At 45.3% G+C, this 285162-nt stretch overlaps 12 protein-coding genes, 3 long non-coding RNA genes and 2 pseudogenes across 71 annotated transcripts; 7 read left to right on the top strand and 10 right to left on the bottom strand.

Annotated features, from left to right (window-relative positions):
* Positions 1-50784: 50784 nt before the first annotated feature.
* Positions 50785-127281, top strand: caska (calcium/calmodulin-dependent serine protein kinase a). Of its 34 annotated transcripts, none has more exons than XM_040201459.2 (29): positions 50785-51808; positions 83249-83361; positions 88023-88128; positions 89322-89399; positions 89488-89560; positions 105265-105367; positions 105721-105896; positions 106283-106405; positions 107011-107094; positions 107167-107266; positions 107886-107903; positions 108149-108270; positions 112091-112168; positions 114965-115012; positions 115758-115838; positions 117219-117407; positions 117521-117599; positions 117905-117990; positions 118100-118168; positions 119211-119279; positions 119681-119716; positions 121058-121099; positions 121579-121775; positions 121868-121983; positions 123759-123839; positions 123927-124007; positions 124080-124282; positions 124409-124492; positions 126082-127281. In XM_040201459.2, the coding sequence occupies exons 1-29, from the start codon at positions 51750-51752 to the stop codon at positions 126256-126258; spliced, it is 2871 nt and encodes a 956-aa protein (XP_040057393.2). In that variant the 5' UTR covers positions 50785-51749; the 3' UTR covers positions 126259-127281. The 34 variants fall into 34 exon arrangements, with proteins under 34 accessions (XP_040057393.2, XP_040057395.2, XP_040057400.2 ...); XM_040201456.2 differs by lacking the exon at positions 50785-51808 and adding an exon at positions 52389-52486; XM_040201457.2 differs by lacking the exon at positions 50785-51808 and adding an exon at positions 52389-52486 and having other exon boundaries at positions 123774-123839; positions 126082-126641.
* LOC144388766 (uncharacterized) lies at positions 63877-69704 on the bottom strand. The gene is made up of 2 exons (XR_013453007.1): positions 68172-69704; positions 63877-65499 (listed from the first exon to the last, which is right to left on the bottom strand). It is a non-coding gene; the product is annotated as an uncharacterized LOC144388766 (long non-coding RNA).
* On the bottom strand, positions 66302-67205 carry LOC144388767 (uncharacterized). The gene is made up of 2 exons (XR_013453008.1): positions 66888-67205; positions 66302-66811 (listed from the first exon to the last, which is right to left on the bottom strand). It is a non-coding gene; the product is annotated as an uncharacterized LOC144388767 (long non-coding RNA).
* On the bottom strand, positions 99601-101755 carry LOC144388845 (putative G-protein coupled receptor 82). Its single transcript, XM_078091301.1, has 4 exons — positions 101574-101755; positions 100251-101074; positions 100035-100169; positions 99601-99937 (listed from the first exon to the last, which is right to left on the bottom strand). Exons 1-4 carry the CDS (start codon positions 101608-101610, stop codon positions 99725-99727), a joined length of 1209 nt encoding a protein of 402 aa, XP_077947427.1. The 5' UTR covers positions 101611-101755; the 3' UTR covers positions 99601-99724.
* On the bottom strand, positions 102333-104697 carry gpr34b (G protein-coupled receptor 34b). The gene is made up of 3 exons (XM_040201482.2): positions 104333-104697; positions 103487-104054; positions 102333-103350 (listed from the first exon to the last, which is right to left on the bottom strand). Exons 2-3 carry the CDS (start codon positions 104029-104031, stop codon positions 102786-102788), a joined length of 1110 nt encoding a protein of 369 aa, XP_040057416.2. The 5' UTR covers positions 104032-104054; positions 104333-104697; the 3' UTR covers positions 102333-102785.
* On the bottom strand, positions 126803-131305 carry nyx (nyctalopin). The gene is made up of 5 exons (XM_040201480.2): positions 131128-131305; positions 130860-130924; positions 129693-129979; positions 128952-129256; positions 126803-128797 (listed from the first exon to the last, which is right to left on the bottom strand). The coding sequence occupies exons 2-5, from the start codon at positions 130879-130881 to the stop codon at positions 128017-128019; spliced, it is 1395 nt and encodes a 464-aa protein (XP_040057414.1). The 5' UTR covers positions 130882-130924; positions 131128-131305; the 3' UTR covers positions 126803-128016.
* A 1333-nt stretch (positions 131306-132638) lies between these two features.
* ddx3xa (DEAD-box helicase 3 X-linked a) lies at positions 132639-145308 on the bottom strand. Of its 16 annotated transcripts, none has more exons than XM_078090463.1 (21): positions 145107-145272; positions 144937-144983; positions 144014-144065; positions 143565-143612; positions 142493-142564; positions 140488-140658; positions 140095-140239; positions 139770-139874; positions 139589-139688; positions 139327-139462; positions 139087-139181; positions 138900-138998; positions 138641-138801; positions 138391-138535; positions 138161-138305; positions 137806-137856; positions 136695-136876; positions 136401-136518; positions 136167-136323; positions 135812-135957; positions 132639-135700 (listed from the first exon to the last, which is right to left on the bottom strand). In XM_078090463.1, exons 2-21 carry the CDS (start codon positions 144979-144981, stop codon positions 135615-135617), a joined length of 2259 nt encoding a protein of 752 aa, XP_077946589.1. In that variant the 5' UTR covers positions 144982-144983; positions 145107-145272; the 3' UTR covers positions 132639-135614. The 16 variants fall into 16 exon arrangements, with proteins under 16 accessions (XP_077946589.1, XP_077946588.1, XP_077946591.1 ...); XM_078090462.1 differs by having other exon boundaries at positions 144937-145009; positions 145107-145258; XM_078090465.1 differs by having other exon boundaries at positions 140554-140658; positions 144937-145308.
* Positions 145309-147454: 2146 nt separating this feature from the next.
* Positions 147455-151417, bottom strand: nup35 (nucleoporin 35). 2 transcript variants are annotated; one of them, XM_040201761.2, is made up of 9 exons: positions 150817-151417; positions 149806-149973; positions 149600-149721; positions 149419-149470; positions 148901-149009; positions 148650-148719; positions 148083-148211; positions 147837-147971; positions 147455-147739 (listed from the first exon to the last, which is right to left on the bottom strand). In XM_040201761.2, exons 1-9 carry the CDS (start codon positions 150827-150829, stop codon positions 147662-147664), a joined length of 876 nt encoding a protein of 291 aa, XP_040057695.1. In that variant the 5' UTR covers positions 150830-151417; the 3' UTR covers positions 147455-147661. The 2 variants fall into 2 exon arrangements, with proteins under 2 accessions (XP_040057695.1, XP_040057696.1); XM_040201762.2 differs by having other exon boundaries at positions 149818-149973; positions 150817-151369.
* Positions 151418-151662: 245 nt separating this feature from the next.
* dnajc10 (DnaJ (Hsp40) homolog, subfamily C, member 10) lies at positions 151663-160703 on the top strand. 2 transcript variants are annotated; one of them, XM_040201760.2, is made up of 25 exons: positions 151663-152038; positions 153333-153556; positions 153742-153907; positions 154075-154125; positions 154242-154324; positions 154521-154652; positions 154752-154845; positions 154918-154995; positions 155075-155118; positions 155395-155460; positions 155542-155607; positions 155702-155791; positions 155886-155996; positions 156149-156263; positions 156668-156795; positions 157315-157431; positions 157519-157620; positions 157716-157776; positions 158051-158145; positions 158692-158825; positions 158923-158976; positions 159070-159217; positions 159344-159466; positions 159826-159933; positions 160028-160703. In XM_040201760.2, the coding sequence occupies exons 2-25, from the start codon at positions 153380-153382 to the stop codon at positions 160037-160039; spliced, it is 2355 nt and encodes a 784-aa protein (XP_040057694.2). In that variant the 5' UTR covers positions 151663-152038; positions 153333-153379; the 3' UTR covers positions 160040-160703. The 2 variants fall into 2 exon arrangements, with proteins under 2 accessions (XP_040057694.2, XP_077946574.1); XM_078090448.1 differs by lacking the exon at positions 151663-152038 and adding an exon at positions 153082-153120.
* A 3285-nt stretch (positions 160704-163988) lies between these two features.
* Positions 163989-172660, bottom strand: frzb (frizzled related protein). Its single transcript, XM_040201992.2, has 8 exons — positions 172149-172660; positions 169347-169595; positions 168171-168206; positions 167854-167913; positions 167514-167579; positions 165993-166197; positions 165781-165844; positions 163989-165229 (listed from the first exon to the last, which is right to left on the bottom strand). Exons 1-8 carry the CDS (start codon positions 172354-172356, stop codon positions 165170-165172), a joined length of 948 nt encoding a protein of 315 aa, XP_040057926.1. The 5' UTR covers positions 172357-172660; the 3' UTR covers positions 163989-165169.
* Positions 172661-175111: 2451 nt separating this feature from the next.
* LOC120834060 (dual specificity protein phosphatase 19) lies at positions 175112-179226 on the top strand. The gene is made up of 5 exons (XM_040201806.2): positions 175112-175432; positions 175775-176040; positions 176708-176754; positions 177161-177313; positions 178461-179226. Exons 2-5 carry the CDS (start codon positions 175818-175820, stop codon positions 178665-178667), a joined length of 630 nt encoding a protein of 209 aa, XP_040057740.1. The 5' UTR covers positions 175112-175432; positions 175775-175817; the 3' UTR covers positions 178668-179226.
* A 1185-nt stretch (positions 179227-180411) lies between these two features.
* On the top strand, positions 180412-184352 carry LOC144388765 (uncharacterized). Its single transcript, XR_013453006.1, has 2 exons — positions 180412-180598; positions 184171-184352. It is a non-coding gene; the product is annotated as an uncharacterized LOC144388765 (long non-coding RNA).
* A 492-nt stretch (positions 184353-184844) lies between these two features.
* On the top strand, positions 184845-203031 carry pde1a (phosphodiesterase 1A, calmodulin-dependent). 2 transcript variants are annotated; one of them, XM_040201805.2, is made up of 17 exons: positions 184845-184992; positions 185774-185897; positions 192418-192444; positions 194579-194692; positions 194801-194983; positions 196430-196496; positions 197716-197832; positions 198069-198209; positions 198335-198435; positions 198616-198741; positions 198826-198927; positions 199619-199739; positions 199888-199969; positions 200196-200316; positions 200604-200788; positions 200957-201139; positions 201224-203031. In XM_040201805.2, the coding sequence occupies exons 1-17, from the start codon at positions 184905-184907 to the stop codon at positions 201280-201282; spliced, it is 1941 nt and encodes a 646-aa protein (XP_040057739.2). In that variant the 5' UTR covers positions 184845-184904; the 3' UTR covers positions 201283-203031. The 2 variants fall into 2 exon arrangements, with proteins under 2 accessions (XP_040057739.2, XP_077946573.1); XM_078090447.1 differs by lacking the exons at positions 184845-184992; positions 185774-185897 and adding an exon at positions 186987-187820.
* A 10816-nt stretch (positions 203032-213847) lies between these two features.
* LOC120834002 (SH3 domain-binding protein 4) lies at positions 213848-241999 on the top strand. Of its 6 annotated transcripts, XR_013453004.1 has the most exons (6): positions 213848-214031; positions 224166-224392; positions 224686-227039; positions 239409-240672; positions 240770-241388; positions 241728-241999. XR_013453004.1 is itself a non-coding variant. In XM_040201711.2 (5 exons), exons 2-5 carry the CDS (start codon positions 224269-224271, stop codon positions 235095-235097), a joined length of 2895 nt encoding a protein of 964 aa, XP_040057645.2. In that variant the 5' UTR covers positions 213848-214031; positions 224166-224268; the 3' UTR covers positions 235098-236262. The 6 variants fall into 6 exon arrangements, 3 of the variants coding, with proteins under 3 accessions (XP_040057645.2, XP_077946572.1, XP_077946571.1); XR_013453002.1 differs by having other exon boundaries at positions 239409-239501; positions 239690-241999; XR_013453003.1 differs by having other exon boundaries at positions 240770-241999.
* Positions 242000-245326: 3327 nt separating this feature from the next.
* On the top strand, positions 245327-247331 carry LOC120834342 (ADP-ribosylation factor-like protein 4C). Its single transcript, XM_040202285.2, has one exon. It carries the CDS (start codon positions 246059-246061, stop codon positions 246635-246637), a length of 579 nt encoding a protein of 192 aa, XP_040058219.1. The 5' UTR covers positions 245327-246058; the 3' UTR covers positions 246638-247331.
* A 29013-nt stretch (positions 247332-276344) lies between these two features.
* LOC120834478 (trace amine-associated receptor 13c-like) lies at positions 276345-277862 on the bottom strand (annotated as a pseudogene).
* Positions 277715-284933, bottom strand: LOC144388867 (trace amine-associated receptor 13c-like; annotated as a pseudogene).
* Positions 284934-285162: the final 229 nt, after the last annotated feature.

The following is a 285162-nucleotide window of genomic DNA, read 5'->3' as shown; positions in this document are numbered from 1 at the left end:
GGAAAACAAAAGGAGTGATCTTCATAGGGAACCAGTGTGATGATTGTTGGTGAAATAAAAAATATTCAAATAATAATCCAAAAAATATTCACGGAAATATTCACGGAAATATTCACGGAAATATTTATGAAAATATTAAAGAAATATTCAAAGGAATGATTGATTACAAAGATTTTCAAATAAGATAAGGGGGGAAGGAAACCTGTGTTCGCCATATATCTTGCGTTCTACAATATTGCCAGGAAAACAAAAGGAGTGATCTTCTTAGGGAACCAGTGTGATGATGGTTGGTGAAATAAAAACTATTCAAAAAATAATCCAAAAAATATTCACGAAAATAATCACTGAAATATTCACGGAAATATTCATGAAAATATTCAAGAAATATTCAAAGGAATGATTGAATACAAAGATTATCAAATGTGATAAGGGGGGAAGGAAACCTGTGTTTGCCACATATCTTGCGTCCTACAATATTGCCAGTAAAATAAAAGGAGTGATCTTCATAGGAAACCAGTGGGATGATAGTTGGTTAAATAAAAAAATATTCAAAAATATCCAAAAAATATTCACGGAAATATTCATGAAAATATTCAAGGAAATATTCATGAAAATATTCAAGAAATATTCAAAGGAATGATTGATTACAAAGATTATCAAATGTGATAAGGGGGGAAGGAAACCTGTGTTTGCCAAATATCTTTCTTTCTACAATATTGCCAGGAAAACAAAAGGAGTGATCTTCATAGGAAACCAGTGGGATGATAGTTGGTTAAAAAAAAAATTCATTAATATTAAAAAGATATTCTAAAATATCCCAAAAATATTCACGGAAATATTCATGAAAATATTCAAGAAATATTCAAGAAATATTCAAAGGAATGATTGATTACAAAGATTATCAAATGTGATAAGGGGGGAAGGAAACCTGTGTTTTCCACATATCTTGCGTTCTACAATATTGCCAGGAAAACAAAAGGAGTGATCTTCTTAGGGAACCAGTGTGATTATGGTTGGTGAAATAAAATATATTCAAAAAATAATCCAAAAAATATTCACGGAAATATTCACGGAAATATTTATGAAAATATTCAAGAAATATTCAAAGGAATGATTGATTACAAAGATTATCAAATGTGATAAGGGGGAAGGAAACCTTTGTTTGCCACATATCTTGCGTTCTACAATATTGCCAGGAAAACAAAAGGAGTGATCTTCATAGGGAACCAGTCCGATGATGGTTGGTGAAATTAAAAATTTTCAAAAAAAACCCCAAAAAATATTCACGGAAATATTCACAGAAATATTCACGGAAATATTCATGAAAATATTCAAGAAATATTCAAAGGAATGATTGATTACAAAGATTATCAAATGTGATAAGGGGGGAAGGAAACCTGTGTTTTCCACATATCTTGCGTTCTACAATATTGCCAGGAAAACAAAAGGAGTGATCTTCTTAGGGAACCAGTGTGATTATGGTTGGTGAAATAAAATATATTCAAAAAATAATCCAAAAAATATTCACGAAAATATTCATGGAAATATTCACGGAAATATTCACGAAAATATTCATGAAAATATTCAAGGAATATTAAAATGAAAAATTGATTACAAAGCTTATCAAATGTGATAAGGGGGAAGGAAACCTGTGTTTGCCACATATCTTGCTTTCTACAATATTGCCAGGAAAACAAAAGGAGTGATCTTCATAGGGAACCAGTGTGATGATTGTTGGTGAAATAAAAAATATTCAAATAATAATCCAAAAAATATTCACGGAAATATTCACGGAAATATTCACGGAAATATTTATGAAAATATTAAAGAAATATTCAAAGGAATGATTGATTACAAAGATTTTCAAATAAGATAAGGGGGGAAGGAAACCTGTGTTCGCCATATATCTTGCGTTCTACAATATTGCCAGGAAAACAAAAGGAGTGATCTTCTTAGGGAACCAGTGTGATGATGGTTGGTGAAATAAAAACTATTCAAAAAATAATCCAAAAAATATTCACGAAAATAATCACTGAAATATTCACGGAAATATTCATGAAAATATTCAAGAAATATTCAAAGGAATGATTGAATACAAAGATTATCAAATGTGATAAGGGGGGAAGGAAACCTGTGTTTGCCACATATCTTGCGTCCTACAATATTGCCAGTAAAATAAAAGGAGTGATCTTTATAGGAAACCAGTGGGATGATAGTTGGTTAAATAAAAAAATATTCAAAAATATCCAAAAAATATTCACGGAAATATTCATGAAAATATTCAAGGAAATATTCATGAAAATATTCAAGAAATATTCAAAGGAATGATTGATTACAAAGATTATCAAATGTGATAAGGGGGGAAGGAAACCTGTGTTTGCCAAATATCTTTCTTTCTACAATATTGCCAGGAAAACAAAAGGAGTGATCTTCATAGGAAACCAGTGGGATGATAGTTGGTTAAAAAAAAAATTCATTAATATTAAAAAGATATTCTAAAATATCCCAAAAATATTCACGGAAATATTCATGAAAATATTCAAGAAATATTCAAGAAATATTCAAAGGAATGATTGATTACAAAGATTATCAAATGTGATAAGGGGGGAAGGAAACCTGTGTTTTCCACATATCTTGCGTTCTACAATATTGCCAGGAAAACAAAAGGAGTGATCTTCTTAGGGAACCAGTGTGATTATGGTTGGTGAAATAAAATATATTCAAAAAATAATCCAAAAAATATTCACGAAAATATTCATGGAAATATTCACGGAAATATTCACGAAAATATTCATGAAAATATTCAAGAAATATTCAAAGGAATGATTGAATACAAAGATTATCAAATGTGATAAGGGGGGAAGGAAACCTGTGTTTGCCACATATCTTGCGTCCTACAATATTGCCAGTAAAATAAAAGGAGTGATCTTTATAGGAAACCAGTGGGATGATTGTTGGTTAAAAAAAAAAATATTCAAAAATATCCAAAAAATATTCACGGAAATATTCATGAAAATATTCAAGGAAATATTCATGAAAATATTCAAGAAATATTCAAAGGAATGATTGATTACAAAGATTATCAAATGTGATAGGGGGGGAAGGAAACCTGTGTTTGCCACATATCTTGCGTTCTACAATATTGCCAGGAAAACAAAAGGAGTGATCTTCATAGGGAACCAGTGGGATGATAGTTGGTTAAAAAAAAATATATTCATTCATATTAAAATAATATTCAAAAATATCCAAAAAATATTTACGAAAATATTCATGAAAATGTTCAAGAAATATTCAAAGGAATGATTGATTACAAAGATTATCAAATGTGATAAGGGGGAAGGAAACCTGTGTTTGCCACATATCTTGCGTTCTACAATATTGCCAGGAAAACAAAAGGAGTGATCTTCATAGAGAACCAGTGTGATGATGATTGGTGAAATAAAAAATATTCAAAAAATAATCCAAAAAATATTCACGAAAATAATCACGGAAATATTCACGGAAATATTCATGAAAATATTCAAGAAATATTCAAAGGAATGATTGAATACAAAGATTATCAAATGTGATAAGGGGGGAAGGAAACCTGTGTTTGCCACATATCTTGCGTCCTACAATATTGCCAGGGAAATAAAAGGAGTGATCTTCTTAGGGAACCAGTGTGATTATGGTTGGTGAAATAAAATATATTCAAAAAATAATCCAAAAAATATTCACGAAAATATTCATGGAAATATTGACGGAAATATTCACGAAAATATTCATGAAAATATTCAAGAAATATTCAAATGAAAAATTGATTACAAAGCTTATCAAATGTGATAAGGGGGAAGGAAACCTGTGTTTGCCACATATCTTGCTTTCTACAATATTGCCAGGAAAACAAAAGGAGTGATCTTCATAGGGAACCAGTCCGATGATGGTTGGTGAAATTAAAAATATTCAAAAAAAAATCCAAAAAATATTAACGGAAATATTCACAGAAATATTCACGGAAATATTCATGAAAATATTCAAGAAATATTCAAAGGAATGATTGATTACAAAGATTATCAAATGTGATAAGGGGGGAAGGAAACCTGTGTTTGCCACATATCTTGCGTTCTACAATATTGCCAGGAAAACAAAAGGAGTGATCTTCATAGGGAACCAGTGTGATGATGGTTGGTAAAATAAAAAATATTCAAAAAATAATCCAAAAAATATTCACGAAAATATTCATGAAAATATTCACGGAAATATTCACGAAAATATTCATGAAAATATTCAAGAAATATTCAAATGAATGATTGATTACAAAGCTTATCGAATGTGATAAGGGGGGAAGGAAACCTGTGTTTGCCAAATATCTTTCTTTCTACAATATTGCCAGGAAAACAAAAGGAGTGATCTTCATAGGAAACCAGTGGGATGATAGTTGGTTAAAAAAAAAAATCATTAATATTAAAAAGATATTCTAAAATATCCAAAAAATATTCACGGAAATATTCATGAAAATATTCAAGGAAATATTCATGAAAATATTCAAGAAATATTCAAAGGAATGATTGATTACAAAGATTATCAAATGTGATAAGGGGGGAAGGAAACCTGTGTTTGCCACATATCTTGCGTTCTACAATATTGCCAGGAAAACAAAAGGAGTGATCTTCATAGGGAACCAGTGTGATGATGGTTGGTGAAATAAAAAATATTCAAAAAATATTCACGGAAATATTCACGGAAATATTCACGGAAATATTCACGAAAATATTCAAGAAATATTCAAAGGAATCATTGATTACAAAGATTATCAAATGTGATAAGGGGGAAGGAAACCTGTGTTTGCCACATATCTTGCTTTCTACAATATTGCCAGGAAAACAAAAGGAGTGATCTTCATAGGGAACCAGTCCGATGATGGTTGGTGAAATTAAAAATATTCAAAAAAAAATCCAAAAAATATTAACGGAAATATTCACAGAAATATTCACGGAAATATTCATGAAAATATTCAAGAAATATTCAAAGGAATGATTGATTACAAAGATTATCAAATGTGATAAGGGGGGAAGGAAACCTGTGTTTGCCACATATCTTGCGTTCTACAATATTGCCAGGAAAACAAAAGGAGTGATCTTCATAGGGAACCAGTGTGATGATGGTTGGTAAAATAAAAAATATTCAAAAAATAATCCAAAAAATATTCACGAAAATATTCATGAAAATATTCACGGAAATATTCACGAAAATATTCATGAAAATATTCAAGAAATATTCAAATGAATGATTGATTACAAAGCTTATCGAATGTGATAAGGGGGGAAGGAAACCTGTGTTTGCCAAATATCTTTCTTTCTACAATATTGCCAGGAAAACAAAAGGAGTGATCTTCATAGGAAACCAGTGGGATGATAGTTGGTTAAAAAAAAAAATCATTAATATTAAAAAGATATTCTAAAATATCCAAAAAATATTCACGGAAATATTCATGAAAATATTCAAGGAAATATTCATGAAAATATTCAAGAAATATTCAAAGGAATGATTGATTACAAAGATTATCAAATGTGATAAGGGGGGAAGGAAACCTGTGTTTGCCACATATCTTGCCAGGAAAACAAAAGGAGTGATCTTCATAGGGAACCAGTGTGATGATGGTTGGTAAAATAAAAAATATTCAAAAAATAATCCAAAAAATATTCACGAAAATATTCACGGAAATATTCACGAAAATATTCACGAAAATATTCATGAAAACATTCAAGAAATATTCAAATGAATGATTGATTACAAAGCTTATCGAATGTGATAAGGGGGGAAGGAAACCTGTGTTTGCCAAATATCTTTCTTTCTACAATATTGCCAGGAAAACAAAAGGAGTGATCTTCATAGGAAACCAGTGGGATGATAGTTGGTTAAAAAAAAAAATCATTAATATTAAAAAGATATTCTAAAATATCCAAAAAATATTCACGGAAATATTCATGAAAATATTCAAGGAAATATTCATGAAAATATTCAAGAAATATTCAAAGGAATGATTGATTACAAAGATTATCAAATGTGATGAGGGGGGAAGGAAACCTGTGTTTTCCACATATCTTGCGTTCTACAATATTGCCAGGAAAACAAAAGGAGTGATCTTCTTAGGGAACCAGTGTGATGATGGTTGTTGAAATAAAAAATATTCAAAAAATAATCAAAAAAATATTCACGGAAATATTCACGGAAATATTCACGAAAATATTCAAGAAATATTCAAAGGAATCATTGATTACAAAGATTATCAAATGTGATAAGGGGGGGAAGGAAACCTGTGTTTGCCAAATATCTTGCGTTCTACAAAATTGCCAGGAAAACAAAAGGAGTGATCTTCTTAGGGAACCAGTGTGATGATGGTTGGTGAAATAAAAAATATTCGAAAAATAATCCAAAAAATATTCACGAAAATATTCATGGAAATATTCACAGAAATATTCACGAAAATATTCATGAAAATATTCAAGAAATATTCAATGGAATGATTGATTACAAATATTTTCAAATGTGATAAGGGGGGGAAGGAAACCTGTGTTTGCCAAATATCTTGCGTTCTACAAAATTGCCAGGAAAACAAAAGGAGTGATCTTCTTAGGGAACCAGTGTGATGATGGTTGGTGAAATAAAAAATATTCAAAAAATATTCACGGAAATATTCACGGAAATATTCACGGAAATATTCATGAAAATATTCAAGAAATTTTCAAAGGAATGATTGATTACAAAGATTATCAAATGTGATAAGGGGGGAAGGAAACATGTGTTTTCCACATATCTTGCGTTCTACAATATTGCCAGGAAAACAAAAGGAGTGATCTTCATAGGGAACCAGTGTGATGATGGTTGGTGAAATAAAAAATATTTAAAAAATAATCCAAAAAATATTCACGGAAATATTTACGGAAATATTCACGGAAATATTCAAGAAATATTCACGGAAATATTCATGAAAATATTCAAGAAATATTCAAAGGAAAGATTGATTACAAAGACTATCAAATGTGATAAGGGGGAAGGAAACCTGTGTTTGCCACATATCTTGCTTTCTACAATATTGCCAGGAAAACAAAAGGAGTGATCTTCATAGGGAACCAGTCCGATGATGGTTGGTGAAATTAAAAATTTTCAAAAAAAAATCCCAAAAATATTCACGGAAATATTCACAGAAATATTCACGGAAATATTCATGAAAATATTCAAGAAATATTCAAAGGAATGATTGATTACAAAGATTATCAAATGTGATAAGGGGGGAAGGAAACCTGTGTTTGCCACATATCTTGCGTTCTACAATATTGTCAGGAAAACAAAAGGAGTGATCTTCATAGGGAACCAGTGTGATGATGGTTGGTAAAATAAAAAATATTCAAAAAATAATCCAAAAAATATTCACGAAAATATTCATGGAAATATTCAGGGAAATATTCACGAAAATATTCATGAAAATATTCAAGAAATATTCAAAGGAATGATTGATTACAAAGATGATCAAATGTGATAAGGCGGGAAGGAAACCTGTGTTTGCCACATATCTTGCGTTCTACAATATTGCCAGGAAAACAAAAGGAGTGATCTTCATAGGGAACCAGTACGATGATGGTTGGTAAAATAAAAAATATTAAAAAAATAATCCAAAAAACATTCACGAAAATATTCATGGAAATATTCACGGAAATATTCACGAAAATATTCACGAAAAAATTCATGAAAATATTCATGAAAATATTTAAGAAATATTCAAATGAATGATTGATTACAAAGCTTATCAAATGTGATAAGGGGGGAAGGAAACCTGTGTTTGCCACATATCTTCCTTTCTACAATATTGCCAGGAAAACAAAAGGAGTGATCTTCATAGGGAACCAGTGTGATGATGGTTGTTGAAATAAAAAATATTCAAAAAATAATCAAAAAAATATTCACGGAAATATTCACGGAAATATTCATGAAAATATTCAAGAAATATTCAAAGGAATGATTGATTACAAAGATTATCAAATGTGATAAGGGGGGAAGGAAACCTGTGTTTTCCACATATCTTGCGTTCTACAATATTGCCAGGAAAACAAAAGGAGTGATCTTCTTAGGGAACCAGTGTGATGATGGTTGGTGAAATTAAAAATATTCAAAAAAAAATCCAAAAAATATTCACGGAAATATTCACAGAAATATTCACGGAAATATTCATGAAAATATTCAAGAAATATTCAAAGGAATGATTGATTACAAAGATTTTCAAACAAGATAAGGGGGGAAGGAAACCCGTGTTCGCCACATATCTTGCGTTCTACAATATTGCCAGGAAAACAAAAGGAGTGATCTTCTTAGGGAACCAGTGTGATGATGGTTGGTGAAATAAAAAATATTCAAAAAATAATCCAAAAAATATTCACGGAAATATTCATGCAAATATTCAAGGAAATATTCACGAAAATATTCATGAAAATATTTAAGAAATATTCAAAGGAATCATTGATTACAAAGATTATCAAATGTGATAAGGGGGAAGGAAACCTGTGTTTGCCACATATCTTGCATTCTACAATATTGCCAGGAAAACAAAAGGAGTGATCTTCATAGGGAACCAGTGTGATGATGGTTGGTGAAATAAAAAATATTCAAAAAAAATCCTAAAAATATTCACAGAAATATTCACAGAAATATTCACGGAAATATTCATGAAAATATTCAAGAAATATTCAAAGGAATGATTGATTACAAAGATTATCAAATGTGATAAGGGGGGAAGGAAACCTGTGTTTGCCAAATATCTTTCTTTCTACAATATTGCCAGGAAAACAAAAGGAGTGGTCTTCATAGGAAACCAGTGGGATGATGGTTGGTTAAAAAAAATAATATTCATGAATATTAAAAAAATATTCAAAAATATTCAAAAAATAATCACGAAAATATTCATGAAAATATTCAAGAAATATTCAAAGGAATGATTGATTACAAAGATTTTCAAACAAGATAAGGGGGGAAGGAAACCCGTGTTCGCCACATATCTTGCGTTCTACAATATTGCCAGGAAAACAAAAGGAGTGATCTTCTTAGGGAACCAGTGTGATGATGGTTGGTGAAATAAAAAATATTCAAAAAATAATCCAAAAAATATTCACGGAAATATTCATGCAAATATTCAAGGAAATATTCACGAAAATATTCATGAAAATATTCAAGAAATATTCAAAGGAATCATTGATTACAAAGATTATCAAATGTGATAAGGGGGAAGGAAACCTGTGTTTGCCACATATCTTGCATTCTACAATATTGCCAGGAAAACAAAAGGAGTGATCTTCATAGGGAACCAGTGTGATGATGGTTGGTGAAATAAAAAATATTCAAAAAAAATCCAAAAAATATTCACAGAAATATTCACAGAAATATTCACGGAAATATTCATGAAAATATTCAAGAAATATTCAAAGGAATGATTGATTACAAAGATTATCAAATGTGATAAGGGGGGAAGGAAACCTGTGTTTTCCACATATCTTGCGTTCTACAATATTGCCAGGAAAACAAAAGGAGTGATCTTCTTAGGGAACCAGTGTGATGATGGTTGGTGAAATTAAAAATATTCAAAAAAAAATCCAAAAAATATTCACGGAAATATTCACAGAAATATTCACGGAAATATTCATGAAAATATTCAAGAAATATTCAAAGGAATGATTGATTACAAAGATTATCAAATGTGATAAGGGGGGAAGGAAACCTGTGTTTGCCACATATCTTGCGTTCTACAATATTGCCAGGAAAACAAAAGGAGTGATCTTCATAGGGAACCAGTATGATGATGGTTGGTAAAATAAAAAATATTAAAAAAATAATCCAAAAAATATTCACGAAAATATTCATGGAAATATTCACGGAAATATTCACGAAAATATTCACGAAAATATTCATGAAAATATTCATGAAAATATTGAAGAAATATTCAAACGAATGATTGATTACAAAGCTTATCAAATGTGATAAGGGGGGAAGGAAACCTGTGTTTGCCAAATATCTTTCTTTCTACAATATTGCCAGGAAAACAAAAGGAGTGGTCTGCATAGGAAACCAGTGGGATGATGGTTGGTTAAAAAAAATAATATTCATGAATATTAAAAAAATATTCAAAAATATTCAAAAAATAATCACGAAAAAATTCATGAAAATATTCAAGAAATATTCAAAGGAATGATTGATTACAAAGATTTTCAAACAAGATAAGGGGGGAAGGAAACCCGTGTTCGCCACATATCTTGCGTTCTACAATATGGCCAGGAAAACAAAAGGAGTGATCTTCTTAGGGAACCAGTGTGATGATGGTTGGTGAAATAAAAAATATTCAAAAAATAATCCAAAAAATATTCACGGAAATATTCATGCAAATATTCAAGGAAATATTCACGAAAATATTCATGAAAATATTCAAGAAATATTCAAAGGAATCATTGATTACAAAGATTATCAAATGTGATAAGGGGGAAGGAAACCTGTGTTTGCCACATATCTTGCATTCTACAATATTGCCAGGAAAACAAAAGGAGTGATCTTCATAGGGAACCAGTGTGATGATGGTTGGTGAAATAAAAAATATTCAAAAAAAATCCAAAAAATATTCACAGAAATATTCACAGAAATATTCACGGAAATATTCATGAAAATATTTAAGAAATATTCAAAGGAATGATTGATTACAAAGATTATCAAATGTGATGAGGGGGGAAGGAAACCTGTGTTTTCCACATATCTTGCGTTCTACAATATTGCCAGGAAAACAAAAGGAGTGATCTTCTTATGGAACCAGTGTGATGATGGTTGGTGAAATTAAAAATATTCAAAAAAAAATCCAAAAAATATTCACGGAAATAATAACGGAAATATTCACGGAAATATTCATGAAAATATTCAAGAAATATTCAAAGGAATGATTGATTACAAAGATTATCAAATGTGATAAGGGGGGAAGGAAACCTGTGTTTGCCACATATATTGCGTTCTACAATATTGCCAGGAAAACAAAAGGAGTGATCTTCATAGGGAACCAGTATGATGATGGTTGGTAAAATAAAAAATATTAAAAAAATAATCCAAAAAATATTCACGGAAATATTCATGGAAATATTCACGGAAATATTCACGAAAATATTCACGAAAATATTCACGAAAATATTCATGAAAATATTCATGAAAATATTGAAGAAATATTCAAATGAATGATTGATTACAAAGCTTATCAAATGTGATAAGGGGGGAAGGAAACCTGTGTTTGCCAAATGTCTTTCTTTCTACAATATTGCCAGGAAAACAAAAGGAGTGGTCTTCATAGGAAACCAGTGGGATGATGGTTGGTTAAAAAAAATAATATTCATGAATATTCAAAAAATATTCAAAAATATTCAAAAAATAATCACGAAAATATTCATGAAAATATTCAAGAAATATTCAAAGGAATGATTGATTACAAAGATTTTCAAACAAGATAAGGGGGGAAGGAAACCCGTGTTCGCCACATATCTTGCGTTGTACAATATTGCCAGGAAAACAAAAGGAGTGATCTTCTTAGGGAACCAGTGTGATGATGGTTGGTGAAATAAAAAATATTCAAAAAATAATCCAAAAAATATTCACGGAAATATTCATGCAAATATTCAAGGAAATATTCACGAAAATATTCATGAAAATATTCAAGAAATATTCAAAGGAATCATTGATTACAAAGATTATCAAATGTGATAAGGGGGAAGGAAACCTGTGTTTGCCACATATCTTGCATTCTACAATATTGCCAGGAAAACAAAAGGAGTGATCTTCATAGGGAACCAGTGTGATGATGGTTGGTGAAATAAAAAATATTCAAAAAAAATCCAAAAAATATTCACAGAAATATTCACAGAAATATTCACGGAAATATTCATGAAAATATTCAAGAAATATTCAAAGGAATGATTGATTACAAAGATTATCAAATGTGATAAGGGGGGAAGGAAACCTGTGTTTTCCACATATCTTGCGTTGTACAATATTGCCAGGAAAACAAAAGGAGTGATCTTCTTAGGGAACCAGTGTGATGATGGTTGGTGAAATTAAAAATATTCAAAAAAAAATCCAAAAAATATTCACGGAAATATTCACAGAAATATTCACGGAAATATTCATGAAAATATTCAAGAAATATTCAAAGGAATGATTGATTACAAAGATTATCAAATGTGATAAGGGGGGAAGGAAACCTGTGTTTGCCACATATCTTGCGTTCTACAATATTGCCAGGAAAACAAAAGGAATGATCTTCATAGGGAACCAGTATGATGATGGTTGGTAAAATAAAAAATATTAAAAAAATAATCCAAAAAATATTCACGAAAATATTCATGGAAATATTCACGGAAATATTCACGAAAATATTCACGAAAATATTCATGAAAATATTCATGAAAATATTGAAGAAATATTCAAATGAATGATTGATTACAAAGCTTATCAAATGTGATAAGGGGGGAAGGAAACCTGTGTTTGCCAAATATCTTTCTTTCTACAATATTACCAGGAAAACAAAAGGAGTGGTCTTCATAGGAAACCAGTGGGATGATGGTTGGTTAAAAAAAATAATATTCATGAATATTAAAAAAATATTCAAAAATATTCAAAAAATAATCACGAAAAAATTCATGAAAATATTCAAGAAATATTCAAAGGAATGATTGATTACAAAGATTTTCAAACAAGATAAGGGGGGAAGGAAACCCGTGTTCGCCACATATCTTGCGTTCTACAATATGGCCAGGAAAACAAAAGGAGTGATCTTCTTAGGGAACCAGTGTGATGATGGTTGGTGAAATAAAAAATATTCAAAAAATAATCCAAAAAATATTCACGGAAATATTCATGCAAATATTCAAGGAAATATTCACGAAAATATTCATGAAAATATTCAAGAAATATTCAAAGGAATCATTGATTACAAAGATTATCAAATGTGATAAGGGGGAAGGAAACCTGTGTTTGCCACATATCTTGCATTCTACAATATTGCCAGGAAAACAAAAGGAGTGATCTTCATAGGGAACCAGTGTGATGATGGTTGGTGAAAAAAAAAATATTCAAAAAAAATCCAAAAAATATTCACAGAAATATTCACAGAAATATTCACGGAAATATTCATGAAAATATTCAAGAAATATTCAAAGGAATGATTGATTACAAAGATTATCAAATGTGATAAGGGGGGAAGGAAACCTGTGTTTTCCACATATCTTGCGTTCTACAATATTGCCAGGAAAACAAAAGGAGTGATCTTCTTAGGGAACCAGTGTGATGATGGTTGGTGAAATTAAAAATATTCAAAAAAAAATCCAAAAAATATTCACGAAAATATTCATGGAAATATTCACGGAAATATTCACGAAAATATTCACGAAAATATTCATGAAAATATTCATGAAAATATTGAAGAAATATTCAAATGAATGATTGATTACAAAGCTTATCAAATGTGATAAGGGGGGAAGGAAACCTGTGTTTGCCAAATATCTTTCTTTCTACAATATTGCCAGGAAAACAAAAGGAGTGGTCTTCATAGGAAACCAGTGGGATGATGGTTGGTTAAAAAAAATAATATTCATGAATATTAAAAAAATATTCAAAAATATTCAAAAAATAATCACGAAAATATTCATGAAAATATTCAAGAAATATTCAAAGGAATGATTGATTACAAAGATTTTCAAACAAGATAAGGGGGGAAGCAAACCCGTGTTCGCCACATATCTTGCGTTCTACAATATTGCCAGGAAAACAAAAGGAGTGATCTTCTTAGGGAACCAGTGTGATGATGGTTGGTGAAATAAAAAATATTCAAAAAATAATCCAAAAAATATTCACGGAAATATTCATGCAAATATTCAAGGAAATATTCACGAAAATATTCATGAAAATATTCAAGAAATATTCAAAGGAATCATTGATTACAAAGATTATCAAATGTGATAAGGGGGAAGGAAACCTGTGTTTGCCACATATCTTGCATTCTACAATATTGCCAGGAAAACAAAAGGAGTGATCTTCATAGGGAACCAGTGTGATGATGGTTGGTGAAATAAAAAATATTCAAAAATATTCCAAAAAATATTCACAGAAATATTCACAGAAATATTCACGGAAATATTCATGAAAATATTCAAGAAATATTCAAAGGAATGATTGATTACAAAGATTATCAAATGTGATAAGGGGGGAAGGAAACCTGTGTTTTCCACATATCTTGCGTTCTACAATATTGCCAGGAAAACAAAAGGAGTGATCTTCTTAGAGAACCAGTGTGATGATGGTTGGTGAAATAAAAAATATTCGAAAATGAATCCAAAAAATATTCACGAAAATATTCATGGAAATATTCACGGAAATATTCATGAAAATATTCAAGAAATATTCAAAGGAATGATTGATTACAAAGATTATCAAATGTGATAAGGGGGAAGGAAACCTATGTTTGCCACATATCTTGCTTTCTACAATATTGCCAGGAAAACAAAAGGAGTGATCTTCATAGGGAACCAGTGTGATGATGGTTGGTGAAATAAAAAATATTCAAAAAATAATCGAAAAAATATTCACGGAAATATTCACGGAAATATTCACGGAAATATTCACGAAAATATTCACGGAAATATTCATGAAAATATTCAAGAAATATTCAAAGGAATGATTGATTACAAACATTTTCAAATAAGATAAGGGGGGAAGGAAACCTGTGTTCGCAACATATCTTGCGTTCTACAATATTGCCAGGAAAACCAAAGGAGTGATCTTCATAGGGAACCAGTGTGATGGTGGTTGGTGAAATAAAAAATATTAAAAAAATAATCCAAAAAATATTCACGGAAATATTTACGGAAATATTCACGGAAATATTCAAGAAATATTCACGGAAATATTCATGAAAATATTCAAGAAATATTCAAATGAATGATTGATTACAAAGCTTATCAAATGTGATACGGGGGGAAGGAAACCTGTGTTTGCCAAATATCTTTCTTTCTACAATATTGCCAGGAAAACAAAAGGAGTGATCTTCATAGGGAACCAGTGTGATGACGGTTGGTGAAATAAAAAAAATTCAATAAATAATCCCAAAAATAATCACGGAAATAATAACGGAAATATTCACGGAAATATTCATGAAAATATTCAAGAAATATTCAAAGGAATGATTGATTACAAAGATTATCAAATGTGATAAGGAGGGAAGGAAACCTGTGTTTGCCACATATCTTGCGTTCTACAATATTGCCAGGAAAACAAAAGGAGTGATCTTCTTAGGGAACCAGTGTGATGATGGTTGGTGAAATTAAAAATATTCAAAAAAAAATCCAAAAAATATTCACGGAAATATTCACAGAAATATTCACGGAAATATTCATGAAAATATTCAAGAAATATTCAAAGGAATGATTGATTACAAAGATTATCAAATGTGATAAGGGGGGAAGGAAACCTGTGTTTGCCACATATCTTGCGTTCTACAATATTGCCAGGAAAACAAAAGGAGTGATCTTCATAGGGAACCAGTATGATGATGGTTGGTAAAATAAAAAATATTAAAAAAATAATCCAAAAAATATTCACGAAAATATTCATGGAAATATTCACGGAAATATTCACGAAAATATTCACGAAAATATTCATGAAAATATTCATGAAAATATTGAAGAAATATTCAAATGAATGATTGATTACAAAGCTTATCAAATGTGATAAGGGGGGAAGGAAACCTGTGTTTGCCAAATATCTTTCTTTCTACAATATTGCCAGGAAAACAAAAGGAGTGGTCTTCATAGGAAACCAGTGGGATGATGGTTGGTTAAAAAAAATAATATTCATGAATATTAAAAAAATATTCAAAAATATTCAAAAATATTCAAAAATATTCAAAAAATAATCACGAAAATATTCATGAAAATATTCAAGAAATATTCAAAGGAATGATTGATTACAAAGATTTTCAAACAAGATAAGGGGGGAAGGAAACCCGTGTTCGCCACATATCTTGCGTTCTACAATATTGCCAGGAAAACAAAAGGAGTGATCTTCTTAGGGAACCAGTGTGATGATGGTTGGTGAAATAAAAAATATTCAAAAAATAATCCAAAAAATATTCACGGAAATATTCATGCAAATATTCAAGGAAATATTCACGAAAATATTCATGAAAATATTCAAGAAATATTCAAAGGAATCATTGATTACAAAGATTATCAAATGTGATAAGGGGGAAGGAAACCTGTGTTTGCCACATATCTTGCATTCTACAATATTGCCAGGAAAACAAAAGGAGTGATCTTCATAGGGAACCAGTGTGATGATGGTTGGTGAAATAAAAAATATTCAAAAAAAATCCAAAAAATATTCACAGAAATATTCACAGAAATATTCACGGAAATATTCATGAAAATATTCAAGAAATATTCAAAGGAATGATTGATTACAAAGATTATCAAATGTGATAAGGGGGGAAGGAAACCTGTGTTTGCCACATATCTTGCGTTCTACAATATTGCCAGGAAAACAAAAGGAGTGATCTTCATAGGGAACCAGTATGATGATGGTTAGTAAAATAAAAAATATTAAAAAAATAATCCAAAAAATATTCACGAAAATATTCACGGAAATATTCACGAAAATATTCACGAAAATATTCACGAAAATATTCACGAAAATATTCATGAAAATATTCATGAAAATATTGAAGAAATATTCAAATGAATGATTGATTACAAAGCTTATCAAATGTGATAAGGGGGGAAGGAAACCTGTGTTTGCCAAATATCTTTCTTTCTACAATATTGCCAGGAAAACAAAAGGAGTGGTCTTCATAGGAAACCAGTGGGATGATGGTTGGTTAAAAAAAATAATATTCATGAATATTAAAAAAATATTCAAAAATATTCAAAAAATAATCACGAAAAAATTCATGAAAATATTCAAGAAATATTCAAAGGAATGATTGATTACAAAGATTTTCAAACAAGATAAGGGGGGAAGGAAACCCGTGTTCGCCACATATCTTGCGTTCTACAATATGGCCAGGAAAACAAAAGGAGTGATCTTCTTAGGGAACCAGTGTGATGATGGTTGGTGAAATAAAAAATATTCAAAAAATAATCCAAAAAATATTCACGGAAATATTCATGCAAATATTCAAGGAAATATTCACGAAAATATTCATGAAAATATTCAAGAAATATTCAAAGGAATCATTGATTACAAAGATTATCAAATGTGATAAGGGGGAAGGAAACCTGTGTTTGCCACATATCTTGCATTCTACAATATTGCCAGGAAAACAAAAGGAGTGATCTTCATAGGGAACCAGTGTGATGATGGTTGGTGAAAAAAAAAATATTCAAAAAAAATCCAAAAAATATTCACAGAAATATTCACAGAAATATTCACGGAAATATTCATGAAAATATTCAAGAAATATTCAAAGGAATGATTGATTACAAAGATTATCAAATGTGATAAGGGGGGAAGGAAACCTGTGTTTTCCACATATCTTGCGTTCTACAATATTGCCAGGAAAACAAAAGGAGTGATCTTCTTAGGGAACCAGTGTGATGATGGTTGGTGAAATTAAAAATATTCAAAAAAAAATCCAAAAAATATTCACGAAAATATTCATGGAAATATTCACGGAAATATTCACGAAAATATTCACGAAAATATTCATGAAAATATTCATGAAAATATTGAAGAAATATTCAAATGAATGATTGATTACAAAGCTTATCAAATGTGATAAGGGGGGAAGGAAACCTGTGTTTGCCAAATATCTTTCTTTCTACAATATTGCCAGGAAAACAAAAGGAGTGGTCTTCATAGGAAACCAGTGGGATGATGGTTGGTTAAAAAAAATAATATTCATGAATATTAAAAAAATATTCAAAAATATTCAAAAAATAATCACGAAAATATTCATGAAAATATTCAAGAAATATTCAAAGGAATGATTGATTACAAAGATTTTCAAACAAGATAAGGGGGGAAGCAAACCCGTGTTCGCCACATATCTTGCGTTCTACAATATTGCCAGGAAAACAAAAGGAGTGATCTTCTTAGGGAACCAGTGTGATGATGGTTGGTGAAATAAAAAATATTCAAAAAATAATCCAAAAAATATTCACGGAAATATTCATGCAAATATTCAAGGAAATATTCACGAAAATATTCATGAAAATATTCAAGAAATATTCAAAGGAATCATTGATTACAAAGATTATCAAATGTGATAAGGGGGAAGGAAACCTGTGTTTGCCACATATCTTGCATTCTACAATATTGCCAGGAAAACAAAAGGAGTGATCTTCATAGGGAACCAGTGTGATGATGGTTGGTGAAATAAAAAATATTCAAAAATATTCCAAAAAATATTCACAGAAATATTCACAGAAATATTCACGGAAATATTCATGAAAATATTCAAGAAATATTCAAAGGAATGATTGATTACAAAGATTATCAAATGTGATAAGGGGGGAAGGAAACCTGTGTTTTCCACATATCTTGCGTTCTACAATATTGCCAGGAAAACAAAAGGAGTGATCTTCTTAGAGAACCAGTGTGATGATGGTTGGTGAAATAAAAAATATTCGAAAATGAATCCAAAAAATATTCACGAAAATATTCATGGAAATATTCACGGAAATATTCATGAAAATATTCAAGAAATATTCAAAGGAATGATTGATTACAAAGATTATCAAATGTGATAAGGGGGAAGGAAACCTATGTTTGCCACATATCTTGCTTTCTACAATATTGCCAGGAAAACAAAAGGAGTGATCTTCATAGGGAACCAGTGTGATGATGGTTGGTGAAATAAAAAATATTCAAAAAATAATCGAAAAAATATTCACGGAAATATTCACGGAAATATTCACGGAAATATTCACGAAAATATTCACGGAAATATTCATGAAAATATTCAAGAAATATTCAAAGGAATGATTGATTACAAACATTTTCAAATAAGATAAGGGGGGAAGGAAACCTGTGTTCGCAACATATCTTGCGTTCTACAATATTGCCAGGAAAACCAAAGGAGTGATCTTCATAGGGAACCAGTGTGATGGTGGTTGGTGAAATAAAAAATATTAAAAAAATAATCCAAAAAATATTCACGGAAATATTTACGGAAATATTCACGGAAATATTCAAGAAATATTCACGGAAATATTCATGAAAATATTCAAGAAATATTCAAATGAATGATTGATTACAAAGCTTATCAAATGTGATACGGGGGGAAGGAAACCTGTGTTTGCCAAATATCTTTCTTTCTACAATATTGCCAGGAAAACAAAAGGAGTGATCTTCATAGGGAACCAGTGTGATGACGGTTGGTGAAATAAAAAAAATTCAATAAATAATCCCAAAAATAATCACGGAAATAATAACGGAAATATTCACGGAAATATTCATGAAAATATTCAAGAAATATTCAAAGGAATGATTGATTACAAAGATTATCAAATGTGATAAGGAGGGAAGGAAACCTGTGTTTGCCACATATCTTGCATTCTACAATATTGCCAGGAAAACAAAAGGAGTGATCTTCTTAGGGAACCAGTGTGATGATGGTTGGTGAAATTAAAAATATTCAAAAAAAAATCCAAAAAATATTCACGGAAATATTCACAGAAATATTCACGGAAATATTCATGAAAATATTCAAGAAATATTCAAAGGAATGATTGATTACAAAGATTATCAAATGTGATAAGGGGGGAAGGAAACCTGTGTTTGCCACATATCTTGCGTTCTACAATATTGCCAGGAAAACAAAAGGAGTGATCTTCATAGGGAACCAGTATGATGATGGTTGGTAAAATAAAAAATATTAAAAAAATAATCCAAAAAATATTCACGAAAATATTCATGGAAATATTCACGGAAATATTCACGAAAATATTCACGAAAATATTCATGAAAATATTCATGAAAATATTGAAGAAATATTCAAATGAATGATTGATTACAAAGCTTATCAAATGTGATAAGGGGGGAAGGAAACCTGTGTTTGCCAAATATCTTTCTTTCTACAATATTGCCAGGAAAACAAAAGGAGTGGTCTTCATAGGAAACCAGTGGGATGATGGTTGGTTAAAAAAAATAATATTCATGAATATTAAAAAAATATTCAAAAATATTCAAAAATATTCAAAAAATAATCACGAAAATATTCATGAAAATATTCAAGAAATATTCAAAGGAATGATTGATTACAAAGATTTTCAAACAAGATAAGGGGGGAAGGAAACCCGTGTTCGCCACATATCTTGCGTTCTACAATATTGCCAGGAAAACAAAAGGAGTGATCTTCTTAGGGAACCAGTGTGATGATGGTTGGTGAAATAAAAAATATTCAAAAAATAATCCAAAAAATATTCACGGAAATATTCATGCAAATATTCAAGGAAATATTCACGAAAATATTCATGAAAATATTCAAGAAATATTCAAAGGAATCATTGATTACAAAGATTATCAAATGTGATAAGGGGGAAGGAAACCTGTGTTTGCCACATATCTTGCATTCTACAATATTGCCAGGAAAACAAAAGGAGTGATCTTCATAGGGAACCAGTGTGATGATGGTTGGTGAAATAAAAAATATTCAAAAAAAATCCAAAAAATATTCACAGAAATATTCACAGAAATATTCACGGAAATATTCATGAAAATATTCAAGAAATATTCAAAGGAATGATTGATTACAAAGATTATCAAATGTGATAAGGGGGGAAGGAAACCTGTGTTTGCCACATATCTTGCGTTCTACAATATTGCCAGGAAAACAAAAGGAGTGATCTTCATAGGGAACCAGTATGATGATGGTTAGTAAAATAAAAAATATTAAAAAAATAATCCAAAAAATATTCACGAAAATATTCACGGAAATATTCACGAAAATATTCACGAAAATATTCACGAAAATATTCATGAAAATATTCAAGAAATATTCAAAGGAATCATTGATTACAAAGATTATCAAATGTGATAAGGGGGAAGGAAACCTGTGTTTGCCACATATCTTGCATTCTACAATATTGCCAGGAAAACAAAAGGAGTGATCTTCATAGGGAACCAGTGTGATGATGGTTGGTGAAATAAAAAATATTCAAAAAAAATCCAAAAAATATTCACAGAAATATTCACAGAAATATTCACGGAAATATTCATGAAAATATTCAAGAAATATTCAAAGGAATGATTGATTACAAAGATTATCAAATGTGATAAGGGGGGAAGGAAACCTGTGTTTTCCACATATCTTGCGTTCTACAATATTGCCAGGAAAACAAAAGGAGTGATCTTCTTAGGGAACCAGTGTGATGATGGTTGGTGAAATTAAAAATATTCAAAAAAAAATCCAAAAAATATTCACGGAAATATTCACAGAAATATTCACGGAAATATTCATGAAAATATTCAAGAAATATTCAAAGGAATGATTGATTACAAAGATTATCAAATGTGATAAGGGGGGAAGGAAACCTGTGTTTGCCACATATCTTGCGTTCTACAATATTGCCAGGAAAACAAAAGGAGTGATCTTCATAGGGAACCAGTATGATGATGGTTGGTAAAATAAAAAATATTAAAAAAATAATCCCAAAAATATTCACGAAAATATTCATGGAAATATTCACGGAAATATTCACGAAAATATTCACGAAAATATTCATGAAAATATTCATGAAAATATTGAAGAAATATTCAAATGAATGATTGATTACAAAGCTTATCAAATGTGATAAGGGGGGAAGGAAACCTGTGTTTGCCAAATATCTTTCTTTCTACAATATTGCCAGGAAAACAAAAGGAGTGGTCTTCATAGGAAACCAGTGGGATGATGGTTGGTTAAAAAAAATAATATTCATGAATATTCAAAAAATATTCAAAAATATTCAAAAAATAATCACGAAAATATTCATGAAAATATTCAAGAAATATTCAAAGGAATGATTGATTACAAAGATTTTCAAACAAGATAAGGGGGGAAGGAAACCCGTGTTCGCCACATATCTTGCGTTCTACAATATTGCCAGGAAAACAAAAGGAGTGATCTTCTTAGGGAACCAGTGTGATGATGGTTGGTGAAATAAAAAATATTCAAAAAATAATCCAAAAAATATTCACGGAAATATTCATGCAAATATTCAAGGAAATATTCACGAAAATATTCATGAAAATATTCAAGAAATATTCATAGGAATCATTGATTACAAAGATTATCAAATGTGATAAGGGGGAAGGAAACCTGTGTTTGCCACATATCTTGCATTCTACAATATTGCCAGGAAAACAAAAGGAGTGATCTTCTTAGGGAACCAGTGTGATGATGGTTGGTGAAATTAAAAATATTCAAAAAAAAATCCAAAAAATATTCACGGAAATATTCACAGAAATATTCACGGAAATATTCATGAAAATATTCAAGAAATATTCAAAGGAATGATTGATTACAAAGATTATCAAATGTGATAAGGGGGGAAGGAAACCTGTGTTTGCCACATATCTTGCGTTCTACAATATTGCCAGGAAAACAAAAGGAGTGATCTTCATAGGGAACCAGTATGATGATGGTTGGTAAAATAAAAAATATTAAAAAAATAATCCAAAAAATATTCACGAAAATATTCATGGAAATATTCACGGAAATATTCACGAAAATATTCACGAAAATATTCATGAAAATATTCATGAAAATATTGAAGAAATATTCAAATGAATGATTGATTACAAAGCTTATCAAATGTGATAAGGGGGGAAGGAAACCTGTGTTTGCCAAATATCTTTCTTTCTACAATATTGCCAGGAAAACAAAAGGAGTGGTCTTCATAGGAAACCAGTGGGATGATGGTTGGTTAAAAAAAATAATATTCATGAATATTCAAAAAATATTCAAAAATATTCAAAAAATAATCACAAAAATATTCATGAAAATATTCAAGAAATATTCAAAGGAATGATTGATTACAAAGATTTTCAAACAAGATAAGGGGGGAAGGAAACCCGTGTTCGCCACATATCTTGCGTTCTACAATATTGCCAGGAAAACAAAAGGAGTGATCTTCTTAGGGAACCAGTGTGATGATGGTTGGTGAAATAAAAAATATTCAAAAAATAATCCAAAAAATATTCACGGAAATATTCATGCAAATATTCAAGGAAATATTCACGAAAATATTCATGAAAATATTCAAGAAATATTCAAAGGAATCATTGATTACAAAGATTATCAAATGTGATAAGGGGGAAGGAAACCTGTGTTTGCCACATATCTTGCATTCTACAATATTGCCAGGAAAACAAAAGGAGTGATCTTCATAGGGAACCAGTGTGATGATGGTTGGTGAAATAAAAAATATTCCAAAATATTCCAAAAAATATTCACAGAAATATTCACAGAAATATTCACGGAAATATTCATGAAAATATTCAAGAAATATTCAAAGGAATGATTGATTACAAAGATTATCAAATGTGATAAGGGGGGAAGGAAACCTGTGTTTTCCACATATCTTGCGTTCTACAATATTGCCAGGAAAACAAAAGGAGTGATCTTCTTAGAATACCAGTGTGATGATGGTTGGTGAAATAAAAAATATTCAAAAATGAATCCAAAAAATATTCACGAAAATATTCATGGAAATATTCACGGAAATATTCATGAAAATATTCAAGAAATATTCAAAGGAATGATTGATTAAAAAGATTATCAAATGTGATAAGGGGGAAGGAAACCTGTGTTTGCCACATATCTTGCATTCTACAATATTGCCAGGAAAACAAAAGGAGTGATCTTCATAGGGAACCAGTGTGATGATGGTTGGTAAAATAAAAAATATTCAAAAAAAATCCAAAAAATATTCACGGAAATATTCACAGAAATATTCACGGAAATATTAATGAAAATATTCAAGAAATATTCACGGAAATATTCATGAAAATATTCAAGAAATATTCAAAGGAATGATTGATTACAAAGATTATCAAATGTGATAAGGGGGAAGGAAACCTATGTTTGCCACATATCTTGCTTTCTACAATATTGCCAGGAAAACAAAAGGAGTGATCTTCATAGGGAACCAGTGTGATGATGGTTGGTGAAATAAAAAATATTCAAAAAATAATCGAAAAAATATTCACGGAAATATTCACGGAAATATTCACGGAAATATTCACGAAAATATTCACGGAAATATTCATGAAAATATTCAAGAAATATTCAAAGGAATGATTGATTACAAACATTTTCAAATAAGATAAGGGGGGAAGGAAACCTGTGTTCGCAACATATCTTGCGTTCTACAATATTGCCAGGAAAACAAAAGGAGTGATCTTCATAGGGAACCAGTGTGATGATGGTTGGTGAAATAAAAAATATTAAAAAAATAATCCAAAAAATATTCACGGAAATATTTACGGAAATATTCACGGAAATATTCAAGAAATATTCACGGAAATATTCATGAAAATATTCAAGAAATATTCAAATGAATGATTGATTACAAAGCTTATCAAATGTGATAAGGGGGGAAGGAAACCTGTGTTTGCCAAATATCTTTCTTTCTACAATATTGCCAGGAAAACAAAAGGAGTGATCTTCATAGGGAACCAGTGTGATGACGGTTGGTGAAATAAAAAAAATTCAAAAAATAATCCCAAAAATAATCACGGAAATAATAACGGAAATATTCACGGAAATATTCATGAAAATATTCAAGAAATATTCAAAGGAATGATTGATTACAAAGATTATCAAATGTGATAAGGAGGGAAGGAAACCTGTGTTTGCCACATATCTTGCGTTCTACAATATTGCCAGGAAAACAAAAGGAGTGATCTTCATAGGGAACCAGTGTGATGATGGTTGGTGAAATAAAAAATATTCAAAAATATTCCAAAAAATATTCACAGAAATATTCACAGAAATATTCACGGAAATATTCATGAAAATATTCAAGAAATATTCAAAGGAATGATTGATTACAAAGATTATCAAATGTGATAAGGGGGGAAGGAAACCTGTGTTTTCCACATATCTTGCGTTCTACAATATTGCCAGGAAAACAAAAGGAGTGATCTTCATAGGGAACCAGTGTGATGATGGTTGGTGAAATAAAAAATATTCAAAAATATTCCAAAAAATATTCACAGAAATATTCATGGAAATATTCACGGAAATATTCATGAAAATATTCAAGAAATATTCAAAGGAATGATTGATTACAAAGATTATCAAATGTGATAAGGGGGAAGGAAACCTGTGTTTGCCACATATCTTGCATTCTACAATATTGCCAGGAAAACAAAAGGAGTGATCTTCATAGGGAACCAGTGTGATGATGGTTGGTGAAATAAAAAATATTCAAAAAAAATCCAAAAAATATTCACGGAAATATTCACAGAAATATTCACGGAAATATTAATGAAAATATTCAAGAAATATTCACGGAAATATTCATGAAAATATTCAAGAAATATTCAAAGGAATGATTGATTACAAATATTATCAAATGTGATAAGGGGGAAGGAAACCTATGTTTGCCACATATCTTGCTTTCTACAATATTGCCAGGAAAACAAAAGGAGTGATCTTCATAGGGAACCAGTGTGATGATGGTTGGTGAAATAAAAAAAATTCAAAAAATAATCCCAAAAATAATCACGGAAATAATAACGGAAATATTCACGGAAATATTCATGAAAATATTCAAGAAATATTCAAAGGAATGATTGATTACAAAGATTATCAAATGTGATAAGGAGGGAAGGAAACCTGTGTTTGCCACATATCTTGCGTTCTACAATATTGCCAGGAAAACAAAAGGAGTGATCTTCATAGGGAACCAGTATGATGATGGTTGGTAAAATAAAAAATATTAAAAAAATAATCCAAAAAATATTCACGAAAATATTCATGGAAATATTCACGGAAATATTCACGAAAATATTCACGAAAATATTCATGAAAATATTCATGAAAATATTGAAGAAATATTCAAATGAATGATTGATTACAAAGCTTATCAAATGTGATAAGGGGGGAAGGAAACCTGTGTTTGCCAAATATCTTTCTTTCTACAATATTGCCAGGAAAACAAAAGGAGTGGTCTTCATAGGAAACCAGTGGGATGATGGTTGGTTAAAAAAAATAATATTCATGAATATTAAAAAAATATTCAAAAATATTCAAAAAATAATCACGAAAATATTCATGAAAATATTCAAGAAATATTCAAAGGAATGATTGATTACAAAGATTTTCAAACAAGATAAGGGGGGAAGGAAACCCGTGTTCGCCACATATCTTGCGTTCTACAATATTGCCAGGAAAACAAAAGGAGTGATCTTCTTAGGGAACCAGTGTGATGATGGTTGGTGAAATAAAAAATATTCAAAAAATAATCCAAAAAATATTCACGGAAATATTCATGCAAATATTCAAGGAAATATTCACGAAAATATTCATGAAAATATTCAAGAAATATTCAAAGGAATCATTGATTACAAAGATTATCAAATGTGATAAGGGGGAAGGAAACCTGTGTTTGCCACATATCTTGCATTCTACAATATTGCCAGGAAAACAAAAGGAGTGATCTTCATAGGGAACCAGTGTGATGATGGTTGGTGAAATAAAAAATATTCAAAAAAAATCCAAAAAATATTCACGGAAATATTCACAGAAATATTCACGGAAATATTCATGAAAATATTCAAGAAATATTCAAAGGAATGATTGATTACAAAGATTATCAAACAAGATAAGGGGGGAAGGAAACCCGTGTTCGCCACATATCTTGCGTTCTACAATATTGCCAGGAAAACAAAAGGAGTGATCTTCTTAGGGAACCAGTGTGATGATGGTTGGTGAAATAAAAAATATTCAAAAAAAATCCAAAAAATATTCACAGAAATATTCACAGAAATATTCACGGAAATATTCACGAAAATATTCAAGAAATATTCAAAGGAATGATTGATTACAAAGATTATCAAATGTGATAAGGGGGGAAGGAAACCTGTGTTTTCCACATATCTTGCGTTCTACAATATTGCCAGGAAAACAAAAGGAGTGATCTTCTTAGGGAACCAGTGTGATGATGGTTGGTGAAATTAAAAATATTCAAAAAAAAATCCAAAAAATATTCACGGAAATATTCACAGAAATATTCACGGAAATATTCATGAAAATATTCAAGAAATATTCAAAGGAATGATTGATTACAAAGATTATCAAATGTGATAAGGGGGGAAGGAAACCTGTGTTTGCCACATATCTTGCGTTCTACAATATTGCCAGGAAAACAAAAGGAGTGATCTTCATAGGGAACCAGTATGATGATGGTTGGTAAAATAAAAAATATTAAAAAAATAATCCAAAAAATATTCACGAAAATATTCATGGAGATATTCACGGAAATATTCACGAAAATATTCACGAAAATATTCATGAAAATATTCATGAAAATATTGAAGAAATATTCAAATGAATGATTGATTACAAAGCTTATCAAATGTGATAAGGGGGGAAGGAAACCTGTGTTTGCCAAATATCTTTCTTTCTACAATATTGCCAGGAAAACAAAAGGAGTGGTCTTCATAGGAAACCAGTGGGATGATGGTTGGTTAAAAAAAATAATATTCATGAATATTCAAAAAATATTCAAAAATATTCAAAAAATAATCACGAAAATATTCATGAAAATATTCAAGAAATATTCAAAGGAATGATTGATTACAAAGATTTTCAAACAAGATAAGGGGGGAAGGAAACCCGTGTTCGCCACATATCTTGCGTTCTACAATATTGCCAGGAAAACAAAAGGAGTGATCTTCTTAGGGAACCAGTGTGATGATGGTTGGTGAAATAAAAAATATTCAAAAAATAATCCAAAAAATATTCACGGAAATATTCATGCAAATATTCAAGGAAATATTCACGAAAATATTCATGAAAATATTCAAGAAATATTCAAAGGAATCATTGATTACAAAGATTATCAAATGTGATAAGGGGGAAGGAAAACTGTGTTTGCCACATATCTTGCATTCTACAATATTGCCAGGAAAACAAAAGGAGTGATCTTCATAGGGAACCAGTGTGATGATGGTTGGTGAAATAAAAAATATTCAAAAAAAATCCAAAAAATATTCACGGAAATATTCACAGAAATATTCACGGAAATATTAATGAAAATATTCAAGAAATATTCACGGAAATATTCATGAAAATATTCAAGAAATATTCAAAGGAATGATTGATTACAAAGATTATCAAATGTGATAAGGGGGAAGGAAACCTATGTTTGCCACATATCTTGCTTTCTACAATATTGCCAGGAAAACAAAAGGAGTGATCTTCATAGGGAACCAGTGTGATGATGGTTGGTGAAATAAAAAATATTCAAAAAATAATCGAAAAAATATTCACGGAAATATTCACGGAAATATTCACGGAAATATTCACGAAAATATTCACGGAAATATTCATGAAAATATTCAAGAAATATTCAAAGGAATGATTGATTACAAACATTTTCAAATAAGATAAGGGGGGAAGGAAACCTGTGTTCGCAACATATCTTGCGTTCTACAATATTGCCAGGAAAACAAAAGGAGTGATCTTCATAGGGAACCAGTGTGATGATGGTTGGTGAAATAAAAAATATTAAAAAAATAATCCAAAAAATATTCACGGAAATATTTACGGAAATATTCACGGAAATATTCAAGAAATATTCACGGAAATATTCATGAAAATATTCAAGAAATATTCAAATGAATGATTGATTACAAAGCTTATCAAATGTGATAAGGGGGGAAGGAAACCTGTGTTTGCCAAATATCTTTCTTTCTACAATATTGCCAGGAAAACAAAAGGAGTGATCTTCATAGGGAACCAGTGTGATGACGGTTGGTGAAATAAAAAAAATTCAAAAAATAATCCCAAAAATAATCACGGAAATAATAACGGAAATATTCACGGAAATATTCATGAAAATATTCAAGAAATATTCAAAGGAATGATTGATTACAAAGATTATCAAATGTGATAAGGAGGGAAGGAAACCTGTGTTTGCCACATATCTTGCGTTCTACAATATTGCCAGGAAAACAAAAGGAGTGATCTTCATAGGGAACCAGTGTGATGATGGTTGGTGAAATAAAAAATATTCAAAAATATTCCAAAAAATATTCACAGAAATATTCACAGAAATATTCACGGAAATATTCATGAAAATATTCAAGAAATATTCAAAGGAATGATTGATTACAAAGATTATCAAATGTGATAAGGGGGGAAGGAAACCTGTGTTTTCCACATATCTTGCGTTCTACAATATTGCCAGGAAAACAAAAGGAGTGATCTTCTTAGAGAACCAGTGTGATGATGGTTGGTGAAATAAAAAATATTCAAAAATGAATCCAAAAAATATTCACGAAAATATTCATGGAAATATTCACGGAAATATTCATGAAAATATTCAAGAAATATTCAAAGGAATGATTGATTAAAAAGATTATCAAATGTGATAAGGGGGAAGGAAACCTGTGTTTGCCACATATCTTGCATTCTACAATATTGCCAGGAAAACAAAAGGAGTGATCTTCATAGGGAACCAGTATGATGATGGTTGGTGAAATAAAAAATATTCAAAAAAAATCCAAAAAATATTCACGGAAATATTCACAGAAATATTCACGGAAATATTAATGAAAATATTCAAGAAATATTCACGGAAATATTCATGAAAATATTCAAGAAATATTCAAAGGAATGATTGATTACAAAGATTATCAAATGTGATAAGGGGGAAGGAAACCTATGTTTGCCACATATCTTGCTTTCTACAATATTGCCAGGAAAACAAAAGGAGTGATCTTCATAGGGAACCAGTGTGATGATGGTTGGTGAAATAAAAAATATTCAAAAAATAATCGAAAAAATATTCACGGAAATATTTACGGAAATATTCACGGAAATATTCAAGAAATATTCACGGAAATATTCATGAAAATATTCAAGAAATATTCAAATGAATGATTGATTACAAAGCTTATCAAATGTGATAAGGGGGGAAGGAAACCTGTGTTTGCCAAATATCTTTCTTTCTACAATATTGCCAGGAAAACAAAAGGAGTGATCTTCATAGGGAACCAGTGTGATGACGGTTGGTGAAATAAAAAAAATTCAAAAAATAATCCCAAAAATAATCACGGAAATAATAACGGAAATATTCACGGAAATATTCATGAAAATATTCAAGAAATATTCAAAGGAATGATTGATTACAAAGATTATCAAATGTGATAAGGAGGGAAGGAAACCTGTGTTTGCCACATATCTTGCGTTCTACAATATTGCCAGGAAAACAAAAGGAGTGATCTTTTTAGGGAACCAGTGTTATGATGGTTGGTGAAATTAAAAATATTCAAAAAAAAATCCAAAAAATATTCACGGAAATATTCACAGAAATATTCACGGAAATATTCATGAAAATATTCAAGAAATATTCAAAGGAATGATTGATTACAAAGATTATCAAATGTGATAAGGGGGGAAGGAAACCTGTGTTTGCCACATATCTTGCGTTCTACAATATTGCCAGGAAAACAAAAGGAGTGATCTTCATAGGGAACCAGTATGATGATGGTTGGTAAAATAAAAAATATTAAAAAAATAATCCAAAAAATATTCACGAAAATATTCATGGAAATATTCACGGAAATATTCACGAAAATATTCACGAAAATATTCATGAAAATATTCATGAAAATATTGAAGAAATATTCAAATGAATGATTGATTACAAAGCTTATCAAATGTGATAAGGGGGGAAGGAAACCTGTGTTTGCCAAATATCTTTCTTTCTACAATATTGCCAGGAAAACAAAAGGAGTGGTCTTCATAGGAAACCAGTGGGATGATGGTTGGTTAAAAAAAATAATATTCATGAATATTAAAAAAATATTCAAAAATATTCAAAAAATAATCACGAAAATATTCATGAAAATATTCAAGAAATATTCAAAGGAATGATTGATTACAAAGATTTTCAAACAAGATAAGGGGGGAAGGAAACCCGTGTTCGCCACATATCTTGCGTTCTACAATATTGCCAGGAAAACAAAAGGAGTAATCTTCTTAGGGAACCAGTGTGATGATGGTTGGTGAAATAAAAAATATTCAAAAAATAATCCAAAAAATATTCACGGAAATATTCATGCAAATATTCAAGGAAATATTCACGAAAATATTCATGAAAATATTCAAGAAATATTCAAAGGAATCATTGATTACAAAGATTATCAAATGTGATAAGGGGGAAGGAAACCTGTGTTTGCCACATATCTTGCATTCTACAATATTGCCAGGAAAACAAAAGGAGTGATCTTCATAGGGAACCAGTGTGATGATGGTTGGTGAAATAAAAAATATTCAAAAAAAATCCAAAAAATATTCACAGAAATATTCACAGAAATATTCACGGAAATATTCATGAAAATATTCAAGAAATATTCAAAGGAATGATTGATTACAAAGATTATCAAATGTGATAAGGGGGGAAGGAAACCTGTGTTTTCCACATATCTTGCGTTCTAAAATATTGCCAGGAAAACAAAAGGAGTGATCTTCTTAGGGAACCAGTGTGATGATGGATGGTGAAATTAAAAATATTCAAAAAAAAATCCCAAAAATATTCACGGAAATATTCACAGAAATATTCACGGAAATATTCATGAAAATATTCAAGAAATATTCAAAGGAATGATTGATTAAAAAGATTATCAAATGTGATAAGGGGGGAAGGAAACCTGTGTTTGCCACATATCTTGCGTTCTACAATATTGCCAGGAAAACAAAAGGAGTGATCTTCATAGGGAACCAGTATGATGATGGTTGGTAAAATAAAAAATATTAAAAAAATAATCCAAAAAATATTCACGAAAATATTCATGGAAATATTTACGGAAATATTCACGAAAATATTCACGAAAATATTCATGAAAATATTCATGAAAATATTGAAGAAATATTCAAATGAATGATTGATTACAAAGCTTATCAAATGTGATAAGGGGGGAAGGAAACCTGTGTTTGCCAAATATCTTTCTTTCTACAATATTGCCAGGAAAACAAAAGGAGTGGTCTTCATAGGAAACCAGTGGGATGATGGTTGGTTAAAAAAAATAATATTCATGAATATTCAAAAAATATTCAAAAATATTCAAAAAATAATCACGAAAATATTCATGAAAATATTCAAGAAATATTCACAGGAATGATTGATTACAAAGATTTTCAAACAAGATAAGGGGGGAAGGAAACCCGTGTTCGCCACATATCTTGCGTTCTACAATATTGCCAGGAAAACAAAAGGAGTGATCTTCTTAGGGAACCAGTGTGATGATGGTTGGTGAAATAAAAAATATTCAAAAAAAATCCAAAAAATATTCACAGAAATATTCACAGAAATATTCACGGAAATATTCATGAAAATATTCAAGAAATATTCAAAGGAATGATTGATTACAAAGATTATCAAATGTGATAAGGGGGGAAGGAAACCTGTGTTTTCCACATATCTTGCGTTCTACAATATTGCCAGGAAAACAAAAGGAGTGATCTTCTTAGGGAACCAGTGTGATGATGGTTGGTGAAATTAAAAATATTCAAAAAAAAATCCAAAAAATATTCACGGAAATATTCACAGAAATATTCACGGAAATATTCATGAAAATATTCAAGAAATATTCAAAGGAATGATTGATTACAAAGATTATCAAATGTGATAAGGGGGGAAGGAAACCTGTGTTTGCCACATATCTTGCGTTCTACAATATTGCCAGGAAAACAAAAGGAGTGATCTTCATAGGGAACCAGTATGATGATGGTTGGTAAAATAAAAAATATTAAAAAAATAATCCAAAAAATATTCACGAAAATATTCATGGAAATATTCACGGAAATATTCACGAAAATATTCACGAAAATATTCATGAAAATATTCATGAAAATATTGAAGAAATATTCAAATGAATGATTGATTACAAAGCTTATCAAATGTGATAAGGGGGGAAGGAAACCTGTGTTTGCCAAATATCTTTCTTTCTACAATATTGCCAGGAAAACAAAAGGAGTGGTCTTCATAGGAAACCAGTGGGATGATGGTTGGTTAAAAAAAATAATATTCATGAATATTCAAAAAATATTCAAAAATATTCAAAAAATAATCACGAAAATATTCATGAAAATATTCAAGAAATATTCAAAGGAATGATTGATTACAAAGATTTTCAAACAAGATAAGGGGGGAAGGAAACCCGTGTTCGCCACATATCTTGCGTTCTACAATATTGCCAGGAAAACAAAAGGAGTGATCTTCTTAGGGAACCAGTGTGATGATGGTTGGTGAAATAAAAAATATTCAAAAAATAATCCAAAAAATATTCACGGAAATATTCATGCAAATATTCAAGGAAATATTCACGAAAATATTCATGAAAATATTCAAGAAATATTCAAAGGAATCATTGATTACAAAGATTATCAAATGTGATAAGGGGGAAGGAAACCTGTGTTTGCCACATATCTTGCATTCTACAATATTGCCAGGAAAACAAAAGGAGTGATCTTCATAGGGAACCAGTGTGATGATGGTTGGTGAAATAAAAAATGTTCAAAAATATTCCAAAAAATATTCACAGAAATATTCATGGAAATATTCACGGAAATATTCATGAAAATATTCAAGAAATATTCAAAGGAATGATTGATTACAAAGATTATCAAATGTGATAAGGGGGAAGGAAACCTGTGTTTGCCACATATCTTGCATTCTACAATATTGCCAGGAAAACAAAAGGAGTGATCTTCATAGGGAACCAGTGTGATGATGGTTGGTGAAATAAAAAATATTCAAAAAAAATCCAAAAAATATTCACGGAAATATTCACAGAAATATTCACGGAAATATTAATGAAAATATTCAAGAAATATTCACGGAAATATTCATGAAAATATTCAAGAAATATTCAAAGGAATGATTGATTACAAAGATTATCAAATGTGATAAGGGGGAAGGAAACCTATGTTTGCCACATATCTTGCTTTCTACAATATTGCCAGGAAAACAAAAGGAGTGATCTTCATAGGGAACCAGTGTGATGATGGTTGGTGAAATAAAAAATATTCAAAAAATAATCGAAAAAATATTCACGGAAATATTCACGGAAATATTCACGAAAATATTCACGGAAATATTCATGAAAATATTCAAGAAATATTCAAAGGAATGATTGATTACAAACATTTTCAAATAAGATAAGGGGGGAAGGAAACCTGTGTTCGCAACATATCTTGCGTTCTACAATATTGCCAGGAAAACAAAAGGAGTGATCTTCATAGGGAACCAGTGTGATGATGGTTGGTGAAATAAAAAATATTAAAAAAATAATCCAAAAAATATTCACGGAAATATTTACGGAAATATTCACGGAAATGTTCAAGAAATATTCACGGAAATATTCATGAAAATATTCAAGAAATATTCAAATGAATGATTGATTACAAAGCTTATCAAATGTGATAAGGGGGGAAGGAAACCTGTGTTTGCCAAATATCTTTCTTTCTACAATATTGCCAGGAAAACAAAAGGAGTGATCTTCATAGGGAACCAGTGTGATGACGGTTGGTGAAATAAAAAAAATTCAAAAAATAATCCCAAAAATATTCACGGAAATATTCACGGAAATATTCACGGAAATATTCACGGAAATATTCAAGAAATATTCAAAGGAATGATTGATTACAAACATTTTCAAACAAGATAAGGGGGGAAGAAAACCCGTGTTCGCCACATATCTTGTGTTCTACAATATTGCCAGGAAAACAAAAGGAGTGATCTTAGGGAACCAGTGTGATGATGGTTGGTGAAATAAAAAATATTCAAAAAATAATCCAAAAAATATTCACGGAAATATTCACGGAAATATTCACGGAAATATTCACGGAAATATTCACGGAAATATTCAAGAAATATTCAAAGGAATGATTGATTACAAAGCTTATCAAATGTGATAAGGGGGGAAGGAAACCTGTGTTTGCCACATATCTTGCATTCTACAATATTGCCAGGAAAACAAAAGGAGTGATCTTCATAGGGAACCAGTGTGATGATGGTTGGTGAAATAAAAAATATTTAAAAATATTCCAAAAAATATTCACAGAAATATTCACAGAAATATTCACGGAAATATTCATGAAAATATTCAAGAAATATTCAAAGGAATGATTGATTACAAAGATTATCAAATGTGATAAGGGGGGAAGGAAACCTGTGTTTTCCACATATCTTGCGTTCTACAATATTGCCAGGAAAACAAAAGGAGTGATCTTCTTAGAGAACCAGTGTGATGATGGTTGGTGAAATAAAAAATATTCAAAAATGAATCCAAAAAATATTCACGAAAATATTCATGGAAATATTCACGGAAATATTCATGAAAATATTCAAGAAATATTCAAAGGAATGATTGATTACAAAGATTATCAAATGTGATAAGGGGGAAGGAAACCTGTGTTTGCCACATATCTTGCATTCTACAATATTGCCAGGAAAACAAAAGGAGTGATCTTCATAGGGAACCAGTGTGATGATGGTTGGTGAAATAAAAAATATTCAAAAAAAATCCAAAAAATATTCACGGAAATATTCACAGAAATATTCACGGAAATATTAATGAAAATATTCAAGAAATATTCACGGAAATATTCATGAAAATATTCAAGAAATATTCAAAGGAATGATTGTATACAAAGATTATCAAATGTGATAAGGGGGAAGGAAACCTATGTTTGCCACATATCTTGCTTTCTACAATATTGCCAGGTAAACAAAAGGAGTGATCTTCATAGGGAACCAGTGTGATGATGGTTGGTGAAATAAAAAATATTCAAAAAATAATCGAAAAAATATTCACGGAAATATTCACGGAAATATTCACGGAAATATTCACGAAAATATTCACGGAAATATTCATGAAAATATTCAAGAAATATTCAAAGGAATGATTGATTACAAACATTTTCAAATAAGATAAGGGGGGAAGGAAACCTGTGTTCGCAACATATCTTGCGTTCTACAATATTGCCAGGAAAACAAAAGGAGTGATCTTCATAGGGAACCAGTGTGATGATAGTTGGTTAAAAAAATAATATTCATAAATATTCAAAAAATACTCAAAAATATTCAAAAAATAATCACGAAAATATTCAGGAAAATATTCAAGAAATATTCACGAAAATATACATGAAAATATTCAAGAAATATTTAAAGGAATGATTGATTACAAAGATTTAAAAATGTGATGAGGGGGGAAGGAAACCTTTGTTTGCCACATATCTTGCATTCTACAATATTGCCAGGAAAACAAAAGGAGTGATCTTCATAGGGAACCAGTGTGATGATGGTTGTCCATCCATCCATCCATCTTCAACCGCTTATCCGGGGTCGGGTCGCGGGGGCAACAGCTCCAGCAGGGGACCCCAAACTTCCCTTTCCCGGGCCACATCTACCAGCTCTGACTGGGGGATCCCAAGGCGTTCCCAGGCCAGTGCAGAGATATAATCTCTCCACCTAGTCCTGGGTCTTCCCCGGGGCCTCTTCCCAGCTGGCCGTGCCTGAAACACCTCCCTAGGGAGGCGCCCAGGGGGCATCCTCACCAGATGCCCAAACCACCTCAACTGGCTCCTTTCGACGCAAAGGAGCAGCGGCTCTACTCCGAGCTCCTCGCGAATGGCTGAGCTTCTCACCCTATCCCTAAGGGAGACGCCAGCCACTCTCCTGAGGAAACCCATTTCGGCCGCTTGTACCCGTGACCTAGTTCTTTCGGTCATGACCCATCCTTCATGACCATAGGTGAGGGTAGGAACGAAGATTGACCGGTAGATCGAGAGCTTTGCCTTCCGGCTCAGCTCTCTTTTCGTCACAACGGTGCGGTAAAGCGAGTGCAATACCGCCCCCGCTGCTCCGATTCTCCGGCCAAACTCACACTCCATCTTCCCCTCACTCGTGAACAAGACCCCAAGGTACTTGAACTCCTTCACTTGGGGTAAGGACACATTCCCTACCTGGAGTAGGCAATCCATCGGTTTCCTGCTGAGAACCATGGCCTCAGATTTAGAGGTGCTAATCCTCATCCCGACCGCTTCACACTCGACTGCGAAACGCTCCAGTGAGAGTTGGAGGTCACAGACGGAAGATGCCATCAGGACCACATCATCTGCAAAAAGCAGCGATGAGATCCGCAGCCCCCCGAACTGTAGACCCTCCTCCCCCCGACTACGCCTCGATATCCTGTCCATGAAGACCACAAACAAGATTGGTGACAAGGCGCAGCCCTGGCGAAGGCCAACCCCAACCGGAAACGCCTTCGACTTACTGCCGAGCACCCGAACACAGCTCTCGCTTTGGGCGTACAAGGATTGGATGGCCCCAAGCAAGGACCCCCTCACCCCGTACTCCCGCAGCACCTCCCACAGTATCTCTCGGGGGACCCGGTCATACGCCTTCTCCAAGTCCACAAAACACATGTAGACTGGTTGAGCATACTCCCAAGCCCCCTCTATGATCCTGGAAAGAGTGAAGAGCTGGTCCGTTGTTCCACGACCAGGACGAAAACCGCATTGTTCCTCTTCAATCCTTGGTTCGACTATCGGCCGAACCCTCCTTTCCAGCACCTTAGAGTAGACTTTACCCGGGAGGCTGAGTAGTGTGATACCCCTGTAATTGGCACACACTCTCTGGTCCCCCTTTTTAAAGAGGGGTACCACCACCCCGATCTGCCACTCTTTTGGCACTGTCCCAGACTTCCACGCAAGAGGCGTGTCATCCAAGACAACCCCCCAACACCCATTGCCTTTAGCATCTCTGGACGGATCTCATCAATCCCCGGGGCTTTGCCACTGCGGAGTTGTTTGACTACCTCAGTGACTTCCACCAGGCTAATTGACGATGATCCCTCCTCCGCCTCCAGCTCCGCCTCCACCACAGAGGGCGTAGTAGTTGGATTCAGGAGTTCCTCAAAGTGTTCCTTCCACCGCCCGATAACCTCCTCAGTCGCGGTCAACAGGGTGCCATCCTTACTGTACACAGCTTGGATGGTTCCCCGTTTCCCCCTCCTGAGGTGCCGGATGGTCTTCCAAAAACACTTTGGTGCCGACCGAAAGTCCTTCTCCATAGTTACCCCGAACTCCTCCCATACTCGCTGCTTTGCCTCCATCACGGCAGAGGCTGCTGCCCTTCGAGCCTGTCGGTACACTGCAACTGCCTCTGGAGTCCCACCGGATATCATAACCCGGAAGGCCTCCTTCTTCAGTCGGACGGCTTCCCTGACCACCGGTGTCCACCACGGAGTTCGAGGGTTACCGCCCCTTGATGCACCTAAGACCTTGAGGCCACAACTCACCGCCGCGGCTTCAGCAATGGAGGTTTTGAACATAGACCACTCTGGTTCAATGTCCCCTACCTCCACAGGAATGTGAGAGAAGCTCCGCCGGAGGTGTGAGTTGAAAATCTTTTGGACCGGGGCCTCCTCCAGACGTTCCCAGTTCACCCTCACTACACGCTTGGGTTTACCGGGTCTGTCCCGAGTCTTCCCCCATCCTCTGACCCAGCTCACAACCAGATGGTGATCAGTTGACAGCTCTGCCCCTCTCTTTACCCGAGTGTCCAGAACATGCGGCCTCAGATCAGACGATACGATTACAAAATCGATCATTGATCTTTGGCCTAGGTGATGATGGTTGGTGAAATAAAAAATATTCAAAAAATAATCCAAAAAATATTCACGGAAATATTCACGGAAATATTCACGGAAATATTCATGAAAATATTCAAGAAATATTCAAAGGAATGATTGATTACAAAGATTTTCAAATAAGATAAGGGGGGAAGGAAACCTGTGTTCGCCACATATCTTGCGTTCTACAATATTGCCAGGAAAACAAAAGGAGTGATCTTCTTAGGGAACCAGTGTGATGATGGTTGGTGAAATAAAGAATATTCAAAAAATAATCCAAAAAATATTCACGGAAATATTCATGGAAATATTCAAGGAAATATTCATGAAAATATTCAAGAAATTCTCAAAGGAATCATTGATTACAAAGATTATCAAATGTGATAAGGGGGAAGGAAACCTGTGTTTGCCACATATCTTGCTTTCTACAATATCGCCAGGAAAACAAAAGGAGTAATCTTCTTAGGGAACCAGTGTGATGATGGTTGGTGAAATATAAAATATTCAAAAAATAATCCAAAAAATATTCACGAAAATATTCATGGCAATATTCACGGAAATATTCACGAAAATATTCATGAAAATATTCAAGAAATATTCAAATGAATGATTGATTACAAAGCTTATCAAATGTGATAAGGGGGGAAGGAAACCTGTGTTTGCCAAATATCTTTCATTCTACAATATTGCCAGGAAAACAAAAGGAGTGATCTTCATAGGGAACCAGTGTGATGACGGTTGGTGAAATAAAAAAAATTCAAAAAATAATCCAAAAAATAATCACGGAAATAATCACGGAAATATTCACGGAAATATTCATGAAAATATTCAAGAAATATTCAAAGGAATGATTGATTACAAAGATTATCAAATGTGATAAGGAGGGAAGGAAACCTGTGTTTGCCACATATCTTGTGTTCTACAATATTGCCAGGAAAACAAAAGGAGTGATCTTAGGGAACCAGTGTGATGATGGTTGGTGAAATAAAAAATATTCAAAAAATAATCCAAAAAATATTCACGGAAATATTCACGGAAATATTCACGGAAATATTCACGGAAATATTCATGAAAATATTCAAGAAATATTCAAAGGAATGATTGATTACAAAGATTTTCAAACAAGATAAGGGGGGAAGGAAACCCGTGTTCGCCACATATCTTGCGTTCTACAATATTGCAAGGAAAACAAAAGGAGTGATCTTCTTAGGGAACCAGTGTGATGATGGTTGGTGAAATAAAAAATATTCAAAAAATAATCCAAAAAATATTCACGGAAATATTCATGGAAATATTCAAGGAAATATTCACAAAAATATTCATGAAAATATTCAAGAACTATTCAAAGGAATCATTGATTACAAAGATTATCAAATGTGATAAGGGGGAAGGAAACCTGTGTTTGCCACATATCTTGCTTTCTACAATATTGCCAGGAAAACAAAAGGAGTGATCTTCATAGGGAACCAGTGTGATGATGGTTGGTGAAATAAAAAAATATTAAAAAAATAATCCCAAAAATATTCACGGAAATATTTATGGAAATATTCACGGAAATATTCAAGAAATATTCACGGAAATATTCATGAAAATATTCAAGAAATATTCAAAGGAAAGATTGATTACAAATATTATCAAATGTGATAAGGGGGGGAAGGAAACCCGTGTTTGCCAAATATCTTGCTTTCTACAATACTGCCAGGAAAACAAAAGGAGTGATCTTCATAGGAAACTAGTGGAATGATAGTTGGTTAAAAAAATAATATTCATAAATATTCAAAAAATACTCAAAAATATTCAAAAAATAATCACGAAAATATTCATGAAAATATTCAAGAAATATTCACGAAAATATACATGAAAATATTCAAGAAATATTCAAAGGAATGATTGATTACAAAGATTTAAAAATGTGATGAGGGGGGAAGGAAACCTTTGTTTGCCACATATCTTGCATTCTACAATATTGCCAGGAAAACAAAAGGAGTGATCTTCATAGGAAACCAGTGGGATGATAGTTGGTTAAAAAAAAAAAATCATTCATATTAAAATAATATTCAAAAATATCCAAAAAATATTTACGAAAATATTCATGAAAATATTCAAGAAATATTCAAAGGAATGATTGATTACAAAGATTATCAAATGTGATAAGGGGGAAGGAAAACTGTGTTTGCCACATATCTTGCGTTCTACAATATTGCCAGGAAAACAAAAGGAGTGATCTTCATAGGGAACCAGTGTGATGATGATTGGTGAAATAAAAAATATTCAAAAAATAATCCAAAAAAAAATTCACGAAAATAATCACGGAAATATTCACGGAAATATTCGTGAAAATATTCAAGAAATATTCAAAGGAATGATTGAATACAAAGATTATCAAATGTGATAAGGGGGGAAGGAAACCTGTGTTTGCCACATATCTTGCGTCCTACAATATTGCCAGGAAAATAAAAGGAGTGATCTTCATAGGAAACCAGTGGGATGATAGTTGGTTAAAAAAAAAAAATTCATTCATATTAAAATAATATTCAAAAATATCCAAAAAATATTCACGGAAATATTCATGAAAATATTCAAGAAATATTCAAAGGAATGATTGATTACAAAGATTATCAAATGTGATAAGGGGGGAAGGTAACCTGTGTTTGCCACATATCTTGTGTTCTACAATATTGTCAGGAAAACAAAAGGAGTGATTTTAGGGAACCAGTGTGATGATGGTTGGTGAAATAAAAAATATTCAAAAAATAATCCCAAAAATATTCACGGAAATATACACGGAAATTTTCACGGAAATATTCACGGAAATATTCACGGAAATATTCATGAAAATATTCAAGAAATATTCAAAGGAATGATTGATTACAAAGATTTTCAAACAAGATAAGGAGGGAAGGAAACCCGTGTTCGCCACATATCTTGCGTTCTACAATATTGCCAGGAAAACAAAAGGAGTGATCTTCTTAGGGAACCAGTGTGATGATGGTTGGTGAAATAAAAAATATTCAAAAAATAATCCAAAAAATATTCACGGAAATATTCATGGAAATATTCAAGGAAATATTCACGAAAATATTCATGAAAATATTCAAGAAATATTCAAAGGAATGATTGAATACAAAGATTATCAAATGTGATAAGGGGGGAAGGTAACCTGTGTTTGCCACATATCTTGCGTTCTACAATATTGCCAGGAAAACAAAAGGAGTGATCTTCATAGGGAACCAGTGTGATGATGGTTGGTGAAATAAAAAATATTCAAAAAATAATCCAAAAAATATTCACGGAAATATTCACGGAAATATTCACGGAAATATTCACGGAAATATTCATGAAAATATTCAAGAAATATTCAAAGGAATGATTGATTACAAAGATTTTCAAATAAGATAAGGGGGGAAGGAAACCTGTGTTTGCCACATATCTTGCGTCCTACAATATTGCCAGGAAAACAAAAGGAGTGATCTTCTTAGGGAACCAGTGTGATGATGGTTGGTGAAATAAAAAATATTCAAAAAAGAATCCAAAAAATATTCACGGAAATATTCATGAAAATATTCAAGAAATATTCAAAGGAATGATTGATTACAAAGATTTTCAAACAAGATAAGGGGGGAAGGAAACCCGTGTTCGCCACATATCTTGCGTTCTACAATATTGCCAGGAAAACAAAAGGAGTGATCTTCTTAGGGAACCAGTGTGATGATGGTTGGTGAAATAAAAAATATTCAAAAAATAATCCAAAAAATATTCACGGAAATATTCACGGAAATATTCACGGAAATATTCACGGAAATATTCATGAAAATATTCAAGAAATATTCAAAGGAATGATTGATTACAAAGATTATCAAATGTGATAAGGGGGGAAGGAAACCTGTGTTTTCCACATATGTTTGTCTTTTCAAAACAAACGTCTGTTTTTTCGCAGTTAGATTCAGGCAGCGAAAAACAGAGGCGCGGTTGGCGCTCACTCAGCTGACCAATGAGCGACTCAACGAGTTAACTAACGTCATGTGAAACTTATCTTTGGACACATCAAAAGCAAACGTAACCCAGACAAAATAACTGAGTTCCCCTGAAGGTTCCTCTCGATGGCTGCAGGGGAACCTCCTTGCTGCAGGAAGGCCGTCCTCCGTTCAGAGAGACACACAGAGACAGGCTTCAGTGAGCCTGAGACAAATCCCACCGAAGGGACGGACCAGGCGACGGTAATGAAATTCACGAATTCACGAGTGTAAAGTAAGAATTCACGGTTGCATTCTGTTTGCTGCAGTTAAAGTCACACAACTAATGTTCATGTGCCATGACACCACAATATGACTCCTTCTTGTCAGTCTGATGTGCATTCGGCTACATCTCCTGGTACCCACGGTACTCTGCTGCCAAACAGTGCGCATTAGTCAGGTTGTGCGCAAAGAAAAAGCAACGCTTTGTCGTCCCAATTCACGAGAAAGACGAGCAGATGTGCAAAAAGGGGGAAGCTGCTGCGCTGGGATCCACCGGCGGGCAAAATGCTTCATTACTTTACATGTGATGATGAATGTGATCCCACAGGCGCATTACCATTTCACAAGCCGCCTCCCAAAGATGCAACGGGAGGGGGGGGGGGCGGCACATCTCCTCGGCGACGCAGACTTTCATCCGCCCGCCGCGCTCCATCACCTTCCACATGAAAGCAAACGCCGACGCTCGTGGGTTTAGTTTTTCCTGTTTCCAAGTCGCGTCTGTCTTTCTGGGTATCCGCTGGGATCCATTTCCTCCACCCTGTTTATCTTTTAATCGCCGCAGCCATTAAGTTCCCTCATTGAATCCGTCTTCGCTCGTGCGTCTGTCCACGTGCCTTTTTGTCGTTCAAAACTTCCAAGCAGACGGGGGCAAACTTCACGTCTTGAATCACAAAGTGTTTATTTTACGCCTCTCGTAGGCGCGCTGTTGCTCTTCTTCTCTCTTTGCTATCGACACTGATAGGAGTTTGCCGTGGAAATCACATTAGCGATCAAAATACATCGTTTGTTCCTCTTCCAGCCGCGCTGACAGGCGGCAGCTTCGCTGCCTTTCTGTATCTGCTCCCCTTGTGTGTGTTCGCAGCACATTTTGTTATGCTGCACATGATTCCTGCGTTTTTCATCTCTGCGTTATTTTTGGGGGCCACAGGATATTTTCTCTGCCTCAGTTGTGTCTATTTCTATGTTGTGTTGTGTTAAAGGCCTCGGGGGCCGCTGTGTATTTGAGCTGAAGTGAATAGCCATCGGTTTTACGTACTTTGATGAAGCCAAAGCTCCTTTATACACTAATATTAGGCTGCTGCAGCGCTGAGGGGTAAAAACAATGTTGGTTTTAAATCCCAGAAATAGCAAAAACAAAAATGACTGCAGTTGAATAAATTGGCTGCAGTTTGGCCTCTTGCAGGTTTCTGCCCGCGGGCGATTCGGGGAGCGCCGCCTCACGTCGGTCACATGGTGCACTTTAACCGCGGGGAGGCTCTCGGGGAACAGCCCGAGTAATTAGTACGTCACGTGTCAGGTGGGGGTTTCGGACTGCCTCGGGGCGCGGATAAAACAGATAAAATGCCTTCTGTCAGGGGACGGAGATCTCCCATTCCATCACGGGAGAGTAAACGTCTGTTTAACCACGCTAGAGGGTCACTGCATACATAAGAGGTGACACAATGCCGGTGATGCAACGCTAGAAGTGACCATTCTGCTGACTAACGTGCAGACTTCCTGTGACTGGGGCGGCTCGCGTTGCCAGGAGACAGGATAATAGGCTCGCATTAAGAAACCTTTCAGCACAAGGTCGCAGGTCCTTATTTCAAGGAAGAACCAGAAAATGCCAAGGGGTGAAATGCATTGCACAATATGTGGTGGGACTGGACTGCACTAATGCACATTGAATTAGACCCTATATGTTTGTGTACTGTGTTGCACAGATTGGAATGAACGCGCTAACCAGCCAGTACCTTGTGCCAATTATTTCCTTGACAGGCGGATAGAGATTCACTGTCCAGTCTTCCCGAAACCTGTCGCGAGAGGCCCGAGGGGCAGAGCGGCCGCCCGACGGCTCGTCAATCCCGCTGAAGGCTTCCGTGTACATTTTGTCAGTTTCTCCAGTGGATTAAATCTGAAGTGGCAGAAAGGAGAAAACGGCTGGCGTCTTCCTTTTGTGCTCCCTGCGTTCACGGACGGCTGCTCCGAGAGGCCACAGAGATTGAATTAATCTCAATTTTATAAATAAAGGTTGAAAGATACTCAAACTAATAAAAATGATACCTGCCTCACGGCAGCCTCTGAATTGACTTTGGGGCTGACGGTGATTTTCACAGACACAGCGTGAGCGCACAATGAGTCACGGTGGGTCTGTTTGGGAAAGAAGTAACATCAGCAAATGAAACGGGGGATTGGGCTGGAAAAATGCCTGAAAATCGTTTTATTTATCTTATAACTCATCATAGAAAGCAAAGTCGTTCTTCCAGATTTTAAACCCCGTTGCCATTTAAAGCACATTTGATTGATGAAGTCGATGAATGCACGCTGCCTCTAAAAAAAAAAAAAAAGCAGTGTGACCATAAGGCAGATAAACTGCAGGACCAGCGTTACCATGGCGACGTGGCACACTTTCCAGTAACCCGGTAGCCAAACAACAGCTAAAGTCAGACGCTCATATCGCTTGTTATTAATATGAGTGATGGCAAATGATGTAGTCGGTTGGGTGAAGTCATGAGTGGATGCAATGCTGTTTTTTTAAGATTCAAACGTGTCAGAAGCCTGAAGAAGACAGTTTTTTGCACATTTGCAACAAATGGAGTATGTGATCCGATTGGTTCAGCAAAGGCAGCTCACTGCATGGATTGTATTTTTTGTCAAATCCACATATTAAGCCAAAATAGTTTTAGCTTTTCAACGGAAAAATGTGACCTTTAGAAAAGCTGCATCTTTGTGACTCTCATTTATCTGCCATCTTTTGGTGAACGCAACACCGAGACAAACATTAATAATACTCTCCTGTTCTTATTAAAATAATAACAACAACAAAAAAATCAATACTATGACAAAGTACACGTCCGAGCTGCTTAATATTCTCCTAACTGCTCCTCACATGGAGAAACAGACAGAGTGAATAATTGGGCCTTCCCCTCCTTCCTCTCCACTGCGGAGCAACAATCCATTAAAAATGTGTCCATTACGTTCCTCCGGCTCACCTGTCTGGGGACGGAGCACCACGGGGCAGTTGGAATTGAGCAAGCACCGAAAAGAGACATTTTTCAAGCCGCCATATTCACTTCGAGAAGTCTGCGCGGCACACCGACACACACGGGAGCGTGTCAGCGCGGCGTACGCCTCTTCCAGCGGATCGGTTCATCCACTCAGAAGGAGGTCTTGGGAGTAAAACGTGTGTTTCAGGGTTATCGTCAAAAACCACGATTTTTATTAAGCTCCAATATGTTTTACTCCAGAGACGAGCTCGGTAAAGGCGGATGGCGGCGAGCCGAGGAAAGGAGAGACGGTACCCTTCAAGTGGCCACGTGTGCTGCTTTCAATGTGAGAGCATCATCAGTCATGGGAGGGAGGGGAGGGAGGGGGGAGGTTTTTTCTTGTGGACTCCAACGCTGAACTTTCCGTGATTGCATCCCTAAGACGCAGCTTTTCTAAACTAAACACACCATTTTCCATTTATCTCACACCTCCTCCTCCTCCTCCTCCGCCTCCTCCTCCTCCTCCTCCCGTCTCCTCTTCAGCGTGTCCCTGATAAGCGCTCTGCAGACTGTGCAGCCAGCGAGTTATGAGAGCTTCCTCTTTGTCTTCCTCACATACACAACACACATACATTCACCCAATATAATGCAGTAATAGGGAGATATTGGGAGGTGTCATTTTAATGAACAATTTAATAATCGTACATTTTATCGGTACGTACTTCATAAGAGTGTCTCTATGTCATGGCAGAGATATTCACCCATACTAAAAGAAAGCTAAAGAAATGATTTTGGCTCAACTAAGCATAGAAATAGACTTGACTTTTTCATGAACACTAGATCGATAGATAGTTTGGTATCACAGCAGCATGTACAGTGAAGAAAATAGAATAAAAAGATACACATTATATACAACATAATAAGATAGAAATATTAAATTATTAAATTAAATTGAATTAAATAAAATAAACTAAAACTGAAACAAAAGAATAACCTTCCAAAAGAGACAATAATAATAATTTGTAAAAGGAGAAGAGGAAGAGCAGCAACATCACAGCAGAACAGGGTTATTATTGTCATTATTTAGCCAGGGATGATTTATTGTAAAGTGTTATTGCACTGGGCAGGAATGATCTCCTGTATCCTGTACTAAGCTGCTCACACCCTGTTGCTCTTCATGTGAATGCTCTGGCCGGTTGTAACTAGCTAACATTTGACTATTCTACACTAAATAGACACTCGATTATTTATAGTATCAATAATACCCATGTTATTTAGTTTTTTTTATTATTATTATGGGAGTTATAACTTAATAATAAGCACGTAATAAATGTTGATATAAATGCTAAATAGGGGGGACTTAAAGTAAAGAGAGTCGGCTCCCACTGGTGACCAAATGACTCAAGAATCCTGCGGGCCGTGAAGTCCATTGATCCGGCACGTGTTAAGGCAGCATTGATTTCTGCTCTGCTAATGACGTTAGAGGAGCAGCCAGTCGGGTCTCTGCTTTGCTGGACTACCGGCGCCCTTGTAGGGATTGTAATATTTTGGCCCTGAGACGAGGTGGAGCAGATTTAGTCTCAACTCTACACGAGGGGAAAATCAACTGTCCAATAGCACTGACGGGCATGAACAACGCTTGTTGACGTTCTCCTGAGCCGGCGCGGTTTTCTCGTGTTTCCACGCAGGACGTGCAATTTGTGACACACGCAAATTAAGACCGAATCAAGTATTTTCTTTCCAGAGTGCTTTCTGTCAGAGTGCTTCCGGAGACACACGAGCAGCTGCTGAAAGGATCGCAGCGGCCAACAGATGATGGATTCTACAGGCAATGCTTCTCCCAAAGCCTCCGAGTGAGGAAATTCAGTTTATGGAAAAAAAATTTAAAAAAATGGGAAGAGGCTTCGGTCGCCGCCGAGATTCAGCACTTCAAAACCAAAGGCAGCGGAGGACATAATTGAGCAGCGCCGCCATGATCTGCCCCTGCGAAGTGTGCCGTTGTGCTTCTTGGGGCTGGACAGGAGGAAGGCCACATCGGGCCGGATCCCACAGAGCCAATACAGCAAGTCAACTGCGCCGGCACCAGCGAGGTCTCAGCACGTGCCAGAAAACCAGTGAGCAATGGTTCTGACGAGGGTCGTGTCTTCTCTCGGCTCCACTGCTTTGGCTCAGTCGCACTGCTCTCGTGAACCGTTTCAGCCATAGCGGGTGATGTTTTCACCGGGAACCCTCTGATAAACCCCCCCCCGCCCTCCTCATTACTAGCTCAGCAGACACTGCTGGTGACCAGCCGGTGAAAATTAAAATCTAAAGAAGCGGCATATTGGATTTAAATATTGCCGGATTGGGTAAAAACACGACTTCGAATGAATGTAAATGTTGTCTGAATGTGTAAAGAGGTTCGACATGAACATTTATACGGTTATATCAATGGTTGCTTGCGTGGTACAGATCATTTGCAGAGAATTTGACTAAATAGAGATATAAAGGGATTCATTTTGAAGAATGGTTCCTTGCACTGTGAGCTTAGTTTTGCGTTGGCCCAATCCTGTGATTTGATATTATTCTGCATGGAGTCAAACAGTAGAGAGAAAGCGAAAGGACGAAAATTGATATATGTCTAGAAATCAGAACATGTACACGGCCAATCGAGGGACGATAACACTGAGGTGCGAGATGAGCGCCACGATAATTCAACATCCGAAAGTTGTAACGTGATTCAAAGCGTCATTGGCGAGAGGATTCCTTCTTGCAGACGTCAGGCAGCAAACGCCGTGGCCTCCCCACTTAGAAAGAACGCGCAGGCAGATGATGTCACTCTCCAGCAACCGACGACTTCTGTCAGCAACGCCGAAGACTGGTGCTCGGTGACCATCCTCCCGCTGCACATCGAAGGAGGCGCTGGAACGCACGATGCATTCTTCGCCGCCTCAAAATCCCCCTTTACGGGACAACTACAGACGTCCTCGCGTGCGTCTTTTAGTCACACAACTTCACTCCACAACCCAACGCTCTCCACGCGGCACAGAGGCGACGACGCCGATAAAGATGTTGATGTGTGAAGCCACAATGTTTCATAAACTTTTACCCAAAGATCGCCAAAAATCTAGGATGGAGGACTTAGGACGTAAGCTCCCCTCTCGGGTGTCAGAGGCCCCTCATTCTCAAACGGAGGTTTGAGGTCATTTCCCATCACATCATATTTGGGGAAAAGAAAAGGTTTCATTCCAGTTCAGCTTCAGCGGCCATTTCCATTATCTGTAATCTCTTTTCAGGGAAGAAAACCAAAAAATAAAAGGTCATCTGGACTCGACATTTTGACTTCAATATGTGGTATGGAGCTTAAACCAAAATGCTGATGAAATACACAATTAACTTGTTCATGCACAAGCATTTGTGGAGCCTGACATAAAGTCCCTGACAAGTCCCCATACGAGGAAACAATGCTTAATAGCTGCAGGAGCACTTAAATGGATGACTTTGACAAGCCCACCAAGTTGTTAATGTGCTTCAATACGGAGGTGGAAGTTTGTCACACTGCCTCGTACAGCTCTCTGAGCTTTATTGCAAGACTGTAAAAAGGCAACAGCGAGACACAGCTCTGTGTGTGTGTGTGTGTAGTGCTGCAGCCCCGATCCAACAAACAAACTATCTGTAGCACATCAGTGTGTTTGTGTACACACACACACGCACACACGCACGCTTCTGGGCCCCCCGGCTGAGTCTAGAAGGGTGTGTTGGATGGAGATAAGATTTTCTCTGATGTCCTGATTTCTTTCTTATTCCTAAGTGAAAGTGCCCCCCGCTTGTCCCCCGCACAGCGTCTCCTCACACGCACACAACCCGACATGATCAGCAGGGCACACATTTCGTATTTCAAATGGCCTTAATAGAAGATTTTCTTGTGCTGCACTAGCAGGGGGAAATACACCTACAGTCGCTGCATTGGGGCTTATTTAATTACTACACCAGCCTTTTTTGTTGAAAAACTATAAATAAAAAGGAACAAGCTCATCAACTTGGGCTGCTGCTTAATTATTCTCCCAGCTTTAATTAGGCAATCAGCTGGCAATGCATTTATCCCACCGGGGCCCATTAAAAATGAATAGATAAACACCTGTCTGTATTTGTTGTACTTGCATGTCACTGTGTTGTGCGGTTTGTCTGCGTAGGAATGTTAAACGGTGGGAATGTCGACCCTGCAGACAACCATGAATACAGTACACAAAGAGGTTTTATGATGTCAATAAATCTGGGTGACCCATGTGGTTCATCTCTGCGGCGGGCCCCGGGCAACATTAGCTGACGTATTGCGTGATCTTAACTTTGGGGTTGTACAGACCAGAATACAATTTGAGCCCTTGGTGACATCTCCAAATATCAGCACCAAGAGATATGCAGAATCCAAAATCCTGTTACTCCCTCTTTTAAATTGTTACTTTAAAAATGAGCCAGCTGATTTATTCATTATCAAAAAGGTTTGCTGATTACATTTGTTTTGATCAACTATTTGGAAAGTTGACTTCACCACTATGCTTTTTTAAAAGCTAAAGCTTATTCATTCATGCCAGCTTCCGGGTGGGAAACTATCCATTGAAAAAAAGTCCCGAGGAAACTGCAGTTTTAGAAAAGCCTTCAGAGCGCCGCTCCGCCGCCATATTGGCTCAAAGCACATAGGCCTCGAAGGGGCATCCTGGTCATCCCCTTGGCGCCAAAATGGAGGACGGCTGAACAGTTTCCCAATCCCAGCCCACCCCGCCCCCTCCCTTGTGTGGGAGGAGCTCTACACTCCGCGGAACGTTCAAGCACGCAGCAGCGGAGGGGAAAAAAGAAAGAGAAAAAAACACAAACCAACGGCTGGAAAGTGTTCGCCGGGCCGGAGCGACGCAGCGAGGAGACCGAGGGTGGAGACGGAAGGTGGAGACGCCGAGTGGAGCAGCTAATGTACGTTGGACGACTCGAACGCGCCTTGCAGTTATATATATATATATATATATACACACGACAGGAGGACCGTGTGTGTGTGTGTGCCTGTGCGCGCGTTCCCGAAAGAGTCACCCGTGGCTGCCCGGGAAGTCAGGAGCACGGCGACCCACCTGGATCCGGTGCTGTAACCCGAGCCTGATGCACACCGTCGAACCGGGTCGGTCCGGGCGTTTTCCCTCCCCCGTGTAAGTACAACATCGAACGCACCGGAGCCGTTAACGGGAGCGCACCGGCCGCCGGAGCGATGTTTGTTTGACAACCGCCGTGTGGTTTTGCTCCTTTGAGACGGGAGGACGTTACCGGGAAGCCGCGGGGGAAAGGCGGGGCCGGACCGGCGGACTCCCAGACTGGATTACTGACACCCCCTCCTCCCTCCCTCCCTCCCCCTTTGCCGAATCACCCACAGCGACGCAGCATATATTTCTGGGGGGTGAGGGGGCCCCGGGGGGGTCGAAGGAGGAGGCAACAACTGGAATTTTAGAAAAGCCTTTTTTTTTCTTTGGGAACTCTTTACCGAGCTCACTGCGAGCGGCGTTTTCTGTCAGTCGTTTTCGCCAAACGGTCAGTTGATTTTTCTCACCCCCCCCCCCCTCCCTCCAGGAGCGCCTTCGGTTTTAGGACGCATATTTTGGGGATATTTCCCCCCCCCAGCCGGGGTCGGACCATGGCGGACGACGACATCCTGTTTGAAGATGTGTACGAGCTCTGCGAGGTCATTGGAAAGTAAGTGCTGGTTTTATTCCACTGGTGTATTTTTATTTTGTTGGCTCCTCGTAACACCCCGAGGGGGTTTGGACACGCGCGGGGGATTCACGCTCAAACGCACACGTGCGCGCTCAAACAAAAAAAATAATTAATTAATGGTCATCCAGAATCGATAGTGACCGTGACGCCACATGACCCCGCCCCCTTGCAACACTAATATATATATATATATATATATATATATATATATATATATAAATTTTCCTTCTGGTCGCCGCGGATGTGATCACAGTGGTTGCATTCCCGGTTGTATTGGTTCGCTCTTCCCCCCCGAACCCGCACGGGGCTTGTTGCTCTGCTTCGCTCAGACATCCGGGACCCGGCGGGGTACCTTGTGTGCTTGGACCCGGTGGCAGTTGAGAGGCCAGGGCACCAGACCACCGTGAGTCATGCACGCCGCACATCTGGTCACGGTTAGTGACTGGTGCTCTCACTCCGGGAGGAGGGGGGGGTGCTGTTGCAGGGGTTCGTGCTCCATGTAATTATATTGCAGCCAGGTAGAATGTTGTGACAGCCTTTATTGTGTGAAAGTGAAATCTTCCCATGATGACTAATGAAGAAGGGAGAAAAAGAAAAGCGGTTGAACTACGGCGGCAGCGGCATGTGTCCGTACACCTCGTGTTTCTGCAGAGCCAGGTGAGTGAAGCCCCCTCCACAAAGACCTGTTGGAAGGGGACCCGTTTCTGTTTGGGCCGACGCATGAGCGAGTGACCCCGTCCTCTCCAAACTGCTCTTCACTGGGCGTCCCAGGCGGCGGCTCCAGAGGAAGCAGGACGCAGCCAGTCAGTCAGCCATAGCGGGCGGACTGGTTCTGGGGTGTCACGGAGCTGGTTGACTGTTGACTGGGTGACGAGACCTGCTCTGTGCACTACGTGTTTAAACAAGTTAATAAAGAAAAAAAAAACAGGGTGTGCTCTTTTTTTCCTCTCTTTTGCCACACGGTCAAAGGCTGTTTTTTTTTTTTTCTTCTTCTCTTGAACGCACCCACTAGCCGCGCGCCTTCACGTTTAGTACAAACGTACTATGGTCGGCGTGGGTTTGGCGAAGGTTGTTGTGGGCCAGAAGGAGCACTTTGAGAGCCAAGTGCTCTTTTGGAGTCAGCGTGCCACTAACGCTGGTTTTCTGAATCACAGCGTTACTCATCGGACGGACCGTCTGCGATTTACACACTCGGCAGAAGAAGAGAGCGGCCTTTTATCAGCCGACCTGCTGCTCCTCAGCTTCCCGTTTAAGACTCCACCGAAAAACACTGGCAGTGGGTTTGTGATGCAGAAAGAGGCCGGATTAACCAGAGGGAAAGCACACCCGAAGAACAACTGCACGGGCCTGGAGAGACGTACTCAAAAACCCAGCGGCGCGCACGGCCACATGTGTGTGCGTGTTCTGCATCATGGGCCCGTGTGTTTGCGAATGCAGACCAATGGAGGGATCGTTGGGATCCCTGCTCGGTCCGTGTCCCCAGGATTTAGGCCCCAAGGAGAACAGGATCCACCCTTCGTGTCCATATTTGTGCGCACTCATCGGCCGACTGTGCACGGAGACTCGTCGCGCCCCCCCAACCGCCTTGTGTACTTCTGTCAGATTGATCCTGCCCGTTGCGCTGCCGCGTCCCCGAGGCGCACAACACAAGAGGACGGGGCTGAGGGTGGGAGGAAGTGAATAGAAACGTTAGGACAAAGGAGACGGGAATGAGGAGAGTAAATGTGGGCTTGAGGATGCCTGAGGGAACGAGGGAGGTCAAAGGATGCAGTAGGAGGAAGCATTAGAAGCATTAGTTTGACTCGCACATTAAGAGACACCCCGTGCCCTCGGGCCACGTTCTCTTCTAGTTCTTCCACGGAAAGAAGCCCCAAGTTGTGCACGTGTTTCTCACGGCAGGGCACGTAATGCATTGCTGTGCACGAGGACATGGACAGCGAGGGAGATGTTGTTGTTCTCCTCTTTTGTTTATTCCTTGCAGCTGTAAACTGCGCTGCAGTTAATACTTGTGGACAACGGCAAATGCTGATTTCAGTGGACAGCAATCCCAGGTTTGGTTAAACAACATCACAATGCAGTCTACACAATAACGCACACAAAGTGCTGCAGTTATTCACTCATTCCAACAATGCTCCTACTAAGCCGTGCACTTCTCTGGTGGAAGGAGAATATTCCACCAGTATTCCCGTTCACATGCAGCCCTGCATGCGACGCCTCGCGCTTTCCTTCCTTCGCCCACTTTTTGCTCGAAAGGGTCGGCTTTGTGATACTTGTGCACATCAAGAAAGATGTTCCAAATCCAAGTTCGTAATGAGCTTTAAAAGTAGCCCAGCTTCTGCATCTGCAGTCACCGCACGTGGCGTTTACCCAGCGACCCGCCGGCTCTCAGCTCCTCAACAAGTGGGACCAATGGCCTAGCTGTTGTTGATGGAAAAAAAAAATGAGTGGAACACTGACCTACATCAGGACACGCTGCTGCACTGCTTCCCGGCCCCCCCCGGACAGGAGTTGGCCGTGGGCCGTAGGTTGTTTACGGTGATGTGCGAGGCTAGCGTGATGCTCAGCCGTGGGCCGTGGGCTAAACTCTGCTTTGTTTGCATTGTCATTCTCAAGTGTGTTTTTAAAAGGCGGCCTACTCCGCACGGCACCTAATGGCAGCTGTGTTCAATGCAGAGACTCTTCTCCCGGGGGAGGAGGGGGGGGGAATAAATAAAAATACATTGAGGTCAGTTTGAGTCTACCAAGAGGCGGTATTCAGGGGTCAGATGTCCGTGTGGCGGGGGCGGCCTGGACGGGCCTTCGCTCACGCGTTCTCTTCAGTGCCATCGGAATAAATAAAAAAATAAATGCTCTCGGAGGTAGCCAAACAAAAAGTGCGTTTTTTTTTTTTTAAATTTAAAGTCCACGTGGCCGGGACTGGATCCCGTGGCCTGGAGGGAGTCGAGCGCGTCCCCGGGGGCCCTTTCGCCCGCTCTGTGTTTGTGTGTGTGTGTGTGTGTGTGTGTGTATAATTATGTGCAGGCGACTTGTGTGAGCTTCGCCTCTCTGTCGGGGCTTTGGAGGGCGAGAATCCGCTGAAAGGCTGTTTCCTGCATGCACAATTACACAAAGATGATACAGCAGAGAGATCCTGCACTCGGCCGCTAAAAAATTTAATCCATCCTCATAAGGCTTGAAGAACCCCCCCGCCCTCCTCCCTCAACAGCTCTCCATGAGCGGCGGACAAGCTGTAGGAAAAAAAGCGAGCTCTGACAATAGATACCTGCTGATGTCTGTGAATTGATTTCTACAGTGACACGTAGTGCTTAAATCCGTACTGACAGATGGCCACGAAGGCAAGCGAGAACTGGGAAAGAGACTGGGATCGTTCCTTTCACGTGCAAAGCAACATTGGGCTTAATTCATACGCCGCTTTTAAACCAAAATATGAAAGATATACATAAGGGACCGGGACTGTTATCGATTTGAACAAAGGTCTCGTCACACTTCGGGTTGATATGGCGACCGTGTGATATTATGTAATTACGTCAACGCTGCAGAACGACGCGCATCTTGGCCTCAAGCTGCGCAACTGTCTGCAGCCTCTCCGCCAAACACACAATCCCTAAGATCTCTGTAGAGACTGCGAGCCGCTGGTTCATTTTAAACCATGGACGTGTTTTCTTCACCTCCTAAGGTGGTTGTGTGTGTGTGTGTGTGCGTTTGCTTGGCAGAGTTGCAGGAAGAGCAGCGTAATCAGAGCGGTTTCTTGCTTTCTGCATTTCCACTCGGTGTTGGCGTATGAAAAAAAAGAAGCATAAGCAGCGCTTGACCTTTTTTTCGCTAATGGAGGAATCCGTCGCGTTCTCCGGGTGATGCGGAGGACGAGGGGCCCGTTGGACGTAACCTGTCTCCTGTTGACTGAGCATGCTGGGTATTTCAGCCGTCTGCTGCAGCAGCAGCCTCTTCAAGGACGCCGACCCTCAGCGCCTCGTCACCCAGTAACGCTGCTTTGCCTTTTGATACGGCTGCAATCTGCCGGAGCTGTTCAGCGTCTGCCTGATAAGCGCCGCTGGATCGCCAGTACGGAACATTTTCTTCATCGGGATACTGAATTTGCTGCCCGCGGTTCATTAATTTGCTCGGCTGCAGGGAGCTTGAGAAAGGAAGACGCTGTCAGAGTTCATGATCTCTGAAGGCTTCGGACTGCAGTCAGTATTTATTGAGTTATGTGGTTATTTACTGTCAGAGTCTTGACTCTGTGAAAATGTCAACCTCCTGAGTTATGCCATTTAAACAGCCAAAACGGGAGAATTTCAAAATGGTTGTAATAAAAAGACGAGTAATTTGATTTTCGGCGTTGACATAGTTACATGTTCTGATGATCGATCAAACGGGAGCAGGAGGCGTTACAGCAACACTATGGAGAGGACCAGGGATGTTTGTACCGAGCGGCCAGACGGTTCCCCGATTTCCCACCTAATGTGTGTGTAACTGTAGGTCACATATATAAAGGTGACGGAGATCTCTGAAGTCCTCTGCAGCATCCACTCAACCCCTTCAGTAGCCAAAATGTTTAAATGCTAGTTGTCCTGGCTTCTATGAATAAATATGATAACATTACCCTCAGTAATTTTGCTGTAATTCTTTATTCTATTTTTTTTTACGTGCCTTTGTCTTTACTGGACTAAGTACCAAACGTTACTGCTCTCCACTGACATTTTGGGGCTATTTCTGACTCCTGTGTCTCTGTTCCAGTTTATTTTCCGTGTCCTGCCTTCGTTCAATTCAGGCCCTTTTAATCTAAACCAATTTCCATGCTGCATGCCAAAGCATACAGCGTCACCTGGGTAACAGCTGGGGCCTTGGAGAAAACAACACCCGCCATGCGACACAGCGGGAAAAGACACTTTGTGTGTGTGTGTGTGTGTGTCTTTCATGGCAGTATAATTCTAGAGGACCCTCCTGTCGACCCACACGCAGCAGCTCCAGAAGTGACTCAATACGCCTGTAAGAGAAAGGATCGACTTGCGCTCCCTTCGACAGGCAGACCTGTTGGTCCAGGAGGAGCGGACCGGAGGGAGGTGCTGTCCCGGTGGTCACTGCGCTACGCCTTCCTCGGCCCGTTTCAGCTCGCAGCTCACCAGCAGCTGAATGAATCGGCTCGCGTTAAGGTCACCGCCGTGGTGACGACGGAGCAGCTCGCAGGATGAGCTCATGAGGCAGGCGGAAGGTCGGCTGTTGAAGCGCCGCGTTTCCGAGTCCTTTCGGTGTCGATGTTCACATCGTGTCTGTGGTCGAAAAGAGGACCGTGAAGTCGAATTTCGGTAAATCGGGGTCATTGTTCAACAAGGTCCAACGGAGAAACTTCAATGTTGGACCTCTGACATCCAATCAGGCTGCTTTCTGTCCTACAGATGTTTATGCAGCTTTACCTCGTCATTGAAATGTGCTTAATTATAGTAGCTGCAATTTATAGAAGGATTGTTCTCGTAAAGCTTCAGGCATTTTGGGATTAGTAGGCCATAAATTACTATAGTGAGTAATGGATGGTGAGTAGGAGTGGTGCAGAGGACAATAATCCCGAGTCCTCTGCACGCACCATTAATGGAAGAACCTCTATTGTTCTGCAGAACCTGCATGTGTGCTGCTGCCGTAGATGATCATTTTATGGCTCCATCCAGCTGGCTTTCTAAAGGCGTCTCCATAGAGCTCTGTTATTATCCACATTGGGGAAAGATCAACCCATTCTGCCCCTACATGCTCCGTCTCATGCACATGCATGATGGGTGCCGGCAAAGAAAAAGTAGGTGGGTCAATTAGGAACAAATGCATGATGAACCTCTTTGTTTGTCCTGCTGACTGTGATTTATTAAATAGCTTTTAAGCGCTGACGGAACACGGCCGGAAGTATTTCATTGTATTTGAATGTAAAGTGTACTTGGGGTTCATTTTCTGAATGACAAAGTAGCTGCGCTGTAAATAACGACCGGTCGTAGTGCGGGATCGGGCTCAGACGGGAGCTTTTTGATTGATCGGTGTGCTGAACGGAGTTGGATCCGTTCTGTGTTTTGAGAGGCTTCGTCAAGACTTCATGTGCCGTGAATTAACACTGAATCCGATTGGAGTCTGCAGAAACACGCTCTTTTCAAGGACACAGACAAGGATCTTTAATCCCTTCACTCAAGTGAAATGCCTTTCGTCAACACTAAAATCAAACCGCAAAGCCGATACGTTTGGGCGCACTCAAATCTCACCTGTTGAGTGGCGTCGACTCCAGCTTCTGTCTATTAGTGTGCCAGCTAGTTATTCCTACCCATAAAAGCTTCCTGGTGGTACCACCTGGCCATCAAAGGTTATTGCCTGTTAATCGGTTGGCAGCACGTTCTCCTTGTGTTGTTTCTCCCGTTCGGGGACGTGAGTGTGATCCAGGATTTTGAAGTTTTGAAGTGGAAAGTTGCATCATCATCACCCCGTCAAAGTCACAGCGGCCGCGGTCCGAGTCAAACCGGCACCATACAGGGCCGCTGTGTGTGTGTGTGTGTGTGTGTGTGTGTGTGTGTGTGTGTGTGTGTGTGTGTGTGTGTGTGTGTGTGTGTGTGTGTGTGTGTGTGTGTGTGTGTGTGTGTGTGTGTGTTAACATGCTTTTATCTTCCTGGAGTGCTTCTAATGGGCTCCTATAAGACGGGAAGCATCATGTGGCAGTAATGATCACAGCCTGACCCCTAAACAATGCTTCTTATCGATTTAGAAGAGACACACACACACACATGCATTTGTCCAGCCAACCATCAGATTGTCTGTCCCTTTTGTCCTTGGTTTGATTTGTGATGATTTCATGGTGCTCGCACACATGTGTCTTTGGCCCACGTATATTTTGATGTATTATTGCACCGTAATATCCGATTCTGCGGCCGTGCTGTGCCTTACAACTCGGTTTGAATCACTGATGGCGGCTGCAGAGCAGCGCTGGGATTTGACGTGGACGTTAAGGCATTTTTAATGATGCATACGTGTGCACGTCCAAGCCGTCGAGGAGTGTAAAGCGGGGCCCCGGCGCGGGGGGGCCCCCAACGTGAGCCGGGTGGGAAGGAGCACACGGCTCAATCTCACAGTACAATGCACATTTCCCACTCCCCCTTTCACGTCGCTCTCCTCCCAACTCTCGCTTGAAATGTCAGTCTGAACGGACTGTCTCTGCTCTCCCGCCGCCGGCCTCGTGCAACGTCTCCGCCCGCCTCCTTCGGCTCCGTCTGTCGGTAGCAACGGCGTCGTTGGTCCTGCCGGAGGAGCCGCACAAAGGCTGTGCAGCACCAGCAGCGGGACCACAGGGGACGACTGGCGGTACCGCTGTCAGATTGGATCTGGCTGACTGTAGTCTCACACACCCTCCCAAATATTTACTCTTCCAATCTGTGGATTCAACTCCCAGGTGTTTGCCGGATGAGTTGAACTCCTTAAGAATGTCTCACTGATGGCAGGAGCAAGGGGGGGGCAACCACAGTGCTTTCACAAACATAAAACGCGTGTTGAAAGGGGTTAAAGTCCTCGGGTGACAACTCCCAGACCGCCGTGCCGCATGGGAGCGGCCTGTCAGTCACAAGGTAGCCCCGCCCTAAGGCATACCCGCTTTAATCCTATTTTTACTCCATAGGGAAATAATTAACGCCATGAAGAAGACTTGAACTTTGCCATTGAGACCATAAAGTCATGTTTACTGTGTTTAATGGACACCGTTGGACACCAATCGTACTAGAAACACATGCAGCTGTCCGTTCAGCTCCCTTTAAAAACCATAAAATCGCAGGTCCGCCCCGTTCTTGGTTGTTCCATCAGTTCGTATTCGACCTCTGGGGAAGTGGGCCTGCGTGTCAGGAAAATGGTCGTCCTGTATTTATAATCATGTGATTCAGAGCATTTCATTACAGAGGACCGATCAATGTAATTCTGTCTTCCTGCAGATGGATGCCGCTGCCAATTTGAGCTGCCATGACAGCGGCACATCTGTGTGCTAATCTGCTTCCTTTTTGTTGCTCGTTCACAGCGTGTGCAGCGAAAAACCAAAAGCTGTATTTTAGTCACGGGGGGTTGAAACTGAAACCCCTTTTCCAAATGCACCGGCAGCGAGTGTTCAAGAGAAAAAATAGTTGTGGACGGAGAATCAGCGTTCTGTTCACCTGCAGAGGTGAGTTATTGAGGACGGCGAGGAAACCTGGGCTGAGGTTTAGAGGAGAAAGGAGAGCTGAAATGTGCTGGAGTCAACTGTTAACTGTGACACACACACACGATATCAGCGCCTCTCAGCAGCTTTCTGGGCTTTCGTGAAGTGTGTGTGTGTGTGTTCACCTCCTGCTAAAGCGCCTGACCGAGCGAGCATCCCGGCTCATTGTACAGGTACACACACATATAAACAATGTGGTCGCCCCCTTACTGGGGTCAGGTAAACATACAGTGGCTGTGAGACGGGTTATTTAAACACAAGTCACAACTCCTCCGTGGTAAACAAACACACATTGAGTCTCTCTGACACACACACACACACACACACCCACACACACCCTCCATATGGTTGCCCAGACAGCACCTTGGTGTTTTGTTCAGCTCTCTGTGACGCCTTGCTGTCGTGTGTGTGTGTGTGTTGTCTGATATCTACGGCTTAAGCTTGTCCCCGGCACCGTGCGATAGCGTTTATACAACTTAAGTAATTGCGCCTTAATAGCATTCAACTATATTCTCATTTCTGGATAAACGTGTTGACGCCGTAGGCGCCAAAGCGATGGGAAGGCCCAGGCGCTGTCGTGAGGACTGACCTTCAGGGTTCTGTGTAATTATGCACGTTCAAAAAACAAAAGCTGCCCCACATTTCCACACCAGTGCGCACAACGCAAATGAAACCTGCAGGGGAGCACCGTCATCTGTAGAATCCGCCCCCTCCCGACTACATTATGATAAATACCATATCCAATGATGTAATGATGATGCAGCTGAAGAAATGGAGAACCTCAGGGAGTGTCCCAGGCGAGCAAAGTGTGTCCATCTTTAACTCTGATGACGGACTCCTCCTCACCCCAAACATCGTGTGCTCAGTGTGCGCCGAGAACCATAACAAAACATCCCGAGGCCGCTGCACACATCTGTATGAGTGCAAATCTAAAATGTCTAAAAATGTGTGATCCCTGCAGGTCAATTGAAGTGACTTTTCGCACTGAGACGTGTAAACCCGCTGCTATGACGACCACGACAACACAAACTCCCCGTATTGGCGACTTTTGGGATCCTTTCACCTGCTGAGTTAACGTTGCAGCATCTCCGGCTTATTGTGGACGAAAAGAGGCCAAAACAGTGCGGAGCAGACTTGTGTGCAGCTCAATGTGAGGCCGAGCTCATTAATTTACTACATTCCTCCGTGTGTGTGTGTGTGTTGCGGCGCCCCGCCACTCATCCAAATGAGCGCCCACGTGCCTCCGACTAAGTGCCGACGCCGCAGGATGCCGGCCTCCTCCGCCAGTGGCTGAACAGGAGACAGAAAGCGCTTGTGTTTTGTAGTCACGCGTGCGTCTAAATCGGCGTCGCCCCGGTCACGCGAGGCGTGTGTGATCTTAGTTTATAACGGTGTTTGAGTGAGTGTGTGTGTGTGTGTGTGTGTTTGCGACCCCCCTCGGTGTGTATGTGGGCTAATCTTAGCTTTAGCGCTGGCTTTAGCCAACGATGGGGATTAGGAGACCGAAGCACATGACGAGCGGCGCTGCCCCCCCCCCGAGAAGGAGCTCAAGTAGAGAGAAACTTACCGAACAAATCACGTTATATATCATAGCAGATTGTTGCTCATCCCTCACGTCTTTGTTTAAAATATTTTGTATGGGGACAATTGTTTTTTGGTTACGTGAACATTTGAATCTGTGTAAAAAAGAAAATATTTCTTAAAGCCTTCTACGATGGTTTAACTCCATCACATAACATCAGTGGAGTACTATTTTAAAGTATTATAAACTAGTAGAAAACGTATTAGAAACGTGACTAATGACGCGTTGCTGGTCAAACAAAGGTTGGATGAATTGAAATATTGATATTTAACACATTGATATGAATATTATGCATTTCTAACCTCCACACGCGGGTGGAGAAATGCACAGCATTGAGTTCCCCGTCTGACACGCGCACACAGGCTCCCAGACAATCGACTGTGCTGCATAGATTTAGTGCATTTCTGCACTGATGTGGGGGTCGGGGAGGGCGCTTCACAGCCGCCACGTCTTTGTTTTTCCTCCGTAGAGACCCTCCTCCGTGTGAGGTGGGAGTCGTCGTTTATTTCCTCCTGTGAGGCCTGTTTTTTTCTTCTTCTTCTTTGGTGCACAACGGGCGGCTCAGGTTGCGTTTGTGTCGCTGGTGAGAAGTTGGCAGACGCCGGCCCGGCTGGCTCTCCGCTCTTTGGCTTGGCCGCTGAGTCTCGGCGAAGTCGTGGAGCTGGCAGAAGGCTGTGCTCGGGGTGGGGGGGGGGGGCGACGCTGCTCCGGGTGTAATGATAATCGGGATAACCGGAGCTGGAACCCAAAGCTTTTCATTTTCGTCATATGCCGTAGCCCATTATTTAGGTTGCGGCCTAGCAGAGTGTTCAGAAGAGTCACCGCTTTGATTCTCTCCGCGTCGGGCCGAGTGTTTCCATCCGCACAAACGCTATTAGTGGCAGAGCCGGATGTCTGCGGCTCAGAGTCCAGTGGACGTTCTTGGAACCAGAGTCCTGCTGGATGCGTCTGGCTCTCGGAGGAGGACGTGGCCGCTGGGTGATGCCAACGACCCCGGCTCTTTTCACGGAGTAAGATCACACATCAATTGTTTGTGTAACGTAAGACGGTCTCACAAAAAGCAATTCATCACATTGTGACGTGAACGTTAACACGTTGTCCTCCATTAATAATACAGAACCAATCGTCAGAGCAAAACCTGCGTTTCATCGATATCTTCCGTGACCTTTTTGATAACACCGGCCGGCCAGTTACACTGATCAATATAGAGTCTCCGGTACTTTAATGAGTTTATTGATTGATTAAAAACAAATCTTCCCGATCAACACAAAGTATCTAATGCTCACACATCTGACTCGGCATATTAAAGAGTTGGCAGTTATATATTTCATCTCTTTGTTTCTCTACCCGTAACTATCTATATTTAAGGAACACAACATTCTCAAGTACAGTCCAAATTTCTCCGTGTTACAATACGATTTCAGTTTCAAACGTCGCCGCGCTATCCAAGCGCTCAACGTGATCACTGGGTTGCCGTGGCGATGCTCCGCTACAGACGAGCCCCAAGGCCGCTCTCTGTAGGCTGCGGGCGTCTCGCGAAAGCTTTGCGTTGGCAGGTGAAATAACGGAAGGGAAAAGAAGAATGTGGCGCAGCAATGAGAACGGGATGGAAGGAAAGCAGGTAAAAGAAGGCTTTAGAGGGAGCTCATAGGAAGCCGCCAGAGAACGCGCTCGTATGCAGCGTGCAGCTAACGGCCCTCCTCGGCCTCCTGGCATGCGGCGAGTGAAATCCCATCAATGTGACCCCCGTAATGTGACCTCTGTTAGCGGTGCTGCTGGTTTCCCGCCCTCTGCAACGTCCATTTTCTCTGGTGTCGGTGAGACGAGCGCTCGCTTCGTTAACACTCACCTGTCACATGAAATAAACGCTTATTATTTCAAGATCATTTTATGCCCAGACATTCGGATCATTTTATGAGGGCAATACATTTTTATTTCAGTTCAGATTTTTTTTACACCAGAGAATGTTGAAATATTCTAAATTAGAACGTAAAAGCACAAAATAATGGGATCTGATTACAAAAATGTGCATTGCACAACATTCCCTCGAGATGTAACACTAAATGTTGTGAGGGAGGTGTGTGTGCATGTTTAACCAACCTTGTGTTAATGTTTGTGTGTGTGTCCACTGTGTACTTTTGAGGCCATTCATTCCCATTCTGTCCTTTTTGTGTCTCCTTATTTTGTCTTTTGGGGCAGAGCGGTGTGGTGGAAGATTTTGCACAGACAATCGTTAAGTAAGAATCAAAGGCTCTGAGTCAAGTATGTCTTTTCTCCGTTTATTTCCTTGCAAGGGAAAAAGGGTCACAACAGCTACGTGGTCAGTAGACTGTCAAGAACCTCCTTTTTCCTCCCAACACATCGAGGCAGTTCTTATACCTAAACTTAGATATCGGTGGCGTCAACAGAAACCGTTAACCATCTTGTTGAGTATCTACAGTCAGGATACTGGGAACATCTTATCCATGTAAGACACGTCAGCTCTTTGACCGTGTCCTTGCTCTCCCAACATGCTAAAACAAAGGTGGTCATAGACATAACAAACACTTTGTTCAATCTCTACAGCTATGACGCTGGAAACATCTAATCCAAGTGGGAGACATCAGTTCTTATGTCAGGGCCTTTGTGACCTAAGCACTTGCAACTAATAAACTGGTTATACGAATGAAGCATTTAAAAGGGTCACATATCATTTTCCCATTACATTCCACTCTTTTGATTACATAATAATCACAAACTATGCAATCAATTTAGAATGACTACTCTAAAAATTTAACAGCTGATAATCTGCCACATCAAATATCACAAAACATTGAACATCTGGACATCGCTCACAAAACTTTTCCTGCCACAGAACAAAAACTCCCTAAAAAAACCCTCCGAAATGGGAAAATAGGAAGAAATCTGTTAGGAGAAGATAAAGACTGGAAACCTTCTCACAGGATTTGAGCGTTACACCCCAGATGTCATGTGTACAGTATTGAAAAAGAAATGAGAACATGTTTAAATCACAATACCAGAACTTGATCCCCTTTCACACAATACAGATATAGAATATTGTGGAAAGGTCATTATATCAATCATATTTACGTTACATACTAATAAATGCAGGGATAAAAGCTGTTTTTGTGAGAATGTTATTTCTCATTGTTTTAGCAAGCTACTGTGAAACCAAAAACATTTAGAACACCAGGAATGCACACAGACAGTGTGTCACTATGTCACTATGCGTACGTGTCGAGGTCGTAAGTGTTCAGCTCGTCAAGGGAGTCCGAGTCACTGTTGGGGTTATTGTCAGAGTCATTCCATGATAAGAGAGAACCACTCTTTAGATAGCTGATTACAAAATCACAAAAAGATGCTGAGATATAATGAAACTGAAGCAAGCAATAATATGAATAAAACTGTCGTGGCACAAACGACTACTGTGTCTATGTGGAGGGGTCCTGGCCGTGTTCTTCTTCTTGTGTTGGTCCGCAGGTACACGTTGGGATGTGGAGTCTGCCAACCCTCTTTCTTGTGAGGCATCCGCGTTGTAGACAGTCAACACAGATCACAATGCACTGTGTGTCTGTCGGTCAACTGCCCGTCCGTGGTCACTGGATCGGTGGTGTCGGTTGATTGACACTTTTTGTGGAGGTAGGGTCGCCTGAGCCCAGTGCTGGTACTGGATCTGGAACCTTCTTGCAATGGGATGCGTGGACCCAAGTTGCTCTTTCAGCTACCTTGACCGCTGTTTGGGTGACCAGGAGAATCTGGAATGGACCCTGCCACCGTTTAGCTTTCCAACTTTTCCTCCTGAAGTCCTTTACCACCACGAAGTCACCTGGTTGCAGTCGGTGTAGTGGACCCGTTGCTTCTCTTGGAAGTGCAGCTACAACCTGTTTTCTTACATCAGACAAAGTGGAAGACAGTCGAATGCAATAGGTTAACATGTCATTCTCGCACATTGTGGTGGAAGGGAGTGGTGTTCCTGGAGCTTCCACACCTATATGGGGAGGAACTGCGAAAAGGATTTCAAATGGGCTTAGGTTGCTGCGTGTTCGTTTCCTCATCCGCATGTACATCAGAACCAAGGGCAGTGCTTTTGTCCACGGTAGACCTGTGTCTGTGCAACATTTGGCCAGTTTTGTTTTCAATGTTCCATTCTCTCTCTCTACCGCTCCTCCACTAGCTGGATGGTATGCGCAGTGTGTTTTTAAGTCAATACCCAGGTATGCACTTAATTCTGTGATTGCTTGGTTGACAAAATGTGAACCATTGTCGCTAGAAATTTTGCTTGGGATTCCCCAGCGGGGAATGATCTCTGAAATCAAGGCTTTAGCCACTGTGGAGGCAGTCTGCTTACTGGAGGGAAACACCTCAACCCATTTGGACCACATGTCTACCATTACAAGACAGTGTTTCTTACCTTCCGATGGGGAGAGTTCCACAAAATCCATCATTACATGTTCAAACGGTCTTGCAGGCGGTGGATGTGCTGCATGATGTGACACCTGTACTGAACGACCTACATTGTGAGTTGCACATGTTATGCACGCTTGGCAGAACCTTTGTGCGTAAGCTGCAAAACCTTTTGTGAACCATGTTGCATCAATGATACTTAACATTCCCCCTTTTGACACATGGTCTAACCCATGAGTCAATCTCGCATAGTGAGGGAAGAAATGTTTAGGTAAGCATGGATTACCATTTGGACCATACCAGATGCCGTCTATGAATTTGGAGCCTGAGGAGGACCAAAAACGTCTCTCATCTGAAGTAGAGAGGGACTGCACGGCTGCAAGAGAGGAGGGAAGAGAACACATGGCCGGAACTGGGCGTGATGGTTTGGGAAGAGGACGTCTAGCAGCCGCTTTTGCAGCTAAGTCTGCTCGCTCATTCCCCTTTGCGATGTCGCCTGTGCCGGATGTGTGCGCTGCACATTTACAAACGGCAATAGCTGTGGGCAACAAAATGGCATCCAATAGTTCTGCTATCAGAGTGTGGTGTAACACTGGTTTGCCATCCGATTTGAGAAAATTTCTGTGTCTCCAGAGCGCGCCGAAATCATGAACCACGCCAAAAGCGTATCTGGAATCAGTGTGAATGGTTGTCGTTTTATCCTTAGCTAGTTTACAAGCTTCTGTTAGCGCGATTAATTCTGCTGCTTGGGCTGAGAGGTGACATGGAAGAGGGCCGGAACACAGAACAGCTGAGTCTGAAACAACAGAGAAACCCACAAGATTAGAACCAGTCAGGGGATCCCGTGTAGCAGATCCGTCAACATACATTACCATGTCACTGTTGAGCAGAGGTGTATCTGCGAGGTCTGGTCGAGGTGTGCACTGAGCTTCCAGCTCAGCCAAACAATTATGCTCCTCTCCATCCTCCGGAGTGGGGAGAAGAGATGCAGGATTGAGGACATTGCAGCGTTTTACTGTAACATTCGGCATGTCTAGGAGACATGTGTGATATCGAAGGTAACGCGCTGCAGATAAATGAGATGACTTCTGTTCGAGAAGAATCAGTGAAACCGAATGTGGAACCAATAATGTTAGCGTAGCATAGCCTACAATGTCACGAGAGGCTGTAAGAGCCTTTTCAGCAGCTGCCACAGCTCGAAGGCACTGTGGTAAGCCTGCTGCTACGGGATCGAGTTTTGCGGAGAAATAAGCTACCGGTCGTAGTTTATCGCCATGGGATTGTAGGAGCACTGATGTCATACATCCAGAACGTTCGTCAACGGTTTGTGTGAACGGTTTGTGAGGATCAGGAAGACCCAAAGTCGGAAGAACTTGTAACGCGCATTTCATGTCCGTGAAAGCTTGAGAGGCTGCAGGGAGCCACTGAATTTTATCATGCGCGCTGAGATTTTTCCCATGTATCAATGAGGACAGAGGTTGCTCGAGTTGGGAGTAATTTGGAATAAATGACCTACAGTAGGAACACATTCCCAAAAATGACATCATCTGTTTCTTGGTTTGTGGTTTTGGAAGTGTTACAATTGAGGCGATGCGTTTTGGTGATAGTGTCTTCCCTTCACCGGAAATGTTATGGCCTAGGAAATGAACGTTCTGTGAAACAAACTGTAGTTTGGATAGGCTGGCCTTGTGTCCTTCCGCTGCTAAGTGTTGAAGCAATTTGAGTGTGTCCTGTTCACACTGCTTTTGTGTTGGAGCTGCAATTAAACAGTCATCAACATACTGCAAAAGAGCTGTTCCTGGAGACAAAGTGAGGCTCTCCAAACTTTCCCTGAGTGCCTCGTTGTAGATCGTAGGTGATTCTGTGTAGCCCTGACACAAGCGTGTGAAAGTGTAAGGCTTGCCATTGAAATTAAACGCAAACCAAAACTGACTGTCAATGTCCACCGGGACACTGAAAAAAGCATTTGAGAGGTCAACCACGGAAAACCATCGAGCATCAGGTGGAACCTGTGCCATAATGGTGTAAGGGTTGGGAACATTTGGGGCTCGTGCGTGGACGGCTGCATTAACTGCTTTTAGGTCCTGCACGAAGCGCCACTCAGTTGGTTTGCCTGCATCTCTGATCTTTTTAACTGGAAAAATAGGTGTTCTTACCGGCGAGTCAGGACATGGAACAATGACTCCGGCCTTTAAGAGGGAGTTGAACACCGGTGTTATACCGTCAATGGCCTCTTGGCGCAGTGGGTATTGATGTTTGTGGGGACGGAAGTCTGATCGAGGAGTGATGACCACAGGTTGACATTTTTTGATGAGTCCCACGTCATATTTATGCGCTGCCCACAAGGTGTCTGGAACAGAACTGAGGGCAGGAGAAATAGAGGAGACATTAGTCAAAAATGTATCAGTGTGTGTGTCAGAAAATATGTTATTTTCATCCATGACATAAACAGATCTGAGAGCAGGTGTGCAAAATGCGAATGGCTGTTTAAAGAAGCCTGTCGACGGAGAGCGCATCACAAGTGGATCTGGTGTAGCCTCCCAATCTGTCAATGCCTCGCACGCTGCGACAAAGGGTCCCAAATCTCTCCATTGGTCTGTTGCTGCTTTAGACAAGGAGATGTGTGGGAAAGAAGAGTCCACATCAAAGAGGTGCTGCTGAGAGGGGGTGAGAGAAACGGAAACAGCACATTTAAGTGTGGACCAAAACAATGTCATACATGCAATTTGATCATTCAGATCCTGTAGAAATAATGCATCATATTGCTTATCTGGCCCATGTGACACATGAGCTGTGCAGTGGAGATATGAAGCATCCATGCACTCTGCCTCAGGCTGGACGCGTGATGCTGCCAGGTGGGACAGTTCTGATTGTGGGTCAACCGGAAGCCACCACTGGTACACAAACATTGGATCACATATAACTGTATTTGCCATCTGGTCAATGGCTCTGCATCTCACCACTTGCAACCCTGTAGGAGTGGAGATGAGGCTAATGCCGAAAGAACACATGAGGTCTCTGCCCATTAGATTAATGGGACAGCAAGAGGACAGCAAAAAGGAATGTTTTACTGTGATGTCTGGTTCAGGGTCAGTTGAGTCAGTGTGTGTACTGGTCATAGGTGCCGTAAATCTCTCTACAATAGTCATCCCTGAAGCTCCTTGTGAGAAAACCTGTTTTCCACTAAGTTTCTGACCTGGAAAATACTTTTGTTGTATTACAGAATGTGTAGCCCCCGAATCAACCAAAAACAATAAAAGTTTCCCTTGAATTTGCACCATAGTGGTGGGCATATTTTCAAATGATTTTCCTGAAAACTTTGCATATGTGTGTTTAAGTGAAAGCTTTTGTTGTTTTCTCAATTGCTCTGTGATGTCCACGAGAGCTTGTTGTTGCTCTGGTGTGTGTGTGTGAGTGTGAGTGTGCGTGCAGGGAGTTAGTGCAGAAAGCGTTTCTTCATTGCAGGCTGCGGTGTGTGTGTGTTTTACTTCCCTTATCATGTGAGGCCTCAGCGTGGTTGCCGTCTCCCCCTCACATGCAGCCTCCTCCCCCTCCGCCTCACGTCAATCGGAATGTGCGTTGCCACCCCTTCCTCGTCTGGCCAGTCCACGCCCCCATCCTCTACGAGGTGCATTTTGTGGACATTCTCTGTGCCAATGTCCCTGTTCGCCACAGCGGAAACACGTATCATAGTCATTGGGTGGAGACAGCTGTGATCCCTCCTGGTTCCAGGAGGAGCGTCCCCTCGTCATGTCCCGACCACGCCCCCTGAATCCGCCCCGTTGGTTGGGATCCCGTGGGCGGTCGTTTCTGGCAAGTTGAGTGACAGCTTGGAGCATAGTCAGTTGGGCGAGTTCAATCTGACGTGAGCGCCTTTTCCCCTCGTGGTCAGTTCTCTCTATGTCCATGGATTGCGCATGCGCAGCATGTTTCTTTACATCCGCGAGTCGCGAGTCTTCCATTCCAGCCACAGAGCGCTGCACATTCATTTTTATGTCGGGTAATAGTCCACTCATGAAAGCATTCTTCAGGTGTGATTCCCACGTCCCCAGAGCGTCCCCAGAGCGTCTCCTAACGCGGCGGGTTGTGGAATGCCACTGTTAAGATTAAACACTGTGAGAAGTCTTTGGTAGTAATCATGGACGGACTCACCCGCTGCCTGCTTGGTATTGTTGATGGGAGTCATATCCACTTTGTCAGGGAACAAAGTCTTTATGCCGTCGCTCAAAGCCGTGAGTGCGTCTCTGTACGGCTTATTTTGATTTGAACTCCATTCAACGTCTGCCGCACTGGTGTCTCCTGCAACCAGCTGGTTGAGCTTCTGGTAGTGAGTCGGACCCACGTGACTCATTAGAACACGTCGAATTTCAGCAAAGTTGGGCAGGAATTGCTTACAGAAGTCCATGAATGCTTCAGCAAACAGTCTTCCCGAGTGCTGTATCGGCGGGAGATGAGCCATTGCAGCTCTAATGTCCGTATCAGTCCAAGGCCGGAAAACAAGTATGGGACCTGAGTGTCCTGGTACTTGAATCATTGGGGTTTGGAGCACAGATTTTGCATCCGGGGGAACTCCCTCTGGGTCGAAGGAGGGGGAAAAAACATCTGATGTAGATGGTTGCTCTGCAATCAGTTTGTTGATGGCAGAAGTGTCCCCTCCGGTTGCTCCTGGAGAGCGAGAGCGAGTGGGGAGAGCAGCCTGTCTCTTTTCCTCCTCTTCGCCGAGGAGTCGTTCCTGTGCTGCTTTCACTGCCGCTTCCTTTTCCTCCCTCTGCCGGGTGTAGTGAACTTTTTGAGCTTGTGACCATGCAGACGAAGGTTGCTGGTTCGTAGATGAAGCAGGGTACGGCGGTGGGCATGTGTTGAGGAGAGGGCCGCCAGCCCCTGTGAGACTCGGATACAAGGGAGAAGCACATCGGTCATTTTGTTCAATAACATTTGGATCTGGTTTTTCAACCAATGTGGTTTTTGCGCATGTCAATTCTTTAGCCATTTGTTTCCTTTCTCTACATTCACATTCATCCTCCCACCATTTTAACCATTTACTTTGTTTCTCAATGTTCTCCAAGTCTTTGCCTTTTATCACCCTCTGAGATTTTATACCCTTCTCTTTTCCCTCTAAGCCTGTTCGTAACATGTTCAGTTTTATTCTACTGAAAGAACCATTTGCAGGGAACCCAAAATCTTTTGACCACTCGGGCAAAAACTCTAGAGATTGATCTCCATATTTCCTTCTCATCAGATCCACAATGGGTCCCTCCGGAGAACCCATTTCCTTTTTACCTTTACCGTGTACACCACCCATCTTTCAGGCGTGGTGAAGTATACTTTTTATTACTTAAAATATAGTCGTCACTATAAGTCTTGATTTTCTTTTACGTAGGAAAAATACAAGTTAAAACCCAACCAGAACTATTGGTTAATAAATATAGGTCAAGGGCGCAAATATCTGTTTTCAGATTACTGTCCGAAAATCCCGATATTGTTCCTGTCTTCCTGTTAGGTCAAGGGCTGGGATTTTGCGATTTCAGTGAACTCCCAAAATCCCTCCTGTCTTCCCCTTCGGTCAAGGGTCACAATTGTCAATTGCCCCTGTCTTCCCCTTTGGTCAAGGGTCACAATTATGCGTTTTCAGAGTGTTAGTCTGAATACAATCGTAATACGCAAATTGCTCCCTGTCTTCCCCCTTTTAGGTCAAGGGTCACAATAATGCGACGCAAATTGCCCCTGTCTTCCCCCTTGGTCAAGGGTCACAATTATGCGATTTTCAGATAGTTAGTCTGAATACAATCGTAAATGCGCACATTGCTCCCTGTCTTCCTCAGTAAAAAGTTGGATGCTGATGAACCGGAAATACTGTACAATTACTCTTATAATTTTATACACATTTTTCAAATAACCGGATAAAAAGACAAGTTATCATCATTAGAAGCCCAATCAAATAACCGAAATTTGGATTTTCTAAGAAGAGAGAAAAAATCATTTTTTTAAAATCCCAAAGTACTAAATACCCTTCTTTGTAATCTGTTATCACCCGTTATAATTCAGAAAGCCCCGTTTGAAAATCAGAATATCAACTTCTTACCCGATTCGTGTGAAAATCTTCCTCATCGGATCGTGTTGAAGCCAATCAGGTCTCTTTTGGTCGCCGGTCCCCTCTCTCTGAGTGTGATGAGGAATAGGGCAGAATCACGTTTGGTGGATCCTGAAGTGGCCCCTTCCCGGACGTCCTCGGAGTCCCGACGGAGCTTCAAACGATCCCACTTCTGACACCAAATTGTGGTGGAAGATTTTGCACAGACAATCGTTAAGTAAGAATCAAAGGCTCTGAGTCAAGTATGTCTTTTCTCCGTTTATTTCCTTGCAAGGGAAAAAGGGTCACAACAGCTACGTGGTCAGTAGACTGTCAAGAACCTCCTTTTTCCTCCCAACACATCGAGGCAGTTCTTATACCTAAACTTAGATATCGGTGGCGTCAACAGAAACCGTTAACCATCTTGTTGAGTATCTACAGTCAGGATACTGGGAACATCTTATCCATGTAAGACACGTCAGCTCTTTGACCGTATCCTTGCTCTCCCAACATGCTAAAACAAAGGTGGTCATAGACATAACAAACACTTTGTTCAATCTCTACAGCTATGACGCTGGAAACATCTAATCCAAGTGGGAGACATCAGTTCTTATGTCAGGGCCTTTGTGACCTAAGCACTTGCAACTAATAAACTGGTTATACGAATGAAGCATTTAAAAGGGTCACATATCATTTTCCCATTACAGCGGAAAGTTAGAAGTTCAGGACTGCGGCTATCGCTTAGAACCCTGATTACTGACCAGTGACACACACACACACACACATCTCTGCCGGCACAGTGGAGGGTCAGGAGCAGTGTTATATAAGGCTGCTGAGTGAAGTGTGTGTGTGTGTGTGTCGGACAGGAAACCTCCGGCCCCTCCCCAAACTCCTCCGAGCCCTTTTTCTGGTCTGATGCACCATGTGTGCTCATTTAAATGTCTCTATAATCATACAAACGCGCACGTAGGCGGGTCTGCCTGTGCATGCACGGATGTGTGTGGGTTCTTTTCTCTTCCAGAGGGCCAGATCTCCGCCCGGCGGGCTCGCTAACCTTCATGGACTGCAGCGTGAGCGAGGAGGAAGTGGGCGAGCCTGCATGCTGACCACTGTGCAGAGAGAGGACACAACGCGCACGCACATCCTCGCTCGTCTGAGGCCGTGGTGCTGACCCGCCTGGCCCGGGACGCGTTGTCCAGGGCCGTCTCCTAAAGGCCTCGCGGCTCCTTTCTCAAACGGCGTGTCTTTGCCCCCCCCCCCCCCGTACCACAGAGAGCAGGGATGTCGGATTATCCTTCTCAACTATGGTTGTGATTTGAACCGTGATGACAGCTTTATTGGCCTCTCGAGCTGTTTATTATCAGCCTAATTTATTCTTCCCCTCCCCTTTCGCTTCCGATGCAAAACTAGCCTGCACTGGGAATCCAGCCTGAGATCCCAAATTAGACGGGTGAAAAAGGGCCGGGCTGATAATCGGGCCTTCTGTTTATAATTTCACAGCGCTTCAATAATGAGAGCATACTACAGCACGGACGATTACAAAATTAATGGGATCATTTGTTGAATTCTTTGCTCTTAAAAGTGATGCGTGTAACCGTTTTAAGCCACGTTACATGTGATTATTCTGATCAGTGCGAATTTGTGTGATTACCATAAATAAATGACAACAAAGCAAAGACAACAACGCTCATTAAGAGGAAGACTTCAAATTCAGGTTTTCCATTTTGCTCTATTCAAGGCTGTTCATTTTACAAAGTGATATTTTTCGCTGCCTGCATGAAAAAAAAACCGAAAGACCGGACCAGATCAAGTAGTTTCTTTGAAAAAAACCTTGTCCAACCCGAGAGGATTAGCGCCGAGCTCTAATTCTCACTGGCACAAGTAGAACCTCACATAGAAAAGGATGTTTGAGATATTTGTCAGAAACACAACAAGCCCTTTTTAAAGTTTGAGGATGTGCTGCTTTCTTCAGCAGAACGTCTGAAGACTCGGCTCGAGGGGAAATTTTAATATTCCATCATTTTCAGACACTTCACTGCATTTCAGTTATGGCGGCCGACAACGAAAATGATCACGAGTTGCAACCTAACCTAATTTATTGATTGGCCGTTGAATCGTTGATTTATTCACCGCGGGTTCCTGACCTCCTGACCCGTCTATCAGAGCGACACACACGGGGCATCTTCTCCCGCAACGTTCTCACCGTGGGGCCCCCCCCCTCTCCTCTGGTGCTGCTCATCAATGATTTAGCCTGGGGGGGTGATGTCATAGACCTAATGGTCCATCCGCCCCATTAATGTTGCAGCAGATCCCTGACACAAACACACAAACACACGCTCGCTGTTCCATCATGACGAAAGGCAGCAGATGGGACTTTTTATTATCGTGTTGATTGTAATCGTTTTGGAGATCGTCTGTAGTTTTTCATCCTGTGCTAAACTGTAATTTCTTTAATTTGTCAAGCAAGGATTCCCTCTAAAATTGTCTGCCAATATTATATGAAAACGGTGGTCCACTGATTGCTGGGTAAATTGAGTTGATAGGCCAATTTAAGGAATCATTTGGCCTTTCGGTTTGTAATTAATGAAAGTAATAGGGAACGACGGTAGATCTAACATTAGTTACGCTCAATACGCTGTATGAAAAAAGGGCATTACTCACTGATCTGATGAGTACTTTAGTTAAATGTGGGCCACAAATCAGCCAGTTAATCCAGAAACTGCCTCGTCTCCCTCCGCAGACGCTCCTCAAACTGCATCCGGCAGCAAATCTCACGCTTGGCTCAAGACCCGAATCGCTCCGGGCATCCGGCAGGAAGACTCTTTCTAAATGTATTTATTTAACTAAATTTTTCTCCCGCCAAGTTGTCATCCTTTTTTATTTTTATTTTTTTCAAACGCGTTGGGTTATACCATTTTTGGGATGGGTGTCTTGTCAAATCCCACTTTGGCGTCAGAATGGAGGCACAAAGAGCGCAGAGGATGATGGAGGCGAGGTCTCCTCTCGCTCGGCCTCATGGGAAGCCGCCGCTCACTCATCCGACCGCTGCGTGGGCGCAATCACTTCCTGTCCCTCTCACAGGCCCGAGCGATGGAGGCGGCCGCTATGGGAAACACTGACACGCCCTTTAATGTAATGTTAGGACAAATGGCTTTCACTATTCATTGGGGGGGAGGGTATAGATAACCCATCAGCAACAGAAGAGAAAATTGGCCATTGGGATCGTATTGACTCCCCCTCGTGTCTCCGGGTGGGATTTATGAGTCATGAAATGACTCGTCGGTCCGTCGGTTTTGAATGAAGCATCTCTGAGTAGCTCTGTGTTTTTATTCTGGCGCCCCATGTGGACAAAAAGAGCTCATGTGTACCATTTTAGAAGACCTCATCTTCCTGCAGGAGGGGGGGCCCAGCTTCCTTGAACTTCTCAGCCACACGTTGCTTCCGTCCCTCTGCGTACGCCCAACAGACCCCTGAACTGTTGAGCGTGCACGCTGCTCGCGCTCCAGCATTCTGGATGCAGCGCTCGGTGTGGGGGTCCAGTTTCTTCATAATGCATTTTTTGCTGCCATGGCCAGTGCAGCCCCGGTGGGCGGCGGACCGGGCCAGACCCAACCGCATTAGGCGTCGCTCTGCCAGAAGGCTTTGTTTCAGAATGAGGAGTCTGTATTGTTGTAGGGGCTGCATGCGTGGGCGGCGGGCTGGAGCCGGATGTGGACTTCTTCCAGCTGTTTGTTTCCGTCTCGCTCTCCGTCTTTGTGTTTTGTTTGTTTCTCGGGGTCATTTTAAAGCTAAGCATTAGCAGTAAGGGTATTAAGGGTATTAGCGGTAAGCCTGCTCGGTAGATAACGTCCTGACTGGAGCGACTGGACCGAACCACCTTCCTGAAAACTCTTGAGGATAAAAAGCGGCGAGCACAAAGATGTTGGAGCACAAAATGTCTTTCCAGAGCTGCTGCGTTCACCCCCTCCCCGTCTCCGCTGTGATCCCACATTAGCACATCAGAGCCAAGAGACGTTCCACGAACTCCTCCTTCCCGACCCGCCGAGGGGCCGCGGCTCCTTTTTTGAAAAAAGGCGACGAAAGGGTCTAATCGCAGAGGTTAATGGGAATTAATTCTCTGATTTGGCTGCCGGTGGCGTCAGCGGTTTGAAGGCTCCTCGAGCAATATGCCGATTTCCAGCGTGTCGGAGTGACGGCTCTGGTCCACGGGATTCAGCCGGGGCCGCTGGCCACCTTTTTTAGGTGTTCGCCTCACCTTCAGCGATGACCTCGGCTGACATGGCTGCGGTATTCCTCAAAGGCTCAGGGCCGTAAAAAAAAATATATAGGCCTACGTATCTTTTGAATGCACTTGTTTTCGTTGGAGGAATATCTCAACGTTGTATTTTTTCGGGGGCTTTTTAAGTGTTGTCGCATCACAAGAGAACACCGTATTCCCACAATTCTCCAGCGTCTGTTTACTGCGCCGCTCTCCTCGGCTCGCATGTCACCTCTTTGTATCTGAAGGGATTGGAGAACAGCCACTACATCAAATATGGGCAGCTTGTATATTTTATTGTAGAGACGACTACGGGGGTAATGGGGGGGGGGGGGGGGGTGAAGGGCTGGATGAGCATGTAAATGACAGTTGAAAGGGAATCGTTGAGTTACTGTGTTGTTGTTGTTTTTTTTGTTGTCCTCCATCTCGCCGATTTTTAATATTTTCCCCACGCGGGTTTGGATGTGATTTCCTGCCTTGGTCATCTAGCGTTGCCCATCCTCCCCCCCCCCCTCCGTCTCCCCCCCATTAGCGACGCAGTTCAGGAGCGCTTAGTTAACCACCAAATCTGTCTAATCTGTGAACGCCGTCACTGTTTAACACACGGAAAACAGCTGGAGCGTCACAACATGTAGACGCCGGGGGATAATCACACCGTGCACCACCAGCAGCATTAACGCCGACGTCGGGCTCCAAGTGTTAAAGCCGCCTTTGATCGTACAACGCGCGCGTCTGAACACCCGGTTGGTCGGAGTAAGCCTGCTAGTGCCACACATCAAAGTGCGAGAACACCTCGCGCTCGGACCAGCTTCTGGGCCACGCTTTCTTATTTGGGGAAAGCCTGTAAACTTTTCTGCTGTGTGTGTGCGTGTGTGCGTGTGCGTGTGCGTGTGTGTGTGTGTGTGTGTGTGTGTGTGTGTCTCCATGGCTCTGCCTGATCCCCATGGGAGCGTAAATAAGCTGCTCTGCCTCCTTACATAAGCACTCTGCCTGAGAGATGACGCCATAGAGACAGACATGGGGGGAGGGGAGGTGTTTGAGAATTGGGGGGGGAGAGTGGAGGTTAGATGAAGGTGTTTAAGTGCTGTTGGTTTCAAGCATTTTCATTTGTACCTAAAAACATTTTAATAATCCGTCTTTTGTTCAAACTAGTGTTTCACTCGCTCCCTCACTTCCTCGGCCGCCGTGTCCCGTGGTTCCTCTGCGTCTGGCTGCACGGCGAAGCCCCTCGGCCGGGCCGGTGCTGCTGGGAAATGTCAAGCATCTAATTGAGTTCCCTTAAAGTTGTCATTGCACAGGCACGGCACAGGCGGCCACACAAACGGGTCTGCGCTCACAGCCGCACATGGAGACCCCGCTACGATCAGAAACACTGTGTGTGTGTGTGTGTGTGTGTGTGTGTGTGTGTGTGTGTGTGTGTGTGTGTGTGTGTGTGTGTGTGTGTGTGTGTGTGTGTGTGTGTGTGTGTGTGTGTGTGTGTGTGTGTGTGTGTGTGTGTGTGTGTGTGTGTGAACACATTGAGCTTCATTAGGCTTCTTGTCTCACTCGGCTGCTCCGCCTTGCAGAAAGTCTGCTTCGCATTTAACTTTAAAAGATCACCACTATCAATTCTGTTCCACTGTCTCCGTGTAGTCCTTTGGCGCATGAAATAAAGTACAAAAGAGTCACAGTGGGATGCAAAATGTACCCAATCCGGCTCTGCAAGAAAAATCCCCCCGGCAATAACCGCTGTTTTCCCTTTCAGAGTCTATTTACATGCACGTTAACCTGTGGATAATGTTTAAAGAGAACATATTCATCTACCTCCATATAGTTTGGTGAAACCAGAATTTGGTCACTGACAATCTGTGATTTCTACACAAAACATGAGGACAATGTGGGTAAAATGACGGTTGCATGTGCTACATTTGTGCTCCGGGCAGATAATCCACCAGTGCAGCAAAAAAACAAAACTCAAACCACTGGCGTCCCACCTTCCGTCACACGGCAGCCAAAGTGAGACGGATCAGGTGATGGGTTGAGAGGAAAAAAGGGGAACGCTCCTTTTTAAGAGGGCTTATCGCTTTCAGTACGACAGAAAGCGCTTTAACTACTGAACTGAAGCACATCAAACATTTGCTCAATTTTGATTCTCTCTCCCGGAAAAAAAGGCTTAAGCAATTACGGTGACACGAGGTCATGACTTTATTTCAGTTGTGCTGATGATCACGTTAGAGAAACTCTAACGTGTGTGTGTGTGTGTGTGTGTGTGTGTGTGTGTGTGTGTGTGTATACACTGCTGTGTATCGGCAGGCTTTGACCTTTGACCCTCATAGCAGCAGAGAGAAGCCTTATAATACTGCGTACACTTAATACAAGCAGCATAGCGCTGCATCCTTGACAGCGTCTCCCCTGTTATGTATAATTAAACCCTATTAAAGGCAGTCAGGCCGTTGCCATCCTCTCACTTTCTCCGCCGTGTTTGCCTTTGTATCTTTTTCCCTTGGGCCTCTTTGTTTTATTTTTCCTCTCGCCGTTGACTCGGCCTGTAATTTGTTCACTGCACAAACTGCCGACTCGTGGGTTTTCCCTCGATCGCCCGATCCCGTTTGCTCTGCTTCCATGTCCCTAAATGCACCGAGCCGCGCTCTCCGTTCTTTTTACCGTACTTGTATTTCTTTGGTTACCCGAGCGTACAGAGCGGTGCGACACAGCGAGGAGGCGTAACGATGATTACGTCCACGTTATTCGTACGCCACCGTGATCTCGCGGGAAGTGGCGGCGCTAGACGAGGTGAGGCCTCCCCCCCGGTGACGGTCGGCGCGCTGCACCCGTCCCCGCGTTTGTCGTAAAAGCCGCTGGCATTTAGGGAATGAGACTGATTGATTCGCTGGGCGGTTGGGAAAGGCGCTCGGCCCGCGAATCACCGTTTTACTACGCCAACACACACGCGGTTGGACGGCGTGCGGTGCTGGGCGACCCGTCATTTTGACGAGGCCGTAAACTCCCCCGAGACGCCTGCACGCACACACACACACACACAGAGTATAGCCCCATTGACCTCGCTGACTGGGAGGACGGGCCGAGGAGGAGAGTGCAAAGGTCACCGGTTGGCGAGCGAGCGAGCGGGCGGGGGGTGGGGGGGTCGTCGATGGGACTCGAGGTCACGCGCGTTTTCTAGAGGTTCTAGAGTCCGCAGAGATTATTAGTGGTTTCCTTCTTCAGAACGCCACGTGCTCACCAGGTTCAGTGGAATATTACTCCTCACACATCGCAGCGACGGACGGCTCAGACGATGGATTGTGAACTCCGCAACACGTCGAGACCTTCAGAAACCCATTTAGTGTAATTACGAGGCGATAATGAGTGCATAAGTCAAAAATCCCAGGGGGAAAAGGGGGGGGGGGGGGTCAACTTATAACCTACTTGATATAATGAGCAAATGAAGCGAATTTAAAGCAACCTTGATCAGCCCCCCCTCCTCCATAATTCACCAAGTGCCTCATGGTGTAGTTAATAAATCCATAGAAACTGACATTCTACAGTGGAGTCTGGGTTGGAAACATTTGCAGAGGCACAAAAGGGGGGGGGGGCCCTCCTCTGCCGCCGCTCTCTCTTCCCCCGCCATGTGTCTCCTCTTCTGTTTGCCCCCCCCCCGTCCGCCTCCCCCCCGCTTCCTGTTATTTCAGTGCGGGTGGCTAAAGTGCAGGAATCATCAGCCCGCCCTGCAGCTGACATCTATTCAGGGTTTAATGGCTGCCGCTGCGAGCAGCTGAGCCTCCATTTAGAGCCCGAATGGCTCCTCCCGGTGAGCCCTTGATTTCTTCCAAGTCGCCCGGTTCCGCCTCTTGAGCCGCCCCCGCGCTTCGAAGCCGTTTCTCCCCTCCCATCATGCCCCCCCTCCTCCCAAACCCCCTCCCGTCTGCCTCCCTTCACCTCCCCTCCACACGTATTTCTAAAGCTGATCTTTCCTGCTGGTGATGTGTGAGCAGGATCGATTGTGACCCTTACACCTTTTTTTTAAGGCTTTCCCAGGCGGCCGTGAACAAGCCTGGGAGCCTGGCCGTGAACACACACACACACACACACACACACTGGTATCGGATGTAACCTAGACACAACTCCTTACAGTATTTGTAACATTAAAGCTCTCGTTATAAATAGTTAATTTAGTCTGAAGGATTTAGTTTCAGTTTCTAAATGAGCCGTCTTGAGTCCTGTTTGTCCGGCCTTTTGTTTTTAACCTTATCCCCAACTTGTTACATTTGTCTCTTTTTGAGCTGCAGTATTTATTCAAGTCTCTGTATTTTTCTCCATCACTTGCCCGCCTCTCTCCCCTCGGCCCTCTTCTATTTGTCCCGGCTTCCTCCCGGGCCTCTTGTTCCTCGCTGTATAGAGGGCTGCCTGGAGCGAGGCCTGACATTTGCAGCGGCGCGGCGAGTGGGAGCGGGGGGAGGATAGGGGGGAGGATAGGGGGGGGTGAGAGGCGAGGCGACTAGACGGTGGCGTGGAGGCAGATAACGCAGCAGAGGAGAACTCCACTGCATCACTAATGAGAGCTCTCTGACCCGGTGGACCCGCTCGCACTAAAGTTTGGGCTGACGCGTGTCCCCGCTGGAGTTTGATTCCAAATAGACTTTCTTTTTTTTGTGTGTGTGTGTCGACTTCCTGAAAATTGACGAATTGTTTGTTTGCAAGCTGGTGTTATCTTTCCGTTGGTAGATTTCCCCGGGGAGCCAAGAGAGAGAGTTACAATCTGCACGTTAGCATCCAGCGCAGCTAGTCAGCTAATAGGCTCTTTAATAAATCTGTTTAATTGATTTGATGGCATGTATGCGTGTTGTAAACGCTTTACAGGATGCTTTGCTCTTCAGTCTAGATTAAAGACACAAAGATACTTTCTCTGTCAATCAGGTTCATCTGATTCGTTTGTCATGTGACTCAGCTTGGACATTTGTTTGTGACCTTTTTATTTACGAGCGTCTCAAACAGAAGACTGTGTGCACACAAGTAAACACACACCAACAATCAGCAATATTTAACAACCACTAATGCAGCACCTCTTTGGAACGTGTTTATTCAAGGAGCACCTTTTGATTTGCCACCCGAGAACCCCAGTGATTGCAACGCGGGCCCCCCCCCCCACTCCACCTTCCCCTTCCCACCCCCACCGGGGAGCCCTGCAAACAGATGGATCTAGTGGTTTAATGCGGAATTTACCGTGTGTGTGTGCGCGTGTGTTTATTAGTTAAGTGCACACAGAAGCAGCCTGTGAAATAAATGGCTATCATGGGATGGTGATGTGGGAGCAGTGTGGAATCTTCCTGCTCACCAAACGGGGGGGGAGGGGGTGAGAAAGTTTGACTGCATATAGCAGAGAAACCTCACAACTTTTGGTTTTATTAGCGCTTCCCATGTTGTTTATCTCTGAGTTTGAGCCGTGTTTATACTGTGTGTGTGTGTGTGTGTGTGTGTGTGTCCTGTCTGCTTGGGCACCGTGCCGTCTTACCTCACCCTTCTGACGCTAAGCAGCTTTAGCTTGATCACCATCTGTTCAACCAGTCATTGCACAAAGACTGCCTCACACACACGCACACACACACACACGCACACACGCTTGAGCAGCGCCGCTTGTGTTCAAACAGTGTTGATGTTTTGTGCGGTTGTGAAACAGCTGCTTTCTCATCAGAGCTGAGGTTGTGCTGCGGGGTGGCATTTGCTGTGGGATCAGTGCAGGTGATGTGTGTGTGTGTGTGTGTGTGTGTGTGTGTGTGTGTGTGTGTGTGTGTGTGTCCCAGTGGACGATGGAAAGTAAGAAGATAGAAATGCATTTTGATTTAGAGGCTGGAGAAACGAGTGACCGTGACTTTAGGATTTTAGTGTCCTCTGGCTCATCTTTGTTTTATAACCTGGTTACAAGCAAAGGAGAGAATCCTGGCTGAAGTGGTGAATGAAATGGAAAGGATCAAATAACCATACAGACCAGTTTAAAATGATGAGTTGAATGTTGCTGAGCTCTTTTTCTGGGAATTATTAGAGAGACCTCATGTATCTACACACATGCATATCATCCATGCGGTTTTCTACCTCCGGTCACACTTTCATCTGGGTCATCTTGATTTATGCGATCATCAGAGCTGGAGTTAGAATCGGCGTCACCAAGGTAACGGGCAGCAGACTTGTGTCTGTAGCTGGGCGTCTTGACTTTGTGTCTTTTGGCATTTCATGCAGAACAAGTCTGTGTCGGGAGCAAACATACACTTTATGATTGTGATCCAGATCATTGAACCTCATCAGCCTCCACAAATAACTGCAGCTACACGGCACTCTCACACATGAATCCCTCACATTACAGTCTGTGCAGAGGGACTTTCCCTCGCCTTCGCCCCAGTGCATGCTGGGATAGGTTTCAGCCATAGGCAGGTGTAGAAACTTGATGGATTGGATTATTCGTTCGCTGCTTCCAGCAGGTTTTGCCTGTTTGGTGTTTGTTTTTTTTCCTTCTCACACAATGTCGCTCTACAATTAGACCCAGTTATTAAATGATGGTCACAAGATATTCGAAAACTTAACAAAAGGAGTCACCTTGTGTTTAGAATTTGACTTTGGGCACACAAAACTCATAAGCCTCTTCCCAAACCATTTAACTACCTTCAACAGCAATTGGATTGTTTCTTTTATCTAATTTGGGCTCTTTTGTGCTGCTTTGTGCTTTTGCATCAGAGAGACAAGATAACTGATGAAATTAAAAGTGCTACAATCATCATATCTTTAGATTAATGGCTCACCGGGATGGTTTCATAGCCTGCAACGTGTCTCTTTTAGTTCCATCCTCTCTCTACGCTCACCAGACGATCAGAGATGTAGCTGGCTGTGTCCTTTTAACCGTGTGCACTAAACGCCTTCTTCTCTCCCTCCGTCCCCAGGGGTCCCTTCAGCGAGGTGAGGAGATGCATCAACAGAGAGACGGGCCAGCAGTTCGCGGTGAAGATCGTGGACGTGGCCCAGTTCACCTCCAGTCCCGGACTCAGCACGGAGGGTAAGGGGTGGCCTCCGCGTTCCAGCCTCTCTGTGACTCAGGATACTGGCGTCTTCCACACTGCTAAAAGCTAAAGGCGGCGGAGAGGTCCGACGCTCGTCCTCGTTTCAGTCCATGTCGGCCTCCATCCCCTCCGCCGCTCGCAGGCACACACGGGACTCCATCGAATCCTCTTCTGTTCATTGAAGCGCTTACTTACGGGGCCACGCTGAGGGCACCTCGAGACGACGTCTTTTAGGAAAGAAGTGTAGCACAACGGCACTTCGCAAATGATGCTGTACATTTGTTGTATAACGGAGGAGTGCAGGTTGAAGAACAAACCGATTCCTACTCATATTATCCGACGAAGCGGAGCGTTTTGTAACTGATCAAGTATGAAAAGTAATAAAAAAAACACACAACCTCCTATTTGCACAATGTAACTAAGCAGATGTTGTTGCAAAATTCAGGGCGCGGATTGTCTAGACGAGGCGGACGTCTCATCAGATATCTGCCACTGGCCGGAGGGATGGAGAGATTGAATTGAAGATATACTTTGGTTTTCCTCGGCTGGTAGAAACTGAGACGTCTGAATAGAGATTTCAAGGAATGCGGTTCTTTAATAGAGGAGGAGGAGGAAGAAGAAGAAGAAGGCGGCCTCCGCTGTGACGCAGCGTTACTGCTGCCAGTTTGTCCAGCAGGTATTTATAGAAAGCGAAGAATAGACGGTACTTAGCAGCACAGCGTAAGCGCGGCCCCCCCGCCGTGCCGTGTGAGGGGATTTGGTTTCGCTTGTTCAAATGGAAACAATAGACGCACAAATTGTATCACCGACGCACAGAGGAGAGGAGAGAGGGAGAGGAAGAGAACCTCCTAATCTTTCCTCAAACCCGCGGCCGCTTTTTACTTATATTCTACTTTATTTTCATGTGCCACACTTTCCTTTTCTGCAAACAAAAGAAGCTCAAAAATGCCCGAGCCCATAAAAATAAATCTCAACACACGAGGGAGCGTCATTGAATGAAACGCTCATCCCCTCTCAGCCATTCAGCGCGTATTTATTTCTTATTTGTTTCCATCGAGCCCACATTTGTTATCCGCCCTGTGAGGTCTTTTGTGTCGATCTGGTGATGCACACGTGCGACGAGTTCAGGGTAATTAATGTTTCTCAGAGGAGCTTTAGCTGCCACATTACACAGCCGCCTTCTTTACCCCCTCTAATTCCCCCTCGCTGACGGAGAGGGCGTAATCCGCCATGACAGGGCCGCTGCTCGGTTTACTTAGGCAGACGCAAAGTGCTCAGCCGTTCACGCCGCGATCCCCCACAAAGCATCAGTCCTCACGCTGTCAAAGTGAGATTTAAGATGTGGTTCGTCTGTTGTGCCGGAGCCAACAGAAGTCCTCTGCCAGAGAGGGGGGGTGGGAGGGGGGGCCAACAGGGCCGCTAACTGCAATGGTTCTTTGTGAATTAGTCTTTTTTTTTAAATAACGTGTGAAATGACATCCACAATCGACTTCTCCACACCTGCCGATATATCGCCGTGGAAACGGGGTTCATCACTGGACCTCTTTCCTCGTCGCCCCCCCCCCTCTCCCCTCCTCTCAGCTGGTCTCTCTCCTGTTGGCTCGACCCGTTTTCTACAGCACACATTGGCCTTCTGCTGGTGAGGGAAGGTTCCCTCTGCTAGTGATGGATGGCTGCAAACTCCCAAGTGAAAGTTTTTCATTGTAACCGTGCACCCGTAACATTAGTCTTCGTTGCCAGCATACGTGTGTGTGTGTGTGTGCGTGTGTGTGTGTGGTCAGCAACCAGCCATTTCTATCCAATCGTAGCCCGGCCCTCTCCAACACCAGGCGGCCGTACTTATAGTTGATTTGTTTTTATTTCCCCTCCTCGTTGCTGCCTTTTGAAAGCGGAGCAGTTTCACTTGAGCGGGCAGCTGTAACACAACACTGCAGTAATCAAGCACACACGCACACACACACACACACACTGAGCGGCACTGAGCTCAAACCAGGGGAAGTGGGTCAAATGGTTTGTGTCTTGGCAGTGGATTGGCCAGTCGAGGCCTGACACCCACACACACACACACACACCCACAGCACCAGCATGTTTCTCTGCAGCCCGTCCGGAGGTCTGTCTGACGAATAGGTCGGCCCTCCTAGGGGACGAGAGCGAGACAGCCAGGCCGAGCTTGAGTAAAATGCGTCATGTGCCATGATGTGCATGAAGTCACTTTGAGCAGAACGCTGCCTTTAACAGCATGACGGAATAAATAAACACGTATGTAGGAATCTTCCGTCGCCATGGATACTGACAGATTCCTCTGCCTGCAAAGTTGATTTTTTAAATATTACTTCTAAACAAAAATACGTAACATCCACTAAACAACCAGTGATTCAAGATGAACAAATTGAGTATACCGTAAATGTGAAGTCTCTTCTTGATTTTAATTGTACTTTTCTTTTTTTAAATCACAACTTTTCCTGTTATTTTACATTCTAAGAATTTTCTCTATAAAAGTAAAAATTGAATAAATAAAAAATGGCCCTCGTCCAATCGGAAAACGCACTGCTAAGCGGCCATAAAACGGTAATGTTTGCCTGCAGTTATTCCACGTGTGGCAGCGCTTACTTTCCCGTCATTGTTATTAAGTCAAATTGACGGGTGTGGACCTCAGGAAGCTTCGAGGCAGGTTTTCCATTTAGTATTTGTTATTTCATTATGTCTGAAGTGCCGATAAGTAGAACAGCAGCAACCACATCAGTGTTCTCCGTCTCTTCTTCATCCGTCTGTCTCCGTCATCATTTTTGTTTTTTCATTCCCTGCTGCTTACTCTATACTCACACACTCACACACACTTTGAATCGATGGAAGCAGCTTCCCTGCTGCAGTCTTTGCTCGCTCAATACAGTCTGCTCGCTTCCCCTTTGATGAAGCATCTCCAGCAGCAATCGCGGTGACGGGCACAAACATGGATGACATTAAGTGTGGCGCTCCGCTGGGCCCTTAAGGTGGCCACTTATCCAGCTTCAGCGGCAACTTAATTAAATGTCACTGCGTACATCGGAGAACAAGCGTCGATTTCTTTTGTTCTAGTTCATGTGCGTGACTGCATGCTACTCTATCGCTTCCGTCCAGTCTGTAAACCTCACTGGGAGTGTGTGATATTTAGCCCCCCGATAGTCACTGTGGATACGGAGCGTGTACACTTTGGCTCAACGGAGAGACGGATAATAAAAGTTAATGCACTTAAGTGCCCTTGTTGATGCATTGTCAGCCAATGAGACGAGACTGTGCTCGGGGCAGAAAGGTTGCGTATGCGCTGATTATTTCTGTGGTCTGTGAACAACAGCTGCCAGGAGGTGAAGGAGGAAGGATCTGCTTTGGGGAAAGTATGAATGGATGGATCAAAGGATTGAGAGATTGAATGGGAGGATGAAAGCAAGCAAGCAGGGATGGATGCGCTGGGCTATGTTTAGATGTTCATAGTGAAGGCAAATCCCCTTTGTTTATCAAATCCAATCCGCAGGATCCACTCTCTGGGCTGTTGAAGTAAAAATCGCTCAGATTTGTGCTCCACATTCTCCTTCTGGTGCCGGTGGGGTCGACATTAGTCAGCGGCACTTTCTCTTCACGCCGCCTTTTGACTTCTATCGGTCTCTGTGTCTGCAGGCCTTGAGAAGCCTTGAACAGCATCCTCAAGAGGACATGGAGAGAATTAAAATGTCCTAAATGGATTTATTTCAAAGGTCTGGCCTGTCTTAGACGAATCATTGGTTATGACTTTATTTCTTTATTCTGGGCCTTTAGGAGACCTTTATGAACAAACTTAACCAACATTAGACTGTGACAGTCTGCAGGAGGCTGTTGAAGCCTTTTTGAGGAGGGGCGGTTGGGGGAGGGTCAGTCGGCACGTCACTGCTGCAGCTCAGAAGCTATATCATTTTATCAATCAAAAAAATTCATTGTGCTTTCACACTTTGGTGCATAGGATTGGGAGGCAGGCGTTAAATGTGGGGTTCATATATAAGCCGCTGAACGGTGTAGAAACCCAGCGCATCCGTCTCCAGAGGTGTCGCGTGCATCTCCTATCAGACCTGTGAATGCGACGGATTCAATTGGGTTGTACCGTTGGTTATTCTCGGCAGTTCGGTAAACAAATATTTAACGTCTCGTTCAGGCTGCCAGTCAGAATATAGATGGAGTCATCAGCCGGAGAGACGCAGCATAAGGCAGACGGGGGGTTGGATTTAAACTCTCTGATTAATGAGGAGAGCCGGCTGGTGGAAATGCTGATGAGGATGCGGAGAGGAAGAGGAGAATGTTTTCACTGGAGATATATATGAAGTGCAATGCTCCACTATACTGATTAAAACAGTTAGCGTGTTGCCAGTTCTGCTACTTAGCATAAGTTGCTCCTAGCAAGACTCCCTGTTATTTGTTTTAGAATAAGGAATAGAATGACTAAACGAGTAATCTTTTTGTTGTTGAAGAAAATGTCTTTCTGGTTTAGCAACTATAATATTATAACCTACAATCATTACACACACATTTTGTCACCTTTCACAGTTGAAAAAGTCCCCGGCTCTTAAATCTCAGAGACTTGTAATCATAAAAGTTATGAATGCATGCTGGTCTTGGTGTCATATGCTCATCTCTCTTTCTCTCTCTCTCTCAGATCTGAAGAGGGAGGCCAGCATCTGCCACATGCTGAAGCACCCCCACATTGTGGAGCTGCTGGAGACGTACAGCTCGGACGGGATGCTCTACATGGTTTTCGAGTAGTAAGTCTCCGCTTTGCTCGACGTGACCGAACACGCAGGTCACATCACAACTCCCTCCCTCGCCCCCCCAAAAGTCCCCCTCACGCCAAACACGTGCGTGGGTGAAGGAGGAAATGGAACGGTCTGGTAGAGGTCAGCGGGTGGATGTCACAGTGTGAGGATGAGGTGGTGTTTGGGAGAGGGGGGGGCAGTGGGGCGGCAGCGTGGTCGCAGCAAGCGGCGGGTTTATATAACCAGCACTGATGTGAGAAAGCTTGTTAGCTGAGGATGAGGGTTGTGTAAGAAGAAGGGGATGTGGGGGGGGGCAGTACGGTATATATGAAGGGGAAAGAGATGAGATTAAGATTTCACACTTGCCGCTACCTCCAGCTTCTCTCCGAGCGCCGTATCTCCATCGCTTCTCCTCTTCCAGAACTAATTCCTCCATCGTTTGATTCCGTTATTATCGCTGAGCAGGCGAGAGCTCGGGTTCCGCACGCGGGGCGGGAGAAACTCTCTGGGACACGCCGGCTTGTAGAGACACGGGGAGGGAGGGGCCGCAGGTGGGTTTTTGAGGCGTCCTTTGATGGCTGTAGCTGCTCTGAGAGCCCCCCCCCTCCTCCCCGGGTAATCAAGCAGCCTAAATCCCGAGTATACGGGAGGTGATGTGGACGTCCAGCGTTTGATTGGTGGAGGGGCTTAGTGACAATAAAGAGCAGGGTGCAGTACCTGGGGAAGAATGGGAAGTGTGTGTGTGTGTGTGTTTTGTCCAGGAATTACAGTGAAAACCGAAGTACCACCATTTAGTATTTGACAACGCACACGTTTGTGTTCACCTAGCAGTTCATTTAAAATCATTAGATTGGCGTTATTTTCCACACGTATCTATGGGACACCTTTCAAAGTCGCCCGGTGGTCATTACGGGCTTCTCCCCATCTGGATTTTAGTAATTACTTACCTAACGTTTGTTTCGCCCCCGTCAAATCCCTGGAGTCCCCGGATGTCGTCGACACCCCTCTGGCCCCCACCTCGGCTGCAGCGGCCTGTTTCTGTATCGCATCAACGGCCCACAGAGACACGATCACAGCGTTTCCCCACTTCATCGACACCAGCGATCAGAGACGTTTTAATAAGCGTGACCTTTCCTTTGCTCCTGCATCCCTGACTCGCCCTTCATCCTCTCTCTCTCTCTCTGTGTGTCTGTCTTTGTCAGCATGGACGGAGCAGACCTGTGTTTTGAGATCGTGAAGAGGGCGGACGCCGGCTTCGTCTACAGCGAAGCCGTGGCCAGGTGAGGACTCCCGCACCCGATTTTCATCCCTCTTCTGACGCTGGTATTTGTGATCACGGCGATAACCGTACAAACCTCTTTCCCTCAGTCACTACATGAGACAGATCCTCGAGGCGCTGCGCTATTGCCACGACAACAACGTCATCCACCGAGACGTCAAGGTATTTGTTCATCTTCTAGCTGCGCTGTGGCAGAAGCGGTCGAGTCGAGAGGGACGCGATTATCGCGTGAGGATCAGCGTGGTTGATTCAAGCACGACGACCGCGCGGCGGCGGCGGGAAGTTTACACGGATGGAAGTTTGCCTCCTGTGTGACATTTCGTTACGCCGCTTCTCCCCACGCGCTTGGCTTCCGTATGAAAAGGTTAATGCAGTTCTGTGATTGCATGCGCTGCCCGTAAAGTAAAATTAAGCTTTGCATTCAAAGCGCCGCCCCCCCCCCCCCCCCCCCCGTTTGCAAACGTGCAGCGCGTCCCTCCCCAGCTGTGAGTTGAACTGCTCTTATTCGCTGTCCACTGCAGCACTTGGCTTGAAGCGCGTTTTCTGGCCTCGCTCCGCGCGTTCTCCGCTGCCAGCTGCCCTCGGCCTTGAGCTCAGGTATTAGTCACCGTTACCTACACGCTTCCATCGCCGCGTCTTCAGCCGGCTGACCCCTCCCGCCCCCACGGCGGATCCCTGCTGAGTCACTGGCTCAGTGAAAGGCGCATCTCCTGCTTTGCTCCTGTTTTAGTTTCATACGGCTCCTCTAGTTCCACCAAATGTGTGTTGTTTTCTATGGAGTTGCACCGCCTCACGTCAGGTGCAGGTCCACTATACAACGAAAAACAAAAACACATTTAAAACGAAAGCAAATCACTTAAAACGAAAGCAAATCACTTAAAACGAAAGCAAATCACTTAAAACGAAAGCAAATCACAGCACGTTCACACATCGTCTCAAATCTCTCTATGTTTCGTGGTCAAATTGTGGCCTTTTTTTTATATCACTTTATTTTTGCATTTTCAACACACAGCCTTCTTAATTGAAACCGTAATGCTTAATGCAAATCCCGAAGGCAGAGGCATCTCTGTGACACAAAGGGGGGAAGAAGTCATTAACATCGACAATGACAAGAGACGACGAAAGGAGTCCATTGAACCGAAACCGTAAATTGCCACATAACGAGTGCAGCGTCTTAAAAAGAAAACCCCAAATCTGTGTAGCCTGGAACAAAGTGTAACTAACATTTTAGTATCTTTCCAATATCTGGATACATCTCAAAGTCCTCTTGACTGGAAGAAAAAGCCCTAAAGCCTCTAATGACACACCATGTGACCGTCGAAGGAGGAATAACGCAAATGTTGAAGGAGCTTTTCGCTCCTTGATTGTACAGCTTAAAGAGTCACAGCCGCACGTCGACCGCGTGTGACATTACAGGTCGATTTATTAATGTGACTTGTAGTGGAATGTTCCTTCCAAGGGTTGAAGTGTCCGGCATTGTGAGTGTGGCCTCGGACACTCGTCCCCTCCACTTGTCTGTCCCGATTCAGCGACTACAAGAACACGTGGAAGTGACAGGGAGGTTTTTCCCATCACTGCCGGCTGCTGTCAGGTGCATCGCAGCTGTCACAAGATGCTTCACTCAACCATTTAGGAGCCCACAGGGCGGCTTTCCTTGTATAATAAAAAATCCATCCCCAGTCAATTGATGATGGATACATGGAAATGAGACAAGTCAGCCACTATTTTCATAAGGAATCATTGGAAATTATTTGTTTCCATTTCATAAGCAGTTAAAAGTGTAATCCCTAAACCTACGTACTTTTGCTTTGTCTTGAAACTGATTAAAAAAAAAAAAAAAAATCAAATGTATTGAATTTTATATAGACTATATATTTTTAATACTACTTTAAAAGCCAGACTATTTTGTGGGGGTTTCCCTCAAAGCGGTATGGAAGCCGGTCAGGTCCGATCCTGCCGATTAAACGGGCAAACAAGCGGAGGAGGAGGCCCGACCTCACGATGGAGTCGGCTACGTCCTTGTTGAATATGGATCCGCTCGAGTTCACGTCGCTCCGTGCGTGAAAGTCACTGAATCCACGTAAATCCCGATGCCTCGGTATTCATCTTCCTCCCCGTGGCGCCGCCCTGCTTGCGGGTTGCGGTGGAATCGCCTCGTCCGGCGGAAGTGTTGTGCAGCTGTTCTGTAGTCGGAGCCTCGTTCTGTGAGCTTTCTAGAATCAAACGTACACATGAAGGCCTTTCTGCTGGACCTTTGAGGGAACTTCTCACGCTGTGTTAAAGGGTGAGGGCGCCTCCGCTTTGCCATTTCAGTTTGAGAAGCCAACGGGCGTCTTGATTTACCGGACGGCGTGCCGTCTGAAATCGGACGTGGACGAGGGCAAAAAACTAAGCGGCGTGAGCAGCTCCACCTCTTGTTCCCCGCTGTCCTGTGTCATGTGATTCAAGCCGTCACCAAAGCTTAGACGCGCAATATTATTCTGATTAGTTCGCAACAATGGATCGCAGCTCACACTTTTTTATGTCTTATTCCACATCATCGGGCTTGTGAGCCCACGCAGACTTTGTCCTGCTGTGTGACGGCATTGCGTCGATCATAAATATGCTCTGAATTTTGAATTTAGGGCGATGATTGGTGGTCGGCACATGTAAACACACACATAGACACCATCACATCTTAGGAGCTGTAGGCCAAACTGAAGCGTGATCGTCACCTTCGGGAGGCGAGTATGAGCCGCTCACCTGCAGATTCACACATTTTGCATGAGTGAATAAGGTCCGAGTGAAACGGAGGCACCGAGGACTCACTTCCCCTCTGAATTCTGGGATGTCAGCTGCTTTTGCAAGATAAATTGGCCCTCTGGACCTCTTTGTGAGACACTCTGAGGACTCACAGCTGCGTTGTTTGTGTGATGATGTGAGGCTGCATGGAGGAGCTAAAAGCTAATGGGATTCAATGGGCCTCACGATGTCGACCATGAAATGATGTCATGACCTGTGGCGCACAAATCACCCACGCACGCACACGCAGGTGAATATGCACGGCGCACGCTCGTTTCCCGAAATATCCGCATCCATTCATTCGCATCCGGCTGGTTTGACGTGTGTCTCAGACGTTCAGGTTTGATGGCGAAATTAGGCCTCTGCGTACCAGCGAGCTCGACACATCCGCGCTGTTTCGTGTTGTTGCAATTTGCATAATTGCAGCTGTTCTTTTTCTCCCAGTTGTCGAACTGTCGAAAGAGACAAAGACAGACGCAGCGTGTCGTCTTCAATCTCAAATAGAGCTTTTGTCATCTGGAGATTTCCAATACTCGTTTTAACATGTGTGGGTTCTGCCCTTTGGAGGATGATAATAATTGAACGTGGACAAAACATAAGTAGATGAGCTTATTTTCTTGTACATTTGAGTCAGAAAGGAAACGCTCGTATATCGCGCGCGCGTGTGTGTGTGTGGTTGAGAGAGACAAAAACCAGCTCCACATGACAAGATAAAGACGGGTCCCTGCTCACTCACAGACTTTGACTTGATGGACGGGTGACTCTTAAATGTGCGGCTAACAGCCTCACGCCTCCTCGGAGTGATCGCTCATGTCCTGCCCCGAACACACAAAAACAACCATCAGTGTGTGCGTCCCTCTCTGACAGCGGTGGACAACTACTGGAACTAATGCCGTCTCCGGGGAGACTTTTCTCACAACAACAAATGAATGCAAGAATGCACCCAGACACACACTCACGTTACACACACGCACACACACGTCGCATACACAGTGTCTTTGATGCGGGCCGCCGGTATCTGTAATGAAGCCAAGGGATCGGGGGAATTCTTTTAATAGTAGTCAGTCTTTCAGAAAAACAATCGGCTTCAGCAAATGAGCTAAAAATGCTTTAAGTTAAGCTCCTGAAAGTTTGTGGGCGGATGGGTGAGAGAATGTGACTTCCCGTTGAGCCGCATGGAAGATGTGTAGCGTGTGAAGGCCGGGGGGGCGGTTTCACAGAAGCTATTTGAAGACAAGGGTGTTAAAACTACTGGCCACAGACCAAAAAACGCATTTAGGGAGACTTTTTGTTTTAAAAAGGAGGCTAATGTGCTTGGGAGAAATAGTTTAAGTGAACAGGTTGCTGATTATGCAAATATAATGTTGTTTTTTTTCAGTAGGTTGACACAACGATGCGACAGCTAGCAGGTTCCTATTGAACCAACACTATTGGTAAAGGAGCAGCGACCTTCCATCACAATGTGTCTTTTTCTACGTTCGTGTAAAGGCTTCAATATGCAAAAGACGTCAGTTCTTTTGTTTTATTTTCATCCGTGAGTTTGCGTTCACCTTTTCTAGAATAGAATCCCTCCACAACGTACGTGCGTGCACCACGTATGCGTGTGTGTGTGTGTGTGTGCGTGCACCACGTATGCATATGTACGTGCGTGCGTGCACCACGTATGCGTGTGTGTGTGCGTGTGCGTGCACCACGTATGCATATGTACGTACGTGCGTGCACTACGTATGCGTGTGTGCGTGTGTGTGTGTGTGTGTGCGTGCGCACCACGCATGCGTGTGTGTGTGTGTGCGTGCGTGCGTGCTGTTACGGCCACAGCCTTCTGAGTTTGTTTTTGTGATTATTAATTGGTTTGGCCCTTCTGAGTGCAGGCTCCGCCCCTGCGCACCTGAGAGCGGTTGCGGTGATGGCTCAGGCTGAGCATATAGAGGGGAGAGCGACTGAGCGCCGGGAGAAGGAGGAGACCTGCGAGAGCGCCAGGCCCCGGCCTCAACACCAGGAGACCAGTGTTTTGTGTTCGAGCTACTATTGTGATATATTAATGTGTGAAACGGAGAGGCTGGAGGTTGGAAAACTATAAAAAGAACTTTGCATCGCTTCCTGCCTATCGCGTTTCTTTATGTGGCTGACCCCTCGGCTGAACGAGCCGTCACCTTATCGAGGGGTCCGTAACATAAATGGGGGCTCGTCCGGGATATCTGTGTCCGGATAGTAGCTAAGGAATTCGAGTGATCTAATTTAATTCGGGTGATCCACGTTCTCTGGTTAGACAGAGTAAGCCAGCGGGGCTGTGCTTAGCGCCAGTCCTGACAACGGTTTACTGTTTATTATTTTGCCTTTCTTATTTTAGTTTGTTATTTTTGGAGGTACTCCGGGGGAGAGAGCGATCTCTTAATCGGTACCCTCTGAAGACTAGAGAGGAAAAGTTAGCTTTATGGGTTAGGTAAGTAGGCCCAGAGAATGTTGGATTATCCTGATTATTTCTGCATATTGTTGTTTAAAAATGGCAACGTTTGAGTTAAGCCGATTTATAGATCAACCAAATGTTGAAGTTTTAGGGACATGTCGAAAAAGTGATTTGTCTCTTATTGCTCAACATTATGGGATTCCTTTTTCTAGAACACTAAGAAAAGCAGAGTTAAAAGATTGTTTAGTGGCTGGCTTGGTTAATAAAGGTGTTTTTTCGGCCATGGAGTCTAGTCCCACTGTAGCGGCGGAGTTGGAGGCACCAGCTGCTGCGGGAACTTCGCCTTTACGCGTATCGCGTGGTGGTCCAGTAACTCCCTTGGTGGGGGTTGGTGCGGAGGAAGGTTTAGCCTACTCGATGCCTAAATTTGAGCCTCTTTCTCTTTCCACAGAATCAACAGGGAGTCGCTCAGATGCACGTCTAAAACTACGTTTAGCACGGCTGCAGTTGGAGACCCAGGACCGAGCTCAGGCAAGGCAAGATGACTTGAAGCGTCAGATCGAAATGTATCGAATTGATGCTGATACCAAAGTACGACTGCGGGAGTTGGAGTTACAGGCTGCGCCCGAGGTACCAAAGAAGTCTACTGTCAAAACATCTCTGGTCGAAGGTGATCCCGTTACGTCGCCTGGTCCATCACCGTCGGGAGGCGTTGACGAACCAGTTGGTACTGGTGGTGATTCGGTAGCGCCGTTTTCAACACATTTTGACGTGGCTAAAAACATCTCGATCGTTCCACCCTTCCGGGAAAAGGAAGTGGAAGCTTATTTTCAAGCTTTTGAACGAGTGGCGTTAGCTTTAGGATGGCCAAACGCGGTTTGGGCACTAATGTTGCAATGTAAACTCTCAGGTAAGGCGCAGGAGGTATGTGCATCTCTCTCGTTAGAGGAAAGCGTACAGTATGAAGCCGTGAAAGCTGCAATTTTACGGGCATACGAACTTGTTCCTGAGCATTACCGACAACGGTTCCGTACCTCGAAAAGGGGCACGTCGCAAACGTATGTTGAATTCGCTCGGGAAAAAGGCATCTTATTCGATCGCTGGACCAAGGCGTGCAAGGTAACTGACTATAGCTCTTTGCGAGAGCTGTTGCTGATCGAAGAATTTAAGAACTGTGTTCCTGAACGTACTGCATTGTATCTGAACGAACAAAAAGTCAGCACTGTTCAGCAGGCTGCGGTGTTAGCTGACGAGTATGCTTTAATGCACAAAACGGTGTTTTACAAGCGTCCGTCTGATTCTGGGGGTTCCGCCGTGAAGGAGAACGAAAATCTTTCCGACTCGAGAAGTAAATGGAGTCCTCCCAGTCCGAAATCTAATCGAGAATGCAGTTACTGTCACAAAATGGGTCATAGTATGGCTGAGTGTCGTACGTTGAAACGTAAACAAGAACGACAAGATTCTTCATCTTTTCAACCGCGAGGCTCGGTGTTGGTGAAAACTTTGTCTCCGGCGGTTGCAGTGTCCCCCACGACCCCAGACAGCTGTTTCAAGCCGTTCATATTCCGCGGTTTTGTTTCAGTAGGTGAGAGGGGCGAGGATCGAAAACCGGTAAGAATTCTCCGGGATACAGGGGGGTCTCAGTCCTTCATATTAGCAGATGTTCTGGATTTTGGTGTTGATTCCGCGTGTAATACCAGCACGGTGGTGCAGGGTATTGAAATGGGTTTTGTGACTGTCCCGTTGCATCGGGTGCACGTTTCGTCTGAGTTGGCGTCTGGATGTTTTGAGGTGGCAGTGCGTCCCTCGCTACCGGTGAGAGGCGTTGACTTTATCATGGGTAACGATATAGCTGGGGGTAAAGTCATGCCGGTGGTGCAAGTGGTCGACGTCCCGCACAACGACTCTCAGGCGGATGTGCTTGCTAGAAACCTGCCAGGGGTGTTTAGCGCCGTGGTGACACGAGCCCAAGCAAAACATGACCTTCAGGAAAGTAATATACTCTGCGATTCTGTGTTTCCCAAGATTCTGGGAACTGACGTGCTGGCTGATCCTCCAGAGCCGCCCAAAACGACTCCAGGGTCAGCTAGGAGCTTTGATCTCATTACTAATTTGCTTGTTTCGCGCGAAACTCTGATTGAAGCGCAGCGAGAAGATTTATCTTTAACTCCATGTCGGGCGAGTGCTGAAAAGGGGAAAATATCGCTGCGTAATCACCAGTTTTACTGGCACGATAAGGTGCTAATGCGTCACTGGAGTCGATCGCTAAATCCTGGGCAGCAAGACGATTGGAATGTGGTGCATCAAATTGTGGTGCCCTCGAAGTTTCGATCACAGGTCTTAGAACTGGCCCATGACCATCCTTGGTCCGGACACCTCGGTATCACTAAAACCTATAACCGGGTGCTCCAGCATTTCTTTTGGCCAGGTTTAAAAACTGATGTTGCACAATACTGCAAAACCTGTCACATCTGTCAGGTCAATGGGAAGCCTAATCAAGTTGTGCCGCCGGCTCCCCTCTGTCCTATTCCTGCCGTCGGCGAACCATTCGAGCGCGTGCTAGTTGATTGTGTCGGTCCACTCCCTCGTGCTAAGTCCGGGTGCCAATACTTGTTAACAATCATGTGCGTCGCGACACGCTTTCCGGAAGCCATCCCGTTACGTAACATCACGGCCAAGACGGTAACTAAGGCACTAACAAAATTCTTTACCACCTTTGGGTTGCCGAAAACGGTCCAAACCGATCAGGGTTCAAACTTTATGTCTCGCGTTTTCCGTACGTCCTTAAAGGCTCTTGGAGTGGCTCATGTCGTCGCAAGTGCCTACCACCCTGAGTCGCAAGGAGCTTTAGAACGGTGGCATCAGACGTTAAAATCCGCACTTCGCAAGTATTGCACCGAGACTGGAAAGGAATGGGATGATGGGGTCCCGTTAGTTTTATTTGCAGTGCGTGAGGCAAGACAGGACTCTCTCGGGTTCAGTCCGGCTGAGCTCGTGTTCGGGCATGATGTCCGGGGTCCTTTAAAAATGCTAAAGGAAGAGTTTCTCGATAGAGGTTTGTCCGCGAAAACAAACGTTCTCGAGTTGGTTTCACGTACTCGGGAACGTTTGCGAGACGCCTGTAATACGGCGAAGGAAGCGCTTTCATTGTCGCAAAAGAAGATGAAGAAACGCTTTGATACAAAAGCGGTGGTGCGTCGTTTCCTGCCTGGAGATAAAGTTCTCGTGTTGTTCCCCATTCATGGGACCACTCTCTCGGCCCGTTTTTCGGGTCCGTACGTGATCAAGGGGAAGCAGGTGGGAAATGGTCAAGTGCGACCACGGGACGGAAAGGTGGCTGCTGTGCTCAACTACCCAACACCTACTACGAGGAGAGAACTACTGCACCGGTGCTGTCCGCCCCAGACCTGACTCGTCCGTTCCAGCTGGAGGTGGACGCCAGCGCGGTTGGAGTGGGAGCTGTCCTTCTCCAGGAGGGTGCTGACAACCTAGGCCACCCCGTATCATACTTCTCAGCTAAGTTCAACAGTCATCAGTTGAATTATTCAACCATTGAAAAAGAGACCTTAGCTCTGTTGCTAGCATTACAACAGTTTAACGTTTACGTGGGGGCTAGTGCGTCTCCTGTCGTTGTTTATACAGATCATAATCCACTTGTTTTTCTGAGCAAAATGTATAACCAAAATCAACGACTCATGCGGTGGGCCTTAATGGTTCAGCCGTACAATCTTGAGATCCGTCATAAAAGAGGCTCTGACAACGTAGTTGCAGATGCGTTGTCTCGCGGATTAATTTAGGAACAGGATTTTCTGTATGAACTCATGCAGAATCAGTTTTTCTTTTTCCCTCTAAGGAAGGAGGAAAAGAAAAAAAAAAAAAATGATTCTTCCTCTAGGGGGGGAAGTGTTACGGCCACAGCCTTCTGAGTTTGTTTTTGTGATTATTAATTGGTTTGGCCCTTCTGAGTGCAGGCTCCGCCCCTGCGCACCTGAGAGCGGTTGCGGTGATGGCTCAGGCTGAGCATATAGAGGGGAGAGCGACTGAGCGCCGGGAGAAGGAGGAGACCTGCGAGAGCGCCAGGCCCCGGCCTCAACACCAGGAGACCAGTGTTTTGTGTTCGAGCTACTATTGTGATATATTAATGTGTGAAACGGAGAGGCTGGAGGTTGGAAAACTATAAAAAGAACTTTGCATCGCTTCCTGCCTATCGCGTTTCTTTATGTGGCTGACCCCTCGGCTGAACGAGCCGTCACCTTATCGAGGGGTCCGTAACAGTGCGCACCACGCATGCGTGTGTGCGTGCGTGCGTGCGCACCACGCATGCGTGTGTGCGTGTGTGTGTGTGCGTGCGCACCACGCATGCGTGTGTGTGTGTGTGCGTGCGTGCACCTATGTATGCATATGTACGTGTGTGCGTGCACCACGTATGCATATGTACGTGCGTGCGTGCACCACGTATGCATATGTACGTGCGTGCGTGCACCACGTATGCATATGTACGTGCGTGCGTGCACCACGTATGCATATGTACGTGCGTGCGTGCACCACGTATGCGTGTGCGCGCGTGCGTGCACCACGTATGCGTGTGCGCGCGTGCGTGCACCACGTATGCGTGTGCGCGCGTGCGTGCACCACGTATGCGTGTGCGCGCGTGCGTGCACCACGTATGCGTGTGCGCGCGTGCGTGCACCACGAATGCGTGTGTGTGCGTGCACCACGTATGCGTGTGTGTGTGCGTGCGTGCACCTATGTATGCATATGTACGTGTGTGTGTGTGTCTTTCTGCTTCGGTCTTCACGTCCCGGTTCTCCCAGGCGATACGCGTCTGCAGGGGCCTCACTTCACACAGCAGCGTCGTATGGAAACACAAACACCGGTGCACATTCTGTAATCCCTCCTCAATAATTTGTACACAATTACCGAGCAAAGCTGCGCACACATATGGGTATTAAATATTTATAGCTTGGTGTTGCACATGAAAATGACTTGATACCATCGTAATGTAATGCTGGTATTCTTGTTTTGTGACATGGCTGAAAAAGGACATTTGAACTTGTATGTATGTATATATATATATATATATACGTATATTATCTCGTCAGGCTTCATCTACGTATATAAGAAACATCTGCCAGCTACTAGACAGTGAAATCCACAATTCCGTCCTCCAATTGTCCGCCCCTCTGATTGTCACTTCCCCTCGCCGAATCCGCCGGTCGCCCGTCGGGGCTGTTTCGCTTGCACCTCAGAAGTCTGAGGCCCTGATGACGGAAGGTCTCGTCCAACAGGAAGTACATCAGCGGGTCCGTTGAACCTCTCGACGCAGCCAGAAGCAGCAGGCAGTTCTTCAGCTGGAGGGAGAGGAGAGAGAGACGCACCCGTCATCACGCCGCGTGACTCTGTATCTAAGTGAAGAAGAGCATTGGCACTGAGGGGATGTGTAGTGACCTCGATGAAGGGGGAGAGCGGGTGACAGAGGTTGCAGGCGCCGGCCGGATACGTCCGCTGCCGCTCGTCGATCACCCATGAAATGAAGATCGCTTTGAAGATGTAGTACGGCAGCAGACAGACTGAGAGGACGACCTGTGTTTGACCCGAGCGCCGGGAATTAGTTTTGGTTATCAATGCGACAATTTGCTATTTCACGGTGCGATTCCAGCCCACCTGGATGATGACGATGTTGCGGAGGACCCTGCCCAGCAGGCTCTGGGAGGTCTTGCGTCTCGCGCTGCGGCGTGAGCGTTCGATGTGCTTCAGCGCGCTCATGTAGGACAGCAGCACCAGCAGGTAGAAGAGGAAGAACAGCGCGACGACGGCCACGGCCACCCTCGCAGCCGGGCCGCGTCCGATCTCCACCGCCGGGCTGTAGCACCGCTCCACACACCCGCCGCTGGCCGCCGCGTCGCCCCTCACCGACTCCTGCACCAAGTAGTAAAAAGCCACCGTGCCCACGACCGCCGCCACCCACACGCCGCCGCACACCCTGCTGGCGAAGGAGGCCATCGTGAGGCGGGCGAAGAAGCCGCGCGGCAGCAGGGTGGTGCAGGCGCTCCGCCGGGAGGCGTGGGTGTGCTGGACGAGGGCGGCGAAGCGGCTGAGCGCCAACCAAGTGAGGATCGCCATGCCGATGTGGATGTTGACGTAGGACAGCGCGGTGGCGCCGTGCACAACCAGCTGACACGCGGCGCCGCTCAGCGGCCAGGACGAGCCTCGGGCGAAGAAGGCCGCGTGGAAGGGCGCGGTGAGGGCCACCATCAGGTTGGAGACGCTCAGGTGGGACAGGTAGACGTGGGTGGGGGACGCGGTGGCGATGCACCGCAGGAACACCCACAGAGACAGCGCGTTGCCCGGCAGCGCGGTGAGGGAGAGGAGGGTGTAGGCGGAGGGGAGGAAGACGAGCGTGACGGCGGTGGGGCAGAGGGAGAGGGCCGAGGAGGGGAGGGAAGCGTTGTCTGGGGGGAAAGTGTGCAGCGTATTCCCCATGTGACCTGCAGCAAGAAGATGAATAGGAGCGAGGAGAGACTGATGGGAGCAGGACGGAAGAAGTCAGCGGTTTTATTCGCCCTGGTGTGATGTGATCGCGATAGATAGACAATAAGCATTTCACAAAAAGCAAAAAGCTCGTATATTCGTTTCAAAATATGCTTGAAAATCTGCACATAACCACAAAAACCAGCAGAAATAAGACTCAACGTATTGTTGAATTTTAGAGTTGAAAGTGAACTTTATTTTATTCCATAATTTCATGTATGTTCTACCACTTCATCCTCATGATATTATTCTGAATATCATTAAAAAGCACAGTTGGTTAAGCAGATTGACACGAATAATTCTTAGAGCCTCCTCGAGCAACATAATGAACCTCCAATACGAAAAATAACGATGCATTTGAGTTTGTTTTTTAAATGTTATAAGAAGCGATAAACAATCGGCAAATGAGAGCCACTACCCGAATTAGCATCCCGATGCCGTTGCCGTTATTCTTACCTCCCGCTGTAACTTTGACGGAATCGTTCAAAGACATCAGCCACCGTTTGAGAAACTCACAAGATCAATGCAAAGCTTTTCTGTAACTTCCTGCTTCTTAACGAAAGACAAGTTTATCATAAAAATGTGCGCGCGTGTGTGTTTAGGTCAGTGTTACATGTGCTATATGTGTTTCCTACTTCCTCATGACGCTGACAGATACGTCGCGTGTCGATGAGAATTGAGTGTGATGCTATTTGCTTGCGTATTTGAAGTCCAACTTGAAATGTTCACTATTGAGGGAGCAGTTCTTCTAGGTTTGATATTTCCTTTTGTATGATGCATATATTAGGTACACCCCCCCACCCCCCCGTCCATGTCTCTACACCTCCCTCCTTTGGTGTGAGATGCACACAAGCCTTGTGGGGGCACTGCTGCTCTAGTTCTAGCTGAGAAGCAAGAAGGGCGTTTCTCCTCTCGACACACTGTATACAATCTATATTGAGCTTTTTAAAGACGTACATGACTAACCACAGTGGTAAACGCTTTGAGTACGGTACAAAGTCTCGATGCAGTCCTAAGCAGGAAAACATGTCGCTCTTTAAAAGCTGACACTTTCACCTTGGTAACAACTAATAAATTCTTTCAACTTCTTTCAAATCATACATGGAAATGCATTAATTCTTTCTTTGGTAATCACAATTTTGTAGTTGTGGTCGCTGGTAACGCTTCGTTAATACAGCAGCAAATGTGGTAATGAACTCCTTGTAAAAACAAAGATCCATTGATTGATTTAGTCTTTTATCAAGATAAAACATAGTGAACATTCTCTGGTTCCAAATGTTGGCGGCTGTTTGACATTTTTGTTTATGGACAGAAGAAGCAATTTGAAGATTTTGACAAAAAAAAGTCCAAATATATTAATGTCAAAAAATGTCATGGAAACAAATCAAAAAACATCAGGTCAAAAAAACGTTTTTCTTATAAAACAGAGGTTAAGTCTCCATTCATGTGGAATTCAAAAACCGTACCTACATGGCTGCTAAAGCACAATACAACTTTACAACAAAAAACACGGCAACAACAGTGCAACAAGCATCTCGCCCACCCTCCCGTCCTGCGCCCGTCATCCACCTGCTCTGATCTCAAGCGTTTAGAGTCCGCTGTAGACGAAGGGGCGTATGAGTGCCGGTACTCCTGTTGGACTGGCTCCTCCCTCGGCCCGCCGGAGGCTCACGGGCTCAGAGCCGGGCTGCACTCGGTGCTCGTCTTCCCCCTCAAGCTGACGTTCGCCTCTCCCCTGTCCGTCCTCCCGTCCGGCTCCACGCTGGTGGTGCTCCCGCTGACTGCGCCGGCGTCTCGCACGCAGAACATGCTGCCCGCCAAGCGCAGCACCTCCTTCCTCATCGAGGAGGACACCAGGAAGTACATGACGGGGTCCAGGCAGCTGTTGAGAGCGGAAAACAGCAGGGCCACCTCGTTGGCTTTGTCGGCCACGCCGCGCCAGAAGCAGGACGTGTCCGTGATCTGGGTCCTTATGTAGAACACCCTGACCACGTGGTACGGGACGAAGCAGACGGTGAAGAGGAAGAGGATGAAGAAGGACTTCCTGGCGGTCCGGGTGTAGCGGGAGGCGTTGGGCAGGTCCGGCCTCGCCCGAGATGTCCTCTGAAGCTTGAGAGCGATCTTCCCGTAAGACACCACCAGGGAGAAGAAGACGAGCCAGAAGACCACCAGCAGAGACACGTTGATGTAAGCCTTCCACTTGGCCTTCTGCAGCACCTTGTAGTGGAAACATCTGGAAACAGCAGCATGTCGTGTCAGCTCAAACTGGGATACAGTCAGACTCAGAATTTCAAGGAAATGAGACATTCGGCATGAAAAATAATACCGACTCGACAAAAAGGGTGATTAGTCTGGGACGGGGCACCGACCTCTCCACCTGCGAGTGGTTCTTGGACATCAGCAGCGCCACAGCCAAAGCAAGGGCCACGAGCCAGACGAGCGCACAGAGGACACTGCTCCACCTGGTGGAGCGCAGCCTGTGCTGCGCCCTCGCACCTCGGTGGATCTTCAGGTAGCGGTCCACGCTGATGAGGCCCAGCAGCGTGACGCTGATGTACATGTTCATGTAGAAGAGGTTGCCCACCACTTTGCACAAGGTGGGCCCCAGGGTCCAGACGTTGCCCCGGCTGTGGTAGAGGATCCTGAAGGGCAGGCACACCACCAGCAGCAGGTCGGCAAAAGCGATGTTGATGAGGAACACCCGCACCGAGTTCTTCTTGGAGTGAACGCAGAAGAAAACCAGCAGAGCCAGCAGGTTCCCGGCCAGCCCCAGGACGAAGATGACGCTGTAGAGCACCGCCAGCGGGCTCTGCAGCGCGTCGCGGTTCACGCACGCCTGTTGGCTCGCGGTGAAGTTGGTCTCTGCGGCGCCGTCCGCAGTCTGGAACGTGGTGGTGGAGATGTTTCTGATCATGGTGCTCTTTGGGATCCTCGGCCCTACAAAACAGGACGAAAAATGTGTCATTGGTTTGGATCGAGTGTTCCGAGAGGTTTTTCACGCTTCACATGATAAAACTTTTGGATTTATTAGCGCAGGCTTGTGGTTCCTGCATCGGGGATTACCTCTAAATTACTCTTAATCTGGCCCTCAGTAACACCAGCTGACCTCAAGAAAGAATCAACAGCATCCATGACTCAATTCATGTGAAAATAGTTCTCTCAATCCGTGTAACAAAAGTTAATACTTGCGAGTGGAACTCGTCAAAAGTCCTCACCTCGTCATTTACGTCCATCAAAGTGAAGTTTACTCTCTTTTCTTCTTGCTGGAGAGACGTCTTCTTTTCCACCCGGTCCCTTTGTTCCCTGCAGCTAAATCTGTACGATCCGCTGTCCTCGTTCGAGATGCCTCCCTCCTGTCATTGTGTATTCCGCTCCCAGCTGCTGTCTATATTCCAGAGAACTGTGCTCGGCGCGTGAGGCTCGTCCTCGCCGGCGGTGCTGTCGAGAGTGTGTGCACATCGACGCTGGGAAGAATGTGTTAATATTGTACAGCGCACAAACCTTCGAGCTGTGGTCAGGCCCCCCCTCTCTCTCTCTCTCTCTCTCTTCACCACAACTTAGCAGAACTCGGTCTGAACTCGAGAGAACGCTGGGGGCGGGGTTTGGGGCGGGGCCTAGGGCGGGGCTTGTGATTACACACTCGAGAGCGAGCAGGGGGAACACAGAGCGAGCTCCAATTGTATGTACACAGCTCGCTGTAATGTGGAGGTATCTGCTGAGCGTGGCCAACTGTGGGAGCAGAGAGCTCCCAAAATACCATCGTATGGCCTGACAATAATTAAAGCAGTGCTTTCAGAGCGACGCAGGGCCGGCTTTAAAATGCTTCCCAGGAGACGTTACCCGCTGCTAAATGTGTAGGCCGAGGCATGCACATGGAAAATGACCACATAGTCACTAAAAGAAACTGACATTCCGCTTAAGAAACTGAGGCGACACCTCAAACGTATGCAAGTCGCCGTCTGCTGTGATCCTCCCACGCTGTGGCTTCATGCGTGCGTGTGGTCGTGGGGGGGATGGGGGTGGGGTCGTGTTTTGGGGGTTCGGGCGTGTCTCGCACACGTAATCGTCTTTTGTCCATAAGAGCGTGTGTCTCTCTTTTGAAATGGACTGAGTGACGAGCGTCTCTCTCCCTTCTTCTCGTCCTCAGCCTCACTGTGTGCTGCTGGCGTCCAAAGAGAACTCCGCTCCGGTGAAGTTGGGGGGCTTCGGAGTTGCCATCCAGCTCGGCGAGTCGGGACTGGTGGCCGGAGGTACTGCAAACGCAACAGACCACGACGAGAGGGGATGGTCATGAGAGTCATGGTTACCCGAGGTTACCCGACGACGAGCGGAGACGCACAACGAAAAGTTCACTTCACTCTGCTCACCAGATCGTAAAAATAATTGTTCAATAAACATGAAGTATCGGGTGTGTCACCGGTTATGTCGAAATAAGAGACAAACAACCAACAATAAGGTTTCATATTTCATATACAATCCTAATGACAAATACATTGTTTTATAAATTGCCCAGAAGAACTTCCTTTTTTTTTTTTACTTCCGAAAGAAGAATTGAGTCCTGTTTAGTGTCTCTTCCTCAACACTTTCTCCGCTCTCCTCACAGGTCGGGTGGGAACTCCCCACTTCATGGCCCCCGAGGTGGTGAAGAGGGAGCCGTACGGGAAACCCGTGGACGTGTGGGGCTGCGGCGTCATCCTCTTCATCCTCCTCTCGGGCTGTCTGCCTTTCTACGGCACCAAGGAGCGCCTGTTTGAAGCCATCTGCAGGGGCAAATACAAGGTCATTGATGGGACGAGCCTGGTGTCGTCGTGGTTACGGCCATATTTAACTGTAATGGGGGAAACGAGACGCTCTCACAGGGAACACGGGAACGTTCGTTTTAAACAAATACCCACATCTGTCCAGATGATTTGTAAGAGAAAACGAGGTGAACTTGTATATAATGGTTGGGGAAATCCAGTTCACAGAAATGGATAAAGAGAACTAGCTCATTTGGTTCCCCATTGCTCTGTTCCCAGATGTCCGCTTCTCCATTATTACTGGCAGGAAGGCGAGCCCAGGTCGCGAACATCCACCTGGCTGGAACTCAACCTTTTAATGTTTGGGACGTTGAGCCTTGGGGGGCGGATCTCCTGAAATGTCTGTTTTGTATCCGTTGCGTGCAGATGAATCCTCGCCAGTGGGCCCAGATCTCAGAGAGCGCCAAGGACCTGGTGAGGCGCATGCTGATGCTGGACCCCGCCGAGAGGATCACCGTCTACGAGGCCCTGAACCACCCCTGGCTGAAGGTGACGCAGAGCCCTGTGGTCACGCTGTTAATGTCAGTGGTGAAACTGGTTGAATGCACCACTAGCCCAACTGGGTTATGACATTAATATCACTATTCACCACGTTGGATTAACATCTCGTGACGTTCAAAGTGTAGACTTTAGTGAGACACAGCGGCGGAGGGAAGCCTCAAGCCATCACGTCGCGATCCGTCGCCTCAATGACAGCGAGCGGCGGCACAGTGGCGTTACCGCTGTCAGCGGAAGCTCTTATTGTGTCATCTTGTGTGGCCGGTGATGGAGCGGAACTTAAGATGACAATCGGACTGAGGCACTCGCTGTCCGCCCGACACAAACCCTTCACTTTTTCTAGTTTTAGTTCAGTTACTCAGTGGTAGAAAGCTAAAGTTTGGACCATGCCCCTTCCCGTTTGCGAGGTTCAGTCGAAGCAGCAGCAGCATCTTCTGTTGGATGACGTCACGGCTCTTATGTACCACGACAATCTGAATGCAGCACCACTTGTATCACAATACCCAACAGCAGGTCCATTTATCCTCCTGTTACTCAACATCTCTGTGAGCCTTCACCTGTGTCAGCAATGTGCATTTCTGTGTTGGATTTCCAAGGAGAGGGACCGATATGCCTACAAAATCCACCTGCCAGAGACTGTGGAACAGCTGAGAAAGTTCAACTCTAGGAGGAAGCTGAAGGTTTGCATCGACACACACGCGCACGCACACATAAAGATAAATGGTCACATGACACATGTCGTTGGGTTTCAGGGGGCTGTTCTGGCGGCAGTGTCCAGTCACAAGTTTAACTCCTTCTATGGAGACCCCCCCGAGGAGCTGCACGACTTCTCCGAGGACCCGACCTCCTCAGGTACACGGGGTGACGAAACAGTCCTGCACTCATGCTCATCTTTGACACACTTCCTTCCTCTCGAGTATTAATCTCTGGAAGTTCAGCTTCTTTCTGCGAGGCCCTGCAGAGGGAGGCTCTCACTTCCACTGGCTGTGTTTAGATGCTTCAGACGGGAACGGGAGCGTCTCTCTTCTCTTCCCCCCTCAGCGAAGTCCCATTTCGCTTTTCGGAGAACACGAACCAAGCTGATATTGCATATTGGCTCCTCCCCGATAATCGCAGGATCACATATCAGATGAAAACCCCGCTGATCAAGCACTCGTTTCCGGTTCGCCACAGAAGGGGCCGATCAGAGCGGTTTGAACCAAAATGAGAGCGAGCAACACTTGATTAGACTTTTCACTCGTTGCGCAAAGAGCTCACCTCGTGCACTCTGTTGGGTACAAAGGAACTAACCACTGAAGCCCTGATCATTATGCTGACGCATAGAGGACGCCTTCCTCGTCTGTTGTTTACTGACTTCAGCACTTCAGACACATTTCTACTGTCCAACAAAATAAACGGTTTCCAGCATTGATATTCTTTATTTGTAAAAGTGTCCATCTGTGTTTTTCCATTAATGCTTCGCACCTGCTAGGCCTGCTAGCAGCAGAACGTAGGTACCCGCTTAGTGTGTGTGTGTGTGTGTGTGTGTGTGTGTGTGTGTGTGTGTGTGTGTGTGTGTGTGTGTGTGTGTGTGTGTGTCGTGACCCTTAAATGTTTGTTAGCTTGTCGCTCTGTTTTTCGTATCTTTGCTGCTTTCAGTGAACCTAAAATATTTCAGTGCACGAATCCTCCTCACAGTGAATGCATCCAGAGAGCCGTTGCTTTAGTGTGTGTGTGTGTGTGTGTGTTCTGCAGGCGCTGTCTCTCAGGTGTTGGACAGTTTAGAGGAGATCCACGCGCTGACAGACTGCAGTGAGAAGGATCTAGATTTCCTTCACAGCGTTTTCCAGGACCAGCATCTACACACACTGCTCGACGTAAGTGTCACACTGAAGCGAATAAGTCTTTTTATGAGCCATTCATTCTTATTTTATTGGGATGGCTTTTCTCCTTTATTGGTGACTAATGGAACACAACGAATGATTTGTTAGTCCCGCTGTTCATAAAAGCTTAAAGTTTAAGTCCCTGGCCGCAGTAACTGGTGTGTTTCATCTTTTCCGTTGCGTTACTGTTCTCTGCTGTCTCTACTAACCGTAGCTTTAGAATCTATGGGGGTCCAGCATCAGGTCTACGTGTCGCACTAATCTTATCGGCCCTACACCAGAAGCAGCCACTGCACACAGCAGTGGTTGTATGGTCGTATGCCTATCAAACGGGTCGTTGTGTAGCGACGTGCGGCTACGCACAGAAAACAAGGGAATAAGAGGTTTCCTTATATAGACTTGTCAGACGGTCCTGCGTGTTCGAACCCCAGTGTCTGCGCTGTTTACACGTTTTTGGAACCAGTAATCACCAAATTCCTCCTTTTTCTCCCCCACTTCAGCCAAGTTCCTTCTGTGCCCAAAACGATCCGGGTTCCGCTGGCCGTGCGTTTGTCTCCTGGGAAGCACCCGACTTTCGATGGATGTAAAAATATACATGTGAAAAACCAAAAAAAAAAACGTCAAAGCGGAGCTACTCGTACTTTGTCCGCGCGCAGCAGACAGGAAACGGTCGGCGGTGTTCACGTTGACGGACGGGCTGCTAAAGAGCGACGCTTTTTACACCGGGATATTCGTATTGAGCGTTAAAGCGCTCGGGAGCGCGTGGAAGCCCGCGTTCGCCGTATACGGCCGCGTGGTTTAATATGCGGAATAAAGCGCTTCCGTCCCCCCTGCACGCACAATGATTGGCATTGCTCTCAAAAGGTCATGTGATTTGTGTGTGTGTGTGCGTGCGCTTGACCACAGAGCCCTCACATTGTGTCACAGATGGCTCACAGTTAGTGCAACACTTTGTCTCTCATTGTCCCCGTAATGCGTTTAGTTTACTCCGTTCTCTCTCTGTGTGTCTCTCTTGGGTTCAAACGTAACATTTGTTGGTTGTTTAAAAGGAAGAAAAATAACAATACTGAGATGAGTAAATAGATGGTTATAATACTAAATTAATGTCCAAGCTTTGATACAAATGCTTTTAATTGATACAAAGTCCCTGGATATTTTTCTCTTTTGCGATATCAAGCTAGTGACACCAATCAGCCATCTGCCTGAACACACACATCAGGCCGGTGGAGCTGATGGGTTTTTGGGGGGGGGGGGGGGCCTCTCTGTGATCAGGACGTGTGGTCTCGCCGACATCAGCTCGCGTCTCGGTCGATGAGCAGATGTTTGCAAAGACGAGGCCTCTTGAATAAATGTTTTCCTTCTTTTAAGATGTGCTTTAATCGCTGTGGTAAAGACACTTGAGGGTAAGCGATCGCTAAAGAGTGTGTGTGTGTGTGTGTGTGTGTGTGTGTGTGTGTGTGTGTGTGTGTGTGTGTGTGGTTTTAAAGGCTCTCCCAGTTGCTGGAGGATGACTGGGTTGAAAGTAGGTTCCTGGAGACTGGTGGATCTGCTGTGTGTGTGTGTGTTTGCAGCAGTGTCAGTGGGAGCCTGCGGCTGCAGATGTCTCCTTTTCAGCTTCGGTTACACACCCCTGCCCCAATGTGAGGGGGGGGGGGGCAGAGAAGGGACAGAAGAGTGCAGTGAAGGAACAATGGCTTCTTCTGTCGGGCCCTTTTGGTCCATTCGCAAACAAGCACGAGAGTAGCCGCTGGGAGGGAAGCAGCCATGCCGCAGGCTCCTGGTTCAGATCACTAGTGCACCGTCAGACGGACCACTTTCCCGGCTCCTGGGTGAGTGTTTCCTCCTCCTGACGCCTTTAGTCACGACACGCCTCGAGTCATTTTCGGTCTGCTGTTCCCACGTGTGTTTTTCGGCGCTTTTAAGCCAAGTGCGTTTCAATTATGGAAATGTCGAGTTCACTTGTGGCTAATCAGAACGTCATAGAACATCGTTTCGGAATAAGAGGTCGTGGGCGACGCTGCTCCAGAGGTGGAGCCTCGAGTATCGACACATTTTTCTCAGTCCGCTCCGCGGTGCTTTTAGGACTTGTTTGCATAAAACCCCCTCGGAGGTCAGTTCGTCTTTGTTTAACGGCCCACGAAGGCAGCGCGGCAAACGGGGAGGCACCGGGCCGGTTCATCGCGGACGTCTCGCGAGGATTCCTGAGGAGTGTGTTGTGTTTTGGTTGGACTACTGTCGACGTTCCCAGAAGGACCACTTTTTTTGTTCTGGTGGAGTCAGATCTTCAGACGGAGCCACCCTCCCCCCCTCATACAAACACACACACGTTTTCAATTTACATGCAAACCCACCGTCCCTTTTATTTCTCTGTGTAATGGCCCATCTGGATGGGCTGTAATGTCCCACGGCACCAGCTGATGTTGTCAAGCCTTTTTCCACTGTGATGGAAACCACAATGGCTTCCTGTTAGTTCTTTGCCTATTTTGACGTTTCATTAGAATATATTTTTCATGTCAAAAACAATTTCACAGAGCAGCAACGTGGTTGCCAGTCCTGGAAAGTGTGCGGCGTGTATGATGTGTCGCGCGTTGCGTAACCAGTCACTGCCGCGGGCCTGGTTTCTCCGACGCGGACCGAACCGCGCAGTGCACACGTTGCACGTGGCGTGAGGCGCCGTGTGGCTGGATGGTGTCGGCTTGTGTGCGCGGTGGTCGCGTGTTGAGGACGAGCTGCTCATATGGGGACAGTCGTAGATGATATCCCCCCCCCCCCCCCCTCGTCTTCCCCCTCGCCGCTTTGATTGGAGCAAACAGCTGCTGGTTTTTGGCTGCAGGACCATTTGGTGCACAAACATGAAATCTCTTAAATAAACCCACGCTTGCTTCGCACTCCGGTCTCGTCGGCGCGGTTTATTAGTCAGCTGGGACTCGTATAAACGACGCGCTTGTGTGTGTCGTCCCTCCCTCACAGACGAGAAAACAGGGCCTTGTTGTTAACAGTTGAGAACAAAAAGGAGAGAACGTTGTATTGACTCTGAGTTCAAACTAAACCAAATGGAGAGAGATCGCTGAGGATAAATGGGTTGAATAAATCAAATAAATGCTTTGTTTTTAAACAATTTCCCTGGAAATATAACTTTTATTATTAATTATAATCTTTTAACCGAATGATATCTCCAGATACCCAGATAGCTGTGGTTCCGGCCACATAAGACAGTTTACCGTAAAACAACTATTTCCTCTGACCAAAGGAAACAAAGACGCAGCTGAGAGAGATGCAGGAAGTAAGAAAGCAAATAATTTAACACCATGTAAGGTTTTTTACACCCTACTTCCGAATTGTTGATCAGATGAAATAATGAAGTAACTTTGTGGGTTTAGTTTTGTGGTGAAATGGCCCCCCAAAGAGAACAGACTATTCTTACAGCGTACCGTAGCCCACGGGTGGCTTCATTTTCACTTTGAGCAGATGGTTGAAGGCTTTCTGCTTTGACCGGAATAGGAAGTCTATTATTTTCTACTTTTCATGCCTCATAAAACTGCAACACTTTGACAAAAAAAAAAAAACAGCGGTTGTTATCTCAGCGTATGACTTCACATCTGGTTAGGTATGAGAAAGTATGCTGATGTTCTTGGATCAGATTGTTTCTTGATGTTTATTACGGCCTTTTATTGTTCTGAAACATAAAGCTACATTTCACCTCGATCATCTTGATCTCGCCGAACCGTCGCGTCGATCGGTCACCTGGTAACGAGACGCCATTGATCCAGTTGACCTCACTGACTCACCAACTGGCTCTTCTCCTTTGTTCCAGCTCTACGATACGATCAACACCAAGTCGTCCCCGCAGATCAGGAACCCCCCCAGCGATGCCGTGCAGAGGGCCAAAGAGGTGAAAACACACACATCTGTAAAGATGACGGGCTCACTACTCGCCGGCTTTCCTCTTTAAGCTCACACCTGCGCATTAATCCCTCACTAAAGCTCTAACTCATCACCGCTGCTCACCTGCTCTGTTCATGGCAAGAAGCTGCTGGGGGGTCTCTAGAGGTCATCTTTATTTAAATACGTCTGGAAAGGATTGGAACAATCTAAATCTGTGGGAGCCTTTTGCCTGATATTTGAATGTAAGAGTCTGAAGAGAATCCTGGCCTGTATTACCTCTACATGTACCTGTAGGACAGCAGCGTGCACGTGCTCTATGACAGCGTGCACCACCTGTGGGACAGCAGCGTGCACGCGCTCTATGACAGCGTGCACCACCTGTGGGACAGCAGCGTGCACGCGCTCTATGACAGCGTGCACCACCTGTAGGACAGCAGCGTGCACGTGCTCTCTGACAGCGTGCACCACCTGTAGGACAGCAGCGTGCACGTGCTCTATGACAGCGTGCACCACCTGTGGGACAGCAGCGTGCACGCGCTCTCTGACAGCGTGCACCACCTGTAGGACAGCAGCGTGCACGTGCTCTATGACAGCGTGCACCACCTGTGGGACAGCAGCGTGCACGTGCTCTATGACAGCGTGCACCACCTGTGGGACAGCAGCGTGCACGTGCTCTATGACAGCGTGCACCACCTGTGGGACAGCAGCGTGCACGCGCTCTCTGACAGCGTGCACCACCTGTGGGACAGCAGCGTGCACGCGCTCTCTGACAGCGTGCACCACCTGTGGGACAGCAGCGTGCACGTGCTCTATGACAGCGTGCACCACCTGTAAGACAGCAGCGTGCACGTGCACTCTGACAGTATGAGAATCTGGTGAAAATGATTCAGGTTTCCGAAATATTGATATTAAAGCAAAGCTTTAGGAGAGTTTTCCCTTTTCTCCTGCGGAGGGTCCAAAGTGATGTCATTGAAGTGAAAGTCAACACAAACTTTCCCGTCCTTTCTGCGGTTTGATTTCCAGCTCCGCTTTAATTATGTTAACTCAAAAACGGGCGGGAGATTGAATTATTGAATTATTTATGTTGCGTCACCTGGTCCTCTGTGACCTCCTGAGGTTTATTTGTTCATGACCCGCCTCCCTGTTTGCACCGCCTGGCTTCCGTGTTCCACCTTCCTCATTAGAGATGCTGCTGCATGTAACGCTCAGCCACACACACATCACGTGTGTTTGTCGGCTGTTAGTGTGGTTTTGCTTTCTTCGCAGAGAGTTGCATTATGGTCTCTGAGGTCTTACGGCCCTGATGTATTCAAATGCGCGCTGTCCGTTCAGGTCGACGTGTTAACCCCTCAGTGCCGGAGCAGGCCGGAACCGCTGGTTTAACAAGTTGTGTGAGGGCAAAGCAGAAGAAAGCTGCGTGAGTGGATAATTGTTAAGGGGAGCGGTTAGAACGTCTGAGTGGCGAGCGAGTGGGCGGCGGGCGGCGGCTCACATCCCGCCGCTGTAAAGACGAAGAAAGCCTTTTAAGGGGAGCGGAGCTCTGCTTTATGTGGCCGTGGTTCATGTCGAAGAGACCTGGCTAATTGGTGCACCGTGTCCGAAAGTTCCCCGTCTGCCCACACATGCGGGTCGCACGTTCTCCTGTTCAAATCAGCGGAGATGGGTGAAGATTTGTGGGCGGAGCCACGGCAGACTCGGCGCCATCTCTGTGGGTGTCATGGAGCGACAGGCTTTATTTGTAATCTTGTGTCTTTGAATAAAGTCTTTTATTAGGTGACTGGTTTTTCACGGAACACACTGAACTCTGCTCATAAACCCGACTCTGAAGCATTTGAGAGCAGACTGTTGACAGTGACGCAATAAAAAAGGAATGTAATAATATCTGCTCCAGGATTTAGGAGAACTCAAGTTTGTCTTCACCTCTTTGAAAGTCAACGCTTTGTCTGCAGAAACTTCTGCTTCCTTCAGTTTTTCTTACAATTTCTGCTTTAATGGCCAAAGGAAATACTGCAGCAATGGAATCCACTCTCCTCTTTCAGTGCAGACATATTTTCCAAAGCCTTTCTGAAGTTAGACTGGATAAGCAGTGGACTTTTAACACTATCTGAACCTTTTTATTGGTGTCATACAGCTCACTATTTCTCTCCGGTATGGAGACTGGTGATAGATGGATGCAGTAAACCCCGTTATTTAATCAGGGACAACAATCCAGACCCTCTTGGATCATGGCAACGGATCAGCTGATCACCTGCAGTGAACTAGGATGGTTCCTCTCAGTATTCTCAGGCCCTTGCCCAGGACCTGCTTCCACGCCGTTTCACCTCAAATTAACTCCTCATTTAACCTCGGTTGGTCCTTCAGCGACGACCTCCTCCTCCTCCTCTGCTTCACTTCTGTCTCTGTTGATTCATTCTGCCGACACTGAAGTGCTTTGAACCAATCACACCGCGGCTTCCCGTGGACCCAGCAGAGCAGCGATAAGGCGCCTCAAACTTCAACAAAGCCTTCTTCTTCTTCTTCTTCTTCTGACTGCACTAATGCTCCTCTTCGCCGTCAAACTTATCAGCTCAACTGCTTTCTCTTAAGCGTGAGCGCTGATCTTTCCTGGGAGTGAAGTGAACTGCTTTGGCTGTAGACACTAATCTCACAAATTCCCGGCCCATTCAAAATGTCTGTCTTTTGATTAAAGGCGAGGGCTGGAGTCTGGCTTTCCGCTGACCTCCGTGGTCACATGTGAGCTCCCTGTAGACGGGACCATCTGCAGCCTGTTATAACCTTATCCCTGTGTCTTCCTCCACTAAAGAGCTCCTCCCAGGACGAAGCAAGTGGCGCTTTGAGACACCTGGAATATGTAAGCCCTCGACACACCGCCGCGGTGCCACGATGCTCATGGGTAGAGCAGCAGGCAGAGCTGGAGGTGGTTTGGACTGCGGGGGGGGGGGTGCGGGATACAGCCGCGTAGACTTATTGTATCACCTCTTAGAGGACTGAAATAATCAACTGAACCAGCGAGACATGAAGTGAAGGACCCGATGCTTCACCCGTACACCCATCGGACACACAAGCTAAAGATGAACCAGGTTTTTTTTTTTTTGGAGGTTAGTTTCTCCACATCCTGTTTAAAAGTGTGACTGCTGTTCATATATGTCCACGGGTTGTACAAGGAAGAGGGTGTAAGTCAATTGCAGTAGTACACACACACACACACACACACACACACACACACCCTGGGAGGCCTCACAATGCCACATTCACCAGTCAGGCGCAACATAACTGGAGCTGACGTCCGGTCCCGTCTACAGGGCAGGAGGAGGGGCGGCGCCTTGACCAGCTCCCCTGACTCCCTGAGCGCGCTCTACAGTCACATTGGCTGTGGAGATGTTGGAGGCGGTGTCAGGGCCAGGTTTTCTTAAGGGGAGGAGGGTGGGGGGGGTCGTCGGGTTGCTCTCCGTACGTCTGTGTGAGGTGCGGCAGGTACAGCAGGGTGCTGAGGTACGTCTGGAGGAGTGTGTCCGGCCTGGAGCGAGAAGACGACGGAACCTCTGCATGTTAAAAACCAACCGTTGTGATGCTTTTCCTTCTTTGTGCAACTTCAGGTGCTGGAAGAGATCTCCTGCTACCCAGAGAACCACGAAGCCAAGGAGCTCAGGCGGATACTGACGCAGCCTCATTTCATGGTGAGTCAGAAGGAAAAACCGACTTCCTGTATCTCTGCAGGATGTATTTTGCCTCGTCACTCGTAAGCTTAGAAGGCGTTAACCGGAGACAGACCGGTGGGAGTCTAAGGCTTCGTTTTCTCAGTTAGAGCGGTAGAGTAGTTGCAGCTTAACAAATAAATATGAATATATATGTATTTCTCACTTCAAAGAGCCGGCTGTGAGGAAACTTAAAAGGTCGTTTAGTCCGAGCATCACGGGTTAATCCAGGAGGGCCACTGCAGGGCTGTCAGCATCCGCCCCGGCTAATCCCATCACATTAATGCCTCTGATCAGGGGTCTGCTCCGTATCGGAGCGACAGACCGACAGAGGGGTGCGATGGCCGGGGAGGGGGCGGAGTCATGCAACCAAAAGTGTATCCAGATGAAGTGATGAGCACTGAGGAAAGGAAGGAGGGGGCTGTGAGGGGAGGTGTGGGTGGGGGTCAATAAGGCGTAGTCTGATGTGATGTGCTGTTTCGGGTCAGAGGCCCGCCCCGCCCCCCCCCCCATGTAGCGCTGCGAAAGCGTCCGCTGACAGAGGGAGGGAGGACGAGAGCTCGACATTCCAACGAGTTCAAGTGAGAGCGAGAGATTTGGGCTTTGGTGCCCCCCCCCCGCCCGCCCCCCCGCCTCGAGATTTCGCTAGTTCAACATTTTGGGAAATGCAATTATTAGCACTAGCACTTTGGAGTTATATACCAGGCGCTGGTTGCCCGGAAAGGTCGCTGTGACAACGGGATTCAGGGATGTCGCTGGGCCCCGTTAGTTTGCCCAAGGAAAAAAAGGATTTAGAGGCACTGGTTGCTGTTTGCTCCCTCTTCTTCCAGTCGTTATGCTAAGCTACGCTAATCACCTATTTACCGGCCAGTAGATGGGTTTAAATCATAGATAATTGAGCGACATTTAATTAAGCGGGTCAGTTAATCAGTCTGTGACGATTCTAGACATTCTTATGAGTGATTGTTTCTCTCACTTGCCTCTCAGATACTAAGTCCTACTAACTTGCTGCAGCCAACCTGTAGGGAAGTCTCTGCAGGGATCAGGTTAAGCAGCATGAAAGCTCCCTAAAAAGTGGAGCCAGTTCCCCTCCATCGCCCCCCGGTGGAGGGATGCTCGTAATATTCGGCAGAGATTCCCATGAGCGCTTTTACATTGCAATGTGGTCTCATTTCATTGTGGGGAAAAATGTTACTCATTTTGCAGCCCTTAAATCCCGGCATCCACCCGGGGGCTTCTACAGAAGGACCAAACACTCCACCTTGAGGAGAAGTTGGCCTCCATAAGTACTTTTGCATGGATCACTGTCTGCGTATTGAAGCCACACTAAAGCCCGAGGTGCGTTTGCATGTGTGTCTGCAGGCTCTGCTGCAGGCCCACGACGTCGTGGCCCACGAGGTGTACAGTGACGATGCTCTGAGGGTGACCCCCCCACCCACCTCGCCCTACTTGAACGGGGAGTCCCCAGAGAGCACCAACGGGGACATGGACCTGGAGAACGTCACCAGGGTCCGCCTGGTGCAGTTCCAGAAGAACACGGACGAGCCGATGGTACGCGCTTTAACACTTTGCCTGCACTCGCGCCGGCGCTTTCCGTCATCTCCGGATGCTCCGCTGGACCCACGTGTGTGTGTGTGTGTGTGTGTGTGTGTGTGTGTGTGCAGGGCATCACGCTGAAGATGAACGAGTTGAACCACTGCATCGTTGCCAGGATAATGCACGGGGGAATGATCCACAGACAAGGTGCGTTTTTATAAAATGCTTCATACAGCCTGTAGGAAGACTCTTTTCTAAGTGTGCACATGCATACATTCCAACAGCTGGTTTGTCTCTCGTGTTGGAAGGCACCACTTGCTCTTTCAGTGTTGTTCTGTTAATTAATCCCTAGTTGCTTCGTCATGTGTGAATTGTACAGCCCACTTCTATTACAAAGGGTCCTTCTGCCTGCTGCAGCTGCCGTCGGAGAAAAAGGGCAACGGAGGCCAAAGAAATACGGTGAGGCTCCTCAATGAGGAGGGAAAGGTTTGACCCCCTTTCTGTTCTCTCAGGAACGCTGCACATAGGGGACGAGATCCGCGAGATCAACAGCATCAGCGTGGCCAACCAGACGGTCGAGCAGCTGCAGAAGATGCTGGTGAGTGTGTGCGTGTGCTCAAGTGTGTTAATGCATGCTTCACTGTCTCACTGTTTAAAACCAACACAAGATGACAATAAACTGTGTGTGTGTGTGTGTGTGCACACAGAGGGAGATGCGAGGCAGCATCACCTTCAAAATAGTGCCAAGTTACCGGACGCAGGGCTCCTCGTGTGAGGTAACATCTATCTCCTCCTCCTCTTCCTCTCCCGCCCCTCCGTTCTGCTGATCTGGTTACTAACCGCTCGGCTGGTTACTGAACGTGTGACACACGTGTAGCGTGTATGCGGTGTGTGTGTGTGTGTGTGTGTGTTTTGCTGTGTTTTGCAATAACAGCACACCAATTTCCCAACCAAGATACCGGACCCTCACCCCCCCTCCCCCCTCTCTGGACCTCTGTACGGCCTCGTCCTGTGTACACTTTACAGGGTGGACAGAATAACGGCGCTGGTTGTGACAGCAGGTACGAGGCCCCAGAGGGACGGAGGGGAATTCACTGATGCGATCTGGAACCGAACCCTCCAGAGCCTCGTGTGTAATTTGGTTGGGTTATTTCTAAATGGATTTAAAACTGCATCTGGAAACCAGTTTAAAGTTATTTTGTGGTTTTCTTTATTTAGGCTCAGGCTCAGTGACGGCTCTGCCACAACAAAACTATTATTTTGGTTTTACATCCAAACCGCAGCTCTTGCGATTTTTTTGCTGACGACGGAGAAAGGACATCCAAGTACAACTCCATGAGGAACAAACTGCACCATCAAAATCACAATGAAATATCAATCCCAACAAGAATGTTACATATTTTATTTGTTTGGAAAGTACTAAAGTTGCCTTCTCCTCTTCTCCATTTTCCGTCTTTATAAATGAGATTACCTCTTAAATCATTCTCTAGAATCATTAAACATTTATTTAATTCTAATTCCAGCTCTGTCGGTCCTCCGGCACTCACAGATTTGTTCTTAATGACGACCTCATGGTCTCTGGAATAAGAATCTACCATCTGCCGCCCCCCTGTGGGGACGTGAGGACCTACGACGGCGTCTCCAACGCCGGGTCGCTTCGGCACATCAACGCTGTAGTCGGTCGTTTTTGTGCTCTAATTCACCCCCCAATCGCCTCCGGTCGCTGCCCAGACTGTGTGTGTGTGAGTGAGAGAGAGAGAGAGAGAGTGTGTGTGTGTGTGTGTGTGTGGCGCTGCTGATCCGTGTGTCTTATTTCAGAAAGAGTCCCCCAACACCTCCAGGCAGTCCCCTGCCAATGGCCACTCCAGCATTAACAGTTCTATCTTGGTAAGGATCCCGACCCCCTTCAGCCCCCCCCCACAGACACCCCCCCCCCCGCCCTCACGGTGCCTGTCATGTGTCACGTTGATGTGTCGTAGTATTTCTAGACGTCTCAACCTGTTTTATGTTAGTTTATATCTGTAGCAGAGTTAGCAGGACCCCCCCCCCCCCTCCCCCCACACCCTGTGTCCGATATCTCAGTTAACAAATTGGTGTGCCTCGTGAAGTGTGCCGCGCCCTCATCGCTGTCACGTCGCAGGTCGAACCCGCTTGCTCTGCGCTTGCTTGGTTGCTCGACAGCGATATCGGCTTCAGCGGAGGAGAATCCCTCCGATCTCGCTTCCACTCGCGCATGCACGGTGTCTAAAGACGGTTTGTGTGTTGCCTCACCACGTCTCCTCCCACAGGACCTGCCGTCCACCATCCAGCCCAAAGGTCGACAGGTGAATAGAAGCCTCTCTCTCTCACTCGCTCGCTCTGTACACAACGCTTGCATCCCTCCCCTGTGTGTGAGTCTCACTTTCCCCCAAAGCCCCGTTTTCTCCTCTGTGTAGTGGTTCTGTTTAGCGACTGATCCCCAAGCTGTGCACACTGTGTCAGTCATGATGCAAACGGTCTGACCTCTTTTTAAAGCTTTTTAAAAATCTTTTAATGAACAAATATTGGGCTCCAAAATGCATTTAGAACAGAGTAAGCTGCAGCTGTTCAGCTGTTAGCGACTCAAACAAGGAAGAATGTTGTTGTTTTGGGGAAAAAGGATTTCCTGGATTGAGAGAACATGGAACGAGTCAGCGTGGTATTATTGTGTCAGTCAGTCTGAAGGCAGCCACACATCCTAATACTCACATCTTCATGGCCTAACAAACGCATATTTCATTGTCAAAGTCTTCACAGGTCCCTTATATGGCGGGCGGGGGGGGGCAGATTAAATACATAAGAGACCTCATCCAACAGAACCAGTTCACGTGATCCAAAACAGGCTCATTTCAATTATTTGGTTTACAGGAATATGAGATAGTAGTGCAACATTCTGAGGTCATATCTTCAACCTGCTATTGTTGTCAGGCAGACACTGTAAGATATTTAATTAGCAAGGATTTCAAAACGAGAAAAGCCACACAAACTCAAATTTAAGAAGCTTGTACCCGAGAGTGTTATTTGATTATTAAAATAGTTGATAATTCATTTTCTGTTTAGCTACTAACTGATTCTTGTCATTCGATATTCGATGCGATATCAATTTAATTCACTGATTCAATGTGAGGGACCACTTGTGTTATCAGCCGGGTTGTGTGTGTGTGTGTGAGTGTTGGCACAGGCATTGTTAAACCCTGCAGAGCCCCCGCTAAGCGCTGATCCCCAGTCAGTCAACCATCCACGACGAGGCAACTAGCGTTGTCATCACAACAATCCTCCACAACTGTCACCTCATCCCGTCACGGCGTCTTTGTGTGTGTGTGTGTGTGTGTGTGTGTGTGTGTGCGCGTGTGTGACAATCAGTCTCTTCCATTGTGGCTCCCGATGACCTCGTGATTCTAGCGGCAGCAGATCCTCCCAGCAGAGGGCAGCAGAGTCCACCACAAGTCCTCGTTGCCAGTATGAGGACCATTATTTGTGCGGCCCCCTCGTAAAGAGGAGCTGTAGGTCGCCGTGTCCCACCCTCATCACCCCCCCGACCCCTGACCCCCCCCCCATCCCCTCCATCAACCTTGGCCTCCATACTGCTGTTACGACGTTGCATAGCCGTTTTGCTGCATGACGTGTGTGATGCTTTCAAATCCTAGATTGTATCCAGACCTCCAATCAAGGAGAAAATGTCTGTTAAGGTAAGAGACGTCCTCTGCTATTCCCCCCTCCCACCCCCCACCAAAAAAAAACCCCAAACCACCTGTAGAGGTTTGTCCCAAAGACTCCCAAAGCAGCTCACTTTCACGCAGTGTCGACAACAAACCCCCGCGGAAGCCGAGCAGGACATGCGTGCCGTTTTGAACCTGTGGCTGGTAAACAATGCCTGTGCCGTGTCTACGCGCGCCGAGAGGCTCATTAGGAGTCCAGCGGTGTCTGACTTTGTCTCCCTCGGGAACCAGTGTCCAACCTGGCAACCACAACAACCCCCGCCGCTCATTACGAGCAAAAACAAACCATCGCGTCGACACTTTTGTATTCCTTTTCAACTTTTTCCTTTCTTTTTTTGGTCTCGTCCCCTAAACTTTCACCCCACTGCCTTGGACCCCCCCCGCCCCTCACTCCTCACCCCCTCAGGAAGCTCACTCTTCTAACGTCTGCTGGTTCTCTTCGGCCACAGATCTACGTGAGGGCTCAGTTTGAATACGACCCCTCCAAAGACGAGCTCATCCCCTGCAAGGAGGCCGGCATTCGCTTCCAGGTGGGCGACATCATCCAGATCATCTCCAAGGACGACCACAACTGGTGGCAGGGCAAGCTGGAGAACACCAAAAACGGCACGGCGGGCCTCATCCCGTCGCCAGAGCTGCAGGAGTGGTGAGAGGGAGAAACGCGCACACACACACACACACACACACACACCCATGGACATCCACTCTGCTGACGCTGCGTTTGTGCGTTGGCGTTAGGCGGGTGGCGTGCATAGCCATGGAGAAGACCAAGCAGGAGCAGCAGGCCAGCTGCACCTGGTTTGGCAAGAAGAAGAAGCAGTACAAAGACAAGTATTTGGCAAAGCACAACGCAGGTAAACTCTCTCTCACACACACACACACATCCATAATCGCATGCATGTGCACGCGGCTCCGTGCATGCGTGCACGCGGCTCCGTGCATGCGTGCTCTCGGCTGGAGAGAAGTAGAACCGGTTGAGGCCGACTGATGGAGTGATTTTATATGGTGGTTTCTCATTCGGTCTCTTAAAACTGTTCTTGTAACTCAAGCGGATCTTCTAGTTCTTGAATATCTGTTGCATTTCACTTCCGTGCATGTAGTTTGTTTTTGTTTTTCCAGAGGATCAAGGTATGAGAATGTCCCGTCGATTAGGTTCCATAGCATGAAGCTCGTAACTCATTAGATGTGTGTTCATGGAAGCTCCAAAGTCTCCTGCCTTTATTTAATGACTTGATTTGGGCTTTTGCTTTCACGGACACGGATCCATGAATGTGCCTGATGGCCCAGCGGCCTCATTAAGGCTCCAGTAGAAATAACTCCGGCACTCAGATTTTATCGTAGTGTGTTTATTTCTACGGAGCGAAAAATAGCTGCGACGACTGGATTGTTTTGCACGTTTTTGTTTGTGTGCATCTGTGTGTTTACACAAAGAAAACTATTGTGAGCCCTGAAACAAAGACGTGTTCTCCGAACCTCATCGGTGAGTTTTTACCAGCGACCCAAACAGCCGAATAAGAAACATTTTAAATGCTGATCCTTGCAGAAAGTTACTGTTCAAGCTGAAGCACAGCGTACTGTACAGATAAATGAATGTATATTTTTAGAACTGCTGTGCATGAAGCAGAAACTCTGCAGATGGTTCAGCGTGACTTTCTGTGTTTCTAGTCTCCAAACAACAACTCGTGTTGGTGTTTTAAATAGTGAACAATCTCCAGGGATCTCTCTCTGTGAGCGATGTAACATCTGGACTCGTGCTGACAAACTCCTGGTTGTTCAAAGAACGACGTCCATTCCCTTTAACGGCTCCTCCTTCCTGGTGTCTTGCTGTCTGTGTGACGTTTCGTTGTTCTGTGTTATGACCGCTCTCCATCTCTCTCGCTCTCTCCTACTGAACGGCCTCGCTGCATGTAAGTAACAACCAGCTCCTCCTCCCATCACCCTCCCCCCCACCCCTCCCTCCACCCACTCCAGCTGTCACTGGCAGCCTTTTCGGTTTAGATTTTGTTGGTGTGGTCGTTAAACAACAGAAGACCGACACTGGAGCAGCTCGGTCAGTCAGATATCGTGTGCTGTGATTTCCATCTTGACCCGTTTTGTGTGCTCATTAGCCGACGAGTCTTCGGTAATGACCAGCAGTCCGTCCGGCATCTCCCCCCCCCCCCCCCCCCGCGTGTTTTGAAGCCATGATCCGGTCTGCTCGTCAGCACCCCGAGGTGGAGGCTGCTGTTAGAGGCTGAGCAACGTGTCGAACACTGAACCCTGAGATAGAGACATAAGGAGACAGAATTGAAACTCTTCTTGGGAGACCTTAAAAATTAAAGAACAAATTTCTTTCAGCAGCACTTTCATTATCCTGTCATGTTCTTCTCACACCATCTAAAGTGGCTTTATCTCCAGATAAAACGTGTCCTGCTCATTTATTTCCTGTCAGTTCTTGTTTGTTTTTTTTAAAGGAGTCATCGTCACTTCACTGAACATCTCCGTTTCATTAAGTGACCCAACTTCCTCCTCTCGTCCCCACATAGTCTCCCGATGTGTTTCCGACTCCCTTTTTAGTGCCCCTTGTCCCCCTCTGACTGTTTTTGGACCACGTCCTCTCACTCCGTCCCTGTCCCCCTCTCGCCTCCAGTGTTCGACCAACTAGACCTCGTCACGTACGAAGAGGTCGTCAAGCTTCCTGCTTTCAAGAGGAAAACATTAGTTTTGTTGGGTAAGTTCTGCCTGCCGAGTGACGCGGGGACACTTGTCTCTCGGTCTGTCCTCACTGAGCATGTGTGTGTGTGTGTGTGTGTTTCAGGGGCCCATGGAGTCGGCAGAAGACACATCAAGAACACACTCATCACCAAACACCCCGACAGATTTGCCTACCCCATCCCACGTAAGCTCCTCCACGGGACAAAACCACCGGGCGCTTTGTGAGTGGGTGTAAACGCTGCGCTGTGTCCCACAGACACAACCAGACCTCCGAAGAAGGACGAGGAGGACGGGAAGAACTACTACTTTGTCTCCCACGACCAGATGATGCAGGACATCAGCAACAACGACTACCTGGAGTACGGCAGCCATGAGGACGCCATGTACGGGACGCGGCTGGAGACCATCCGCATGATCCACCAGCACGGACACATAGCTATACTGGACGTGGAGCCTCAGGTGTGTGTGCGTGTGTGTGTGTGTGTGTGTGTGTGTGTGTGTGTGTGTGTGTGTGTGTGTGTGTGTGTGTGTGTGTGCGTGCATGACGTTAGGACACTTTGACCACTGCCACTTGTTCTCCATCAGGCCCTGAAGGTCCTGCGGACGGCAGAGTTCGCCCCGTACGTCGTCTTCATCGCTGCACCAACGATTGCGCCGGGCATCAGCGAGGTAGGACGGCACACGAGCAGACGATGCGCGTCTGAAGGCTGCGAGCAACGAAAGCAAGCAAACGTTCCCCGGCCGCGGGTCGCCAGGTATCACGCGGTATCACGCGGTATCACCGGGTAACGCCCGGTATGACACGGTAACACCCGGTATCACGCGGTGTCACCGGGTAACGCCCGGTATGACACGGTAACACCCGGTATGACATGGTAACGCCCGGTATCACGCGGTGTCACCGGGTAACGCCCGGTATGACACGGTAACGCCCGGTATGACACGGTAACGCCCGGTATGACACGGTAACACCCGGTATCACGCGGTGTCACCGGGTAACGCCCGGTATGACACGGTAACACCCGGTATGACATGGTAACGCCCGGTATCACGCGGTGTCACCGGGTAACGCCCGGTATGACACGGTAACACCCGGTATGACATGGTAACGCCCGGTATCACGCGGTGTCACCGGGTAACGCCCGGTATGACACGGTAACGCCCGGTATGACACGGTAACGCCCGGTATCACGCGGTGTCACCGGGTAACGCCCGGTATGACACGGTAACGCCCGGTATCACGCGGTGTCACCGGGTAACGCCCGGTATGACACGGTAACGCCCGGTATCACGCGGTGTCACCGGGTAACGCCCGGTATGACACGGTATCGCCGGGTAACGCCCGGTATGACACAGTATCGCCCGGTATGACACGGTATCGCCCAGTATGACACGGTATCACCCGGCGGCGTGAAGGAAGCATTGTGGTTTAGACCTGCCTGCAGTCCCTCTACGGCTCCTTCGGTACCAGAGAGACGATTATAGAAATCTACCGGAAAAGTCAACATAAGTTCATAGTCTCAATCTACAGCTCTGAGTTCATTTAGTCATCAGATGCGGAAATAAAAAGGTGGACTGGTGATGGTGGTCAGTGCACCGTGCAGCGAGTCGCTTCGTGGCAGCGGCCTCCGCTGAAAGAGACCCGCACAGCGCCGCTGTGTGCGCCTATTATCTCAAGAAAAGACCAACTGTGTCCACTAACAAGCGTCCTCATTGTCCGTCCTCTGCTCCGAAGAGCTCCATTGTTCTGATTATAGTGGATTATGCAAATTGTTGGTTTAGCTCGACCAGCGTCGACTTCTCGCTTCACAAGATTTCCCCTCTAATCTGCGAGTGATCCAAATGACATTCTGCCAAACGATTACTGCGTCACATCACACAGTGTGCACGTGTGCTTCTCTCAGTCCTCTCTGCACTTTTCTACCTCTGCATGCTGCATGCGTTTGCCCCTCGTGGCGCTCGGCTCAGATGCCCCGGTGGTGTCGGACGCTGCCAGTAAGTGAAGCCTGATGGCACGTAGTGTTAGTGTGTAAGTATGTGTGTTGTTTCTGTGTCCCCACGTCACACGCTGTGCTGTAGCAGCCGTATCAAAAAAGATTGGTGATTTTAATAGAGGCAAAAAAAAAAGAGCCTACTCTGTGTTGTCGGTTGAGTAGCTCCATCACACAGTACGTAAGGGCCTTAGCAACGAGTCCAATGAGAGCTCTTCATCACGGCCTCCGCCTTTACCGGCGTCTAACCGAGTGTCCCTCCTGCAGGACGAGTCGCTCCAGCGGCTGCAGAAGGAGTCTGAGATCCTGCAGAAGACCTACGCCCACTGCTTCGACCAGACCATCATCAACAACGAGATCGACGAGACCATCAGGCACCTGGAGGAGGCCATCGATCTGGTGTGCACCACCAGCCAGTGGGTTCCCGTGTCCTGGGTCTACTGACCGGCAGCGCCGCCAGACCCCCCCCCCCCCCTCCCCATCTCCCATCATTCCCCCTTTTGAAGTAAGAATAAATAACTTTTAACAGAAAAATACAACTGGATGGAAGCCGCCGCCCCCCAGCATTCCACAGGAAGTCCTCCTGGACGCACAGACCGCCTGCGTCCAATCATCGGACTCGACGTAGTCATAGCGACGTATAAAAACAGAGTTTAAACAAAAGTGAATATTGTCATGTCTGTACTAGCTAGGAGGCGACATTTTTGTAGACGTTTGTTTTAAAGAGACGGGTGTGTATCCCGTCCCCCCCCCCCCATGACTCGCTAGTCCTGAACCATCTGTAGAAAGACGCTGTCGGCAGAATGAAGTAAAAGCCCACAAACCCACTGCAACGCCTCCTCCTCTGTGGACCAGCATCCGTCCTTATTTATTCTGTCTCCTGGGTTTCCTTGTGTCACGATTCTATTTAGCTTTTGGTACGGTTTCATAATCACCTTTCAGGTACAGTCTCTTTTAAATAAATCCGTAAATGTGGTTCGTCGTGCATGTGGACATTTGGAAGCTTCCCTGATGAACGGAAACGCGTGAATATACACATAAACGTGAAAAACATTCCAGCTGTTGAAGACTGAACTCAAGGGAAGCACGCGGGGCGAGAAACACCTATGCACATCTCTTGCATTTCAGGTGACATTTCTAAAGCAGATTTATTTAAAAAGATCGACCATGTAGTGATGTTTGCAAAAAAGATGTTAAAGTCTTAATTTTTTTGATCTGTCATACAAAAAAAGGAAAGATTTCAACTAATTATTTGCAAATGTGATGTCCAAGAGTATTAATGTTTAAAACTGACGAGTAAAGAAATTTTTATTCTGTAACCGCAAAGGAAGAGGAGGCAGCGTCTGAATAACTATGTGAATATGGCAGAATGACAAACTGCCCCTTGTGTAAATGACTCTGCGATGATAAAAGTTCAGTACGAACCATTTTTTAAATATATTTCCTTTTATGTGTTGGAAAAATGAACCTTGGAGTGGCTTTTCTTGTTTCCACTGAACATGAGCAAGTTACTGTAACCGTGGTGATAATTAAAAGGAAACCAAGATCGTGCTCAGTCGTTTAAGAAAATGCGTCAACACAGAAAAATACATGTGTATCAGTTCTTCCAAATACCTCAACATTTTCAATTCCCTACAATTAATGCATTTGAGAAGTCTGAAAACGGCTCCTGTGACGACATGCAGCCTGATCCCACATTCAAGGGTCTGAGCAACACGTCGAAAGTTCCACTTTATTGACAGCGGTTTGACCTTAAAATACCAGGAGGAGAAAGCAGCTCTCAGCCACAGACAACAAATATAAAGAGTAACGTGCAATGACCCCCGTCGAGAGGAGAGTCCCTCCAGCAGCAAGATTAATGCATTCATGGAAAAGCTGAACTCTGTTAAGGAAACTTAGCTCTCGAATATGATGTAATATTAATTTACACTGAGAGTTACACAACAAAAGGTGGAGGTTCACAAATACATTTTCATCATTTGGCCACAGTTAATCAACTCTCATGTGGAGATCTCGAGCCGTGCGTCCCATATTTCATCCATAAATACCTGACTATGGCCTCTGTTCCCTCTGAGGAAGATTCAGATTACCAGGCGGTCAGTTCACCTGAAGCCAACGTCCCAAATGCCCCCCGCGCCTCTAACGGATAAACAAACACTGCTTGTTTCCTGTGAAGAGAACCCGCCCCCTTCTCCACCGTGCTCATGTGCAACGGGCGAGCCACACCGCGACGAAGCACAGGACGGCCGGGGCCCGCTGACCTCTGACCCCCGCGGAGAGCTGCCCGTCCTCGGCCTCGGCCAGCGTCCCGTTGCGAAGGCTCTCCGTGCCGTTGCCCAGCTCCTCCCTGATCTCCTGCTGCAGCAGCTTGGAGATGAGGCTGTTGAAGCGGTTCTCGGTGGTGGAGGCGACATCCGCCGGCGCCGCCGTCAGGTTCAGCTCGCCGGGGTCCACGCACGTGCCGTTCGCCCTGGCGAAGACCACCTCGCCGAGGTCCAGCCCCGCCACGGAGGAAGGCGAGGCGCAGGGGACGTCCCGCACCAGCTTGTAGCTCTCCATCCACTGCTTCAGCCACTCCAGGGAGCAGTCGCACGCCCAGGGGTTCCTGAAGAGGAAGAGGCGGGCCAGGAAGTAGACGGGCTGGAAGACGGGGAAGGGGAGGCTGGTGAGGTTGTTGCTGTTCAGGTGGAGCGTGATCAGGCTGGTGAGGTTCTGGAACGTGCCTTCCTCGATGTTCACCAGCTGGTTCCTGTCCAGGTACAGGACCTCCAGCTCCACCAGGTCGCCGAACCACGTCCGGGACACGTTGGTCAACTGGTTCCCGCCGAGGTTGAGCATCTTGAGGCGGACGAGGCCTCGGAAGGCGTGCCGCGGCAGGTCGGTCAGCAGGTTGTCGTTGAAGTAGAAGTTCTCCAGCCGCAGGAGGTCTTGGAAGGAGCCGTCGTGGATCACGTTGATGAGGTTCTCCTGCAGGTTCAGGTACCTGGCGCGAGAGGAACAGACGGACGCTTCATGAGGAGATGGAAGTGATGGAAGGATCGTGTTCCTAAATCCAGGCTAAGCGTAGTCGCTAACTTTTGACCCAATTATCTGGGAGTTCCTTCAGCACACGAGCTCCTCCCAGGCCCAGGACTCACCTGAGGCCGCGGAGGCCCAGCAGGGAGTTGTAGGCCACCGCCTCGATCTTGTTCCTCTCCAGGTAGAGGTGGGTCAGGTTCTCCATCCCTCTGAAGGCCCCGGGGATCCTGCGGAAGTTGTTCTCGAAGCAGCGCACCTCCTTCAGCGCCGCCTGCTCCAGGAAGATGCGGTCGGGGATGTTGAAGAGGTTACAGTTGGACACGTCGAGGCGCACCAGCTTCTTCAGCCCCGTGAAGGTCCGCGTGTGGAGGTAACTGATGTAGTCGTTGTTCGCAATTTTCAGCTCCACCAGGTTGCCGAGGCCCTGCGGGGACGGAGGGGCACATTTGAATTTGAACAGACTCCTTGTTAAAGATATTTGAAGTCAATGATTTTACTGGATAAACTGGTTCTAATGATTTTTTGTAGCAAGCAAACAAGTTTTTTAAAGGATTTCTTTAAGAGGCGCTTCACTAACCAACCATACAGCTCAGTTTGGTTTGATTCTTTCAGGTTTGGAGGTGAAAGGTTGCATATTAACAGCTTAAAGCTCTGAACAGAATAGTAATTTTGTGATGGTTTGAGCCATCCATCATTTTAATCTCATTCTTAGCGGCAAATTTCTCAGCAGCGAAAAGCCGATCTCAAAAATAAAACCACAATACTGGATTTTACTGCGTGTAATTTGTTTTTTGTATGAAGCAAAGATTAAATATTGCAAGTATTTTGCCCCCCATCATCATTAGTCATGAGCGGCCGACCTTGAAGGCCCCGGGCGTGATGAAGGAGATGTTGTTGTGGTCCAGGGAGAGCGTCTTGAGGGCGGGCAGCGTGCCGAACGCCCTCTCCGACAGGAACTTGAGGCTGTTCTTGTCCAGGTTGATGGCGGACGCCTCGCAGGGGAACTCTCTGGGCAGCTCGGCCATGCCGGAGCGGTCGCACAGCACGCTGCAGCTCTTCTCCTGCGTGCACGAGCAGGAGGCCGGACACGCCCGCTCGCACGCCCAGCGGGCGAGCGCCGCCGGGGGCAGCAGGCAGAGCACCGAGACTGGGGGGGGGGGAGAACATCAAAACAACAGGCAGTCCTTGACACAGGTATGATCAAAAAATCAGGATCAAATAAAGCTGGTTAACCGGCTAATGTTCCAAATCTGTGATCCGTATTCTACACGATTCAGCACTTTATTAGGATCAATGCTGCAGAATTCCAGGGAGGGGGGGGGGGGGGGGTCTCTTTCTTGCTGAGACTGACACCGCACACTAAATATGGAGCAACACGCTAAACCTGAGCTTAGCATGTAGACTGGAACCGGGTGGAAACAGTTAGCCTAGCGCTGTCCAAAGGCAACACAAAGTCACACCTCCCATTCCAAACCAACGTGCCTTTTATAGTTTGTTGCTGTTAAAATAGTAAATGTTTTTGACTCGTCAGCCGGTGTCCGTAGTGAAAAGTCAAATATTTCCTCCCCCGGCTCTGATGCCCTCGGTCCACATGTGGACAGGTGTTTTAGTGGCTTTATCGGTCGCTGACATTTCTTTCACATCACAAATTCTTTTTTCGCAAAAGAATCTCCAACTGAAATCCGCATCGGTGAATTTGATTTGGCGCTCGAGGCCCAAACGGTCCCCTTGCGAGCTGCCGGGGACACGATGATGTGATTGAGACAGAATCGCCGCGACGATCTGATTCCACCTCCATCCTTTTAGCTTCATCGTTCGCTCGGGGAAAACCGTGGGGTTGAAATGTCTTCGATGGAGGAAAACCAGCATTTTTGTGAGACGTCTTGTACCAAAGCGGTTATTACTCATTATCTGATGATTGACAGCGTGAGGCTGCTTTCTCTGAACCACAACAGAATGTGAGACCATTTCTTACGCTGAGGGGGACAAAAAGGACAGCGGAGGAGCGACGGGGAGGAAGAACTGACCGGTGAAAGTGATGACAGTCATTGCTGGAGTCGCTCATGTGGGACATGCCAGGATTAGCGGATGTCTGGAACACACAAGCACAGCAGCACTTAACGATGAACTGATGAGAGTTACATAAACAACGCGTCCCGTTGAAAGCCGGGAGGTGATTTGGGAGAACCTGGTTTCACTCTCCAACTACACAATGACACAACGGTGATTACACACACGCACGCACACACACACAGAATATCACACCTGTTGACTGCAGCCATGGAAGCGACGTACCTGCAGATCTTTCCAGGCAGCTCCACCCGCTTGAGTTGAAGGACACGACCCCACCCGTCCCGCTGGGCCCCATCCCGGCCGTCCCGTACCGGTCTGCACGGTGCTCCACCGGCGGCTTCAGACAGACGCGCTCTGGCAAAAAAGTGTGTGCAGTTGTGAATTTACGCCTTTCTCCTCCCCCCCACCCTTGACTGTGTGTGTGTGTGTGTGTGTGTCATAAAACACACGCAGACCAAAAAGCCATCTCTTAATGGCACTCAAATCCCCTGGATGGAGGGAGATTAAAAGGCGCAAAACGAAGCTGCGGGATCAAACCGCAACGCGGATTAGTCGGACGCACACTCGCAGCACCAGGTGGGGACGCGGGAGTCCAGAGATGCGGATGTTGACACGGATCAGCGACACGTGACCCGATGAGGCGATCGATACGATGTGCCGTGTGACCATGGTTACCATGGTTACCTCCATCCTCAGACTGTCACTCCAACCGCGCACTTCTTTAATCAGATATTACACAAGTTTTTTTTAATGGGTTGTCATTGGGTGGGAGGGTCAAAGGTCATCGGCACATCAGAGGCCTTTCGAGAGCATCGTGGAAAAAAAAAAAAAAGAAACATCCCCAAAAAGTGGGGCGGGGTGGGGGTGACAGTCCAGTGCAGACGTGCATCCAGTCACTTTCCAGCCTGAGAGCTCCGTCTGTAGAGGCATCAAATTCAGGTCACCTACCTCGAGGATTCCACCCTGTCAGCACAGCGCGCCACTTGGAAAGCTGCACACAGACACCATAATCTGTGCACATCTGGTCCCACTGGGAAAGAGACCGGTGATGTTTCTGGGTTTGATCGTCAGGGCGGAGCAGCTCAGCTGCAAACCTTCAGATAAAAACCGCCGCGCAAAAGTGACCCGACACCATTTGAGCATCAAAGAAGCGGTTCACTTACTCAGACCTTTCAAAGAGATTCACCAAACATGGGATTTTGCTTCGTGCAAAGAGCACACAGGCACTTTTGGCATGTAGGGATACAGCCACAGGGAGGTCAAAGGTCACCGGGGCCCAACGATATCAACCATGAAGCGGTGCAGTACGAACTTAATGACTTACATACACACACACACACAATACCCATCGAGGAGGAAAACTCCCCCCAAAGACAAACAAAAATAACTAACGAGCCTCAAAGAGCTACTAGAAAGACTAAAGAGTCAGAAGTCGGCATGAAGCCTCTCGTCAAGTGAGAAACACTTCTATTCTAGATCTGGAGTGAGGGACCACGACAGGAAGCTCTGCGTTCTTTTGTGAACTTTGAGCAAAAATAGATTTCCACTAGGACGCCCGCCCTTAAATGTAGCGCACTCGTCCTCGGAAACGTCCACGTCGATTCAGCTTTACATCCGTGTACATGATCTTCCATTCGCGACAGGAACGTGCAGTGAATAGATGCTGGACGGGTTGGAAGGTGACGTATCGTCGCCGTGACACCAGTTTGAGGAAAGAACACAATCCACAAAGGTCAATTTACAAATGAAATCTTTATATTGTTTTCAAAAGAAATGAAGCCCATCCCTTGGATACCAAATTGAATTTTGCCGCCGGTCCTCCTGGAATCGCCACGCGGCAACAGGCCGCTGCTACAAGTCTTCTCTGCACTACAGTAAACAAGTCTTCATCAAACATGCTGGATTCGTCCAGGTACTTTTTTTTTTTGCATTCAACCTTTTTATTTTGGTAAAATCATACAATTGCACAGCCGAGTATTTCCCATGCGGTGCAGGAGCCTAGAAGCTAATACAGAAAGCAAAGTCTACACCTAAAGAGCCCCGGGGTTCCTTTGGAGAACGTGGAACGCGTCTCTGGTTCTGCCATGCAACAACCTGCGCAGAACCGGCGTTGTCTCGTACAGACGGGTTCCACGTTCGGAGGAACCCCAGAGGGTCCACATATACAAATACGACAATGAGAATAAACCACATGTTTGTTTCTTTAAGGATTGCCATGTGCCAGACATTCACTGGAGAAAAATAATCAGGTCAAATTAGAGTAAAGAATCAATAATGCACACAATTGGAGAATCTTAACACTTCAGCACTGATATGCTTAAGAGATTGTTTTGTTTTTGCTCTGACAGCTTTATTCCAAACCTTGGCATGTTTGTTCAATTCCATTTCAAATTTTGTTCACCAATTAATAGAGTCTAATAGAGATGAGGGGCCACGAGGAGGCCCCCGAAACAGCTGTGGATATTATTTACCGAGTCCAATGTATCTTAAACATTAAAAAGCTCACACTACCCCGAAATATATAAATTTCACGCAAACAGGTGACATTCAACATTCAAGTGCCAGTGTTTTTTGTACTGTCTTTTGGTCAAGTTACTGAAACTTTCAAAGAATCACTTTGAGGCTTACAAAAATAAATATTTGTCAAAAATGCTTAATAAATTACACAAAACTAGCAGCAAAAGTAGAATCTAGAAATCTGTGCAAATGGCTAAATTCCCCCGACTGCTAAATCCCCTGGTCCCAAATAAATCCTGGTTTAAACGTTTAGAACCTGTCCTCTTTGTAAACAAGCTGCGTTTCTCACAAACTCCTCACACACAATATTTGGAAGCTTAAGGACACATATCCAAGACATCTATATAAAACTCTAGATGTGCAATAAAAGAACTTGTAAAACTCGATGGGCACGACGAACAAGGGCCTACACACTTAAATCAAGTAGCACCATTCAATCTCAAGTCAACACTGTCAGTGCATCCGCTTATATCTCAGTTTCTTTAAAAAGAAAAAAAGGAAAAAAAAAAAGAAAAAGGTTTCAAGGCACAACACACCCGATGAGAAAATTGGGAGCATTTTGAGGTGAAACGCCCCATCTCTCCTCCTCTCGATGGCTGCTCCTCTTTGAGAGGAAAAGCCTGCTCCGGCTTCGCGAAAGCCACAGATTTTTAATGTACGCCTGAGCAGATAAAACTCTCAGAGAACCTGACAGTACTTCAACGTTCCATAAGGGAGGCGGGCACTACCCCGCCCTTCCCCCCCCCTCTCTCTCCCTCTACACAGTTACAATGGAACCCAAAGCCATCGGCGATGGCGGTGCACTGAAAAGACGCGTCTACCCCCGCTGCCCTGAACCCCCCCCGAGTGGTGGAAGTGCTGCTCGGTAAACCTCAGTGCTCAGTCGCGTGCCCGTCTCTTTTAAGATGAACAATGCCTCCAACGCAGCTTGAAAAAGAGAAAACGCCTGTAATTAAGTTAAGCCTGCGACTCAGTTCGCGTGTCCTTTCCTCCTTGACCAAAAAACAAAACACCTGCAAGCGTGGAATACCATGTGGGCCTTGTGGTTGCCGGTCGATTGGGTAAAACACTAACACCACGCAGCGCCCTCCCGATTGCTGTGGTCCTTTATGCAGCCATCTACAACTTCACTCTCAAGATGGCAGGCATTTTTTGTTTTGATACATATTTGTAGAGAAACAATCCGGAAAAAAAAGAAAAAAAATCAAAAAAAACTGACTCAGCTTTTCAATTCCGCACACCGGCACCAAAAATCTCTCTCGTAAAAAGAAACAAAAAACGCCGCCCACTTAACGGCGCCAGCACATGCTAACGTACCAGCTGCCGTAACACTGTCAAGTCAATTTAAAAGTGGAGTAACGAGTTGTAGCAGTGATTATTCTGGTTTAAACCTCAGCGATCGTTGGCACTGAGCTTAATGACTTATGTGTTTCTTAAGATTACAATAGGAATGGCTATTTCAAAGACTATATCCATAAAAAGGAGCCCGTCCAGGATAGAGTGAGCGAAAGAAAAACAAGTGTAACTTCGTCCTTCAGGATTAAAATACGGTTGCCTCACGGAGTGGCCCAGTTGGTGTTAGACATAGTAATCGCTCCATTAGCTGTTTGTCTATAGAAAAGGCTACATGATGTTCCTGCGATAAATTTGAAGTTCAAATGGAATCATGACTCAGCGCCACAATACCCCAGTGTTTGCCAAGGTTTGAGTAAGTCCAAGCTTATTTTACCTTTCTAATATTTTTCACCAAACAAATAAAATCAAATTTAGAGCTCGTGGCCATGTTCATCTGGTGAAATGAAAACATAGATTTCCTGTCTAAATTCCAAAGGCACAGTACATTAACATACAAATGATCCTCAGGTTATTTCGATTGTATCCTTTGTTTTTTCCACAAAAAGAACAGAAAATACTTTTAATGAAAGCCCGAAGTTGCTATCGGACAATGCATGTCAGCATCCATGCTCACTCTGAGGTGTGCGAATCTCTGCGTTCTCCGGTGCGTTGCACGTGCTGGTGACTTTTCCTTTGCGTGGTGCTGCACTTCCTTTTTGAGAGAAGCGAATGGCAGAGAACCAGGGTTGGTAATGTACTGTGTGTCATTGAAGCTACACAGGGAGGGTTGTTATGGTCTGGCTTAAGTTAACATGTGGTTTCCCTTGGGTTGGCATGGCAACCGGATCCTATGGCGACTAGTTGCCCCACCAATCCACACTACCAGAGTGGCTGTAATTTCCTCCGTAGCCGTCGTTGCTGTAGAAGTTGCCGCCAAAGCCACCTGAGGATGATAATGGGGAGGGAGGTCAGTACATTAGTTATACACTTGTTGGTCCCAGTTATAAAGTGTACCTCGACTTGTTCTGTGCTCCAAGGAAAGATTGTGTCTTACCTCCTCCACCGCCGCCGCCACCACCAAAGCCCCGGCTTCCTCCATGACCTCCAGCGCTGCGCCCACTGCCGCGGCTGCTGGTGAAGTTCCCAGGGCCGCCGCCCGGCGTCTGACGGTAATCTCTCGCTCCGAAACCACCAGAGAACCTTCAAAAGGACGCACGTTGGTTAGATATTATACAACAGATTTCACAAAGCCACTTTGCAAATATCATAAGGGGTTAAAGCTGCTATGATTATCCAGGACAACAATGCAAAGCCAGAGTTCAAATGTTTTACTACACAAGTTAAAAAGAACAAGGTCCAAAAGGCCGACTGCCATTTGTGCACGTTGTGTTCCTGCTCGGGACAATCACCTCTTCCCGGAGCGCCCGCGGGTGGTGCTCTTGTGCTGGTGCTCGTAGGCCAGGCTCTCAAGCCAGGAGGGAACCTCCTGCTTTGCCTCCACCAAAATGTCCAGCAGATCTTTGGTTATGTTGCTGTTTTTGTCGTTAAAGAACGACGTGGCCAGACCTGCAAAAAAACAAAGATTCCGTCATTAGAATACATTAATCGATACGGGAAGGAAAAGAGGATGAAACGGTCCTTACCCAGGTTGCCCACACGTCCCGTACGGCCAATACGGTGAACGTATTCCTCAATGTCACTGGGCAAGTCAAAGTTGATGACATGCTTCACATTGCTGATGTCCAGACCTCTGGCAGCCACCTGGACACGCAAGACATTGAGTTTAAAGTAAAATTCCAAAGATATAATATACAGGCTTCCAGACATGAACCCAGACAGGATGCAGTAATCAACTAACTTCAAGTAGCTCACATAAAGGACAGAAACACTAATGCAGCCACGGGCCTCTCCATTAGAAAATCATTACGATTACTTACAGCTGTGGCCACCAAGATGGGGCAGCGTCCAGACCGGAACTGATGCAGAGCTTCCTCTCGGTCTCTCTGGGATCGATCTCCGTGGATGCTGGTGCAGGCGTAACCCTCGTGGTAGAGGAAGTCTTCCAGTGCATCTGCTCCTTTCTTGGTTTCCACAAACACCAAGGTGAGAGATTCTTTGCCTGTGTAGCCAGAAACAAAGGACGAGACGAACCGGAGGAGAGCCGGATAAAGAGCATGAAAGCAGCGGGGAAAAACAAATATAAGTCATTGATAACTTTGTACGGGTGGATTTTTATAACTAAAAGATGGGTGCAGGAACGCTAACTGAAAAAAAAAATTAAAACAAAAAACTTAAAAATGGAAACATGACCATATAAAAAGCTTTAAATGAAGAATTGAGAACCATTTCTTCAGGTACTGCTCATAGTACTGAAGCCAACAAAATAGCTCAAACTGGGATGTCTGATGCAGATACTCAGGATGGTCTTGATCCATAGAGTTAAGATATTACAATCCAGATAGATAATTGCTATCAAGAATATTTGCTTTCCTTTCATAGCAGCAGCTGCACAAGTTACCACAGAAAGAACCAAAGCTACACATGTTGCTTCTTTCTCAGTAAAGACAAGTTACACCACCACACTTCCCGGTAACACCAGTATGTGGAAATTGTGAGATGTCGTCAAAAGTAAGATGAAGGTCTCCTCACTACTTCACCTCGCGCCAGTTAAATGGTCTAATTTAGACCTCAAACATACTGAAGTGACAGACTGGTTCTGTTAAATCTGTCACGGCCATTTGACGCCGCAACATAGCAGTTTCTATGACAACCAGCCACGGTGGTCACGCGGAGCTGGCTGACAAACTACAGCTAGAAAGGCCTCCCTTTAAAGTGGGGGGAGATTCATTGACATTGCAGAGTCTATAGAGTGCAAGGAAAATGCCATTGTTGGTCTTGCAAGCCCTTATTGGAAAGAGGAAAAAAAATGAATAAAATAAAAAGAAACAGGCAGCATGTCAGCTGGGGGGCGGAGAGACAGGGTGAACTGTGGGATGTGATGTCTCTGGCTGGTGGGCCAGAGTGAGATTATAATATGTTCACACTCACCGGGTTTCTCGGGGGCCTCTGTCACATTTTCCTGAACATCACTGGGAATAACTAAGATAAAACCAAACCGGCCAGTAAACGTAAGGCTTCTCAGTACACAAATATAACAACTTGATTGATATGGGGAAGCAAACCCACTAAAGACTGCAAGTTACGTCAGTGACTGATCATCCCTGAACGTTTTTTAATGTTTCACGGCAAGATCTTGGTATAATGAACATTGGTTTTTTTTTAGCAGAGATTAAGTAAATATAGCTTGATTTGTTTTCGAAACACACTGAAGTAGTAAGAGCCCTAGGTGACCTTCATGAGTGTAAAACCCAAAGCGTCCCATGATCGCATCTGCTCTTCTCACCTGTGGCATTGAGCAGATCAAGGAGGAAGGACCTCTTGTCTCCATCTTCGACCCACACCACCTTTTGGGTGATGTTTTCTGAAGTAGAACCAACACGGCCCACCGCCAGGAAAATGTAGTCCTCCAGGAAGTCACGTGCGAGGATCTGTGCAAACAAATTAAAGAGATAAGTATGCAGGTATTCAGGCTATCTAGCAAGATTGGCTATACTGGTCGACCCTCCGACCTACCTGGATCTCCTTGGGGAAGGTGGCACTGAACATCATGGTCTGGCGGACGCCTTTAGGGGGCATCGTATCCTGCTCCACAATGCGTCTGATCTGTGGCTCGAAACCCATGTCCAACATGCGGTCAGCCTCATCCAGGATCAAGTAGCTGCAGAGACACATTCCACGTTCAACTCAAAGACATGAGTCAGTTTCAACCCCCCTCCCAAAAAGAAAGACTAGCTATGTGAATGGAGAATTCCATTCTACTGACTTGCAATAGTCCAGACCGATCTTGCCCCTCTCCATCATATCAACCAGGCGTCCAGGTGTGGCCACCAGCAGGTGACAGCCTCTTTCCAGCTCCCTGATCTGCTGGCCAATGTCAGCGCCGCCATACACCACGCAGGGACGCAGGCGGGAGCGATAGGCAAACTACACGGTTCAGAGAAAGGAGACATAAGCTTTGAGTTGCATGTTTAAAGTTCGGGGGGAACAACGTTTGTGCTTTGGCGTAGGATCGAGTTGCTCACCTTTCGCGCCTCATCGTAGATCTGAAGGGCCAGCTCTCTGGTGGGAGCCAGAACCAGGGAGAGCGGGTACTGCTTACGGCGGCCATACCTCCCACTATCCTGAGTATGAGAGAAACAATGCTGTTTAGCCACAATAATAATGAGAAACAAGGATATGGCCATTTGTTGCGCTTTCTATTCCTCAAACCTGTCCATTCTTGGCGGCCTGCGCAGCCTCTCCGGGCCCGTCGCTGTAAATTTGACTCAGCACAGGCAGCAAGAAAGCTGCAGTCTTTCCGGATCCTAAAACAAACAGGAATACTTTATTCAGCAAGACAAACTAAATCCATGGAGCCAAACTTTAAGCTACATCATACAACCAAGAGGCGACGATTATCCAATAACAAATGGTTAAATGCACGCTTTGAGAATACATAGAAATACCAACCAGTCTGGGCACAAGCCATGAGGTCTCTCTTTGACTTGATGATGGGGATGGCGTGCTTCTGAACCGGGGTGGGACACGTGTAGCGAGTCAGGTTGATGTTGCCCATGATGATCTCCCCCATGTCCACGTCGTGGAACTACAGAAAAAAATGTAGATGTATCAGAAAAGGTCAAATGTTTCAATCACGTTTAAAATCCTTTAAATCAAATTATGATCAATGACACCATTTCAAATATACAAGCACTCCAGAATACGGACTTACGCTGTCAATGTGGGGCGGGCAGTTGCTTCCAGTGGCCTCCACTGGAATATCATCATATTTCTCAAAGTTTATCCCAGTGTTGCTTGCAGCAAAAAGCTCCCTAGAAAACATTGTTTCAAATGTTTAAGATTAAATCCAAATACAAGACTAGTCATTTATTTCAGAGCAACATTTTTCTTACTGTTCCTGCCGATCGTTGGGCGCAGTGGGCTTGGACCAATCCTCATCTCTGGATTCGTCTCCCCACCGGTTGTTTCCGCCACCAGAAAAGCCCCCACGCTCATATCTACAAGCATGCCCAATGTGTTACCGAGGTGAGCCAAAAGAAACCCTTTGATTTAATGCAACAGTATCTGCTCATTACTAGCAGACAGTGCTACACTAACTAGAATATTGAACTAGGAATTCAGGAGCCGCGGCTTTAAAAAGCTATTTAGTACAAGACATTTCTAAAAGTTACCCAACTAAATTAAAACTAAATTGTGAAATGTAACAATTCTACCCACCTTCCCCTGGAGCTGGAGCCACGGTCATTGAAGAAGGTAGACTTTGACCTATCGTTACGTCCACCAAAGCTGTTGTAGGCAGCATCACGAGGGGCTCCTGCCCAGTTACCACCGCCGCCGCCACCGCCACCTTCCCCGCCAAACCCTGTAATGAACAGAGTCACTCAGCGGCACGCCCCTCTCACGAATACGGTCATCAGATGGCGCCACTTTCTTACCAAAGGGCACAGCTAATTTTGTATAGGTAACCGAATCCATGATGCAGAGTAGCGACCTGCTAGTTCCTCAACTATGTAACAGGGGTGGGGGAGGGCAAAGTTCTCCTTCTTAAACTACACTGTCTCTACAAACCAGGGCTAGTTGACATTTTAAGGCATGACCAGGTTTCCCCACCTGCATTTTGCAATGGTTGATTAAACGGACCTCCACCCCTGTTACCACGGTAGGCGCCACGCCCACCTCTATCATTGCGTGGGGGTCCCCGCCCGCCAAAGCCCCCATTTGTGCGATTGTCGTGGTAACCATTCACAAATCCATTGCTTCGTCCACCGTCCCATCCAGCATCTTTGTGGAAAGACAAAAAAAAATGTAAAGGCTTGAGAGGAAGAGCGTGATGCTGCACATTTGTGTCAGAAAGCAAATACTCCTGTGTCTCTACTCAAAAGTCCTTATCAGCCAAACGTCCCTTTTCCAGGAGACTGACCTACTTTCCCCCCAGTTTACTGACTGGAGGGAAGCAAGCAACTCTATAGTTGACTTGAACCTGGATAGGGTTTACTAAACTAGCAGACGAAGAGCTTTCTAGCGCTTCACATGCCCACCTGTGCCAAATAGTGGAGTATGTCCAACTTTTGTCTTCCATAGTAATCCGAGTAACTCAAATGATGTAAAGGATTTATAGAAAAAGGAAAATGTTCTCCAAGCAAGCTGCAATATTGTGGAGAAAAAAAATGTTGGGACCGCAGAGCCGCATTGCAATCACAGTAGCCAAGTGCTACAGTTCCAGATGTGCCATTCAGACCTTTCCCGCTGGTTAGTGAAAGTGTTAGGCCAAAGCTTAATTATACTTCAAGAGCACTGCGGCGCAACTTGGTCACTGAGACTGTTGGAAAATGAATATCAATGTGGAATCTGCAAACATTGCAAAGCACACTGCAGCAGTGAAAACTCAACCATCACCATCTTTATGTAATGCCAGATTAACCAAATCATGTGTAGCTTTCAAGTAAAAGACAAGTTGTGACGTTTAAAAAAAGTAAATAAAAGCAATGATGGTAAACAAAATGATAGTTGCTTCATTCTGGAAAAGAACATGAAACTGTTCCTATGGGTACTGGAGGCTAAACTGTGTTTCCAATTCCTTTTGACATTTTCTTTACACTTCAACAGTGAAGGGGGTGCATTTCCTGTGCAGCTGTGAGTGGCAAAATGTGAGCTGCGCTGATTACAAAGCAATGGGCATCTTACTTAAGACACCAGATTAACCGCCCACACTGAGCTGTTGGTGCAGCAAGATCCGTTTACTAGTTAACCTCAACACTTAAGGTAAAAAATATGAAAGAAATGTCAAACCATAAGAAAGCAATTAGTGCATTTTTTAAAACCAATTTCTAATTTCAATAGTATTACGTGGTCAGAATATGAAACTCATTGCAGCAGTGCAACGTTTTGTTGCCAAATAAAAATCCCTAAATTAGCTGCATTACCGTAATTAACAGAAGTTAATTTAATTGAACAGCATTTGTGTTAAATACTCGACCCATTGAGGGTTGCCCTCGTGGCCGTATGAGGTGAGAGTTTTGGTCTCTGGGGTGTGGAGGGGGGGGGTATTAGTTTGGATAAAAGAAGCCATAAACAGTCAAAGCAAGTTGACATGCGAGATGTTATGGACGTCAGTGTGTCACAGTAATATGGGTCGCATTGCAGAGTTGTTAAATAGGGATTTTTGAAAATTCAACCAATAAGTAATTTAATATGAATTTGATAAATTACCAAATGGAACAAAAGTTAGAAAACTGCATTTCATTTCAGAATTTACATGTGGAAAATTGAACTGTCATGATATATAATTCAGCAATAAAGAAATTGCGGCAAAGCCAAGGAATGCGGATGTTATTTAAAAGCCTTATCGCTCAGCTCTACTTTCACTGCTGACATCGGCTCACTATTAGTAAGACAGCCGGTAGTGATGCGGTGCAATCCTGTAGGCACCACCCCCATGCACCGTAAGCAACTTCAACTGCAAGCTTCAAAACAGTTAGGCCCAGATTTCCACGGTTTTCAAGTGACCATGAAAAGCAAGGGCACGTTGATTATGTCCCAGCGTTCCGCCATATACACACACACTATGAAAATCTGCCATTAAGTAGCTGGCATGCAGGTGAAGGTCAAAGTATACCACATCTGTTTTGACGACCCCCACTGTAGGCATGGTAAAAGGCAAACTCTGGAGAGGCCAGTCTTGGGTAACCTGAGCAAAGGTAGTGAAGCAGGCTATAAAAAGACTGCCATAACTACAGACTCATGCAGTACAAGTGTTGGGCTTGACTTTACATGAATAGTTACCAGTCTTACAGCCATCCCCTCCTGCAGTACAGATATTTCTGAGCTCACACTATCTGCCATGGCTACTGGCAAGAAACTGAGACATTTGCAGGTGAAATATGGGCTTACATTTAGTGTGTAAAGACGAGTTGCTTCAAGAGACAAATAATACCATTCAATATAGTAAAGCATATATGCAGCAAGCAAATGCTTACGTAAAACTGCCCCTTCGTTTGAACATATTTCTCATGTTGAATGAAAGCATCCTAGTAGAGAGCAAATAAATGAATAATCATCCCATCATTAATCTTTACTGCAAAAGTGTACAGATCAAAAACTCCCACACACTCGCTTTGCTGGTGTGTAAAGGAAATTTCTCATGCACCTGGAAATGCGGGTTGCCCTCAGCAAAAGCAGACAGAAAGGACTTGAGATTTACCGGTGCCACTGAATAACCGTACTGTACATTTCCTGCTGTGGAATGAGAAAACAGTAAAAAAAAAAAAGTGTTCCATTATGCAAAGATTTGTTTTTACTCAAATCAAATCTGGCGGATGATGACAGGCACGGCCTTTGTCTTGAACACCGTTAAACGGCCCAACAAGAACCGGAAAAGGTTCAAAACCACATCATCCTAGCTACAAAATACATTACACAACCAAATCATACAGGACCACATGTCCTACTTTTTTGTGCCAAGATAAGTTATGAAACCACAACCACATGGCTTTTGTTCCTCGTTCTGTGCACTAAAAAATAATCTGAAGCAGCAAAAACAAAAACACTGCACCATAACAGCGTTGTTGGTAACCGTAAAGATGACTTGATTGTGCTTGCACCATGCTCGGATGAGCTTTAACCATTTAATGAGCCAGACCAGGGGTAATGGTCTGACTTTGGGTCAGCAGGTGTTCGATTAAACTTACCGTTTTTAGGTGCATCTCTGTTCCTCAAGTGAGGTGGAATGTAACGCCCTGGGTGGAGGTAGAAAAGAAAAAAAAATCAGATAATTCATTATACTGAAAAGAGAAAAAAGGCATTACCGATGCCAGAATAGTACAACCGATGGTATAAATGCAATACTCCAATTATAAAACACTTTAGTCAAAGATAGACAAAATAATCTCACATTTGTGTGCTGAGGGTGTAATGTCTATAACATTGGTTACCTTTAAGACTGGATGGCATAATCTTCCTCGATCAGGATTTATTAATATATTCTTAAAATATCTCATTCACCAAAGTAAACCAGTGGTTGCCATTAGATACTTCAGTCATTAAGACGGTAGCGGATTTAAAAATGATGATCAACAGCAGATAATGCCATTCAATTAGTATATTGACATATTTTAATTCAATCTGCTTCAATACTTACTACCAGTTCCTCCGCCTTGTCCGTCAGCAGAGTTTAAGTCTAGGGCAGAAAGCTGCAAAAACAAAATGGTTTGAATCCAAATGCGCAGTTACAATGACTGCAAACAGTACAAAAGACACGGTACGCAACACGATGAACAGCATTTTAAAAGCGTGTTCCACTTTGTATCCTGAACAACAAATAAGCTCGACTTTTTTGGCTAGTTACCAAGTGTCGGACTGCAGACTAAGTTACTAAAAAGCTTTTGACTAATAATTAAAACCGGCGTATTGTAGCCAACCGCCATGGCCTAATCACATAGCATGTGACCGTCAAGACGAAAGGCATACAAATTAAACAGACAAAAGTTAGTGTATTATTATAATCCTTTAGAACATAGGCTGAAATGGCTTTAACACTGGATACGGTTAACGCCAATAACTAAATAATACAATAAAGCGTCAGGTTTCACAAACATTAATGGTGGCTAAAAAAACGCTGCAAACATTTTTTTTTCCTGCGCCACGTTTCAGGTCGAGAAGGCCCAACATTAGCCGGGCTAACTTCGTAGGACACCGGCAAGATGAGCACTGTTAGCTAACCGTCTAACTTTAAATTAAAATACATTTTCACAAAATATGAGTTAAATAGCACATCTTTGAGGGTGTAGGCCAATCGTTAGCCTTTTAGAGAGAAGTGAAACATCGGCCTCACACGCTTGTTAAATTAGTTAGCTGGCAGCACGTAGGGCCGAGCTCCGCCATCACAATCCTCTCTAAAAGCGTCACCTCCATTTTAGCAGCCGCATCGTTAGCTTAGCCAGATGCTAGTGACTTAGCTAACGAAGCTATCGCTTTCTGTCGAAACTACGTGCGCGTAAGGGAAAATCACCAGCTTATTTTAAATACACAAATGACCACGTAGAAAATTAAAAAAGTACTCACCTGCTGATCTAGACCGTGTGGATTATCAACGACCACATGACTCATAACTAAAGAGAGTAATGGGGGATTATTTCTGAAGGTAAAGGATTTTCTTTGTTAGCACGACCGGCTATGCTGTTACGTGAAATTCCTTTTCTGTACAAAAATGACGACCTTGAGCCAACGTTTACCTGTGAAGTGAGCTAGACGATTGCGTTTACTTTAAATAAATAAAACGAAGTTTTATATAAATGTAAATTCCGTTTCAAGTTTTCAAATTAAATGATAGAAGTGAAGCTGTAGAACAGGAACTCTGCCGGCAGGCTTGACCGTGTTGGAATGAGACACCGAGTACTCAGGTAGCGCGAGATATAGCCTCCGTCACCTCAAGCCAACGGCCCGTTAGCCAAATATCGCGATAGTTCTCCTCGTCTCTTGGCGTAGAAAAAGCTTTCATTTGTAGGGACACGAAACCAATAATCGAAGCGGTGGTGGGAGATGAAATTCTAAAACTAGTACGACACTTTGATAATAATCCACTTTCACTTTAAATTTCTGATTTGAATACGTTCACATTTTATTTTTACGAGACATATGGCATATGCAAAGAGATTAAACAAAGTTGACAACTGTAAGATAACACAAAGGACAATATAAAGAACATAATGTGCAAACATATATAAAGAAGATGGATTTGGATGTATGAGAAATTCAAATACTCTTCCACAAAGGCAATGAGATGAAGAGGACCAACATTATACTCAACAAGAAACACAACAATACCGTTCATAAAGATGGAGAAGGAGTGTAGCTGAGTCTCTTGCTATTAGAAACGTTGATAATGTATATCTGGAGTGTTTCATACACACGGTTTCTCTTGATCGGTTACAAAACGACCTTTAAGGTCAGGAGGGTATGCATAAGCTCAACCAAAGTCTCCAAAGCACAAGCCCCTCCCCCCATCCCTTCTTCCAGCACCGGGCCCTCTGCTCTGCACACAGTGCAGGCTGTGAGGCCTGTTTCAGACATTTATCCCCTGACTGGCTTAAGGTAGACAAGAGGAAATAGGCTACTTTGGGAGAGATCAACTTGTGGGTTTTCTGAAAATGACACTCGATGAGTGAGGCCAGTGGTCTTTGATGGCCCCCGTTTACCCCAAGGCCTCACTCCGTTCGGTCCACCAATCGAACACTGAGATGAGTCAACGTAACCGGGTACAGAAGGCCGGCGAAGGCAACCTCTAGATATCTTTGCTAAAACAAAGATAATAGTTTGTGAGACTAGTTCGAGCCTCTTTAGCAGGCAGGAACCTCACCTTGATTCACCAGTTATTAATCATTCAGTGACGCTAAGCACCAGGGTGCGTCCATCCACTCCAAAAATGTTGCTCAACTTGATTGAAGCATTTCATTAAGTTCATTATTTTTTTTTTTTTAACTGAATATATGCTAATCGTGTATTCAGCCCTTCCCCCCTTTTCTGGAACACAAACTCTTTAAAACCAGTTGTCAAAAATTGCCAAAATATATCAAAATGAATCAGGGACTTAAAGTGTGTGTGGAAGGATGTGGCCCCTTAACACCAGAGCGCATTCAGCCACTCTATACTGTTTATTTTCTGACTTTTTTTGTCAAGTCAATTTCCATATTTCATGTGTTCACTGGCAATTGAAAGTTTATTTTCTTTAAACAATAGTACCCATCAACACAAATAAAATACAAAAAAAATATAACGTCTTTTCAGCCCTGTTCCCTACATACTATTCCAAAATGAAGTGTCACTGTTAACAGCAACATTTATCAATAGTTTTTACAGATTATTTGCCAAATATCCATCTCAGGGACACTATTATTATTTACAATGAAAAACAAGAATAAAGTATATATATATACAGTACGTGCAGGACCATTACTAGCAGGGAGCGTGTCATCCTGCTTCCATGAGAAAATTATCCAAAAATTATTAGACGATTTTGCTAAAGTTTTTGTAACAAAGATACCGTGTGAAATATGTCCAGCTGGAATCACTTGTATACAAAATCATACACAAGATTTTGGGTGCTAGATTCACGGTCCCTTTTGTTTTATATGTTAAGAAGGTGGTGGCCAACAGTGGCAAATCAAGGCCAATGAATCCAATAGTTCATAAAAGGCGAGAGGGGAAATCTCTCTGCAGCACGCAACTATATTTAGATCACTATTCTCTCCAACTTCAACAGAACGTCTCCGTCCATAGAGACAGCTCCGTATAGACATTTTTTCCAGCTCGGTGTGGAGGAAAGTTGCTGGTCTGCTCAGAGCCCTGACTTGAACCCCATCCAACACCTTTGGGATGAGGTGTAACGGACTGTGAGAAGAGCGAAGGCCGCTACAGCAGCACATCAATGATCATGGTTTAAGATAAGATTAACAATAATCACTTATGACAAGAATGTTTGCCTACCTAAGAACTTTAAAGCCAAGCCCTGTAAACAAGCGTATGTGACTGAACTTTTTAGATTGAACAGTGCCGCCTAGTGGCCGTTGAATGAAACGTCATCTTTACTTCAAACCAGAGAAAAACTTTATTGAGACAAAACATTTAAAAATACCGATTATAAAAAGACAAAAAGATTCTCAACCTCTGCAGACACACTCTCAGGCTCTCTCTCACGCACGCTCAGGGTAGTGAATCAGTTCATCCATCGCTCCATTGATTCCACGTTCTCCTTCGAGGCTGCAGATATCCCATGATGCATTGCAAAATGTCACCAGCCGAACATGTACTCCATCGCTTTGGAAACCAAACTGTCGTCCTTTCTTGGCGTCTGTCTGTCTGCTACCACCTAAAGACACACACACACACACACAGATTCATCTCTACGGTCAACCACGTGTGCAGTTTGGACTTTCTAGGGATTTAATCCTGGGGTCAGAGGTCACCTGGTAGTCGCTGCAGGAGCTCCTGTAAGCGGCGCTGAGGGGTCTGATGGCGGAGCGAGGGGTGGAGGGGAGGACAGAGGAGGAGAAGGAGGAGCGCATGGGAGACGAGACGGCTACGCAGCCGTCCATCACACTCTGAGAAAGACAGAGGAAAAAAAGCCTCATAGGTTGTCACATGACATGGACGACCGATCAGATAGCTGAAAACAAAATACAGGAGTAACCCCCCCCAAAAAAGATACTGACCTTGTCTATGCAGGGTTTGACTCCCACCATGATGGCGTCACCAAACACCTTCCCATCTTTAGACAGAGCTTTCCTGGCCTGAAGTCTGGACTGATACTGAAGGTGCATCCAGTTGCCAGGAGACGCCATCTGTCAATAAATCAGCAATTCAAACCAACACGTGTATAAATAACATTAAGTCTATGTTTGCCAGGTCAATGGACTAAAAGATCACTCTTCAGGACGCAGTGATTCTTCACATGAGGACACCACCCATAGCGAGATTATGCATCCAAATATGACGGAATTAGGGTCATATTTACACAGCAACATGTTGGAACTCTTTCTGGGACAGACTTGTCTTTCAACATCCCTTCTTTCATTGTTTGTGTGAGTGGTTGAACCCAGTGGGACATAAAAATAAAACTTTAACCTCTCCAACCAATTGGCAGCATCTCCACAGTAAGCTGCTAGATGTTATATAGCTCCAACAGTAATGTATTACTTCAGTTCTTGTTTGTTGTTATTAAAACATAAAGCCCAGTTTCTAACATCACAGTTGACCGGATATTCGTATGTGGTACTCACCGTGTGTTTGAGGATGTTCCCGTACTGTGCAAACTGCAGCAGGATGTATGAGGCTGAGGCTGGAGGAAAACTACCAAACACAAAACACACACACACACACACACACACACACACACACACACACACACACACACACACACACACACACACACACACACACACACACACACACACACACACACACACAGTTCATATATTTGTATTCTCAGTGTATTACGGTGTGTTAGTAGTGTATTTAGCAGTCCAAATACCCAAACACTGTGACCCAAGTCTGGTCCAGCTGATCCTCAGACGACAAAGACTCTCCCTGACTGTAGAAAGGATCCACCTGAGCCGGCGACATGCACAGCTGTTGCACACCTGGAGACAGCGACAGGTGAATACAGGCGGAGGGACAGCCGATCACAGTACGCAGAGCTAGGACTTCTGAGGGGTTTTTTTTGTCCAAAAAAGAATCACAAATACTTGGGACAGCCGAACAAATGCTCTTTTAAATAACCGTTTAAATTACTGCGTCTTGAATTTAGCATCACCACGCACAATGACAATACATACTTCCAGAGTTGAGCAGCCATCTCCCCGAAGCAGTGGAGGAAAGGCTAACTTCATTCATTGGACTCATTGAGTTACATCATTTCTATGGAGAAGATCCTTGTTGTACTGAATTGTATACATTGGAGCTGGAGTTTTGTGTTAACTGATGTGTACTCCCATCTAATATCAGCAGTAGAATAGGTAGCCCCAGTAGCAGAATAGCATCAGAGTGTACCTGGAGTTGATGCCCCTCGTGTGGACAAAGGAGACTGCATTACTGGAAAAGACTTGAGAGAAGGAAAGAAACATTTTTTTTTTTTAAAAGTCTTCAGACTTTCTTTCTCCTCAATCCCATTTTATCATCCAGGCGGTTGGGCTCTGAATACGTTTAACTTTCAGAAAGCCTCTGTACTAACCTGTCTGTGTGAGCTGAGGGGCGTCGTCATGGTAACCAGCTCGTCATGAATGCTCCGAACAGGTGGGGCTCCGCTCTTATCTTTGGGGGTGGGGACCACGGGCTGCGGTGCCGACCCACCCCCTGAAGTGCGGGACAGGACAGACCGATAAGTTTGCGGAATAAACAACAATCAGCTGATGTGCGGATGGGAGTCTTGCTGCTGACCTCGGGGTGTACCTGTGCTGTCCATAAGGGGCGTGCCCAGGCTGAAGGGGCGGGGCTGGGGGCTAGCTGGAGCTGGCAGGTCGCCCATCAGGAAGCCGGGCAGAAACTGAGCACCAGGGGTGGACTTTGGAGAGGTGGGGGAGCCCAGGGCCATCGGTTCAGTTCCCACTGTCAGACGGGGACAAAAAAAACAAAACAAGTTACAACGTCCTTATCCACGAAAGTAGGTGTTCTGATTCACATTAAACTTGAGAAAGGGTCACGTGTTAATGTGCATATATTTTCCATTAAGATGGAGAAAGAGTCTTTGAGGATTTGGGAAAGCTCCATAACGGTGTCGTTAAAGGACTTTCAGGGGGTTCTTTTTTGGCTCTGTGACTGACCTCTGGGTTATTTTTCCAGATCACAGAGCAAATATATTTTGAGGTACCGAGTTTGATCTGGAGTCCATGTCAATGTCCAGAAATTCAGAAACGATTAGAACCGGTTTGACGCTGTGGGTCGGCTTCAAATGATCCATCGCCACATGCACATCACAGATAAACCGCAATGAATATCTTTTTGACGTGCTCATTGAATTAATGTAAAGAAAATATTAAAAAGAAAAATAACCAAGAGATTTAATAGTAAAGAAGTCAAAATATAGGGTTAAATATGACCTTAAATAAAATGGGCTATTTTTGGTAGAGAGGTGCTCAGAATTGGCTATACTGTATATGATTTAACTATCAACGGTACGTACAATAAATACAGTAAATGTATGAGAGGCAATAGATGGATAGACGAGCACGAGAAATACTTTGGCCCAGTTATTAACGCACTTGAGATCTAAAAACTCAAGTTACCGCTTAATAAACCAGAAATAGGAAAGTAAGTTAACCGAGCGAACAGGCAGCCAGAGCAGACAGATAACTAAATAAACGTACTGGTCAGCGTTAGATAACAGCAGAACATTATAATAAGCGAGCAACAGAATAACATGACTTAACAAAACATGTTTGTTTTTTTTACCTTGTAGCTCCATCTCTGCTTCGTTACTTTCTGGCCGCGATTTTCAAACGTAGGAAGTGACGCCAGGAGAAAGGGAATGGCCGGCTAGCTCACGCGGCTAGCAAAGCTAACGGATTTGTCACAATGACTGCTATTGAAAAGTCTACTTGAGTGAACCTGAATATAAAAATGGTAGCTTTCAATTAGATACAGCCGAGTGGTTTACAATCGGACACTCAGTCCGCAGGCAGTTTGTTTGTGTTGCTCAGAGCTACTGGTGAATGCTGACTGGGAATTACAGCACAGAGGCCGACCTGCGTAACTTCTGGCGCATTTAGACAGAGTCAGAGTAAAGATGCGTTCAAGGCAGTAAATAAAAAAAATACACATTATATAAATAAATCGTAACGGCATATACAAAAAAAACATGATGAGTGGTGGAATGCAATTACAGATGAAAAATTCAGGAATAATTAAAGTGGAAAATTATAAATGAAAACTGTAAAATTATACGTTTGGAATATTATCAGAATATTACAATATAACGTGGCCATGAACGCAACGAATATGTGTCATCGGAATGCGGCCTACGGCCCACGGGTTTATTCAAGAAACCGTAAGCAACAGAAAACTTTCCGGTAAAGGAAACCGTCGTCAAAATAAAAGCGCAACGCGATTTTGAAATGTAATTAAGTATGTTTACTTATACGGTATTTGTATAGGCTTCTAAATCGTCCTAAAATTGAAAACTGCAGTTTTCTGAACTCATGAAAACTTGTCAGAAAAAGGTGGTGGTCTCCCTTGGTTCTCAGTGCACCCTTTATTTTGAAATGACTTGAGCGGAAGCAAGTTTCTATTAATGTGCGTAGCTTGATGCCGGTTTTTAAACCGGACGCTGATGCGGACCTTCAGCGCTGAAGGCTTTTTAAAAGTTGAGACGCCTCTAAGCCAACGCAGCTGTTGTTTGAACCAGATCGAAGCTTTGGCAAACGACCAGCGACATATTAAAATCTGCAATAGCTTGGCCAACTCGCTGCAGACACCTTAACGTCGCCTTGAAGCCAAGAAGCTAACGTTAATTAGCTAGCGAGTTAGAATAGTTGCAGCTGATTGAGGACGCATAGCTAGCTAGCGTAGCAGAGTTTTTTCTCATAAAAGCTTTTTCTGCCGACTCGAAACAAAAACCTGAACAATTTAATAAGATTTGAACATCTGGAAGTCTCTCCTCAACTCTGCCTTTTGTGTAAGACTCTTTTTTCATTTAAAGTGCTTTGTTATAGCAATGTTATCTGCAGTATTGTATGTGTTTAATTGCTGCTTATTTACAACGTATCCAAACTAGATGTACCAGTTTTCCTCAAAATACTCTGGCATGGCTCTTTTTCTCCAATGCAATTTCTAAGTTCTGACATCTGTATTTATTGTACACATTCATTTCCTTTGAATATTAGTGAGGTTTGATCATGTACGAGGTGTTGCTATTTTGAGTGTGTTTTTGTTTGTGGACGCCAGAGACAAAGCTACTAAAAATGACGTGCAAAGTTTTTATTTAGATGTTAGTTATTGTTATTGTTAGGTTGATGTGTTACCTTCCATTGTTCTTTTGGGGGAAATAGAAACATAAATATCACGGGGGCATCATGTCATGACAAAAGGTGTCTCGGAGGATAGTTTCTTAATTTGATCCTTGCAAGCCGCATGTACATAGAAGGATTTAATGGGAAGCTGTGATCCCTGACATGTAATTTTCTTTGTCTGTGGCAAAAAAATGCATTTTCAGAGGAAGCTAGTATGAGGCTTTGGCAGTCGATTTGAAGTCTGTAGACATTTGCTCGTTGGGAAACTAACCCTCCACCAATAAACCAGTTTGTATCTCAAGTTGCTTTTGGAAGATACCGTGTTGCTTTGTCTAACTCAGATAGTTGCATATTAACTTCACCTTGAAATATAGAATCCTTTTGATACAGAATGAGGACTGTGGATCCCCCCCCTTAGTTTTGATAGGAGTCACGCAAACTGACTACAGGAATGATTGCAGCCAGTATAACGGGATGTTTTATTTTTGCAGGCCAAAGTTAATAATAAAAGTATCTAAGTTTGACATTTTGGAGACACTTTATTCCACCACAGGAAATAAGATCTCAAAAATAGGAAATAAAGAAGACAATAAGGTCAGAATGAACTTCACCCTCATGACTGATTGAATGGAGATTCACAGTATAACCTGATTCCAACACACATGTTCATTGTTTTTGTTGCTCAACCTGAACTGACACCCCAGTGGAGATTAAAAGGTCTGGGGGCCCCAATTGGCAACACCTTGAGGTACGAGCCAATCCACCCTCGCCACATGTGGAGGCTGGACATTTGTGAAACACACAAACGCAATTAATACAATTCCAACAAGGTTGCATCATGTCTGAGCCCTTTGTCACCACTGTCTGTTTGCACGTCTTGCTCATAAACCATCATGACTTCATCCCTAAGAAGTAAACCTGGTAGCATTGATGAAGGAATTATATGCCCCTGCGTTCCAGCTGCTCGCGCTCTGCTGGCGACTGTGGTTGCACTGGGAGGACTGGTGATGGGGCGGAGGCGTGTCCTCGGCGGTCTGCTCCTCCTCCTCGTCCTGTCGGCGGCGGTTTGGGCGGAAAGCCAAGACTACTACAGTCTGCTGAAAGTCAACCGGGAGGCCACGACCAGAGAGATCCGACAGGCCTTCAAAAAGCTGGCGCTCACCATGCACCCCGACAAAAACCCCGTGAGTCCCTCCGAGAGGCCTCACACCACCAGCACCACCCTCCGTGTCCCCTCCGACACCCACGTGCACCCCGTTAAAAACCACAAGCCTTTGCACCCCGATGAAAGATAGAACCGCACAGAAAGCCTGATGAAACCTGTACACAAGAAGCCCTGAACCCGTTTAACGCCAGTGTCGTGTCTCAGGGCGACTCCACGGCACATGACCGGTTCGTGCAGGTGAATCGAGCCTACGAGGTCCTGAAGGACGAAGACCTCCGGAAGAAATACGATAAATACGGCGAAAAGGGATTGGACGAGCAGCAGCAGGGGGGACGCTACGAGAGCTGGAACTTCTACCGATATGACTTTGGTAAGTCTTTGGTAACCATGGCGATGCTACATGGGAAACGTTGTTGTGGTTTGTTTTTTTTATTAGGAATTTAAGGCATATTTATTGACGCCACGACAGAACATGGACTCATTCAGCTGGAGAGTAGTTCTACGTTGCTAACCAGTTGTACGTGTATTCCTGTTCAGGTATCTACGATGACGATCTGGAGATCATCACTTTGGACAGCGGAGACTTCGGTAAAAGCTTAACTTTGTTTGGCCACAGCTCATCTAAAGTTTGCGTTGTATCTAACTAGCAGACTTGAGAGGAAAAGTCGCGATGATTGTTGTGTGTTTGTGTTTGTGTGCCTCAGAGGCTGCAGTGAACTCTGGAGAAATCTGGTTCATTAACTTCTATTTCCCACGATGTTCTCACTGCCACGAGCTGGCTCCAACGGTAATATAACAGTAAACCGATAAAAGCCTGCACTCAAACACATAAACTACACACACTCACACTCGGCGCTGAACAGGCACCGTGGAGGTAAATGTTACTTACTTTCCTCCGTAAGCTCATCATTTTCTCTAACTTCGCCCTGTTTTTGAGTCCAATACTTGCACTTGAATGACTTGCCGTACGCTGCGTCTCTCAGTGGAGGGAGTTTGCCAAAGAGATGGATGGAGTCATCCGGATCGGGGCGGTGAACTGCGGCGACAACAACCACCTCTGCCGGAGCAAAGGCATCAACAGCTACCCGAGTCTGTACATATTCAGAGCAGGACAGGTCTGTTTTTCGCCGGCGTCTCTCCCTCAGGCTGAATTCTGTTAGCTCAGCGTCACCCGGTCTCCTCATCCGTCCCCGTCCCGTCCCGTCCTCCCACAGAGACCAGAGAAGTTTAACGAGGAGCGCTCCAAGGACAGCCTGGTGCGATTCTCCATGAAGTTCATCACCACGGCCGTCACCGAGCTCTGGCAAGGTGAATGGTGTCCAACTGCTCGCTGTGTGTAGCCCCGCCCCCTCTCACCGCCTGGTCCTGTTGTTTTCTCAGGGAACGTGTTCAGCGAGATCGAGAGCGCGTACGCCTCCGGCCTCGGCTGGCTCATCACCTTCTGCTGCGACACCGGAGGTACGAGCGCGCGTGGGCGGCTTTGGGTCACATGACCTGTCACGGAGTCGTTTCACGTTCCCGCCTCTCTCTCTTTTAGATTGCCTGGAGTCAAGAACGAGGAAGAAGGTTGCCGGAATGCTGGTGAGAAGTCAGCGAAAATAATAGCATAACTTTTATTATTACACACACACACACACACACACCGCAAAGAAAAGCTGCAACCTTTGACCCTCATCAGCACAGAGAGCGTTGTTGGGGTTTTTTTAAGGACCCGGAGGAACATGCAGTTAATGCACATATTTAAACCTGTTAAAAATGAGGTGTGAGTCTCTTGTTATCGGCTAAAATCTGAATATTTGAGGATACATTATTTATGCATTTGTTTTTTTTTTTTACATAAATCTTGTGTGTGTGTAGGAGGGTCTGGTTAAGGTGGGGTGGATGGACTGCACCTCACAGGGAACGCTCTGTGAAAGTTTCCAGGTACGGGTCAGCACTCCTGCAATACGATTGTGTCTTTTGATGTCGGTAGTGTTGGTGCCTGATCCTCTCTGTGATTTTCAGGTGACCACTGGAGTGACTGCTTTGTTCCCACCTGGAAGTTCTCTGGATCAACCAGGCAGCATCCTGGTAGGACACAGCGACACGCTTACTGCCTGTAGTGATTCTGCCTGCGGCACCGCGGCACTGACCCTCCCCCCCCCTCCGTGTGTACATGTTCCAGTGGCTGAAGACTCTGGACGGCAGAGAGATTTACAATCAGGTCATCGACCACCTGCCTGATCTGGAACGACTGACCAGCGACAACTTCAAGGTGCTCACACGCACCCCACAGCTCGCATCAACCCTCTGAAATACTACAATATTGAAATGTTCGTCCTGTTGTGTCTCCTTGTCCTTGTCCCCAGGGGAAGCTCGCCCATCACCGCTGGTTGGTGAGTTTCATGTTTGGAGACGGAACCGCTGCATCCAACGAGTACAAGAAGCTGCAAGCCTTCCTCCGCAACGACAACATCCAGGTACCTGTCAGCCCGTCCCCCAGCACGTCTCTGTCCCACTGTCTGTCAGCCCGTCCCCCAGCATGTCTCTGTGCCTCGGTCCCACTGTCTGTCAGCCCGTCCCCCAGCACGTCTCTGTGCCTCTGTCCCACTAACTGTCTGTCTCCCTCCAGGTTGGCAGAGTCGACTGCTCAGCAGACTCCGAGTTGTGTCAGTCCCTCTACATCCATACTCCCTGTGTGGCTGTCTTCAAAGGACTGGGGATCCATGACTTTGAGATCCACCACGGTCGGTACCCCACATCTTTTAGGCAACGTTTTGTTTGCCTATAAAAGTAACTTATTTCCATTTCCAAAAGCTCAAAAGGACATCTTCAAATATATTTTCCTGAACAGTGTTTTTTTTTTTTTTGGTGGGAAAGTGAGATGTCCAAGATTTTATTTATAAATTAAATAAAAAGTAACAAAAACAATCCACTGAGCAAATGCAGTGTTTCCCCTCGTAAAGGAAGGGGGGGGGGGGGGGGGGCTCTCCCACGTTTAATGTGTGAGCATGTCGGACAGTAGTGCATTGGTGTATTCAGTCGGAAAGTGCACTTTAACATTACAGCATGTACCAACGCTCGTGTTTCCTTGCTTCCAATGATTGATTAGTTGCATATTAACAGTCTGTCTGTCGCTCCTGTCCTGCAGGTAAAGATGTGCTCTACAACATTGTGGGCTTTGCGAGGGACAGCGTCCGCGCTCACGTGACGACTCTGAGACCCGACAACTTCCCGTCGGACAGGAAGGAGCCCTGGCTGGTCGACTTCTTCGCTCCGGTGCGCAACCGCCGCCGCCGCCTCCGACCCGACAACGCGTTTAGTCGCAGGCCCTTTTTTCCCCCACAACCAGCCCGTTTGTATCGTGTGTTCTGTGATCGGTCGAGGTGTCTGAGCTGTGCTGCAGTGTGACGCCGGTTGTGATGCCGGTGAGGTGCAGGCACAGCGAAAAAAAGCATCCCGTATCACATTCTCTCCATCATAAATATACAGGCGGAAACACCCCGTCATTACTGATAGGCTTGATTTACTCCGATTAGTTTTATACTTTCCATTATCCAGCCTGTTTACCTTCAGGGCTGAAGGTGCCGCGCCTACAACGCAAACAGAGCGGCGGGCTTCTACCTCGTCGGTACAGCTGCTTGTGTAAACTCAGCGCTCAGAGGTGAACGTGCCCGGAAGCTCCGGAGCTCCTGAGGGACGAGGGAGAGCGAGGCTGTGAACACTGTTTGTCCTCCGGGTCGTGGCGGAGACGCTTGTGGTGCACGCCAAACTAATTCATGTTCGATTCCTGCGCAGTGGTGTCCTCCGTGTCGCGCTCTGCTGCCCGAGCTGAGAAAAGCTTCAATCCAGCTGGCCGGTCAGATGAAGTTCGGCACGCTGGACTGCACCATCCACCACAGCCTCTGCAGCACGGTGAGCACGTGCACGGCCGCGGTTAGAAACAGGCGCACGCCGGCAGGCAGTGTTGATCATTGTTTGTCTGTCTTTCTGTCCCGTCAGTATAACATTCAGGCTTATCCCACCACGGTGATCTTTAACGGCTCCTCCGTTCACGAGTATGAAGGACAACACTCGGCTGACGGCATCCTGGAGTTCATTCAGGTACCAGCAGTGATACGACGTTATACGCGCTCCTCCTTGGACTGATTCCGACGCCGTTTAACGTCTTGTAACTTGCATCTCTTCTGTCTTTGCAGGATCTGGTCAATCCGTCAGTGATGATTCTGGATCCTTCCAGCTTCAATGAAAAGGTTAAAGGTAAAACGAGTCCTGAGAGCAACAGAAAGTCACCAGCGAACTCGTTAGTTTCTGACCAAACGGCTCTGTTCTTAATAGAGTTAATCCACGAGGCGTTAAAGCAAAAGTGCCCTCACACTTAATCTGGTTTTACCGTTCAACTAACGACGCGTTGGCCCTCCTCGTCGCTGGCACCGAAAACACACCGCACCCATTTAGAACTTAGACTGAATAGACAGAGCTCCCCCGCTGACGGTGCTGCTCACGGCCGACGTCTCTGCTCGTGTGGTTGCAGGTCGAGCTGAGGGGCAGATCTGGGCGGTGGATTTCTACGCTCCGTGGTGTGGCCCCTGTCAGGCTTTGATTCCAGAGTGGAGACGCATGGCCAGGGTACAACACACACTTCAAATGCATAACACACACCCATAAACTGGGTTAAACATCCCGCAGAGGAGTTTGGAATTTAGTAGACCGGTATAGATAACATCAGGGGAAAAAACTAAACACTTACTTTACCAGGATTTTGTTCGTAGGTCTTCTCACTTTTTACGAGGCAGCAGTAGATTCACCAGAATCACAACATGCACAAACGTCACAGCCCAACTGGATCTCTTTAAGTCCTAACTGATAAATATTTTAAATATATACAAACCAGGTCAGAGGGATTGAGGATGATGACGTTCTACTGAAGTACCATCTGGTTCTGATAAACCGTCATTGTGTTTGTAGCCTTTAAAAGGCAAAACAAGGTATTTTATTGCTCCACTGGTCATTTTGTTCTGGTGGATAAATGTAATGAGGACTGTTTCTAAATAGTAAACACATTAAGCTGATGACAGGCCGGTTCATTTCAACTTTACGGTTAGACTTGTGAGGATGTGTTTGTGTGTAACGTGTCCAACCCGCGTGTCCCTTTCCTCCCGTCTCGCCGTCCAGCTGCTCTCAGGTCAGATCCTGGTTGGCTCGGTTGACTGTCAGCGGTTCCAGTCGTTCTGTCAGGGTCAGAGCGTGAGGTCGTACCCCGAAATCCGCCTGTATCCCGGCAACAGCCGGCAGCCCGATCGCTACACGTATGTCAAAGTGTCCGTTTTATTCTGGTGAACATCTTCGGTGGAGCCAAATACAATTCACACAGTTCAACCCACGGCCATGATCTTGTCTCCTCAGGAGCTATAATGGTTGGCACAGAGACGCCCATTCACTGAGATCATGGGCGCTGAGGTGAGATCGTCTTGGTCAAGCGTCTATTATTGTGCTGATGTTGTGTCCTACTATGGTGTTAATGTTTGTGTGTGTGTGTGTGTGCGCGCGCAGCTCTTTGCCCAAAGCGTCGGTGGACCTGACTCCAGAGTCCTTCAAGTCTCTGGTTCTGTCGGGTCAAGATCACTGGATTCTGGATTTCTACGCCCCTTGGTGTGGACCCTGTCAACACTTTGCCCCAGAGTTTGAGGTCGTGGCTCGGGTGAGACACCGATGATCTAGATGATCCCCTTTTTAACCTCTGCGCTGCGTTCCCTGTCAGTCGGTGCACTTGTCGAGTTCTATGTGGTCGAGGCTCTCATGAGGATGTCGTTTGTGTGATTGACAGGTCCTCAAAGGGAAGGTCAGAGCAGGGAAGGTGGACTGTCAGGCTCACCATCAGACCTGTCAATCAGCTGGAATCACCGCGTACCCGACCGTCAGATTCTACCCCTACCTGGGAACAAGACGGGTGAGGACGCGCCACCCGAACCCGCAGCTTCTCTATAGAAAAAAATCCCAACTGTTCTGAAGCCCGGATCGTTTACTCTGTCCATCCTGGCCGATCAGCAGTGGACACGTGAAACTCTCTCTCTCACACACACACACACACACACACACACCGCTGCATCCCCAAATCAATTTTTGTTGAACTAGATAATGAAAGAAAGTAGTACGGCATTCATTACCCGTCTGTGTCAGTTAATGTTTTACAACGGGTTTAACCTGCAATACAACAATGACCGCAATCATAGTGTCACTGTGTGTGTGTGTGTGTGTGTGTGTGTGTGTGTGTGTGTGTGTGTGTGTGTGTGTGTGTGTGTGTGTCAGCATGAACACAGCGGAGAACACGTCAATAGCCGGGACTCGAACGTGATCGTCGACGTGGTCACACAGCGACTGCAGAGGCTGTCGCCGCGGTTACAAAACAAACAGAAGGTAACTGTCTGAACTCAAATTTGAAGATGTAACCCGACAGAATCCGCGTCTGACCGACATCTACCTTTTTTTTTTTTTTTTTTTCTTTCGGCAGGACGAACTCTGAAGACCTGAGCGGGCGCCGCGGGGAGACAACAGCAATCTGATTGGTCGGCGAGGGACAGCGGTGGATTTGATTGGTCCAGCTCAATGATCAACCTGTCAACACTCCTTGAAGTCCAACGCAGACGGACTGGACACTGACTATTACCTTCTGTGTTGAATGTTCTGAACACTTCTGCCTTGTTTTTATTTGTTTTTATTTTGTCTCCATTGTTTGTATTTACTCTATGAAGTAAAATTGTGAGACACTGGATCATGAACATGTTACTGAGACACACACAGACACACACACGCAGCCCGACGTGGACACAGTGTTCCTTTTTATTGTTCATGTAAGAACTCCAGGACCTTCAGAATAAAACAATGTGTTCCAGTTGAAAATATTTAAACATTCACATGAGATTTTAATTCTGCTTCTCTACTTTCTATTATAAATTAAAGTATTTTTCCATTTATGGATTAGTCAATTGGAAGGGCTGTCACGATATCAGATCTTTGCTACACGTTATGTTTTCACGACAAATTTGGAAATCATCCGTCAGATTTATCTTCAACTTCATTGTGGGTTTTGTTTCTTTTTTTTGGCAAATTACTCAGATAAAGACTGAAGGGAGGTGGAGAATCAATTTGTAACCATAAGTGTAAAAAAATAAAATGATTTAAGAAGGGCTTGAATATTCATAAGATATTATCAGATGTGTACTATTAACATCAGTGGAGATTTTTAAAGGTAAACAATTTGTCGGGACACCCCTAAAGGCAATAATGTCATTAGGGTGGGTTTATATTTTAGTTTGTGGTGAGTTGAGGAAGCCCTGTAGCCTGATTGATTGATTGACAACGTGGTCCTGATGCATGCTGGGAACCTCCGTCACCCAGAACGTGTGTATACTGAACAAGATGGATCAATAGTTTAATTACAGTTGGGCTGTAGATTATTAATGTAAAAAATAACACAGGTTTTTAAGTGAGAGAAAAAATTCCCAAACAGAGAAAAACGTAACATCATCTGATTGACAAACCTTTTCTAGATGATAAAAATAAAATAAAAATATTATATATATATAATAAAAAAATAGAGCTTGTGTGTCACCTGTCAAACCAGCAGATGACACTGTTCCTCCTCGGAGACTTCAGCGGGAAACCGCACGGCGCTGAACGCTGATTCACAGTCGGACTGCAGGCTGGTTGGGGACTGTAGGTTCTGTATGTTCTTGTGGTTGCCATCCCGTAGACAGTGACTCTGGAGAGTTTGAAGCAGCGGCGGGTAGATCCTAAAACATCAGCACCGCCGATTTCAAACTGAATTTCTAATAAGAAAAATATGTGTGCGCATATTTAAGTCCAAGACTAAACTGTGCTCTTATTTGTGTTCAGCAGTGCTCCGATTCTCAGCTGTTTCTCATCTGAAGCGTTTGCTGGGTAACTTATCCCATGAGGACATGTGGACCAAATGGGTCAAGAAACAACGACAGAACTGTTATTTAAATCCACAAAATATTTATGGATTTTTTGTAAGAACTAGAGAAAGTTTTTCCGAACAATTATTCATATTTATTCCAGCATTATCCATTTAGGATCAATTTTATTTTACGTAATTTTATTAAGATGTTTCAGATTTTTTTGTTGTTTTCTCTTGTACTGTAATTATTCAAATGACCTCCAGGTACTTTCCATTCCTGAGTATTAGACCAGTTTTTGTATTCCTCACCCTCCCTGTATCGGGCAGGCGGAGGTCAGCATTGACGTAGCATCGCTCCATAAACCTACTGGAACCACTTAACATGTGTGCCTTCTATTGTTTCATGATGGGAAACGGAGCAGCAAGTTGGACAAACACTGAGGTATTGTGTGAACCCACCGTGGTTTTACAGTGTGTGTGTGTGTGTGTGTGTGTGTTGACGACGTCAGATTCATCAGATGTGTGTTGGGTTGCTGAAGCTTTGGTTTGAGAGCAAACAGGGTTACGTCACCAAAAGCACAGAAGGCCGAACTAAAGCGGGACGGCTTCATGTGCAACATTTGAACCCTTAGTGAACACGAGCCCAAAGCACGCGTGCTGCCGTTTGTACAAAATCAAAGTCCCAACCCTCTGTTCCTTGATTTATGTCCCGTCGGGGCCCGTTGGCCCCGGAGAGCCTCTTCAGTCGGTGCCGTCCCCGCAGGCCTCCAGATGTTTGTCCTCGTGGACTCTCCGCCCTCCAGCGCTGAGAGATCCCCTCACGCAGCTGTAACTGCTCCCAACCGAGGTCAGTCGGCATGAAAAATGTTCTGTGTTTGCCGCGTCAGCGCCGGAGGAACATGAACAGAGCGACCCTCAGACCAGGGGGGGAACAGACGACACCTTATGCCATCACCAGGTGTGCTTTCAGCCCAGGTCGACGCGTGAGGAGAGGAGACGAGGAGAGAGGAGAGGAATGGAGGAGGAGGAGGAGGAGGAGGAGGAGGATGAGGAGGTGTAATGGCAGTAAATCCGTGAAAACATTTTCTCTCATGGAAACTGCAGCTGAGAAAACAGCGCTGGAAATTAGTAGGCAGGAACTACTGGAAGCACGCCTACACACACACACATACCAAAATACACATGCTGGCTGTGTTTAGTGCTGCTGCTCTGTTCTGTTAAACAAACTTTAAGGTCCAGAAAGGTCAACTCCTTTCCTCTTCGAGTTTGATGCTCTCTCTGCATTATGAAGGTTTATTCCCGGACAATTTTACACGCGTTATATACAAGAGTGTTTGTAAACTATTTTCTATATGAATGTCCAAAATATTTTATAGTTGAACTCAACAAAACACTAACCTGGTTGAACTCAATGCAAACCTTGTCCAGAAGAAGTCCCGCCCCCCTCTGGTCGACCTCATTTAGAAAGAAATATGAATGGTATGGTGAGATAAAAATAATTATTTTTGGTTTGTATATGTAGTGGATACCTCCACATTAAAGTGCTTCCTTCAGTAAAACATGTTTTCCAGGCACACAGTGTTGTTGTTTTATATTTTATTATTTGATATATGCTTTTCATTGCTCTGAAACAGGAAGACGAAACACCGTTGGTTGTGATAATAAAACCCTCATACAGCTGTGAAGGGTCCAGATTTCAACATAACAGAGTAGTTTCCTGATAAAAGTGACTTTATTTAATGTTAGTAGGTTAACATGAAGCCAGGTACTGTGTGCCAATAAGAGCACTGATCAGTTGTGTTCATGAAAAGTCAAAAATGTCCCATTTAAAAAAGAACCTTCTTGTTTTAATATATATTCTGGTTTCTAACCACTAGCCGAAACAACGCCAATAATACCTGCATGAAGCGACAGTAAAATACAGATATCCTCATTTTGAGGTACGGTCACATTAGTCTTTTCATTTTAAATGTTGAGTATGTGTTGTGGTGGCCTGAAGTCTGAACGATACCGTCTCCAGTGTTGTTTTTACTGGACGCTCGAACAGTCAAAGACGGACAAAGCTGGAGGTCGCACCGACAGAGGGAGCTCATGCTTGAATTTGTTCGGCTCAATTGGAATTGTTTGACGGGTGGGAAGTGTGATGTGGCTGTTCCTTTTCCAACTCCTCCTTCCCCACAGGAATTACAGCAGATCAATCACTGGCTGCATGTCTCTGTAATTGTTTAACATGGCCTCACATCAGCGAATCTACCTGCCCGAGCCAGAGAAAGTACTATTATAACTGTTCTGTGATGGAATCCTGATGAGCTTGAAAAACGATTAATGGAGCACGACTAAACAACATGTGTGCATTTTAAAGATTTAAAAAAGGAATTCAGTTATTTTGAATGAGTGAATGGTTTTTCTTACTTCGTCCATAAGTAATGAAATAATAACAGTATTGCTAAATGTATTTTCTATTTTTCACATAACATTAAATTTTGTTTTCTTCCTTTGTAAACTTTCCATTTCATGATCAATTGAATTAAAGCATTGTTCCACAGAGACCTTTCCAAAGGGGAAAAGAAGCCATTATATCGCTTTATTTAGTCACGAGACTCCAATAACAAAATCCTCACATAACACAGAAGTATGCACACAACCCCACGTAAAAAAAAATCAAAACAAACCCTTAGTTATTTCCAAATTTAGCTCAGCTAACGTTGACTTAGCTTTGCATTTCGCATTTACAGGTTTCATAAACGTTGGGTGTCTTACTTTGCTAACCTGCGCCGCTGCACCACCTCTAAGTGACGTCGGCTCAAACGAACAGCTACAGAAGAGTTGACACGCTCTTCCTACGGTACATGCACTCAGCGGCCACTTTACGAAGCACAAATGTACTTTTATTATATTGAATAATGCTCCGTTACTGTTAATACTACGATAGCGGGAGTGGATTAAATCATGTGTTGGGTTCAGAGTTAGTGGTGATGTCAAATGTTAGGCTATTCAAAGGTGACATTCTGCCCCCCTCATGTATGTAAACAAGGACGGCAGAAAAGTTAGAAACACTTGTATGTATATAAGATGACGCTGTTGCAGTGAGTTATTATGTTGTGATGGTGTAACTAATAAAGGGGTCACTGAGTGTAGGTTTCCTTAGACATTAGTTGTTTCTGTGACACATTGAGACCAGAGGAGGCACCGGATTCGATTCCATCCGCCCACATTCTCCTGCCGCTGTTGCCCCTGTTGCTTGCCCCCCGTTGCCGTAGTTGCCGTTGGTCTTGTTGCCGTGGTTTCTGTCGGTCTTGTTGCTGTTGTCGATGAACAAAGTTTGAATATTATACTTGACTAACGTTAAGGTCATGGCTACAGGTCCATCATAGTCCTAAAAGGCCAAGTCCAAATGGCTTTTAATGTCCTCTGTCCGTAAAAAGTGTCATGTACATAATGTATGGCTTTGCGTAGGGTTTAGTGCTGCTGCTCCACCCCTTCTCTTGTCTTTTTGAGTGCTTTACGTATACACACAAACACAAAAACACACACACACACACACACACCACACACACTAAACGCACGCTAATTGATGTTTGTGCAAAAAGAAAATGAACTACATTCAGCTACAACAGCTGGTGATAGTGCAACGTCTACACACACATACAGACACAAGCAGTCCCACACATCCACACACACACACACACACACACACACAAACACACACACACACAAACACGCAGTCAGATCTCAGTGGCGACTCCGGCGCTGAGCTGCTCGGCCTTTCCCCTGCAGGGTCTGATTCCATCTCTGGACAAACAGAGGGGACAGGAAATCAAAAGGTCCGTTACTCCGCACATAGTTGACAATCACGTTCTGTTGCTATGGTAACCCTTAAGAATTCCCACCACACCATTCCCGATCAATCAACTAAATCAAGTGGTTTTACAGCGGAGGAGATGAATCCACTCTAGCCAGAGAAGCTTGACGGTCGGCTAATGCCTCGCCCCGCTTTGTTAACGCGCATTCAACGTTCCACTCTGGAACGTCACGCGCTTGTGGAACAATCGACCCTTCACTGCAGGCAGATCTCGGGAAAGGCCGCCTCTCGTTTCTGGTAGCAGTAGGAGTTGGCTCCACGTTTTTCTTTCAAGCTGTTGCCAGATGTAGAAATGGTGCAACTGACAGTGTCACACTGTGCAACTAAAATAAACTACAACAAACAAACCCCTCAGGAAGTAGCAGGTGGCGTTCACTTCATACCCAACATTTAACAGGTCACCGAGCCGCTGAAAGCGTGTTCACATGCAACATAACAGGACACTCTTCTGTATTTGAATTTTGAATTTTGAATTTTGCACCTTGATCTTCCTGCTCATTTTCTCCCTCCACTTTTGGGCAATGGAGCCGTCAATCAGGAGCAACCTGCAGGCACAAATCACAGAGCGGGTTCTCAACGCCGTTACGCTTTAGGGTGCTAACATTAGCAATTAGCATTAGCAACCCAGTTTGAGAAGCCTTGCATTGACGTTTAAATATATTGCCATTCACTGTCCGGACTCTGCCCTCGTACCTGGACATCTCATCGTTCTCGTAGCCCATGATGAGGTACTCCTCCCCGGGGGAGAGAGGAGGACACAAGCAGGAGGAGGAGTAGTACAGCGTCTGCGTCTCCTTGGGAATGTTGACCAGAGAAGACTTGAGCACCTCCTTCACCTCCACCACCGCCGTGGGCTCCAGGCCGCGGTTCCTCACCTCCCTCACCCTGGCTCTGATCACTGAAGGAGGGAGTCGTCAGCATACATGGACACAGTGGGCAGCGGCGTTTCAATCCCACACAGAAGCTCGCGGGGCTACATGAACCCTCGTGTCCACCCGACACACCTGTAGTTTGAGCTGTATTTCTTATAATAGGTCGCCCTGAAGACTGGCCGCTGTCCTTGGTGCTGAAAAGACAGCAGGTTCTAAGGACAGCGGCGGCGTTACGGAGGTCAAAGTCTGCTGGGATTGGACGCTTCCGTTTTTAAAAATCTGGTTTTATTGATTTCTATCCACATAAATGTCTCAATGCCGGTAAAAGTAAGCTCATCCATACACATATATGTCTTCGTAAATGCACTTTGGTGCAAACAAGAACGGAGACGCCGTCAGAAGGAACTAGAAGAGGTGGAAGGAGCAGAGATGAAGGAGAAAACAGCACAACCAGGGGCAGCATGTGTGGTGTAGCAGGTTGGAGTAAAGTGTAAAAACAACAGTGGTGTTAATTAGCAAAGTCCACCTTGACCTCTGAGGTGCCATTACGCTTCAATAAACTCTTATAACATAATAATAATTATTATTATTATATCACAACATTTCGTTGTGTGAGCTCCGCTTCTTGCAGAGAGAGAAATATAAAATCTTCCTCAAAAGGATTTTGTGGCCCAAGGAGGATTAGCTCAATACGTCCACATGGAAATCTCTGTTGGTTTTGCCAAATCGTGCCGGTGCGCTGTGAACATCTGGAATAGCCTTTCTGGGCTTCTCGGTTTAGTGTGTAATTTGATTTAAGTAACCAAACAGCCAGAAAGAGAAGTCAGAGGGAAAGAATCTGCTGAAGAGTTTGGTGATACTGAAATGGACCTCATGGAACAGCTGCTGGCGAGGTGAAGTAATGAGCATTTCTCACTGTTAAATCTGAAATGCACCAACAACCAGCGTTGACTTTGTGTTGCACGCAGGCGGCACACTGAATACTGAAGCCTGAAACCTGCATTCTCCTCACTGACCAGCGGGGGCGACTCCCACAAGTTCATGGAGGTCTATAAGAAAAGCGCTTTACTTCTCACTCCTACTCCCTCAACATCTACTCCCTCAACAAACATTGTGAACATTCGTGGCCTCAAACTCTCAAGTCCTCTTCAATAAAAAAAAAGAGCTTTTTGTAGAAAACTATGGTCACATTAAGACTTTTAATTATTGTCTGGTTGCTAGGCTACCAGAGCTGTATCCGCCATCTTTTAATCGAGCCAAGATTGCCAAACTCGACAGTCCACAAGCCAAAGAATATTCTTCTGTGTCATATCAATAAAAAAAAAAGTGTGAAATGACTCACCGTAGTTGTAGTTGTTCCTCTGGTAGTTTTTGAAACCCATCTTGACTGTCTTACACTTGCAGCGATCTACAGACACACAAAACAAAACAATGTGTTCAGGCTCCACCTCCTGAGAAGACCTCAGTCTCTTCCAAGGCTTAAATCCCTGTATCTCAATGTTTAAGGTTACAATGCTATGAATTGTGCAGAAAAGCTAACAAAGTGCGCTGGAAAGAAAGACAAGAGCCCCTCAACAAGTCCTCTCGCACGTTGAAAGAACGCAGCTCAAAGTCCGTGAATCGGTGACCGTGAATGTGTACATTGGTAATGGGGCGCAGTGACGAGCAAACAGGACGGTCACCTGCGTTTGGGCCTCTGCAGTGTAGGTTGTTGGAGTCCATCGGAAAGTCTGGACTGGATTCTGTGGGAGGATGAAACCAAGATCAGCACTTTGGGAGATTGTGGAAACTGGTTTCCAACATTTGCATGTCGTCAGGGTGCGCTCGATTATTTCCAGGAGCTGAACCGACCAGCTGCCTTGTTGTTCTGTCTTCTGTGGATATTCTGGGTTGATCTGTTGGTTTGTTATCTAATGATGCTGTGTCCAACACTCAACCTGCTAACACAAAGAGGCCAACCTAAGAAGGCAGATTGAACAAGGTCAAAGGTCGCTCTCACCTGGGTTGCACCTGGCTGGGTCCTGGGGGTATGGATCTACAGACAGAAATCATGCACAGAGAATGAGACACGCTGGTGAAGTCAGAACTTGTTGTTATGACGTGTAGGACATGAGCGGAAAAAAATGAGATTGTGGATACAATCGACCAAAGATGCCAGACTCAAAGTCTTGTTTGCTCGCCACCTGTTACCCCCCCAGGTGAAAGACGGCTTTAGGGCTGGGCTTTGTGGCAGCGTGGCTGTAATGCTCATGATGCTCATAGTCCCTGTGTCCAAGCGTCTTTGAATGCAACACCGAGTTAGCAATGAATGGAAACAAAAAGACAAACTGTGGCTGCTTCTGATTTCTGTTCCTACCAGCGACCGGCTTGTTAATGGCGTCCTTTAGACTGGAAACCGGGCCACTGAAAACCCCAGAAAACAACCCGAGCCTGGCCGAACCTCAGAAAAGCAACAAATCACTAAACCACGGGGGAAAACCCCCAAAAACCCCGCCGGGGCCGAAGCCGCTCTGAGATGCGTGGGCGTATCGTTACGGAGGTCGAGGGGATTGAGATTACTTCTCTTTTTTTCTCATTTGCAGAACCTGCTGGTCGAGGGACTGTTTAAAGAAGCGGAGGACAGTGAAGGTTTTATTGAGTGTAAAACGAGTGGGCCGCCTGCATCAAGGAGCTCTTTGAGAAAACCCGTGCGAGCGGAGCTGGTGGGGAAATTACTCACCCTATCTGTTCGAGAAAGCCCAGTGAGGGAGCATGATAGAAAACATTGGTAATACTCAGCCAAGCGGGGAAAACTGCTTCCTGATGCTCCGAGTTTTTTAGAGAAAAGGGAGAAATATGCCAATTTCAAAGAAGCCTCCTTATGGACTTTATAACATTAAAGTGATCCCAGATGAATATGTATCGGCTCTGTGGGCTGTTCCTCCCTTTAACTGTTGCCTTTCCACTTGAATATAATGAATATGATGATATTTTAATATCACTAAAACGTACGTCGTTGAAAGGAGCTCAAATAAACAAATAATGTTAAAAAAAATTAAATACTTCTGCTTCATCTCCTATATTCTGTGGGTTCTCAGGTTTTCAGTCATAAGCTCAACGCACTTTTTAGTTTGAACGCGTTTCTCCCTGCTGATGAATGAACCCTGTCCACGGCGCGCAGCAGGGCGAGTGGTACCTGGTGCCTCGGCCTTCACGATGGCCTCGGGCGATATGCAGACGCCGCGGTCGTACAGCGGCAGCTCGCTGCAGGCCAGGCTGTCCGGCCAGCTGTGGTTGTAGCGCTTCATCACCGGCTCGCAGCCCTGCTTGGCCCGCTCGCACACCGCCTTGCAGGGCTTGATGGGCTCGTGCTGGAAGTCGATGGTGCAGATGGGGGCGTACATGGCACACAGGAAGAAGAGCAAGTCCGGACTGCAACCGGTTCCTGGAGGGGTCAGGGGGACACGGACGGGTGTGTTACCGCCGGCGATCGATCCGTGAAGAGGGTTCTCGTACAGCCTTCAGGGCGTGTTGTCGGTAGAACCCTCTCAATGGGTTCCAGTTCCAAAAGGAGTTCTCCTACAGTGATAAGCGTAATAACTCCAGGGTGTGGGCAGAGGAGGAATATGTGATTTTTATTTAGAGGACTGCGGTTCGGCAGCACAAAGTCACAGAAATACTTTCAACTTGCGGACCCGAAGCGGCTTGCCGGTTTTGGGTCTGCAGGTCTCTCATTAGGACATTTTTTCTGGTTAAAGCCGATTGCCTTTCCCACTTTCCCTCTCCAGTCTTCCGACCTCAGCTGAATTCTAACTTCAACCAATACATGCGTGTGCTTATTGAAGACAGACGCGTATTGGATCATGAAACGCGGTGGCAGGCGATGAGGTCGCACAGCAGAGGACCGTGTGGCCACACGTCTGCGTCATACAAGTCAGTTCAAAGATATACAGTTAAGCTAAATATATCTTAATGAAATGCACAGATATTTGACTGTGGGATTGTGATTCATGCAAACAACCTACAGAGACAGACGGATAAAGAAAGGGAAACTTACAGATTAAACTGTTGACGGTCAAAATCTAATCTTTATATACATAGTTGACAGATGGAGACGGTGTGTGTACAGAACGTGCAGGTTTGCAGAGAAACATTATCAACACAAGTCAACAACTTATCAAAAACAAACACGAGTTGTAACATCCACTATCGGCTGGTGTGCAGAGGAGAAAAGAGTCACAAGTTCAAGTTCCATGTGACCGGTGCTCAACATACATTTCTACTTATCCAAACCTTTTGCATGTGCTAATTTCACCAATGTTTCAAGTGTAGAATACGGTCTAAAAATGTGCATTTGTCTACAGTTAAACCTTAAAACGAAGGCTGGACAGACCAACCCTCCGAGGTAAAACGACCTCATCTCGACTGAAGACAACAAGAAGAAGAAAAATGCGTAAGAAACTGCTTTGTGGGCGAAGAACCCAGGGCCAAGTTTCTATAAGCCACCAAAATAAAAAGTTTAAATCGGAGGACGCGGGAGGTGAGGCTCAATTCAGCAGGAGGAATGTTAAGAATGGGATCCTGGCGCTCAGTATGCCAAACTTTACGTGTGCGGTGAGCATGTTTTACAAATGTCAGTTTTAGGCTATCGTGGATAACGTTACAACAGCGATACCGTATTTAGTTTGTGCTAACTTGCAGTGAGAGAAACAACATTAATAACGATTGGGCTCTTTTTTTTATTGGAATTAGTTGTGAATGGACCTGAAAGGAGGAGAGCCTTGCTCTTGAATATTGATTTGTGATATGTTGTAACTATGACGCCTTCATGTTCACAGTTTCTGATCTCGCCAAACAGCTGAAATGTAAACTGCCATTTTGAGAAGTAAACAGCTGCCAGTAAACACATGTTCTTTCGAGGTGCATTTGACTCTGTGAAAAGTGAGCGGTTGATTGATTGATTAGTAAATCAATAGGAAATTGACAGGATTAATCATCATTGTGATTGTAATCTTCAGGTTTTAGTCAAGGTAAGACATTTGATGACGTCGCCTCTCGCTCTATAAACTATGTTTATTGACTTGACGCCTGCAGGGGAATGTCTTTGGCAGCTGTACGGAATAACTCCAGTACATCGATATTACCCAAAAGGAATATAGAACACATCAGCACACATCTTCAAAGTCCAGCTGCTTTATCCCTGCCTGGCGCAACGAGAGACAACTTTTGTCTCTTCTTTGGTAAACTTAATTGAAATGTTGCTTTCCGCAATAATGTTTCCATGACCTGATGGTTTAAGGTTTCCTATCGCTGAGTCAGAAGAGTTCATGGCCAGATCTCTGCCAACTGTTTCATCCCCCCTGCAGAGTTAAAGAGGAGAAGAAGCTGCCAGTGAACTCTTGGAAATGGCTGATAAGACTTGACGTCACATGGAAGATATAAGCAAACACGCAAACCTTAGAGCAACTAATCTGGTTTTCACTCTCCAGTGGTTTGCAAAGTGATATAGAGACGTACTGACGGACAGGGTGACATCACTGGGTTACTGTTACTGTGTGGTCAGTTGGAGAAACTTAATCTTGAAATGTTTTCCCATCGATGTTCATTAAAAGACCCATCTGTCTCTGCTGTTCTCTAATTCCTCCCCTCCTCGTATGTTTATTTCTGCCCATCCTCTTCTGTATTCTTACTTTTATTATTGAATAAATTCATTATCCGGCCAAATGAGGTTTGAGAATTGTAAAGTATGCATCATTTCACAAAGCTTGACACATTCAAATCACTTTCGGTTCATAATCACAGAAAAATAACTGAAAAAGACTGAAACCAATTCTTAAAAACGGATCACATATTTTAAAATTAGATCAGCTAAATGCACCTTTTCAAATGAGATTACTGTAATAGATACTCGCGTCATTAGCCCTGTGGTTGTCATGATAATGCTTTTAAAAAGTTGTAAAAGAGCCCTAAACACGTCCGAAAGGGTCCTTCCACTCACCCAGCAGCCCCTCGTACTGCTCGATGGCCAGCACCGCGTTGTCCTGCGTGCTGTGGTGGAGGTGGTTGGGCATCTTGGTCATGTTCCACGGCATGGAGGCGCACAGCGGGATCCGCACCGACTCGCAGGACGCCGCCCGGACCGCCGCCGCCGGCCACAGGGCGCAGGACGCGGCCAGCAGAGACACGCAGAGTCCCGGGGAGAGCATGTTTCACCGGAGGCGCCTCTCGGAGCTCAATGCGCGGGGAGTTTAGTCCCAATGTGGACCTGGGTGGGTTTTTTGTTGTTGTTGTTGTGTGTTTTTGCTGCTGATTGGTGCGTTTTCTGCCGCCGCTGTCCGGTCTGCAGCCCGAGGAAGCGGGAGGAGCTGCTTATTCAGACTTTCACCCCCTCCTCTTTCTCCACCCCCCCCCCCTACACACACACACACACACACACACACACACACACACACACACACACACACACACACACACACACACACACACACACACACGCAACTCCCCTCTTCTGCTTTCTTTACCCCCCTCGGCTCCTCCACCTCTTCTCTTATCCTGCGCGTAAGGGAAATAGATTCCCTTTTGATGAAAAGTCAACACCAGTAAAGCGGTTAATCGCGCGCGTGTGTGTGTGTGTGTGTACATTTCATGTTAACACTTTTAAAATTGTTTTTATTTTATTTTGTAAACCCACCTCCCCAAATAATCTGTGTTTAGTTTGGGGCCCTATGTAATGTTTCACACGTCTTTTGAGTTGGATTAACAGTTTCATCGCAAAACACGCAAGTTAATTATTTAATTTTAATTTTAATTTAATTAAAGCAGGTTAAATTGAGCCTTCGCTAGGCCACGCCCCTACCCCGCCCCCCAAGCCGTGAGAGCTACGTCATCGTGGAGCCCATCTGCACTTTCCTGAAATATAATTAGGAGGTTGTTTTAGATAAAAGCAGGAAGACCTTCAGCCGCCACCGAAACCAAACCCATCGGGCTAAAATGGAAATAATTTCATCTTGTGGTTATTATCTTCTCTCCCATGTTTGGCAGAGCAACTTGACGCGAGGACTGACTCACCCTTTGGTTTCACATTCATCTTAATGTGGATTCCAAAGTGGATTAACTATTTCCATTTGATTTGACTTTGATGTTTTTCCAGTCTCAGTCTTACTGGGTTGTCGGTCTGAATCCGAGTCTTGCTGCTGTTGGATCGCCAACTGGTGCTGACCTTTGACCCCAGCAGGCTTGTTGCATTAACAGCTTGGTTATTGGCCCATTAAAGCTGAACATGACGGAGCAAACTGCAGTGTGTGTGTGTGTGTGTGAGTGTGTGTGTGTGTGTGATACTAATGGATGTCAGATGTTGAAGGAGCTTCCCATGTTAGGGTCAAGTTACAGCCAACACACACACACACACACGCACACAAGGTCTCTGGGTTTTCTGACTCATGGATCAACATGCAGAGAACTGAGTCAGCACTTTCCCTCCCATCCTTCCTTCTCTCTCTTTTTCTCTCTTTCTCTTTCCTTCCCTCATTTTTTACTTTCTCGATTCCCGATTCATCTCTGTCTGTGTTTGTGACGTTTAGCAGGAAAAGTCTTATCAGCGGATCACAAGCACGTAAACAGGGGCACACACACACACACACACACACACACACACACACACACACACACACACACACACACACACACCAATGCAACCGAAAAACCATCTCCTTTTAAATCCCATTTCCTATTCTCTTTTCTTCTGGTTTCCTTTCCTCACCTCTCTCTTTTCCGCTTTCTGAGATCTTAAACAAACTTTTGTAGAAACCTAACGTCTCTCTCCCTTTCTCCCTCTCTCCCTCCCTGTGTGTATGTGTAAGTGTGTAAGTGCGTAAGTGTGTATGTGTGTTGTGGCTGTTGTTCAGGCAGAAACCTGTTTCTATCTACCTCTGTATGTTGAAATATTCCTGAATGTGGAAACTACCTGAATCTTTTCCAACACAAATAGCACTGCAGCTGTCCACACAAACACACATACACACACACACGCACACACAAATTGCGACTGTTTGAATTGACTGTTAAAACATTAGCAGGTTGGAGCTCATTGGTGCATTACTGCAAACACCGTAGGACTCAATAAGGACAGTTTCTTCTTGTTAGAACGTGATGCATCCATTACCCACAATGCAACTTCACTGCTGATAGATTCAGGTGCATCATTTCAGCAGCCGGGCGCCTCCGGCCTGCAGCAGAGAGGGGGTGCGGGCTGCAGTGCTATCGGACCCAAAAACAAAACAAAGCATCAGGATATTCACTGTGTGACTGTTAAAACAACGAGACTTCAGTTTGTGCAGAAACTCTGAGAGCTGTTGCAGAGGGCAACATCTGGTTTGTTTGTCTGTTTGTTGTCAGGAGTGCACGGAACGGTACTGTAATTGAGAGTGCGGAATTCTATGTTATTTCTCACTAACATCTTATACATACTACACAAACATCCTTTGCTTGTGTAGTGTTGTGCTCACACTGCGTGTTTTCAGAGTTCGGCATCTTTAGATCACAGGATGCAAATACACACATTAGAATGTGTTTATTCATTCATTCAAAATCTTCTTTTAAACTTCGAGTCCTTAGCGGCGGATGAAAGCGGGGCTGTGGCTCCCTCTTGTGGAGCACACTGGAAACAGCATCCCCCATACACACGTTCATATTCTTTACTTTTTCAGCCAGATGTAATTATCAATATTGTATAATGCTATTATATTAAAAACCGTTTGTGTTGTTTGTTGTTTTTACAAGTCCCCCCCCTAATGAGTCCACCATAAACATGTATTTTTCCTTCTTCCATATCTTTAGATGGAATTGACTCTGCTGTAGGTCCGTGTCATCACGCACCTGGTAGGTGTGTCGCTGTCACTGGTGACAGGCAGCAGGTTTCACGTTACACAGCAGCGGTTCAGTCTCACCTCCAGCAGCGTCTATGCAGTTCACAGTTTAACTCAGCCCGGACAGACACGCTGCAGGACCACAGCCAGTAAGACTGGCTTTGTCCTGGACCTGGTCTACTGGGGACCAGGTTTAGTCTGCATCAGGAACCCGGAGGGACCGCAGGTTTTACTGAACCGAAAGGTGTTTTTTTTCTTCTTCTTCTCTGGAGCAGAAAATGACCAACTGTGTTTCCTTTGTTGAAAGTGAACTGGACCACTGCTGAGCTCTGGTTTTCCTGTGTTTAAACTGGACCTGGAAGTGAATCAGTGCTTTTCTGAAGCGAACCGGATCAGCGGCGAGCATCTGACGTAACAGGTTCCTTCCTTTTTATATAGAATACACAAAATACCACACTTATAGACTAATTTATCTGCTTATCGTATTGATCTAGCATGTTAGCATGCTAACATCAATGTAGGGTGAAAATTGACATTGAAAAATGTTTACAACTTAAACGTGAAAACCTGCATTCACATCATCCGTAGCCGTACTGTATTAAGCTAATGAGCAGAGCCTGAAATGCAGTTTGATTGGTTGATTGTCAGCATGTTACAACTACAGTGTGGGTGTATTGTTCTGTCATTTTCTACACAACCTACACTGATCTAACATCATCCATTACGAGTAATATCCGACTACCGTTCATTTATCCTCCAGGTTCACTCCAGTTGAGTTTAGTCCGCTCTGATCTGGTCTGCTCATGCAGTCCCTGACTGAGGAGATCCAGAGCTTCTCTCGGACGCGGCTGAGGAAGCAGTGCACGCGCGTGACGTCACTGAGCGGCCGTCGCATCATCGAGACCTGGAAGGGCTCCACCATCACCGTGGTCGAAGACCCCGCGCCCCCGGAGAAGATGCTGGGATACGTCCCCGATACCTCCTGGGACCCGCAGGTGGGCATCGTGAGGCCCTACCTGCTGCTGGGTGAGTGAAGCCACACACACAAACTGACTGGAATGAAACAAACCCAAGAATGACTTTGTGCAGCAGAAGAGAGTATTCTGTGTGAAGGTTTGTAGAGTAGAATTTTAATTTTAATGGCATTGGTCTGTATAATGACATTTCTCTGAGCGAATAGCGCTTAATGATCGAATAGATTCACAGGGTTAAAGGCACGTTTACAATGCGGTGCCGGCGCAGTCATGGTGATTCGTCAACTTCCAACTACGGGCTGGATTTATCTATAAAGCAGCAAAACAAGATGCAACAAGACAAGATGATTCTTTATTAGTCTCACAGAGCAGTGGCTCCACTCAATGGACGGATCCACTCCCCCCCCTCGCCCCGTCCTGGGAGCCCCCTTCAGTCCACCAACACCGATAAACACCCCGGCTCACAATAGAGGGTAACCGGAGCCTTGGTGGGAGGGGGGGGGGGTGGAGGATATCGGGATGACTGAGCCAGCAGGGTTCACTGGTTCACAGGTGGAACATAAATGACCCTTTGACCTCCAGCTGAGACTAAACCCTTTTCAGGTTATCTGGGTTCAGCACCCTGGACAGCGTCTTGAGCCGAACAAAGGCGATCCCTGAACTAAATCTATATCTTTATGGTTGTATGTATTTCTGTGTGTGTGTGTGTGTGTGTGTAGGTTCTCAAGATGCTGCACATGACTTTGGCACTCTGAAAAAACACAAGGTGCGATCACACAAAGCATGATGGGAATCCTAGTTTATCCGATGTGAGAAAACGAATGAAGAAAAACTTTTTTCATTGAGAAAAAAGAAAAGGCCTTGAACAGAAATACAGAAACTGAAATTCTTAAGTTATAGCTTTTACTTTTATTTTCTGCCATCAGTTCAGTTATTTCCCCCAATATTGAGCTTTTCCAAACGGTTTTGAGTGCTTATTCCCAAAAACCTTGCCTTGATATTTCAGTATGTACAAGATGATCTGAGTTTTTACAAAACTATACAGGCTAATCTGCTCAGTGAGGGTCAGTAAAGTGTAGAGGACGACCTTTAGTTGCCTCCTACTTCCTCTTTGACTCAGTTTAAATGCCACAGAGGAGTCACAAGTCCCTCCTCCTCGTCTCCCTCGTCAGGTGTCTCACATCCTGAACGTGGCCTTCGGGGTGGAGAATGTGTTTCCTGACCTGTTCATCTATAAAACCGTCAGCATCCTGGATCACCCCGACGCCGACGTGCTGCTTCACATCCAAGAGTGCTGTGACTTCATCCAGAAGGCTCGCAGCGAGGTAACTCTCACTGCTACGGGTTACATCTCTATCATTCAATATTAACTACTTATTCCTTGAACCACAGGGCTCAAACACACACGGTGTATAATGTAGGGATTGTGGGAGTAAGGGTCTTAAAATGAGGGTTGAGTGTGACGCGTGTTTCAACATCTTCTCCCCTCCGCTCTCTCCTGCTGTGAATAATAGATGTTTAGTTTTGTTCATCATTTATTAAACTGCCCACAGATCAGATCTCACTGTCATACAAGCTTTTAGCAGCAAAGCCTGCGACTCACCTCAACATGACACCACACACACGCGCACACACGGACACACACACACACACAGCGTGTTAGGAGGTCATTAGTGGTGTATGATTACTCAATGTGTGTGTGTGTGTTCATTATTACATTGTTGAGTGCATGTAGTAATTCCAGACCTGATAATCAAACTGATGCTTTTACAAAGAAATGCAGGGTCACATTACCCAGAAGGCCATTGGGCTGGTAATGACCCTCACATATTGGATAGTGAGGCAGCCAGGATAATGGCAGCGTCATGTGACTGAGTTTGTGACCGTGTTACAGATATATAAAGTGGTCGACTTTGCTAAAAACATTTTTTGCAGCAATATGACCCTGATTTTGTCAAAAATGTCCTGAAATGTTTTCAGTATTTTTTATAAATATTTGCGTTCTTTAAAGCAAAGGAATCGGGCTTTCAGGAGAGTTTTACCTCCAACGTATTTGGGTTTTTGATTAATGCTTGGCAACTATGCCGTCAAGTATGCACCTAAACCTACACGCCGCTGACTGAATCTGATCAGCTGTTTGCACGCGAGGCCGCAGCTGTGGCAAAAACCCTCCAAGGAACATAGAGGCCGTAACGGAGAGCAGAGTTGACACAAACAAACAAGCTGTCCACTTACTAAGCAGCACGTCAAGCTCCAACAGGATGAGGTCAGCTCTGTTCTGTTGGTCCTTAGAGCCCTCTAATGTTCAGAGAGCATCCCTGCAGTTCATCATCTAGCTGGTTAACGTAGCGGAGCATAAAGCGGCTAAAGAGACCGATCTTTCCCTCGTAGTTGGTGGAGACCCAAAACAGAGCTAAAAAAAACGAGACTACATAAGAGAAAAATCAATATTTCCTTCTGTTTCTCCGTCAGAAAGGTGCGGTGTTGGTCCACTGCAACGCCGGTGTGTCACGGGCGCCGGCGGTGGTCACTGGCTACCTGATGGCGTGCGAGGGCCAGTCCTTCGACGCCGCCCTCTCATTGGTCAAATCGGCTCGGCCCGCCGCGTCCCCCAACCCCGGGTTCATGGAACAGCTGAGGAGCTACAAACCACAGATGATGAACGGATGCAAACGCTGAAGGAGGAAGGGAAGATGCTCAAGGCGCTTAGATAGTTTAAGAAGAAATAAGTTTGACTTTAATGAGAAATATTTCATGTGATTTGAAACAAGTTATATTTGGGGATTTTGTCCTTGAAAAGGGATGGATCTGGTTCTACTCTGGATTAATGAGCCTGAATAATCAGACTATGAAAATGTTTAAATTACTGCACAGCAGCTGAACTCTTTTAAACAGGTTTGGCATAAAATACCACATGTTGGAAATTCATTCATCGTAAAAAAACATCTGTCTCCCCCTTAGCTGTACCTTTAGATTAGATGTGGTTTTATTTATCTAGGGACTAAATTTTTGCGTGGTTTTGTTCTGTGGGTTTTGGTGTTGTCGTGGTCTTACTCACGTCTGTGATTTTTTAAAATAATATTGAATCTCTATGTAAGATTTTTTTGTCTGCATTTGAACCATCTTACATGTTTCAGAGTAGCGGGCAACCACAAACTCCAGATTCTTTTTTTATTTCTAAACATGACAATGAATTAAAAATTGAATGATAGAAGTAAAATAGTTTGGTGTAACTGCTCCCTGTGATGACTGTCACTACTGGATTACCACATGTGTACTGTTCCTTATACAGAACCTGTGAGGTCTCAACCCCAGCGTGACGGCAGGAGGCCACTAGGGGGAGCCAAAGAACGCGTCCTCCGGAGTCAATCACCGGAATTCTAAACACCTGCGAGAGAGAAATACCTATAAAAGCAGCCCGACGCAGCGGGCAGGTTGTGAGGTATTGAATGTACACTTCTCTGCTGAACCGCTTTTTGATTATCTACCTCTAAACCCCTTAGAACCTGTGACTCGACCTTCCGCCTGCCTCTGACCACGAACCTGCCTATTCCCCTGGACCAGAACCATCTGTTGCCTCCCGCGTTGCCGACCTACTGCCTGTCTTCGGAATTCCCACTTAGATTTGTCCCGGAACATAGTTACTATCTGTCCTTTAAAAATAAAGAAAGATTGGAAGCTCTGATCCTGAGTCCGAGTCTCCTTCCAGGGTCCAGACGTGACAGAATACCTCACCCCGTATTCAAATGGAACCATCGGAGCTCCAACTTCGGCTCGCCCAGCAGGAGGAACGAGTTGAGGAGCTATGCCAGCTCCTACGCCAGTCCGCCACACCGGCGGTTCAACCCGCCATTCCTGCGGCATCCACCGGACCCGCCCCGATGGCTATGCCGGGAAAGTATGATGGCTCTCCTGGCAAATGCCTGGGATTCCTCATGCAGTGCGGGATGTATATCGCCCACCACTCTGCAAACTACCAAACGGAGAAGGACAGAGTCGACTTCGTCATCTCCCTGTTAACAGGAAGAGCCCTCGATTGGGCAACGGCCCTCTGGTCAGCGGGAGCCCCAGAACTTCTGTCTGAGCAACATTTTCAAGCACAGTTTAAAGAGGTGTTTGACCACCCCATTACCGGGAAAACAACGGGAGATTTGCTGTGCGAAATCCGGCAGGGCTCGCAAACGGTGTCAGATTACGCCCTGAGGTTCCGGACCCTCGCCGCTGGCAGCGGGTGGAGCGAGACCGCACTCCTGACCATCTACCGTCGCGGTCTCCGTCCTGAACTCCAGGCCGAACTGGCGTGCCGAGGGGATGTCACCCAGCTTGGCGATTACATCCGAGTATCCATTAGCGTGGGACACCTCCTCGAGTCCCGACGACCCCCGCGAGCCGGTTTTCCATCAGAGCCCACCTTTCTGGTAACACCTCCTCTGGCCGACGAGGGACCGGAGCCGATGCAGTTAGGTCGCCTGCCCCTGTCTCCAGCGGAGAGAATAAGGAGGATCAGGGAGCAGTTGTGCTTGTATTGTGGCGAGGCGGGACATCTCCTTCGGAACTGCCGACTCCGACCCCCCCGTCAGAAGGATGGCTGGACCTACACCTCCGCCAAGGTAGGACTGTCTCCAGTGTTAAACATGTCACGTCAACAACTAACCCTACCTACTGTTTTATCGTTGGGGAAAATGAAGCAGGAGGTACGTGGGTTGGTGGACTCGGGGGCGGCAGGGAATTTTATGGACCAACACTTGGCTCACCGTTTATCTGTGCCCCTCATCCCGGTGCGTCCTCCACTCCGAATCAACGCCTTGGATGGGCAGCCCCTGGGCACCGGAATGATTATGCACCAGACGGCTAACATCACTCTGCGGGTCGGAGCGCTGCACGAGGAGGACATAAGGTTCTTCATAGTGTCCTCTCCCCGGGAGCCTCTAATCCTAGGACACCCGTGGCTTGTGCTCCATGACCCTGTGATTTCGTGGAGACAAGGTGAGTTACTGACCTGGTCTCCTGAATGTATGTCCAGATGTCTGAACGTCACCTGCCGAGCCACCTCGGTGGAGGCAGCCACGGCTACAAAGACCCAGGCAGTACCCCCCTGCTACGAGACACTCCAGGAGGTATTCAGCAAACAAAAAGCCACAGAGCTGGCTCCCCATCGACCATGCGACTGTGCTATCGAGCTGCTGCCAGAGGGACCGCTGCCGAGGGGTCGGATATACGCGCTGTCCCTACCAGAGGAGGAGGCCATGAACCGGTACGTCGAGGAATCCCTGCAGCAGGGCATCATCCGCCCCTCCACGTCCCCGGCCGCTTCAAGTTTCTTCTTCGTGGGAAAGAAAGATGGAGGGCTCCGTCCGTGTATCGATTACCGGGCATTGAATGCGATCACAGTGAAGAACCGGTTCCCTCTGCCCCTCATCCCCGCGGCCTTGGAACAGGTAGGAGGGGCAAGCATATACACTAAGCTTGATCTCCGTAGCGCTTACAACTTGGTGCGCATCCGGGAGGGCGATGAATGGAAAACGGCTTTCCTGACGGCAAGAGGGCATTACGAGTACCTGGTGATGCCTTACGGGCTCACAAACGCCCCCGCAGTATTCCAAGCCTTTATGAACGAACTCTTCCATGACATGATAAATCGGTTTCTTATTGTGTACATTGACGATCTGCTCATTTACTCCCACAGTATGGAGGAGCACGTCCAGCAGGTGCGTTTAGTGCTACAGCGTCTGCAGGCCAACCAACTCTACGTGAATGCGGAGAAAAGCCTGTTCCACGTCTCAACGCTCACCTTCCTTGGATACGTGCTTTCGCCAGGAGGGGTCGCCATGGACCAAGGCAAGGTAGACGCGGTGCACAACTGGCCTACACCAAACACCGTAAAGGAGCTCCAGCGGTTCCTGGGGTTCTCCAATTACTATCGGAGATTCATCCGGAACTTCGGGGCAATGGCTGCTCCACTTACCGCCCTTACGAGCCAGAAGAAAGGCAAACTCCCATGGTCTGACGCAGCCCAGAAGGCGTTCGACACCCTTAAGCTGGCGTTCACCTCAGCTCCCGTGCTGAACCAACCGGACCCCGACCGCCAGTTTATTGTCGAGGTGGACGCCTCCGAAGAAGGGGTCGGGGGTGTTCTATCCCAACGCACGGGGAGTCCCCCCAAGGTGCACCCATGTGCGTTCTTTTCAAAGAAACTGTCCCCGGCGGAAAGAAACTACGACGTGGGCAACCGGGAACTGCTAGCCATCAAACTCGCCCTGGAAGAATGGAGGCATTGGCTAGAGGGAGCTCGGCACCCCTTCATGGTCCTGACTGATCACCGCAACCTGGAGTATCTGAAAGGGGCAAGACGGCTAAACCCGCGTCAGGCCCGGTGGGCCTTGTTCTTCACGCGCTTCCAGTTTACCGTGTCGTACCAGCCCGGAGAGAAGAACGCAAAGGCGGACGCACTCTCACGACTATACGGGTCTCCGGCGTCTATGGGCGATCCCGAACCCATCCTACCGGACTCATATTTCGTCGGCCCCATCCACTGGGAGCTCGAGTCCGTCATCCAGGACGCGCTCCGCACAGACCCAGCACCACCTGACACCCCTGCCAACCGGGTCTATGTCCCCGCATCAGTGCGACCTCAACTCGTCCAGTGGAGTCACACCTCGTTGGGATCAGGACATCCAGGCATTACCCGAACCACTCAGCTCTTGTCCCAGAAATACTGGTGGAATTCGTTGGCCTCCGACGTGCGGGACTACGTGCTATCCTGTCCGGTCTGTGCACAAACTAAAACCCCCCGTCAACTCCCCGCCGGGGAGTTAGTACCGCTGCCCACTCCCCAGAGACCGTGGTCCCATGTGGCAGTGGACTTCCTCACCGACCTACCGGCGTCAGAGGGGTTTACTACTATTTTAGTATTAGTCGACAGGTTCTCTAAAATGTGTCGCTTTATACCCCTGTGTAACCTTCCTTCAGCCATAGAGATGGCAGAGTGTCTGTTCCTCCAGGTGTTTCGCCCGTTCGGCCTTCCAGAAGAAATCATCTCAGACAGAGGTCCTCAGTTCACGTCTCAGGTCTGGAGGGCGTTCTGCAACCGGCTGGGAATAAAGGTGAAGCTGACGTCCGGATACCATCCAGAGACCAACGGCCAAACCGAAAGACTCAACCAGGAACTGGGGAAGTACCTTCGTGGTTATTGCTTACAACATCCACATGATTGGTCCCGGTACGTGGCCTGGGCAGAATACGCACAGAACTCTACATTCCACTCGTCATTACGATTAACCCCGTTTCAGTGTGTGCTGGGATACCAGCCCCCATTGTTTCCCTGGGACACTAGGCCCGGTCCCGTACCGGCCGTAGAGGACTGGTTCCAACGCAGTGGCGAAGTCTGGGAGACCGCCCATCGTCACCTCCGCCAAGCCGCCAGCACGCAAAAGAAGTTTGCAGACCGACGACGCCGGCCCGCTCCCAGCTACCAAACGGGTCAGAGGGTGTGGCTATCCACGAGAAACTTGAAGCTGCGTCTGCCCTGCCGGAAGCTGTGGCCACGATACATCGGACCATTCAAAATCACCCATCGCATAAACCCGGTAACCTACCGACTGCTTCTACCTAAACATTATCGAATCTCGTCAGCATTTCACGTGTCTCTTCTGAAGCCTGTCCATGCTAGCCCTCTCCATCCATCTCTACCGACACCAACGCCACCTGCCCCACTGGAGATAGATGGGGGTCCGGCATACGCTATCACGGCGGTGCTGGATTCCAAACGTCTGCGGGACGGCCTCCATTACCTGGTGGACTGGGAAGGATACGGCCCTGAAAAACGATCATGGATCCCGGCCCGGGATGTCCTCTCCCAAGAACTAATAGAGGAGTTTCATCGGATGCGCCCGGATCGCCCTGCACCTCGCCCGCGGGGTCGCCCGCCGTCTACAGTGGCTCGACCGTCAGGAGCCGGCCGTGGAGGAGGGGGCTCTGTGAGGTCTCAACCCCAGCGTGACGGCAGGAGGCCACTAGGGGGAGCCAAAGAACGCGTCCTCCGGAGTCAATCACCGGAATTCTAAACACCTGCGAGAGAGAAATACCTATAAAAGCAGCCCGACGCAGCGGGCAGGTTGTGAGGTATTGAATGTACACTTCTCTGCTGAACCGCTTTTTGATTATCTACCTCTAAACCCCTTAGAACCTGTGACTCGACCTTCCGCCTGCCTCTGACCACGAACCTGCCTATTCCCCTGGACCAGAACCATCTGTTGCCTCCCGCGTTGCCGACCTACTGCCTGTCTTCGGAATTCCCACTTAGATTTGTCCCGGAACATAGTTACTATCTGTCCTTTAAAAATAAAGAAAGATTGGAAGCTCTGATCCTGAGTCCGAGTCTCCTTCCAGGGTCCAGACGTGACAGAACCGGGTCGCTGAATGCAAAACTATGGTGTCAACGTTCTCCTTGCTCAGACCCACCACCATTTATAACTAAATGTTAGCAACAGATGGTGTTTTTTAAGCTGGTTAAAGCTACTGAAACTGCTAAAACATTTCACTTCAGTCAACAAAATAATTAAGTCAGTGACAATAAATGAGCGTCTGCCTTGATTTAACCCGGAACTAATATCCATGGATGTCACCCGGCAAATCTGAACCTGAGAAATTGCACATGGTCCTGGTGCAAGTGGTGTGAAATCGTCCTGCTGCAGCTCACACACACACACACACACACACACACACACACACACACACACACACACACACACACACACACACACACACACACACACACACACACACACACACACACACTGCCCCTCCTTTCCTGCCTGGTCCTCTTGCTTAAAAAGGAGAGAGACCTCTTGGCATGAAGAGAGAGAGCCGTGCCGAGCAGCATGCAGATGAAAGCAGGAGTCTCTTCTCCTGTGGACGATGGGCTCCTTCTGCTCCGCTCTTAACAGTCGGATGGCGGTGGTAACGTTGATGCCACGTGACGAGTCACCGGTTCTCACTGTGACAGGTCAGTCGGTCACATTCTTCCTCTTTAACTCTTGAAAAAAAATATCTCTAAATGCCATAAATCCCTGCTTGTGATCATTAGCTCATCGTTGATAGGAATCCATATATGTATCTCAAAAGACGTTTTACATATATCGTGCTCTCAAATCATCGCAAAATGAATTTAAATGATTTTACTATGAAAGTTGTTAAATGCTTTTTAATACTACACTATTAAAGCATATTACGGTTATCCAATGTAAAAAATGTCTGGAAGGGACCTTTAAGATGCAGTTAACAAGATTAGAATGAGCAAATAAAATAGTGCGATTTATAGTTTACAGCCTGATTGAGGCCCAAAAATAAATCTCTCAGGCTGCACACTTTGTTTTAATTGTTGCCTCAACAGCCTTTTGACAAACAAAGACCTGAATACATTACTGAAATAGACGGCCACACAGACTCACTCTTCTCACATGGTCCACTTTGATTGTCTCTTCAGTGTCGCTGCTGATTATGAAGAACCAATAGTCAATTAGCCAGCTGACCATCAGGGAGTCCACTGTTTGTTTACACCCTCCTCCGTTAAACAACATGGGCACACACACGGAATGTAACACACTTTAACATACAGTTAATTAGTGTTTCAACCAGGATCACTAACACCGTCCTATAAGACACCCTTAACCCACAAAAATGAATGCGCTGCGATGCTTAGACGTCAAAGCGCCGTACACCTCCGTTTTGAAGATGTCCGCTGTTCCACTTTCAAAACGCAGCCTTCTTTCCTCTCCCTCCATCAGGGGACTCTCTGCAGCCGATCAAGACCCTGAGTCTGATGCCGCATCCCATCGGGACCGGGTGCAGCATCAGGAGGTGTGCACTCGGACCCAACAGAAACTGTGCTGCGAGAAACCCCAAGAAATGGTATGAAAGGCTTTAAAATCAGAAAACCTACATGTTATCCCACTCTTCTTGTGATAACCGCTCGGCGTTGTCCACTGTGAGTAATGATGTCATGGTGGAGTCATCGGGGTTATTTGGGATCATGCTTGGAAACGATAAAACGTGAGAGAAAGCCTGCGTGACGAACCGGAGGCATGGAGTCGAAACAACAAATCCCTCACAACTGCCCCCAACTCTGTGTTTCGACGTGCAGTACCGTTTCTATGCACTGCCCCAGAGGATGAACCCTCAAGCCTTCCGAATGGCACCAGCCAAGCAGTAATGACCGCGGCCGCCTGTAGGGGGCGCCAGCGGAACCGCAGACCGATTGCCTGGTGATGCCACTTGACTGGAGGTTTTGTGACTCTCTTTTCGGGACCATTGCATCATCGTTGTCTAAATACCACCCACCCACCTACACACACGCACACACACACACACACAGGTCGGCTCACTCTCTCTCAGCAGCGTGCACACGCACGCGTTCTCCCTCTCAGACGTGCGCGGGGTAAAGTTGCGCGCTCCTGCATGCGGGAAGGGGGTGAGGGAGGAAGCGGAGGCAGGTCCGTCAGCTGCAGGATTCCATCACTCTTAGCAACCGTTGTTGCGGTTGCCACGGGAACGCTCTGCTTCTCCTTTGTCCCCCTCCGTCGCTCCCGTCTCTCTCTCTCCCCCCCCCCCCCCCCCCCCCTCTCTCTCTCTCTCTCTCTCTCTCTCCCCCTCTCTCTCCATCCTGCATTTAATGCTGGTCCACCTCCTCCTTGCGTTCCTACGGCGATGCTCTGGGACAGCCGAGCCGGATCATTTTGCCGTCGCAGTGCCGGAGCGCGGAGCAGTGAAGCTGTGACGCTGTGACGGATCCGCCGATCACATTTTTGTTGTTGTTGTTGTTGTTTTTTTGTTGTTTGGAATTTTCATTGACTTAAAACATGACGTCAGCCCGTGCCTGCTCTTCAACTTCACACGTCGTCTCGTGACCGCGGACTTTTCAGAGATCACAGAGCATCATTTCGGATCTTCGAAGGAAGTTGGATGAAGTTCCACCGAACCCAAACTCGTCCGTCGGCTGTGATTTGTGCGGGTGTTTCCACTGCTCCGTCAGTCTGACAGACGTCCGGACGCTTCACCGACACCAAAGTCATCGTGAACACCTGTACTGATTGAAACCCCCACCTCCCCTCTCCTCCTCCACCACGCCGAGATGAACGAGGGGGTGCCGGAGGCTGAGGAGCAGGAGGCGGAAGTGCAGCAACGTGAGGAAGGGCAGGGAGAGCAGATGCCCCAACAGGACCAAGAAGAAGAGGAGGAGGTAAAGTCTGAAGAGGTGCGGCAGAAAGAGGAGGAGCAAAATGAGGAAGAGGTGCAGCAGGAGGAGGTGTGCGCTGAGCAGCCACAGCAGACTGTGCAGATGCAACAGGAGGAGGAGGGGGTGCAGCACAGCGAGTTGATACAGCAGGAGGAGGTGCAGCAGGAGGAGGTGTGCGCTGAGCAGCCACAGCAGACGGTGCAGATGCAACAGGAGGAGGAGGGGGTGCAGCACAGCGAGTTGATACAGCAGGAGGAGGTGCAGCAGGGTGGGCCAGTACAGCAGGAGGAGGTGCAGCAGAGTGAGGTGCTACAGCAAGAGGAGGTGCAGCAGAGTGGGTTTATACTGCAAGAGGAGGTGCAGCCGACTGAACAGGAGCAGATGGAGGAGGAGCAACAGATTGAGGAGCTGCAGCAGACGGAGGAGGAGGAGGAGGAGCAGCAGCAGCAGACAGAGGAGCAGCAGCATCAGCCTGAGCAGGAGCAGCAGTTTGAGGAAGAGCCGCAGCGGATTGAAGAGGTGCAGGTCGAGGAGGTGCAGGACTTTGACTACGCGGAGCAGAACCACAACGACCAGGTCCTGATCCGACTGAGAGAGATGTGAGTAGACGTCAGCTGACCGGCGAGGTCATGTCGATGGTGATGTGATAACTGGTGTTCGGTCTGTGTAGGAATCAGACTGACAGCCACGGGGACGGCTTCAGTGAGGCTGCCGGGTTGCCGTGGTGATGTTGGCACGGTCCGAGGACGGAGGGAAGACGAATGACAGCAAACGAGTGTGAAACTGTGGGTGTGCGACATCACTGAACCTAATACACAGAGAGAGAGTGAGAGACAGAGAGAGAGAGAGAGAGATTTTGATGAGGTCACATCTTCTCGTCCTCCAGTCCGTGCGTCAGGTATTTGCTCTGTGCTGGACGCTAAGAGGCCGTCCTCGCGGCGGGGACGGCGTCCCCACATCGGTCTGAATCCGGGGCCACGGCGGCAGATGCAAAACAGCTTGCCGTTCTCTGGTGGCTGCGGTTGCCATGGTAACGGCTGAGCGTTGCGATGCAGCAAAACTCTCTGCAAAGATTAGGAGAAAAAGGGGGATAGAGAGAGAGAGAGAGAGAGAGAGAGAGAGAGAGAGAGAGAGAGAGAGAGCGAGAGCGGGAAAACAAAGACAAACTGGGCAGTTTTGCTCAAATTTCTTGTTGATGTTTAAGGTGTTTTTTTTTTAACATTCCAACCACAATCCCATACGTCACTAACCGACACACAACATGAATGTCTTAAATGGGTCCCGATCGGAACATCAAAGTGTATTTCCAGCTGTTTGGAACACAAAATAAGGCATTCAATCTATTTATTTCAAAAGGCAGCTGCAGGAGGCATGTCGTGGCAGAGACGATTGTCGGTAATCAGTTGTTGAAGTAGAGCAGCGCATTGAGGGTGTTGAGTTTCACATTGTGTTTCATCTCAGTCGCCTGCAGCAGCAAACTTGAATAAGATGCATAAAGCCTTTAGTGGCTTTTTGAGTGAAAGGAGGAACATGACAGCCCCACACAGAGAGTCCTGACCCCGATTATAACCCGGCTCCTTTGGGAGGGACCGGGCCAGTCACCCGACCCTGCAGCGGGTTGAACATCTGGACTGGAACCAGCAGAGTGGAGGCTGTTAGGGCAGCACCGCCATGAACCATGTTTTTATATTTTTTTTGGAATGAGAGCGTGTCCATTGGATCTTCCTGCGCTGTACCTTCATATTTGAGATCATGCATTTGACATTTAAGGGAGAACATCCCTTTCACGTGTGCTTTACTTGTGACACGCACTCTTTTTTGGGGGGCTCTGGTACATTTTTGGAGAATGTGAAGCCCTCGGCCACACGAGAGCCCTCATCCTCGTCCTCGTCAGCTGAACCGTGACTCATCGGCCCACAGACTGACACTCTTCAGAGCAGAAGCACCTGATGTGTCTACTCTGAATATCAGATGAATGAAAACATATTTTTAAACTTTATGATCTCGTACATTACTCTGGAAAAATATCAAATATTTTTCTGGCATTTACATTCTAATAAATTCCCATTATAAGGACCCCCCCCCACACACACACACACACACTCAATTCACGCTCCTTCTGCTCCTGTTTAACAGACTCTACTTAACAGCATCTTGTATTAGTAACTATTTGGGAGTTGAGGCCAAGAATAGCGTTTCATTTTGGCGTTCACATTGGCGAGCGAATGTGTCATCTGTCAGCAGTGTTTCGATCAGACAGAAATAAAATTGCAGAATTGAAATTCTACTCAGCTCATGTACTGAATCAGCATAACCTACAGTACTCTGGGTAGTGCTTCCAATCATGGGTGGCTGGTTACAATTTCAAATGGGTTGAACATTAATCTAGAAGCAAATTCAATTTAAAATCGTAAAAAAACAACATCAGCGTTCTTCATTTCTCGGATTAAGTCAAGAAGTTGCCACCTGCACCAGTTGGATCGATGGTGATATGAAAGCCATTTAACTATTGAACATCCCACATAAAAATAAATCAAAGTTATTATTGTCATTGTCTCATCTCATTGTCAGCTGCTCATCCGCGGTCGGGTCTCGCGGGGGACAGCAGGAGACCCCAAGCTTCCCTTTCCCACATCTACCGGGTCTTTCCCCCGGGACCTCTTACCGGCTGGCCGGGCCTGGAAAACCTCCCTAGAGAGGCGCCCGTGTGGGCAACCTCACCAGATGCCCAAACCACCTCAACTGGCTCCTGTTTTTATCATCTCACACCTAAAAGTTGGCTCCTTTGTAAATGTTCCATTAGAAATTAGATGAATGTGGGCATGCATGTATGTAGCAGGACAGTTATCAAGTGAGCGGTTGACTGATGATTCGTCCTCCTCCGACAGCCCTGCTGCATGTGACCTCTGTGTGAGTGACGGACGCCATGAGGCTACTGGAGAACGGAGATTCAGGTTTTTCTTTTTACAGTTGGTGCCTCCTCGGTGAATCTGTGTTCAAAGGACTACAGGAGCGTATCTGAATAAAACTCAGTCCACCGTCAGATACGTTCCCAGATTTAGATCGGGAACATGTGACGCACAGACGAGAAGAATCAGACTATAAGTAGTTGACACTTGACGAAGAAAGAAGAAGGAACTCCTTCGGCGGGCAGAGACGGCTGAAAGCCGCGGCTACAACTTTTCTGAGCTCAAACCCAGAGAGACGTTCAGAACGCTATTTTGAGTGCGCGCGCCACGTTGCAGTACAACAAAGTGGCCTAATTGCAACAAAACAGCTCAGAGACGCATTAGAATGACAAACAGGCACTAAGTGCCCCCTTGTGTCTTTCTTCATTGAACGCCGACTGGTCGTATTAATTATCCTTCTGATAGACACACGGCCCCCGGATGCAGATCATAACACTGGGGTCTGTGTTTTTTGGAGGGAGAACAATTGAGAGTTCAGATTAGTTTCTTTAGTTTTTTTGTCCCCGCTCACCAGTTGCCGTGGTAACAGCTTCTTGAAGTTTATTATATTTATTTAGAGTTTAATACAGTTTTTCTTCTTTTAAACAGTCTACTATCTTGTATATTTTCAAGCGTTGTGATCTTTTAAAATTTATCTTTTAAATGTGCTTTGGTTAGAGATTGATGAAGAAATGAGACTGGGAATTGGATAAAAACAAACTTGAGAGTGAGAAAATGATGGCAGGGTAGTTCATCAGACTGTGTGGTGAGGCGGGAAATAGAACCGAAACCAGCTGATACAAGTCAGCGACTTCAATGACAATAAACAGAATAACTACATTTTTATTTACAGCTACCTGAAATTGCCTTTATTAAAATATGATGATTGAATGATTAAAAAAGATTGAGATAACACGGAGAGCCACAAACATCGGGGTGAAAACCAGTCCGTCCAATTCCCTGATTAACGGGCTCATTGCGTCTATTGTCATGCAAATACAGCAACTTTGAAGTCGGACTCTGAAACCATGTAATACAGGTTGTTTTCATGTATTTGTTTCTGCTCATTCAGGCGTGTGTTGGCTTACTAACAGCCCTGCTGCATTTTAATGGCTGCTCTGCCTTTTCACCGGGCCAGGGCACTGGTCTTGATGTAGGCGGTGCAGACATTGCCACTAAAGCGTGAAACGCACCCTGCGGTGCTGAGAATAAAAAAGAATTCTGTACATGCTCAGTGCTATTAACGCTCACCGACGCGGGGAAGAAAGTGGGTGAGGTGACGCTAGAGAAAGGAAAAAGCTAAGCAAATTCAGCCTGCACGTGTTTGTGACACAGTGGTGAGTCATTCCTTCAGGAAACATCCCCGCTCTCACCTGTCACCGTCGGTGCCGCACAACGCTTTTGTCTCGTTTTATTCAAACAAAAACACAGTGCGGCCCGCTCAGCCCCGGCGCCGCTCAGCCCGCCGTTTACCCGGCCCACGCAGGCCAGCGTGATCGCAACACTCAATAATCTCAGAGCCGAGACGGAGCCTCAGGGGCCGCGTCCCCGAGCAGGGATTGGCTTTTTTAAGACCAAATGGAGCTTATCAACTCCCGGTTTACATATTTACTCACCTGGGGGGCATTTTGCATTCGTCCAACTTAGTGGATTCACCAGTCAGCCGTGAGCGCGATGGATGCACCTCTGGTGCCTTGTGGACGTTTGCTTTGCTGTCTCATTGTTTGTCTCTCGGCCCCCAGCTCTACGTGTAAGAATAAGGATAATAGTTGCATGCAATTTATTACTTTGGATTAGCATTCGCTTTGGATCTTATTTAAAGTCAATGTAGGCTATAGCAAAGTATCAGGCTTGCACATTTAAATGAAAATAAAAATGTAGGGCATTAACTTTGCTACACGTGATCCATTTACAGTCCAGTTTAAAATTGGCAGGTGACAACAACATCCTGAACGACAGCATCGTCCCCCCTAAAGCCCCCATTAACACTGTTAGCTGCCTTCGCACTGCTGTTGCTATCGATGCTGCTAGCCTGCTAGCCTACTAGCCTGTTAGCCTGCTAGCCTGCAAGCCTGCTAGCCTGCAAGCCTGCAAGCCTGCTAGCGTTTGTGTTCATCATATGACTGCTGACTGCAACCAATTGGGGTTTCGTGTCTGAGCACCTCGTCAGTTCTTATCAGTTTACGTGCATGATTAGGAAACATGTTTGTTAATTCGAGTCACTATTCTGTTTTTTTTTTGTTTACAGGCAGAAATATAAAAGTGCATCGCAGAGGTAAGAGGCACACACACACACACACACACACACACACACACACACACACGCGCGCACACACACTCTCAACAATGGAACTGAGGAGGCGGGTTAAGAGCTGTTATCACCAAAGAGACATTGGTTTCAGAGGTCAAATGATCACATTTTTTGACAAAAAAACACAAATAAAGCGAAAAACAGATGTGCGTCAGAACTTTGTTTCTTCTTCTTTCCTCTCACGGCAATCACCTGAGGAGCACTCACGTTTATCCAAGTGAATGCAGTCGACACACGAGCTCTTAAAAACTACAATTCCTTCTACGTCCTCCAGAGGCCGCCTCCTAAACCCTTCAGTCCCCCGCATTCAAAATACCCAATTTTACCGCTGAAATAAATATGTTTCCAGCCTGATACGCAAAACAGGTTTCGTCATCTAGTTCATGACATCAGCACAAGGGGTTGATTCTAAGTTAGCTTAGCCGTGTATCGATTGGCTCGCTGCTAGCTGGCGCCACACCTTTCGCCTCTTTGCTCATTTTCTACGGCCGGCGGATGGCTGGTGACCACCTTCTTCCGCTGTTGGTCCGTACTTTGTCATGTGCCCGGGTAGCATAGAAAAGCTTTTGTACCCGAAGACAAAAGAGCAGAGAATGCTACTGCTGCTGATGATAATATTAGTCAGGTGAAGCTAAATAAAATCCTTGAACGTCTGCAGTCTTGAACTTTTATTTTTCCCTTGCTCCATCCCCTTGTCTGACTCCAGCTGTAACCATGGCAACTAAAACAGATTTCATCCAGTATACAGGAAGGTGTTTTAGTAACCATGACGACGGCACGATGCCTGGCTGCAGCAGAGTCTTTATGTCTCCCCGTCGTCAGCTTCCTCTGTTGTGAACATTTGAACCATCATGAGCAGCAAAATCACATTAACGACCCAAAAATATCCCTCCGTCCATCATCCAACCTACAAGTCTGTGTACCAGCACTGTAAAGTAGGTAATTTATGAAAATACAAGCCCTCCTTGGATTGAAGAATGCTGCCTCATACACCCTCAGTATCGGCAAGCAATAGAAGATAATATGTACATTTAATGCATATAAGTGAGGATCTTATTACATTGCCCCTAACCTCCAAATCTCTCATGCCGACAAAAGTACGGGTCTCAAACTGTAACGAACTTCTGTACCGGCTGACAAAGACGCCGCGAGCATTAAGTAAGTCCTCCGTTACAGAAACATGTTTATTTCCGCGGGGAGACTCCCTTCGCTCCCTGTGGGAGTCAGCTGATTGACAGGAGGCTCGGCTGTCAGGCGCCCATCTGGAGGAAACAGATTTGGGTGTTCTGGTTCTGTGGTGTGAACAGGACAGCAGCTGTGAGGGAATGAAGATCGCTGCTTCCTTCTGTCAGCTAGCAGGTGTGTGAAGTCTACAGAAAGGACTCCTGCAGATGGATGTGACTCCCGTTGAGGTGTTTGTAACGTCGCGGGTGAACGGCATCACAGATGAGCAGAAAAGCACAGCGCAGCTGCTCGTCGACCTTTTAAAGTGCGTCCACTCAGATTTCTGCTTTAGAAGGTCAGACGGGGAGTAGTAGGCTTTTGAGATTCCGCAAATATGGTATAATTATTCCTATTTTGTGTGTGTTAGCGTACCTGTGCTCTCTCTGAAAACAGCAGCTCAAACAGTGTCTCTAAATCCGGCGACCTTAAATTTAAGTGGGCAGGTATTTATACTTTTGGGTGGGCGCGTTCCGCTCAGTGTGACTAAGATGAGCCGCAGACAACAACTGGAACTATATTATGTCCTGCTGGTCCATTTTGGGCAGAGGTGTCTTCAGCCTGACGAGATTTACAGCAGCACACACTGAACAGCTCTCATATGAATAACGAGGGACCGGGAACGTTTCCAGCTACGGTACCTCTCCAAATAACCTTCCACAGCTTAGGGAGTCGTGACGCCATATTTGGGCCTCAGCCTCGGTTCCATTTGTTTCTGTAACCCGCTCATATCTCCCAGTCTGCCCTCCGGCTCAGATCTCACATGTTTGTGTCTCTGTAACTGATGAGCGATTATGCACTTGGGATGATTTGTGCTGTTTACACGAGCATGTGAGTGCGCTTTGTGCGACCTGTGTGTGTGTGTTTGCGTCGTCAGGCTGAAGGGGGTCCTGGAGCAGATGGACCGGGGCGTCGTGGACCTGCAGGAACTCCGCAGGAACCTGGAGCTCGCCGCTGCCATGTTGGACACTGTTTACACCGACGAGACCAAGTAGGACCGATGCGCTGACAAAATAACAAGTGGACGTGTATCCAAAATAAACCCACCGTCCCTGGCTGTCCCAGCTGCGGCTGACGGGTGTGCCCTTCTGTCCCGCAGGCGTCTTTTGGACACCGAGGACGAGCTCAGCGACTTGCAGGCGGAGTCGGTGCCCAGCGAAGTGCGGGATTGGCTGGCGTGCACCTTCACCAGGAAGATGGGCGTGGCCAAGCGTCGCCCCGAGGAGAAGCCGAGATTCAGGACCATCGTCCATGCAGTGCAAGCTGGGATATTTGTAGAAAGGTATAAAAATAAATCGATACATACCTGGTTTGGGGCCCCTTAAATTCACGGGAGGGATATTCGGGGCATTTTTTGGAAAACGGTGTGCTTCAGGCTTTGGGTTTGTGTTTGCCCCTTGTGCACCAAGCCGGGTGTTCTATCATTTTCCGGTACTTGTCGAGAACGGCTACTTCGTGGTATTGCGCATGCGCCGAGTCGATTTTCCAAGAGTCCTTGACACGCCCATAATATTTCTACTACTACTACGTCTACTGTGTCGTATTATCTGTAGTCCGTTTTCCATTTGCGGAGACGCGGTGAGAAATGTCCACCAAAACCCTCCTTTCCTCGCGCTTTTGGCTTATTTATATAATAGCATATAGCTTAGATTGCACACTGGTTTAGCTCTTGAAGTTAAATTCGCAATAATTGCATGTAGCTTGCTGTATCGCAGGGACATGCACATGATTCTAGAGGGGCTCACAGCGCGGAAACGTACTGCCCAATCTTTTTTCAGGCAGTAATAATAATAACATTAATTAATGAGTCATAAGCAGTTGCTATTTCTTTTGTGTCAACAAATTACACTTACTTTATGCCTTCATTTGATGTACAGAGGTATAAAACCATAAAGTAGATAGGGTAGCATGAATCGATAGACAGAGCCATCGATTTATGCGGCGGTAGCAATTCTCGCCAAAGCAGCAAAAATCGACAGAACACCGGCTCCATCAGGAAAATGGGTGAAGACGTGGAGCTTGAGGTGAAAGAGGTGGACTCATCCTCTGACATCGGTGCCGAACCGCACTCTCCCACACCGGGTGTAGAGATGGAATCACATGTTCAACAATCACATGAGGCCGTGTAACCAGGTGTATTCATAACAGAGGGAAAAACTGCGACTCCTCAAAGTCCAGTCAGATGATCGTCTCAAACTAAACAGCGAGAGTTTGAAATGTCTCTCGGGTTATTTTGGTCTTGAGCAGAAAGATCTGAAGCACCTGGAGACAAAACAGAAAACCATCATCAACTTAAAATAAACATCAGAACGCATCCGGCCATGACCTCACCCCGGATGTGATTACGAGGTTGAACACGAAGTGTAATGACGTTAGCGCGCCAGCGAGCTGCAGATGAAGATCACGCACGGAGGCCACGAGGTCCGAGGTCATTACAGTGTAAACGATTCGCAGTGATGGAACGCTGTCAGCTCTTCTGCGGCAGCTTAACGGCGCATGAAATCAAAAAAGATCGGCGGCACCGAGGCGGCGCTCACTCTGTGTTTGGAACTTCAGGTTGCCATGACGACGCGCAATCCATCCGGCCCACAAACTGTGGAGGAGGGCGACTGGAGGTCTGCGTGAGGAGTGTTTACGTGAATGTAACTGTCGTTTAGAAGTGTGATCATTTTCGCACATTTTTTCATCAGCTTGTGTGTGTGTGTGTGTGTGTGTTCTGTGACATTAGGATGTACAGACGGACGTCCAACATGGCTGGTCTGACCTACCCTCCCACGGCTCTGACAGCTCTGAAGGTATAAATTGTTTAAATCTCTGCACACCCGTCATTCATTTCATTAGTCAGCTTCTAATTCGTGAGACAGTTCTGTCCTCTCCAGAAAGTTTAAAGGAAAGAACGAAGCAGACACAAGAAATTAAAAATAGAACAGAAGAAAGATGTCAAAATTGAGGACATTGTTGAGGAGGCAGTAAAGGAAAATAGGGAATTAAAAGGAGAAATGAAAAGGAAAGAAAGACCTGCAAAGAGGAGAGAATGGAAGGAAGATTGTTCAGTGTCCTTTGTCCCCTATACAATATTTCCACATTCTGAAGAAAGAAGAACACGTGTACAATTAGAAAATGCAACAGCAAACTACTGCGTGCAAATATGCAATGCAGTGCAGATGTGGAGGGCTGCATGGGAGCGGTGAAGGTAACTGGCACAGCACGAGAGGGGAAGTCTGTCCTCGGCCGGAGGGAGGTGGTTCCTCCTTAATCCCTCCGTTCTGCCCCTTTGACTGCGATAATGCCTCCCTGACCAAAGCAGTTCAAAAAGGCCATTGTTCGGATGCCTCAAATCCTTAATGCTTCTATTATTACCTCAGAAAGAGGTCAGGAAGAAAACAGAAGAAAAGACATAGAAAGGTAGAGAGAAGAAGGGAATTTAAGGAGAAAGAAGGAAGAATAGAAGAGTGAAGTCAAGTAGAATTATGAAGAAAGGACAAAAGCAGATGTAAGGAGGTGGTGGGGAGAGGAGGACAGGAAGATATGAAGACAAAAAGGAGGAGAGGAGGAAAGGAGGAGGAACTGAAGGGAAACCGAAGGCAGAGCGGGGGAGGTGGGGCAAGCAGGAATGGAAGTGAAAAAGAGTTTTCAGTGTACATGATGATATATGTCTCCGTCGCAGCGCTTCCTGTACAAACTGAGAAAGAATTAGATTAAACAATAAATACTCTCCAGCCAAATCTAATTCATGTTTCTCACATGATGTAAAACACTAACGGAAAGAATATAAATACAACGACACACCATGAATCATGGACCGCATAAAATGTAATTATGACCAAATGAATAATTATCCTTCCAACGTCAAAAAACCTTGTAAGCATACTGCCCTCTACTGGCAGCCGTCCTTCATCACAGCGAATTACACGGCGACGACCAGACAGCCTGTTGCATCTGCATCGCAATTTCCCACATTACATGTCGTTAAATCTCCACCTGAATCTCACTTGATGTTGTTTTTTCTTGCAGGAAATGGATCACTGGTCGTTTGATGTGTTTTCCTTCCACGAGGGCACCGGGGACCACGCCCTCAAGTTCCTGGTCTACGACCTTCTGACCCGCTATGACCTCATCAACAGGTTCAGGGTACACACAGCTTTATGAAGTTAACACCTGGGGATGATTTAAATTGCCTTTAATACAAACTTTTTAACTAGACAACAACCCAATAGATGAGATCTTCTAATTGAGATGTTTTAGTGTGATAATAAATCCACCAGCTCAGTTGAACTACGGGGTATCTTTGGTCCTTGATGACTGGGTACCCACACAGTACTCGTAGTACCTGCACTCCGTGTACAAACCTCTGTTACTGTGTCCAGATCCCGCTGCAGGCTCTGGTGCAGTTTGTTGAGGCTCTGGAGAGCGGCTACAGCAAACACAAGAACCCCTACCACAACCTGATCCACGCCGCCGATGTCACTCAGACCGCCCACTTCCTGATGCTGCACACCGGGCTGATGGTAACACACACGCCAGCACACGCACACACACACACACCGAGATCGACGTCACTTTGACACTCAACAGTGTCTCATCCCAGGCATATAACTGTGGTGTGTGTGTGTGTGTGTGTGTGTGTGCGCAGCACTGGCTCAGCGAGCTCGAGATCCTCGCGATGGTTTTTGCGGCTGCGATTCACGACTTTGAACACACGGGAACCACCAACAACTTCCACATCCACGCCAGGTAACGTGGACAGTAACACTCGAATCAAATACCTCTACTGCGTTTATCGTTTCCAGTTTTTTATTGAGCACCATTAGCAGACACGCGAGAACCGGGAGAACCACAGAGAACAGAAACACGTAGCTGGCGAGGCCTGCTAATTTTGAAGGCGTCTGATCGGATGTCGCGTCTGTCCGTCAGGTCCGAGGTGGCCATCCTGTACAACGACAGGTCGGTGCTGGAGAACCATCACGTCAGCGCCGCCTACCGGCTGATGGCAGAGGAGGACATGAACATCCTGGTCAACCTGAACAAGGACGACTGGAGGTACGCGCACAGACTACACGTCGCCGGCGAGCTAACGGTCGCCGTGGCGACCGGTCGCTGATGGTGTGTACTGATCCTCGGCAGGGAGCTGAGGGCTCTGGTGATAGAGATGGTGATGTCCACAGACATGTCCTGTCACTTCCAGCAGATCAAGACCATGAGGAACACCCTGACGCAGACACACGGGTCAGTGGTGTGACCTTTGACCTCTAATCTCCAGCCAACGTACGCGTGTGTTTTGTGTCACAACCCAGCTGTTTATAATCGACCGCTTATTAAAAGCTTCTAGAAAATGTGTATTACAAAGTGAGTTTGTCAGCTAAATGACATCTTTGGTATTATAACATGTTTCATCCTCCTTTTCACCTCTTACAGTTCACATTCAAGCCTTTTATTACACAAAAAACGTAACACTTCAAACAAACATACAATCATGCGCAGTCCTCATTCAAAAACAAAATGATCAAAAAAAATAGAAAAAAAATACATATAACCAGGTTATTTTTGTATAATGAGATGTATTATAATTTAAAATATATAGTCACTAATAAAAAATGACAGCATTCAAATAAAAAATAAAAAAACGCTCTGTAGTTTCTTAAGTCAGTCGAGCTTTAAATGTTTTTCTGACCTCCTGTTGTGACTGGATTTTATCATTCGGGTGCACGAGTCTCTTTTAGGGAAGATAATATAATTTCAAAATGCAACAGGAAATGCGTCAGAAGAGTTGCCCCTCTTGGTCCATCTGATGAGGACCACCAGTGGGAGTTTGTTGGGACACAGACATATACGGCCCTGCAGGCTGCTGAGTCTCCGTCGGAGTCCAGCTTCCCTCCGTCAGCTTGACTTTCTTTTTCCTTTTGTCCCGTCTCTCCAGTCTGGACAAAGTGAAGGTTTTGTCTCTGATGCTTCACGCCGCAGATATCAGTCACCCGGCCAAAGCCTGGCCGCTGCACTACCGCTGGACTCACAGTCTGATGGAGGAGTTCTTCAGACAGGTGACACACACACATCCGTAGATTACAAGATCATTCTTTGGATGATAATAAAAAATCGGTTTGATCGTTAATTATTCATAATCATTTTGAGGTTCTTCTTAAGTGGATGTAATAACTAATGTTGCCTCGGTGACTGCGTCTCTTCCAGGGAGACAAAGAGGTGCAACTCGGCCTTCCTTTCTCTCCTCTCTGTGACCGCAAAGCCACGATGATCGCCCAATCACAGATAGGTAAGATCTACCGGCAATAGCTACGAGCTCAGAGCCAAGACAGGAGGCTCAACAGGGACACCTGCTGGTGAAGAACTGATGTCCTTCTCCGCTCTGTCAGGGATCGGGTTGCTTATCAGTAATGTTTATCATTCAAAGTGTCTTTCTACTCCATCCTTTGGCCTTTCGACCTCCGTTGACCTCTTTCGTCTTCTCTCCATCATGTCTCTCTTCTCTCTGGTTGCAGGTTTCATAGACTTCATCGTGGAGCCGACTTTCAGCGTCCTGATCGACACAACGGAGAAAGTGATCGGTCCTCTGATAGAAGAGGACCGGAAGGCCAAAGAGACTGGAAACAGGAAGTCCAGGTACCAACACAACTGCTACTGTTCCACATTGATGCAAAAAGCTTCCAGCCACACGTGTAACGGACATCTTGAGGGTGGGTTTTTATAAAAGGCACAACTATTTTCTCCCCAAATGTCGATAGTACATTTCAACCAAACTGTAAAATCCTTAAATCTCTCTCTGAGGCTGCAACTACATATAAAGACATGTTCGACAGTCTCATGCGATTGTGACTTCATCCCTTGTGCGTGTGAATTGGTTCTGATCCCCCATAAGCCCCGTGGTCCGTGACTCCGCTTTGTACCAGTCTAACAGGAAGTGGTTCGGTGACCGTCGAGTCGGTGCAGAGACACAGTAGCGGTCGCTATGGGAACAGCAATGACGGACAGATGGACTTTTCCCTGAGAGCCATCGACCTGCCGGCTCTGAAGAGCCACCTCACCGGTGTCATCGGCAGTAACAAGGACAGGTGGAAAGAGCTGTCTGTGCACGGTACGCACGCACGCGTACTTACTGGCATTAAATCAACCGTCGGGTCTTCATGAGTATTTCAGCGCGCTTACGATATTTAGCATTTAGCTCAGAGTATGACCTCCCTGGACGTGTTAGGGACACTGTCTCCCTGTGTGACTCTTTATCGTGTTCCCTTGTTGTGAGCAGAGCTGGCCAACAGGGAGCAGGAGAAGCGAGAGGAACAAGAAGAAGTGGAGTCTAATGTCAACTCGGACGTGCCCAGTCACAGCGTCCCGCTGGCACACGCCTCTGACCAATCACAGAGCTCAGAGGGGCCCCCTCCTGACGAACCTCAGGACGACAAGTCGCCCGTTCACCTGTCCTGGAACGGTACGTGCGTGACATCGCTCCCTGAACATTTCCTGAACCGTAACCTGTCAACGCACTGACATGTTGCTGTGGTAACCGTTGCAGGGGCGGGGCCAGGAGAGGAAAAGGCGGCGGAGCAAGATGAAGTGCCTGAAAACGCCTGATGGCGCTCCGCGGCGAACTCACCGCTGTAGCTGACTGTGGCAGATGTGCAGGGAGGACAGGGGTTCGGACTTTGTGTTTAGACGCAGCAGCTGGCTCAGTGGCCCCCCCCTCGGTGGACCCTCAAAGGGCCACCAGACCTTATGTTTACAACCGACAATGAACATGCTACATTCAAAGTGACGGCCGTTCATCACGTAACAGATTCTTAGCAGCGTCATCGCCCATTCGCTGTGTTATGTGAAATTATTAGGGGCTCCGAATTGGAAGAATGGAATGACTTCGGCAGGCTAAACATCTGTTACCTGGAGGAACGACGCTGTTGTGAAGGTTTTTTACTTTACCTACTTTTTACACTGAATTCAAGTGCAAAGTGCAAGATTTCTGCTCAGTTGTCTGTTCTGGGTTCAAAAAATCCACCGCGCCGTGCTTCTGGCCACGCCCCGATATGTGATGTCATAGCCGAGTGGTCGTCAGCCACAGTAGCTGTCCAGACTGAGATATGTCTCAATGACCGGCTTGTAACACTCATAGATCCCAGAAGTCTTATTCCTCCTTTAGAGCCACGAGAGCTTGTTCGTTTTGCTGTTCTGAGGGAAATTTCTTAAGAACCGTGTTACATTTAGTCTTATAATGACGTTCCCATCAGTTTTAGCCGTACTTTGAAGAAAAAGTACAGCTGAGTAGCAGTCGGCTTAAGGTATATTTGGGGCCCACGGCGGCACGTGGCCCTTCCAAGCCCCCCCCGGGGGCTCGACTGCTTAAGTTCATTGTTGCATCCTGAATTATGACTCTTTTCTGACACAGTGAATTTGAAAGAAAATCAAAAGGACTCTTTTCTCTTACTATAGAACACAATTAACGCCCAGCTAACCCACCCATCATATCACCATACTTGACATCTCATTTCATTACTGATGAAATTAAAACGATGTGACAGAAGTTCATTCTTCTCACATGTATCCTCCTACAACAACGTGATGGACGGACATAATATTGGAAGTATTTAAATCCCTCATCTGAATATTCCTTTCCCGTGTATTTCATGTTATAACTGCCACTTTACTGTGACTTTAAAAGATGTATTTGTTATCCAGTAATTATAATGTCAAGCAGACCTGTACCTCCTGTGACATCACTGATTGGGGGCGTGGCCAGGTGGTTGAACCCACAGCGGCAGTCAGACAGATCACCTGGGACCGATTTTAAAGGAAGTTCTTTTTTAAACCATGGGTTGTCTTGTACTTCAGGTTAATATGCCCATAGGCTATCGTAACAGTGTACTCTCCACCGTCTTTGTAGAAACCGCAGTGGACACAAGCACATAAGTGAAAGCAGATTCAAATTGTCAGAAAAAAAAACACAGAATGTTCCTTTGAATGGAAAGAAGGTCAGAGACCAGACAGCTTCTGTTGCTTCTGTACTCTGTATTGAAACCACGTAACCGCCACTTCTCCCGGCTGTGAATAAAGGACAGTGCTGTCCATGACACCCCCCCCCCCCCCCCCGGGACAATAAAACACCGGTTTCTATAGCAACGGCCCACGAACCGAAGGGTGGGGCCAACATGGCCGACAGTGGAAACTCTTTAGGCCCTCTGAGCACTGTGTTCGTTAATGCAATGTGTGCTATAGTCGTTGTGTACTCCGCCTCTGCGCGTGTGTGTGAGAGTGTGTGTGTGAGAGTGAATGTGTGCTGTGTATACTGTACAGCTGTTTTCTGTATTATTGTATTAAACATTCAGAGCTCCAGTCTCCTCCAGTGGTCAATTTCTCACAAACGCCTGGAAGGATAAAGTAAGGATGCATCATATTCTAAACTGCAACAACCACAAAGCATTACTGAACATCTTGAAATCTTACTTTTGTTTCCTGTTCTCCACAACTGGTCCTGACTTTAAAGCAGTTTTCATAAAACTGACCACTGTCTATCAAGCACCCATCAGATAATGTTTAACTGTATTAACATTGCACACTAAGTGACAGTTTAGCATCCAACCTGGTACCAAAACGTACACCAGTTTCTCTGTCAAAGATGGTCTGAAAGAACGCCACAGGTGATGCAATGCATTTCAGACGACATTAGAGGGCAGTGGGAATAAACCAGTGTTTCGAGTGGTGGAATACTGTCACGGCTGCACTGCAAAGACACGCCACCAGAGGACAACAGATATCCGCTCCCTGCTGCCAACACACACGACAGATTCCTTTCTCAAGTCTAGCTTTTCTGTTCTGTCTTTCTTTATAAAAGCCATTTTCCGTCCTTCCATAAACATACTGTAAACCTAAACTTGCAAATCACATTAAGGAATGTGAACATACCTTTAGAGAGTTACAAAAAAGTAAAAACTGTATTTATCTGCTTTTACTTTATGTATTAAGTGGCTCCTCGGCTGCAGCTGTTTATCTGCTGATTAGTGAAACACTCCAGTGGGAGTCCATCAGCTCCTGATTAACAGCAGCAGAAACACAAAAAACACTCAACCCTCTCCCTTCTTTTCAGTCTCGACCTGTGAGCCGGCTGTTACTAAAAAGGGTTACAGTTCAGTATTAGCTAGATGTACCAACACGGTAATCAAGGAGCAGTATTAGTAGTGAGAAACCTAGACCATGCCGAGGTGATGACATCACAATAATTACATCCCCATACGATGTGATGTCACCAGCTTGAACGTGGAGACTACAAATCTTAAACCTTTAATACTGCTAATAAACATACATTTTCACATTAAGAGAAAGTGAGAATTATCAGCTGTCTGCACTTCAGCTCGCTGTTTGGTTTAACGGTCAGTAGCTTTAATGTTTTCTACCCTCACTGCTCTCATTAGCAGCATTTTCAGACCCAGCAGTCAGCTGTTTTTAATAAAAAAAGCTATAAAATCTGCACTCAGCAGCCGACGAACACGTTGAGAGACGTGTACATATAAGAGCCTTTTACAGCCACACATTCACATAAACATCAACAAACACATGGATGTGGATTTCTTAGTTTTTTTCGTGACATTTTTTGACACAACAAATTTTGATTTTCTTTTTAAAAACATTTTTCCAGATATTTTTTTACCTAATATTTTTCTACTTTTTTTTCCAAAACATATTTTTACTTTGAACACATTTTTCAACCCAACGTTTTGTGCCTTGACTCATAATTATGACATTATCTTTGATTGACAGTGTTTGACAGCAGAGACAGCCTTTGTCAGCAGCTGGACGGGGCGTTGCTTTCGCCAACATCATCTGACATATTGATTGATCTCACTGATCTCTCTGAGGAAGTATTGCAACAGCAAAAATATATTAAACAGCTCGAAAGAAAAACAGAATATACACTCAGTTGTCAGTTTCTAACTCTTTCTATAACTAAGTGATTTTCTTTCATAAATCAAATTGACTCTAAAGAATAAAGCGTATATAAGTGGAAGGCGATGGTCTATAGACCAGAAACCCCTGTTAGACTTCAAATGACTCTTCCTTTGCCACCAATATGGGCAATAGACAAAGGTCACGGAGAGTGCCTGACTTATAAGGTTTCCATCAAAGACAAATGCTCAAGAGTCCCACTCAACCAGCAGGCTGCATATCGACTGAGGAAACGCCTGAACGGTCATCTTTAGAACAAAAAACAGGCGTTTGATGCAGCCCGTTCAGCTCCAGTGAGCAAACGTCGCCTCCCTCTCCATTCAATGGTTACGCAGAGGAGCAAAGTCAGAAACGGGCCTTTTGTCAGCCCCGGGAATCCCTTTATTTAAAGGAAAGCCGTGACGCAGCCGGAGCACGAAGGCAGCGAGCGTGAACTTAGAAAGATAGTGAAAGATAGCTGCAGCACTGTTTGGTTTTCCCCTCATGGAACGTCAGTAACAATGCATTTTTTATCGCTCAGATAACATTTGCTTTAATGCTTTGATTCCTTATATCTTTGAGGAAACTTTCCTCTGGCCTTCTCAGTGAAACGTCTCTGCAGCTATTGGTTGGATTGCAATGAAATTAGTTGCAGGCATCCATATTCCCCAACCTGAAATGAGGGAGGCGTCTGATCTGGCGCTGCGGGAAACCACAAACACCTGCCGGCGCCAACACGTTAAGGAAAGGAGCTTTAATGAAAAATGGGCAGGCCGCCCGGCGCTCTGCTGTGCTTCCGTTCAGATGCCAGTGAAGCGCCCGTCTCACTGTTGACACTCGCTGGGTCGGGCCCTTTGTTTGGGTCGACGGCGCGCCAAACCGAGAGGGAGGACGGGATCTCGGCCACACTGGGAGATCGCGATAATTGGATTGTGAGTACGGTCACTTAGTTTGAGAGCGTTGATTAACTGTGCTTGTTCCATAACCCGAACCCCAGCGCCGTTGGGGATGAAGAAGAGGTGCCGCTGCATAGAAATGATCCTGGTGACCATTGCAGAGGAACAACTGTCTTTTGTTCAAATCTCAGGGAAAATCTGTCCTCTATCTGTGGCAGGAAGGATGCGTTAGCACGTTGAGCTGGACCCATGAATTTACTTTTTAACTTTTGTGCAGATAAAATATATACTCATTTGTTGTCAGCTTTAGCGGTGCTGAATTTTAACCGACCAAGACCAGACAACTGTAAAATATTGGAGGTTTCAATCTTCTCATTTCATGTAACTGATCAAACTATTCTTTCATGTGTATTTACAGCAGCTCCCTCGGCCTACATAGCTGCAGAGCTTGACAAATGCATGTGAGCTGTATTGTGCGTGCGTGCTAATGATTGCATGTGTTTGGAGGAGGGAACAGAAGGACTCGTCTCTTTCGGCAGAGACAACACCTGAACTCCCTCTGAGACTCTCTGGCTTCCTTCAGCTTCACCTGTGAGCTGAATTTGAATGCCTGAGCTCCCAGACGAGGGTGGCGCTCACCTCGCCTCACGGGCAGAGAATGAAGCGCCGCTCGGGGACCAGCGGCCTGTAATGAGGATGTGACGCACGAGCAAACGCGTGGATTCACTTCATTTCAAAGCAGATCAGGATTTTAGCTTTTCTGATGGGGGGACGTCTTCCTGACGGAGGTCTCTGTGATAATAAAATGCTTCTAACTCCGCCGTTTTACACTTCAAGAATACACTTGATTTGCTCACCAATCGTCCATCAAACGTGTATTATCTCCCTGTTGCGTGCTGGAGTCCCACATGAGATGCAGAGAAGCGGAGCCATAAGCAAAACTGATTGAATTTGTAATTTAGTTGCCATCGCTTGTAGATTCGATAAGCCTGTGCAGTTAAGTTAGATTGCATGAATGTAATGAGCTCATCTCCCCAGAGCGTGTGCTCCATCCTTCACTAAGATGATCTGTTGTTTCCTCTCTTTCGTCTGGGGAGGAAATCATGAAACAGACGCGTTGTTCTGAAACTAAAGTGAGACGTGCAGCCTCTCAGTCCACTGCTTTCACACCTGCCCACTGTGACTGATTTTATTTTTGTTTTAAGAGCAGATCGTTTTACACTTTCCTCATTCTTGTACAGAAGCTGTAATTTCTTACTGACCTTTGGATTGCAAGAAGGGAAAAGAGCAGCGCATTGAGGCGAAAGAAAAACAGTGGGCATAAAGGTTGACATTTCCTTAAAATTAGATTATTTTGGTAAAACCACCAGTTTATAATTTTAATACTTGATTTTATATTATTCAGCTCAGTATCATGGCAGGTCATGAAATATGTTTTATATGCAATATATTGGTTTCACGTACATGGACAAATTGTTTTTCTTTTTTTTTGTGTAGAAACACAAATTAGACAGATCGACAAGACTATGCAACGCCAGAGCGAGTTACGCACAATGAAGTATCCTTGAATACCACTTATAGTTGGGATAGATTTGTTGCATAAACATGAATTCTGATTTGTAACTTACAACAATTGGCATATTGTGTGAAAGAAACCAAGAGATTGTATTTTGTGACTTTGTTACTGTTGGATTCATGACCTCCATTTTTAACAGCAGCTGTCAAACATTGTTCAAACTCACAGAACTTTATTCAAAACGCGGAGTGGAGCTTGATGCAATTATGGTCCATTTGATAATGGACCATAATTGCATGATTTAGGATGGGGGGGGGGGGCACCTTTTGATTGACAGCTCTCTTGTGGTTTGAGAAATGAAACATTTGTGGAGTGGAACAAGTTGACGTATTGCTTTGACGGAGCGATTGTTATGTTTTTTAGCTAGATGCTAATTAGGTGGAAAGCGATCAAAAGGGCTGAACTAGATGTTGTCTACTGTAAATACATAGAAAAAAAGAAGACGGACTAGTGGTTCCTCTGAGAAGCTCTTAATCTTCTTCCTCTGCTGAAAGATGATGACTTTAACTGGATGATCAGGAGAAACTCTCTCTTCTTTTTAACGGGGGGTTGTTTGCTTGTAAGCAGCGAGTTTTTTTTTTTCCGTCTACCGCCTGATGATGAGAAGAGAATATCAATCACTCGGTTGAGGAGGGAAGAAGCGATGTGCCACAGCAGAGGTGAGCTCATGTTGTATGTATGAGCTCCAAACAAGTGAGAGCCTTTGGAGGAAAAAAAAACACAACTGGAAGCGAAGGCGAGAGGATTTTAAACAATTGCAAACCTCCGAGGAGCAGCTTGGTTGCAACTGCTCAAGTGTCCTTGGACAAATGAAAAGACACATGAGAGAGGACATCGAGTTATTCCCTGCAGCAGACGTTCTGACTTGTTGAAACGCTGGCGGCAGTATGACCGTTAATATTAAGAGACAAACCTGTTTGACCAACCCTTTCTCCTAATTACCCTTCCGGCTAAACGGCACTCGGAAACAACTCGGTTCGGTCAACAAGAGAACCTGGTTGTGTTTCGTCAGGCGGACTTGATAGACAGGACTGCGATTCTTTTGTCCACCCACCGCCTTCAACTCCGGGCCCGTTAAAAAACGAACACAATCCACGGCGACAGGTGATTCACAATGCAATTTCTTTGTGAGTTAATGTGATTTTTTTTGCACCCGTTCTTGCCTCTTGAGAACAGATGTGTTAGTTGGTTCTTGCCCGAGGACTCAATATGTGTCGAGCAGGTTAACAGGTTCGCGGTGCTCAGTGTGTGATTTATAGTGTGTGATTTACAGTGTGTGATTTATAGTGCGTAATTTGTGCGGTATCAGCCCCTTAAAACAGGGAGAAGTGTGTGTTTGTAACACAAATGTGAGGTTAAGACTCATTTGCGTTTCAGGCCGGAGGGCTTTGCCATCTTTCAGAACCATTATCGGTATTTTTTAAAACATTAAGTCTCTGCCCTTATCTCTGACTTTCACAACCACTTGGCAGCTGCCTGCGCCTTCGCAGTTAGTATTTCTCGTGGGTCACGTTGGTGCCGAGAGCCACGGGAGTCTTTAAAGCAACGGCACGTTCAGATAAGGCCAAAAATCCCTTCGACAGAGGCGGACGGAGGCGACGACAAAGGCCGGACCTTTTTGGAAAAATCCTGTAGCCCCTAATTATCATAATGATGCGAGTTTGCAATGTTACGCATGAGTGATGAACTCTGACAGCAGGGTGTTGCGCACGTTGACCTTCGCGAGGCGACCCGACGTGGCGGAAACCCTCGTCTTATCATCTCGCATCACAAGAAGCGACGTGGAGCGAGACTCCGGGGGCCGTAGCGACTGGAGGAAACCCTCCAGTCTCAAATAGGTTCCTTCCAAACAGCTTTATTAATCTGCGTGATAACTTTGGAGGCAGTCAGATGTTTGGCGTCCAGAACAAAAGGTCAAACCTGACTCAATATTTGCCTCACGGGCAGATTAACATCCTCCGGAGTTCATTAATAAGTGAAGATCAGAAGACGCGAATCACCATTTGCAGGATCTGTCTGAAAGCGGCTCTTCCAGATGAATCTCGTGGAGACGGACCGTTATTTGAATGTCTCGCTGTCCGAACCGTTCCTTTGCTAATTCGTTTATCTCAACAGGACACTCGCCTAACAATGAGGCTGACTGCTCCTTTTGTCTCACTTCATTAAAACAGTCTGACGTCACGTTCTTCTTGGTTATCTGCTTTTGTTATGTTGATCTTTGAACAATCATTCATCAGTCAACAGAGACCGTGAGAGATTTCTCAGCCGATCAAATCATCTTATTTCACCGCAAAATATGAGATGAAGTTTAAATCCCCATTTGTTGGTATTTTGCTTGAGTTATGAACCAATTCAAATAAGTCAATGTTGGCTTTTGGTTCCGGGTGAGACACAAACGCAGACCTCCGGGGTCAAAGTCCTGGGTTTGTTTGACCCATTCATCATCATCCAAGTCCTCGCTATACGCCGACTCCCGTCAACAAAAGGTTTTCTTCCAAACATAATTGAAAATGCGATATTGTTGAGTGGGAGAGTAATGTCAGGTTGGTCCGACATAACGTAGTCTGTGAGAGAGCTTTACTCAACATTTTAGTATTTGGTTTGATTCAAAACCAAAAATCCACAATACAAAATGTGTTTGCCTGCTTTTCAGCAAGCTTTCAACGAGCAAGACGCTCAAAGTGTGTTTGAATTTCCTCTTTCCAACAACAGCGCGACTGATTGCTCAGGGAGTGCTTGTTAAATATTTAAAATTGTTTTCAGCAGATTTCCTTTCATGCAGACGCACATCGTCTGCGTCGAATAAAGTTTTTACACAGCGTCCCGACCGCAAAAGTTTTTCCAAACCTCAAACTCTCTTTGATCCAGCAGAATATTTAATCGCCACTTTTTGGTTTTGAACTCAAGCTTTTATTTGTTTCCATGACTTCAGGATGAATTATTCTCCTAAAATTATTTTTTATTTAATGAGGGGAATGAATCATTTCTGTTCATCCCTTGGTATGTTGAACACTAAATGCACATTCTTTATTCCTGATAACATTTGTAAAGATGTCACCTTTTATTCTGAAGGATTGGGTTGGTAGCGCTGTTGCTACAGCTAAAGACTTATATAATAACAATTAATAATATTAATATAGAAATATCCCTGAGACAAAACTAAAGTAGGTCCTTTTTTCTTCTTCTTCAATGTGTGTTTTTCTTATTGAATATTTAAACTAACTCTGTTTCTGGCAAAATCATTGCGTTGCACCTAGATTCTAACAGCCATTTGGTTTCTGATGACTGAATCATCTCAGCAACGGCCATGGAAGCTTCATTCGTGATCGCAGAGGATGAATCCTTTGGGGATCCTCTGCCGTTGGCCAGGATATCATTTAAGGTTTCTAACTTTATGAACAGCCGCCATGGAATTCGGTTCCTGTTCTCCTCGGGATGACTCGTATCTTTGGTTCATCCCATGAGGTTATTTTCTCCAAAACTTGAGTTTGTTACCAAACACCTGCAGGAATAATGAGTTTAATGTGTTTCCTGCTGATTAGTAAATACTAAAAAGATGAAAGTGGCAAACGTTGCGACTGCCAAGCAGCGGCATGTTAGCATTGTCAGTGTGACCGTGTTAGCGTGCTGATGTTAGCATGTTGCTAAAAGCTGCTTTCCTAATCTCGTTTGAATCAATCTGCGCTTGAACTGCTCCGGGCTTTTAATCATAACTTCAAAAAGGAATCAGACAACTCAAGCATGTTTTTTAATCGTCCACTAGTATATTTTCATACATAAATGAGTGGAAACCAAAAGCATAAAAGAGTGTTCAGGGTTGTAGCTGTGCCCATTTGAGTCATTTTAGTGGAAAACTGTAGTCACGGTTACATTAAAAACTAAAAACTGTCAACACAAACTATTACAATGAGGCAGGATGTCGACGGGAGACGTCACGTTTCAAGGCTACCACTTCCCCCCCCCCCACATCCATCATACACAAACATTACTCCTCTGGACGATGGGAAAACAAACCCCAGAGGAAATCACAATAGTTCACGACACCTCCGTCACTCTGCACCGGCGACACCTTCAGAGAAGGTGGACGTAGAAAAAGCAGAGGGATTTAATTCAACTATAGTGGGAAGTTGAGGGAAAAACAAAGTGTCAATAGCCGCCCAGAGGTTGGTGTTCCCTCCTTTGTTTGGCTACTTCCAGCATTTCTTGTTAGCGGAGCAGCTGGAGCTGACATCTCCTGCCGACCGGGGGCCGAGTCACGCTTCATTGTGCTTAACCGGGTTAAACGCGGGTTCAGTCGCTCGCGGTGAACGGTGTGTTTCTACCGTCACGAACCGCGGATCACAGAATGTTCTCACCGACTCGGCACATTTTCTACCAGCTCCTTTTCTTTTAAAGATAACACTGGAATCATCCTGCATTGCACATTGCAGCCACGGTCCAACGCGGTTTAGGTGAGGACATGGGGTCTCTTTTGAGATGAATGTTTTGGTATTGACGGGTTCTGATTGGGGCCCGGTTCATTACTGTATTTCGACGGTGACGATTGCGGGAAGCCGATCGGAGGGAAATCAGTTAATGCGTAAGTATGTGTAAGTATGTGTAAATGTTTGGATGAACTAGACACAAGACAGTGAGGCTCCAAGCTAAAGATCCTGAATAACAAATTAAAGGTCAGAGGAGGGAACTGAAAGTGCATTTACAAATCAATGACTAACTCAACTCGGTTGTTTTCAGGTCGAAGATAAATCTCAAAATAATGTGCTTAACAAACAAAACACTGACACTTTTAACTGATGCCTCTGTATGTTTTTGTCTGTGAAGTCGTGAGTTTCGCGTGATCAATACATGCTTGAGTATTCTGCAGCGACGGCTTCATTTGTTCTACGTGCAAACACACATTTTGAAACCTCATGAATTTGATACATTCGCAATCTGTCTGGAAGCTGCCTGCGAGCCATAATATCACACCACGCTCTCCCTCTTTTTTTTTTTACATGGAAAAGCAGAGTGCTTTATCATGTCGATGGCTTCCGCTGAATATAAATTACTTTGCAGGCTCACTTTTAGTTCATCATTTCTTCCTGGGTTCGTTGCGATAGAAGCTTTGAGGCTCTGGTGGTGGGTGATTATACCGCCTGCCTATATGAGCTGTTTGAGAGTCAGATATGAACCCAGAGTCAGATTAACAGCAGACAGGAGCCTCGGAGTCGATCGATTCCTACATCGCCACCATTCATTCATCACACGGGTTGAAAGGATCGACAATGACGATTTATAAGCAAATTGATCTATTTTCTTTGTCTATTGATCAAAATTAGAGCTGTATTTTTAATCCTGCTCATAAGGGGAAACACAACTGAAAACCCATCCTCCTTTTTGGCTCAAAGTTATTGAGTAATCTATTATTCTTTGCTCGTAGCGACACACAAATTAAGCTAATGTGACATGCAACATGTCATTTATAGACAAACAGTCAAATAATTCATTAAAAGAGACACCAAAGACGGTTCCACTGCAGCACATAATGACGCAGACGATTAGAATGATGTTTCTAACATGGTGGAGGGATGAAGTAACTAAACTGTGTGGAGTTTAAATCAACGTGTGATCTTGTGGCTCTGAACCTTCTACTGCAGATCATAAATTATTCCGTTGGACACTTTATTAAGCTCCAGTCGTTCACACGTCTCCACTCATGTCTAGCTTTATTTTTTTTAATATCAGGCCTTCTTTAAATTCTGAGAATGTTCCTTTCCGTGACCCGTCCCTCCTAGAGGAACTACAACGGGTTGTTACGACATTTGTAGAAAATGATTTTGCATAAAATGCTGCTGTTTTTATTGAAAACATAAATTCTCTTGTCAAGACTTGTTGGTTGGGATTTAATCACATCAGGATGTCAGTTTTATGATTTATTGATTTGTAAATATTGCCTCTAAATTTAAAGGACAAAAACATGAAATAGCTTAAAATGGAAGTACCAATGTAAAGTACTTCACAGGGGACTAACCTTCTACCTCTGATGACCTTGAATAGCTTAATACCTACAATCACATTAGTAATTACATGTTGGTATACAAACTGTGCAGCGAGTGATGGAAGATGAATTAGAATCCTTAGTAAAAGTACCAGTACGTTGATAATACTCAAATAAAGAAGTACAGAAGAACTTTTGGTTGAATAAATGTAGTGAAAAGCAAAACTACTCCTGCATCCAGAAGCAGCTGCTCTAGGTGGAGCTGGTTTTAAATAGTCTGCTCTGGTTAGCTAGTCGGGCCAGTGGGTCACAACCTTGGGGTCGGGGCCCTCCACGGGGTCACCAGCTGGATCTGAGGGGTCGTGAGACGATCGATGGCAGAGAGGTGACGAAGCTCAGTTGTGATACGCATGCGGGTTCACTGCGATACGCCAACTTTGAGAAAACAGCACCGGTAGCTCAAACTAAAGTTTTAATGAACCCATGTGAGAAGTTTAAGAGGGAGAATGTCTCCTCTGTGGAACTGAAAACAACTAAAGAGACACCGAAGAGGCTCTAATCAAAAATATCAACAATCAATTTGTATCATCTGTTTTTTTGTTGTTGTTAAATCTCAATCGGAATTCTAACTATTTACTATTTATTGGAGTAAAACAACCGGGGAAAGAATACTTACACCACTAATGAAATATCCAGTCATTTGACCGAGTAAAGTGACATCACGGCCTTGTGGAAAAGCGCCCCCTCCCCCGGCGAGGCCCCTCCCCTTCCCGGTGACATCAGCCGCAGCCGCTTCCCTCCAGGAGAACACGGTGCAGCCGCGCACACGTCCAGCAGCACCGGGAGAGCTCGATCGGAACCAGCGCCGGCTCGACCGTCATCGGGGCTTGGGTTTTTTTTTTTTTTTTTTTTTTTTAAACTACTCCTTCACGGGACCAAAAAACCGGGACTTCATCTCCGCCAGGTGAGCCGCCGCCTCTCGTAGGGTCCCTTCCCTCGCTGCCGTTCTTACACACGGGGGGGGGGAGGAAAAAAAGTGCTGTCCGTGTGAGAGAAACGTCTCCACCTGGCAGCGACGGTTCGTCCCCCAGAAGCCCGAAACAAAAGCAGCTGCAACTTTTCACCGCGCGAGCTGCGCGCGACGTTCCGCTGAGAAAGCGACGGTGAAGCGAAGGCGGAGGGTCTCTGTTTCAGGTCCCGGACTTCGCCGGTTAGGGTCCTCGCTTTCCTCGCAGTGTAACTGCGTCGTACCTGCGGACGCGACTTTGCTACATTGAAACAAACAAACAAACAAAAAACTAAAGCCCCGCAAAAAAGCTGCGCGGAATGTCCCTTTTTCCCCGCTGTAGCTGCGTTATAACGCTCCGTTAAGTCTCCCCGTTGAGATGGACACGGCGGTCTGCCTGTCTGTCTGCCTGTCTGCCTGTCTGTCGAGTGGGACTTTTTTTGGGGGGGAGGGGGGGCACTGGTTGCCATGGCATTAAATGGCTAACACAGCTGATTTCGAGAGCACATCTGACATCGTCGTGTTTATCGTCTTAACACACTGGCTCGTTTTTATAGTCAGCAGGGACACGAGGAGGGCGGGATGGAAATAGAAGACGGCGTAATAATCGAATCTGAAATTACAGTAATCTACAGTAAACTGTGAATTAATGGATAACAACAAAGATAATTAACTGCAGCCGGAATAAGATAATTTACTATGTAATATCTTTGGTTTATATCTCCCAACATGCATCAACGCAGACTAAAACTATGTTGAGTGTATATTCCAAACTGGTTTCAAAGCATCGTCCCCTTGAAATAACGGGCTGTTTTCGACCATCATTTCGATTATAGTGATGAAACGATGAATGATAATATTTATTCCCTGTCTTTATCTTTAGCCGTGTTCACCTGATTCCTTCCTATTCAGTAATGGCCGACCGGCTGATCGCCACACTTGGTCAATATCTCACACACAACGCTTTTACTAATCCCGACTTATCCTTTCTATTCCTTATAACAGTGTTTCACACAGTCCGCTGGATTGTTGTCAAACAATGCGGTTGTAGACATGATCCAATCCAGTCTTTTAACAAATTATCTGTAAGAGAAAACAAAGGCAAAAGTAAATATAAAACCTTATCTGAACTTTCTTTTGTAATAACAGACTTCTTTATTTGGTTTGTGCATAGTTTGCCTGTGCTGTGAATGTTTAATAAGAATATTTCAGGTAAGTACTGTTTGGGTTTCACCCTAAAATATACTACATAATGTAGCTGAACTGGGGTTAACGTCCTGTGTGATGGAGGCCTGACTTGTTTTGGGTTTTTAATTTCCTTTTAGTCATTTCATTTGTACTTTGGGACGATGGACACCGACTCCAGCAGCTAACGGGTCCGACCACGGCAACGTGACGTCATTCTCTGGACTTTTCTCTGTTGTATTTCTAAGCGGCAGCCCGTTGTTTGCTGCATATGTCAATGCCCTAAATTAGTGTGTTCAACTGCGTGCGAGTTGATTTCTGCTTTTCACAATGCTAAACGTAAACAAGGCGACATTGGTCACTTCCCCGTAGACACGATTTCCATATTGAACGATGCATGACTGTGTCTCACGCGGTGTCTCGCGCGGCTCTCCGCCAGCGGACGGTTGAAACGTGCACGTTTCCAGAGGCCCGTGTGAGCGTGACTCACTCGGTCTACAGGTTCACACGCAAGGAGCCAATTTTTCCTTCTGAACACAAACACTGTCTGTCGAGGATCGCAGAGAGGGAGAATTTAATAAGGAGAAAGAGTTAAACCTCAACGTGGGTTGTTATTTTGAATGATTCATTTATATTTTCATTAAAAAACAATTACACGAGGAGAGATTACATATGCAGGGCTCTCTTGTTTCATAAATATAATAAAAAAACGTAGCTTGAAATAACGAATGTCACCAGAGACTAAATAGGCTTTGCGATGGCCTAGATTGATTAAAGGCTGCTGTCTCTTGATATTTTACAGCATTGAACCGTAGCTATACATTAGATGAGTGCTACATTACCCACAGAAGAACCTTCCTATTTCCCTCTAGGTGTTTTTAATGGCTTCAGATAGCGTATTCCTTTGTGAGTTTTTTGTTTATTGTCCTTTTTTGGTTGTTTAGCATACAGATTTTTTTTTTTCTCAGTTCAGTTGTTTTGTCAATTTGTTTCCAATGTGGGCCCCTGTGGTCGTATATGGGCACAGTCAGGGACCGGACCAGCACGCAATTGGACACTGCACTATTTCTTCCGGCTTCCAGAGTCGTACACATAATACGTAGTATCGTTCTCAAATGATTTGCTTAAATGCCAAAGGCTCGGTTCATAAAACCGTTCTAAGGCTTGAAGTATTCCACTGGCCAATCATCGTTAGCAACAACAAAAAAGGAAAAAAGCAACTCTCTTGATAAATAGGAGGCATCGTACCTGATCTTGTACCTGATTTCCTCCTTGTTTATTGCTTTACCGCTTACTCTTGAGATCACGTTTAGGTTTCTCTCGTCAGATTTGTTTCTTGCTCAGCACAGATTGCATTTCTCTCAGATGAGACACACCGACAACATCGTCCCGGTTGATTGCAATAAGGACGACTTGATCATCCTGAGCGGGAGTGTTTCTTTTTAAATGTTTCAACTGTAGCTGAAGTTTGTGCGAAATTAAAACTCAGTACGAGACTTCAGACTGAATGTAGTTTCTAGAGGTTTTATCACTCGTTGAACAAAACCTACTTCATCGCCGAGGACCCGAGTTACAGTTACGGACTTGAATGAACTCCATTGTTTGAATGAATGCATGTGATTCTAGATAAGAACCCCCGTCCCGTCCTGGGGTGAACGTGCTTCTTCTGGTGTCGCTGCTCAGCACCAGCTGATTACGACAGCGTTGTTGTGACAGGGGAGGCACGGCTGTACTTGGCATCCAACAGGCAGCTGGTAAGACCCCCCCCCAACCCCCCCACCCTCGCCAGCGTCGGGGACTGAAGCCGCCCATTATACCAGGCTTGAGTCATCCTGGAGTTGGGCCTCTCGCCCCGCTCCTTCGTCCCCGGCACCGGCCCGGAGCCCACGAGTGAGCTCGCTGCCGCCTCCTCCGCCTGCTACGCGCATCTGTTTTTGAACTGCAACGTCGAGCCGTACGCTCAGTTGAACTGATAGAGCCCATAAGCCGCTGTGTGTGTGTGCCTCCGTTATGTGGCTAATCTCGTGTGGCTAATTCATTCGTAAATCGCCAGCTAGTAACGGAGGAAGACGACGTCCTGTTTTGCACAGCTCTGTTTCTCCTACCGGCAACAAACAGCCGTCGATGAGCGCCGGCTTTATTTAATCAAATCGTGGTTGTGTTGCATTCAGGGCCGGCCCGGCGTGGAGCCGCCCTGCAGGAGAAGAACAGCCCAGCCATCAGCTCTGCTGTGTGTGTGTGTGTGTGTGCAACAGGGTGGACAGGGATGTTAGTTTAAAGCCATTGTTCGTGACAGGACTGGCAACAACGCAAGCGGCCCGCGTGACGTCCGCGCTAAAAGCCCACAATGACAGGGTCGTTCTCTTGCTGTCAGAAGAACGGTACGTTTTTTTGCTTTTGGAGCTCGACATTCCTCGCATTCCGACTAATTTCGGCCCCGCAGCCACTCCACCTCGGTATGTTTGTATTACCAAGCGAAGGAATGAGCGGTGGCTGCTGACAGAATCGCACGAGGCACTTGTGGTCCAGAAGAGGAGAAGAAAGCTGGCGAACATCTGGCCGTGGATATATACGTTTAGGGAAAGGTTTCCTCTGACTCGTGCCGCCCAAATGTTTCAGCATGCAGTTCCCCCGCCCTCGGTCAGCAGGAGGGTTTGTCAGTCAATCTTATAACTAATAGAAAAATATGTCGGTGGTCAAACAGTCGGACCTCTGGTTGTCAGAATCTCTGGCTGCAGACTTCTGACCGCTCCGACTGTCACAAAGGATCGAGGAAATACGATACATCCGCTAACTGAAGCTGGCAGATTTCCCTTTCCATATTTTTTGTTTTTGTCGAATGAGGTAAACGAATCAAGTCACTAAACGCATCTCTAAATGGAAGATAATAAGCTCCTTTGCGACCAGAAGGTTCCATGAACTACTGATCCACCGGAACTCCACGAGGAACTGAGTCCCGCGTCTCATGGCTGTTTCCGAGGCGCAGCGTTCACGCCGCGGGCGTCTTGCTGTTCTTTGTATTCGCCGTTGCACGTCTCTGATGTCTGAGCGAATGTTGTGTTCAACAGCAGTCGTGCAGAGGTGGAAAAGGAGGCCGAAGCCCCCCACAGCACCTGTCTCCACAGGTGGTGTATTCCTTCTTCAGAATGCAACAGCATTGATAGATGAATACCACATTTTTCTCCCTTCGTCGCCTCCAACGCCGCTCTGCTGCTCGCCTGTTGTTTACATTTTCGTCGCCGCGGTGCACGTGTCGTGGCGTGTAGCGTTTCAGTTTGATATTTCAGCAGCGAGTGTCCTGGGCTACGGGGGGCGGGGAGCCTCTGCCTGGGAACGCCGCATCTGGCCCCCTCTCGTTATCGGAGCTGATTCGAGTTCCTGGGAGCGGCGTTCGGCTCGTCAGCTGATGAATCCCCCCCCCCCCCCCCCCCCCCTGACTCCCCCGCCTCCCCCAAGCCGGAGACGGACGCCCGTCGGCTCTGCGTGTTTCTCCACGTGAGGCGCCGCAGTTCTGCCCTCTGTGCGGCGACGGAAAAAAGCGAATTCAGATTTCATTCCGTGAATGTTACAGCAGGTCATTTTAATTACAGACCTTTTGTCAGCTGCCTTTCATTAGAAAAACATATGAAGAATGCTTTTCAGAAAACAGCTCAGTGTGGCGTCAGAAGGGGCCTCGTAGCACGCGGCACCGCAGCTCCTATAGTGTTTCTTACCTGGAAAGTACTTTCCCACTAATGGGCTCAGGCCCGTGGCGTGGTATACACATGGGGGGGGGGAGGGGGTATGCAATGGTAAGCGAAACGCTGGGATTAGACTATATCACGCTCTAATTACAGTCCAAACCGCTCAACAGACTCTTAATCACCATGTGACACGTCTGTCAGGTCGCATTGCTGGATATCGGACCGCTCAGTGCCGTCGCTGTGTGGATGTTCTGTCATATAGTCAGTGAACTCCAGTACAAAAACCTACTGTTATATGCTAATACCAAAACCCACGAGTGTCTATTGTTTAGCTTTTGTCTGTCGGAGGAGGAATTTGTTATTTCCTCTTTAGAATGTTCTATTGTCTTTTTTTAACAATAGTTCATAATTAAGTTCTCTTTGCGTGCAGCGCGAAAGCAAAATGTGCACGTTAATGTTTCTGCTGCATTCAGTCATGAAACAGGTAGTAAAAAGGACTTCACACAGTGCTCAACCTGAATAGTATTCCAGTTTCAGATGCTGACGAGGCAGATCTCATTTTATTATTATTATTATTTATATTTTATTTACATGAAGTTCCATCACTTCCTGTGTGTCGACGATCTCCTACCGAAATGAAATCGGAGACATTCTCTCTCCCCGTTGAGTCCCGAGCATCCTTCTGGACTGAGCAGAGGAGAACAATGCGTGGAAGGCGGCGCTTTGAGGGAAACGGGGACGGCAGGCGGGAGCGGGAGATGTGGCCCCCCTCTCATCACAAAGGCATTTCCTCCTCAGCCACTTCCTGCTCAGGAGCAGTCATCCTGAAAGCCGCAGCGGAGGCTCGGGCTGCACCGAGCGGGTGTACGGAGTGGGAGGGGGGGGGGGTCATTGGGGCATCAGGATGCTTTTTATTGCTGCGGTGGGAAGTGTCTTTGACCTTGTACGGTGTTCAGCTTTACAGCCTCATTAATTGCCTTCCTGCGCGGCCGTTTCCCCTGAGCAGAAACGCGCAGACGAGTATTCCGCTTAATGGCAACAACAGCGTAAACTTTACGTGGCGAGTAAGCCGGGCGGCAGCTTGTGGCTCCCGCTACAATCAGGGATCCAAGCGTCCTCTTTAAGCACACAAACTAAAATATACAGTGGATAAGCCGTGGGGAGGGACCCACAACTTCTAAAGGTTTGATCCGTCACCTTAGAAGACAGTGAGCTCTCGCCGCGCCCGGTCAGCTGAACTTTGTGCTTTGTGTTTTGCCGATGAATCTGTAATAAAAAACACTTGGCGACAGGCTCCCCCCTCCACACACACACACACACACACACACACACACACACACACACACACACACACACACACACACACACACACACACAGGAAGTCCACTGCTGAATAAAATCAGTCGGACGGTTGACAGCTTCATAGAGACGGTCTGATCTCCCACGGTCGCTGCTGTGAACTGGAGTGTAAGAGCCGGCGGACTGAGCCTCGGCGGGGTCAACGCGCCGCCACTCCAGATGCCGCCGGCGACCACCTCACCGCCCGGACGGGAGAAAGATAGCGGAGGTCGGAGAAGGGCGGACGTGATCATAATGTAATGTTCACAGCAGATATCCTGCTCTGAGCTTTAACGCTTTAACTACTCTGCAGGGAAACGTACAACACAAATGACCAAGAGATCTCCTCACATCACTCATCATCGAGTTTAGTTGATGATGCGGAGCTTGTGTTATTTTATACACCCCACAACTGCAGATTTGGCTTTTCTGGGATGAATTATAGTCAGATTGAGAATAGTCAAAGAGTTATTATTATTAAAGTAGTTATTTATTCACATTTTCTTTAACAGTTGCAACATTTTATCACATAGAAAAGTACTTAATGTTTTGTGCAATTCTAATATTTGACCTGGTTGTCAATTCAAACGTTCCCCTCAATCTGTGGGGAAAGTGCTTTCTGAGCTACTGGAGATCGTATCGGCAGCAAAAATGTCAACATGAGCATTTAACATTATTTAAGGTTTATGTGACGAATAGATATGCATGTAAATATGTGCATAAAGTATCTGCCCGAGAGTGATATGAAGCCGTGTTTCAGTTCAGTCGATTATCACGCTAACATCTTTCATCGCAATCCAGCACTGTGCCCCGATAATGAGCAGTGACCGTCTGCCGCACGCCATTTTCATCTGCAGTAGGACTCTGTTCGCTTTATTGAAGGAAGCGACCTCAGAGAGTCCGATCAAGCTGTGCTGTCTGTCCCCAGGATCCCGGTTCCTATAAAGTATAAAGTACAACAGATAAGAAAATACAGACTTAACATCACTTATTCATTCAATCCCCTTTTCAGCCTCCCAATGTGGGGTCTCAACCCAAACATCCCCCAAAGGCCCACGCACACATCAGCAACGTAAACCATCCCGTCTGGTTTGTGCGTTGCCGTGCGTCTTGAGGAAAGTGCAGCCCAGGACTTTCCGTCTCCCCACGAACCCCCGATGAGACACATGAAATAGTGTTAGCAGTTAACACCACACCTAATGAAAGTCTCTGTGAAAGGCCGAGCCCTTAAACTCTGCAGAAACGTTATTAGAGAAGCGGAGGGTGGGGGGCTTGTTGACATGCCGAGCGCCTTATTACCAGGCAACGTGTGCTGATTTGCATGACACAGTTCTCCTGTTGTTCTTGCTCAGATTTACACGCCGACAGCCCCCCCCCCCCCCCCCCCCCTCCCACCATTGTTCTGTGGTGGGAGTTAAACAGTGCAGTGTGTTCAGTTTGTGATAGCTGCTGCTGCCTGCGGACCACCCAGTGTTTACCTCAACACCCCCCCGTCACAAATGAAATGAGATCCAGACGTTGTGCCGCAGAGGAAGCGGAGCATGCTAACCTTTGGAGGGAATCTGACCAGCGCGGCTCGTCGATTTATGTATCGGGCTGTCAACGCGTAAAAAGCATCGGCGAAGCGTTTGTGGAGTCACAAACTGCGGGTTTTACGCATCGAAATCATTGCATCACACGTCATTTAGCTGACGTTTTGTGCCCATGGTGTTCACGTTTAGCCCAGGGAGCAGTTGGGTGGTCCTGCTCAGGGACACTTCAACGTGGGACATGGGGCAGCCGGGGTTCGAACTGCCAACCCTGCCCAGTGCACCCTCGCTACTCCACGAGCCGCCGTCACCAATAACGAATCAGCATCAGCGAACGGGCAATTAGCGCTTTCTAAAAGCTCAGCAGAACGCTTCCTCTGAAGTCCTGAAGCTGTTACACGAGGACGTCCTGTTCTGCTGCTGAACTCAGAGTCTTAAAAGCACAACGCAAAGCGCCCGCGTCAGCTCGGCGGCTCGTTCGTTCCTGAGCCGGCCTCCCCGTGGATGTCTCGTATGTAGCCGCAGAAAAACAGCCGCGATAGATAAACGTAGGGAGACTAAAGGTAAGAGCAAGGCAGCGTGCCATCGCAATCACATGACCACACAAGTGCCCGCAAGGAAAGAGAGATCTCTTAATTATAATGATAATATTACTGTTACTGTTATTGTGTGTTTTCCCTTCACAAGATTGCAATCCATCCCGTAGCAGTTGGGAACAGACCAACAGCAGCCCCCCCGACTCATTTAAAAACAACACAGACATCGTGAATGCGATACGCCTCTGCTTCTCCTAATATGTCCATTGGATAAAGGCCCTTATCTGCCTCCCACTCGATACCCAGAGCCTTCAAGGAGGCAGCGAGAACAACACATGTAACGTGTCCCGTGTCAGCTCCAGACATGAAACTCTCCAGTGGAAGAAGTTTGTATCTGTAATGTTGGCGGCACATTTTGTTGCAGGTTTTCACAGACTGGCAAAGGTGTTGACACCAAGATATTGCGTAATGCAAGGATATCACGTGTTTGGAGCAGAGCCTTTCCAGTTTGTAGTCCGGTGTTTGTGTTTGTGCGTCGGCCTCGTCCCCTCTGAGCTGCCGCGGTTATCAATTATGGATGCAGGTGAGACGGCCCGGTGTCTCTCACACCAGCACGTTCCACTGGTTTCCGGCCCCTTCATGTCATATTTCATTTGTCGTTATGTTTGCGAGTAATGCCGCATAAAAGTAGCAGTTGCGTGTTAAACTGGGAGAGACCGGAAGTGCAGACACAATGTTAGGGATGACCCAAAACAACTGGCATGGAGGTGTGACGTGAGCCTTAACGTCCTCCTCTTCAGGGTTGGTTTTCTCCCTTTGCAATCTCCACAAACTACTCCATATTGTAGTACACACATATATGCTCATACATATATATATATATATGTATAGATACACACATATATGCTCACTGAAAAACAAACTTGACGTTTCTATGCAGAGAAAAGAGCAGGCTCACTTTGGGACAATTTATCACAATGACGTCTGGAACATTTTAATGGCGCTACTTAAAACAAAGATTCTGCAAAACTGTGTTTTTTCCCCGCAACCTTTTATCCTGTATTTGTGCTCTTGAGTTGCATTACTCACTTTCGTCAATCCTACTCTCTCCGAGTGGAAAGTGCTCCACAATAGAGGAGACAGTTAAGAGCTTCAAATGTGTCCTTCAAATAAGCCGCGTGAGTGAGTTTCCTGTTGGTGAGAAATATTTTTCCTTTCCTTCAACGAGTCTTTTTTAGTGTTGGAGAAAGCAGTGATTCGGCCACAGGAGTTCATCAGCGTAGGAGCAGTCTGAAGGTCCGCCGGCCACTAATTTAAGGCTCGCAGATCCATTTCCTTAATCATACCTGGCAACAGTGTGTCCTATTAGTTTTGAAAACTGATCGAGTAATTAATTGGAGACTTCTAAATAATTATTTCACTCACTATCTGTAAGTTGATGATTGTACAAAGCATGTATCGTCGAGGAGGGAGCCAACCGCATTAATTTGTAATTCTATTTCTATTGATTTACCAAGTCTCCCGTTGGTCTGTTTCTGTACCAGAGAGCAGCCTGGAGGATCAAAGTTATTTAGAAGCCTTTAATCACCCACATATGAATGCACATCCACTTTGCACTCACGTTCACGGCTTAGTTTCTGTTGATTTGTGCCGTACTAAAAGCTCTTAAGTATAAAAACCTTCTGAATTAAAGGGGTGATGAGCGTGGTCAACAAGAGACATTTCAGAAGAGACGATAAATAACAAGCGAAGAAAAAAACCCTAAAAAGGTAGGTTTTCTTCATGCACGTTATATAACTCAATACTTTCTGTGTCTTTCAGAGATCATGGGTGGCCGTTGACACCTGACTTAGACCCTCCCAAATTGACCAGCACACTAGAGTAGCCTGAGCACGGCGGTTGGTGCCCTGTGAGCGCTCCCACCATGGCCGCCCATCGAATCAGAGCCGCCACCTCCAACAACGCCCCCCTCCCACGCTGCAAGTCCGAGGGGACGCTCATCGATCTCAGTGAAGGAGTGTCAGAAGCCAGCCTCAACGATGTCAAAGGTCAGCTGCTCAAACTAAAGAGTGCAATTAATTAATTCGGTGTTTCAATCATGTTTTACATGTTTTGATTTGTGCAGGAGTTAAATATCTATTTAAGCCCCATGACTAGGATTTGGAAAGTTGTGGTCGACAGTACTGCGTGCCGATACGCCCCCTCACCCGGGGATCAGATCCAGGGACACTGAAATGAAGCAGCTCAATGCAACCACACCCACAACCCACACACGGCTGCTCATAATAAACCCAAGGCTTTATTTTGAGGCCACTTGACCTTGTTTTTTGTCTTCTTTCAGTGCCTTCTCCCAGTGCCTTAAGACTGGACGCTACCGCCACCTTCGGTGCTGCCAGGGAAGTAGTTGCCATTAAGGACTACTGCCCGTCCAGCTTCACCACCCTGAAGTTCTGCAAAGGGGACCGCCTCTACGTTCTGGACTCGACAGGAGGAGAGTGGTGGTACGCCCATAACAACACGGAGATGGGTTACATCCCTGCGGCGTATGTGGAGCCCATCAACTTCAGAGACTCGTCCTTCAGCGACAGCGGGATGATTGACACGGTGGGAGACTGTCCCGAAGATGCGGCCCAGGAGACGGACCTTCTCGGGGAGTGGGCTGGGGTCATTCTGAAACCAACCATCTTCCAGAATGGAAATCCTTTTGCAACAACTCATACCTCGACAAACCCTTTCTTAAACAAAGGTCCTCAGAGCTCACTCGATCAGAACAGTAATGAGAAATCAGTTGACCTCCTCCTGTTTGATACGCTCGCTACATCGGTGCACAACTCCACCAGCAGCACGGCCGCCAACGGCCTGGGCAACGGTGTTTTTAACCCCCTCAGTCCCACTGTGGGCGTGGGGCAGGTGTTGCGCAGGGACAACCCGTTTTTTCGAAGCAAGCGGTCGTACAGTCTGTCTGAGCTGTCCATCCTGCAGGCTCAGTCAGACGCCCCTCCGGCGTCCTCCAGTTTCTTCGGGGGCCTGAAAGCACCAGCGCCGGAGCAGTTCCAGAGCAGGGAGGACTTCCGGACAGCGTGGCTCAGCCACCGCAAGCTCGCCAGGTCCTGCCACGACCTGGACTCGCTGGGTCAGAACCCAGGGTGGGGTCAAACGCAGCCGGTGGAGACCAACATCGTCTGTCGGCTGGACAGCTCAGGAGGGGCCGTCCAGCTCCCGGACTCCAACATCAGCGTACACGTACCCGAAGGCCACGTGGCCCCAGGGGACACCCAGCAGATCTCGATCAAAGCTCTGCTCGACCCCCCGCTGGAGCTGAACAACGACCGCTGCACCACCGTCAGCCCTGTGGTGGAGATCAAACTCAGCAACATGGAGACCAAAACCAACATCACCCTGGACATGAAAGTGTCTGTCGTGGTGAAAATGGAGAGCAGGGAGACGACAGAAGTCTTGTGTGTCAGGAGTGATTGTAAAGAGGGACCTTACACCCCCATTCCTCAGGCGTACATGTATGGGGACACAGTCCAGGTGTGTTTGGACAACCTGGAACCATGCATGTACGTGTGTGTCGTGGCTCAGTCCCGGTCCCTATCTCCAGACTCCACAGTTTGGGAGCACGTGGTTAAAAAGATCACTTTAGGGGTATACGGTCCTAAACACATTCACCCGTCCTTCAAGACAGTCGTAGCTATGTTTGGCCACGACTGTGCCCCAAAGACGTTGTTGGTGAGTGAGGTAGGCAAACAGGCGCAGTCTGCTCCATCAGTACTGCTGCAGCTCTGGGGTAAACACCAGTTCGTCCTGTCCAAACCCCAGGACCTCCGCGTTGGAGTCTACTCCAACATGGCCAACTACGAGGTGAAGGTTAGCGAACAGGCCAGAGTGGTCCGGGGCTTCCAGGTTAAACTCGGCAAAGTCAGCAGGATTGTCTACATCATTGCATCGCGCAACACGGATGATGTTTCTGATTTCACATTAAGGATCCAGGTCAAAGACGATCAAGATTGTATCCTGGCTCAGTTTTGTGTCCAAACGCCGCCCCCGCCCCCGAAAGCAGGCCCAAAGACATCGGTGCAAAGGCGCTTCCTGAAGAAGAAGGAAGTGGGCAAGATAGTCTTGTCTCCTCTCGCCATTGCCACCAAGTACCCTGTTTTTCAGGACCAGAGAATAAATAACCTTAAGTTTGGAAAATTGATCAAAACTGTCATTCGACAGACGAAAAATCAGTACTTGCTGGAGTACAAAAAGGGAGACTTTGTAGCCCTGTTGAGCGAGGAGAGGATCAGGCTGAAGGGTCAGCTGTGGACAAAAGAGTGGTACATCGGATATTACCAGGGCAAGATGGGATTTGTTCACGCAAAGAATGTGTTGGTGGTCGGCAAAGTTAAGCCCATTTACTTCAGCGGGCCCGACCTTTCGACTTCCTTGCTACTGGAGCAGATACTGAAGCCCTGCAAATTCCTCACGTACATCTACGCCTCCGTAAGAACTATACTGATGGAGAACATCGGCAACTGGCGGGCGTTCGCCGACTCTCTGGGATACGGCAACCTGCCGTTGACCCATTTCTGCCGCGCAGAGCTGGACAGCGAACCCGAGAGGGTCGCGTCCGTGCTGGAGAGGCTGAAGGAGGACTGCAACAACACAGAGAGCAAGGAGCGAAAGTCCTTCCAGAAAGAACTCCTGACGGTAAGTCACCACCTCGGCATGCTCCTCTGCTGCGGTGACTAAGCATTTTTCTCTGAATGAACGCAAATTCTCCTTCACCCTTTAAAATCTCTGTTGAGTCTTTTGTGTCTCATGCGTCAAATGAAATGTGTTTGTGTCTGCGTCCTCCTGGGAGGACATTTCTCTCTCAGAGAACAATTCTTCCTCTCTCCTGTTATCTGCCCACAGCTGCTTTAGGCTTTGGGCTTTTTAGGCTCTGGGCTCTGGGCTTTGGTCCAGGCCGTTGATTCCGCTGGGAGTGCAGTCGATAACTGCTGTGTAGGCATGGACGTCTAATCGGGACCTGAGGAGCTGTGGTTTGCAAAAGAATGCCTTGTATCTTCAACTTGCGACTGTGCGTGCACAGTACGCTGATCAAAAACCATCGGAGTGATCGCGCAGGCTTCTTTAATTTTATATTTTTATCTACATATTAATCATAACCATCGGGATTGGGTTGAAGTTAAAGAAACAGACCTGTACTCTTGTGTTTAAAGCTAAAATCATTTTAGACATGGGAGCACTGCACCACGTTGAGTACCAATATCGTTGGTACCTCGGTATCTTTAAAACGCAACCAGAGTTCATAGATTGACAGTAAATTCACAGTACAACCCTTCTCCTTGGAGTGATTGAGTATGTTTTTCCACAAAGTGTTCTGCTTTAACGAGCTCAAACCTTTTCCTCCCTGGTACTGACCCCCCGGGCTTTGGGTTTCACAGATGTCACACCACTGATATGGCTTGTGCTTCAGTGCCGGGGTGGCTGGAAACATTCTTCAAACATTGCCTCTCTTTCTTTATACCAGCATGTAACAAATGAATACATGGATTAACATTCATGACATTTTTATTATATTAACTTAAATTCTGAATCCACAAAAGCAACCTGGATTTTTTTTTTGAATGCAGCAACCATTTGGACAAAAGTTACACAGTAACTAAACTCTCATTCTTTGTAAATATTGTATGTAAACACAGAAGTAAATTTAATTGAATTGAGAATCGGTTCGATATCGGCATCCGTGCGTCGCGAGGTTTAATTAGAACATCAGATGGTTATTTTTAAGCTAAGTCAGACATTTCACTTTCTGGCAAGAGAACCGATGTGTCTGCAGCTCACGAAGAGGCCTGTTCACTTTTTTTTTTCTTCAGTTTTTTCAGCTTTTCTTCAAAGCGGGCAAAGTGCTGAGCTGTGTTAGCTGCAAGTGTACAAAACAACTCTCTCTGGCACTTTGTTGTGCGTCCACTGTCACGGAAATGTGCATTTCAGCGTCGCCTCGGGCGGTGCAGGTAGCGATTTTCATGCCGAGATGTCTTTCAACGCACCAAACAGCCCCATCACATCCAGTCTGATTCGTACCAATGGCCTAATGTTACATAAACCTGCATTCTTGGTATTTTTCTGTTTAATGTGTCTGTTCCTGGTTGAAATACTGCTACATTTCGGTTGAGCGGAGTTCAGTCTCCCCCCGGCTGCCTTCATACCAGTGATCGTGGACGTAGTTTCTCCACCAGCATTCGGTCCTGCTGGGAGTCTCTGTCAGAGGTCACGGATGTACTACAGCTGAGGTAACACAGAGCAGATACTCTGTAATTTACATGAGGTTGTAAACGCTAGTTAGAACCATTTATAGACGGAGAAACTGCAGCATTGAGGAGAACATAATAAAAGGTGGCGACTGAAAACATGGCCTTCGACGGAGTTCTGTGCAATTTGTCTCTGAATATAGGTCTGTTTTTCTGTTTATTCTGTCAGGATTACACCTAAAATACTGCTCACTGTTGGGACAAAGCACGCAGCGATCCAGCAAATTTGACTCTCTGTTTAACGGTTTGTTCCATGCGCAGACATCTGACTTTTTTTGTCCCCTGAAGAGAGGATTCTGTTGCATGTGGGGGCCTCAGAGTAAATCCCCGGAGGCTGTCAGATGAAATCCTCGTCCCTTCTCCTCTTGCGAAATTGTCCAAGTCGCAGAAGAAAATCTCCCACCGCCTGCGTGTCATTTGACGTGGACGGAAGTCTTATTTATAGAAGAAAGAAAGCCGAATGAGAAGCGCCGCGGCCCCGTTCTTTGTGCCAGACTGTCTGAATCCCCCCCCGTGCTCTGCTTTGATGCTCGGTAGAGAAAGGGACCCACACACATCCGTTGTGAGGACTTTTCATTTGCATTAGTTCTGTGTTGGGCCGCCCATTCGTTTGGAGTTGAGCTTGTTGAACGTAGCAAAAGATGTGTCCGATAAGGCAGAGACATGGTGAACTGTGGGGTCCTGCAGCTTTAGTGCCGTTAGCTTCAGGCGCTCACAAAGCATGTTTGCTAATGATAATTACTAGTTCACAGGATTAACACCCAGCGACGGGATACGAGCGGCAACGAGCCCGAGGTCGAGAGTGAGAATTCATCTTCGCGTGTCTCTGGGCCAACTGCATGATGACGCTTTTATACCTCCGCGTGGTTCTGCTTTCAGAGGTCCTCTTATTTTAGATGGTTTTTTCAGTGTGTTTAATTATTTAGCGCTGCACCACAGTACATGCACAACATTAGTTTCTTTATTTATCTGCCTTTTCTTTAAATGTCCACAGCGGCTCGTGTCATGTTGTTGTTGTCGTCGGTGTTGGATGGAAGGGATCCCGGGTTGCGTCTTCTGGATCTCGGGCCAGCAGATGTTTCCGGCCTCATTGTTGGGAAGCTAAACAGAAGCTCTGGCGGTGGACCGGCAGGCGCCTGCAGTCAGTACGACTTCCCGTAATCCTCCTTGACCCCAGACCCCCTGGGCTCAGTTTACCGTCTCGCTGACAGCTCTCTGAGGAGTTCTGCCCAAAATGTCCCACACAATCTATTGGACTGATTAATATCCATCATGTGCTAATAATAATCAAGGTGCATTGCACTGACGCGTGTGTGTCCACCTTGATACAGCTGAACACAGAACGCTGTTTGTTCAGATTGTTCTGCGTCGCACATTCTGATGCTTTGTGAATTCAAATGAGCGCTGCAGAAACCGCCGCTCCTCCAGGCCGCACACACAGGAGCGGATATGGGTGGTGCACGCAACATACGGTATGTGTACAGACTGGGATTGTAATGTCCGTTTCATGTTAAGCAAACAGCAACGTAAAGAAAACACACAGCGACAGTGAAAAGTGACGAGTTTTGAATATATTAAAATGATAAGGACGCAGAATCTCACTTTTGTGAGCGTCACACGGACACAGATACAAAGTGCTGTGTCTTTCTTTACTCAGGGGTCATTCATATTGAAAACATGTCTGAACTGCACCAGATTCCACGTCCGTGGGTCTCCAGCCGACGGGACGAGATGGATCGGCCGCTCACGAAGACCTTAACTTGTGTCTCAGCAGATGCATCATTTAGTTATCGATTGCGATGGCTTTGAGTTATTTCTATGGATTTGGGTTGTTTTATGGAGGAAATCTTCCACATTATTGTTTTAGAAATCCAATACGTCGCTTCAGTGAGGCAGTCGCGCTCGATTGGGCACGTGAGTCGTCCTACGTGGTGGAATTTTGGCTGCCGCTCTCGGTCGGGACCCCTTCGATGAAGAGACGCCTAATTCATCGTGCCACAATAATGACTCCGGCTGTATGAAATATTTCAAACGGATCACATGACTCTTTGTAATGTGAAAGCTGTCAGACTCATATGAGAAAAATGATCTCCTCCCCGGGGAGCGTTACGGTGTCTCAACTCGTGGTTCTGATTCCCTCTCTGGGCTCTAAAGCACTCGAGTCGACGTGGGTAATTGTTTTTAAATGTGCTGCATAAAAAGCATCACTTCAGGGAAGAAGCTCTCAAAAGAAAAACGGCAGCGAGCAGCAGACAGACGCAGTCTAACAAAGTGGAGCATTTAGCTGCGAGAGACACAGACGTGTCCCTCAGGCGCTTGTTGAAACAAAAACAGCCAAAGGGAGTGAATGTTGGACACAAACAACATTCCTGAACGTGGAATTAAGCAACTGATGCTCACAAGTCAGAACACATCTACTTTAGAGCTCATGATAAAAAATAAAAAAAACACCATCGGTCCGTCAGGTTTGAATAAAGATTGAAACCATTCAGAAACAAGATGGTAACGAAACCTCTAGATTCCAGACGTTTCAGAAAGAGAACGAGAAGCGTTCGGGGGGGGGGGGGTCAGAGGTCAGAGCTCAGGGAGGAGACACGTGGTGCTGCTGCTCCTCAGGGTTCCCCTCATCTCTCATCGTTTAAACAAGAGCTGAATGCGACCAGACGAAGCCTCGTGAAATGAGTGGGCACTCGCTCCCTCCTTCTGTCCCGAGCTGAAACCGATATCTTCAGGGATTTACCCAAAAATGTAACATGCAAAACATTTTTCCTCCACCCCATAACTCTCCGTGCTCTCCCGCTGGGACCGACCGACTCCGTTTTGGCGAGGAAAGACTTTTCCCCCCCCCCCAGCGCCACCAGAGCCATGACGTCTGTGGTTTGGCGGGAAATTTCCCGACAGCTATTTGATGAGGCGGAATTAATGTCTGAACCTCGTTCCAGGGCGAATCATCCGAGTGATGCAGCGACTGACCGATTCTGTTAGTGAGAAAGGAGAGGTTCCCTCCTCCTCCTCCTCCTCTTGTTGCCAACACGCCGGTTTAATAAGAAGCTGCGGCCCACGGAGGTGGGACCTCTGTTGTGTCTCGGTGCTAAAAGGGGATTTTCATTTCAAAGCTCTGCAGCCGAGCGGCAGACCCTCCTGAGTTGTTCGCTGTGCGATCAGTGTGGCAGGTTAGAAATAATAATAACATCCTCTCCCCCCGGAGGAGGGGAAATGGAGCAGCAACCAGGCGCACTGCGTGTGATTGGCTCTCCGACTCGTACACAAATGTGGATTTGAGTTTCTTTTTTCACCCCCCCCCCCCCTACCATCTCCAGCCTCCTTCCTCCGTGCCTCCTCCTCCTCCTCCTCCTCCTCCTCCTCCTCCTCCTCCTGCTAACGAAGGTCACTAAGTGAACAACAGGCCGCTCTCCCGCGTGGAGACAGTTCACCACCAGTGACGGGAGTTCATGGGACGCCCAAAGCAGCACCCGCAGTGCCTGACCTCAGCCCCCAAGGTTTCAGCTCGCAGGCTGAAGGTTGTTTGCAGAGAAAAGGTTAAAAAAAAAAAAAAGGCCAGAGCGCAGGTTGGAAATGGCAAAAAGGAATGAAATTGCAAAGCCACAGTGCAGCTAAGATGGAGTCTGGAGGCTGTAAATGGGAAACGTGGGGGAAGTCAAATGGAAAATGAAGATGGGATAGAAAAATAATGGAGGTGAGATTGAAGCGGAGCGATTGAGTGTCAGTTTTGTAGCAGAGAGGAAAACCCGAAAGAGGACAACAGGAGAAACAAATCATTTATCAGAAAGCTGAAGGCTGCCTGTACCGAGGGTTCAGTCCCGCTGTTTTCTTTGGATGTGAAAGCAGGGCGGGACTGTGTGTGTGTGTGTGTGTGTGTGTGTGTGTGTGTGTGCAGGGACTGACATGATTGAGGCGCCTGCTTGGTTTCCACCATCAACGTTATCTCTGAAAATATGTCTGCAGGAATTTTCTTCTCGCTTTGACAAGTATATAATTTATGCAGTGGCGGGTGGGGAGGAATTGGCGGGTGGGGAGGGAGCGGGGGGGATGATTGGTGTGCATGTGAAACAAACTCACACACACACACACACACACACACACACACACACACACACGCGTGACCCATTACTTGCGACATTTAATAAAAAGTGCCCGCTCTGCATTTAACTCCTCCGCTGTCTCGGCGTGTTGTGTCGGCGTGAAGAGGCTCTTTAAACCGCTGCACTCGGCGCCGTCCGATGCGGCGCAATTATTAGTCCAAAAATCGACGACGCTCAGTGATAAATACTTAACGAGACGCCATCGAAGATTTTGTGCAGCCTGAATGCTTCCAGCCAGAGACGAGAGAGCAAAGTGCACCTTCACACAACGTCCGAACTGCATTACGTGGGACTTTCTACTGGTTTGTAGGCGTCAGGAGGAAATAGGACATCCAACCAGGAAACAGGTGCTCATCAGAGGGTTTGTTTATCCCCCCCCGACAGCATCAGGCCGAGAATAGAAACAAACGTGCTCGGTCACTCAACAAACGTCTCACTCGACTTCATTTGAGTAGTTTGATTTTGGGCGGCCGAGGGGTCTTTGAAGAACAGTGGACTGGTGGTCTCACGGACTCCTTCACTCCTGGTCTCGTACCAGCGGGAGAGAGGCTGCTGGAGCAGGGCATCTGCATTCCTCACCCCCCGTCCCCCCTGCCCCCCCCCCACCCCCATATCCTGTCGTTCCACACATTCCTGCAGCCGGAGCTGAAGCCCAAACTGGAGCTTTAAATTCACCTTCGCTCTGTTGAGTCTGCAAGTCAAAGGCGGCGTCCCAGTGGGCCAGGAGTGTGTGTGTGTGTGTGTGTGTGTGTGTGTGTGTACAGTCTGAGGACCAGTGCATTCAAAAACCTCAATAATGGGCACATTTGGAGGGTTGTGGACATTACAAAAAGCGCTGATATTTGACTTAAATAGCCGCTGTCTTTTAGAAAGTGTACCTGGTCCAATGAAATCTCTTCTTTCTTGCAGGTCACATTTCCATTTTTAGTTTCTTCTTAGACTTATAATCATGACTGTTACTTCAAATACTTTTAAGGCCAATGAGATACATTTTAGTTGTGTACACATACATGATAGTGCGTGTGTGTAAGTGGCGAATACACGCGTGTGTTAAACATCGTGTATTTGCATTCATCACATTTGTGTTTGGGCAAATCCGCAGTGACGCGCCGCCGGCCGCTCCCGCTGACGCCAGCCCAGCGAGGGGCCGGACGACGGAGGGCCCCGTCGGCGCCTCGCGCTCAGCTCGGGCCCCCCGGCAGAGCTGTCGGAACTTTAGTGCAGAGCAGGAGAAGCGAGACGATCAGTGGCTATTGCCGACCCGCCGGCGTCTCCTGAACGCCGCACCTCGGGACGAACAACGGCTAAAATCCCCAGCACGTTGCTGTGAGGAGATGCTGGAGAAAGCTTAAGACGTTAATCCTGCGTGCGGTTGCGTGTCGTTTTGCGTGTCGCCGTTGGTCTACAGGCCTTTTTTCTCCCTCCCTCCCCTCGGTTTAGATGTGACATAAATCCGTAAAGTGTCGTCACGGGAAGCAACGCGAGGCTCTTATTTCTATTTCCACCAGAAAGCATTGGAAAAATGCACAAAGCTGAGATTTGCAGGGGGATTGCGGAGGCACGCTGTGCGAAATCACCGAGGATCAACTCAGGGGAAGCAAACCTGCAGATGTACATTCGTTAGTGTTTATTGCGTCGGTTGGTTCTGGTGAAGGTTCTGCTCAGTCGAGTCCACGCCGTCCTCCGTCTGACCCCACTGATTCCCCCTCAGAGCTCACATCTCGTTTCTCTATTCACACGTTCACATTCCTCCGGATTCCAACTCCAGCATTTCTGGCTCCTCTGTGCGTCATTTATTCGGTCTAAAGTCCTCTTGCGTCCCTCCACCGCAGGCTCTGTTGAAGATGGACTGCCAGGGCCTCGTGGCCCGGCTGGTCATGGACTTTGTCCTGCTGACCACGGCCGTGGAGGTGGCGGGACGCTGGCGGGAGCTCGCCGAGAGGCTCGTCAAGGTGTCACGCCAGCAGATGGACGCTTACGAGGCGCCGCATCGCGACAAGAACGGGGTGGTGGACAGCGAGGTGCGTCCCGTTTATTCTTTTTCAAACCGTTTTGACCCACGTGACATCGGGCCGCTCAGACAGCTGATTGCGGGACGCTTGTCCCCTCTGTGTCCGCAGGCCATGTGGAAGCCGGCGTACGACTTCCTGGTCACGTGGGCCGCGCAGATCGGCGACAGCTACAGGGACGTGATCCAGGAGCTGCACATGGGCCTGGACAAGATGAAGAACCCCATCACCAGGCGCTGGAAGCACCTGACCGGCACGCTCATCCTCGTCAACTGCCTGGACGCCCTGCGGAGCTCCGCCTTCAGCCCCGCCGCTCAGGACGACGACTACGCCATCTGAGGCCCCGCCTCCCCTCGCCGTCTCCCGGAGCAGAGTTGCTGCACGTCAGCTGTGCCGCTCACGCTGAACGTCGCCGCCGCCGTGTGTTGTTTTGTTCCCGCGGCGCCGCCTTTAGCTCCTCCCCCCTCAGAGCGCCCTCCGTCTCCGCTGCCGGGCCAAACAACACGGAGCTGTGCGCAGCTCGCAGTATTAACAGAGACTCTTTTTATAGTTCCTGTCTTGCATAGTTATGTATTTTTGTACTATGAAGCCTTTGGTTAAGAACTGTGGATCCAACGCCCAGAAAGTCACTTTTTCAAGAGGAGACACTTTTAGATATCGTATCCTTATTACCGTAGCCTCGTCACGTGTCAAATCCGTTCTATTTATTGTCACTCTTTTCTCCTCTACTTCAGGTTCCCTCTCTCTCTCAACGCCGTCCGGCTCCTTTCAGAGATACAAATATTCGGTTGTCCGTCTTTGACCCGACGCTGAAAACACTGAATATTTTATTAATCTTTCACAAGTTTGAATCGAGCTCTTCAATAGTAGAAAAAAATCATGTCAATGAATTTAATAGTTAACAGAACTGAAAACATTCTCCCTGTTTTTCCGATGTGAGGATTTGCTGTTAATTTGATAATTAACTGCTGGGCTTACAAAACCAGTATCTGACAATTAATGTTTTTCTCCTGTGAACTCAGAGTCCACTCACTCACTTCTTCGGGTGCTTTTGACCTCGTCTCATGGTCTTCAGCAGCAGTTTGCTGGGTGGGACGTCGGAGGCTAAACGCTCCAGAGCAAGTCAGAGAGTAAACGAGTAAATTAGTTTTTTTTTCGCAATTGACAAATTAACTTTTAATTATCATTTTTGGATCAAAATAAATCAGCCTTATCTTCCACCGATCAAACCGTAGCCACTAATCCCTCAACTCGCTGTCTCTTGTCTCCATTGCTTTTGTCCCATGGAAGTGATTGTTACCAAAGCTTGCCAAAAATCAATACAGCTCCACACAGATGACCTTGTACAATGTTCGGACCACTGTTGTGATGACACTGTCTGTCAATGCTGATTAGGTTCCGTCTCAGTGCTGCATACTGTGCAATGTGGTGGGTGTGAAAACCTTTTTGTGACTGCATACTTTTGTGGAACATACTAAATAAAAATGTAAATATTTGGACACGACATTTGTTCGATTGTGCTTCCTTTAAACGAGATTGAGAATCAAGCAACAAAGGGAGGATATTTGGGTTGGTGTTGCATCAGTATTGCCTCTTTTATTGATCTCTTTATGAGACGCATGCAGGTGCAGCACAGCCGCAGTCGTCTCTCGTGGTGCTAATTAGACAGAAGAAGAGGAAGTCTCTGCCCCGGATATCTGTTATCCGCATTATCCGCTGGTTGCTAAGGAACCTCCCCAAATATTGCCGATTTCCCCCCCCCCCCCCACACACACACACACACAGCCAACTGAACATCACTGTCAGGAGGCTTCCTTATCTGCAACAGGCTGCCATGTTTTGTGTGTTATCAGCGTTGTGTTTGTGGAAAACAGCCAACACACGACACACCGTCGGAGGGTAAACGGAAGCAGGACGCAAGAAAGTGGGATACAAAGAGTCGGGTCACAGCAGAAGCACTGGAGGGTAATGGAAAAAGAGGCTTCTGCATCACAGAAGTCTGATCTTCTTGCAGCACTCATCATTGATAATGCACTTTTGGCCGTCGTGCCCTGCTGGTCCGCACTAGGAGGAGGTTTTCTAAAGGCTTTTCTAAACTATTTCTGTGCATTGTGGCATATTTAAGTGACAAACAAATAAACGGCGGTGTCTGTTTTCACACAGGGAACTAACAGCGTTCTCCTGGGTGAAAGGGCCGATGTTTAGGTCACATGACCTCGCCCAGCGCGCGGGCTGAAGTCTTTTGGTTGCATCGGTGCGATTAGTGTCCTAATGAGAGGAAGAAGACATCTGTTCATTGATCGTGTAACCACGGTGACAGATCCAGTGTCCCAGTCGGTGGGGACACGGGAGGACGTGTTTCCTTCACTCAGACAATTAAAACATCTCTCATAAAGCCGTCTGTGACTGCGAGGGCGCGATTCCTCCCCGTCCCTTCCCTCTGCCTCCCGCTCCCTGCGCCCTCAAAGCAAGCAGACTTTAATTAAATACACAGATTAATGGAGGAGAGAGAAAAGGAACCAGAAGGAGTGGAATTAAACACGGCGGAGGTTGGGCCGACATGCTTGGAGTCCCAGCCAGGAGCGCCGGTAATGAGGCCCCCCGGGGCGCCGGGGCTCCCGCGGCGGTGGCTCGGCGCTCAGCTTCACAAAGGGCCGAGTTCCGTACGTTGACTCTTCATTGTCACGTCCGATTGATCCCTCTGCTCCTTTGGCTTAAGATTTAGCTTAATATTTAAAACATTCTACTTGCAAATTGCGCTGAATCATGAATTGGTGGATTATTGTCTAATCCTCACACACAGGTTTCCCTCCGAAGTCAGAATAGAAAATGGGGAATTAATAATTGCCCTTTCTTTGTCCTGAATTGGTTGCAAAATCTGTTTAAAGGGGAAACTCTCGATGAGAGGTTTCAGTTTGTGTCTAAATCGGGCCCCTTTTCGGTGAGCAAGCTCGGAGCAGGAAATCAAATTTCCTCAGAAATGAATCTTCTTCATCAAGCCAGAAACCCATGAAGTTTATCTTTATTCTTACATTGTCAGAGGGAATGAATACAGGTTTTGCTCTTTTATTTGTGAGTTCTGTATTTAAGGTTCCAAGCAGCTTCAAGGTAGATTCAAGACTTCGGTTTGGGGCCCGATTGATACGGTTGGTTTGCTGATGTTCAAAGTGAAAGTGAACTGTGATCTAAATTCAGTTTGAAATGAGAACGTAATGTTTGTTTACCATCAAAAATATACCAAGGTCCCTTATTACCCTTATATTACCCTAATAATATACAACACAGTATGTATACAATGTTACAGGAAAGCTATAAGATGAGGATACTGCACAAATTTGAGCATTAAACTTGGGAAAACAATTATTTAAAGAGCTTTGTGCACTGGTCGTCCTGCAAAAAAACAGTCCAGATCAAATTTACACAAAAGGTGAGTGTTCACATACTTTTAGCCACGTGTTGTACATGAAAGTATTCAACGCAGGCTGCATGAAATGTCACTAAACCCGTTTTATAATACAACAAAAGCTTAGTCAAAGCGAATTGATAATTAGCAGACTTGACATTTCAGTGTCGCCGTATTGGCATTTTATCTGAACTTCTCTGCAATTTTCTTCCCGGGTTGAAGGAAAACAAAGCAGTGAAGGATGTGAGGCCGTGTTTTCTTTATTTCCATGAGAGAGCGACGGCTCCTCCTGTCAACAGCGGAGGGCAAATGTCAGTTTAACCACATCTGAGGCTGGCGAAAGCCTCCACGCGGTTGCCAGCTGACGGGGAGCTCGCTGTAATTGAAGTCGTTTTTTTTTTTTGTCGTTGCGCCGTCATTCCACCGAGGCAGCCATCAGCGGCTCCGAGGAAAGGTCAACCTCCAGATGAACCTTTCAGCCCCAGAGAGCCATCTCTAACAATAGGGTCTTTTCAACCAGCGGCCTCTTTTTCGTTGTCTTTTGGGGCTGAGTTGAGTAGGTTTTTGGCAATCAACCAAATGTTGATAAGATTTGTTTTTGCTGTTTGGAACCGCGGCGGTGTGGAGGCCAAGTAAGAACAACCACGTCATGTAGCAGAGGCCCACCGGTCATTTTATCAAATCAAAATAAATGAGTCAATTTAATGACAATCAGAGTGAGACGGCGCAGTTCATTCTGCAGCTCTGCACAACATTTCGGCGTCTTTCAGCTCAGATTCCTGCGGTTTTACATCACATTTACACCAAAAATATCATCTGCAATTTGTTTCACACCTTTTCCTCCACTTTCAGGTTCTTTCTTCACATGGTGAGGTCATTTTCAAATAATCCATTGACTCGTTTTTGTCTTCCTAATAACGTTGTGCTCCACTCCTCCTATGTTCCATCTCTGATGCTTAACGCTTCTAGGTAAACGTAATCCCCCAGGTCATTCGTCTCCATGCTCCCTCTGGGAACCCCGTGTTTAACGCCGCCGCGCTACGAAAGTAACCGCCTCTTCATCCTCACCAGCACGCTCAGAAGAGAAAACGTGACGTGCAGAAGGCAGATAGATGTAATGTGTGCTGACCACACAAGGAGAAAACAAATCCTCTGGTGCTCTGATTGGAAGCCTGTAATCAAGCTGCAAAAAAAATCATTTTTCTTTTCTGGGCAATTCGATGGACGTGCACACGAATCAACAACAGGGGAATGAAAGCGGACGTTTCCCTGCGTGCTGACGGGCGGCGAGAACAGAAGTGTGTTTGTTCTCAGAACCCCACGGCCCTCCGATGAGAAAGGTGAGCGAGATCGAAACCTGGCAGGGAGGCCGACTCCCTCTGTGTGCTCAGCACCGTCAGCCCCGTCAGCCCCCTCCTCCCCAAAACAAACCCTCCTCCGTGTGTGTGTGTGTGTGTGTGTGTGTGTGTGTGTGTGTAGGGGGGGCGCCACAGTCCACTCCCTTAACCCTTTGTGTGTCTGTGTGCAGGAGTATGAGGGTCCGTGGCCCGATAAGGAGCCCATACAAACCGTATGGAGGTGGAGGCCGTCGGCAGCTCCGTGTTTACATGAAATAAAGGTGGTGCAGGTGATGCTATAAATATCTCTGTACATGTCCGACAGAGGCCTTCTGACCTCTCCTATCGCCTCAATCTAAAGCCCCTCCCCCTGCCGGTCACCTGACCCCCACCTGACCCCCCCCACCCACATGCTCACCTGTTACCCCTCCACACACGCCTGCTCCTCAGTCCGTCAGCGACGCTTTGTTGCCCCCACCAGGAAGCTTTTTATTTATCTTATTTGGATTATTAAAATAAAACCAGTGTCTGAATCTCGTGGTATAGAAGCGTGCTGTTGGCCGAGGAACCGTGAATTAAAGGAAATGAAATGCTGGAGAGGTCGTCTGAGTACCTTCCTGGCTGCTCATGCTTTTTGATTTGAAGCTCGCACATCCCCGTGCAACATTTCCCCAATGAAACGACATAACTTCTATTATGGCTTGAACAGTCTCTTCGATGCTGCGACCACCTCGTCAACCAAAGAACATTTAACGGAATGAAGGTCTCATGTGAAATGAGGCTAAAGATCGAAACAGACCTCTTCGTCATGGGTGGTTCAATAAAAATAAAAAAAACGAATTACTTCCACCTTTGCTCCCTACGGACAGGAGTTATAATTACGGCCGCTTCAATTAATGCAGCCAGCATGTATTATATCGAATCCTTCTACCCGGATTCACGCTTTCAGAATGTTAAATTGCGTTGGTGGTATTGTGTTCACAGAAGTGCCTCCCGGTGCTGCACGAAATGCAGAGAGTTGAGTATCTGCTGAGTAACTAAGACAAGGGGCTTTTAACTTTTGTTGACTTTGAAGGTAAAACTGGAAAGAAGTTGAAACCTTTCTTCGGGCCTTCAGAGCGCCGGCGTGATGGACGGGACGCGTCGATTTTCCCCGGCGACCGGAGTCCAACGGGTGAGCCCCGCCCATCCCTCCCTCCCTCTCTCTCCCCCTCTCTCCCCCTCTCTCCAGCAGCAGGCCGTGGGTGACGTTCTTTCCCTTTGTCTCCTAGGAAACCTCGTCCGTTTGAAAGCTACTTGGTTTGAAGGAGGATGGGTCGGCCAGAGATAAGCACCTTTTCATCAGCAGAGAGCAACAGAACGTTTCGCCATCAACCCTCATTTCTCATGTTTCTTATGTGAACATTACTCCCTCGATCTCTATTTATAGTATCATATTTTCCTGCAGTACGAATAGCAGCTGGACTCTGTGTTCAAATAACCAACATAATGAGATACTACAGAATCCGAGAACAGTTTCTTGCAGGATGCTAAATTTCATGGGAGGATCCATCTGTTGATGTTTCTCCTCGGACCCTTTTTTTGCACACCGACACATTGAAAATGGAAAGAGGGAAAACCTCCCTCTTTCCATTTAGAATGCTTGCCAGCTTCTAGGTGGAGAGTGAACAGCACGACTGAATAGTATAAAAGTGGTAACCCCCCCCTTTCTATTTCCAGCTCTAACTCAGCACTTTGCCGCTTCTCTCCCGTCAACGTTGTTCTCTGCACTCACATCCACTTTGCATGTTGTTGTTCAATCAGCAGATAACCGATCATCTCTGGAGCACAACCCCTCGTTCGCTTTCTGTCCTCCTCCGTCTCACCCGTAATGATCCATCTCACGAGTCGGTAAACATCTCGCACAACAGGCACAAAACACACAACAGTTTTATATGTTTGAGCTGCTGCTGGAGCAGGCGGAGCAACCGCCGCGCCAACAAAACACTGCTTGCTTCCGAGTGCAAAAAAAAAAAAAACACGCCGCCATGGCAACCTCGGTAGCACAGTATGCAAATCTCCATGGCAACCTTTGAGTGTTTGCGAGAGAGAGAGAGACAGCGAGGGAGGACGAAAAAGACGCGAAGACAGCGAGCGTCAAACAAACCACAGATATAATGTTTGTTTCATGTGCGTCACCTCAACTGCAGGAAAACAACAACGAGACAGTTTGCTTTCCTCTTCTTTCAGGATCAACACGTCCGTGACTCTGGAGATGTCAGAGCGGCGTGGTCTGCGGGCGGAGATGTTCCAGCTGGGACAGACTGGCTGGAGGAGCGTGAAATATCTCACCAACCTGCATTAATCCACCACTTTGTGTTGAGGAGCATAGAGCACCTTTGGACGAAGCTAATCTTACATCCTCCTTTAACTTGTCTTGTTTTTGAGGTGTTGGATTAAACTTTTCATCCGGTGAGATTTGACACACTTGCTTAACCCTAATAAAAAACATCCAATCACCATTTGACCGAGTGCACAGATTGCTCCCGCAGCCTCGCTGTGACCTGCAGCTCTTCATTTTCCAATCAGAGTTTCTCGTTTGCGTCCGACGGAGAGTGTTAATGAATGGAGCTCGCTGCTGCGCCGCTCCGCGTCTGCAAAAGATCACGGGACGCCCTGCAGCCAGTGAGGCGCTGGGCGGGTTTGACCCCCCGAGACCTTCTTCAGCTCATCTGATACCACGTCAAACCTCCGTAACCCATTTCATCGCGAAACACACACACACACACACTGGAAAACAACACCCCACCTTCTGTCGAAAGCACTTGAGTCGAGATGCGCAGCGTGAAAGTAGAATTCCGGCTATCTTTCCCTCCCTTTGATACAGCCACTCTCGCTCCCTCCAAAGGGCCTCTCACCCGGATGCTTTGTGCAGGGGAGTGAACCGGACCTCCTCTGCTTCCATTAAACCTCGGCGTGACACGCAGGGCGACGCTTTCATCTGTGAGGGGCCGGCCCCGAGGATCCAGTGGGACGGAGCTCAGGCGCAGCAATCGGCCTGCTGCATCGGACGCCTCCTGTATCCATCAGCAGGCAAACATGTGCTTTGTCTATTTTGTTGACACACACACACACATCTTTTCAAAGGGACAAAGAAAAGCGTCCACCGTGTGTTTGACTTGTGTCTTTGCTTTGTAAAGCCTCCCCTCCCCCGAGTGTCCAAGGTTAGTCGAGGGGACCATAATGTCTCCTGTTATTTTTCCTTGGCAGGGTTTTAAGAGAGACGTGACTTCCTGATTGAAGTGCGAGCTCAGCCCTGAAAAGCCCTCCAGCCATTTGACAGGATTTCACGGGCAGGGACCTCGGTTGCATCACCCATCTTTCATGGCTGCTGCAGTCCAATTTTCTACGGCCTTCCTGTCAGAATCACAGAGAGAAAAAAACATCCACAAACAAGTTGGAAGTGTGGATGTGATATCAGTTCAGACTTCAGGGTCCTCATTAGCAAACGGCCCAGACAGACCCGACAGTTCTGACACCAACTCTGTCTCATCATCGTCCTTGAGAATAAAAACAACATTATTCCTCTAAAAAAGTGTGTGTCCCCCCCCGCTGGTAATCGGTTGTAACGTGACCAGTTATAGCAGGTCTGTTACAAAGCAAAGCATCACGCGTCGGAGGGTCTTCAGACAACACCGAGGCGCAGACGGGACCATAGGATCCACACAAGCGTTTGTGGAGCTGCAGATGAGGAACGAGCAGATGAACATGCCCACACAGATGCAAACCACCTCCATCAACAGATTGGAAATCCCCCCGTGAAGGTGCTTCTGGGAAACCGGCCCGATAATGTGAATAAATCATGATTTTGAATATCTGCTTACACACATGCAGGTCAGCGCATCCTGACGATAGAAACAACCTCTTTTAATAAATCTCATTGAGTGGCACCAATTGAACCTCTTGTATACTATAGCATGCTCATGCCAAAATAAGCATGATGATGTTTGATAATGAACCATATACAATTATTTTCTGATATTAACCATCTGTTGTGTATTCTGATATGTGCAGCAGTTATTACTATGATTTTAGGATAATATACCAATTAATATGCATTGTTGGATGATTTAACACATTTTTTAAGTTAGTCTTTTCAAATGTTTTTACAAGCCAGAACTCCCCTTTTCTGTCTGAATGCTTCCCATTCGGTCCCTTTGTGAGCTTTGCTGCCATTCCAACAAAAGATAAAAACTTAATGAGCAATCCAAAATAAAACTACCAGAAAACAAAAGACCGGTGTTTCCCAAATCGGTATTATGGTCATGATGTAGTTCCTCCTCGTGGTAGTACAGACATCAGACCCAAATGTAGCCTCAGCGCATAGGTGGGCATTTGCTGCATGGCCCGTGAGACACAGAACAGGTGAGGGTTAACTTGCCTTTACCTCGTGTGTGTGTGTGTGTGTGTGTGTGTGTGTGTGTGTGTGTGTGTGTGGCTCCTTGGTGCTCTTCTAAAGGTCTCAATATTCAACAATAGCAACATAATGAACGGGGGATCTTGAATGATACTTCAGTTTATTTATGTTCATCCTGCGGCACAGCTCGGGTAATGACATCCCTGGAAGGGAATCGGGCATCGGGGAAGAGGAGGGCTCTCACGTCCACCGTAAATAGATGTGTGTGTGTGTGTGTGTGTGTGTGTGTGTGTGTGTGTGTGTGTGTGTGTGTGTGCATGTGTAAGTGTGTGAGAGATGTATATGTTGTGTGTGTGTGCATTTATTTACAGAGAAGATTAGGTTTGTGGAGAGTTCCAGGGATCCTCACTCGAATGATGACGAAGGAGTAATGGGAGAGACTGGAGACGTGTGTGCACATGTACGTTGACTGTTTGTAACAGGCTACTTCCTGGAACTGTGTGTGTGTGTGTGTGTGTGTGTTATGAACATGCTGAGACCTCTCTTATTTATTTAGATTGAGAAATGTGTGACTGTGGACTGTGAGAAATGAACACATGGTGCCACTTGGTGGATGAAAGTAGTACTGCACATACGGAGATCACATGCAATGAAATAATCCTTCATTGGTCCCACGGTTACATACAACTAGAGACCAGTAGAAAAACAGAAAACAACAAGTACAAAAACCAGGCATTGAAATGACAGGACTATGAATACAATACATATTTGGATTGAGTGGTTGGATACACGTTGTTGCACATATGACGTATGAAATGTATTGATGACATGTATTTCCAATTCTTTGATTTAGTCATCGATCGTTGTCCCTGATTCTGAATTATTTCTATTAATGTTTAGTGGGAAGAGCTTTTATTTTGGAGATTATGTTAACCATCGTTTGGCAAAATTACCATTTCAGAAGAGTTTATATAGTTTGGAATTAACTGTTGTTTTTTTCAACATCTGTAAAATATTTATCATTTAATTTATTGGTTGTGTTTTTTGACCGACGGCCCAAGTTTCAGAAGAAGTCCTTCACGTCAATCCTGTGCATCCTTCATCCTTCCATGTTGTTGCATCTTTTAACCGGAAGAGGGCGATGTTGCTCTGGATTCATCCCTTACGGTCATAGGAAACACATTTTAAAACGATTCCCTATATTTAGGACGGAGAAATAAAAGCATAACTATTTTGCATTTTATTGGATTCATAACTTAACTTTATTTCATTTGTAGGCAAAATAAAACCAGACATTTAGACCAGACGAAGTGTGGTCTAAATGTCCAGACGATTTAGAAAACGATCGATTTGAATCCGCTTAAAACTCTAAAAAAAACTCTATTTATGACGCAGTTTGCGTAAATTGCGTTGAAGACCAATGCATCACAACCATGTGCAGTTGTGAAGCCGGAGGCTGCAGGAGGAGCGCGTGTCCGCGGTGTTGGGGCGTCCGCAGGATCCGGATCTCATTGGCACAGGTCCCGGGCGGGGTGGAGCGTAGCGGGGCCGCCTCTTGTTTTGCGGTCTTGTTTTGTCAGCCTCGCACCACTGCAGCTGCAGCAGGTCCTCCGGAGAGCAGCGCCCGACACGACCCGGCCAACGAATCGGTTTGGACCCCCACCCCCACCCCCCCGTTATTCAACCTCAGGAGCCGGGCGCAGCCAACGAGCCCGAGAGGTGAATCCATCCGCGGAGGGTGTGTGTTTGGTCCTGCGGAGGACTGAATCAGAGGACGCAGGGGGGGGGAGAGGCTGCTGCTGGAGGCAGGGGAAAGGGTTCGCGATCGTCGGTGTCCTTCCCGGCGCCGACGCCGCCCTCGCTGTCCCGGAGGAGCCCGTTTGACCCGCGCAGCGTCTCCGCGGCACCGAATGGATGCGAGTGCGCGAGGAGAATACTAATGAGCGGCGCGCTGCGTCCTGCCGAGGCGCACCGCGTCCCCCGCCGCCGCCGCTGAGGGCCACAGCGGTCATCCGGAGCGCACCGGGCCCCGCGCACCACCCTGGTTACTCCCCCGCCCCCCTTCCCTCCCACGGGAATCAATGACCGCAGCCGTTTTATCTCCTGGATAAATAATAGAACAAAAAACCTCCTGCAGCTGCGCAAAGAAAACACAAACGCCGAAATGGGCAACAGCTTCTCCAACATCTCAGCCTTCCAGTCTCTGCACATCGTCATGCTGGGCTTGGACTCAGCGGGGAAGACCACGGTCCTCTACAGACTCAAATTCAACGAGTTCGTCAACACGGTCCCCACCATCGGGTTCAACACCGAGAAGATCAAGCTGAGCAACGGCACCGCGAAGGGCATCAGCTGCCATTTCTGGGACGTGGGGGGCCAAGAGAAGCTGAGGCCCCTGTGGAAGTCCTACAGCCGGTGCACCGACGGGATCATCTACGTGGTGGACTCCGTGGACGTGGACCGGCTGGAGGAGGCCAAGACGGAACTGCACAAAGTCACCAAGTTCGCGGAGAACCAGGGCACGCCGCTGCTGGTCATCGCCAACAAGCAGGACCTGCCCAAATCCCTCCCGGTGGCGGACATCGAGAAGCAGCTGGCTCTGCACGAGCTCGGCCCCTCCACCGCCTATCACATCCAACCCGCGTGCGCCATAATAGGCGAGGGGCTTCACGAGGGAATGGACAAGCTGTATGAGATGATACTGAAGAGGAGGAAATCCCTGAAGCAGAAGAAGAAGCGGTAACAGCTGCGGTTTCTGGGAGGAGGCGATTGAGTCCAATAAACTGTGCGGGGGTCCCGGTTGTGCCAGTGTTTACTTTGCAGTGTTTTCCTATCGTTTTGTTTTCTCCTCATCCTCAGTTTGGATTAAAGCTGTGAAGCCCTGCTGAGTGCATCATTCGGCACACGGGAGGCTGCAGGATATAGACTATCCGATAACCAAAAAAGACTAAAGAAACTTGAAGTGGCTCTTCAGGTGGACAGCGCGGAGGGAGAGACGCGGGCTGGCCCGTTAATCTGCTGCCCCGCCGTGGACTTTGGACGCGGAGTGACCCGGATGATGAAGCTCCTCCGCCGTCGCTCACCAGGACTGTTAAGGCCCAGTAGTCTTCATCTCCACCCACAGGAGGTCGTTTGATTTTTGCACGTGGCGCGGGTCATTTGTGCCCCCTGCTCTTTTTTTTATTATTTCTTTTTCTTTTTTTCTTTGAATACCAGGACAGACATGTGTAGTTTCAGTCTGGATGTCATGCTGACTGTTTTCTCCCCCCCCCCCTGCGTGCTGGACTGAGGACACAGTGCCCACTACTTTGCACTTTTCATTTCCTAACAAACAGTAGCGAACTACACTGTATTATTAGAGGAGCCGATCCAGGTGGTTTATGTACTAAGAAGCCAAAATTGAAGTATTTTTTGAATATTAAAACATTTAAAATCCATCATTCGCGGTGACTGTTTTCCATTCATACGCTACAGGTTACACTGGCACCAGTTGGGGGTTTGCGGGGGGGGGGGGGGGGGCGGAGGGGATAATACAGACTGCTTGGCATGTAAAAAAACAACAACCTATGAGCTGTTGACCTGGTTGATTTCTCTACCCAGATGCTCACAGGTGTCCTTCAAAGAAACAAAAGGGTCAAAGGTCACAGAGCTTAGCCGGCAAGAGGTTGAATGAGAGTAAACCCTTCTGAAGCTCGGGATGTAAATAAAAGGCAGGTTTGGGTTTCCATCCACAGCACACGGGGTGAACATTCAGAGCTCTGCCGGAGCTCGTTTGGGAAATTTATGGATCTGCATTGCAGTGCTGAATTCTCTGCTTCACAACAGTGTTTACAGCAGCAATCGGTGCTCCAATGGGACCAGTGCTCACCGCCGCGCTCCATCCTTTGTGGACGAGATGCCGGTTTCTTTGCACGCTGCGTGAAATACAATAAGTGGTCTGCTTCATCACGAATTCTCCTTAAAGCCCAAACAGATGCCTCGTCTTTTTTCCTCAGTTACACCCAGGACACATTTATGCTCTGAACTGAGAGGATCTAATATTTCCCAAAAAGCCAAAGTTAAAAGAGAAGTCCCATATCGTTATAAATTGCTATTCTTTCCTCTCCCAGCAGGCACAGAGAAACTCAGAGGTTTCCCTGCAACAAAAAACAAAACCCCACAGGGACACAGAGACCCCTGTCATCTCGGGACTACCCGTTGCTATGGCAACAGCATAGCAGGACCAACCCAGTGATTCAGGGAACAGGTTTCCCTTCTCGGAGTCGTCTGCAGCGTTAATAGCCGTGTTTACCCCGACAAGAGGCACAAACATGAACGCCTTAGTCCCATGATCACCCCTCATGTGTGTGGTTCTACGTCAGGATTATCTTGGTGCAGCGCTACTCAAGCTATATGTCATAAGCTATTATAGCCTTTTTCTGCATTTTTGGTCCCAAAATTCAGCCTTCATATTTCAAAGTTGTAGGGCTCACTCCGGGGGTTGAATGTTGTGATTAGTTTTGTGTGTGTGGACTCATTGAATGTAGTCATTTGATTCTTTGAATGAGACACATTTGGTCTTGTTACCGGCTGTGGTTAATCATTATTTATACTGAGTCGCAGTCTGTGTTTAGACAGCAGGGTTTAACTGAAGTTCAATTGTTGGAAGTCTGTGTTTGAAGCAAAGGCCACCGCATGATGGATCGTATGATTCATTTAGGAAATCTCTCTCTGCAAAAAGGGCATTTTTTTTACTGCAAAGTCAACAGTTATGGTTTCTATTCAGTAAGCCTGACCTTATTAGAAGGGATGAGGGCCTGTCTCCGCTCATTTGATTCCAGTAAAAGCAGCAGCAGAGCCTCTCTGCATTTGACCCATTTGTCTGTTTTAAACATGCTGGAAAGATCTAGGTGGGCCACATGTGTGCAGCCCAGTTAGCCGCACGAGTGGCCCATAAAACCAACGGCCTCCGAATATACACGGCCTCCAGAGACGCGTGTCCTTGTTTATGTTGAAGGAACTGTTTCACTGTCAAAAGAAACCCCGGCCGGACTTTTACCAACTCAACACAGTAGCTGTGCATCTACAGCAGGCAGCACGAAACACCACCGTTTGAGAATTTGGAGCTTAAAGCTACTCAGACCCTCTGACACCAGTTTATACTTTCTGACCTGCAAGAGAACCAACCAACCAACCGAGGTGATCAAAATTAGGTTTTTAAATCCAGTGTCTGCTTGGTGTCTCTACTCCCAACAGACACGCGATCGCATGAGGCCGACACCTACGGAGACGTCGGTCATCATTCTATTACTTTCTACACACACACGGGTCAACTAGTGAGCGCGTACTTTATTTTGACATTAGTGGCGGAATGTGTTTAGGTCAAAAAAGCAAAAAGACAAACCAAACAAAGCGGTTCTTGCAGGAGCACATTTGTGAACTCTTGCTCTGATCCTCCCACTGCGGCCGTTGTCGCCGGCTCCCTCAGCTCTCCAATTATCTGCTTAAAGCAGGAACATCGCCGTCTCCGCCGGAGCAAAACAAGCTGCTGATTACTGGGCTCTGTGTCTGCGCGCTGCTACAGTCACAGCACAAAATTAAAAGATAATACGCTGACACTGTAAACGCCTCCAACCCAAACAGCCGGCTCTGTTTCACTGGTGACACTTTAGAATTTGATTTTAGTCGCGGTTTTAAAACAGGCCGTTAATGTTGCGAATTGCAAGACAGCAAACAAAGCTATAAAAAACGTCATTAGCTAGACGGCAGTGTAGTTTTGTTATTTGGGGACGTAATGTTTAGCAGACAGTGGTGGTTAAATGATATAGAACTCTTTACTACCTCAGTTCTTTCATCACTAAATTGTCTCGACTGCTTCATGGCCAATTAATCTGATCACAGATCAGAGAGAACAGGAATGTTCATTCTTTATTACTTCAGTATAAATAAAAGTAAAAGTTTTATTCTGCTTTGGGTTGAGGGGGGGGGGGGGGGGGGGGGTTCAGGCTTTTAGACTGAACATGAGAAGAATGAAGAAAAGGAACGAAGGGAGGACAGTTGTGAACAGGTACAAATGCTCAGGTGTATTGGTGATATTAGCCATCTTATTAAAAACACGCGGTCCTCCGTCTGGTGGGAGCGCAGGAGAAACAAACCAAAGCCTCTCGTGGAGAACACACACCCGCTTTCTCCACATTCCGTTTTTTTTTTAGCCAACTGAGGAATAAACTGTGTGGGACCTTTATCTCGGGGAGCTGCTGTCGCTTGTGGATTGGCTCTTTCTTGCTTCTGCAGCTGTTATTTTGTGTTGATAAGCCATGCATTGTTACGCCGTCCCTGGCATATATAGGTCACGCTCTTGTTGTTCTGCCTTCTCCCCGTTGCGTGTGTGTGGGCATGCGTCGACTCTTCTCTCCGCAATATACAACGGCAGCATTTCCAGATCTCCTTCCCGACAGAAAGCAAGACAGCGCGGACAAAAGCCCAGCCTGCTTGCACCGGGGGGACACTTCTTAAAGAATAAGCAAGGCTTCATTGCAGAGGAAGTTGAAGAAGAAGAATTCAGCAGGCCGGTTAACAATTAGCCACCAATTAGCATGGCATGAGTATTTCCTTGCTGTCATTGGAAATCATTAGCCAGGTTTTCAACTGTCAAGCTAATTTGAGGTAAACTCTGCAATCATCCCAAAAAAGAAGCACTAATTCAGTGCATTACCATCAATTGGTTGGGAGCGACCTCACTCATCCGCCTAGTTTCTCCCGATGTGGGCGATCGTCGCTCACGCGTTAAAAGCATTTCTTATGGAAAATTGGAGGAGAGGTCCTCGGCAATTAATTTGATCAGTCACGTATAAATCGTACGTTTTGAGTCGGCTGACGTTGGCCGGGTTCATGCTGTTCTTTAAATGTTTTTTTACTAGTAATTGTAAAACAATTGCCTGTGGTAGTTTGTCAAGTTGCACACTGTACAAACAACGAGCACCTCTCCAACCATTCGGCAAGCGGGAGGTTGTTGAATGTGATCCTTAACGTGAGTTAAGAGCGCGGGGTCTTTCACACATTGCCCCCAGTTGGTTTATTCCCTCTCAGCTGCAGGCCGAAGAATGTGTCGTCCTGCTGCTGCAGTTTAGTCTGAGAGCACAAACATGCCTCTATATGGAGACGAGGCCTTCAGGGACACACAGGTTCCACCAGCCGGGGACGGTAAAAGTCCAGACGCTTCATCTGGTCGTCCCCCAGTACCCCAAACACACACACACACACACACACACACACACACACACACACACACACACACACACACACACACACACACACACACACACACACACTGAGGAAATGACTACCCTGTCCTCTTACTTCCTGCTTAGTAAAATGTGTGAATTATGCATCATACGGGATGACAAAAGAGGCCCGTCAGACTCTGTACAATCAAACAGCAGCTCGGTGAAGCTGCCGGTGAGCATCCATCATCTGACGAACACGTTGATGACCACACTGCGCTTTTGAGAAGAAAAAAAAGACATTTTTTCAAAAACAAGCGTTCGCCTCATTTGTTTCCACGGCTACTGTATGTTTTAAGTCCCGTAACAAAAAAGGCTTTCCACCTCCAGACTGCAGGCGAGCAGGTGGACGGACAAGAATGCATCGACACGCCCGGACGGCAACATGCCGCAGGTGAGAGTCGGACGGACGGACCTCGGCTGCTCTCAGGACACGGGGGGAGAAACCTGACTGACGGGGTGCAGCCGGGTGGAGACAATCAGCTGATCAACTGCAGCAGCTCGGACCAAACTCAAGAACCAAATCGGCACATTTTCAAAGCGTAACGTGTAGTTTAAGCTGAAAAATATCCACTGACTTAATTCAAACACAATAATTCCATTTTGCCATTTTACCAATGGTCTTGCTGTTGGTGCTTTTTCCGTTCATTCTCCTCTGTACTCGGGTCTCCATCTCAATGTCAATTATCACCGTTTTAGATGCCCGTGTTTGTAGCTTTGGAACCAGCTGCACCTTTTTGTTTGTCTCGACCTCTCACTGTCTTATCCGCTCCCTGTGGACAGGAAGCCCTTGTTTTTCTGCGGTTGAAACACATGAAACGTCTCAGAGCTCCTGAAGGGTTCCTAATAACCGAGCTGGAGGAGGAGGAGGAGGAGGAAGGGCGGATGCCACTTTGGATTAAGACGATTTCCCGGTGGACACCTCCTGTCAGCCCGTATCATGAGGGGGGCGATGGACAAGGTGAGACATGCTGGTGAACTGTGTTTGGTTTGTATTTTTGGGAGGATTCATTCCGGTGAATTCCACCAAAAATACTTGACCATAAACAGATGTTTGTTCACGCGAGATCTCTGGCTCAGTCATTATTAATCATCTCCTCCGCTCCTCCAGAGAGCGCAGAGGATGAACGGGAGATCAGCTCTGCGTGGGATTATGAATAAGTAACCTCGGCTTGGAGGTGGGGAGTTTGTTGCCGGGGGTTATCTGGAGGTCACGGCGGAGCAGATGAAGGTGGAGCAGAGCGGCGGGGAGGAACCTGCCGGCCGGCAGACAGAGGCCTCCTCCTCCTGGGGAAACGTCTTTCAGATGGAAATGCAGCTGACTTTTTGTTGCCCCAGTTTTTGTCCGCTGTCTGAGCCTCCTCCCACTGCTCCCGTCTTCAGTGTGTCTCTCCTCTTACTTCTGTCCTCCTACGGCTACGTTAGCTTTTGTCACCCGGCTGTTTGTTCTGTGGGGGCTTGTTCTTGGAGCCTGGATCTCACTCACTAATGATTTACGAGAAGCATGCAGGACTAGTTATGGCTTCACACATTACAGTTTGTCCTTTCAGAGGTACCTGCAGCAGGGAGGCCACGAAAAGACACACCATAGTCTGTCAATGCACTATTGCAAGAGTGCAATTCTTATTTGGGAAAAATAAAGTACGCCGTCTATCAAAAGCTCAAAATAACAGCCTGTGTGAAAAATGCATTCAAAATAGCGCGTTAAATTAAGGAAGTAGTGGCTGCAAAATATGCTTATGGCAAAAATATACTAATCCACAACGCAGGAAAACTCCTCCTGGGATTTTTGTATGATATGAACTACTTCACACAGGTGCAGCCGAAAGACATTCGGACACATTCATTTTTCATGTGGCGTACTTGTGCTGAAAGAAAGAAAGAAAGAATAAGAAAGAAAAGAGAAAGAGTATTCAGAACCTTCGCTGTAACATTTACCCCCCCATTTCTGATCTTTGCGATGTAGCGGCACTTTCACTGATCATCTTAAAAAGAAGAAACAGGTATAACTCAGCCGTCGTATTTATGGATTTGCATTCTCTGACTGCGGCTCTAGTTAATCATATTGGGTGTTATGGCATTGGCTGCTGAGAAATCCTCTGCTCTGACTTCCATTATACTGAAAACAAAACACTCAGCTCGGATCTCCTCTAAGGCTCCATAATCCTCTAAATCTGCTTTAATAATAGAAAAAGACATTTTTAATCTGCATCTGTTTTAAGTCAATGATTCAGACTTCCGGACATTGACTTTCAGAGCTTTGGACCGGGATTAATCAGACAAATGTCAGACTCACTGCTGCGTTATCAGAGGAAACCACCTATTGGTGAAATGCAAATGCGTTTAGTCAGAACTGCTGACATGCACATGTGTGTTTGCAGCTCCACAATGCGCTCGGTCAGGTTCTCACACAGCGTTCGCTGCCATTCCGTCGCTATTTCTGTTATTTTACCTCAAACTGGGATGTTTTCCTAAACCTGACAAAGGGTTTTCTTACTTCAGTCTTCAGAAATGAGTCAAACTACAACAAAAACACAATTCTGGAAAAAAGAGCCATGAACACACACACACACACACACACACACACACACACACACACACACACACACACACACACACACACACACACACAAGCAGCCGGTGTGTTTACGGGCCTCTGTCAGTCTAATGGCTTTACTGCTGTGTGCTTTTGCCGCACCTGGTTCTGCCCCCCAGTTATTAAAGCACTTTGATCCATTACCTTTGCAGGTGGGGGCTTTAAACAGGAGGTACGGCCATGCAACCCCCCCCCCCCTTTCCCCCCGTTCACAGAGCCTGACAATGCTTTTAAAAGCTTCAGAGACCACGATGCTCCTCTGAAGTCTCAAACCGACGGTGAAATGTGACTTTTAGAGCTCTGCCGAATCATCAAAAAGGCTTTTCTGCTCTTCTGAAGCTCTTGTTTCAGTATCTTCGGCTCTGCTTCCTGTTTGGACCTCGTTCGGTTGGCTTGAACTCTCTTAACCTCTCGCAGCCCTCCACAGTTGGAGTAAACTGTGTCATTCCACGTCAGCGTGTAGCTGTGATCTTTCTCACGAGGTTCTTCTTCCGTTTTTTCCAGTTTCCACACTACTTCTTCATCTGGGCCTCAAAATAAACTCTATAAAATGCCAAGTGTTCCAGTTTGCGAGGCTCTTCCCTTTGCCGGGGTGACGTGATGTCAGGGGATCACATCAGCTTCATGTTGTGTGACTGCGTTTGGAAAATCACTCCGCAGAGACGATCGTGTCACAATCCTCTCAGTGACTCATCGGCCAGATCCTCAAATTAAACTTCCGTTAAACCTGCATCATCATCGCTTCTGTTTGCATGTCTCTTATTATCCAAAGTGATCATTTTGACAACTAGACAATTTGTGGGATGAATTTAAATAAAACGGCATCATCCTACATTGTCACAATGTTCACATTCATAAGACGATGAATAAAAATAAAAAGCTTTACAAATATTTGTCAGCAACCCTGCGAGCTCTGTGACCACCAGTCTGTGAAGAAGCATTGAGTTCGCTCTGTGTGGGATAAAAGTCTGGCAGGAGTCCACTGTTGTGCCAAAGACTGCAGCCTGTTAGCTGACGGGAGGGCAGGTCAAAGGTCAGAGAACACTGAGGCTCGGCATGGCAGAGTAAAGACGACTTTTTTCCTGCTGACCAACGGCCACGTTTCGGGTTCGGCACCGGGGGGGGGACGAAGAGGAAACGAGCACTTCCGCGTTGCTGCGTTTGAACGTTAACTACAAGGTGTTTGAACTAACTGATGATTTGCACTGAAGAAGAAGAAGCGGTTTCATCTCCTCCCTCCTTCACGTGACGAGCGGAGCCGGAATCCATCAGGAGCCAAATGAACGGGGGCTGTTTTACTCAACGCGAAGGCTTCAAACCAGAAGAAAAGGCTCGTCAACGACACAGCGGCGGCATCTCATCTGGGGAAGAAGGCCGTTTAATTCCGTGTCGGGCTACAAAGAGTCAAACCAATCAAACACCATTTATCAGAAGGGGCCCTTCTCTTCTTTTATGGCGAAACAAGACGTCACGCTTCTTAAAATTAAAATAGTGCGGGAAGATAAAATGAAAGCGGTGAAGAGGATGTATAGCAGCTGTCCCACTTTCGCTTTCATCCTTTACGACACGACGCATTCAACACGTGTTCCCAACATCTTTTAATCCGTTTTTTGTTGGAGTCTCGTTATAAAACCTGTACGGAAAAACTGCCTCGAAGCGCGTTTTCGACTTTGATCCCGACACCACGCGGGACTGCTGCTTGTGAAGTGCTCCTCTGACCTCGTGAACTCGGCAAGCCTTTAAGCCTGCTCACGTCTGCGGGAGTCTGCGAAGCGGAAACAGCTCCAGCTTTGTGTGGGACCTCGCAGCCATCGGGTCGTCCGCGGTCGGAGAACCTCGTGGTTTCCGGTGCGGGCCCCTCGGCATCGCCGCTGCCCAAACACAGTGTCGTCACGGCAACGGTGACTCGTGAACGCCGGCACGTCCCTGGTGACTTTCTAGGAAATTGAAACCACTTGTTTCAAAGAAGCAAAAGCAAAATAATACTTTATCTGTTTCTTTTGCAGTTACTAAATGCAAAAGTAAAAAGCCCTCGAGCAGCACTCGAAATGTACAAAGCGTCTTTGGTGATTTGTTCATTTTAAAGATACTGATACTGATAAAGAATGAGGCGAAACTCCACTTCCACAGCCGAGTGAGTTCCAGCAGGCGGCCATGCGATCTGATAACTTGTCCCAGATACTTGGTGTCAATAATGAGTCTCTGCGCAGAATTATCTGTCCTGTGGCAAATTAAATTAGTTAAGTAAAGTGCACATTCCCGGTAGATTGCTGAGTGAACGCTGTCCTCAAGGTCAAAATGCAACCGACCTTGACTTTTGGCTGAAGATCATTAGTCTCAAACTATTGTTGCTCACTTCAAACACAAAACCATCCACCCGAAAACTCCTCCGCTTTTGTCTCCGGAGGTTTTGTTGCACTATAACAACGTCCCCCCACTTCAGGTCCTGTGTGTCCGGATGATGTAACCACGAGTCTGCGTCGGCCCTCTGGGGAAGGTTGGTCGCGGCCACGTCGATATCTGAGGCAGCAGAAACTGACTGAGGATGGTTGGTGAGTTTTTATTGATGCACTTACTGGTTTCTCTGCACGGACTCGAACTCATCTCTGCGATTCTGATGAAATTAATTGATTGCCAGGCAGCTGGTGGTGGAGGTATAGTTCCACGCTGCCAAGCAGCAAATGTGACGCGTTCACTCAAACGTGAACGATCGGAAAATTCCCCTTCAGCGCCGCGCAATTAATTTACCTTCTGAAATGCTGGAGATAAATATCCATTTTTCATTGTCTTGCACTCACTGCCGGGGATCTCAGCTTCCACCCGAAGAGGATCTGCCTCCCCCCCTAATCCCATCCCAGTCTTTGTCTTTATGCTGACGGTTTAGGCCGTTGCCACGGCAACGTTCGGCATGTGGAAAGAGGAAGCTGCCACGTGAAAGATGAAAAGCGCATTAAACCGGTTGAAACGTGTGATTCCTGAGATCCCCACCGCGCCGATGGTATCAAGAAGTCATTATCGCATCTCGGTATCTGCTACCATTCAGATATCAGTGGGGGGGGGGGGGGGGGGGGGGGGGCGCGCCCAAACCATCACGGCCTGAGGACGTTTTTAAGTATCTATGAGCGCAAACAGGCCGGACTGAATGTACCAAACGTGCTGTTTGAAGTTTCAGAGAGCCGTGATGTGCTCTGACCGGTGGGACGCACAGAGCAGCTAACGGGACTCCAATGAAACGCAAGCTGAGGCAGACGGCTACGGCTCGACCTGCCCCCCCCCCCCAAACAAAGACCCGGGGTCGCGCGGCTGAAAGGAGATGTGGATTAAAAGGGCCACCGAGTCGCTCGCCCTCAATTGTTTCGGGATGAAAGCAAAGAAAGGCGTTGACATAGCAACCGGTCAGCTGGTCCCCGAACCAGCTGCCTGTGGCTGTTGGACTGTTTCAGGGATACAGGAATGCCATGACTGCCCCCCTCCCCCCAAAAAAATCCTATAGGGAGAGCAGCCCCCCCCCCTCCCCGCATTCTCACGACGCACAAAGACGAGTCCACACTGGGGGCCTGAGTTTGTTTCCCGTCGTCTTTGACTCTCCACAGATGTCTGAGCGAAGCCTCCAGAGGGAGCGCAGATCTACGCGAGGACATCGAACTTGGTTTGTGACGGTCTGTGTGAGTCTTTGATGTGTTGGACTTTCATGTCGCTCAAGCCATGAAGTGGAAGTGTCCTTAATCGTCCTCCTTCTGGGCCTCTCATTAGGGCTTTAAGCAGCGAGCAGCCGAGCTGTCTCTGAACCCGCTGACACTGATAACAAACTCAAAGCCGTGCTAATTAATGAGATATAAAAAGAGAATAAAAGCAAGGTTGAGAAGTAACTGTGTAAATCCACTCTGTCCTTTAAGCTGAGAAGCATTAAAGAGGTCACCAGAAGGTCGGCGGCATCCAGAGTCTGACTGCCTGCGTGGGTTCAAATGGCTCTTTACTCCCTCAGGATTACATGAGTGAATATTGTGTTCGGTCCCTCAGGCTCCGGCCCAAGTTAAAGTGATCCCAGGATAAAGGTCTTTTACAAAAGTCCAAATGAAAGACGTTTGCACTAAAGAGACAACGGTAGCCGTGCCTATATTTCTACTTTTTAGCCCAACGTCAGCAAGCAGGAGCTGGAGCAGTAAAACAGTCGCAGACCTCGCGGCAGCAGGACGATGGATCAGTTGAAATGGTGATTTGATGGCCCTGTTGAAGAAATGAGAATGTCAGCTGTTCAGCATGAAGTGCCGCTAATTCGATTCTCACAGGACGATCGAGTTACTCAAACTGGTTTTCCTTCTGACGCTTGTTTTACCGACATAAAGAGCTTTCAAATATGTATTCAAGGGTCTTTATTCCTTCAATGCCTGCTGCAAACGCTACTTGTTGTTAAAAAACTTTTATTTAACTAAAGGGTTTCTTTGTGTGTTGTCTTTGAATGTGACAAATGTTCACGTGTACAAGACCAAGGCTGTTGCTACAGATGTGTAAATGTCTCTGTAGTGGATTTACACACCTCTGCATTTGCTTCTAATGACGGTGACGTCAGCTGGTACGTAGACAGCAGGAAATCTAAAACGCTCCACATCCTCCAGGGTGGGTCTGCTAAGAGCTGTGATCTCATTCGGTCCGTGCATTATTGATGACGACTAAATGTGTGTACGGTGTTTAAGGCGAGAGGACATTTACTCTGTCGCCATTATACTGTGGAAAACTCACCCACCGTTAATAGTTATAGTCATCTTCTTTAATCCTACATTTTAAGCAGTTGTCGATGTCCCCAAATCACATCCTCAGGACAGATTTGTTGTCCACTGCTATTGGAAAACGTGGCTGTGACTTAAGCTCTATATTCTATTATCGTGGAAGCGACGACTGTTCTCTCTGAGACTCTCTTATTCTTTATCTTTTGGTTCATATTCCTCCTTGAATGCTTTCGGCCTTTTTAACATTTCTTTTTTTCACAGCTGAACTTGGTTTTGGGGGAAACGGACGCTGCCCCGGTTAGAAACGAGCCTCTTCTTGTTTCGCAGCATGCGTTTCACATTCGCAACCTCAAACCCGTAAATTATAGAGTGAGCTGCTCTCCACGAATCGCTGAAGTATTTCCCAAGAATCTCCTGCGAGCCGCGAACGTGTCCTTTACGCTCACAACCGTGAGCTCACGTTAAAAAGCAGCGAGGGACGAGTGTGTAAAATATTAAAATGGAGACTGATTAAATGAGGTGAAATCTCAAAATCCTCGAGTTCTTCTGCCTTTTTGTTGCTTTAATCCATCCCTAAAGTGATTATTGTGACTTTTCAACTCTCACAGATTATAATGTCATATTCTCATTACACAGAACAATGTGTGCTTATTATGGCGAGTATGCAATCACTTCACCCACTTGGGATAAAAGTCTAAATGAAAAGCTTTCTGCAGACAAAGGTCTATCTATCTTATCACCTTTAAAAAGATGACCTGTCATTATAATAACAAAATAACATCGTCTCTCTTGTACGTAACCCAGACTCTTTTCTAATATCTCCTTTTCCACCTTTTAGCAAAAAACAATGTGGCAACTTACAAAATGATATTTACGTGCACAACATGTCAGATCGAAGGTTAAGTGGTGGGAAAGCTGTTGCTAGGTAACAGCGAATATTGACTGCAAAGAGTAAAAAAAACTTTTGTTAAAAGCTCAAAAGTCAAGAGGTGGAACTCTGCTTGATATCCTCAACATTATGTCTCAGTAATATGTAACATGATTTAAATTCTACAGGATATGATGCCAGAACGTTGATGGTAAACTCAGAGTGAAACTCTCACTATCGGTCAGATTATCAGTGAGCCTTCCGCTCAAACAGGATATCAGGAATCAGCTGTTTGTTTGAGACTTTACAAAAGAATATCTCTGTGACATTGTGCAGCAAACTAAGCCACACATTTGCAGGGCACAGTACTGTTTCTGCTGAAGTGAATCAGTGGGTCTGAAAGGTATGAAATCAACGTGGCCTTAATGTGGCACTGAAGCCCTGCGACAAAAGACACATTTTCATCAGGATTTTGCTTGAAAATACTTTGGCATTTAAATATTAAATGATGTATGCACCTGCCTCGGGTAGAAACTTTGAACCTGACAACATTTATTCAGACAGGTGTGAGTGCGGCGAGCTGCATTTTTAACGTCTCCACCAATAACACGTTACTGGGAAAGCAGAAATAGTTCCAGAGCCATTTTCACTCTCCTGCTGCGCGGCGATGACGGGGTAAGACAGAATAAGTGTGTTCCTGTTACGCTCACGGGGGTGAGAGGACCCACTGACCTTCATGCGATCACCGCAGTTTGAGAGTAAAAAGCTTTCACGACAGTACTCAGCGCCCCAAATGGGCCAAATCTGTATGAGCTAAGTATAACCTGCGGTGATGGAGGAGGCAGATGGTAATAAAACACGAGAGGCATTAATATAGAGACGACCCTTCCACGACCAGAGGCCCCTCTCTGACTCCCGAGCGCCTTTCTCACCAAAGCGGAACATTTACAGCATGAGAACCTTGATCACCGACTTATTCTGACTTCATCCAAGTAGGTTTTGAAGGGGGCTTGATGGTTTATAGGGGTTTTGATCCACACAAAAGCATGAATCAGAATCTATTTAAATCTACGTTAACTACGTCCACCTTTTAGTTGGACAGAGCAAGACAACAGAGTGTGAGGGAGTGGGGGGGGGGGTCAACCTGCAGGCCTGACATGGCGGGCCGGGGGTGGGGTTGGGTCGTAGAGTGGGGGGGGGCGGGGGGGGGGGGGGGGGTCAAACAACAACACAAAGGATCTGTTGTCCTTTCCCACTGGAGTGTAGTTTTCCCAGGAAAACATCACTATTCCAGCCCAGGTCGGCGATAAGGGAGCCCCCCCCCACTCCCTTTGTGCTGTCGTTTCGGAGGGGTCAGGAGAGCTCGTTGGGGTGGGGGTGGGTGGGGGTGCTCCAGCTGGAGGATCTAAAACCAGAAAATGGCCGCCCCCTTTAAACAGCAGTGGGGTTTGCTGAGCACTTTAATCACTTTAATCACCATTGCGATGCAATATAATACAAAGTGGTCACAATGGACACCGTTCAAAGGTTTAATGTAAATGTGCATGAAAACAAGAGTTTTCTCCACTTTTAGTCCAGTTTTGAAAACTTTTATGGATTCCAACAATACTTGGTGGCCCGTTGCTTCCGCTGTTTGGCCTTCTGACCTTGCTGTGAGCGAAGACAAAAACTACTTTAAAGAGATATTTCACCATTCGTTTGTTATCTGTGTCGGCGGTCGAGGACGTTTGTCACCTACAGGTTGCAGCTGACGAAAAAAGTGGCGGTTGTTTTCTTTTGCTGGTGTCCAGTTACACACACGATTACGCCACGTAAGCAACAATTAAAGTGTCCAAACTGTTGTGTTTGTCGTCTCTCCTTCCAGTTATTCTGAGGGGGAGGAAGATGACGTCGCAGGAAGCTAAATGTTGCACCAATGCGCGGCCGGCCGTTGGAAAGCGATGACTCAGACTTCTGCAACGCGAGGCCACGTCACCGAAGGCCTGTGTGCACATGTGTGTTCAATAACACACACACACACACACACACACACACCGGTCCTGACTTGTTCCCCAGCCGAGGAGTGCCAACAGTCCCGAGCTCTGCTGAAAGGTTTGTTGTCGCCGAGAAGATATTCGAAGCGAAAGGGGGGTCGGTTTCAGACGCAGGGAAGGCCGTCGGGGGAGCAGCACAGGAGACGAGCGAGTCTTTAAGGGAAACCACGCGTGTTCTTGAGAAATCGCTACCTGCAGCCCACGCGCTCACAGCTCACCACTTCCCGCTCTAAACAACCCCAAACACTTACTGGAAGAACGCACCAGCAGCACAGTGAACCACCGCTTTGATCAACTTTAAATAAACTTCCCCCTGTTGTCTTTTAGGGGAGTAAGACATCGTGAAGACAATCAGGCACTTAGCGTCTTCTTTAACAGCGCTTTGTGATGGGGGGTGAGTTTGCCCCGCAGAGCGGCCGGAGGTCTCCACTTATCTGCTTTCTCCGTCTTAACAGACGGGTGGAACCTGTTGAATGTGGAGGAAGTGGTTCACCAGGGGTCCAGCAACACAAAACAAATACACAGGAAGTCAGTTAACGCTTCTTTATTTGGGGGGGGGGGGTTGTGTCCAAAGGTAGGAGGTCCGTGATAATTCAAATGGATTAATCACTTTTTTCCTGTCATATTTCAAATGTACAGAACGGCAGTGACTTTTGAAGCAATGTCCATGTTCTATTGGTGATAGAACGGTTTTATGAGAATGCGTTCGGCTGTCGGTGAGCTGAATGAAGCGTTACAGGCATTTCACCATCTGCCGTTCAGCAGACATGTTCAGACAAGACAACGTCGCCGTCTCCTGAGCAGCGTCGCTGCACTGGACCAAGATCATTCACAGGCCAGACTGGTGTCTATTGGGATTAAATCAGTTCACTTTTAACCCTTCGACTTATGATATGCAGCATTTTGCCTGTGCTATTTCTATCCTTTGACTCACCTTAAGTTTTGTTAGCTAAAATAATTAACCATATTTTGGTTATTTATCAGTTAACAAGGATCCAAGCGACTACTAATTAAAAAAACAAGCCAATGACACAGGTAATTTCATAGCTGTCACCTGATTGTCCATTAAACAATCTAATTAGTGATGAGGTTGAAAAAAAAGTCATTAAATACATTTAGAAATCGTAAATGATGAATCACATCCCTGGAATATCAGAGTCTGACCTCAACCACTGCCTCAGAGAAGCACCTTTGGGGGGAAAATGTTCTAATATTGAATAATTCCTGTCCGGGGAGTCGCCCTGCATACTTTAGGAGAATGACGAAACAACGATTGTCAGACGGCAACTCCGGCTTTGGATTGAAGTTATTCAGAAACGCTTCGCCCTCTAAAAGCCCCCCCCCCCTCTAAAAGCCCCCCACCTCCATCCCCAATCACTGCCCGAACAGCACAACACTCCACTCCACACCGAGAGCGGCTGCCGCCAGCTGTCGTCTGATGCTTTGATTGGCCGATGGGGAGGTCATGTGGGTGATGGACAAGCGCATATTCAGGAGGCCGGAGACGCTCGCCATCCCTCACAGGCCTGAAAGATTCCACTTACCCTATAGATAGGCCGATGGTTAAGTGGAGGTCTAAGGGGGGGGGGGCATGGAGGTATTTGATTACAGACCTAAATGGGAAGAATTCTTTAGATGGTGGAAATCGATCCTCACTGGGATGCAGCAAAACGAGGCTCGGCCCCGTTACAGAACGACGGAAGGGCTTCAAGAATTCAAACATCGACACCTCAGTGCAACCGGTCCCGTCTGCGGTGCTTGATGAGGTCCATTCTGAGAGGCGAGGGAAGCGTTGCTGGCTGTTTGAGTAGCCGTGTAGGAAGGAAGACGCAGCTGTCCTGCTCGCCGTGTGTCAGCGGCTTTTCATCAGATTGCGTCCCCGGGCCGACGCGACAGAGAGTTCACATCACTAACGGACGTCTGCACAACGACAGCAGCTTCTGTCAAAAAGATGTCTGTATTTGCTAAAAACATGGTTTGTTGTGAAAGCGGCGCTACGGGTCTGTGAATATCCGTTTATCTTCGGATCTATCTTTACGCTCTCCCATGTCCCATGATGCCTCGCTTTCCACGTGTTTCTATTACACATGTCAGCTGCTGCTTTGATCTAAACATTTCTCACGGCGACGCGTGAAATGTGACGCGGGACGCGCGAGAAACCGCGTGTGAGTAGCAGATGAATGCACAAGGGATGGATATAACAGTGGGGGGGGGTCGCGGCTCTCTCAGACTTTGAGAATCTGACCGTAATCATTCTGGGGGCAGACGTGCTCGAAGTGAGTAGAAAATACACGCTAGCAAACGACATAGTTAAGCATTTAGGTCTCAGTAAGTAATTACACAAGTCTGAGTTAAAGCTCAAGATAATTAATGGAAGTCCAAGTCAAGTCTGACATTAATTAACAAGCATAGTTAAGTCAATGAAAAGTTAAGTGAATAAATGAAACCAGTGCGAACTGGAAAGAGAGAGAAGATATTTTGTTGAGATTTGGATGAACTGACCGATATAACAGCTCGTAACCACCGTCTCTCCCTGTGACCCTGACACGGTGAAAAAAGCTGCTCTGTCCTAAAACCCAATAAACATTTCATCTGCAAACGGCCTAAAAATCTAATCTGAGCCAAAGAGAAGAAGCAACATGTAACCAAACTGCTGTGGATTACAGTATGAGAGAGCTGGGGGGGGGGTGGAGGTCAAGAGGTCGACTGACAGAGACAGAAGCAGAGGGCGGCGGGGGAGGGTTTTGGGAGGGAAGTGTGTCTGTGTGTGTGTGTGTGTGGGGGGGGGGGGGTGTTAAATGAATCACTGGCGGCGATGTTTTTGATTTCCTTCCAAACTCCCCGCCGTCTCCCGGGAGACTCGCCGCAGCTGCAGGCTGCAAAACCGGCTGGCCGGCCGCGTCGGCCCTGCGAAGAGCTGCCGTCCTCCTGTTTGTCTCCTTTCTGCTCCCGTGCAGCCGCTCGCAGCGCTGAAACACGCGTTTTCACACGTGGCGACTTGTTGAGCAGAAAATCCAGCTCCTCTTTCGATTGCCGTTTGATTAATACTGATAAATACTGTTTTATCTTCAATATTTCATTCAGAACATGGCTTCATGAAAATGAAGAAGCATTACACGGATTTTTCCTGACACACATTACTGCAGCGTTTGTATATTGCAGCTTTGGGAAGTCTCACAAGGACCCTTTTCCAAATGAACAACGAGCACGCGTTGTTTGACAGACGTAAAATGAAAAAACAACACAGCGTGTGAGCTTCTCCCTCCTCCTCCTCCTCCTGCGGAAGCGTGGGGTTGTTCAGCGTGAGTTCACAGCCTCCCGGCGTGTTTCCACAGGTTTATCTCTGAACCAACAGGCTCTCCAGGTGTGCACACACACAGGGCTCATGTGTACCTGCCTGAAGGACCCAGCGGGGTTCGGCCGTGCCGGGTAATCCCTCGGGTACGGAGAGCCAGGCGCAGTTTCAGTTTGTTGGTTTTGCTTCCAGTGTTATCACATCACACCGCCGTCTGTGAGTGCGTCCGATGGGATTTAAAACGAAAAGAAAGCGGGTCGGAGACGCCCTCTGGACTCCATCTCCGTCTAACGCAACAAGCATTTGCCAGATAGTAGATAATAAGGGAGGGAAAGTGAGCCACAAGTGTTCTTGCCGCCGCCTCCCTCTCCAGGCCGACCGGTTCTAAGAAGACGACCCAACGTGAATTAATGGTCCCCTCGCCTCCGTCGTTTCACCCCGCCTTTAAGTGCACACCGTCAGAACAGCTGTTAACGCTCTTGCCCTTAGATGTGGTGGGACGGAAGGCAGAACAAACGTCTTTCCTGTAAGGAGCTGTGTTTTTTTCAGTGGTTTACAGAAGCCAGAAGGAGCCACTGATTGACTGAAGCAGCGCAAACAAGCATCTTGGCTCGGCTGTTTTTCTGTTGGCTGCAGAGACGTTTAATCACCAAAAATCCCAAAGCTAAAACGAGTTTTGTTTTCAATAACAAAAGTTGTGTGAAGAAAGAAAAAAAATACGTTCCTACTGTTTAGACATACGATTTACGGGAATGGTTTTAGCGCAACTTCCCCTATGCAGGCGTCACAAAAACACTAGTGTGGATGTGGCCTAATATCTGAGCCACTGCAGTGTCACAGGGTCATTCATGGTCCCCAGAGGATGAATCGTAAACACCTTTTCTGGTGAGACTCTCCAGCCGAGTCCTCCTATTGTGTCCAACACTTCTTGCTGAAAAGGACACCTCGGTCTCGAGGGGACAACCAAGTCATTAAATCTCAGACTTTTTGTCCTTTTTTTTTTCTCGCTTTGAGAACATCGATCCGAATAATTTAATACATCAGGAAAACCTTTAAGTGGCTATTTTCGGGGCCTTTAGGCCCGAATGGCTGCGTCTTCCTCGTCACATGGACCAGCAGGCAGACAGATACCTGCAGCTCTCGGGGGGAGGAGGGGTGTATTTTGCTGCAGGGGGGGGATGAACTCAGTGGGAGTCCCCCCCCTTTAAACCCGGGTAATTCTGTCCCGTATTAGCACAACAATACCTGCCTCTAACTCTGGGCTGTTTCTGTTGTCCTCCATCCTTCCATTGACTTCCCTTTGTTTTGACTTGATGACAAGAGGAGGTTTAGTGCCAATAAAGACTGAAGTCCTCGGTCCCCGGTGTCCTAGTGGGATCAGTTAGTGGATTCAGATGTTAGTTGAAGGACAGAATATTAAAACCAACAACTATTTGGACTCCTGATTCTTAGTGTTTGCCTCTCCATCAGGCGCCCCGGTGCTTCTCGCTGAGCTCACTCCGGCCCTCGTCAACTCTTCTGCATGGTTTTGTAACTCAACTGCTCCACAGCTTGACAGCAGTCCGTCACTACATGTTGATCAAATGACAGCTGGATTGTTTTCAACAAACAACAATATGAGTGACAAAAATCTGGGCTGCAATTTGAGCTGCAAAACGCATCGTTTTGTGCAGAAAAGGGAGTCGGCCGCTGAACATATTGGGCCAAAGTGTCCTTTTTTCACGTCCCGACGTGGGGATGAAGCTGCATGTCGGTCATCGGTGAGGAACAGACGGCCGCTCCAGTGTGAAATGACGCATCCGGGCCCTCCGCTAATCTGTGGCTGTTGATTACATGGTGACATGTTAAGATCCTCGGCTTGCTTCATGTTCTCATCAGCTGGTGTGTGTTTGATCTTCAGCCAAGGAGGACAGAGGATTTCCCCTCTCTCCCTCTCTCTCTCTCTCTCTCTCTCTCTCCCTCTCTCTCTCTCTCTCTGCCTCAACCCAAACCCGCTGGTCTCTCCTAAACGAATGCGCCGTGATCCCATCACTCGCAGCCTCAGACGGGGTTGCCAGGCAACCATGTCTGGTCAACCAACAGCCCGATAATCCAAGAGGAGACGTGATTTTTTTTTAAGGGCTGGTTTCTGCCGGGGTTCGTGTGCATACAGTGAGAAAGCATGCTGCAGATGTGCATGTGAAATGAACAACGGTTGTATTTCCAAAAGGATTTGCTGCTTATCACAGCAGGGCTGTGTGTGTGTGTGTGTGTGTGTGTGTGTGTATTTTTGTTTACCTGCATCGCAGCAGCTGAGGCTCATTTTGTATTCCAAGCAGACATCCTAATGCGGAGGCCCCGGAGTCTATTTAGAGGGGAATGAATGTGTTTACTTTAGCGGTGGACTTGCAGTGCAGCAGAGCGGGATTTCAAAGCGCTGCAGGTTTCTCGCACGTCCAGAATTCAACAGCAGTTAGCTGTCATTATGCTGCACAACCGAACGCCGTCGTAGGCCATTTGCTGCTAAGGAAACGCACGAAAAACGGGAGTGCACATTCCTACTCCCCAGAGGATGAAGCGTAAAAACTGAAATATTTATAGTGCGTCCCTCTGGAAAAGCTTTGAATCTTTGAGGTGGCTAAACCCCCAGGACACAACACCAGTGGTGATGTCATTACTTTAGACCTATTTGCTAAATTCAGTGAGGAAAGAGGAGATTGAATCGGATGATCTCGTGCGGTGAAAGTGATCCTCCAGTCTGATGGCTCAAAACGCTCACCCGACCAGCGGCGAGCTGTGAAACTCTACACGCTATCGATTATCGGCGCGGGAGGTTCTGCATTATGAGGAATGGCCCTGAAATATAAGGAAAGTGATGTCATTCGCCCGTATGAGGTCGTTAAGCGCATCAATGGGATCGTTTACAACCCATTAACTCAAAAGACTATTTCTGTTGCCATGTAATACTTTTTTGTTTACGGTCACGTTAACCGGGACCGAGAATAACAGCAAGACCTTTGAATGTGAAGTGAATATATGCAAACTGTCTCCCACAAACAAATATGCTGTATTAAATATGCCGAGCTGTCAACGTGCATCCAGCACAACCTTCCTCTCCGTTTGTCATCCCTGTTCTTTCAGTGTTGCAAATCAAAAACAGCACATATTTTGAGGCTAGATGGAAACACAATAAAATAAATCTTAAAGTTAGGCTTTTAAGACACTGAGAGACAAGTGATCAAACACACGGTGAGACTCAGGTGTCGCTGACCAGCAGGTTTCGGGATCTTCTCGGGGTGGATCTTTGTGTTTTTCCTCGCAGCAGAAGGATGAGCGTTCCGGCAGCGAGATCCAGTTACCCGGCGGGTCGAGCTGCTGACCTTTGCCATCTGGAGAGCTCGCTGAGCGAGTGAGTCTACACGGATCCTCACCAGCAAAGGACTTTGATGATAATAACGTGTGTCTGCAACAGGTGTGATTGGTATATGATATATGACATCTGATGAGGTGGGTATCAATGTTTGCTTATATAACTAGTTACTTTATCTAACTCATTTAGTTGAACCCCAACGTTTCTCCTCGACTCATGTGATCCCGGAGAACAGAAAAAAGCAATTAGAGCGCCGCAGTAAAGTTCAGCATGCTATAAAGTGAAGAGGAAGTATTCCAGACAAGGTGATTCTGTGTCATCAGCTCCCCTCCTCCCGTCCTGTCAGCTTGATCAGGCACAGCTGCACAGTTTAACTTTATAAGATTAGAGTTTCCATCACACAGGGTTTTATTTCTTAACTACAAAGCATGTGTAGTACTTTAACACATACTATGTAAAGGCCTATGTCTTTTCATCCAGTCTTTTTAAACAACTTGTCTGCAACAGAAGAAAGGAGACATGTAATTCTACTAAACTAATAACTGTTAAACTGTTAATCTTGAATCTCAAAGGCTTTTTTTGCAATTTCTCTGTAGTTTAATCACATTCAGTTTATTTATTATTATCTCTTTCAATCTCTTGCACAAAATTGTGTTTGGCTGTGAACATTAACAATGGAGAGCAGTAATTGTGGATCAAAGATGTACAAACTGTGATGTGGCTTTACTTTTTGCGGCGAAGTGTATTTGCTGTGTTAACATCAGCGGAGTGTCACACCAGAGGATATCAGTGCAGCAAAACATCCATATCCATGGTGCCATGAACCGGATGACCCCTACATGCTGCAAACTTTCCATTTGTGAAGGTCGGTCATCCATGAAAACATCGATGAGCGCCTCACGCTCTAACCGTGGATGACGCAGTGTAACTAGAGAAGAGCAGCACGCAGGGAATGTAGTGTGTTCAATGCATATTGTTTAGTCCTGTGTCATACTTCTGCACCATGCAGGAAGGAAGGATTTGCTGTCTCAGGTTTTTACCAATGCAGAACAATAAAAAGCTAAAGAGCATATGATAGTGATTTATCCCTCCATCTTTGTTTGACCTTTGGCAGAGGAGGCCAAGTGCTTCCAATGTGACCTGTTTTAGAGCCACGGCTCTGCCAGTCACAATTAACCGTGTCAGCAGATGCACGCTGGTTGCCATGCACAGCATGTCTGTATTTCAGTGTCCCTCCCCTGCAATGACCATGAGCATTGCTTTGTTTTGTCACATTTTTCGTAGAAATATATTTTTTCTGTTCAGTTTTGTGTGGCTTTAACGCGGAGTCCAGCTCATTGTTCGTCTGCTCTGCCTCGAACGTTACTGTTCTGCTTCCCTCTCTTCACGCCGCTATGCACGGCCTTCTCAGAGGTAAACAGCGGGCCGACGCAGCAGGAGACCACCCGGTAAGCACGGTGGAACATTTAGCAGCTGAAGGGTCAGACATTCCCCTCAGGAGTTGGTGGAGACCAAAACCGGAGCTAAAAAACAGTGAATATTTGACGTCAATATGTGAATCCGCCACTCGTGGAGAAGCACAAAGTTGATTGATGGAACTTTCTTGCTCCCGTCTGAACTCATGATCCATCTGACCGCAAATTGCTTCATTTCTGACGAATGGATATATTGAAAAATATTACAGCTGAAGCTATAGTTTCTGAGTGAAGCTGTTTTGACATGAGTCCGACGGGTTTAACGGAGGGGTTAAAGGCGGCGCGCTGCGGTACACTAAGCCGTGTTGACATGAAGGCAATCCCGCAGCAGGACGAGGCCTTGACGCACGGCGTCTGATCAAAGAGCTGCAGGGTTTTTCATCTAATCACTCGACACAGAGACGACATCATCTGACCTTGCTGTGATCAAACACCGAGGTGTTAGGGTTAGACGGAATCAAGGTTTCATTTCATCTAATTTACACTTTGCCACCAATAAATTGAACAATCTGAAGTGCTGAACATCAAATCACAGCTGGTAAATTTTTTTTTAAGATTTGTTCATTGAATGTCTTGATTAAAAAAGAACACCACACGGCAGTAGGAGTTTTATTAATATTTTAAAACCCTTTTTGAATTCCTTATGACTACGGATACCTGTGCACATTACAATGAGATTATCTTTATCACTGCTCAGTTATTGCGTCTTCAGGTTATAGAGTGAGCTGCGAGCGGTTCAGAGACTTTTTTTTGCAGGGAGTTGACTTTAAATGAGGACTTGAGACATCGTACTTGGTCTTATTCTGGTAAATCTGAGCTCACTTGGATTTGTGTGTTTACACTGATGAACAAACCTTATACACCCTCGCCCAGCATGTCTGATTTACTTGAAACTCAACACACATCTCCAGCTTTGCCAGTTCCACAAAAAAGCCTCTTAGACTCTCTGCCTGTAATTAATTTCCTTCATTTAACATTTTGTGAAACTCTTTACCAAATGTGCTGTGAGTCACTATTGGTTCTCTATTCTGTTTAGAACATGTGGACCAATGAACTTGTAAAAGACTTTTCTGTTTCATTGATAACCAACCAAAACATTTTACCATTTTATTTTATCACGGAGCGTACCTTTTCACCCTTTTTTTACTTAATATTTGTTACTAATTTTTTCCATGACATTTTTTGATACAACATATTTTGACACTTTTTATAAGTTTGTTTTTGCAAAAAAAAATTGGATTTGTTTTTCCATAATATTTTTTTACATATATGTTTGGACTAATATTCTCTATTATTACTTTTCTTGACCCAACATATTTTTACTTTATTTTCAACATTTTTCATCATAACACATTTCCTTTTTTCTTTTTATCAAAATATTTTACAACCCAATTTTTTTAAACTTTTATTTACATTTCCATTCCTTTCGACCCAAGACATTTGGATTTTTTTTTACCTAATATATTTTGACTTTTTTTTTCTAAACTTATGCAAGCAGCTTCTGAAGGTCGCTGGCATGCATGGCAGCATCAGGCGTCCGAGGGCCGGGCCGATGCTGCTTGCGGCCTTAATTGTTTATGTAACTGATCAATGCCAACAACAAGCCCTCGTGCTCCACCAACATGAAAATGAGACTGAGCTTTTTCCCCGCTTCTAAGAACAACCAACAAAGACAAATAATCAGCCTTCTAAATATTTATATACTCAAGGTTTAAAAGATTCGACTTCAGTGTGGGAGACTAAAGCTCCTATTATACCTTTTACAAACATTCCACCTACGTTCATTCATTTTCAAATGCATCCATCTATTTTGAGGTTGCTTAATATGAAGCTCCTATTCATTACATTGCAACCTGCCTCCCAAAACCCTCTTCAATGTGATGACAAAAGCCTTCGCACTCCTCTTTGCTTCCCTGAAAGCATCATTGTGAAAGATTGGCTGAGATTAGCCAGTGCCTACCTACACACAGCAGTAACCATGAAGTGCTTACTAGTTTTACTTAGTGGTATTACTTTTGGTTAATCTCTGGTAAAAAAAAGTTAACTCCAAACTGATCACAAACAGCAAACTTTTTTCTCAAATATCCACCCATTTCTTTTCTTTATCCTTTTTTTGCCATTAGCAGATGTCATTTTGCACAGTCCTCCTCTGATAATCCCTTGTTCTCATTTGGCTGGTCTTTGATGTCGACTGTTGAACCTGACAAACCCGAGTGTATAAAGAGGTTCTGAGGGTCGCGTCTCTCACATTCAGCATCACTCATTGTTTCAACAGGAGAAGGATTCAGCTCCGGGGATTTCAAAGAACTTCTGATCCGTGAGGCAGAGGCGGTTCAGTCGAGGAGACACGAAACGCCGACATCCATCAAGGTCTCTCGCTAGCGGCAACGTCTCAAATCTTATTCAGGAGGAGCTCGGTCTTTTTCAGTGAATGTCCTGATTCTGCTGTTTCCTGAATAAAGACATTGTTTGGGTTGGATATAAATAAATATTTTTGAGGAAGAGATTCTCATGTGAAGCTGCAGCCATTGGCTGGTTAGCTTAGCTTAGCATAAAATAAAGATGAATTGTAATAACTTCAGTGCACTCTTGATTTTTTTTTCATGCAGCTCCACACTGGTCGAACCTTTTGCTGTAAACTACTTTTGGTTTATGACTTGCAGAATCAACGGCAATACCACCGCTGTCAATTTGGCTTTCTGATTACTGCCGATTAGCATGCTAACCTGCAACCACGGGAAGTAGGCGGCTCACGAGCGCCGAAGCAACTGAACGCGAGTCCCAGTGGGACACTCTGCAAGCACCAGAAGCAGGTGAGCTGTCCGCTTTGTGCAGCCGCGATGGATGTGTGCTCAGTGTGATCGGTGACCTGGTTCCACCGCTTTTGTTCGCCGACAGAAAGACGGTGAGCTCCGAGACCAAGAGTGAATCTCGCACTCGCTCATATCAAGGCTTCACAATTGCTGAAGCTAATTGGATTATTTCTGTGTTTTGAAGTTCAAAGAGGAAGGTGGGCGTTCAAAGGCATCAGCCTAAAGGTGCGAAAATGAGAACACAGCAGTGCATGAAAATGCACGATGAAGAATGTGATAGTCCACGGGTTCAGAAGGTCATATGGGGGCCGTGAGTTAACAGGTTTAAGTAGATGTGACTCTCTGCAACGAGCCGATTGGTGTGGAGTCACCGACGAAATCCATTTCGGTGGGGGAGGTGGAAGGAGGGTAGAAGATGTTCCTTCTGAGAACCAGCAGGAAGAAAGTGAGAATGATTACAGTTTTCCACAACGTTCATTTCTCTTTCTATGAGTTTGCTTTTTCCAAACTTTTCATATGGGTCACTTTTTCCAACTGTTCCAATCTGAAACACACTAACAACACCAAAACACACACAAGAAAAACTATTGAATCCAAACACTGACAATGAATTCTTGCATAAATCAAGATCCACAAAAAAAGAAAGTAACATTGAGTAATACCTTACCGAAAAGCAATTCCATTACTGCAATACCAAACAAACGCGTACATTTTAGTTATACTGAGCTACAAGCTCTGTCATACAGTCATTTTAATCAAAACGTTAAAGGGAAAACTAAACTTTAAACCACAACAAGTCAGCAGCATAAACTTTCAACACATGCAAATACCATTTGTGAGAATCAAGACAAAACATCTTCACCTCCAATATCTAATATGCATTTCATCCCGTTATTCTTCTTCTGCCGTGTTGTGTGACCTCACTCAAACGGCACACTCCTGATAAAAAATAAAAGCTAACAACGATGTTGTGTCACAGACCAGCATGAATAAATATTCAAATGTATTTCTACAGAATCTCATTTCGCTGTAAAAGTGCCCACGAGGCTCCTAGTCTGCCTCCGCACGAGTGAGGGAGGAAGGTCTGTCTGACCCGGGGTCGGTGGCGGTGTGAATCCAGAGGTTCCTGTAACCCAGCAGGCTCCGTTCATAATTGGAACGCCCTGCTGATTGGAATGTTCCGGCTCCCGTTCACACTTCAAAGGCTCGACCCGCCTCTCACTTTCACTAAACACAATGGCGATTCATTGAGGGAGAGGAGAAAAGATTCTGGCGGCAATGAAACAGTAAAACACAAAGTGGCGCTGAGCTGATTGAAAAAAAAAAAAAAAACGGTTCCATGTTGTATGTTGCGCCAGTTGTGATGGCAGACACACAATGCGGCCTAACGGCAACCCACTGAGGCCGCTGAGTACGGCTAGGTGCCCCCCCGCGGATGTACGCGCGTTCTTCATGGCGTTGGCCTTCAACGCCTACATCGCTGTGGTCGACAGCATGCTGGGATCGTCGCCCGGCTTGCGTCTCGACAGTTCACACGTAGCCCTTTTCTTCGGGTGTCAGGTGTGAGGTGAAATACCAACGGGGCGCTGAAACAACCGGGGATTCATTCAGAATCTCAAGTATTTCATTTCAAAATGGACTGTGTCTTTTCCGAGGGAGACAAGGTCAGAGACGGCTTCCCCTCCATTTGAGGGTAAGGTGGCAGTGTGTGTGTGTGTGTGTGTGTGTGTGTGTGTGTGTGTGTGTGTGTGTGTGTGTGTGTGTGTGTGTGTGTGTGTGTTTGCAGACACCCCCTGGCATGAATGAAACGAACCGATCCTCATCCAAACCTGTCAGCCTGACACAATTTCTCCCTTCCCTCATCTCTCCGCCTGAAATGACAACGAAGCCTTGTTCACAAACATGTTCGGCCCTGTCGTTGTTACAGGAAGTGAGGAGCGGCGAGGACAGAGTGGGCGAGGGAGCAATGACTTATGTGGTCGGAGGTGAAAATTGTTTCCTATTTGTGGGCTTTTTGTATTTTCTTCTGTTTTCTTTTTAAACCTAGATTTTTGTAGCTTTGGAAATATTTTACATAAAAGAAGGCCAGCTTGTTTAAATTGTGTAAAAATGGATGCTCACTTGTGCGGTTATTGATCTTCTTCATACAGCTGTATGTATTTATTGTTCATATGAGTTGTAAAATGCAACAACATTAGCAACCCAACACGAACATCTGCAATAAAAAGCAGAAAGAAAAATATAAATATAAATCTGACAATGGAAAATGAATTGAAGAGAATCATATCCATTTTATTTCCATTTTTTGGACACTGTGTACTGTTGCCCTTTGTGATTCACCCCCAGAGAGGACAGCTGCATTATTTTTTGGGGGATCTTCTTGTTACCGTTTTAGATTTTCATCCAGCGAGCAGTTACATGTGAGCACCCCACAGTTCCATTGATCCCAGAGAGAGCACGGCGTCCAATACGTCATCACCGAGACCCCGAGGCGTTCAGCGAAAGCTCTCCTCTGCCCGCTGAGCCTCCGGCCCGATAAACAGCTGGATCCTGGCTGGCAGCAGGCCTCACGCCTTCTTCCCAATAAACAGCTGGATCCTGGCTGGCAGCAGGCCTCACGCCTTCTTCCCAATAAACAGCTGGATCCTGGCTGGCAGCAGGCCTCACGCCTTCTTCCCAATAAACAGCTGGATCCTGGCTGGCAGCAGGCCTCACGCAGGCAGACTGAGATCAGCAGCAGCTCCAGACATGTCGAGTCACAGAATGCCTCCATAGTGCGCAGAGGATTATGTGTGAAGTGTGGTTATTACGCTGTAGGCGTGTTTGGACATTTTCTGACACAACACATCAACAATAAGCACAGATGATCAGCTGCTAAGTTAGTTGGTTACTTTGAAATTCTAGTTTATTTAAAAGGTATGTTTTTGACTATTTAATCATGTGTTCCTAAGTACCCGATAAAACATGCCAAAACTTGAAGCCCTGAACATTTGCATATGTGAACGTAAGGAAACAACATACTGAATAAATCATGTATAAATCATAAACTTTTAAAGGAAATGTTGTGCTGCACTACCTGAAAGTCTTGCATACATGTTGTAACTGTCCGTAGAGAAAAAGCAAATCCATTGCAATTGCACTCCCCCTGTATTTGTTTTGTGCCAGAATGGGGTGTGTGCTTCAAAGGCCAGAGGACAGACTTGGACAGGAGACAACTTGTCCCAGAACTGAACTGAAAACAGGCCCTCAAGTAAACAAATGATGTGAAGTGTGGCAGGTATTTGTTCACTGTGCAGAGAGAGATAACAGTGACCTCTAGTGGCAGAAAGCAGTGATAATCCATGTCAGCCATCAGCCACAACACATTCATTCCTACTTAGATGTCATATTAAACAGATATTTACTGTCTGCAGAAAAAAATATTCTAATTTTAACGTTTGAGTTTTGGGTGAAAGTTTCCCATTAACTCCTCTGTGATGCACCTCGTTATCTCTACTGCTTTGCTTATTTCCTGTCCTGGAAAAATCCAGTCAACAGCTCCATATTTTGGTACATTGATGGAAAACTGACATAATGTACATTCTGAAAATTATTAAAATACTGAAGTAACACAGAGTTTTTTTCAAATTTTCTTCATATGAAAAATTACTTTACAATACGTGATTTTTTGCATAAACAACACACCAGTAATAAGAAAGCTTCTCCTCCAAATCAGCTACAATGTCAAAGCAGAATTTTAGATAATTATATACTTATTTTCCTGTTTTACATTAAACTCCAAGAAAACCCAAGCACAACTTTGAACCCAGGAATTTACACGTATTAAACTTCTTACCCTACGTTGTTGTCCTTCTACTTGTATTTGAATTATTGATCTGAAAACCTCCCTCACATTCAAACTTTGTCCAGACTTATGATAGTTGTCTGCATGCCATATTCACAGAGTTTTACCGTTTTTTTACACACTTTACTGAAGAAAATACATCATTGCATTTTAGGTTGAATGCAATGAAAAACTTTATTGCAGTACCTTTACAGTCTATTGGCCTCTCAGGAGCCGGTCTGCAGAGTAACAATACGTTTAACTGCTTTTCTAAACCACGGGTAAAACAATGCATAGATCAGAGGGTTCAGACAGGAGTTTAAATAGAACAGATAGAGCACAAAGGACATATATAAATTACTAAGCTGGCTGTAACCTACCAGGGACACAATGTAGTACGGGCAGAAACAAATTAGAAACAAAACCACGAGGACACCAAGAGTCCTGGCTGCTTTCAGCTCCGACTTCTTGGCTCTCCGACCAACAGGAAGCTGGTGGGTGACGACCAACACGTGCGAGCGCAGGGAACGTGCCTGGGACGCAGCCACGGCAAACACTCTCATGTACAGAACTACGATGACACTGACGGGGACACAGAACGTCACAACGAGGTCGACGGTCACTGTTGCGTAGTCGATGACAATCAAGCACTCTCCGTGGCAGGAGCTGTACCTGCCGGATGGAGTCACGCCATCGCTTGCTAAGACGCCGCTGTAGCAGACAGAACAGAGCCAACAGGTGCACACACTACATCTGACTCTTTTCACTGTGACTCTGGTGGCGTAATGGAGAGGCTCACAAATGGACAAATAGCGGTCCAGGGAAATGAGCACAATGGTGCCCACTGAGGCGGACGTAATGATGAAGGGAACATAATTAAACAAAGCACACACGAGGTCACCGAGAAACCAGCAGGAGACTCTGAGGAGGATTTCTACCGGCATCAACAGGAAGCCCACGAATAAGTCAGAGACGGCCAGGGAGACGATGAGGATGTTGGTGGGTGTGTGGAGGTGCCTGGTGGGAAAGAGAAACGCGTCTTTAAAGTAACAAGCCCTCACATCCACAGGCCAAAAACACCAAAACTCACTTCTAATTGTTTTAGTCACCATGAAAATCATATTTGACAAATATTTCTATAAAAGCTGCTGGCGTGGCAATATTCAACTGTTCCACCCACTCAAAGATAATAATCCTCCTAATATATAGTAGCTGTTCACTGCTTTTCTAACCCGTCATAGGGAGCAGTTTCACATGTCAAAGGAGGAAAAGCACACGTAAGACAACTAAAACGTTAAAACACTCATTATTCAAAGACTGTACAGTTTAACAACTTGCTCAATCTTCATGAAACTTAAATTGTAGATTCTGCTGAGGGTTTAAACTCTGCCTGAAGAGGGAGACCGAGATGATGACGACCAGGTTGAGGGCTACAGTGAGCGCAGAGACGGACATCAAAGCGAGAGACAGCACGGCGTCGTTCCAAAGCACGCTGGGCTTCCTGCAGGAGACGTTGAGGAGTTGTGGAAAGCAGAGCTGCGATGCGTGCTCAGCCATCCTCTGCAGACGTGTGACGGATTCACCCCTCTCGCATCCTCTTAGCTCCCTCCCCGCCGCTCTGGGTCGGTCTCTGATGGATTACGATGACCCTCCTCAGTGGACTGCACACCACGGCATCATCTTCATCACTCGCTGAGCAAGTTTCCATGCAGAACATTCTTAATTGTTGCGTGCGTTTGATATCCTGGATATCCCAGTAATCACAGTCCTAAAACACCTGACTGCAAAGGTCAATTTCATGTATAAACATGACGATTGTACTAAAGCTTATGTTGTGTGCCGTAGTGTTTGTGCCTCCAGACAAGACAATAACCTGCCTCCATCGGGGGCCTCGGTGAAGGGTCCCTTTTGGCCTGGAGTGTTTCCCTCTGAAGGTCATGTCATTCAACACAGCTTTGATTCTTGCACTAACCTCAGCTTATATCAGTGTTCAAACTGACTGATACATGTTGTAACTTTCCCTGTAAAAAAAGCAAATCCATCAAAATTGCACTCTATTTGTTTTGTGCCAGAATGGGGTGTGTGGTTCAATGGCCAGAGGACAGACTTGGACAGGAGACAACTTGTCCCAGGACTGAACTGAAAACAGGCCCTCAAGTAAACAAATAATGTGAAATGTGGCAGGTTGTTGACTGTGCAGAGAGAGATAACAGTGACCTCTAGTGGCAGAAAGCAGTGACAATAATCCATGTCAGCCATCAGCCACAACACATTCATTCCTACTTAGATGTCATATTAAACAGATATTTGCTAATAAAAAATAAACAGAACAAACAAAAGAAACAAATTCGAACACGCGTCAACTCAACGTTTACGGTCCCCTACTGCCTGAAGAAACCACATGTCAAGTGAAAAAACTTCTTCGCGGAAAAGTAAACGCCGGGATAATATTGGATTATCGATCACCAGAGGAAACTGCGACGCAAGTTACCAGCCTGTAGTCTCGGACGGACTCTGGTAAGCTAACGCTACTAAGCTAGCTTGCATCGCGCCGATGGTTGCGGAACGTTACTCGGTAGTGCGACTACAGGAGCTGTGCACATGGATAAGGTGCAGTAACTGTGCTAAGTGATACTGTGCAGGACTCATTGGATTGTTATAATGGACCAACAGGAGCCAGAGGCAGCCAGAAGTAAAAGGCAAGTGAAAATGACAGAAAAGGCTGTAGATGAGGCAAGGAATAAACTAATACAGCAAAGGCGGAGTAAGCTAGCTCAGCTCACAGGCAAAAGGAGGGAAATTGAAAGCATTACCATAGCATTATTGCATAAAAACTGAGCAATGGTTATAGGGAGTTGTTTGGTGACTTTGTTGAGATAAACTATGCTCTGAAACGGTTCCTTACTGAAGAGGAATTTATGGAAGACCAGCAGTGTTGGTTTAAACCTAAAGAACACGAGGCAAACATTTTCATTGTTAAAACTGAAAGATGGTTGAAGGTGTTCGATGAACGTGATGAACAAGCAAATCTATTACATTATAATGAAATCAAGCCATCAGATAGGATATCTGCAATACTGTCTACCATCAGCAGAAAGAGTGGGAAACCCGCATCTGAAAGTGGTAGTGCTGTCTCATCCACAGTGTCATCTATCCGCCTTAAAGCAGAGGTGGAAAGGCTGAAATACTAGCTAAGGTTTCCGAATTAAAATAAAAACAGGAATTGGAAAGGCAGGAAGCTGAATTAAAGGCAAAAACAGAGGAGTTGGAGTTAAACACTGCTTTAGCAACTTCAGATGCTAAGCTTAAAGTGTTGGAAGACTTTGAATCTGGGCACAGGTCGATTATAGAGTCAACACAAGGAACAAGGGACGTAAAAGAAAGGCATGCGGGTCACAGTCATGGGGAGACTGGTCCAGTCCATCCCCATAACCCACAGCTAAGCAAATATGGTCGTACGGTGCAGCAGCACAGGAACGCTGACATTAGCAGCAATGTTGTGGAGACATTATGTAGCGTTATGCAGCAGCAAGCTAACATTTCAGAACTAATGATGGAGCACCATAAAGGATCAACTCTGCAACAAGGATCGGCTCTACTATTTGGAGCAGTTTACTAGTGGGCAGCCCCGAGAGCTAACTAGAAGCTGTCTCCACATGGAGCCCGCGCAAGGATATAATACGGCCAAGCAGCTTCTCAGAGAACAGTTTGGAAATGAGCATGAACTTACATAGACAAATGTTAGGGTTTAGGACTGCAGTACCCTGAAGGACCATGTGGGGTCCTCAGTGATCCAGTTTATCCTGTCACATGTGTGTGGTCTTGATTGTTTTCATTGTGTTCACCTTTGCCTTGTTTTCTAGCCTTTAAAAGGCCACCTGAGTTTCTTTGTGTTTGCCGATTCTTGGAACTTGCCACCTGGAGCTTAGCCATGTGAGATTCTAGATGCGCTACCTCTGTTAATCCTTTTTGGTTTTTGAGATCTTTTGTCGCCTCTTTTTTGGGACACCCTTAGTTACCTTGTTAAATGCCCACAACTTGTTTTTAGTTGTCTAGAAATATTTTTGAGTTACTGTCCAGCCTTAGGGAATCCTCCTGCTCTCTTCAAGTAAGGAAACCTTTTTTGATTCCCTACAAACAACTCGTCTGATCCTGATAGACAAAGCCTTAAATTGGGCTCCTATTAAACCTGAGGACGGGGAATCCTTGAACGCCTACTCACTTTTCCTTACTGGATGCTGCAACGCCATGATGGACAATAGCCACATGGAAGAAATGAATTGTTCTGCCAGTATGAAAGCCGTGGCCACCAAGCTGCCTTACAAGCTGAGAGAAAGATGGAGGCAAATGGTTTGTGACATTCAGGAACAGCAGAACATAAAAGTAAACTTTAAAGACCTTGATGGTTTTATCCGTAGACAATCAAAAATCGCTATGCATCCAATATTTGGGGATATAAGGGATGGCCAACCAATTAAATCAGGTCCATGGGTGCACGCAGAGACTAAGATACAGGATTGGAGAAGCAAGAAAACATTTAAAACAAGTGCAAGGCACATTGACCACACGTTTGAAGACATTACAGAGGACGGTGAGCAAAGAATGCAAAGCGTTCCATCAGATACTGTTACGACAAACCCATGCATGTTTAGACTCATGTAACGGGTTAAGAGGGAAGACACATAAATACAAAATAGAGTTTCTGCGTGGCAATCGAACAGGAAAGCAAACCTGCCGCCAATACGGACAACAGTTTGGATTTTGCAGTCACTAGTGCAATGGTACGTGCAGAAAAAAAAATGTGGAGTCACTCGGGCTGGGAAAGAAGAGTGCATACTCTCAATAGTTCCTGTTCGAGTCAAAGCAACAAAAGAAAACAAAACCGTAGAAACGTACGCCTTCCTTCATCCAGGAAGTACAGACCGCTTCTGCATGGAGACATTACTAAACCAACTTAAAGCCAGCGGAAGGAGAACCAGCATCTTATTAAGAACGATGGGCGGCGAAAGGCCTGTTGACACTCACAAGGTGTCTGGAAGTCAGTGGTCCTTCTGAGAACAATTTCATTGAGCTCCCGAACGTCTTTAGTAGAAAAAACATACCTGTAGGCAAGGACAACATTCCACGTCAGGAAGATTTGAAAAGATGGTCTCACCTTAAGGACGTGAGCATTACTGTAATCAATGCAGAAGTGGGACTGCTCATCGGAGCTAACGCACACAAGGCCATGGAGCCATGGTAGGTGGTGAATAGTGTCAATGATGGACCCTACGCCGCAAGAACCAGGCTGGGGTGGATTGTAAACGGACCATTAAAGGAAAGTACTGCTCGCCAACAAAGGGGAAAACCATGTAAGGTTTCAGCAAACTGCATCTCAGTAACAAGACTCGATGACTTGGTGGATTTCTCTGAGAAGGGAAGAGACGAAGCCCTGACGCCAAACCATCTCTTGCTGCTAAAGGGAAAACCTGCATTACCACCTGGATTATTCGACCGTGATGATCTCTACACTCTACAATGTTAATTGTTTAAAACAATTGGGGGCCGGTGTTGTAGGAGCCAAAATGTGTATTGTGTTGCAGTTGCATGTTCAGTTAATCAGATCATGTGTGTGTCTAATTTCACCGTTGTGGGGGTCACTGTCATTTGTTTGTGTATAAAAATGCACGCGGGTTGCGGACTGACGTCACCCAGTTGTACGTGATGAGAGGTTTTGCGGTGGTTGGTAAAGGACAGTGGCGGAGCGGAGCCGCACAGTTTTTTGACCGTGTATAGGACAATATTGTGACATATACGCTTTGTATATTGGTACGGTGATACTCACGGAATAAAGGAAGCTGTATTTCGAGAACGTTGCATAAATGAAGAGAGTTGGCTTTCACAAACTGAGCGAAGCGGTGTGCGATATGTGACCAAACAAATAGGAACACGTGTCAACTAAAAGTTTACACTCCGCTACTGCCTGAAGAAACTGCAGTAGTGTTTTTGCCTCCAGACAAGACAAAAACCTGCCTCCATCGGGGCCTCGGTGAAGGGTCCCTTTTGGCCCGGAGTGTTTCCCTCTGAAGGTCATGTCATTCAACACAGCTTTTATTCTTGCACTAACCTCAGCTGATATCAGTGTTCAAACTGACCGATACATGTTGTAACTTTCGCTGTAAAAAAAGCAAATCCATCAAAATTGCACTCTCCCTCTTTTTGTTTTGTGCCAGAATGGGGTGTTTGGTTCAATGGCCAGAGGACAGACTTGGACAGGAGACAACTTGTCTCAGGACTGAAATGAAAACAGGCCCTCCAGTAAACAAATGATGTGAAGTGTGGCAGGTATTTGTTCACTGTGCAGAGAGAGATAACAGTGACCTCTAGTGGCAGAAAGCAGTGACAATAATCCATGTCAGCCATCAGCCACAACACATTCATTCCTACTTACAGTAGATGTCTAATTAAACATTTTCTGTCTGCAGAAAAAAATGAATCTAATTTGTAACTTGAGTTTTGGTTGGTCCCACCAACTTGCCTGTGATGCACCTCGTTATCTCTACTGCTTTGCTTATTTCCTGTCCTGGAAAAATCCAGTCAACAGCTTCATATTTTTGTACATTAATGGAAAACGGACATAATGTACATTCTGAAAATGATTAAAATACTGAGGTAACACATCATTTATTTCAAATTTTCTTCATATGAATAATTACTTTACAAGATGTGTTTTTTTTGCATATACAACACACCAGTCATACAGTAATAAAGCTTCTCCTCCAAACCAGCTACATCGTCAAAGCAGAACTTTAGATAATGATGTACTTATTTTCCTGTTTTACATAACTCTGTTAACTCTGTACAAAACCCAAGGACAACTTTAAACCTAAGAATTTACACGTATTAACCTTTTTCTTACCCTACGTTGTTGTCCTTTTACTTGTATTTGAATTATTAATCTGAAAACCTCCCTCTTTCGGGGGAAACTTTGTTCAGACTTATGATAGTTGTCTGCATGACAGATTCACAAAGTCTTACTGTTTTTTTATACACTTTACTGGGGAAAATACATCATTGGAATTTAGGTTGAATGAAAAACTTTAATTGCAGTACGTTTACAGACAACGTTGGCCTCTCAGGAGCCGGTCTGCAGAGTAAAAATACGTTTAACTGCTTTTCTAAACCACGGGTAAAACAATGCATAGATCAGAGGGTTCAGACAGGAGTTGAAATAGAACAGATAGAGCGCAATGGATACATATAAGTTAGTAAGCTGGCTGTAACCTACCAGAGACACAGTGTAAAACGGGCAGAAACAAAAGAGAAACAAAACCACGAGGACACCAAGAGTCCTGGCTGCTTTCAGCTCTGACTTCTTGGCTCTTCGACCAACAGGAAGCTGGTGGGTGACGACCAACACGTGCGAGCGCAGGGAACGTGCCTGGGACGCAGCCACGGCAAACACTCTCATGTACAGAACTACGATGACACTGACGGGGACACCGAACGTCACAACCAGGTCGACGGTCACTGTTGCGTAGTCGATGACAATCAAGCACTCTCCGTGGCAGGAGCTGTACCTGCCGGATGGAGTCACGCCATCGCTTGCTAAGACGCCGCTGTAGCAGACAGAACAGAGCCAACAGGTGCACACACTACATCTGACTCTTTTCACTGTGACTCTGGTGGCGTAATGGAGAGGCTCACAAATGGACAAATAGCGGTCCAGGGAAATGAGCACAATGGTGCCCACTGAGGCGGACGTAATGATGAAGGGAACATAATTAAACAAAGCACACACGAGGTCACCGAGAAACCAGCAGGAGACTCTGAGGAGGATTTCTACCGGCATCAACAGGAAGCCCACGAATAAGTCAGAGACGGCCAGGGAGACGATGAGGATGTTGGTGGGTGTGTGGAGGTGCCTGGTGGGAAAGAGAAACGCGTCTTTAAAGTAACAAGCCCTCACATCCACAGGCCAAAAACACCAAAACTCACTTCTAATTGTTTTAGTCACCATGAAAATCATATTTGACAAATATTTCTATAAAAGCTGCTGGCGTGGCAATATTCAACTGTTCCACCCACTCAAAGATAATAATCCTCCTAATATATAGTAGCTGTTCACTGCTTTTCTAACCCGTCATAGGGAGCAGTTTCACATGTCAAAGGAGGAAAAGCACACGTAAGACAACTAAAACGTTAAAACACTCATTATTCAAAGACTGTACAGTTTAACAACTTGCTCAATCTTCATGAAACTTAAATTGTAGATTCTGCTGAGGGTTTAAACTCTGCCTGAAGAGGGAGACCGAGATGATGACGACCAGGTTGAGGGCTACAGTGAGCGCAGAGACGGACATCAAAGCGAGAGACAGCACGGCGTCGTTCCAAAGCACGCTGGGCTTCCTGCAGGAGACGTTGAGGAGTTGTGGAAAGCAGAGCTGCGATGCGTGCTCAGCCATCCTCTGCAGACGTGTGACGGATTCACCCCTCTCGCATCCTCTTAGCTCCCTCCCCGCCGCTCTGCGTCGGTCTCTGATGGATTACGATGACCCTCCTCAGTGGACTGCACACCACGCCATCATCTTCATCACTCGCTGAGCAAGTTTCCATGCAGAACATTCTTAATTGTTGCGTGCGTTTGATATCCTGGATATCCCAGTAATCACAGTCCTAAAACACCTGACTGCAAAGGTCAATTTCATGTATAAACATGACGATTGTACTAAAGCTTATGTTGTGTGCCGTAGTGTTTGTGCCTCCAGACAAGACAATAACCTGCCTCCATCGGGGGCCTCGGTGAAGGGTCCCTTTTGGCCTGGAGTGTTTCCCTCTGAAGGTCATGTCATTCAACACAGCTTTGATTCTTGCACTAACCTCAGCTTATATCAGTGTTCAAACTGACTGATACATGTTGTAACTTTCCCTGTAAAAAAAGCAAATCCATCAAAATTGCACTCTATTTGTTTTGTGCCAGAATGGGGTGTGTGGTTCAATGGCCAGAGGACAGACTTGGACAGGAGACAACTTGTCCCAGGACTGAAC

The sequence above is a fragment of the Gasterosteus aculeatus genome, chromosome 16 (genome assembly GCF_964276395.1).
Source record: "Gasterosteus aculeatus chromosome 16, fGasAcu3.hap1.1, whole genome shotgun sequence".
Taxonomy (NCBI): Eukaryota; Metazoa; Chordata; class Actinopteri; order Perciformes; family Gasterosteidae; genus Gasterosteus; species Gasterosteus aculeatus.
This window is presented reverse-complemented; position numbering and strand designations above follow the sequence as displayed.

What these genes read in the sequence shown, in the direction of transcription:
- caska (XM_040201456.2), top strand. Translation starts at nt 52,404, where the DNA reads ATGAAGAAGGGAGAAAAAGAAAAGCGGTTGAACTACGGCGGCAGCGGC. An exon ending in CGCAGGGCTCCTCGTGTGAG is followed by an intron (nt 118,169 to 119,210) that starts GTAACATCTATC and finishes GTCTTATTTCAG; the next exon opens with AAAGAGTCCCCCAACACCTC. An exon ending in TACTGGACGTGGAGCCTCAG is followed by an intron (nt 124,283 to 124,408) that starts GTGTGTGTGCGT and finishes GTTCTCCATCAG; the next exon opens with GCCCTGAAGGTCCTGCGGAC.
- LOC120834342 (XM_040202285.2), top strand. Translation starts at nt 246,059, where the DNA reads ATGGGCAACAGCTTCTCCAACATCTCAGCCTTCCAGTCTCTGCACATC.
- ddx3xa (XM_078090463.1), bottom strand. Translation starts at nt 144,981, where the DNA reads ATGAGTCATGTGGTCGTTGATAATCCACACGGTCTAGATCAGCAG. An exon ending in CACACGGTCTAGATCAGCAG is followed by an intron (nt 144,066 to 144,936) that starts GTGAGTACTTTT and finishes TTGTTTTTGCAG; the next exon opens with CTTTCTGCCCTAGACTTAAA. An exon ending in CAGAGATGCACCTAAAAACG is followed by an intron (nt 142,565 to 143,564) that starts GTAAGTTTAATC and finishes ACCTTTGCTCAG; the next exon opens with GTTACCCAAGACTGGCCTCT.
- nup35 (XM_040201761.2), bottom strand. An exon ending in ACTTGGGTCACAGTGTTTGG is followed by an intron (nt 148,720 to 148,900) that starts GTATTTGGACTG and finishes TGTGTTTGGTAG; the next exon opens with TTTTCCTCCAGCCTCAGCCT. An exon ending in TCAAACCCTGCATAGACAAG is followed by an intron (nt 147,972 to 148,082) that starts GTCAGTATCTTT and finishes TGTCTTTCTCAG; the next exon opens with AGTGTGATGGACGGCTGCGT.
- pde1a (XM_078090447.1), top strand. Translation starts at nt 187,117, where the DNA reads ATGAACGAGGGGGTGCCGGAGGCTGAGGAGCAGGAGGCGGAAGTGCAG. An exon ending in AACTTCCACATCCACGCCAG is followed by an intron (nt 198,436 to 198,615) that starts GTAACGTGGACA and finishes TCTGTCCGTCAG; the next exon opens with GTCCGAGGTGGCCATCCTGT. An exon ending in ACCCTGACGCAGACACACGG is followed by an intron (nt 198,928 to 199,618) that starts GTCAGTGGTGTG and finishes CCGTCTCTCCAG; the next exon opens with TCTGGACAAAGTGAAGGTTT.
- frzb (XM_040201992.2), bottom strand. Translation starts at nt 172,356, where the DNA reads ATGCTCTCCCCGGGACTCTGCGTGTCTCTGCTGGCCGCGTCCTGCGCC. An exon ending in CTGCAGAGGCCCAAACGCAG is followed by an intron (nt 167,580 to 167,853) that starts GTGACCGTCCTG and finishes GTGTGTCTGTAG; the next exon opens with ATCGCTGCAAGTGTAAGACA. An exon ending in AAATGAGCAGGAAGATCAAG is followed by an intron (nt 165,230 to 165,780) that starts GTGCAAAATTCA and finishes CTGTTTGTCCAG; the next exon opens with AGATGGAATCAGACCCTGCA.
- dnajc10 (XM_040201760.2), top strand. Translation starts at nt 153,380, where the DNA reads ATGGGGCGGAGGCGTGTCCTCGGCGGTCTGCTCCTCCTCCTCGTCCTG. An exon ending in TTTGGACAGCGGAGACTTCG is followed by an intron (nt 154,126 to 154,241) that starts GTAAAAGCTTAA and finishes TGTGTGCCTCAG; the next exon opens with AGGCTGCAGTGAACTCTGGA. An exon ending in TGACTTTGAGATCCACCACG is followed by an intron (nt 156,264 to 156,667) that starts GTCGGTACCCCA and finishes CCTGTCCTGCAG; the next exon opens with GTAAAGATGTGCTCTACAAC.
- LOC120834060 (XM_040201806.2), top strand. Translation starts at nt 175,818, where the DNA reads ATGCAGTCCCTGACTGAGGAGATCCAGAGCTTCTCTCGGACGCGGCTG. An exon ending in GAGGCCCTACCTGCTGCTGG is followed by an intron (nt 176,041 to 176,707) that starts GTGAGTGAAGCC and finishes GTGTGTGTGTAG; the next exon opens with GTTCTCAAGATGCTGCACAT. An exon ending in GCACTCTGAAAAAACACAAG is followed by an intron (nt 176,755 to 177,160) that starts GTGCGATCACAC and finishes CTCCCTCGTCAG; the next exon opens with GTGTCTCACATCCTGAACGT.
- LOC144388845 (XM_078091301.1), bottom strand. Translation starts at nt 101,610, where the DNA reads ATGTCTTTGAACGATTCCGTCAAAGTTACAGCGGGAG. An exon ending in GCAACATCGTCATCATCCAG is followed by an intron (nt 100,170 to 100,250) that starts GTGGGCTGGAAT and finishes GGTCAAACACAG; the next exon opens with GTCGTCCTCTCAGTCTGTCT. An exon ending in CGCTCTCCCCCTTCATCGAG is followed by an intron (nt 99,938 to 100,034) that starts GTCACTACACAT and finishes CTCTCCCTCCAG; the next exon opens with CTGAAGAACTGCCTGCTGCT.
- gpr34b (XM_040201482.2), bottom strand. Translation starts at nt 104,031, where the DNA reads ATGATCAGAAACATCTCCACCACCACGTTCCAGACTGCGGACGGCGCC. An exon ending in AACCACTCGCAGGTGGAGAG is followed by an intron (nt 103,351 to 103,486) that starts GTCGGTGCCCCG and finishes TGCTGTTTCCAG; the next exon opens with ATGTTTCCACTACAAGGTGC.
- nyx (XM_040201480.2), bottom strand. Translation starts at nt 130,881, where the DNA reads ATGACTGTCATCACTTTCACCG. An exon ending in GACTGTCATCACTTTCACCG is followed by an intron (nt 129,980 to 130,859) that starts GTCAGTTCTTCC and finishes CCCCCCCCCCAG; the next exon opens with TCTCGGTGCTCTGCCTGCTG. An exon ending in CTGGGCCTCCGCGGCCTCAG is followed by an intron (nt 128,798 to 128,951) that starts GTGAGTCCTGGG and finishes CTCTCGCGCCAG; the next exon opens with GTACCTGAACCTGCAGGAGA.
- LOC120834002 (XM_040201711.2), top strand. Translation starts at nt 224,269, where the DNA reads ATGGCCGCCCATCGAATCAGAGCCGCCACCTCCAACAACGCCCCCCTC. An exon ending in CAGCCTCAACGATGTCAAAG is followed by an intron (nt 224,393 to 224,685) that starts GTCAGCTGCTCA and finishes GTCTTCTTTCAG; the next exon opens with TGCCTTCTCCCAGTGCCTTA. An exon ending in ACGGGGTGGTGGACAGCGAG is followed by an intron (nt 234,771 to 234,869) that starts GTGCGTCCCGTT and finishes CTGTGTCCGCAG; the next exon opens with GCCATGTGGAAGCCGGCGTA.